Source organism: Sphaeramia orbicularis, chromosome 12 (assembly GCF_902148855.1).
Source record: "Sphaeramia orbicularis chromosome 12, fSphaOr1.1, whole genome shotgun sequence".
Lineage (NCBI taxonomy): Eukaryota > Metazoa > Chordata > Actinopteri > Kurtiformes > Apogonidae > Sphaeramia > Sphaeramia orbicularis.
Window position 1 is genome coordinate 54723647 of NC_043968.1, and position 268211 is coordinate 54991857.

Consider the following 268211-nt stretch of genomic DNA (forward strand, 5'->3'; position numbering starts at 1 on the left):
ATTCTAGAGTGTAAAGATCTGGTACAGTGGTCCCTCGTTCATCGCGGGGGTTATATTCTAAAAATAACCCGCAATAGGCGAAATCCGCGAAGTAGTCAGCTTTATTTTTTACAATTATTATATATGTTTTAAGGCCGTAAAACCCCTCACCACACACTTTATACACTTTTCTCAGACAGGCATTAACATTTTCTCACATTTCTCTCTTGTTTAAACACTCTCAAAGTTCAAATCTTCATAGATTTTAAACAATAAGTACAGTATTATAGAATGAAACCAAAGATCAAAACCTGTTTTCAGGCCTAAGCATTTGTTTGAGAAATAAAAATATAAATGTTTTCCTATAAATAAATATGACAGCTTTTAGAAATGACAAATTTAATTTTAATGATCAACCTACGAGGTTGGACACATAAGAAATTATTAATTGTGACTCATCTGTATTTCACAGTTCCTCTGACTGTGCCTCTTCGACCTGGCGCCGCTCCACTGTAGCATCTTTTTCCACTGAAGGCCTTGGTGCAGGTGTCTTTTTCCGAGTGAAGAACACAGTCATGGGTAGCGATTGAACATTTATGTAAATTCAGCAAGCTGAACGCATTCTGTATTGTACGGGAGACACGGCACGAAGGAGACTGATTGACAATGGTCTACAGTTCCTTAGCCAATCAGGACGCAGAACACAATGCGCGGGCTCTCCCTTAACCAATCAGGATGCAGAACACAATGTGCGTTCATACGCTGTAAAAAAAAAGCATGCAAAATAGCACAAAAAAAATCCGCAAAACAGTGAGGCCGTGAAAGGTGGACCGTGTTATAGCGAGGGACAACTGTATCAGAGATATCAGTATTTTAGTATCAATCTGCACATCTCTATCACTAACCCATATGTGTTAATATAACTACTATAACTCCATTTTAGGTTTACTTTAAAGACAGAGACAAAAGAACTGTATACTTTACACCATCATACCATGGATATCATATGTTTCACTGCCACATTCACAAGATTAACGCTAGTTCTTTCTATAGATTAGTATCATTAATATTTGTCTGTTTGCATCTGAAAAGTACTTAAATGGATCCCATGTTCACTTGAGTTGCATTCAAACTATGCACAAGCACACTTATTATTACTAATGTGTTGTTGTGCATAACACAACCTTGCAAAAAAACAGGTGAATGTCTGTTTTTAAGTGCATATTCATGTCCCTCACAATTAAACACCTCTTGTGGCCTTTATTGCTGGAATGGACATGTGGTGTTTTGTAATATTTCTCAGGTTAACAAGGGGAAACATTTTAGTCATTTTGTCTCGATCCCACTCCTGCAGAGGTTTGGCTGTATGGTAATTATAGCAGCTGAGCCAGCAGGGTCACTTGCTTTCAAATGAAAACAAAATAAACAAAAAAAAAAAAAAATGCACTGCAATGCTGCATCAGTTCTGAGCCAGTAAACAGTCTTGGTCATCAACACGATTTTGTTTCAACTACATAGTGTAACAGTTTGTTGGTTTTTTTGGCCTTGGCTGAGCAGTTGGCTGCGATACATACCTAGCTGTCAAGTTTAGTTTCAGTGAGACTAATACTCCTCGAGCTGAAAAGCAGCTTTAATGAAGAAAAATAAATAAAGATCGAAGAAAGGGGCCAGAGACAAATCCAGTGGGGAGTTTCACTGTTTGGACGCTGCTCAAGAAAGAAGAAAATTAAACACAAGTGAGTCTTATGAGGCTGTGTGAACATCATGTAATCTTAATCTAATCTTTTCTTTTACCTGGTTATTTTAAAGAGAGACAGAAAAAAAACTTCACACACGTTCATATTTTTCACTGCTATATTCATAAGATTGACATTTAAACCTTTTCATCAGTTGGTTTTTAGTGTTAATGACTAGGGTGGCCATGTTTTGATTTCCAAAAGGCAAGGCAAGTTTATTTATGTGGCACATTTCAGCAATAAGGCAATTCAAGGTGCTTCACACAGGACATTGACATACAACAAGGGAAAAAGAAACACATTCAAAACATTATAAAAGAAACATGTTAAAGGTGATTAAAAACAGCAAGTAAGAAAAAAACACATAAAACCCCAAAAATATAAAAACATAAACATATTAGAGTAAGAGTAGCAGTGCAGAGTTTCGAAATAGAATATAAAATTTAAAAAGTCAAAAGCCTTTTAGTCAAAGGCAGCAGTGAACAGGTGAGTCTTGAACCTTGACTTAAAAGAATTCAGACTCTCAGCAGACTTGATATTTTCTGGTAGTTTGTTCCAGATATACGGAGCATAGAAACTGAATGCTGATTCTCCATGTTTAGTTCTGACTTTTGGAACACAGAGCAGACCTGCATCAGACCACCTGAGTGGTCTGGATGGTTCATACTGGACTAGAAGGTCTCCGATGTAAAAAAAAAAAAAAAAGAAAAAGAGGACTCTTGGCTCCACCTGGAGATACTTGATCACACACTATGTTGTGTGATTTAATGTTATTTTTTTGTATTATTTATACATTTTTTTTTCTTTTCCACATTAAACCAAGAAGGACATTTTGAGTTATTTATAGGTTATGATGCTATTATTTTACTTGAGATCACAATTGGTCTGTATACGGCCCCTGAACTAAAACAAGTTTGACACCTTTGACTCCTGATAACTTCAGTATAATTTTTTGCACTTTGCAAATTCATACCATGGGGCAGACTGGAACCTTTGGAACCATCTGTGTTTGACACCCCTGCTGTAGTGTGTCTAGTGACAGGTCCATCCATCCCCACATCCACAGGCTGGTGTGGACCAGTGACTTTCACTGCCCTAATGTCCCATATATCCCTGGAAAGACCAAAGTCTTTTCTTCCAATGGGATTTGGAACTTTTCCAATTGCACGAACAGCGACAGTGATGGACATCGAAATTCCGCTTGCACTTATACATACACATTTAAAGAGTTTTTCCTGTGAAAAACCAAGGAAAACCGGACATTTTTGCTTATATATAAAAGCCGACCGGACGCTCAGAAAGGATGTGAAAACAGGACATGTCTAGACAAAAGGGGACGTTTGGACACCCTGTTAATGACACGTGTTTGAATCTGAAAACCCAATAAATCAGTGGTTTCCAATCTTTTTTGGCTCGTGACCCCATTTAACATCACACATTTTTGGCGACCCCAGACATTCAAAACGGAGACTTCTTTTTCTTTTTGCTAAAATTAATTTGTTTTTGATCATAAAATAGTTTGCTATACTATGTTGCAAATAAACATTAATTTTAGACTACATTTAGTCTATATAATGTATACTGACAGTCAATAGAAACTTTGAAGTAGAAATGTCTGCATATTTCTACTTGTAGGGGGGTTGTAATTATTCATTGTGGATTTATTGATGACTTAGTGTTCAGGTAGTTTAGATAATGATGAGTTGTCATGTTGTCACGGTTCATTGCACATGGGTTGGTCTCTTTGCAAAAGTGGACCAAATACACATTGAGCAATACTCAGTGGGTATCTGCACAGTTTGAGGATTGGTTTTGAAGGCCTATATAAAGGCCTAAAAAAGGCCACCATTGTTAGTCCAGTGAACGGCATCATGCCACGTCTATCACGTGAACAATGTCTCCAGGCACTGGGTATGGTGGATGCCGGTTTGAGCTACAGTGATATAGCCAGGCGTATGTATGGGCTGTTCCCAACCCACAATCAGAAACCTGGTTGAACGCCACAACACCACAGGCTCTGCTGACGATAGACCGCATCCAGGCCATACCCGGTATTGACTGTTGTGACTTTGTGTTTGGCAGGTGCCATTTTCTTTTGTTAAGTTTTTTGTTTTGAAATTATTCTTGAAACTTTAGATTTTTGTTTCTGTATGCCAATATCCTAAACAAACGGTTCATATGAAAAAATTCCAGTTTAAGGTTTCAAAATAAAAATTAAGTCGAAAAATATGGTCTCAAAGTTTTCATTGTGAGTGTATATTATCAGGGACGAATGCAGAAAAGCCAGGTGTAGATTACCGCACAAAGTGAGAATTTTGTTTTCCTTGGTCAGGATATGTACAGTCAATCCAGCTTGGATTTACAAGGCTGACAATTAATACTGAACAAACAAGAACTCAAACTATGAATTATGAAAGAGCTGCAGCATCTGAAACTGACCACAATGAACATTTGACAGATAAACAGTACCACAGTGCTTCAGTTTCAGCTTCACAGTTTGTCATGTCTTTTATGGAGTGGGATTTTCTCTGTCAACTCAACATGTATTTTTAAAAAGTAAGTTTTTATTATTATTTATTTATTTATTATCAATTACTAGAAATTTTAGGTGACCCCATTTGAATTCCAGGTGACCCCATGTGGGGTCCTGACCCCAAGGTTGAAAAACACTGCCATAAATGGATCTTCATGATCCACAAGTCACATTCAAATCATGCACAACTAAGCTTCTTGCTACTACTGTGCTGCTGTCCACAATACTAATTACATAGTAGGTTCATAGCTGTACCAAGGTGTTTACATGTACACATTCTTTAGAAAGACTTCTCTGCATCTCTGAATGCCTGCACCGTTCTAAGAATCAAAAGGCCCCTCCTGGTTTTTATTACTGGAATTTAGACGGACGATCCTCTGCCAAGTAGGTCATAGGCTCAGTTGTTCATAGTTCCAAAGTGCACTATTATGAAAGCCGCAGATAACCCAACTCATATACACAGGAACAGACACGTTGGATGACTGACTGTGGCACAGACATCCTAAGTATGACTGCAGAAATTTGGGACGTTATCATTGTTGGCGCTGGACTATCTGGACTGAGTGCAGCTCATTTGCTCAAAAAAAGGGATGCTGCGCTGAAAATGCTAATACTGGAGGGAAAAGGTTTGTGCTTGTGTATGACGATCTAAATGAATTTTCACTACCAGGTCTGTTTACTTGAGCAGTAGATGAAAATATTTAGAGTTCCTGTTGTGCCACGCAGATCGAGTGGGAGGTCGCACAGTGTCTATTGACATACCAGCAGCCAATGGCACTGATCGGTGGGACTTTGGAGGCCAGTGGGTTGGCAGGTAATGTCGATGATGCACTTGTAATAACAGGTATCACACAATCTGAAATCAGAAAGACTGGATGCAATTGAGAGCAAAGAAAGCGTACAAGAGTTAAACTGTACAAACACATCTATGGGCTGCAGTTTTCTAACAAATGTGGCAAAGATCATCAAAGAAATTAAAATGGCTTTTGATGTAGACGGTAGATGAGTTAGACGTCATTGAGCTCCATTCACTTGGAACACATTAATTTGTTAGTCATTTGTTGGCACAGTGTCTGAAAAAGGAACTGAGGAGTTTGAGAACATCAATCTCCTCATAAACATTAAAAGAGATCATCATTGCTGAATACATCAGTGACTCAACAGTATCTTTTTAGACTTCACAACATTAAAGTCTACTCTTTTGCCAAACAATGTCAAAGTGATTATGTGATGTGAGTTAAGAAAATACACTGAAGATGCTTTAACATTCACAGATGCTTGTGCATTTATGTCAAGCTTGTTCTAAATAGTGACCTCTGTTTCTAAGACAGAAGTAGCCACTGATTCCATTAAATGCACAATAATATTCCACTATTATCTTGAATTTCAATGGTGTTATGTAAGGAGCATATTTGATTTAGATATTTGGAATAATTCCTTTTTCTGAACAGAGCCAATTTCTTGTCCATGCAAACAGATATTTCAATCAAAAAAAACAAAAAAAACAAAAACAAAACTTTCATTTTTCAGTATCTATGTCCACACAACAGCACAAACAAGTCCAGAATCTCAGACAAACCAGTTGTTGTTGTCCAGCCTGTGGACACTGTGGATACTACTGGACGTAGCAGACACTGAGAAATGTGAGATGTGTGAAATGCTGCTGCAAAATGGACAGCCTATCCTTGATATGTACAGCAATTTTAGGCCAGATCTACCAAGACCCCAATTTGTGTGTACTAATTTGCTTGTGCAATCTAGAATTTTGCATGTGGGGTTAAACCGCTGTTTGCGGGTGATTTACAAAGATTGCTTGTGCAAATTACAACAGGTGCAAAGTACTCATACGTCTTAATTATTTTTTTTCCCGTCGCTCCAAAAATGTTAACACAAGGGTGAAAAATGTGTTCTCTGCATCTCGTTTCATCATTTCGATGTCTCCTAACCACTTCCGTGTGTGCAATTATGCATCCAACACGTTTGCACCTCCTTTTGAGATGTGTTAAATATAGACGCAGTTTCTATGAGCAAAATTACTTTAGGGTTTGATAAATCACTTTGCGTGTGCTAAATTAATATATTTACATTTTCTCCTCCCAGCACACGCACAATTCCATGTTAACGCCCCATATTGTATATTCATTGTGGTAAATGTACTAACTGGATGCAGATGCGCTATTTTGCACCTTTGAAAGACGCAACCCTTAGTGCACACTGTTAGTAAATCAGTTTGTACATTTTTTTGCGTGTGCAATGACTTTGCACACGCAATATACGCAAACCTTTAGTAGATCTGGCCCTTTGTGTTTTGTGCAGACTTTAGTCTGATATGTGTAGGATTTTAGAATTCCTTATGGGATCTGACATACGAATTTAGAGTAGGTTGAAGGATGGGGTAAGGGGGTGGGAGATTATAAATTAAGCTTCATCCTCTTGTTCGAATGTTGGACTTTCTTTTATATAATCCTTTTGTTGTTTGGTTTCAATGCTAATTCGAAATAAATAAACAAACAAACAAACAAACACTGAGGCTTTAATCTGTCGTGAAGGTGAAGAAGCAACAAGTTCAGTTATAAACTTGCGCTATCTTGTTGGTTGTGGAAGTGTATTATTTACATGATGTGGACTCCTCCATATTGCCGGTCTGGTCTGTCTCCCAAAGGTATCTGTGCTGACCTTGATTTTACTGCAGGTCATACACTGATTTATTTACCTGGATTTGGTGTTTCAGGTCTAACGTCATCACACAAAGACATAATAGACATGAGTAAAATGGGCTGGGATGGTATCGTTTTCCAATCTCTCTGTTTTACCTGAACATGGACACACAAAAATTGACTTTTAAAAACCTACAGTTGCAGGAATAACACAAATGCATTATTTGTTTAAATTTGATTTATTTGGCATTAAATTTCTTTTAAACTAATGTAATGCTTCTAATTGTTTTTCAGTGCATCTCACAAACACATGGATTTTTTTTTTCAAGTCATTCCCAAAACATTTGGCCATGAGTGTACACTTTGGAAAGTAGTTTTGAAAATGGCCTTTTTTCATGATGTAAAATGCTGCTTAGATATTAATGAGAAGCCCATATGTAGAGAAAAAAGTCCTGTATTGGCAAAATATCAAAATGTGTGGAGATTGCATGATCCCTCTATGTCTGCATATCTGCCCTAGCTTTTATTTTTGTGCAATGTTAACTGCAATGATAACTTAAAATAGTGAATCAATCAAAATGCAATTGCAGGGCATGAAACTATAACTTATTACCTACATCTTGCAGAAAACCCAATTTGATTTGCTTCAGTGGTCACGAAGAAATGGGGATCTTTGTAAAGCATGTCAGAAATCCCTTCCTTCCAAGTTTTGTAAGGAGATGCGTTGTCCAATGTGTTCACTCCTGACACCTTTCTCTAACTCCTCCTTTACCCTGTCAAGATTGTGGGTTGTTTCAGTCTACCTTAACACAATGAATGCTCTATTAGCAGGAGTTAGTGGCTGACCAACCGTACCAAATTTGCAGTTTGAGAACTGGATAGGTAAGAACCAAAGTGAAATGTTTGTCAACACATGTTAGCTTCTTAGGGAAGAAATGCAAAATGGTAATTAACAGATCAATACATCTTTCAACAACAGAACCTCACATGAGTACACACCTTTGATATAATGTTATGCACAGAATTTGAATTCATTTGTTAGTTGTCTTGTAAGTTATGAGCAAAATATTTCAATTCATATGGATGCCAAGAGCATCCAAGTGCCAAACTTGGAAGAAACGATCCCATCACATGCTTTACAAAGATCCACATTTCTCTGTGACCATTAAACCAAATTAAATGGGGTTTCCTGCAAGATGTAGGTAACAAGTTATAGTTTCATAGGCTGAAATAGCATTTAGATTGTTTAATTATTTTGAAAGTTATCAATGCGGAAATTCTGATTGTAATTTTTTTGGGGGGACATATGGTATATACACTACAAACAAAAATTTAAGGGTATTTTAAATTTTTGGGCAATTTTTTTCAGTTGGGATTCTTGCACAGCGTTTTTTCCTTTTTTTGTGAGAACTGAATTGAAACACATTTTTTTAATGACCAGACATAGTTTTATTTACAAATGGCAAAAATGACAAAAAAAAGCCAAAAAAAAAAAAAAAAAGAAATATCCTTAACTTTTTGTTTGTAGTATCTATCTATCTATCTATCTATCTATCTATCTATCTATCTATCTATCTATCTATCTATCTATCTATCTATCTATCTATCTATCTATCTATCTATAAACTAAAATGCTATTTATATGCAAAAAAAAAAAAAAAAAAGACCCAAAATAATCGTATTAGTGTGGACATGACATAAGAGGTTTGGATATGTTGATATTCCCATTTTATGAGGATTCTTTTAATTTGGTAAGCCGCACAAAATACATCACATTTGCTTATTTTCCTGCAAGTTGCAACACACAACCGCTGTTTCCAGTCAGCTGCAGCACAGACAAACATCCTCTCCGGCAGAGATAGATGAAGCCAAAGAGAAGAGCACATTTGTGGTCACAAGGAGAAACCCACCTGCTGTTGAACATTCTGACAGAGGAAATCAACAGGTGGTTGGATCTGACCAAATATGACGGAAAAGCAGACTTTTTCCAGACGGTGTTTGGAGGAACAAAAGTGGGAGACTGAGATCACACTGAGGAACATCTGTCACCAGTGAAAAACTTATTTTTAAGTGGGTTTTGACTGACTGCATGTTAACAGGAATATTAGTAGAATAGTCATTTTCATTAGTCATGGAAACAGCTTAGAATGCATTTATTTTTATTTTTATTAGATTAAAAGCAAAACACAGAATATTTTGTGGATAGAAATGCAGTCACTGAAGCATCAACATCCATCCATCCATCCATCCATCCATCCTCTGAACCACTTATTCCTCAGACTAGAGGAAGAGAAGAACATGAAGGTTTTTACACAGAAATCATGCTCATTAACATTCGTGAAGTCTTATTTTCTCTCAGTTATCCTGTTACTGCATAGTGTTAAAACAAACTCAACACTTCCTGAGAATATTTCAAAAATAAAAGCCTGTGTAGGGCTCCAGTGAATAAAAATGATTCATATTAGACCAAAAATCACAGATGGTCTAATACACTTTTGTCCATAAAGTTGGAATAATTTTATTTTCAGACACGTTCTTCTATTTATTCCTATTTATAATCATCAGTAATCACCTTTGACTAGGTGAAAGGATTACATACCAAGTCACAGCTTCACTTTATTTATCAAGAATAAATCAGTGTCACAATTATTTCATGAGTAGAGGTAAAAAAAAAAAAAATGGGCAACTGCATTGTAATTTGTAAAACTGTACATCCACATCTTTAAGTCAGTAATCCTAAATATGTGAAAATGACACAAGCATATTTGTTTATGTTGACTAAATATAATGTAAAACACAGCTAGTGATTCCTGAGGTAAAAAAAAAAAAAAAAAAAAAAAGCATGTATATTTTGTCACGTTTGATGTTGACAGGATGAAAATTACAAGCAAAAAGGAAATCATTTTAAAAGTAACACTAGAGAGTGATAGAATTAAAAGAAAACTATTTCCAGGATTAAAGTGCAATAAAAGAAGATGTTTTATTGTTCAAGTAAGTTAATAAATTATTATCATTCAATGATGAGACGAAACATTTTCAAAAGACCTAAATCAGTCCAGTTGAAATGAAAAGAACTACCAAGAAGAACGATGACCTGAGCAACATATGTTAAAAATGAAAAAAAAAAACAAAAAACTAAAGCTACATACCAGTTTCTCTGAATAACCTTGAACCAGAACTGTATAAAGAAACTGAAAAATAAATGTTCTTTAGTTGAAGTTGGAGAGGTCCAGATTCATTTATTGGTTGATTTCTTTGAAGGTGTCACCTTAAAGCACCATAAACCTGAGCTCTAAAACCCATTTTTCTTTCAGCACCCAAACACACATCCTTGAGCTGATAGAAGAGCTGGGATTAGAGACCTACCCACAATTCAACACTGGCAAGAAAGTGCACCACATGGGAGGACCGTGTGCCAAAGTTCGCACCTACAAAACCAGTATCCCTGCTCTGTCACCACTGGTGCTACTGGACTTGACCCAGCTCATATGGAAGGTGAGGCAGCAGATAAAACACAGCGACGCTCTGGACTTAGGACTGGACTGACTTATCGGTCGACAAAAATCTGATTTAATCTGTTAAAAATCCATAAATCTGGGAAAGAATTTAGTTACTTCCTTGTTTAGTTTTGGATATGTAGAAAAAAAAGACATGACTGAGATGATACTGTGTGAATCATAAAATGGAAACTAATGCTGCCTTCACGTGCTATGGGAATTATGGTAAATACTAGTTACAAACTTAAAGATGCTGTATGTAAGAATTCTGTTCCCAGTAATCATAAAATGGTCCTGACTGTCACCAGACATTAAAGGTGGGGTCTGAGATCTTAGAAAAACAGTTCGAGCAAGTTACATTTTGAAAATACTCAATTCAGAAGTCCGAACCCCTTTCTTCAGACATCCCTCCGAAGCCACGCCTCCAGAGTACTGGCACGTGCAATGCTTGTTCCCAAGGGTTCACGAGCGCTGCACACCAACAATTCCCTAGCTCCGGCTCTGACCCCACCATCCCCGGCTCCAGCCCCATACAGCCCTGCCTCGGGCTCTGACCCTGGCTGAGGCTCCGGCTCTGGCTCCGTCCCCGGCTCGGACTCCGACGCCGGCTACAGTCCCGGCCCCAGCTCTGGCTCCAATCCCATCTGAGGCTTCAGCCCCGTATGGCCCTGGCTCCACCTCCGACCCCAGCTGAGGCTCCAGCTTGCGAATCCATACATACCTCATTCAGTCTCCTCCAATGCCACGTTTGCTATACTATGTTGCAAATAAACGTTAATTTTAGTCGACATTTAGTCTATATAATGTATATTATTATGTACGGAGGCAGTAAAGCCAGGTGTAGATTACTGCACAAAGTGAGGATTTTATTTTCCTTGGTCAGGATATGTACAGTCAGTCCAGCTTGGATTTACAAGGCTGACAATTAATACTGAACAAACAAGAACTCAAACTATGAATTATGAAAGAGCTGCAGCATCTGAAACTGACCACAATGAACATTTGACAGATAAACAGAACCACAGTGCTTCAGTTTCAGCTTCACAGTTTGTCATGTCTGTTATGGATTGGGATTGTCTCTGTCAACTCACCATATATGTTTGAATAGTGCAGGTTTTTTTTTTTTTTTTATCAATTACTAGAAATTTCAGGCGACCCCATTTGAAATCCAGGCAACCCCAAGTCAGGTCCCGACCCCAAGGTTGAAAAACACTGCTCTAAGCCAATTTACAGAAACCCAACAGAATCCTCCTGGAGCAAACACTTGTGACTGGTGACAGTGGTGAGGAAAAACTTCCTTTTAACTGGCAGAAACCTGGAGCAGACCCTGACTGACCCCTGGAGGATGGACGTTTGACTTGACCAGTTGGGGTGAAAGAGAGAGGGTAAAGGAGGAGAAAAAGAGAGAGAGATCGAGATATAGAGAGACTGGGGGAGAGGGGGGAAGTCGGGGGAGACACATGGATGCAATTGATGCACAGATGACTGAACTAGAGTATTAGCAGTGGATATACTACTACTGCAACAGTTAGTACAAATCATAGAAACCTCTACCATCTACGGAACTATATGATAAACACTATCACAACTATATGGAAAAGTGAGAATCATCTGATCATAAATGTCTGACGTTACTAAACCTAAAAGGCCTCATATTATGCCCAAATATGTTGTGAAAAAGTGAGAAACAAAACAAGGATATGTAGATGAGATGCTTTTGAAACATGGAGATGGCTGCCTGGGTGAAGAGACTACGGTCTGGCCCCAGGAGAAAACACTGCAGCCCGGTACCAGGAGATGAGACCATGGCCTAGGTGAAGAGACTGGGCCCGGTACAAGTACTGATGTAGGACTCATTGCTTGCCATGGTAGCTCCTTGCAGTAGATGCTCATGCTGGACAACACCTTGTTTGGGCGGAGGGGGAGGGGATACCACGCTCTATAGCAGGGGTGTCAAACTCATTTTCTTCCTGGGGCCACATTCAACCCAATTTAATCTGAAGTGGGCCGGACCAGTAAAATAAAAGCATGATAGCCAATAAATAATGACAACTCCAAATTGGTTTAGTGCAAAAAATAACATTCAATTATGCCAATTTTTACATTTACAAACTATTCAAACAAAAAGGATGTGAATAACCTGAAAAAAATGCAATTTGTTAAGAAATATAAGTACAATTTTATCAATATTCTGCCTCGACTTATAATTTATACATATGCTTTATAGGTCAGATCTACAAAGGCACAAAACACTTACTAACAGGCACAATATTGTTAAAATTGCACTTCATTTTCTTTAGACATTTCAGGTTGTTCATATTTGTTCAGGTTATTCACATTTTATTGTTAAAGGATAGTTTGTTAATGTAAACATTTTCATAATTTAATGTTATTTTTTGCACTAAATCAAAGAGAAAAAAATTGGTGTTGTCATTATTTATGGGTTATTATGATATTATTTTTGAGTTTGATGCCCTAACTTGCACTTTGCAAATTCATCCCGCAGGCCGGATTGGAACATTTGGCGGGCTGGTTTTGACCCCCGGGCCACATGTTTGACACCTTTACTCTATAGTATTTTGAATGTGATTATAGTACCAGTTTTTACATATGACTCCTTTAACCTCATAAAACCCAGGAAATGTCAGCAAAGTACAAGCTTTTTTTTTTTTCTTTTTTTTTTTAATTAAATAAGTGCCTATATTGGAAACATCATGATGGAACAGTTTTTTCAGATGCAGTTTTTAAAATTTTTATCAAATGTTCTTAGTCGTGGACAGTTTTCTTTTCTTTTCTTTTTTTGTATAAAGTTGTGAAACTCTTGTCCACAAATGTGGACAGAAAACCCATAGCTGGGTCTTAGGAGGTTAAAGACTGAAAAAAAACACGCCCCCCACGTTGTATTTTCCACTGGAGAACTGGGAAAACACAAGCTGCTGAGATGAAAATAACCGTGGAGAGCAATGAGGGACTCATCTTGAATGATAAACAATGCTTTTATTAACATTCTGATGCTGTTAGGTGATGATTTTGCACATTTTTAGTATACACAATTTGCACAAAAAAAAAAAAAAAAAAATGCTGTAGCAGATGAATTAACATGTCCAAAACTGTTTTACCCAAATAACAGATAAATGTTGTGTCAGCACTTGAACACAACACACTTGTATTTCAAATTCACAAGTGCAAAGGCTCATCTTCCCTATAGCACATGAAGGCAGCATCTGTCCGGGGAACAAAATGGATTGGACAAAAAAATTAAAAAGGGAATTTTAGATGTGTCTGCGGGGCATCTCTAACATATGGTATTCTGTTTGTCAGTTGGTTGATCAACAAATCACAATATTTCAGAAATGGCTGGAAGGATGAAAACAGTATAGTGGCCAAAGGTTAAAGGTCAAGGTCATGCATCTCCATTCTTATGATCATGATATATTAGAGATAACATGAGAGAACTATGGGACGATGGATAAAATTAACTTATTTATTTATTTATTTATTTACTTCGAACATGCAAAGAAACAAAATAAAACAAAACAAAGCAAATTAAGACAAAAACAAAAGAACACTTAAATTAATAGAATTTATCTACAAGTACGTGCACATCTGAGTTTTGCATGGTCAAAAAGCAGTAAGAAGAAATATAAACTTATTTAATTCTATCCCTCAAGTGCTTTTACACCTTTATCACTAACTTAATACAGCAATCAAACAATACATTTTTACTAATTTTAGCATTCAACCACAACTAATACATAATGCAGTAATTGAATTATACTCAACAATATTATCATGGCAGTGCAGTCATACAAACAGACTCAACAGTTCAACAATTTTCTTCAGTAATTACAGCATATTTATCAGTACAACATTATCCATAAACAAACAGCCCTCATTGTCATTATTAAATGTCAAGAATCAATTCTTTATATCTATTTTTAAAAACTGAATTATGTTTGATATTTGTTTTATCTCCACACACAAATGAATTACAAAACACCTCCAGGGATGGTTTTCTACATATTTATACATATTCTACATATTTTGCCAACGTTATCTTTACGCTCTTCTTCATTGCCTTTCCTTTTTTTTACCACTTCGTCTCCCAAAAATAGATCTTGGTGTACCATCTTGAAGGGTGTCTCAATTCTCTAAAATACACATCGATGTCCTACAAGTTGTCCTCACCTCGACCCCTTGCCTGATATCTTAGTCCCGTTCACCCCAAGCTTTAATCAGAGGGTTTGACAAACACCTTGCCTCTAAGCTGTAAATAAATGATCATGTCAAACATGATAGGTGAAATATTGGCATAATCTTATTTTATTACAATGTAGTTTTATACAGGATCTGCAATAAGAATGAACACATCTGCCTCCACCAAAGGGGAGGCAGGGGTATTGTTTTTGGTTCAGTTTGTTTGTTTGTTGACAGTCTGGCAGCAAAAATTATTGGTTGAATTCATACCAAATTGAGTTTATAGATTGCCAGTGACTCAGAATAGGTCTGATTACATTTTGGGAACAGTAGGTCAAAATTCAAATTTGTTATGAATTTTTAATTTTTTTTTTTTCCCATTTACTTGTAATGGGTGAAATGTCAAATGTTTGTAGCAGCAAAACTATTAGTTGAATTCATACCGAACTGTGTTTATAGATTGCCAGTGACCCAGAGTAGATGTGGTTACATTTTGGGAAAATTAGGTCAAAGTTCAAAATCTTATGATTTTTTAAAAATCTTTTTTTCCTCCTATTTACTTCAGTTCAGTTCACATTTTATTTACAAATCATTTAAAATACGTACAATATGTACCAAGGTTATTATCGTTAACGAAAACTAACAAAATGACGAAAGCTAGAACTGTAAAAACATTTTCCATTTTCGTTAACTGAAATAAATAAAAACTATAATTAAAAGAAAAAAACAATAACTAAATTAAACTGTATTGTGTGCTTATGAAACTAACTAAAATGTATAAAAATTATGGATAAAATTCCCTTCATTTTTTTCTTTGTCAGTGTCGGATTGATACGAAATCGATTTATTTCCCTCAAGCAATTTTATCTGCTGGCACCATATGATATTTAACAGTCCATCACTTCTTGTCGCTTGTCGTTTAGTCGTCTTCTGGTCCCCACTCTACCTGGAAACATGGAGACTAAAGTTAGGAGAAAGCAGCAGAGTCCTGTCTGGGATTTATTTGAATACAACAGTGAATAAGATACAACATATAAAAAAAACTAAAACTAAACTAAAACTAAGCATTTAGAAAATAATGAAAACTAATAAAAACTAGGAAACCTGCTCGAAAAACTAATTAAAACTATCTAAATTAGAAAAAAAAAAAGTCCAAACTAAATAAAACTAAACTATAATGAAAAATCCAAAACTATTAGAACCTTGGTATGCACACAAATTGTATTCATAATTTCCAGCAAAATATGATTTTGTAAAAAGGGTAACCCCAGAAGCTTTCCATAGCTTATAAACAGGGGCCCAGGACATTAAGCAAAACGGTACAATTGATTATGAAAACAATCCTTATTTCTACCTAAGCTAAAACCTAACCCTTGCTCTAAAAACAACCTAAGGTAATTCCAATAAATACAGACAGTATAGAATGTAGACAGCATCCACACATCAGCACATGAAGCCAAAAAAATACAATAACAGACTTAAATCAAACGTATTTGAGAAGCAGTTTTCGTTTTAATTGCTTTTTAAATATGGACAGGGATGCAGACTCTATTATGGTGCTCTCAATCTCATTCCAAGTCTGCGGAGCTTTAACTGTCACACTAAGACTTCAGCATTTCAGTTTCCATTTCTTTCCCCTTATGTGATGTTTTTCTCGGGTACATGAGTAGGTAAATAGATTGGAACCAAGGTTATTATTGTTAACGAAAACTAACGAAATGAGAAAAACTAGAATTGAAAAAACATTTTCGTTAACTGAAATAAATAAAAACTATAATTAAAAGAAAAAAACGACGACTAACTGAAACTGTATTGTGTGCTCCCAAAACTAACTATAACATAAAAATTATGCATAAAAAATCCCTTCATTTTTGTCTTTGTCAACGTTAGATTGATACAAAAGCGATTTATTTTGCTCTAGCAATTTTTAGCTAGAGGCACCATACGGTCCGTCACTTCTTGTCACTTGTCATTTGGTCATCTTCAAGTCCCCACTCTACCTGGAAACATGGAGACTAACGTTGGGAGAAACCAGCAGAGTCCTGTCTGGGATTTATTTGAATAGGACGGCAAAGAGGATAAAAGACACGACAAAACTAAAATTAATACTAAAACTAAACTTAAACTAAGCATTTAGAAAAAAATGAAAACTAATAAAAACTAGCAAACCTGCTCTAAAAATGAATTAAAACTAACTGAATTACAGAAAAAAAAGTCAAAACTAAATAAATCTAAACTACAATGAAAAATCCAAAACTATTATAACCTTGATTGGAATGAGATGACAGAGCCTGTCATTTAGTCTAAATATTACCTTATACATTACACATTACATTACTTATAATGGGGGGAATTTCCAATGTCTATAAAAACATAAAATTTGGTTCAGTTCAAACTTGGCACATATATAGAGGGAACTGATATGATGACATCAGCTGGATCGATGCCAAAATAAGCTACAATATGTGTGAGGGGTGGGGTTTGTTGTGCCTGCCACCATTTGTTTTTTACTGTTTGGGGTGGTTTATAATGTTTTTTTTCTTCCCTACATGTTGAAGGTAAACAAACAGGAAATGTATTATTATCTGCATGTTGTGTTACATGTGCCGTATCAACAATAGTGAACAATTAAACACCACTTGTAGGCAATGACTGGAGAAACATATTCATGATGAACAGACATGTGCAAATTAAATATTGAATTCTTCTGGGTAAGAAAGGTCTGCAATGGAAGAAATCACCTGGATTTTACCATTTAGACATTTCTTCAGTGATTACAAAAACCCAATTAATCAAATTAATTCAATACTTGGCCCATTTGACACACTAAATACTGTTAAACTTTGTTGGAAATTGGTTTTATTGTCAGATATTCTCTTATTGGAGTCAACTGTGATGTGGCAGTGAAGCTCTACATTAATATCGCTGTGTGTCTTTGGATTGAAAGGACCTTTATTTATCACACAGCAAAGTAATTTACTGGACAAGATAAATGGCTGGAGCAGCACAAAGTGAGAAGCAGAGTGGGAGAAAATGCATTGGGAGAATCGCATTTGGCTGCCGACAACTATTTTTTTTTTTCTCTTGTTGTGATCTGTATCAGCAGGGTGCTTTGGTTCACTGGTGGTACATCATAATGTGTGGGTGTGTTGTGGTAATTGTATTTTGCGCTCAGATTGACAGATTGTGCGCCACAGTGTGTGTCCGGGACCCTTTGATGACTCCCAATAGTGTGGAACTGGACAGCATGACCCTGCACTCCTATTTCGACCAAAACGCCTGGACAAAGGGTGAGGGCTCCAGTGACTTCATAGTGTTGACTTTTGCTTTCAGGTCAGGTTTACTATTACATTCATTTAACAAAGCCAAATAATGAGCAAAAATAAATGAAAGGAAAAAGAAGTAACTTAAAACCTGTTAAACCCTGACCATATTTTCAGGGGAAAAACGCCTAAAAAGACATACCCAAAGTAAATGAAGAATTATTTCACAATAATAAGGTTCATATGGATGTTCTTGGTGTCTATGGACATTTAGAGACCTCACAGAATCTATTCCCATTGTCTAAAATATTGTACAGGGTGGGGAAGCAAAATTTACAATATTTTGAGGCAGGGATTGAAAGACAGTGTATGACCAATTAGTTTACTGAAAGTCATGAGAATTTATTTGCCACAAGAAAATTGACATAATAGAAAATGTTTTTATTCTATGTGTCCTTCTTTCTCAATAACTGCCTTCACACGCTTCCTGAAACTTGCGCAAGTGTTCCTCAAATATTCGGGTGACAACTTCTCCCATTCTTCTTTAATAGTATCTTCCAGACTTTCTCGTAATAGTTTTGCTCATAGTCATTCTCTTCTTTCCATTATAAACAGTCTTTATGGACACTCCAACTATTTTTGAAATCTCCTTTGGTGTGACGAGTGCATTCAGCAAATCACACACTCTTTGACGTTTGCTTTCCTGATTACTCATATGGGCGAAAGTTTCTGAAAAGGTATGGATAATAGTGTTAGGTATGATTATGACATCAATATATGTTTGGTTTCAAAACAATTGACGTAGCGCCTGCTGAGAAAAAACAACTAAATGTTCATTGTAAATTTTGCTTCCCCACCCTGTATCTATTACTATGCCTGAGTAAACTGTAACAAACTAAAAGAGAAATTGGAATTTTTTATCCTCGCTTGTTTTTTTTCCGGCTGGATTGACGATGATATGCATAAATTAATTGTTTGTGTTGGAGATTTTTAATAGCGTATATTTCACCCAAAAAGATTAAAAATCATGTTTGAACCTTAAAGTTTGCACTAAAATACACTTTTGATGTACTTTTATTAACATTAGGGTCTAAAATTTGAGCAAAAGTTGAAAAAAACATCCATTGTCCTGATTTATTATATTTTTATAGTAGATGAATATTAATATAATTTTTTCGGCCCGCGGGCAGGCTGATAGGGCTAAAGGGGTTTAAACTCCACTGTTAGATGAAAAAGAAATATAAGCCACTTTTACACAGAGATCCTGGAAAAAAGGTGAGATGATGATTCCACCTTTTTGCCACCTTTGACCAATTTCCACAGCCAAGCCAAAGGAGTAACAGAGGTGAGACAGGCTTGACTTTTACACATCGGACCTGTGTTCTGGAATCAAAGGGGCGGTGACGCAGCACAGCGTATAGTGTGACTTATAACTTGCACATCGGAAATACCCCAAGCATAGTGGTGTTGCTAACCTCTGCAGAGTTTTCCACTAATGTTTGCATGGATAGAGTCCTTCACCTGAAGTAACAAATGCTCACAGATCTCGGCGTCTCCCCAGTTTGACATCTTTTGGGTCATGTTGATATGTTTGTTTACTGTACACAGCCCGCGCTCATTTTTAAATCCCCCTGGCACGGGAGTTGCACACATTATTTTGCTGCTTCCAACACATCACCTTTGATGACTAAGGCTACGTTCAGACTGCAGCCAAATGTGGCCCAAATCCGAATTTTTGCCGCTATTTGACCTGTATCTGACCTGTTAAACACAGTTTGAACAGCACAAATCTGAGTTTTTCACATCCAACCCAGGCCACTTTCATATGTGGTACTAAATCCAATACATATCGGATATTTTGTAATGTGATGTCAGTCGTAACAGCCAGGTCGCATTTATCCAACCTTTACATCATTGAAATGCCAGTACAGCCCGACTGCAACACGCTTGTGAACCAGTGGTGGCTGCTCGTCTTTCAGACAGGGGAAGCTCATTGTCGGCTTACATTAAAACAAAACAAACAAACAAAAAAGTCAAGTTATTTAAACATACATTCGGCCCTCTGTTCCTTTTTAAGAAAATGCTCAGTGACCTTATCGTACCAAGTAGACGTCTTTTCCAGGGACTGGACCAGTGTCCTCTGAATGTCCAGCAGAGCTAGGCTGCTCAGATTGCCTTGGCCCATTGTGTTGTGGGTGTAAGACTTCAGCCTTTTTAAACAGATGCTCCTTTCACTCCAACCTAGCTGACAGTATGATTGATTTAACTATCTACAAAACGATATTAAAGTCGAACAAGAAATGATTAAATTATGGAACTGAAACAAGAAAATGCTGAAATTATGTTAAATTGAAACAAGGAAGTCCAATGAGTGTGTTTTATTTACAGTGGAAGAAATGAACGAGTAATTTCGTAGTGGTTTCTCTCTCCATTTCACAGCAGAATGCGCGACGGTATTAAACTGAACTGTGTCAGTGAAGGAGTAGATCTGAAAACAGCTGTCAATCAAACGGGATTCAGCCTTTCGACTGATCCTCCAATCAGCATGTGGGATTCTGGCGTCCAGCCCGGCCGAGCTCCGCCCACAGCTCCATTCACCCCCAGAGACGCCCTGCGTCCGGGGGCGGGACAACATCGTGGCATTTATCCAATTACAGTCCAGTTTTGAGGCAATGAAAAAAACTGTTCCACTCAGTCCCATTGAAGCCCAGAGACGCCCGGCATGTACAGACAAATGCACTGAGCAGAGATAGTATGAGAAAACAGCACAACGGGAATGTATGAGAAGTGAACAACATCGCGTCCGTTGATTTGTGATAAAGCTGATTTGAATGAACTCATCTTTGAGATGAACGTGTTCTAACACATTTGTAGTCAATAAAATGTCAACACAACCGAACATATTTAACCATTTGATTTTCGTAATTTTAGGGGAAGCCGGGCTTCCCTTGCAGTCTATGAGAAATCGCCACTGTTGTGAACAGATATAGGTCGCTAGAGATGAGTGTCTTGTCGTGAGTGTTAAGGAGAGGCGGTCACAGATATATTTAAACATTCTTCTTGTCATTCAAAAATTATGAATGAAGTCAGTGTAGCCGCTAACATCACTATCCCATCACTCCTGACTCCGACTCTGCATCCACATACTCCGTTGTACAGACGTAGCAGCCATTGCACCACAAAAGGCCACAGCAAAAAACCTGGCTCTCCTCTTTTTTAATCCTCTACTTAAAATTATTTGACTGTAATGGTGCTAACTTCAGTTGTAGAGAAACTTCATCAGTGCCACACACACTGATATCAGATGCCTCCATATTTACTTCTGTAAACACAGTGTGTGCTGCGTGTTCACGTATTACATCAGGACCTCTTTTGCGCATGTGGGTTGCTTCAGGGTCGCATTCAGTTCATACTGAGAACTGATAGAAGCCACATTTAATTTGTAATATGAACGAGCACACAAAAAAACTGATCTCACCCAAAAATCTGAATTGTGCAGTAAGACCTGCTGTCTGAACGTAGCCTAAATGTTCACTTACTGCCTAATATATCCATCCCACTGAAATACTAATACCATGTGTCAGTTTTCATATTGTTATGGCTGATTAGTGTAGATGTAAACATGTACTATACACCCATATCCATATCTGAACACATACTGATAAACATATATGTGCACAGAAACTTTAGCACGGTCAGTAACAACATACAACATTCACAAAACACACCATTCAGCTTTTATTTATCATTGTTCCACTAAACAGATTATTAATTAAAAGAAAATGGCTGGAGAGTAGCTGTTGTTGCCTGCTATAAGTCTTTAAGAGGTGTGAAAAAGTTTATTTCAGTAATTTCAGTAATAATTAGAGCCCGATTCATTGAGCATAGAAAAAGTCAAATGAAAAAAAGAACATTTTCTGTTTTGTAATAGATGTTGTAACTGCCATTTCAGAAAAGGAAAATGAAAGATGTTTGTGGAAAATCAAACTGTTTCGTTCATTATCACTGTTTCTTTCTGTTTTGTTTAATGGGATTTGGAATGAAGAAAGTTCTATTAGATGTGTCAGAGCATCTCTAGTAGAAGGTTTTCCCATCAGTTGGTTACTAAATCCATTTCCATTTGCTTTTAAAAACAATTCCTTCAGCTAGTAGAAGTCAGAATTTGGTAGGTAGGTTGTTTTAAATCAGATGCTACTGATTTGAAGAAAGCGGGCACATTGTTGAACTTTTGGTTATAGTCTTCCAATGCTGGAGTTAAATTGAACCTCAAAATGCGGCATAGTCATGCTTCAGTTGTGACGGTATGAATGTCACGCCTGCTGGTGTTTTATAATTAGCTTAACGTGTGATAGTGGAGAGCATATGCAAATAGACCTAATACAACACCATCAGTTTGCTGCAAATCAGCCAAATACAGAAACATGCTGTGAGTAGCACTGACGATAAAAGAAATGATTCAACTGAACCTACCTCAAGGATGTCTCAAGTCCTGAAATGGCCATTACGGAGCGATTTGGAGGAGGGTCTATGACTGAGGATGCATGAGTCTTTTCAGTGATCGGGACACATGTCTTTGATCCACGGCAGGAGCAGGACTCTAAAAGTAAAAGTTTTCCTTATTCAGATTTAGTTCAATTACTGTGTGAACTTGTGTGAGTTAAATAAAACAAGTATTGCATCTCTACATAGACTACTAGACAATCATTCCATGTTGTGAAATGCAGTCATGGAAAAAAATATTAGACCGTCAAAGTCATCAAAAACAATGTTTATGCAATCAAGTACTAACTCCTGTGTGTATCATGTGACTAAACCAGACAGAAAAGAAAACATGGAATGCCTAAAAGCACTGTTTTTGGCAGTACGATGCCATAGCTCAGTGGTTCCCAACCTTTTTTGGCTCGTGACCCCATTTTAACATCACAAATTTTTGGTGACCCCAGAAAGGAGACATTTTTTTGCTAAAATTAATTTGTTTTTGATCATATAATAGCTTGCTCTACTATGTTGCAAATAAATGCTAATTTCAGATGACATTTAGTCTATATAATGTATATTATTATGGACGGAGGCAGTAAAGCCAAGTGTAGATTACTGCACAAAGTGAGAATTTTATTTTCCTTGGTCAGAATATGTACAGTCAGTCCAGCTTGGATTTACAAGGCTGACAATTAATACTGAACAAACAAGAACTCAAACTATGAATTATGAAAGAGCTGCAGCATCTGAAACCGACCACAATGAACATTTGAAAGATAAACAGTACCACAGTGCTTCAGTTTCTGCTTCACAGATTGTCATGTCTTTTATGGATTAGGATTGTCTCTCTCAACTCATCATATATTTTTTCATTAGCAAGTTTTTCTTAATTTTTTATTAATTACTAGAAAAATTTCAGGTAACCCCATTTGAATTCCAGGCAACCCCACATGGGGTCCCGACTCCAAGGTTGAAAAACACTGCCATAGCTATTGATGTAAGAACTTAAATGATAATGATTATTATCAAGAAAACATGGAAAATGGTTAGATATCAGCTCTGAAATTAAACTCTTATGAGCTATTTTTGTTATCATTATATTTGTCCAAACAAATGTACCTTTAGTTGTACCAGGCATTAAAATGAACAAGAAGTTGAAGAAAACAAGGGTGGTCTAATAATTTTTTCTGCCACTGTAAGTTGAAATGATTAAGATTTACAAGGACTGTTCTGCTTCTGAAAATATCAGATGATGCAGTGGTTACATGGTTCATATTTTACTAGCATTTAATTTAAAAGATGACTCCAAGACAAGGATGTAATATGCTGTTACATGTTGTTTCCTTTCCTTGTCTTTAGTAGGAGGGATTGAGATTTAAAGCTAGAAGTCGAGGCGAGGAGAGGATTGGAGGATGTCTGTGTTAGAGCCACATTTTGACAGTGATTGGTCATTTCAACTGTCAATCACTTGTTTCTATAATCTCCTCACTGTGATTGGTCCAAATGTTAAAGCCTGGAACCAGATTAAACAAAAAGTGCAATAGGGTAGTTTCACCTAAATTATAATAAAATTACTCCCATCTGCCCAGTGGTACACAAAATACTGTGTTCTGGAGCTTTAACTGTGTATCTACTGTTTTTTGATCCAAAATGAAGATGTTCGTATATTTTCCTTCATCCATTAAAGCAACAAAAGTTATGTGTAGAGATCTGCTATAAATCTGAATCGCAAACACTGATGCAAGTTAATGTAAAAATAGTGCGAGTTTCCTGCAATAAATAAAAGCCTGACTCGACTTTCTCTTGACAAAGTATATTATAAACCTCATCGAGTGCCCCATTTATTAAGCATTTTCCCAGTAAGCAAGTGTGTACAAATTAATTTTTGCTGTAAAATTGACATCAAATGTAGTTGTGTAAATGTGTGAAAAATACTTCCCCCCGAGGATACATTTGTCTAACAAATCCTCCCATTTAATATCCACTGCTTTATTTTCCTCTACAAGCATTTTATGTTGAATCAATAATACAACGTTGTATCAGGTTTACTTCCTCCGGGCGAAACACAAAGAAGCGTTATTGTACAAGTTTTGTACATCCTTTCATCTGTCCTTTAACTATGCTGTTTCTGGATACTAGATATGTATTTATATATATCTTCTTTGGCAGAACTTAAAGAGGAGATGGGAGTGGCCAGCAGGTCTGTGTTTGGCATAGAGCCATCCCAGATGTCCTTGCTGTTCTTCCTCATGTATTCTGCTGCAGCTGGAGGGGTGTTGCAACTGCTGGAGAGCTCACCGGGTTGTGCTCAGGAGTCCAAGATAAAGGTACACAACAACTGTCATGAAAAAAAGAAACTACACCCTTCTTGTGTTCTATGGTTTTATACATGTATGACTTAGAGAGGGAGATATCTGGGTGCAGATGTTTTACCTGACGCACTTTTGTCTACATTTCATGAGCACTTTTTGCAGAGTTAACTTTGGAAGGTTTGACTTGTCTATGTGCTTTTTGTGTATTTGTTTTATGTATGGAAGTCTGTCTGTAACTATTTAATGTACTGCTGCCTGTCTTGGCCAGGACACTCTTGAAAAAGAGATTCTTAATCTCAGTGAGGTTTTCCTGGTTAAATAAAGGTAAAAAACAAACAAACAAAAAAAACATCAGGACAAAATAATAATAATAACAATAATAATAATAATAATAATAATAATAATAATAATAATAATAATAATAATAATAATAATAAACATATGGCCCTCCCCAGGTTCTAAAATTATTTAAATCTAACCTCAAGTGTAAACTCACAACAGATTCGACTGGGTCGTTACTTATTTAACCCTGTCATGCACAGTGGTCACTCCAGTGGACAGTTATTCTACAGTTGTCCTTTTGTATATTCATAGGTTTTACTGTTTTAGTTCCATATCAGCCAACACAGTGGACACTTATGCACCATCCCATACACTGACATTCAGACCATTACTGTAACTTTGCTGTTGTTGATAAACCGGATCTGCACTAACATGTTTGAGTGTTGAAGAGGTGGGGATTAAATAAATTAGACTTCCTCTCACTCCTTTTCGAATGTGCAAATGAAGTCATGTATATGTATAAGTTTTGTTTTTTTGTTTTTTTTCCATGACCTCTTACTACCTGTTTTATTTCTAAAGACTAAGTAAGATTATTTTGTCTTGTTGCATATTCAAAATAAACTAAACTAAAAAAACAAACAAACAAACAAAAAACAAAACAAAACAAAAAAATTGCTTGTTATTGTTGCTAAACTGTAATTAACTGGGGGTTTTTTTTAACAAAAAAGTTGGTGGGTTTTTTTTGCATATTATTTCCATGAAGTGAGTAATGACTAGTATTTGAGTTTGTAAAAATGTGAGAAAACAGCAGATTAGCAGCATTAAAAATATTTTTAATTCATAGTTTTCACATGATATATCAGTAAATCCATGTTTTTTTGCTTCAAAAATTAAACGCATGGTGTCAAGCGGACATTTTTGGAACTCCATGAAAAATAGGTTCATAAGAAAATTTTCAGTCACATTGTTTTTTTCATGCCTGAAGAGGAATAAAAACACTCAGGAAAAAAACCTTAGGGCTTTCATAATTAGTGCATGAAAGGGTTAACAAAAATGAAGCCAAAATGGCAGTGGTGTAGTGGTCCCTGGAGAAGTGGGTATATTCTTGATTTTTGCCTTTTTTTTTTTTTTTTTTTTTAATTTTTTTAAGTAATCCAGAAAAATGTCCTGTTTTAGAAACCGTGACGTCAGACTACTCTATTTAGTTTACCTAAAAATCCATCAGTAGTATTTGCTCACTATTATAAAACTATCATGCCTTGAACAGGAGCAGTTTGTAGGTTTTACTGGTCACACAACCAGCTGCATGAATGTAAATGTATTCAACATGAGGCAAACACAGGATAACGTTAGCCTTTCATAACATTAGCCTACTCACACAGTTTAACTAAAATCTCTTCTCTAAATGTACAGTCATATGGTAGTTTAAAAAAGTTTATACAAATTATAAGATTCTAGCAGTTTAAAGCAGTGACTCATTTGGAAACCACCTTAAAACTTACCTCAGCATTATGTATTCCATGAAAGTAGGTTCTCTCGATATGTGCCACTCCTTTGAAAGACATTTATTCTGTCTCTTATTCGCATTTAGAAGTGGGTATACCCAATGCTGACTGAAAAATAAGTAGGTATACACCATATACTGCCATATACCCTGGATTACACCACTGCAAAATGGAGAAGCACTGAGTGAAACAAACACACCCTTACTGTTTTCAACCTAGAATTAACAGGGTAAGTAGTGTTGCAGAACAAATACCCCTGATTTCTCATATGTAAGTAAGTGCTACCACATCCATAAAAGAAAAAGTTTTGGCCGTTTCCAACTATTCAAACTCCATTATTACTAACATCAGCAATGAGTTTAGAGAAGTAGTTGTTGCTGCCCTTCAATCTCTGAACTGTTCTAAGGCCATTTCCAAACAATCTGAAGTCTATTATTCTATAGTGAGAAAAACATTTACAAATAAAACACATTCAAGAAAGATGGAAAGTCCTTGTAAATTCACTTTAAAATCAGACCATGCTATTCTCAAAGAAATAATAATAATAAAAAAAAACCACTAAGCGCTACATGTCAGACTCTAGTTTCGCTTTACAATACACTCACCTCTAAACTCAGGTCATAAACCTATTTTCACTACGCACTTTAATGTTATTTTATTACATTTTACTTTGCACATTATAGTTTATTGTTGCATCTTACTGTTTGAACATCTAGAGTTCTTACCCAGTTCTGTTTCTATACTTAATTTATTATGTTGTCAAGCTCTGCTGAAGCTGCCCTTGGTTATGTGGAGGGTCAGGGTAGAGTTGTTCCTGTCAATGCAAAGGTGGCTGCTCTGGGGTTGTTACAATGTATAGTGTGTTTGCTTTTGTGTTATATTTTTATTGTTGTGTTCTATTTTTACCATGTGTCATGCTGCACTACAATTCCCTAGTCTGGGATCAGTAAAACCAAGCAAGCAACCAACCCACCAACCAACCAACCAACCTATCTACCTACCTACCTACCCACCCACCCAACCAACTAACCAACTAACTAAGCATATTAAGTGTTAATGACATTACCATTACAAATACTTTGAACAAGTATGGCTTGGTCTTGATGAAAGGGTTGCCAGGACAAATCTTCTTCTCTCTAAAAAAACATTACATCATGGCTTAGGTTTATAAAGCTGCATCTGAACAAACCACAAGACTTCATTGGACAGACGAGACCAAAGTGATGGTGTTTGACTGTAACAACTCCACAAAAACATAGGTATTGACCCGTTGCATGTTACGTCACGCTCTGTACGCGCTGCAAACGAGCGCCATGACGGACGGTGGAAGTGCCGGACTGCACACTTGATGGCAAACTGGCTAATATGGAATTTGAACTGAACGTTCTCATTTTTGTTCATTTTTAGCCCTGCTTTACACGTACAGTGGTCGCACACAACGGTTCCATCCTTCTTCACAGACACCCATGGTTTCAGCTGGTTCCAGACAGAGCCTGGATATGATGGACCTGACATTACAGATAGAGCAGGCTCTGTTTACGTCGATAGCACGTTAGCTCCACCAAATGCTAGGTAGGTGGCTAGACTGGGTTAACTACTATGAGCCACTATGTTCCAGTGGCTGTCGTAAGTAGCCTTCAATATTAGCTCTGTTGTAGTGGCTGCTTTTCTTTTTTTTTTTTAACCAGCTACACTGTTCTATGAAATACTGTTATTGTCATTATGTTGTGCCATATGTTCTAGTGGTGGAACTGTACATATTACTGTGTGTAGACTGTAGAAAGGCAGACACTTCAACAACAGAGCTAATACTGTAGGATATTTATGACAACCATTAACATTATTACACAGTGTTAGTTAATTACAGCTGCTTTTGGTTACAGTCTATTTGAGTTTTGATGGCATGCTGGTGAAAACATGTTAAAAACTTACACAGCTAGCTAGCTAACATTAGCTGTATCTTTCCTTTACCATTATGAGATACATTCCTCTGCCGTGAGCGCAGTACAGTGACTCAGTAATCTAACCTGAGATTAAGAACTGGAAAGCGTCCAGACTTTAGTATGCTTTTAGATCAGCACCTGTGTATGGGAACACTCCATTTAGAACAGAATGGTACAGACTCCAGTAGACTGGAGAATTTTGCTAGCTCCGTAAACACATCAGGAGGGAGAAGGGTCAGTAGCTAGCCCTGCTATCGCTAGCTTCTCCAAATAGCGTTCTTTCTGCCGTCCAGTAAGGTGAGTCACTTCGCAGGACAACTCCAAAACTTTACTTTCAGTGCTGGTAGCCATAATCCATTGCTCATTTGTTTTTTTTCTTTGTTGTGTTGCTTTTGCTGTCCACCATGGCGCTGAACCCCTAGTCACGTGATAACTGTGACGTCGGTGCAAAGGGTCAAAATCAACACAAACACCTTGTTCCAGCTGTCCAGCAAAATGGTAGTCAGGTGATATTTGTTTTAAGTTTTTTTTTTTGGTAGCCACAAGACCTGAACCCCTCACAGTCATTGAGTCGACCATAAACTCCTCTGTGGACTGCAGTGTTTAAGAGGCAGAATGTGAACAGAGCTGTTCATAAACAAATGCCCACAAATCTCAATGCACTGAAGCAATATAGGCCAATCATATGGAGAATGATTACCTCAAGTTATTGCCGCTAAAGGTGAATCTACATGTTTTTAAAACATGGGGTGTAATTAATTCTTGGCTGAATTTTTGTTAATTTTAGAACCTTGTGAGTACCGGATAATTTTATGATGTCCTGATACGTAGAACTATTATACTCACAGAGGGTGTTATTTCTTTTTCTCGTGACTCTGTATACTTTACCTCAGATTTAACAATGTCCAGCTGCTTTTATATAAATGAAACGTGCATAGAATGTCTTTCCTACATAGATAAAACTGATCAGATCCCCCAACACAGTCAGAACATCCTGTCTCGGTTTACATATCCCACCTTTGTTTTCAAATGTACTGATTTAGACTTGCATTGAATTATCCTGTCTAACCCATCCATCCTTAGTGAATGGTACAGTTCCATATTGTGAAACTTGGGGGCTGCTTTTTGTTCCCTCACAATCCTTGTATCTCTGACTGACAAACAAATACAGCCTTGGAGAAAACAGTATTAAGACTTGTGTAGCCCCACGTGCTTTAATACATTTCCCTCACTTGATTTCAGTTGCTCCATTGATTTTCTCAGTAACTGTTTCTTGAAGAAACTCTTGTCAGTGACATGAATGTACCGCTTCAATTGTGAACCAGAATAGGCTTTTTCATCGAGAAAACAAAGAGGTTTTCAATAGAGTTTTCATTCATTTTGTTTGAGTCTTTCTCAAATCTTTATTTCAGTACAAGGTCATGATGACATTCTGAAAAATACAACTTTAGCAGTACTTTAGAAATAACAGTAGTGGCTTTTCCATTGGACATCTGTGCAAAACTTTACCGATATTTACTAAATCTCGAAAAAACAGAAGTGCGTAATGTCGGTTTTTCCATTAAATCACAAATGTGATGATTAGTTTATTTATTATCGCGAGATGACACGAGAAGTCATTCCATAAACATGGTGACGAACGTAAATATGGTGTTTATTTACAGATATATTCATTATTATTATTATTATTATTATTATTATTATTATTATATATTACCCCTCTATCTCGTACTAAATTTAAAAAATGATTGGGTTTCCTGGTGTGTCCACACATACAGCGACATGTTTCTTCTTCTTTGCTTGTTGTAACGTCTGTCAACATCCGTTTTTTTAATTCACCTGACTCTAGATGCGAAAAATGGTCTTTCCATTGCAGTTTTGCGTGATATACCATTTGCGCTATGGCCGAAAAACCACCTCTTGCCAGCGCAAAAACTTTTAATCGAAAAATTACTTTTGGCAAAATTGTTTTTTTTCCATTAGGTAAATTTTTTTATGCGCAGGTTATATTTGCGCAGTTTGAGGGTCAATGGAAAAGTGACTTGTATGATACCCACAGTGTCTCGGGGCGACGCGATATTTATTTTCTGTCAACTCTCGCCTTATTTAAATAAAAGGTATCTCCTATGAATCAATAAAGACAAGGCACAAGTCAATACATACAGATTCACCAGCCCTGTAATAAAGTTAAGAGCAGAGGTACGTCTGCTTTAATTATGTATTTCTATTTTGGTGCAACGTTATACTCATACCTTGCTACATCTCAAAAGCAAATATCAGTTAACTTTTTTTACATATGTATCTGGAAGCTTTAGTTCCTTTTTCAGATTGCACTTTCTCATTCTTTTCGTGTCCAGCGTAAAACACATGACTCAAATGTGCTAATAAACTGAAGCATGAAGTGTCTCCTTTGTGTTTTGACTTTAAAATGCTCCCACGTCTTAAATTAAATGAACACTTCTTTGATTTGCTATTTGAAAAAAAAAAAAAAAGAAGATTTGCTGAAAATACACCATCACAAAGCTGAAAACTGTCCTGTTTTTCTCAGTTCATAAAAACAGACTTCATACAAATGTTTGGATTTGTCACAGGACAGTGAAATTGAACAACAAAAAAATATGTCAAGTTAAAATAATCTCGATCTCAAACATGCACAGTAGTAAAATGCAACATGAAAGAATAGAATGAATCCCAAAAAAAGGACAGGGACAGTTATACTGCCCAATGAACACTTCCTCTTCATACTTTCATAATTCCCTTTACTTACTACCTTTAATACCCTTATGTAATTGAGTTTGAAGATAACGTTTTTACATGTGATGACAGTATGTTATAGATTTTGGGTTAATTTTCTGAACAGTCTTCTTCATGATAATTGACACTCTTCTACTTGTACAACATCACTTTGCAAAAAACAAAGTTTTGGTTTCTTGACAGTGTAAAACAGGTAATACGTCAGAAAACAGAATTACTCTATATGTCTTTCCCTGCGGCCTTTACGACTATAGGTAACCTCTGTATGAATGCCTGCTCCAATAAATTTGTATGAAATTTGACTGAGAGCAAAATCAATATTTATATATTTAAAAAAAAAACAAAAAAAAAACACAGTTGTAGAAAACATTTTCTATGTAAAGCAGGGGTGTCGAACATGTGGCCCCTGGTCCAAAACCAGTCCACCAAATGGTCCAGTCCAGCCTGTGGGATGACTTTGTGAGAAGCAAAAATGACATTGAAGACTTTAAAGCAGCGTATGACTTTCCACAAACCCCAGCCATAGCCTAATGATCACTAATCCATTAGTCTTTTCATGCCTCCGCACCTTAATCACTTCCCTCTCTGTGAACAACTTCGAAGATGACTCCATCATAAACACAGTCTGCTTATTTACATAACAAACTGAAACGTCACTCGGGCTTTTCTGAAAATTTTGTCGTGAAGTGCATTGTGGGAATGGCGACCAAGCGAAAGCAGTTTCTCATAGATTTAACAAGAAAATGAGCCCGATCGCTTCAACATAAAATCATACAGTCCACCAGGGTTTTAACGAATGAGTCTAGTGGATGGAGGTAAAGAAGACATTTGGGTTCACCACTCACCAAGAGACAGCAAAATTGCTGCTGCATGGAATTCCCATTCCCACAATGCACTTTGCAACAAAATTTCTGATATAATTATATCGGAATAATTTCGGAATAATATCGGAATATAATAATAATAATAATAATAATAATAATAATAATAATAATAATAATAGTACTTTTTTGTATCGTGCTTTTCGTGGTACTCAAAGACACTTTACATACAGCAGATAAAAACAGACGTTTCTGTTTGTTATGTAAACAAGTGGACTGTGTTTATGATGGAGTCATCTTCAAAGTTGTTCACCGTAAGGGAAGTGATTGAGGTGAGTAAGCAAAGAAAGACTAATAGATTAGTGATAATTAGGCTATGACTCGGGTTTTACAAATTGAAAGAAAAAATTGTGATGAAAGTCACACTCTATAAACAAGGGTGTAAAAGTCCTTTTAGTTCAGGGGACACATACAGGCCTATGTGATCCCAGGTGGGTCTCATCAGTAAAATAATATAATAATAACCTACAAATAATGACAACTCCAAATTTTCTGCTTGGTTTAATGTGAAAAATTGACCAAAAATTTACATGTGCAAATACAAATTTTTAAAGAAAAATATGTGCAATTTGAACAGTATTCTGCCTGTTGTGTCATTATGTTTTGTGCCTTTATAGATCCACTCTGATCAGTAAATTCTAATGCACACATGTAATAAGATGAGACATAATATTGCTAAAATTGCATTTATTTTTCTTCAGACATTTCAGTCTGTTTCAAGTTACTAATATTTTATTATGAAAGGATAGTTTGTCATTTTACTTTTTTCCACTCCTGACTGATGTTTCAGCCTCCCACCCACTGTGGCACATCACCAACCATCAAATGAAATTAGGTGTAAATGGGAAGATGTAGCTGTTCCCTATAGTGACTGTATTTCTATATTCCTTCATGCTAAGTATGCTTTATTAACCCTTTCATGCACGAATTATGAGAACCTGAGTTGAGATTTGTTTCCTGAGTGTTTTTATTCATCTTTAGGCATTAAAAAAAAGCAATTTAATTTTTTTTTTTTTTTTTTTTTTTTTTATGAACCTGTTTTTCATTGAGTTACAAAAACGTCTGCTCAGCTGGACACCATGCGTTTAATTTTTGAAGCAAAGAAACATGGTTTTAAAACCCATCATCAGAAAGTGATATACTGTGTGAAAACTATTCATTCATTCATTATTTTTTTGTTTATTTAGAGCATTTACAGAATAAATGCAAATTCAAAATTCCAAAATCATTCATCTACACTTAAAAAGGAGTAGGAAGAAGAAAAACTATGAAACAAAAACATTCTTTATGCAGCTAATCTGATGTTTTCTCACATTTTAACATACTCTAATACTAGTTATTCCTAACGTCATGGAGATAATATGCAAAAAAAAAAAAAAAATTGATTAAGAAAAGTGTTAATTACAGTCTAATAACAATTAGCAATTGATTTAAAATGTATTTCTTCAGATCAGGTTTATCAAGAACAGCAAGGTTACAGAAATGGTGTGAATTGCAGTGGATGGGATGATGCTAAAGCGTCCACTGTGTTGGCTGATATAATGATAATAATAATAATTGCATTTAAGAAGCTCTTTTCATTCAGCAGAATCTCAAAGTGTGACGGAGAGAATATATGGAACTAAAACAACAAAACCTATGAATATGCAAGAGAACAGCTGTAGAATAGCTGTCCACTGTAGTGACCACTATGCATGAAAGGGTTAAAATGCGTGTGCTACCATATTAGGTTGTTATCCTTTCACGTCGATGCGCCACCATATGTCATCTTCTGACTCACCAAAATAGAGGGAAATTTTTTCACTGTTTCTAGATGATTATTCAATTATTTTACTGATCAATAAAACATTTAACAACAGTCTTTTTTTTAAAGCGATATCATGCATCACAAACTAAATGCTTCATCATATTTTCCACACCGTGCTATAGCCATGCAGCGGCCATCTTTAATTTTCTGTGATTTGACTGAAATAGCCCTTTAAGTTTAGCTGTCACTGTCCAGGAATGGAGCCCACCCATGGGTTTTAATGCTGTCTTAACATGTAATATCCGTCTCTCCACAGGGGGGCACCCAACAGCTTTCAGAGCGTCTGGCAGATCGAATTGGGTGGAAGAATGTCCGGCTGGGTTCTGCTGTGACGGCCATATGGCAGGTACGATACAGTAACGTCTCACTCAGGGACTGATGAGGCGCGACACAGAGATAACAGCTTCCTCGGTGGGGAAACAGGCCGTCTCCTGTGAAGCCACTGTCTGTTCCGCCTCGCTGTCTTTCTTCTCCACGTCTGAGAGGCCAAGAAGGCTGCATGCACCTTTACCCAGTGCACCTCCTCTTCGTGTAGCACATTTACTTCATTTGTTTACAGGTTTATGTAATTTTGATTAATGGGAGGGATAACCATAAGAGACGCCGAGCTTCTTGTTTTTACCTGCAAAGCCTGGAACACTTGCAAATGTAATATTTAACAACTAAACCAAATTTAATTTCTTGTCAACAATCACTGGAGACAGGAGAAAAAGTTGAAAATCACAGTATTTCTTAGACTAGTCAAACTTACTGAAGCTGAAGCAAGCGTTCACGAGTTGTCTCCATTCCATGTGTTTGTGTTTTGGGATGTTACTTAGTCTTTTTTAAGCTGATCTGGCCTTTTAACTGCTGGCCAACATCAGCAAGACTATATATAAGAATCAGTTGGTTTTGTTCAAACCACTGTAACTCAGTGTAGTCATGTGGAGATTTGTTGGATTTGAACAGATGACACAGGTCAATGAAAGCACCCAACCACACCAGCAAACTCACCCATGAATACCCTCCAGTAGACACTGGCGCACGCCTCAACAATAACACCTCAGCATTTCTGTGATCACATTTCTGTGTCATCCAGTTATCATCCTTGAGCTGTCTTTCATAACTGTGTATTAAAGTAACAACATATGAGATGTAGGAGGATCTATGACCACAAATGCACTGCAAAAATCAAAATCTTATCAAGTGTATTTTTCTCATTTCTTGTCAAAATACCTCATCACACTTAAAATAAGACATAATCACCTAAAGAGTAACTTGGAAGAGATATAAGAACTTATTTTTGGACAATAGATCTTGAAAATCTTATTTCAAGAAGTCTGACAGATATAATTTTCACTTTTTTTGCTTGAATTAAGCAAAAAAACAAAACAAAAAACAATCTGCCAATGGAACGAGTGAAAATTTTCTTGGTAAGATTTCTTGAAATAAGATTTGCAAGATCTATTGTCTAAAAATTTGTTTTTATATCTCACTGAAAAGCTACTCCTTAGGTCACAGGTGTCAAACATGCAGCCCGGGGACCAAATCTGGCCCGCCAAAGGGTCCAGTCTGGCCCTTGGGATGAATTTGTGAAATGCAAAAATTACACTAAGATACTGACAGACCTTTAGTTCAGGTTCCACATTCAAACCAATTCAATCTAAAGTGGGCAGGACCAGTAAAATACTATCATACACAGCAAAAATTGGAGAGTTGAATCAACTCCCACAGAGTTGATTTTAACTCTTTTTCAGAGTTTATATAGGCCCACACTTTACAGAGTTAAATTAACATTTTCATTGGAGTTAATTATTTAACACTATGCCAGAGTTGCTTTAACTCAGAAACCTGAGTTAACTTAACACTGACTGATTTAACTACCAACACTCACAAGAGTTCAAAAATGGTAAATGGACTGAACTTATATAGTGCATTTTCTACACCTTCATGGTGCCTAAAGTGCTTTACAGTTCCTCACATTCACTCATACACACTCATACACCAGTGGGTGACTTCAACACATGGATAGTCGGAGCCAGGATTCAAACCACCGACCCTTTGGTCATTGGACGACCCGCTCTACCAACTGAACCACAGCCACTCTTCATAAGCTCACCGACCTGGGTTAAATTAACCCATATGGATTTATTATTTACACTGTCAGAGTTTCTCCTTTAACTCAAACAGAGTTAAATTGACACCATGAAAGTGACAAAAATAACACTCATTTTACTTAATTTTCACTCTGAAATTAGTGTTAATTTTAATCATAAAAAAAGTGAATCCGTTAAAAATGACTTAAAATTCAATGTGAACAGGATGATTCAAAGAAAGCTGATGCATTTTTTTAGAAAATTAATTTTTCCTCTTTTTTCTCTCTGACAGTGACAGTCTGATAGAAATTGCACAGGTTCACCTGGTTTGAAATGCAGGGGCCAGGCAAATTAACACTGGAGAGACACAAAACAACACTTCTCCTGAGTTAATTTCCACAGGCTTGACTAAGTCTTTTCATTAACCCCAACTCTGAGTGACATTTAACTCACAGTGAGTTAAAACTACACTTTGAGAGTGAAAATTGATTCAAATGTTTAACCTTGAAATTTCAACTCTCCAATTTTTGCTGTGTAGCATATAAGTAATGACAACTCCAAATTTTTCTGTTTGTAAATGTAAATATTTTTATGTATTTACACTAAAACAATGTATAATTTTGCAAAAAAAAAAAAAAAAGTGACCCACTTGAACAAACATGAATAACCTGAAATGTCTTAAGAGAAGTCAGTACAATTTTAATAATATTCTGCCTGTTATTAAATGTTTTGTGTGTTTGTAGATCCACTGTGATCTGTAAGTTATAATGTACATGTGTAAATGATAAACTGAGGCATAATATTGTTAAAATTACACTTATTTTTTCAGTTTGTTCATGTTATTCACATCTTTTGAAAGGATAGTTTGTATATGCAAACCTTTTCATACTGTAATTTTTTTTTTTTTTTTTTCCGCTCTAAACCATAGAGAAAAGTTGGAGTGGACATTATTTATATATTATTGTGTTATTATTTTACTGGTTTGGCCCACTTCAGATCAAATTTAGCTGAATGTGGCCCCTGAACTAAAATGAGTTTGACACCCCTGCTTTAGGTGATTATGTTTTATTTTAAGTGTGATGACATATTTTGACTAGAAATGAGAAAAATACACTTGGTAAGATTTTGAGTTTTGCAGTGTGGAACATAATATTCCTGAAGCCATACCTTATATACTTTTATATAACTTTTCTTCAGATGTCTTTATATAGGCAGGTTTTTTCTCATGGCCAAATGCACCACAACCTTTCCCAAAAACCCCAAAAATCCCAAATGTTCCACCAAAGGAGAATGTTGGCCATCAGCTCATCTAGACTTCTGGACTCTCCAGTTTGATCCAAACCAAACTTTCAGTTGTGAATCTGTCCATTGGATCATGGTGCCTTCCAAAGGAGGTAGTTCAGTTTATCTAATGAGTGTTTTAGACTTAGTGACCAGTTACAGGAATATTTGCCAGGCTAATACTGCCAAAAACAAACAGAAGGGAAAACAGAATAAGTAAAAAAAAAAAAAAAATAAAAAAAAATGAGGCAAAATCAACAACATACAAACATCAGATGCAGTATCATCTATAAATGAGAGACATAGCATATAAATATGAGGATGTAAGATTATATATGTTGTTAAGTTGCAGTGTGAAAGCAAAACTAAGTGGTCCAACTGCATCCAGTACCATAGACCTTGGTTTGGACCACTAGGTATGAAAAGGTCCTCATCAGTGATCTACAAAAGTTTAGAAACATATATAGAAACCTGTCCAGGAAAACGTATTTCATTACTGATTTGGTGATATGGCCAAAGAATATTTCAGTGTTTTTTTTTTTTGTTTTTTTTTTTACATTTTAGTAGAATAGAATAGAATAGAATAGAATAGAATAGAATAGAATAGAATAGAATAGAATAGGCTTTATTGCCAATACACCAGTTGTGCAATAAAATTGCAGGTGGTCTTTGCCAGCGACAGTGCACTTACATCTAAATAACAACAGAATAAGATACAGACATGTACTAAAAAATATAAGATTGTATGCAATCGAAAATATGTGAAATTAGATATACTGTATGAAAGGGTAACATTTTTAAAATGTAAAAGTAGTGTAAAAATGTACAAATGTAATAGTGTAAACAATGTAAACATATGTGACAGTTTAAATGTTGCAAGTATAACAGTATAGACAATGTTAACGTGTAAACATACATGTATCAGTGTAAACAGTGTAAAGGTAACAGGGTAAACGATGTAAACATACATGTATTAATGTAATCAGTGCAAGCGTAAAACGTACACGTACCAATGTAAACAGAGCACATATAGAATTAGTGAGACCTAGGGAGCGATTTCTCAAAAAAATGGGGTGGGGTGGGGGGTTAAAACATGAAAAAACAAACAAAACAGGCTTAATTCTATTTTAAGTTAATGGTAGGCCCTACTACATGTCAAACAGTTGGACATTCATCTTTAATCCAAATTAAAAATATATGAAACATTTAATTTTCTACGGCAGCCACACCTGCGATGTGGGAGATGGTTTAGTTAAGTTTCAGGATCATGGATAAGGGCCGATCACACCAACATGGGAGAGGATTATGGCAAATGGGCAACTCAGACTGTAAAACAGAACCTAAAACCTAAAGATCCAGTAGAGAGAGAGGTACGTACAGTACTTATGAACTCCCTCCACCTGCTCTTACATATTATTCCCCTGTTTCATTCATCTCCCCCCAGCCGCTGGTATTACAATTTATTGATTACCCCGTCTTATAAGCGGCTGCATGATCTGCATGTACTCGTACAGCACGGACCCCCTAAGCCCCCCAGGTCTGTGGACGCGTGTGTAACTCTGAATTCAGGTCTGCAGGCATGCCTGTCGATATATGCAGAGAGCAATAGGAAAGGTATATAATGTATTTATGTGCATGGGGACGATCACAAATTCTGAGACTGGGTTCAGTTCAGGTGAGTTCAGTGCCAGTAATGTAGGATATAGGTGTAAGAAAACTCAGTCACAACCTGCCTGTTATTTCAATTGGTTGGTTGCCCCCCCCCCCCCCCCCCCCACGAGGAGGAAATTTATTCAGCAGAAGTATGAATGTAAAAACCAGAGGTGAGGTTCATCCCCCCTTATCCCCCCCAACAAATCGTACCCTGCTGATATCCACTAGTCTTCCTCTTCATACCAGTACACATAATGGAATGCGTCAATATATATTAAGTAGTTTTTTTTTTTTCCAAAGAAGAGTACAAACATAGAGATTTGAAGAAAAAGATGAAATGTGAGTGTGGAAAGATTCAGAGGTTGGCATCAAAGTCATTGTCTACTGATAATTACAACTAGGGATACACCGATTCTGATATGAGTATTGGGCATCGGCTCCGATACTAAGTGTGTGTACTCGTATTCGTAAAAGATATCTGATACACTGCACCGATACCACTTACGGCATGTGACATTCCCAGTTCAGTGCAGCAGGTATGAGGAGGAGGAATAATGTGTGTGGAGTGTGAAGAGTGTGGAGATTTAACCAAATAAATGACGGTGATAAAAGTAACGCTGACTGCAAGTAACGTTAAAGACACAAACAGATACGGACGCAGCGTTCTGTCCGTCCTCCGTGTACATTCCATCCATTTTCCAGGTGCTGGCGGATACATACCCAGACGGAGAATACCAGAAAATTAATTTTCCTCTTTTTTCTCTCTGACAGTGACAGTCTGATAGAAATTGCACAGGTTCACCTGGTTTGAAATGCAGGGGCCAGGCAAATTAACTATGGAGAGACGCAAAACAACACTTCTCCTGAGTTAATTTCCACAGGCTTGACTAACTCTTTTCATTAACCCCAACTCTGAGTGACATTTAACTCACAGTGAGTTAAAACTACACTTTGAGAGTGAAAATTGACTCTCAAATGTTTAACCCTGAAATTTCAACTCTCCAATTTTTGCTTTGGACTAGTATCAGTACTTGGTATCAGCAAGTACTCAAATGTAAGTACTCGTACTTGTACTCAGTCTGGAAAAAAGTGGTATCGGTGCATCCCTAATTACAACCAGTGTTGGGCAAGCTACTTGTAAAATGTAGTGAGCCAAGTTACCAGTTACTCTGCCATGAAAGAAGCTTCACTACACAGAAGCTCCCACCCAGTCAAATGTAGGAAGCTAAGTTACACAAACACCACAGAAGTAGCTCACTACATGTGAAGCTACTTTAAGCTGCATCAACTTAACATGGCGATAAACATAAGAAACTACATGTTTAAATTACCATGTTCATGCAAAGTTAATTCCATTGGGTTATCAATAGCAGTCAGTCTACGTATATATGTCTATAGTGCAGACAGGGGACTCACTAAAAGCCAGGTGTTTCACCCTGGGGGCGGGGCTCTATGTCCTGCATGACGCACATTGTGTACATAACAGAAAGTGCACTTTTGAGTTTATCTGATTGGTTTTGATGTGTGGAAGAGAATGATTTATTTAAGGTGAAATATGAACAAGGATGCATTGTCAACTTCAGATTTAAGTATTTTAGTTAAATAAATGTTCAAAAATAACTGAAACACCATGTTTTCCTCATGTTGAATACATTTACATTCATGCAGTCTGCTTGTGTGGCCAGTAGGGGAGAATGGGGTGAATTGTACCAGTTTTTACTCAGAGTGACTTTAAAGTGAAGCCATGACAGTAATACCGCCAACTTAAGTTTGTACATATATTTCAGGTTGTGGTGCATCCCTGGGAACAATAACTTTGGACCTGAAATAAACTGTTTAAGAAATATAGTGTCGTGGAGGTGTAAACGACAAAGAAATTTGTGAAGAATGGATTGGTTGTCAATCAGGCCTTCCTTTATTGTGCACAAGTGAGAAACTGACAAACAAAGCTTCACCCTCTGTCAGAAGTCAGTTCTGACCTGTCCAGGAAGTCAGTCTAACTTATAGCAGCCTGTGCTAAGCTTAAATGTGATTGGGTAGTATGATGTATGACGCTGTTGCTAAGCAGAAGAAAGAAAATAAGATACAAACAGAAAGAATGCAAGACCTTGGAGTTGTCCTGGGAAGTTTTAAGGAGTTGGGTTATGCTGTATCTTGTGGTATCATTAGAGACAAAGTAGCTTAGAAAACATGCAGAATTGAGAAACTGACTGAGAGCAAACATTCCTATCTAGGCCTGTGGTTAAAAAGAGAATGAAAACTGAAGAGCTATCATAGGTGTCTTATAAACGAATAGAAGACTTATGGTCAGTATTAAAATCAGTATTAACAATAGCTTTTGGAAAAAAAAAAAAAAAAAAAAGGTGGCCTCGTGGCCAGCTGAACTAACTTGCAACATATGTTGGAGAGAAAATCAATGCTCGAGTCAAATGTGTTGTCCTGCAGTGATAATAATGATCTATGAACATAAATGCTCTAATAGCCTTGAAAAGGCATGTTCTACCTAACTTTTGCGAAGCAGGAAGCAGTTTTCTTTCTAACACTTGTGCCTCACAAATGTTAAAGCCATGTCTTAGCTATGCTTAAAAAATCAGTCCCTCCAGAAAAACACAATAATGATAATAATAATAATAATAATAATACATCGGCTTTATATAGCGCTTTTCTAAGTACTCAAAGACGCTTTACAATAAATGTGATTGCACAATTCAGTGCATTATCAAGCAAATACCACATGTCATGCGGGCTCACATTTTTTCAAAAAGGGTAATAATAATGGTCTATGAACATAAAGGCTCTAATAGCATACTTCACTTTAGAAACTTGAAGCAGTTCTTCTTTGGCAGCTCTGAAACGAGCCTTTGTGGTGATCAACGTCCACACACCTCAGCCAACAGCCATCCAATGTTCAGCAGAACACCGTTTCCCTCTGCACTGAAGTGAACGGCGTCATCTGACAGGTGCTCCAGGGTGATACCGGGTGTGCGGTGCAGGTCTCATTTCCAACTCCTCCATGGAAAGTCAGCCCCACATGACGCACCTGGTCCACTCCATCCTGTATCCACTGTCCGCTCACTGGTACTTACAGCAACGACGCTGCAGGAGGTACGGAACATCAGTAAGGAAGTGGAGAAAAGCTCCATCACTGCCCAGATTCTGCTACACAATCCATAAGCGCGGGCACGGCACTTCCAACAATGTGCGTGACGACATTCCAATGAACCACACCTACTCCAGGCGAAATGCCTGGTTTATAATGAGTCTTGTGGAGATAGAGTGTGTGACCCCATTCTGAATGATCTGAAGTGCTGTGTTGTGCATTATATAATAGAATTCTTCTAGACTACAAACTGCTTCTCCACTGTGTTAATCCATATAAAAATAACTTCTGTGGTCGTTACCACGCTACTTGATCAATAAAAGAGTTAAGCTACTGAAATGTTACTTGATTCAGGAAATAGTGACGTTACCACCAAGCTACGGAGAACCGTAGTAAGTTACTAGCTTCGCTACAAGTAGCGACGCTACTGCCCAACACTGATTACAACTATATTTTCAGTACATTTCATGACAACCTTGGATATTTTTTGTTGACGGAAACAACAGTTCTACTAAAGAATACTCCTTTCTCTTGTGATATAACAGCCAATTACATGCAAGGTCAAAGCAACCTGTAAAACATCTAAGATGCACAGGGAAAGATGCAGGTTGCAGAGCTGACATTGTGCCAGTCTATTACAGGGCTAACACTTATTGACAGTCAAACACATTTATGCTCCTATTCACAGGTACAGCCTATTTTCAGCCCCTAGTCCACCTCCGCTGGACCTGAGCACTTTAAGGACCACAGGGCATGTTACACCAAGGCCCCATTGCCACCAACACACAACCCCACAGATAGAACAGCGTCGGTTCAGGAGAGAAAAGCAGAGTGCATATTGAGCTGAAACCTTAAAGCCTCTATTTAAGGTGGAAGAGCTGTGAATAGAAAAAGACGACCGCCTTTGACTTTCAGTAACAACCTTAATCCAGAGATGAACTGAGGGTTGTAACAGTGGTGTAGTAGTTTTATGTCAAGTAAATCCAAATTAATTTATACAAGTACAAAGCCTTATACATGATCTGTTTTACCCTCTCAGAAGACCACAGCTTTCTTTGTTGCACAGTAATGTTGTGCAGTGGAAGAACTTGTCACAAATGAGACCGTCTGGGAAACTGACCCAAAATCGTTACCTATAAAAAGCTTGGCATCAAATTAAGTTTGCATAAAGGGCTGTTTCTCTTTCTTATACCTGGTGGTGGAGGACATTTTCTAAAGCACGATTTGGTCTGGGTTAGATTTACATGGGCACATGGGGCTTTATGTGCCACTTTACCACAGGACGTCGGTAATATTAACCTATTCATGCATGATGTCCACATTTGTGGACACATAGTTGAAGCTCACTTTCCAAAGGGTTTTAAAGGCAATATTCCCCGAACCACATGGGGGCAGTGTCTATAGACCCTAGGCAATACAATGGAAAACATATCATCTTAGTTTTAGAATTTTTACTGCTCTGTGATTTCATAGTTAACCTCCTAAGACCCAGCTATGGGTTTTAGAGTTTCACAGCTTTATATATATTTAAAAAAAAAAACTGTTCACAACAAAGCATACTCCATAAAAATATTTTAAAAAATGCATCTGAAAAAATGGTTACATCATGATGTTTCCAATACAGGCAATTATCTAATAATTAAAAAAAAAAAAAAAAAAAAAAAAAAATTGTACTTTCCTTGGTCTCAGGAGAATAAATATCTTCTTAATGAAACCATTGTTTTTAAAAATTCTAACTGCATTTCAATTTTAGCCTAATGCTGAGTAATAAAATCAGGAATTAAAAAAAAAAAAAATCAACATACCTTTTTTCATAATTCATGCATGAAAGGGTTAATGACCAATTCACATGTGATAAGAAATATCAGTAAAACTACCACAAGTAGGAGGGATAAATCCTTTCACACACCGCCGCCCCCTCCTGTTGTCCTGTACGTATGTCATTGCTTCCTGTTATCAGGTAATAACATCATGATTACAATATTATTATTGTCCATCAACCAGATTAAGCTACTAACATTTTTGTTAGTAGCCACATGACCCTGCTACATTGCTTAGCTAACCTAAAGCAATCAGAAGTCCCGTGCCTCTAATAAGTGCTTTCGACCTTCTTTTGCTTCTGAATCGTGTTTATCGTATGCCAATTCTGACAGAACACAAGGCTTCTGACTGCATACTGAAAAATGGAGTGCTTCTTCAAGAGCCTCCGTGCTTGAAAATCTGCAAAAAAAAAAAAAAAAACACTTGTAAACAGGATATGACGGAATATCTACACACATATTTACTACTGGTCTATTCGCATGGGATTAGCATTACCTGGGGTCATTTTCCCAGACCCTTTTACAGAAGGTAAAAGTCACAATGATGATTACTAACATAACGCATTCCGGACGAAAATCTCTGGCACCTTACCCCATGTACCTATGTAAAACTAGTCCAGTCCAAATAGGACTTATGCCTTTATGTCAATAAAAAAATCACAATATGAAAACAGTGCACTCTGAGTAAAAGTTCTGCATCTAAGTCTTTGTTCTTGCATGTTTTAGTACAGTGGTTCCTAACCTTTTTTCCTTGGAGCCCCCCTCCCCCATCCCCCCGCTTGTATCCAAGTCAAGGCAGCCCCCTGCCCATCAAAACTGCCCTGTCTTTCAAAAAAAACAGTCAACTCTTGGCTTTCTTTTTTGATACTGATGAGTCATCTGCATTGTTACGTTTTTCAGACATGGCGTTTTATACATACTAGCGGCATTGTACCTGTGGTGCCATACCGCTCTCCTGTGGTGCAACAGCGGCATTGCACCCAAACGCCCTCCTGTGTCCCGTGCTGCAACATCGATGGGATGGACATGGGGCACGGCCGAAATGTGCAATATATAGTAGGATGATGATACACTGACACAAAAAACAAAACAAAACTCAAAGCTATTGCTCTGGCTGATGGAGTCAAGAGGTCAAGAGGGTGTGGCTACTAAATAGGTTGATATTTTTAAATGCAGAAAAAATATGTTTTGATTAGGTTCATATGGACCCTATGATTATCTTATTGGGTGTATAAGATTTTTTTTCTTTAACATGCACAAATGCACATGTTACAATATAAATCCATTGTAAATCTCATCTCGTTGTCCTTGTCTCTAGTCAAATGTTTGTCTATATTAGGTCTATGTTCAAGTATGATTGGGTTCATGTTGAAATGTGAGCAAAGAAAAACCGAAGTCAAATTCATTGTTTGTGTTGACGTACTTAGCCAGTAAAACTGATTCTGATTCTGACAAATATCATTTTCACAACTTGTAACCTCAATGCAGACAAAGCCCCCCAAGCCCTCCAGGTTAAGAACCACTGCTTCAGTAAACAAGTCTTACAATAGACTTAAAATATGGAAAGTCAAAGACATTCTGTTCAAATCGTACAGCATTCATGCACGTGTTGCTTTTACTGCGTATTCACTTTACAGTTATGTATCATGTTCTATAAGATCATCATGTTTGTGGGAAACAGTCAACATTTCATCAGCTCAGAAAACCAGGTTTTCAATTATGTGACGTTGCTCTTAGAAGGTTTCAGAATTAAGGAGAATTTGAGAGTAAAGCCTGGTACATGCTCCATGAGAACAGAGAAATGTGTTTGTCTTCTCGATGTGGCAAAAAGAACAAGGTTTCTTCTGGCTGTGACATTTCATACTTCATGAGAAACTCACGTGCATGGGGGGGGGTCCTCCGCTTTTCCACTCTAACCTAATCTGTAGTCCATAAAATAAAGATTTCACTCTTCAGGGCAAAGACCTCAGCTCCAAAATGAAGACAATGCTCAAGGCTTTTAAAGTTGTTTTACTGCAAAGAGCCATTTGATGGTACTCCAAAAAGAGCCTTTTTTTAATCTCTATTTTTTATTTTTCTCAAGGAGTCGTTCTAATTTCATCTTTTTTATTCAACACTTCTTATATGTGACCTGGTCCATCTTTAAATTATTGCTTCCTTAATTAGATTTCAGGTTAAATGGAAGTGTTGACGTCTACCATGTCGGACTTTGTCGGATGGGTCGGTATGAAAACTTGCACTATTGAGTTAAACCTTCAGGTTTCAGCTTATTCAGTAAAGCAAACAGCTTTACTATAGTCATGGTCAACAGCCTCCACTAACAAAACTGTAATATGACTTTGTTATGTTTCATTGAGTCAGCAAGTTAGCACTTAGAACTATGACAAATGTCAAGGTCAAGTTTATTTATAACACACTGAAAACAACAGAAGCTGCCCAAAGATAGAAGTAAAATACTGTACAGTACAATACATAAGTATAATAAAATAATTAGAACGCAGATATACTTAAACAGATAAAAACAGATACAAAATAAAAAAAATAAAATAAAAAAAATTAAAAAAAAACAAACAAACAAAAAAACCCCCATAAATATCAACCAGCAAGTAAAATACAGGATTCTCGCTAGTGTGGTTGAATGTTGGGGCCCCCGACGCTGTCCCTGGGGGGCCCCGATGCTGAGATTTGACCCACGACGCTGTCTTTCAACCAGCGTAGCAGTGTTTTTGTGTGTGTGTGTGTGTGTGTGTGTGATCGTCCAGCATAATGATAACGACATTTGAATTTGAAAAAATATATTCCTTTGTCTAGGGCTGCACGATTAATCAATTTTAAATTGAAATCGGATTTTTAAATTAGGACGATTTTTAAAAAAGGGAAATCGTGAAATCGATTTCATCTTTCTCGTGCCTCCGGGCCATGCGCTTCCAGGCCATATGCCTGCGGGCTACGGTAGGCTCTTCCTCCCATCTGTGACAGCGGTCTTTCACAGAAGTCCATGTAATGACCGGACTTTAAATCTGTTAATGAGCCCGCAGTAGTGACACCAGTGTAAACCGATGTTTCACGGACAGATCCCGCAATTGAAATATAACTGTATGGGGATCACTCATCTTCTGTTGTCCTGGATCTGTACAGTACCGTCTTCTTCTGATCCGGGTCACGGGGTCATCAGCCTCAGCAGAGGAGCCCAGACAGCCCTCTGCCCACACACATGCACCAGCCCCAGGGATAGAATCCCTCTAGCGTGTCCTGGGTTCGTCTCTTCCACGCATGGATCCCCCAATTTAAATAGAACCGCATGGGGATCACTCATATTATGTGGTCCACGCACACACGCACGCACGCACGCACGACTGATGCCTGTCTCTGACTTACATTGGTATCACTTCTGTGGGCCCAGATACCCAGAAAAGAAAAAATATATCTACTTATTTATTTCTCTAACTTCCTAATTTTTTCATTCACAAATGTAAGTTCTTTAACACACAAAACCAAATATTATTTATGTTTTGAAAGCTGCTGAACTTTATTTAAAGCTGTTAGATAAATCTGGAAACAAAAAGGCTCTAAAAACCATCAGTATTTGCTCTGATTTGGACATTGTATTGTAGTGTATTCCATTCCCCTTGGCAAACTTATGTTATTTTCTTGCTGTATACATTGTTTGTATACTCTACTTAATTCAATAAAGATTTAATGAAAAAAAAAAAAAAAAAAACTTCTGTGGGCCCATCACGTGATACCATCACAGATTTGAGGTAGGGAGCAGTGGCTTGCATTGTGGGCTGCTCATGAAAATGACATGCTGACTTTTGTTGTCTTTTGTAGTTTAACCCAAAAATCAAACTCAAAATTGAAAATCGAGTTTTCAGAGGAAAAAAAATCGGGATTTTATTTTTTTTCCCAAAATTGTGCAGCCCTACCTTTGTCTTGGCGCAAAGCGCTGCAGACAGGAAATGAGAACAATAAAATCAACACCCCTTTGTGTGCCTTGGTATTGTCTGACGCCTGCCCGGCAACATCACAGGCCTTACGCTCACTGGCTGACAATGAGACTTCAGTCAATTTATCTTATTTAAACAGACCGATCACCCGTGGAAAATTATATCTAAAATTTAGCCTGTGCGTGTGTGTAGTGTGAGTGCTGCTCCAACTATCCTATATGGAGTAATTCCCATCAATAATTACCATTCACAAATTGAAAAAAAAAACAGTTTTTGCTTTTAATCATTGGTGTAGCAAAGACAAAAACTTGGCTTCATTCCTCAAAATATGCCCCTCAAAATGCAGGAAATAGTGTTTCAAAGGGTTATAAATTTCAAAATTTTACAGGGGAGGATGCCCCCAGACCCCCCTACAAAACTTGCGCCATGAACACATACATGGTGCCCCTACGCTGTGAAAAAATCCTAGTGAGAACCCTGAAATAAATAAAAAAATACACACTTGTAGACTTGAAGTTCTCATAGTTCTGCCCTTTTGTCCAAATATGGTCAAACAGTCTGGTTTTGACCAACTCTATATATAAAGTGTCATGAGATAACTTTTTTGTTTTGATCTGGCGCTATATAAATAAATTTGATTGTTTGAGTGATTTAATTGGTTTTCCCCTGTAAGTCACTTTGGAAAAAAGCATCTGCCAAATGCATAAACATAACTAGAAGCACTCGGAGAGCGCAGACCTCCGCCAAGGCTGATCAGTGGCCCCCCCTGTGGGCCCCCCCACCCCTGACCACCACCAAAATTTAATCATTTCTTCCTTATCCCATTTCCAACAAACCCTGAAAATTTCATCCAAATCTGTCCATAACTTTTTGAGTTATGTTGCACACTAACGATCAGTGCCCCCCCCCCCCGTGGGCCCCCCCACCCCCGATCACCACCAAAATGTAATCATTTCTTCCTTATCCCATTTCCAACAAACCCTGAAAATTTCATCCAAATCTGTCCATAACTTTTTGAGTTATGTGGCACACTAACGGACAGACAAACAAACAAACAGACAGACAAACAAACAAACAAACCCTGGCAAAAACATAACCTCCTTGGCGGAGGTAAACATAAACACACAAAATCGCCACATTTGGAAATTTGAGTTTTTCACTGATGAGAAAAAGGAAGAGCAAATGGAATCTGAAAAGAAACCAATATTACACAAGAAGTGTAATATTGGAAGCCTCCAGTTGCATAGAATAGAAATACTCACACATGGTATTAAATACATCCCATCCCTTATAAGAAGTTAGTGCCTAAAAATAAAGATCAGAATCTAACAAAGTAAGTTTGATCTGTAAACTAAGTTGTCAGTTATCAATTCAATACATGTTTAATAAACAGCCTCTTTTGGTATACAAGTCATGCAATGCTGACTACAGCTTATGCATGAATGAATTATTTAAAATATGTATGAATAACATGAGTGTTATGCAGAAATGTGCATTTTAGCTCTGAAAGTCATCATTTTAAAATGTAATGTAACCTCAGATATGCACAGTCAGACCTCTATGTACAGGGTCAGCTACCGCAAAGAAGCAAATAGTCCCGTTAATTTAATTTACAGTACTTGTGCACACTGTATTTCAAATGAATTATTCCTAAAACCAGTTAGCAAATGACACTTGTGAAAAGTTCCACCATAGTAGACAGGATGTACGATGCCAACAGTTTTATTCAATAAATTTGTGTTTGTGTTTGCACATTTCAACAGGATGGCGAGTGGGCCAGGGTGAAGACCGCCACCAGCTCCTACTTGTGCAGAGCCGTGATTGTCACCTGCCCCCCTCATTTGGCAGGTCAGTGTGCATCTCCCACCTCTGTCAACACACTAAATGAAATCCTCAGTGATGCAGAAGGCAAATATCGTCTGCTCTCACCATGTCGGTCAAATGTGGCAAACTGTGCGCCCATGCAGATAAATGTGATTTCCTTAACTCTGTGGCTGTGGGGTGTGGCTGTCACTTCAGCTGAAGTAAATGTAGACCCTGGGCTGTGGAACTGCCTGGATTGGATCTTGAAGCAGAACTAGAGTTAAGTCTCAAACTTTTAACCGGGGGCTGATGTGACATTCGTTCTGGTCAGCAGTGGGAAGCTGAAAGTGGCAAACACGTCATTACCGGCCTCACTGCAACCGAGCTAACGGAAGGAAAAATGAGAACCCCAGCAGGAAAGTGTTTCTGGCTGTTCACAAAAAGTAGAAAGTTTTAATTGAACCAAGTTCTAGAGAAATTAAAAAAATACAATAAAAATAGCACATTTTAAAACAAGCCTCAAAGTGGGGATTATACTGTGAAAACTAGATTTAACTGTGTTTTGTGTCCTGTTACTGTGCATTTATCTGTCATTATACGGGAAAAACAGGGAAGAAGGGGCTATTTATATTTCCTTCTCACAAAAACAGAATCCTGAAACTCAAATCTGCAAAAACATCTTCCCATCTGTTTATCACTTCTGCTCTAGTTTTGATCTAAACCATTTTCAGTTAAATCCCCAAATCCACCATTACAGATTAAGGTCAGCTAATAATTATCTTCATCCCACCTTTATCAGAACATCCTTCCCTCAGTTTTCCATCATACAAAGAAGAGAGTTCACAAAATTGGATTAGAAAATCCAGCAACTTAAATTAATTCCTGAAGCCAACCATTAAAGTAATGTAACATCATATTGGCTTGCTTTGATTTTTTTTTTTTAAATTCATTATTCATACTTTTACATCCTGTAATTACTTTGTCTTAAGCTCTGTAACCAATTTGTCCATTAAATTGAAAGTCTCCCATTAGGAGCCACGGGACAATCCCTGATGAGGATTTTGCTTATTCCCGTACATTTTTTCAGAAGTTACTTGTTTTATTTCTCATACTTAAGTCATGATGTGCATTTTTCCCTCCCTCTGCCTGTCTTTCTGTTATTTATTAGTAATAAAAATATATAATGTGATCTAATCGAATCTTACAATGAACCCAAAACACTGTCGGCTCAAACTGAGTTCGATGTTCACAATTATTAGAGCTTTGACATTAAAAAAAACATTTCTTCTTTTAGTTTATTTTTAGTTTGATGGCTGTGTAAGACATTCTATTTGGAGAACTAGTTTTGGGTATTATTTTTAGCTTCAGATGCATCTCTATGAGAAAGTCTGTGCATAGTCATCTCCATTACAGCGGCACAGTGCTGTAGTGGTTAGCACAGTGGTTCTTAACCTTGTTGGAGGTACTGAACCCCACCAGTTTCATATGCGCATTCACCGAACCCTTCTTTATTAAAAAATACGATATGTTTTTTTCAAATTCAAGACACAGGTATATGTTTTACTGGTGCACAAAATGAACCGTGCATTAACATCACTGTGCTCAAAGAACAAAACCAATACAGTGCATGAACTCACAACAAATTCCATACCTTTTCACAAAGACATGACCTTTTTTAATACTACCACACTGAAATGGTTTTAATTTTTAACCTTATGTATTCCAATAATGAACTTATTGTATTTATGCTATTTATCATTTTTAACATTTTAACACACACCCATCACCTAATTTCCATCAGGCTACAATAATAATGAATATTTACTGCAAATCAGTGTGACTTCTGCTGTTGTGTATATGTATGTGTAGGCTGTCAGGTCAACCCGGTTTTCGTTTCATCTCGCTCCGAACTTTCCGAACCACGCAATTTTGACATAAAAAAAGATAATTGCATGTAGTGTATAAAAAAAAAAAGTTCTCGTTACTCCTTCAGTATTTTTGTGATCGTTGTTTTATTACGGCACTAGCTCGGCTTTAGCGTAATACGATTTCTCCATCCGTGACGGTGCGTCGGTTGTCACATGATTGTAACTGACCAGTGCGGTGACCGAAAAATGTAAACAAACGCTACACATGGCTGCCTCCGTGGTTAGCAGGAAGTAGCAGTCATAACAACGATGTGGAAAATACTCAAATAATTCATCGTCAGACGAGTGGAAGAGATTATAAACACTTCCGGATGTGTTGTAGTGCTATAAGCAAAAACAATACACCGCGTATATTGGATGTCAATCAGAGAAAGAGTCTCCAAAGCCGTTTGTTTACATACACGGACCTAGCCCGACACACACACCCGACTAATGAGTCGAGTGTGTGTCTTGACCTCCGCCGAACCCCTGAGACTGACTCACCGAACCCCTCGGGTTTGATCGAACCCAGGTTAAGAACCACTGGGTTAGCACTTCCACCTCATACCTTTCTGTGGTGAGTTCACCTGTTTTCTCCATGCTGCTAGGGTTTCATCCCTGCCATTAAAAACAGGCGCAGGTTAATTCTCCTGTTGGTGCCTCTGACCATGATGCTCATGAAGTTCTGGAGTTGGTCCTTCAGTGCCTTCAGTGGCAGGTCACTGATCAAAATGTTTGCTATGTACTAATTCTAATGCTAATGCTAGGGACTGTGCATATAGGACGGGTGAAATGTAGGGCTGGGCGATAAAACAAACACGATATATATTGCAAAATAACTTTTCCTCGATAGAAATATGACACATGTTCAATACAATTTTGACAGAATTCCTTTGTCCATGTTTTTTTTTTTTTTAAATTTAACCTTTATTTAACCAGGAAAAGGATCCCATTGAGATTAAGAACCTCTTTTTCAAGGGTGTCCTGGCCAAGAGACAGCATGAAACACAACACATAGTTACAACATACAATTACCCCATACAGTTACAACAAACAATAATTTACAGGACAATTCAACCTATGAAAAACACGTGCAAGCCATTGAGTTCTTCTCCAGCACTTTGAGTTTGGATTTAAAAGCATTCAGGGAGATCAATTCAGAGAGTTTCCAGTCTTTTAGCAACATATTCCATGTGGACAGAGCAGAGTACGTAAATGCCCTTTTTCCCAGCTCTGTACGGGCAAATGGCACAGAGAGGAATAAATGCTCATTTGATCGCAGAGCATTTATTCGTTTTGACCGACATAAGAACAGCCAATCATAGTTAAGAAGCGTTGCACCAAACCAACCACACTAGAGCCATGTTAAGTTAAGTTGACGCAGACAGCACAGGTGTAAGAGCAGCTGCAGCACATACGCTAATGTTTGGGCTACAGCGGGAGGTAATGAGCGTTCCCTCGGGAGAAAATATGACAAGAACTCAGGCAACCAGGTTACTAACAAGTAGTGCGCAAACTGTTTCGGTTCAGGGCCTTCAATACAATACAGAGGTGTACCGAACGAATACATGTAGCCCATGTGAAGAACGCAAACACTCACCTTTTCTTAAATTTCACTTTCAGTTTTATGCCAGTTATGGCTGTTAAGGAAAGCACCCCCACATATACAGGGTGGGGAAGCAAAATTTACAAAATTTTGAGGCAGGGATTGAAAGACAGTGTATGACCAATTAGTTTATTGAAAGTCATGACAATTTATTTGCCACAAGAAAATTTACATCATAGAAAATGTTTTTATTCTATGTGTCCTCCTTCTTTCTCAATAACTGCCTTCACACACTTCCTGAAACTTGCGCAAGTGTTCCTCAAATATTCACGTAACAACTTCTCCCATTCTTCTTTAATAGTATCTTCCAGACTTTCTCCTAATAGTTTTGCTCATAGTCATTCTCTTCTTTACATTATAAACAGTCTTTATGGACACTCCAACTATTTTTGAAATCTCCTTTGGTGTGACGAGTCCATTCAGCAAATCACACACTCTTTGACGTTTGCTTTCCTGATTACTCATATGGGCAAAAGTTTCTGAAAAGGTATGGATAATAGTGTTAGGTATGATTATGACATCAATATATGTTTGGTTTCAAAACAATTGACGTAGTGCCTGCTGAGAAAAAACAACTAAATGTTCATTGTAAATTTTGCTTCCCCACCCTGTATACCCCTGGTATTGTTTTGTACAGAGGTGGGGCCAAGTCAGTGGTTTGCAAGTCACACGTAAGTCTCAAGTCTTTGTCCTCAAGTCCCGAGTCAAGGCTGATAAGTTTCAAGTCAAGTCCCAAGTCTTAAACTTTGAATTTCAAGTCCTTCCAGTCTTTTTAACAGTAATAATATATTACATTTAGTTGACAGATCATACACACTTTTTAAATCGGCATTTATTTATCAAAACATGTTTGATAAAATAAGTGAACTGACAACATGTACAAAATGTACAAAAACAAAGTGGTGATTAGGGGTGGGAACTGATAGGATTTTATCAATATCAATGCCACTGTCAATTCTGCTTACCAATCCAATTCCTTATCAATTCTCCTATCAATTCCTGAGTGTTTTTTTTTTTTTTTTGAGTGGGAAAGTAGTTGGACAGGTCAGAGTGGAGTTTGTTTCACCATTTTCCGTATCAAATCATTCACAATGTCACACATATACACTGTTGTACACACACAAACAGAGAATGAAACACAATCATATTTTCCTGAACTGTTTAATGAACAAATGTAAATATTCTGAAAGAATGAGGATTTTATAACATGTTAGGATGGTCTGATTCAGACTGGTCAGTGGTGGCACTCCTGGTTCCATTATCGATACAGATTCTCTTCTCAAGTCTCGATAGGACGAATAATTTTGTTGCATTAATTCTTTAACGTCAAATATGCACTAATATTTTGCATTAAATTCAAACAAACCTATTAAAGGGTTCTAAAGGTGTAGTTAAAGGAGTGTTAGATCCACCTGCTGCAGCCTCTGAGCCTTGTCGTCATCTAAATGTAATTCTAGGACATGGAGATTATTCATAAACAATAGTAAAGCAGGTTGACACAGTGAAATGGAACAGTAACAGTACCGACAGAACCCGGAGGAGTTTAAAGTTAGCAGCTGCGACAGAGGATGACTTGCTGTAGGCTCCACCTCCAGAGTCACCTCCCCCTCTGTTAAACAGCCAATCAGAGATGTTCCATTGGTGCAGTTTAATTGGACGCTGTGGTTAAATGTTTCTACATGTTGGAGGTATTTAACCCTTTGTCATAATGGAAGTTTTCCAACTGTGAAATGGCCCTAGTGTCATCTTTACTGGCGAAATACAACTATGTTTTAGAGGCTTCTGAACCAAAATACAGAAATGAAGTGCTGGCATCACAGAACAAATGAGTGGAATCGTTAAGCAAACAGACAAATGTTTCCAGGGAACTGAGCTTCTGGGAACCGGTTCTCTACAACAACCTATACTCAATTCCCATCCCTAGTTGCCACAGAAAATCACCTGCTTCCATCTGACTCTGTCTCCTGCAGCATTTTCTTCCACACCAACTACCTGCATGTCCTCCTTCACCACATCCATACATCTCCTCTTTGTCTTCTGCCTGGTAGCTCCATCTTCATCATCATTCTACCAATGTATTCACTATCCCTCCTCTGTACATATCTGAAACATCTCAATCTGGACTCTCACTTTGTCTCCAAAATGTCCACGTCATTCCAAATCCATCCATCCTCCCAAAGAACATCTCAAAAATCAGATAAGGAATCTCAAAGAAAAAGCACATGAACCTTTCATCTTTGTTTAACTCAGAACCAATATGACACAAGGCCTTCAGATTTGCCATAATTGTTCACTTGGACTCATGAATAGGTTAGATTTTGGCTTAATGGCCACATTTCCTCCACAATTCTCCAAATCTGGCCAGAAGTTCACTCACATATACAGATGAACCAAAAAAGGTATGGTGACCTTACAAAATACATTAATGCCATCATAACTAACAGGAAAAGACAGAAGTGTATGAATCAATTCTAAATAAAAACATTCCTTAAAAACTAGAGTCATTTCCTATTTCAGTTTCACTCATTTTCTTTACTTTCCCACCCCTTTTTAGAGACAAGATGCAGAGCTTGCCCTAGTCATTCTGATTTTACATATTTCTACTGATTATTTCAGCCCAGAGACACCCAAGCAATTACCAGACCTGTTTTTCACAGGCTGCACATCTTCCAAATGATCTGGCACTAAAATTATGTTTTTCAGATCAAAAGGGAATTTATGCTGTTTCTGCAACAAACTTGAGGTAAAAACCAACAGGAAATCATGTATTATTATTTTATTTCCATTTTATTAATCCACTGCCATCCATCCACTCAAATACTATGCCCACTCAGGAGACAGGAACATGAAATGTTCAAGACCTTTGTTAATATACAAGAATAGTGGGTGCATCTCGTTTTCATTCAATCCTTATTAAAGGATGAATGAATGAAACTTCAAAGTCATCTGTTCAGAATGCCCTTTGACACTTAGTACTGTGGTACTTTGTTTTAATAGGACAATGCACTGTGTTGTTATTGTTATTTATTTGTGATGCTTTTATCTTTATTCTTTTATTGTACATCACTTTGGTCAGCTTGTTTATTGTAAAGTGCTTTAGAAATAAAAACTGATTGACTGATTGATTGATTGATTGATTGAAAACAGCCTAGGAAAACAGCACTCAAAAGCTTAAATGTACAAGGTGGGGAAGCAAAATTTAAAATATTTTGAGGCAGGGATGGAAAGACAGTGTATGACCAATTAGTTTATTGAAAGTCATGAGAATTTAAATCTTCAAATCATATTTTACTGCATTTCTAACGGTCTTATTGTCTACCTCAAGTTCAATTGCCATTTTTCTCATGGATTTGGTTGGATCCTGTAGGATTTTGGATTTGAGAGCTTTAATAAAAGCTTTGGTACGTTTTTTTGTTGCTTCCTCCACTTCTAGACTTTCTCGTAATAGTTTTGCTCATAGTCATTCTCTTCTTTACATTATAAACAGTCTTTATGGACACTCCAACTATTTTTGAAATCTCCTTTGGTGTGACGAGTGCATTCAGCAAATCACACACTCTTTGACGTTTGCTTTCCTGATTACTCATATGGGCAAAAGTTTCTGAAAAGGTATGGATAATAGTGTTAGGTATGATTATGACATCAATATATGTTTGGTTTCAAAACAATTGCCGTAGTGCCTGCTGAGAAAAAAACAACTAAATGTTCATTGTAAATTTTGCTTCCCCACCCTGTACACTGGTAATGTATTCCAGCTAAATGCCAAATATAAAATGATATATTGTCCAGTTATGATGTTTGCTTGTGTCATTATACAGTTCTATATGGACATTTTAACAAAGGCTTTATAAATGAATAGAACATGTTTCGCAACCTACACCTTCAGGGGCACACTTTGTACTGCATATAAAGAGTAGGGAGGTTATATTGGTTTCTGTGCACATCCTCAACATACTTAACCCTTTAGAAAAGGGGGGGGGGTTCCTTTGTTTGATTGTTAACACTGTAGCAGCAAAACTATTGGTTGAATTCATACCAAATTGGGTTTATAGATTGCCAGTGACCCCGAGTAGATATCACAACATTTTGGGAAAAGTAGGTCAAAGTTCAAATTTTCAATGAATTTTTAAAATCTTTTTCCCCCCTCCCATTTTTTATAACAGGCAACATTTCACGTCTATAAAAACATCAATTTTGTTTCAATTTTACTTCAAATGTGGCACATATTTAGAGACAACTGATATGCTGACATGATGACATCGGCTGGGTCGATGCCAAAATAAGCTACAATACATACAATGTTGTGTCTGGCACCACTTGTTGATCTTAGTTTGATAAAAGTGAGTCAGTATGAAATTTAAATGTAAGTTTTTGATCCAGACCAATCCCCAGGTATTTGTATTCAGAGACCCCTTCAATATCATGTCCTGTCAGAGTGGTAATATCCATCATCTGCAACAGCTTTGGCTCTGGAGAATAGTACTGAATTTACAGTTGTTCAAGTGTCATTAGGAGAGCTGTGATTTGTCAAAGCAGAAAAAGGAAGGATGGAGTATGACTTACAAAATCATGGTCTGTTAAAAGTTCCATAACGTAACATCTAGTTTATTCTTATAAATGAACGTTCATATGCAACTGAAAAGTTAATCCAGTGGTTCTCAACCTTTTTTGGTTCGTGACCCCATTTTAGCATCACACATTTCTGGTGACCCCAGACTTTCAAAACAGAGACATTTTTTTTGCTGAAATTAATTTAATTTTCCTTGGTCAGGATATGTACAGTCAGTCCGTCTTGTATTTACAAGGCTAACAATTAAAACTAAACAAACAATAACCCAAAATCTGAATTATGAAAGAGTTGCAGCATCTTAACCGTTAAGGGTCTGAGCCTATTTCGGCTGTGTTTGAGTTCTTTTGATTTTGTCTTTATATAGTATATAAAGAAATGTTTATTATACCCATGTTTGGTATCTTTTTTCAGCACAACTTCATCTATCTCATCTGCCTATAATTTTTTCCACTTTAACCTACTATATCAACACAAAAGGCCAAAAAACACACAAAAAATATAAAATCCAATTTGAAAAATGTATATAATTTATTGCATAAATGACACAAAGATGCTTAATGAACCTTTTCAAAGACTTTAAAAGTGAACATTGGTTCCAAATATTAAGTATGTAAAATCAAATTGTAATAAATAAAATATACTCAGATATTTGACCTAAAGCATATCTTTACATAGGCGTTTTCTCCAGTTTTCTCAATCAATTACTAGAAATTTCAGGTGACCCCATTTGAATTCCTGGCAACCCCATGTGGGGTCCCGACCCCAAGGTAGAAAAACACTGAGTTAATCCAGTTGCTTTTTGTGTTAAACATAGTACAGGAGGTGTGGATATGTGAGAGAGGAAAGAATACAAAAATATGAGGCACTGAAAGGTTTAGTTTGATGTTTTTGTGCTAGTTTTCCACCTAAAACCTACAAATTGAAAATCAATTTAGAGTTATAGGAGGCAAAATCAGGAATGTGATAATTATCTGGTCTATCGGCACAAACTAAAAGACTAAATCTAGATGATCCGATGTCATTTCATTCCGTTACGCAAAAGTGAATTTAATCAGTGACTGGTCAGTGATTTGTAACTACATCTGTCAATCTTGTATTTATCCCACCCCCGTCTGAAAACACGTGATTAGTTACAATCTGCATCATGGATTACATTTTCTAAAGCTAGAAAACAGGAGAAGAAAACTCAGGTTCTCTCAGACCACTTCAATTACAATAAGTTAATTATGGAGTTTTTGCCTAGTGTAGCCAAAAACTGTCAAGCACTGCAGCCTTAAGTCTACTCTATATTTAGAACATTCTCACTATTTTATGTTACTGACAATCCTCTCCAGTGGGAAACTGAAGTCCTGAAGTTCTCTTCAAGTCCACTTCCACTGGAGTGACCACAACACCAATTTAACTTCACAGATCTGTATGTGGTCAGGTTAGTAATACTGCCTCAGAGTGAGAAGATCCAACAGGTACAGGCACAGATGAGGATCACTTTCAGTCCTTAAAGTCTTTGCACAACAGGTCTGTTTCTTTTTTGTGTGTGGGTGTGTGCGTGCGTGTGTGTGTGTGTGTGTGTGTGTGTGTGTGTGTGTGTGTGCAGTAAATTTTCATGTCAAAACTTGAACAGCAGTTTATATCATGAGTACTTTCACACAAGATGAGCAAATCTCATGGCATTTATCAGCCCTTTCACAACACGAGTAAAAGCATTAACCATCATTTGCAAATGTCATGTGACAACAACAATGATGGTCCCAGACCTGTTGGGTCCACTAGAATGTATTCATTCATTCATTCATTCATTCATTCATTCCTGAAGTCAAAACTATTAAAACTCTATGATTTGGTAAATTTTTACACAGGTCAACTTCTATATAAAGCCAATAAAAATCAACTACCAGCCAACAAATAAAAATTAGTTGCCCATAGTGAGGGGGGCTATAACCTGAGGGGATGTGGGAATTTCAAAGTCCCAGCAGTCAGGACAACCAGGAAAAGTTTGTGTGTATCGGTGTGTGGGGTCAAGCTTTGGAATGGGTTGGGGGTAGACCTCAGGCAGTGTTCAAACAGTAAAAAAAAACTAAAAAAAAAATGGACAGAAATGGTTTTGTCACAATATTTGGCTCAAGGGAGGGTGTGAACATTATTTGGATTGTCACGTTGTTATATTGTATGGTGTGTGTATGTGTATACATGAGGGTGCGGATGTGGGTTGGTGTACAGGTGTAGATATAAAATAATGTGTATGTGTATGTGTATGTGACTGTATGTGTGTACAGGTTTGTAGGGGTGTGTTTATGGATAATCATAATCTTATGTTGTATAACGTGATCAGGCACTAACAGTCTGAGGACTGGAATCGGGGGGTAGGACTGGATAAGCAGTGGCTTCTTCCTGCTGCTGCCTTTCAAGCACAACAGTTCTTCTTTTTCTATTATTCTATTTTTTAATATTGTTTTGTTTTATTTTTTCCCCTTATGTTTTGTATTATGTTTGTGTCTGAAATAAACTAAAACTCAACTAAAACTAAAATACACCAATGATTAAAGTGATGAAGTGAAGGAAAATGTGTGGAGCAGCACTGACAAACAACTAGACCATTAGAGCAGTTTTTCTGGAACTTAAAAGTCATGTAAATCAAACACAGTTTTCACCCTGTGTCTTTATACCTGGACATGGGACATAGACCTAGAGGACCAGAAGACGCTGGATCAGGCAGATGGAGACTCATTGCTGAAGAGGCTCCAAGTGATGTTGAATTCATTAATATTTGTATTGCACAGGACGATCGGAATACATTGAAATCTGTCATTGAACAAGTGCTGCAGATGTCGCACACTTGCATTTTGATGCAAAAAATTTATGGGTGAATGTTTCGCTCTTTTGTGCTATTTTTTTTTTTGCTGCACTCCTGGATGTGCAAAGGCCTTTACAGTTACAGAAAATGGATGAATGAATGAGAATTAGCTGCATAACTTTAGTGATTTCAATACACAAACTGAGACAAATTTACTGATGAAGGCAGCAGTTCTGAGACAGAGTCACTGTTTTCTCAATGGACTCTGGTGTTTCTGAATAAAGCAACATCATACTTTCCTATTTCACAAACAACCTCTGAAGTCCAAGCATTAAGTTCCTTAAGTCTACATCAGTATTGACCTGGAAGGGTTGAAGATGACTTCAAACAGGAAGTGCTGTGTTGAGATGTTTTCACTAATTAAAAAAAAGGAGAATTTATAAACTAGACAGTTTTTTTTCATAGTTATTAATACCAGCCTTAATGTGTTTCCTCATCATTACATTTACATGTTTTAGTGAGTAGGACCTCTTTAATAATACTGGCTTCAAAACCCTCTGGTTTTGTAAAATTTTTAGCAGACAAAATACATTGCATTAGAACAATTTATATGTTTGCTCAAGGGCATCATGTTCATAGGAAACATGTTTGTACTTACACATGAGGTGCATAGAAACAATTTCTGAGACCATTTTAAGTAAATATTTTCACGTGTAGTTTGATTGTAGTCATGTTTTGTGCTAACTATTCCTCTAACTATTCCTCGAGCTTGGGGTAAGGCCCGGTTTGGCCTGGACTGGAAGGTTCTGAATCTAAAGTTCAGGCTTATTCTGGGTCTGTGCCTGTTTGTACTAAGCTGGCAACAGATCTGTCACTCATAGCCTCATACACTGAGCCACGGACCATGGCCAAGATCCTTAATGAGACAGGTTTGAGAGCTGTGTTGAATTATGCAGCATGGATTGCTCTGGCTTCGATGCCACGGTGCCACGCTTTGGCCTTAAATCAGTGCAGGGAGGTTGACAAGGACTCTCAAAAGCCAAAGGCAAGCCAGTGATTGAGATGTCACCTCACCCAAAAGAAGGAAGGAATAAATTAAAGACAGGACTGCTGTTTGATGCCATCTGCGTGACATGTTTCAGCTAACCTTGAGCAGCATTGCAGCGAGTGGGGGGTAAAGAGCTTAACACTGATAATGACGTAAGATAAGTTCCAAGGCTCAAGCGTTCAGTGTTCCAGCCTCCGGCACAAGTTCCTTTTTGCAAAAATTACTCCTTGCAGAGAGGTCTTTATTTACAGATATTTGTTTCTGATGTTCCCAGTTAATTCTCACACTCACTTGGTTTTCAATTAATTAATCAGTGCATTCATGAAAACATCTGAAACATGAAGATTTGGCGTGAAGAGAGATACATGCAACTGCATTCATGTGTAAAGATGCAAATGCTGGATATGAGCTGTGTTGCTCAATATGTCACATTAGTCCTGTTCTTGGCTCCTGGATTTATCTCCCCATTCATCCATCCATCTTTTATAACGAGTTCCGTCAAGTTTTTTTTCCCCTCTTTTTGTGTTGCCACTTCTCTCACTCGCCTCAGTGATTTATGAAGTGTTTGGTTTCACCGTATATGAGATCTTGATGCATGAAAAGAAAAAGAGCTTGGGAATGAGATTTTTGGCCATGTGTTGACTTTTACAAATCTTAAGTAGATGCATGTTTTGGTTGGTAAACAGGTTACAATGTAGATTTGCTTTGTGGTTGTGTAACAAAAATTCTAATTAAGCTTTCCCAGCATGCACCCAGAGTATAATGCAATTAGACACAGAGTCTAACATTCAGCAGTGACTACAGAGGCAACTCTGCTGTTGGTAAATTAACATTTACTTTCAGTGTGTTATTCTGTCTCGCCTTAGGAAGTAGGAAGTTCCAGACGGAGCAGCTGCCTGACCCTGTGTCCATAGTGCGTCTGTGGGCATAAATATATGTTTACTGTTTACTCATAATGCTTCTATTATACAGTCGTGGAAAAAAAATATTACATCATCAAAAGTAATCAAAAACAAATTTTATTCAATCAAGTACTAACTCCTGTGTGTATCATGTGACTAAAACAGACAGAAAAGAAAACATGGAATGTCTAAAACAGGGATGGGCAATTTATTTTCTTATGGGGCCACATGAGAAAGTTTGACAGTTGTTAAGGACCAATACACTTGCAATGCACTTGCTCAATATATATCTCTATAAAAACAGTAAATGAAACAATACATTGAAAATGTGGAGCACAGAATACAACTATTTAATGAATATTCACAAAAACTTTTCGAAAATGTGCAAAACCAGCTCTACATTAATTTTACATGAAAGACAAGAAATCCATCCACCTTTGTTTGCATATCTCAGTCCCTTTTCTTTTTATTTACCTCTGACTTCAGCAAAGAAATACTTACACTCCATGTCTTGTTAAAAACTCTGCATTCCAAATCAGTCTTTCTTTTTTTACCGTTAGCTGACCAGCAAACCAATCAGTGCATAAGCCTTATGCTAAGTACAGAAAGTACAACACATAAATATGCTAATTTAGCAAATTCTTCAAAATAAAAGCATTGCCGTTGTATTAGTTGCATCTGTTACAGTGTTATATATTTGCATTGACTTTGATTTGCCAATGACCTCATGCGGGCCAGTCAGGGTCAGCTATCAGGCTGCATGTGGCCCCCGGGCCGTACAATGCCCAGGTCTGGTCTAAAAGTACTGTTTTTGTCAGTACAATGCCACAGATATTGATGTAAGAACTGAAGTGATTTTGGTTATTATCAAGAAAACATAGAAAATGACTAAATATCAGCTCTTAAATTAAACTCTTACGAGCTATTTTGGTTGTTATCATTATATTTCTCCAAACAAATGTACCTTTAATAGTACCAGGCATTAAAATGAACAAGAAATTGATGAAAACAAGGGGTGGTCTAATAATTTTTTCTGCGACTGTTTATCTGCTAACTATGGACACATTTTTGTGTGTTACACCATCCAGAGTCACGGCCTTTACCACTGTGATTCGGTGTCTGTTGCTTCATGCCAACGGTGATGGTTGTGTTGTTAGTGTGACTGGTGGGTGTGGCAGTGGCCTCAGTCATATGAATAATGATGCCACTGGTATTGAAATACTATGTACACCAGTGGCGATTTCTCATAGACTGCAAGGGAAGCCCGGCTTCCCCTAAAATTACGAAAATTAAATGATTAAATATGTTCGGTTGTGTTGACATTTTATTGACTACAAATGCGTTAGAACACGTTCATCTCAAAGATGAGTTCGTTCAAATCAGCTTTATCACAAATCAACAGACTCGATGTTGTTCACTTCTCCTCCATTCCCGTGTCTCTGTTTTCTCATTCGATCTCTGCTCAGTGCATTTGTCCGTAGACTGCGGGCGTCTCTGGGCTTCAATGGGACTGAGTGGAACAGTTTTTTTCATTGCCTCAAAACTGGACGGTAATTGGATAAATGCCACGATGTTGTCCCGCCCCCGGACGCCGGGCATCTCTGGGGGTGAATGGAGCTGTGGGCGGAGCTCGGCCGGGCTGGACACCCGAATCCCACGTGCTGATTGGATGATCAGTCGAAAGGCTGAATCCCGTTTGACTGACAGCTAGTTTGAGATCTACTCCTTCACTGACACAGTTCAGTTTAATACCGCCACACATTCTGCTGTGAAAGAGAGAGAGAAACCACTGCGAAATTACTCGTTCATTTTTTGCACTGTAAATAAAACACACTCATTGGACTTCCTTGCTTCAATTTAACATAATTTCAGCGTTTTCTTGTTTCAGTTCCATAATTTAATCATTTGTTGTTCGAGTTTAATATCGTTTTGAGGATAGTTAAATCAATCAAACTGTCGGCTAGGTCGGAGTGAAAGGAGCATCTGTTTAAAAAGGCTGAAGTCCTACACCCACAACACAATGGGCCAAGGCAATCTAAGCAGAGAGGAGACTGGTCCAGTCCCTGGAAAAGACGCCTACTGGTACGATAAGGTCACTGACCATTTTCTTAAAAAGGAACGAAGGGCCGAATGTATGCTTAAATGACTTGACTTTTTTTTTTTTTTTTGGATGTAAGCTGACAATGAGCTTCCACTGTCTGAAAGCCGAGCAGCCGCCACAGATGTACACTCACAGTCTATGAAAACTTTGAGACCATATTTTTCGACATAATTTTTATTTTGGAACCCTAAACTGGAATTTTTTCAAAACAAAAAAATTAACGAAAGAAAATGGCACCTGCCAAACACAAAGTCACAACAGTAGCGGTCCTGGTTGGGAGTTGTCACTCTCTCTCACCCTGGATGCGGTCTATCGTCAACAGATCCTGTGGTGTTGTGGCGTTCAACCAGGTTTCTGATTGTGGGTTGGGAACAGCCCATACACAGGCCTGGCTCTATCACTGTAGCTCAAACCGGCCTCCACCATACCCAGTGCCCGGAGACGTTGTTCACGTGATAGAACGTGGCATGATGCCGTTCACTGGACTAACAACGGTGGCCTTTTTGGGCCTTTATATAGGCCTTCAAAACCAATCCTCAAATTGTGCAGATACCCACTGAGTATTATTCAATGTGTATTTGGTCCACTTTTGCAAAGAGACCAACCCATGTGCAATGAACCATGACAACATGACAACTCATCATTATCTCAACTACCCGAGCACTGAGTCATCAATAAATCCACAATGAATAATTACAACCCCCCTACAAGTAGAAATATGCAGACATTTCTACCTCAAAGTTTCTATTGACTGTCAGTATAGATTAGATTAGACTGGATTAGATTAGATTAGATTAGATAGAATTTTACTAATCCCTTGGGCAGAGCCCTCAGGAAATTAAGGAAGACTTGAACTCTGGTCCTTAAATCAGTGGACCAGAGTCTTTCTACTATGATCTATTGAGGCGGATACATAATTCATTTTCAGACATAGATGATCACTGTGTCTTTTTCACAGCGTCATGATAAACACTTCAGTATTGCATCTGCTGTGTATAAACAGCAGTTGTGTAGGTCTAGACACTTTGTGATGATCTTTAGGTCTGTTCATTTTTTCTGAACATTGATTTTCTTTTGTCAAACAGGAGAATAGAATTATCAGTGTCACTTCGGCCACAGTTTTAAAATCAAGGGACTTTCCTCCAGTGAAGTGATCAGAAGTTGGTAAAACTTTCCAAATGTGAGATTTTCCCAAGCACTCGCTTCACCTGGAGGAAATCCAACAGTGCGTACACCCCAGTGCTTTGAAAACCAACGCTTCAGTGTCCTGACCCCGACGTGTGATGAGATGGGGGTGAGAAACCTTGTTACTCCGTGACCTGCATCCTCTGAGGCATCTTTACACCTGTATAGGATTTGGATCTAGTTTTTCGTAAACTGCTGAGTCCTGGACAGGGTTGTGGAGGTGCTGGAGCTTATCCCAGCTACCAGCAGGTGATGGCGGGGGACACCCTGGACATGTCAGCAGTTCATCACAGGGCTCGATGGAAGTTGTATTTCATACAATAACGTCTTTTTTGGCTGTTGATTGAGCTGTTGATTGAAGACCAGTGGACACTGAGGCAGCTGACAGTGAAAGTCTGAACCATATTCAGGGATTCAGACCAGGATCTCAGTTTGCTGTTTTCCAAAGGCTTTGACTATCATTTCTTTTCAGTTCTTCATATATGATGAAAGTAAATTAGTATTTTACATCTACCATGGCAGGTTTTTCTGTTTCTTGTATTAATTCCAGTGACTGGTGGAGTTTCCTTATTGCTCCACACATACAAACACACACAACTAAGCTTTAATTCTGTTTCCATTGCACTATTATTGATACGCTGACTTTTTAACCTCTACCAAGTGTAAAAACTTGCAATAGCCTGTTTCAAGTTTTGTTGTAGTTTTTGGTGTTTCCATGTGGGGTTTTTATGCATAAGTGAACAGGCAAATACAACATCTGGATTCCAAAACAATTATGGTTGTTTTATAGCCTCATTATACTCCCTCATAAAGAAAAATGAACCATGACTATATCACTGGTACACATGGTGTGGAATGTATTTTTGGTTTAGAAACATTGATCTGCAATTCGCAGAAATATAGTTTTTAGTTTGTCGTCGAGTGTTTGAAGATCATGTTTTTGACATGACTTGCTGTACTTGGTTGCTGTACTTGACTAAAGGGAGATTGCATCTGAGATTTCATTCCCATCTAAAAGGAGATTGGAACTGAACCTGACAGGCAGCCAAGCAGTGCGATATCTGATGCTGCCATCTATCTTCTCGTGGAGGAAGACGAGCGCTGTAATGACAGCAGGGTTGGCCAGTAGTGAGGAAACTATTACATCTGCCAGTCAGTTTAGTCCACAGCCTTGTTTACACTGCTCGAAAACAGGTAAGCAGTGCATTAGCATTGATTTGCCAGCTGACACTGTGCGAGCCAGGATTCTAGGCCAGTATCCGCTGTGCTGTGAATGAAACTAATGGAGCCTAATTTAGAGATTAAACATGAAGTAGGAGCTGATGTGATGGTGAAGATAAGTAACGCAATGTGATTTGTATCTCGTAGTTTAAACTCTGTGGAAATGAATTTAGTTATCTGTGAGCATTTTGGATCTCTCCTGATGAGTGCTCCTGATGAGCGCTTTAGCAAATGCTGATTCGGAGGCAATGCAGTAAAAGTGAGTTTTGGAAGCTTTGTTCACCGACAGAAAATGTCTTTTAAAACCTAAAAAGGACAGACCACGTTCACTGTAGAAGTTTTAAAGGTTTTTTGGCAGCAGTTCTGCAGTGGTGTATGACATGACTTAAAAAGTTTAATCTAAAAATGTCTGTTATCGTGTTTTCTCCAAGTGTGTGTCGCCTGTGGTTTGATGTTGTTGTGGCTGGATCTGAACCCACCGTGACTCTGTATCGCTTTGCACTGTGTCTGACCTCTCTGCTGTACAAACATCAGATGCACCATCACCTCATGACAATCCATATCACTTACTGGAACCAAGCACCTGGTCCCAGTCAACTGGAGTGAATGGAGTCCATGAGGCAGAGGGGGAACAAACCGCTGGGGACCCCCGGTCTGTTGCAGCTGAACAGAGGTAGCGGTTGGATTTAGGGGGAGGGGGAGGAATAATATATACAGGGTGGGGAAGCAAAATTTACAATATTTTGAGGCAGGGATTGAAAGACAGTGTATGACCAATTAGTTTATTGAAAGTCATGAGAATTTATTTGCCACAAGAAAATTGACATAATAGAAAATGTTTTTATTCTGTGTCCTCCTTCTTTCTCAATAACTGCCTTCACACGCTTCCTGAAACTTGCGCAAGTGTTCCTCAAATATTCGGGTGACAACTTCTCCCATTCTTCTTTAATAGTATCTTCCAGACTTTCTCCTAATAGTTTTGCTCATAGTCATTCTCTTCTTTCCATTATAAACAGTCTTTATGGACACTCCAACTATTTTTGAAATCTCCTTTGGTGTGACGAGTGCATTCAGCAAATCACACACTCTTTGACGTTTGCTTTCCTGATTACTCATATGGGCAAAAGTTTCTGAAAAGGTATGGATAATAGTGTTAGGTATGATTATGACATCAATATATGTTTGGTTTCAAAACAATTGATGTAGTGCCTGCTGAGAAAAAACAACTAAATGTTCATTGTAAATTTTGCTTCCCCACCCTGTATATACAGTATATAAAAGACTGGTCACATCATCATCTTCACACATGTATAGAGGGTAAAGAGGAAAAGGGGTCTGGGTGGTTGTAAAATTGAACTTGGTGCATAGTAGGGATGGGAACTGGTTCCCAGTAGCTCAATTCCTAGGAATCATTTACCTGCCTGCTTAATGATTCTGCTTATCGATTCCGCCTTTGTTGCACATACGTGATGACGTCACACGCCTGCTGCATTGTTTTGGTCAGAACGTTGCTGACATGGCCTTGAGGCAGAAACGGTCCAAAAAGATGACACCAGGTCCACTTGTAACACTTGCAAAGCTTCCATTTCTTCAAAAGGGTGAAATCCCTCCAATGTGATCAAACATTTGTCCACACAGCATGTGATTAATTTAAAGGAATGATACATATTTGATGCGCTTCTTAGTGACGCTTGTGAATCTAGCGGCAGAGCAAACACCAGGCCTGTTCCAGTGCGGGCAACAAACGTCCTGCACCCTCAAATAAAAGTTTCTGAAGCTAGGGGAAAGGAAATTAGGTGCACAACAGCAGGAGACATATGCCGCGTTTCCACTATGTGGAACCAGCTCGACTCGGCTCGGCTCGACTCGGTATTCCTGGAGAGCGTTTCCATTACTTTACAGTACCTGGATGTGGCGCGTTATTTCCGTGTCGTCTGCTCAGAGTTGCTGATAAACTCGCTCATTGCCTGTTGTCTCGTCTGAATTTTTACATCGGCCATCAAAGACTGAATCTCCTCGACCAACCACGGTGTAGTTTTGGGCTGTTATCATGTGGATTAACTTATCGCTATATTTACTGTCCACTTCCGCATCTGTTTTTTGTAACACGGCAGGTCACAGAGAAAATTGTCTGACCAGTCAGTGGTCTGCAGGTTTATACGTCACGTTTTAGTATCTGGTCCCCAGTCCTGGAACCTCATTGGAGGTGATACCAAAAAAGTAGTACCAGGTACCAGATTCCAGGTCCTTTTTCGTAATGGAAATGCAAAAAAGGCCGAGCCGAGTCGAGTCGAGTTGAGCCGATACCACATAGTGGAAGCAGGGCAATAGAGGAATTATTAAAGCGTATTAAGTTTCACTTTCACTGTATGGTGCCCTCCCCCAAACCGGGCCTGGCGTCATCTGTTATTATTATTTGTGCATACTGTATATGTTATATTTTCTGTGCAGAGATGGAAATATAAAAGATAGTTGATGCAAACACACCTTTTTGTATTCTTTTATTCCCTAACACAATGAGAATTGATAAGTGAATCAATAAGGAATCGGATCGATAAGCAAAATTGATAATGGAATTGGAATCGTTAAATTCTTATTGATTCCCATCCCTAGTGCAGACCCAGATAGGGAGGGGAATCGAGAACCGGATCCCAGTAGCTTAGTTGCTTGGAATCGTTACTTTGCTTTGCTAGTCGGATTCTGCTTATGGGTTCAGTGAGATCAAATTAGTCACATGCCATGTCCATATTGTGGTTCAGAAGCCTCTATATCAGGACTGTCAAACTCATTTTAGTTTAGGGGCCACTTTAAGCCAAATTTAAACTGAAGTGGGCTGGACCAATGAAATAACAACATAATAATATCTAAATAATGTCAACTCCAAAGTTTCCTCCATGTTTTAGAGCGAAAAAAGTCAAATTAATGCAATGAAAATGTTTACATTTTGGAGTTGTGAATATTTATCTGTTATTATGATTGTATTTTACTGATCTGACCCACTTGAGATTAAATTGGTCTGTATGTGGAACCTGAACTAAAACGATTAATATCATCCCGAACCTTTGGTGGGCTGGATTTGGCCCCCAGGCAGCATGTTTGACACCTCTGCTCTATAGTCTGGTTGTATTTCGCCAGTAAAGACTACACCAGGGCCATTTAGAACAGTTGCAGAGCTTCCATTACCACAAAATTTTAATTACCTCCAACATGTAGAAACATTTAACCACAGCATCCAATTAAACTGGACCAGTGGAACGTCTTTGATTGGTTGCTTAGTGAAGGGGGCCGTGACTCTGGAGGTGGAGCCTACAGCAAATCGTCCTTGCACTGTTCTTTTTTTCACTGTTTTTGAATAATCTCCATTATTTAGAATTACATTTAGATGATGACGAGGTTCAAAGGCTGCAGCAGGTGGATCTAACACTCCTTTAACTACACCTTTATGACCCTTCATGAGGTTTGTTTGAATCAAATGCAAAATGTTAGTGCATATTTGACATTAAAGGGTTAATACAAACAAAGACATTTCTACTAATCAGAATCGATAACTGTTGTAACTGTAGCCTGTTGATTTTCAGAGGCTGACATTTAGACAATGTTCAATGTTTAACCCTTAGAGACCAAGAATCATTTTTATGGCACCTGACCTATGCTAGTTTATTTGGTTTTTCCAGAGTCTTTCTATAGTATCAGGTGTCAAACATCATCTGTTCAGGAGTCACAGTTTTCATAAAAAAGAATATTTTCACAATGTGATATTCTTTTGATTTTGTAACTCAGACAAAACCCATTGACTTCTTCTTGGTTTTTTTTCCTATTTTAAAAATTGAACTTGAACATTTTAGATTTGCAAATTATAGCCTCAACGTAGGAAATTATGATGGATCCAGTGATGAACAACAAGAGATTTGAAACAGACATTCATTATGGAGCCTCTACATCCAATTATATAACATTTGAGGAAAAACAGACATTTAAGCCACAGATGACAGTTTTCGTGTTAAATGAGTTTTAAAGTAGTTTAGGTATTTAATCAGTAAAAGCTTCTGCCATTCGTTATTTAATCAAAAGTGATTTTATCACTGTTTCATTTCTTAACTGACTGGTGGATTTCATGTATTGTATCACCTGTTTCTGATTCAGACATCCCACGCATTTTATTGTACATCTTACAAAAACACACATGATTTTGTTTAGTGACCATTTGTCTTACATTCTTTAAATTTGCACAGTTTTAGGTCGCAATTCCATCATTTCTGTGTTTGCTGCTGATCACTATTTACTCCATGTCGACCAATTTTTATTTCTTTTAGACACCATACCAAATATCTTATATTCTCCAGTGAACCAAGGTATTTATTTTCTTCTCATTATGTGTCAACAGAGTAGAATGTCTAAAATAGTATGAAATTATTATTTACTTAATGTTTGATTTGCTTTTACTGAAAAATAATTGCAATCATGAAGGTTTTTTTGCCAGTACAAGCCCCTTCAAAACAATGGAAAGACCAATGCACACAATTTCATCTGCATTAAAAGACAGATATTGAATCAGATTTAAATGAAACCAGTCTAGTCTCAAGGATGAGTCTTTTATCTTTGTCCGGCAGAGATGATTGAGATGTCACTTCTGCTGTGTGTGAGATGGGGGAAGGGTCTCTTCGACCAGCAAGCTTTCAATCTCGATGAGTGTCAAGGGGCTACCTACGTAATTCAATAAAATATCTTTTGATGAATTGGACCCTTGGCTAAAGGATTTTCTCTTCAACATTTGGGTTAAGTGGTCGGTGAATAGTGCTGCCTCTTTCTGATGGCCTCACGGATTTATTGCACAGTGGGCTGCTACAATTTTATGGCATCCATCGGTTGTTATTGCATTCTCTTATGAATTAGGTTTTGGTACAGTATGGGGGATCTTTACTGGAGTATAATGACTGGAGAAAAGGCTTGGGGAATCAGTAACATCTTTTAAATCACTTCTTAAAACACATTTTTATAGACGTGCTTTTATGTGATGTCTGTCCCCTTTTTAACCTTAATTTTTAATTTTAATTTTTAAATTTGATCCTGTTTGATTATTAACTTGTTCATACATCTCTCTAATTGTGTTGCTTCTGTTTTAGTGTTTTTGCTTGCTTCGTGTATCCTGCTGTTGTTCCCTCTGTCAAAGCACTTTGTAAACTTTGTTTTTAAAGGTGCTATACAAATAAAGTTGTTATAATGACAGAGGTAGCTGTGTCTGTGAAATTTAAGCATTCATTTAATGGAAAACCTTGGAACTGTAAAGGATTTAAAAAGCTTTTCACTTTCAATACTCCAGCATGTTTTACAAACTGAGTACATCAGTTAACTTTTGGTTTAAAAAAAAAAAAAGTACTCTATACTAGAACTGCACGATATATCATTTGAGCATTATCCTCGCGATGTACCGTACATGTGTGCAATAGTCACATCGAAGGTCCTGCAATGTAGGAGGCAAATGAACTCAATGTGTTCTCATCTAATTTCAAGGGTACCTGACACACACTGTGCACAGTGATCAGCCCATCACATTTATTCCTAATCAGTTTGTCGAAGCAGACCATGCCCCTGCACATGGAGTGAGTCGCTGGTAACAACGCAGCATTTCCGCTGGTAAGGTTTTGCCATGGCACAGTGCCACGTCCTACCCCCTCAAATGAACATTTGCGAAGCTTCAGGAGGTAGGGAAATATAAATGAGTGTTAAGTTTCACTTTCACTTGTGCAGGCGGCACGGTCCGCACCGCCCCGTACCCCCATAGTATTATAAGTCAGACGGAAACTGGTCGAGGCCCTCGCCCCCTGGATTACACAGTTACACACCACCACACCAACAGATCAATTCCACAGGAAACACTGCAACATTGAAAAATGAGCAACGAACAAGAGAAAACCACCGAAAACGCAGACTTGGTGCCAAAAGAAAAGCAACGTCAGTTATCTAGAATTATTTCAGCTATAAGAAGGATGGTATTGAAACACGTGTTCTGTGTCGACGGTGCCGTGCACCTGTTGCCACGTGAGGTAATACAACTAATATGTTTGACCATTACGTTGGCACTGCACAGCTATTATATCCTCCTGAGTATTTTTTTCATATCGCAATATATATTTATGGGGTTAAAAATACTGCAATGTCAGTTTTTTCCAAGATGAGTTGGGCTGCACGATCTGAGTAATGACACCAGAAAGCTCATTTTGAGCGCTGGCCCTCTAAAGCTATACCATATGATGTGACATTTTTACACTTTTCTTTTGTCATCTTAAAATGCTCCTAATAAGCGTGTGTCAAACCAAAATGTAAAAGAAATACACCAGATGTTGAAAATCAAAAATGTTTAATTCTCATATATTGCTCATATTTATGATAAAATTCTGACCAATCATTTTATTCGGCCCGAATGAAATAACTGGCCGAACCTGGCTGGGCCTCGTGTCAATCATCCAGGTTTGATGGGTCAAGTTGCAGCAAGAAAGCCATTACTGAGACTTCAGAATAAGAAAAAGAGGCTTGCCTGGGCCGTGAAACAGCGCCAGTGGACTACTGAAGACTGGAAGAAGGTGTTATGGACTGATCAAACCTGCAACTGGAAGTCTTCTCTTCACAGTTAAACTCAGACTTACTTACGATGACCACTAACTTCACTGTGCTTGAAGCTGTTGTCCTGTGAGTCTCCTCTCATTCCAGCTGTTGACTGTCATAAACTTGTCTTCTGATTCTGTTGTGTCTTTGGCTCTGCCAGACCTCTTCCTGTCAGCATTTCCCCCAGTTTCTGAGTGCCTTTGGATGGTGAAGGAAACTGGACTTACTGACACCTGGACTTTCTTGGACATTTCTCTGTAGGACAGACCTACATTTTTAAGTGTTATGATGGTCTATCTCTCTTCTATAATTAATTGCCTTTTCCTCTTTTCCATTTTTATGGTAACACACTACTTTCTGCAGTACAATACTGTTAAAATAACACTCACAATGGTATGGTACCAAAGTGTGTTCCAACACTACTTTTATGCAGACAGAGGGGGTTGGAAGTAATGAAGAAACGTTGGAACACCTGTAGGAATTGGTAGGACCAACTTTCGAGGCTTGATCAACCTCCATTGCTGCAGAACTGCTTTAAGTTCTTAACTCATTTGTTGTTCACCTTTTTGTATAATTCTGAAATGTACATTATTTTTCAGTTTTGTTTAACCTTACCTTTTTTTTTTTTTTTTTTTTTTTACCTCTGGCAGTTCGCCGCTTACCTTTGTGCCATTTCAAGCTGTTCATTGGACTTGAACTGTTTGAATTTCAATACAAAACTGGAAAAACTGGGGTGTTCTAAAAGTTTTGACCGGTAGTGTATATATAAAGAGGTCAAGTGTTTCAAAAAAGTAGTAATGGTATTCAGTAAATGTGAAAGTGGTTGCTCATAACTGTAAATTAGTGCAACGCTGGCCTTTGTATGCAGACTTTATTCCACACAGGATCATTACTTAATAGGGACACCTACTGAGAGGTTGTACATGCCATATTCTGTCTCCCGTTATTAGGTCACATGGCATCTTTTGCTCCTTTGGTTTTTCAGGATGAAAGAGATGATCCAATTTCACAGCATTCACAGACACAGCTATGAACTCATGTTTAGCCCCTGCCAGTTTCAGCTATTTTTGTACTTTTCAAAGTTTCTTTATACCACTTTGCAAATTGGCCATTCAGAAACGGCATCTCTGAATCATCATTTCTTTGATGGTAGTACTTGATTTGAGTAGCTTTTCGTGTTTGCCTTTCCTCACCCTGTCAGTCAAAGTCACTTTAAGTGCCTGTGTGCTATGCAATAAGTTCAAAGTGACAAAGTGATGGAAAAATTCAAGCGTTCTCTCCTGAACGTAAGCACAGATGTGACTCAGGTCAGTCAGCGGCAGGGACCTGAGAAGGCAAGGTCAACGGTCCCTAGGCATGCACAGGAAACTCACAATGTGGAGAGAACTTCAAATGCTATAATGCCGTAAAAATGAAAAAGGGAGATTAAAACTGACAGAAAAAGGAGTGAACAGACTGAAGGGACACCACAATGGGAAAAGAAGAGTCCCTGTTAGTCTGGGTGTCAGGGGTCAAGAACCGGCAGTTTCTCAAATTGTGTCTGAGGAGCTGTAAAATGCTCTCGAATGTGAGGCTTTTTTTAACAGATGACAAGAGGTGGTGCAAAAAGCAGTGTGATGAGCTGTCAGATAAGAGCATCGCAGAGATTCGAGGAAATCAGGATGCATCAGCAGACTTTAAAGGGAACTTGCTGCACTTCTTCAAACATGGACCCAATGTTTTTATTATTCATCAAATTCTCCCTGATCTGTGGAATCTGTTGATTCATTCAGACTCATATCAACAAAATAAGTTATATAAATGAAACAAGTTGTAACAGTCAAAGTGCATGAAGGTCTACATAATAATAGACCCATTAGAACTACGTAAGCCACTTTTCCACCTCAAATACTTGGAGTTATGCTGCCTTTACGCGCTATCGGGACGATGATGCTTTTCACATCTGAATTAAAAATTACAAGTGCACTTGAAAAATGAAAATGACCTCCAATTTGGGTAAAACAGTTTTGGACACGTTAATTCATCTGTTACAGCATTTTTCTTTTATTTTTTGCAAATTGTGAATTCTATGAATGTGCAAAATCTTCAACTCGCAGCAGCAGAATGCTAATAAAAACATTATTTATCATTCACAGTGAATCACTTGTTCCTCTCTGCCACGTTCAAAGGTTATTTTCATCTCGGTAACTCATGTCAATTTTTTTTCCCACTTCTTCAGTGGAAAATACAAAGTGAAGGAGGACTCAGTGAGGGGGGGTTCATGTCCAATTTCTGAGTTTGTATCTAGTATTTACCACAATTCCCATAGCATTTGAAGGCAGGATCAGTCTAGATCTGAAAGGTTTATTCTGACTGATGGTTGTCTGTGGTGCTTAATTTGTAAAGTGGGAGGTGCCGGAACGCAGATGGGGGGTGGATCCGGCAACTTAGCGGAAGTAACAGGGACAGTCTAAAATGCTTAAAATGTAAACAAGGTTAATGTAACTTAATGTCTGAAAACTGTGCACTGCAAAAATCACAATCTTACCAAGTGTATTTTTCTCATTTCTAGTCCAAATGTCTCATCACACTTAAAATAAGACATAATCACCTAAAGAGTAACTTTTCAGTGAGATATAAGAACTTATTTTTAGATTATATATCTTGAAAATCTTATTTTAAGAAATCTTACTAAGATCATTTTTACTTGTTCCATAGGCAGATTTTTTTTTTTTTTTTTTTTTTGCTCAATTCAAGATTTTTTTTTTTTTTTTTTTGCTTAATTCAAGATTTTTTTTTTTTTTTTTTTTTTTTGGGCTTAATTCAAGAAAAAAAAAAAAATCTACCATTGAAATGTGAAGAAAATGTCAAAATAACTAAGACCTGGACTCTGGTCTATCGCATGATTCCTTGTGCTACTTTAAGGCACTGTGTTGAAGCACAATGAAACTGGCTGAAAATAAATTCTGTGAGTCCTAAGCAATCACAAACATTCAACCCTGCAAATCCAAAACCTACTAACCCCCACTCACAGGGAGTTTGAGGGTAAAAAGGATGTCCACTGAAATATATTCTATTACAGTGGATTCAACATGAGTTTCTCAAAGACTCCTCATTCCTGAAGAAAGTCCCTGTTGTGGAACCATGCCTTTGGTCATGGGTATATGAATAATTACATATGCTATCAGTTAAAGTTAAAATGTGTTTTTCTGATGATTTATGCAAAATAGTCCATATGTTTGTGGTAATGACTTATGGATATGTTGACTAATGGTGTTAACTAAAAGAATCTGAAAGGACTGATTATACGATGCAAATATCATCAGTTATTTTTGATCACTTCAGGAGTTGAGATGGGAAATGATAAGATTTTATTGATGTCTATGCTGGTATTTACTCGGATTTATTGAGCCAGTTCTTAATTGATTCCATAATTGACTCTTGATCAATTTCCTGCTTGGGGCTCTGATACAGAATCAGGTTCTGTAGTAACTGTGTGTCATGGTTCACCCCTGCACTGCCACGGACCCTCCTGCTCCTCCACAGACCTCCATAGACTCTCTTGGATTTTCAACCCATTGCCATAACTCTGACTCTCACCATCCCAATTCCGTCTTCCTGTGGACCCAGGTTTTGTGTTTCGTTCTTAAGTATTGTTTTACAAGTCCATTCTTTTACTCCGTCCTGACAGAGTAATCCAGTCATACATGGACTCAGCCGGTGCTGAAGGGAACAGTTTTTATTTTTGTCATGTACACCGAGTTTTCACTCTCCACAAGTTTTTCTCCTTTGTTTGCTGCTTGGTGTTTCTCGTGCTGGCTTTCTGGCAGTTTTTGTTTTGTGCTGGCGGCTTGGTGTCCTCTGAGCCGGGTGTCTGCACGTTCCCGATGGCTCATGGAAAACGTGTTTTTCTATAGTTTCTGGTTCGCCACAGTTTCATGTCTTTCCTCCCGTCAAGTCTCTGTTCTCCTTGTTTGTCCATTAGTCTGCCTGTCTGCCTTCATGTCTGTCTGTCTGTCTTATCAATCTTTGATGTCTTTTTCTTTCCTCCTTGGCTATCATTTGTTCATGGCTTTTTTCATCAGATTCATGTCTTTTTCAGTTGTTCATGTCCTTTTCATTACCTCTGCCAGGAGGTATTGTGATCACTTTACTTTGTGTGTTTGTTTGTTAGCAAGATAACTCAAAAAGTTATGAACAGATTTGGATGAACATTTCAGGAAATGTTGATACTGGCACAAGGAAAAAGTGATAAAATTTTGGTGGTGATTGTGGGGGGGGGTTGACTGATCTGCCTTGGCGGAGGTCTGCGCTCTCTGAATGCTTTTCTTGTTCATTCATATTTTTCTTGGGTTCATGTCCTCCATTCCATGTCTTTCGCAGTCCTCAAGTGTTGGGTTCCGTCATACAGGGACATCAGGAACTGTCCCTTTGGGTGGGGGGGTTCTGTCATGGTGCACTCTAAAGCCCGACTGATATGGGATATTTGGGGCTGATGCCGATACCGATATTGAAGGCTAAAAAAAGCTGATATCCAATATCCAATATATTGGCTGATATATGAAATAAGAACACTGATCTACACAGGATATAACAATCTTATATTAGATAATTGTGGACAGGTGGATAAACAGTTGCATAAATCTTTGTTTATGTCACAAATATAATTTACACAACTTTCAAATGCAAACTATGCAATCACTAAAATAATTAGAGCAAAAAATATTACTTACCACACAATTATGTTTTCACTCACAAATTTTGATGTGTCTGCCTCATGGCACTACAACTTCTTATGTGGACTAAGTACTAAACTGAGCATGTGCAGAGTGAATTAGGTGAGTCCTAAGTTGTTACTGATTGGAGCAATAGCAAGAGTTACAACTAACCCGTGTTACAACTGTCCCCAGTCTCCCCTACACTATTAATACCCAGGCGTGCCTGCGGAATGAAAATGTGAGGTAGATAGGAAGTGCACGGACATGGGTCTGTGATTTTTGCCTGGGGGAGGGGGTCGGGGTGGGGGTGGGGGGACACCTTGTCAGAGTGCGCGGGGGGGGGGGTATGTGATTGTGTGTGGGGGGGTGATAGTGTCATTGTCAGAGCAGGAGTGAAAGTGAAACTAACTTGCTTTAAAGTTCCTCTTATTCTCCGGGCAGCACACGCACACACACACACACACACACACACACACGCACACACACACACACACAGAATCTCCACGCAGCAAAAAAAGTTAATATATCGGCCACATCAGCTACATATTGGCCGATGTTGATTAATTGGTGATATTCTATAATCGGCCAGCCGATTAATCTGTCGGGCTCTAGTGCACTCCTGTATTGCCACAGACCCCTCCCTCAGACTCATTATCACTGCACCTGCTGGCACCGCACCTGGAGCAGATCCCCATTCGGAGCCTACATAAATGTACAGTGCTGGGTCATTGCTGCTGCTGCTACTCCTTCACACCCCTCCATAGACCATCTTGGGCTTTCAACCCATTGCCATAACCCAAACTCTCACCATCCCTATTCTGTCGTCCTGTGGACTTCCGTGGAAGTTTTGCGTTTCATTCTTATCTATTGTTTTATGTTAAAGGTGGGGTACGAGATCTAAGAAAAACAGTTCGAGCAAGCTACATTTTGAAACTACTCAATTCAAAAGTCCAAACCCCTTTCTTCAGACATCCCCCCGAAACCACGCCTCTAGAGTACTGGCACGCACAATGCTTGTTCCCGAGGGTTCACGAGCGCTGCACAGCAACATTTTGCCACCTCCGGTCCCGGCTCCAGCCCATTTTCTCCCTTCAGCACCATGCATATGAGTCTATCCTTTTACTCCATCCTGACAGAATAACTGTAACTGTGACCGTCTACATTCCATTAAATGTGTGAATATTTGTCGATCATTTGACATCATTAGCTGTGATATCACATATTTCCTCTGTAACAGACATGCTCGGTTGTGAAGCGGTCGATCGACACATGACATGGTCAGTTTACAGATACACTATTAGAACTTTCTTTGTAAAATGAAGACCCTTTGGATCGTTTCTATGACACACAAGTTTGACCCCCCTGCCTTGCAATGAGCAAGCGTCCGGTAAAAAACAGGCATGAAAAGAAGGAAATGTCAGAGACACTCAAATCTGATCAATCAAAATACTTTCAGTGCCATCTTTTGTGAGTGGCCTTGCCTAGACAGTTTAAATGTGTGCCAGGTGAACAACAACAGCAACCCACTAGTCTACTGTGTAGTGAGATATTTGTCATTTTTCAGGTGCCTTTTTGGCTTCTATTGAAAAACTGGAAATCCTCTGTATTTATCCTGTAAAGATGCCTAGTCCTAGAGCAGATAAGATTTGTAATTTGGGACACCTTTTCAAAATGTGCCACAGTGCACTTTCCAAAACACAGGTTAAGAAACTGTCTGAATGAGAGGATGAAAATGGATTTATTGTGTCACCACTGCAAATAGCTGATGCCATTTTACAAGTAATAATCTACCCATCCACATTTTCAAATCCCAGCACCGGGTCTTTAATTTTAATCTCACGCCGCTAAGTTTTATAAACTGCTATCTGACTGAAGCTGCTTATTCACGTCATGTTGATTTAACACAGTTGCTGAGTTGCGAATAGGCGCCACAGCAGATTTGTGCAAATAACAGCAGGTGACAGCGCTGTCAGTGAAGAGCATTTGAATGAGATGCCAGAATACGTCTCATTTTGCCTTCAACAATTTAGCATCTGCTTGACAAATAATGAGGTAGAATGTATTTCCTGTTATCAACTTTGCTGGCTCTGGTGTCAAAACAAGTGCCATTATGGATATGACACCACTTGACAGGTCTTATGTCATGTGTACAGTGCTGTCATTTGAACGTCTAAGTGACCATGTCAAATTAGGTTGGAGCCACTTATCATGTCACTGTTTTTCAATTTTACTGCTTCGGGCTCATCAATTTTGTTTAGCATTAAGGGCATTATTTTTAGTTTGCTGACAGCCCCTTGACAGTTTCTAAATGATGTTTCACATCTTCCACTACTTCATTCGTTAAAAGCCTGGCTTTTGGCCAGATGTTGCTTTACTTGCCGGAGCAAGCACAAAAACAGTCTGGCTTCTCAGCATGCATGACATACACTACCTCATGCACTATCCTGAACCGTACTGATAAAGTTATTTGATTGCTCTCACATCAGAGAGATGGGGCTTTTACAGATGTAAGTGCTGCGATTAGTGAGCTGCAGCACAGACTAGTATTAGGTCATGGGAGCTGCTGTGCAGGGCCATCAATGACAGTCATTGACTCAAGATGAAACTAAGCTGTTTGACAAATTCAATCAAGTAAGCCATCAATTTTCACACAACTCATATTCCTTTTTTACTTGATCTCTTCAATATAGCAGGCAGCACTTGCACATATAACTCTGTAAATGTTAAAATACAATAGATGAGACCAGTAATGCTCTCAATCGTTGATTATATCACTTCTATCCCTCATGCTGTTATGTTTTGTTTTCCAACAGCAAAGATCGACTACCAGCCCGCCCTGCCCAGCCAGAGACAGTACCTCACCCAGAACATGCCAGTGGGACACATGATAAAATTTGTTATTACCTACCAAACGGTGAGTGACAAAGGTGCAATACATATAAGCAACAAGTTTCTAGATATGACAATTAGAAGGAACAGCTGCAAAAACCATCCTCTTGAAAATAATCACCAGTGGTGCTACAATATACGGAATAGGCTTCATACAGTGGTTTAAAAAAGTTTTCGGACACCATTAAAATTTTACACACTCAAATATTATCATGTAGTATTTGCAGAAAAGTCTTTTTTGTGTTTCAAAGCATGTGGCTGCAACAGATACAAACAAATGCTAATTTTTATTTTATTATTATTATTTTTTTATTGTTGATAAGAAAAAAAACAACAAATATTAAATTCTTGACAGTTTCAACATGCATGGCATACACTACACAGATGCGTTTTATTATCTTGCTAAAACATCCAATTTTGACCTCAATGGAACAGAAACGTGCAGAAAAGAGCGTGTAGCTTTGCAGAATGGAACAATACTTGTCAGAGTTCAGTGGAGGGGGGATTCTTAATGCAATTATCACAAATGCTTTGGGGGTCCAAAAACTTTTTCCATCACTGTACAATGATGCACCTGCTCAAACCTGCTCAAGGTTGTTATGTGACCTTGACTTCATTGCAAACTCACACAGCTTTTACACTGCAAAAATCAAAATCTTACCAAGTGTATTTTTCTCATTTCTAGTCAAAATATCTCATCACACTTAAAATAAGACATAATCACCTAAAGAGTAACTTTTCAGTGAGATATAAGAACTTATTTTTAGACAATAGACCTTGAAGTTATTATTATTATTATTATTATTATTATTATTAGTAGTAGTAGTAGTAGTAGTAGTAGTAGTAGTATATTGATATTCATATAAAATAATAATTGCTATATAGAGATCATAAGGAACAGAGACTGAGGGTAGGAGTATGTAAGTTTTTACTTCTTCCTACTCCTTTTCGAGCATGTATAATTAAATTTCATTTATTTTATTTATTTACTTATCAACCTTTTATGTACCAGTACTGATATTTTGTTGGTTGATTTTTGTTTTGATTTCACTGTCTACATGTTCGAAATAAAGATTTCAATCAGTCAATCAAAAATCTTATTTCAAGAAATCTTACCAAGACCATTTTCACTTGTTCCATTGGCAGATTTTTGCTTGAATTAAGCAAAAAATAAATAAATTCTTGAACTGAGCAAAAAAAAAAAAAAAAAAAAAATTGCCAATGGAACAAATGAAAATTATCTTGGTAAGATTTCTTGAGATAAGATTTTCAAGATCTATTGTCTAAAAATAAGTTCTTATATCTCATTGAAAAGTAACTCTTTAGGTGATTATGTCTTATTTGAAGTGTGATGTGATATTTTGACTAGAACTGAGAAAAATACACTTGGTAAGATTTAGATTTTTGCAGTGTGGTTATGTCCTAAACTTGTATCATTTTGGGATAATGTATATTCAACAATTGTTAAAATATTGGATCGTGCAATCCCTAAAACATATTTGGTGATGTATTTCAGATATATCATCAATAATAATATAATTAAAATGATAGATATTAGTTTAAAATACTATTAGCAGTGTGTAAAAAGGCCCTTACCAAAAAATGGTGCAGATTAGAACTACCTACAACTAGCAAATGGCGACAAATTGTGAATAGAATATTTGAGATGGAGATTCTGACCCACAGATTGAAGAGTAAAGAGGCGCAGTGTCATGATAAATGGGAGAAATGGACAAGTTTCATTTCAGCGTCACGTTACTAAAGCCAATTGTTAGTCACAAAGGTTTTTTATGGTCAATGAATCCCAAATGTCCTTTATGTTTGTATTGTACAGAATTCAAAGAATAAAAATAGAGTTAAAAAAAAAAAAAAAAAAAAACTCACAAAGTACAATTTATCACCAACAGAACATCCATCTAAAACTGAAAGTGATCTCAAAGTTCAACATCTTTCATATTTAATACTATATACTGTAAATCCATCATAATATATGAAAAAGAGAAATGTAAGACCATATGAAAGGTACACAAGCAAATCTGCATTCAGCTTTCCAAGGCCAAGGACGCAATTACATTGATATATGTATATATGTATGTATTCTGTGTGAAATGTTGTCTTTCAAGTGAAATGCAAGAATATTTCCCAGTAATGGAGGGGGCAGTAAAAGTACTTTCATAAACTGTATATGCAGACAAATCTACAAAGAAGAAGGCAGTTCATTCAGACAGTGTTTTTGTGCCTCATGGAAAAGAGCATCTTATGCAGTTCATCTTGTTTAATCTTTTCCATTTACCTCATTACAGCTGCACAATTAATTAGCAAAATGTTTCTCCACCTTGTTACTTAGATTGGTTTTATCTGTTGTAATGAACAAAAAAAATCATCTGTGTAAATAGAAAGCTTTATGAGGTTGCCAAGATGCATTTAGGTTCAGATAAATATGAAGATGAATAAAGAGGAGGCAGGTACAGAATATGGTTCTTTGACAAAGACGCTCAGAATGTGATCACAACAGGTGAGGATGAACTACATCACATGAGGGCTGACTCCCACCGGAGCCGTGGGTGGGTTTTTGGGTTCGATGGTGTTATTTGCAGGCACATGGTTGAAAACATGACTCAACACTGCTGTGTGTGTTTTTACATTTAAAATATATTCACAACAAGCTGTCATGACAAATGACGGACCGCTCATATGTCGATGTGATGAAGCTCTTCTCTCCGCTGATAAACTTATCAACTATGTTCATTTTCATCCGTTTATCTCATTTCATCTGAGAGTTTGAGTTTGATCCCAGTTTAGTTTTAGTTACTTGCAAATAAATTGTTTAGAAGGATTAACTCTGTTTAGACCAGGGGTGTCAAACTGAGAACTGCACATTTTTGTCTGTATTTAAGCGCAAAAAAGTCAAATTAAACTATGAGAGTTTTTACATTTACAAACTATCCTTTCGCAAAAATGTGCATTACCTGAAAAATCTGAAATTTTGTGCAAAATGTGCAATTTCAACAATATTATACCTCATCATGCATACATGTGCATTATATGAAGAGCACAGTTGATCTACAAAGCATAAGTAAGGGACACAATATTGTTGGAATTTGAAACTAAAATGAGTTTGACATATTTGACTGTCAATATCTTCAGTAGGGATGGGAATCGATAAGAATTTAATGATTCCAATTCCATTATGGATTTTGCTTATCGATCCTCATTGGGTGAGGGAATAAAAGAGTACAAACGGGTGTGTGTGCATTAACTGTCATATTTCCATCTGTGCACAGAAAATACAGTATATGCAGTCTGTACAAATAATAATAACAGATGACACTGGGCCCGGTTTTGGGGGTGGGGCGGGGGCACGTGTACAGTGAAAGTGAAACTAAAGACACTTTACTAATTCCTCTACTGCCGCATTTCCTCTCTGTGGAACCAGTTCGACTCGGCCCGTCTCTGTTGTTATGCACCTCATTTCCTTTCCCTTACCTTTGGAAACTTGTATTGGAGGGGGTACGACGTTTGTTGCCCGCACCGGAGCCAGAACTGGGCCCGGATGACGGCCTGGTGTTCACTCCGCCGCTAGATTCACAAGCACTGCTGAGTAGCAAATCAAATGAATCACATGCTGTGGACAAATGTTTGAGCATATTGGAGGGATTCCACCCTTTTGAAGAAATGGAAGCTTTGCAAGTGTTCCAAGTGGCCCTGGTGTCGTCTTTTTAGACCGTTTCTGCCTCAATGCCATGTTGGCTACGTTCTGACCAAAACAATGCAGCGTATGCGTGACGTCATTGCGCATGCGCAATGAACGCGGAATCGATGAGCAGAATCGTTAAGCAGGCAGGCAAATAATTCCAAGGAATCGAGCTACTGGGATCCGGTTCTCAAAAGGAACCGGTTCTCGATTCCCATCCCTAATCTTCAGTGTCATTTTTTGCACAAATTCATCCTGCTGGCCAGATCACAACCTTTGGCAGGCCAATTTTGACCCACATGCCGTATTTACACCCATGATTTAGATGTTTTATTGCATGTAAGAGAGGAAAATCATGGGGGGGGGGGGCATACATTATTCATTTTGTTCATTTTGTTATAATAATAAGGTAAATGGCCAGTACTTATATTGCACTTTTCCACACTTTTATGGTGCCTAAAGCACTTTACAAAGCCTCACAATCACCCATCCACACTCATACACTAGTAGGCCGCTGCCACCATGCAAGGCACGTACTGAGCGTACTCCACTTTGGGTCCACATCGAATCTGCCTAGGGGACTTCTGATGAGTTAAATATGCCCGACTCTGCAAGCTGAACTGAAGACGCAAAAGTGCTGTTGCATTCTCACTTTTAGACGAACGTTTAGACGTGTGTTTTGGGGAAAAAATCTGCATGCAGGCAGACATGCAAAAAGTGCGTGAAAATTCCTATTTATCAATGTAGTATGCACACCAGGTCAGTAGCGCCTGCAGCTGCATACTGAGTGACATTAGAGAGAGAGAGAGAGAGAGAGAGAGAGAGAGAGAGAGAGAGAGAGAGAGAGGAGAGAGAGAGAGAGAGAGAGAGAGAGAGAGAGAGAGAGAGAGAGAGAAAGACAGACAGACAGTGATACATATAGACACGTAACTGGGAGATGATGGAGAGCCTTACTTGGAACTATGTCCAAAGGCTTTGAGCCGCTGGGGGGAGAGGGGGGCTGTGCCGGTCTGTAGTCTTGTGGGGGGTGGGAGGTGCAGTTGGGGGGATGGGGCACCAAGCTAATACAATTGTAGGGGAAACACTGACAAGAAAGAGAATAAATGCAGTAAATAATCAAAATCTACCATTCTAAGTCTTAGGAGCGACACCCAAACAAGCTGTTCCCTACTGGACTTTAAAGTTTTATCTGAAGTTTTTAACCTTTTTCTATATTATCTGCTCTTTTTTTCAAACCTGTGTATACACATAGTTAAACAGTGAAATGTTAGGTATTTTATTGAAACTTTTCCACACCTATACACTCAAGTTTTACACAACCTTGGAGAAAATGCTGGAACCCAGATAAGCTCTCTAAAAACCTGGGGAGAAGCCTGCAAAATGACTGAAGTAAAAGAAATAACTTCAGACAGAAATGTGCCAAAGGAGCCGAAATATAAAGCAATTAACAAGCTGCAAAGGTATGAATGCTAAATAAAATGAGCAATCACGATTTAAGATTACATAACTGGGTTGCTTCATGAATAAAATTAAATTGGTGCAGTTTGTAGTATGACATGGTACAACTGATTAACCCTCAAAGATCTAAAACATCTACTTATCTAATATGTTTAACCTTCTGGTATCCAGGTGAGCATGTTATACACACTTTGCACTTCATGTTATAGAAAGTCATATTATTATTTTTACCCCGCCCCCTGAAGGGGAGACAAGGGGTATTGTTTTTGGTATGGTTTGTTTATTTCTTTGTTTGTTAACACTTTAGCAGCAAAACTATTGGTTAAATTCATACCAAACTGGGTTTATAGATTGTCAGTGACCCAGAATAGATGTCATGACATTTTGAGAAAAGTAGGTCAAAGTTCAAATTTTTTTTATGATTTTAAAAAATCTTTCCATTTACCAGTTTTTATGCTTTATTGATTGATTGATTGATTGATTGGTTGGTTGATTGAAAAAACAAACAAAAAAACCAAACAAAATAACGTTTTTGTGTTTTTTGCATCAAAAATGGTTTGGTTACATTACAAACATGACATTTAAAAAGTTAAAAAAAAATATGACTATTATTGAGTATTTGGTATTTTTGTTTACAAGTTGAGTTCAAGTAGATGAATTACAAAAAAAAAGTAAAATAAAAAAGGCAAAAACAAATTTTATATATATATATATATATATATATATATATATACACACACATATATATATATATATATATATATATATATATATATATATATATATATATATATATATATATATATATACATACATATGTATCAGTGGCGATTTCTCATAGACTGCAAGGGAAGCCCGGCTTCCCCTAAAATTACGAAAATTAAATGGTTAAATATGTTCGGTTGTGTTGACATTTTATTGACTACAAATGCGTTAGAACACGTTCATCTCAAAGATGAGTTCGTTCAGAATCAGCTTTATCACAAACCAACGGACGCGATGTTGTTCACTTCTCATACATTCCCGTTGCGCTGTTTTCTCATCCATCTCTGCTCAGTGCATTTGCCCGTAGACTGCGGTTGTCTATGGGCTTCAATGGGACTGAATGGAACAGTTTTTTTCATTGCGTCAAAACTGGACGGTAATTGGAAAAATGTCACGATGTTGTCCCGCCCCCGGACGCCGGGCGTCTCTGGGGGTGAATGGAGCTGTGGGCGGAGCTCGGCCGGGCTGGGCGCCAGAATCCCACGTGCTGATTGGAGGATCGGTCGAAAGGCTGAATCCCGTTTGATTGACAGCTAGTTTCAGATCTCCTCCTTCACTGACACAGTTGAATTTACTACTGTCGCGCATTCTGCTGTGAAATCAAGAGAGAAAGTACAACGAAATTACTCGTTCATTTCTCGCACTGTAAATAAAACACACTCATTGTACTTTCTTGTTTCAATTTAACATAATTTCAGCATTTTCTTGTTTCAGTTCCATAATTTAATCATTTCTTGTTCGAGTTTAATATCGTTTTGTAGATAGTTAAATTAATCATACTGTTGGCTAGGTCAGAGTGAAAGGAGCATCTCTAGTTTAAAAAGGCTGAAGTCTTACACCCACAACACAATGGGCCAACGCAATCTAAGCAGCCCAGCTCTGCTGGATATTGAGAGGACACTGGTTAAGTCCCTGGAAAAGATGCCTACTTGGTACAATAAGGTCACTGAGCATTTTCTTAATTCTTTTTTTTTTTTTTTTTAATGTAAGCCGACAATGAGGTTCCCCTGTCTGAAAGACGAGCAGCCGTCACTTATATATATATATATATATATATATATATATATATATATATATATATATATATATATATATATATATATATTACATTACTGTTGGTGATTAGGAAGAGTGGGAACTAGAGGGTTAAATCCTGTTGATCCACTAATCCACTACATGTAAATAATTCATTTAAAATGCAGTTTGTCATCTTTTCGTGGTCATCAGATATGACCCATTTGGACGTTCAGAGGCTCCATAGTTACCGTGGAAACACTGTCATCTTCTACAATATTGACTCACCAGTAAAACCCACGGAGTTGGATCAATGGCAGCGGATGTAGATGTTTTCAGTGTTCAGTTAATGATATATTTTTACCAAAAAGACACTTTTTCTTCTGCTTCCTCTGTTTTGACGTCATTACCTTTGAATTTACTCTGAGCATCTACATGATCAGTCAGCTAAATATAGGAAAATACCTGGTTTTCACTGAAAAATGCAGAGAATAAAATAATAAATCACTTAAGAAAGGTTAGACATACGGATATATTTATTTGGCAAAATCGTTTTAGGTCTCTAAGGGTTAAATACAGAGGAAAACTCATTGTCCTGGAGGAGATGGGATAAATATTATTGGCTGACCTTGTATTATAAAATTGGATTTGTCAATTTAACTTATAAACACTAAAATCAGACTGGGAGAGGGTTGTGAGTATAAAAAAAAAAATAAACAAAAAACTAATTTGGAAATGGTTTAGATAAAAACTAGGGAGGATTCTTTGAGATTGGAACAAAAGAGTAGAACAGATAAATCCGATGGAAGATGCTGCTGTTTTGATTAAATATCTTTGCAGACAGAAAATACAGTTTATGTAGCATGAATCTAAAACAAGCTGAACGACTGCCCAAATGACTGATGGCAGGTATCCCAGAAATGTACAACAAAAAACAGCAGCAACAGAAAGCCAAAGGCACTCCAGTTATAATAATAGTAATCCTTTATTACCTCAATGAAAACTCAGCAATGTGTCCACATCAGAACATGAAATCATAAGAGAAACATATGCTCACTTTGATACTCAATATAACCCAGGTCATGTAAAAAATAAATAAATAAATAAAGATGACGGAACAAACGAAAATGCATAGGTAAGTAAATCCAAATTGAGATGCTTTTATCTGGCCAATTTGGTACCTACAGTTGAGGAATAGTACCATCTCCACTTTAAATATCTATTTTCTTTAAAATCCCCTGTTTTAACCCTTTCATGCATGAATTATGAGAACCTTGATCAAGATTTTTTTCTTGAGTGATTTTATTCCTCTTTAGGCTTAAAAAAAACAATGCAAATACATGTTTTTATGAAGCTATTTTTCATGGAGTTGAGAAAATGTCCACTAAGCTGGACACCATGTGTTTAATTTTTGAGGACGCAAAGAAACATGCATTTACAGATATACTGTGAGAAAACTATGAAATAAAAAACATTTTAATGGTGCTAATTTGATGTTTTCTTACATTTTAACATACTCTACTAGTCATTACTCATTTCATGGAGATAATACGCAAAACCTAACCCTAACCCTAACCCTAACAATAACAAGGAATTGATTTACACTCAAACATGTTAGATTACGTTTATCAAGCACAGTAAAGTTACAGTAATGTTATCAGTTGCAGTGTATGGGATAATGCAAAAGCATCCAATGTGTTGGCTGATATGGAACTAAAACAACAAAATCCATGAATAAACAAGAGAACAGTTGTAGAAAAGCTGTCCATTGTAGTGACCACTATGCATGAAAGGGTTAAAGTCAGGAGGGACTTATTTAACTCACGTTGCTAAGCAGTTGCCAGGGGGAGGGACAGAAAGCAGCCTTGCATGTCAGGAGAAAGTACCAGTGCGCAGTACCACGCTGCATGATGGGAAATGAAATTAAAAACAGGAACGACTCATTTACTAACTTTAGTCCCTAGATATCTGTATTAATATATTAATTGTCGTTTAAATTTTAAAGAATGACTTAGCAAACAATTTTTGTCAGTACTTATAAAATATAGACGAGCATGTTTTCCCAAAAGTCAGCTCTCCCCAGTATAAAAACTACCACATCTAGAACCTGTGGTTCCCCATGAGTCAACGCACTAGTTAAAGTATAATAATGTTGTTGTTGTTTTTTTTGTACTAATCAGACAGCCTTAGTATGGAAGCGTATTGCATTCACAAAAAAAAATAATTTCGGCTCTGTTTTTCTGAATTAATGAAATAATTATCTCATAATTACGAGAAAAAATAAGTTAAAAAATTTTTTTTTACTGTTTTCCGAAAAAAAAAAAAAAAAAAAAGCTCTGTTTTTATGAGTTTACGAGATACTGTTTTCCGAAAAAAAAAAAAAAAAAAGCTCTGTTTTTATGAGTTTATGAGATACTGTTTCCTGAAAAAAAAAAAAAAAGCTCTGTTTTTATGAGTTTACGAGATACTGTTTTCCGAAAAAAAAAAAAAAAAAGCTCTGTTTTTATGAGTTTACGAGATACTGTTTTCCGAAAAAAAAAAAAAAAAGCTCTGTTTTTATGAGTTTACGAGATACTGTTTTCCGGAAGAAAAAAAAAAGCTCTGTTTTTATGAGTTTACGAGATACTGTTTTCCGGAAAAAAAAAAAAAGCTCTGTTTTTATGAGTTTACGAGATACTGTTTTCTGAAAAAAAATAAAATGTGGCTGTGTTTCTCTGTCAGTGGGACAGTGGTCCCTGGTCCAGGCAGGAGCTCCTTCTATCTGTGCTGCTGAAAGCCTCTCGGGGGAGCGTGAAGTTGTTTCCGTTCTCGTAACCGGTTCCGATTACGGATCATGGAACTAGTTTCGTTCACAGAAATCAGAACCAAGCCCCGCTTCGTGCACGGATCAAGCCCTTCAAGCACACCGGCGCTCGGAGCCTGTAACCCGGCTTCCTGACAGGGCACGACCGCGGTGATGGGAGCTGGCATTAATGAAGTCAAATAAAATGACATTCACCAGCATTAAAGAAAATATACACAGCAGAAGAGTGCAAATGTGGATTCATTTATTTGTCAGACCTGATGGAAAGCATTAGTCAGAACTAGATCCATGGAGGAGCGGCTTGGTGTACCGGTTCGTCCCCCCTCCAATAACTTTCCATCAGGTCCAGGCGGACAGCTATCCGCTCCCCGGTGTGTAAGCCGGATTGGAGCGGGTGGACGGAGCAGCTCAACTCGACAGAACAGCGGCGCTCGGAGCCTGTAGCCCGGCTTCCTGACAGGACAGGACGCGGTGATGTGACTTGGCATTAATGACTACCACTACTACTAGGACTCCTGCCATGGGGCGGGTGTCCTGTCCCGGTGCATTGGGCCGACCAGGTGAACCAGTGTTTTCCATGGCTGGTGGTCTTGCTCCAGCTGCTCTGCGTCCTCCATGGTAACTCCATGTTGTTGGAGGTCGCCTGCAATGACGATGAGCCATCGGGTGCGGGACTTGCCTTGTGGTCGTTTCCAGTCTGCGGCCTTCGGGTCAAATTGAAGGATGGCTCTTGTTGGATGGTCAGGAGGGAGGCGGAGGACATGACCGAACCAGCGGGTGCGACGTTGCGCGGCCAGGCTGGATGCTTTGGGCTGGCGTGTGCAGGCTCCAAGCACCTGACTGGAAACCCGCCGGGTCCACCTGATGTTTTCGATGGTTCTGAGAGCCCTGCTATCAAAGCCATCTATTCTGGCAGCCAGAGTCTGGTTTAAGGGCCGTGTTTCCGAGCCATAGAGCGGGATGGAGAGGACGGCAGAGTTGTAGATCCGGAGCTTCGTCCTGCGTGAGATGGTCTGGTGCCGCCACAGTGGTTTCCAGAGAGACTGCAGAGCTGATGCTGCCAGGGCTCTTCTGCGGGTAATCTCTGGTTTTAGGTCCCCGTTGTCTGTCACCACCCCAGATACACAAAGCTCTTGACAGGTTCTACAATGTCATTACCAAGCTGCAAGGGAGGTGGATCTGGCCCATCACTGACATGCGTGAGGTTGGTTTTTGTCCAGTTCACTTGGAGGCCAAGCTTCTGTGCCTCTTCACTGTAACTGCCCAGAGCATCTGTCAGCTGACTGTAGGATGTGCTGAGCAGGATGGTGTCAGCAGCGTACTCCAGGTCCTGGCATTAATGAAGTCAAATAAAATGACATTCACCAGCATTAAAGAAAATAGAAACAACAGAAGAGTGCAAATGTGGATTCATTTATTTGTCGGACCTAATGGAACGCATTAGTCAGAACTAGATCCGTGGAGGAGCTCTTGGTGCCCCGGTTCACCCCCCACCCCCATAGCTTTCCACCTGGACCTGATGGAAAGCTGTCCGGGGGTGGGGGGTGAACCGGGACACCAAGACGCATATTTTCTTTAATCATGGTGAATGTCATTTTATTTGACATCATTAATGCCAACTCCCATCACCGCGTCCTGTCCTGTCAGGAAGCCGGCTACAGGCTCCAAGCGCCGCTGTTCTGTCGAGTTGAGCTGCTCCGTCCACCCGTTCCAGTCCGGCTTACACACCGGGGAGCGGATAGCTGTCCACCTGGACCTGATGGAAAATTATTGGAGGGGGGACGAACCGGTACACCAAGCCGCTCCTCCATGGATCTAGTTCTGACTAATGCTTTCCATCAGGTCTGACAAATAAATGAATCCACATTTGCACTCTTCTGCTGTGTATATTTTCTTTAATGCTGGTGAATGTCATTTTATTTGACTTCATTAATGCCAGCTCCCATCACCGCGGTTGTGCCCTGTCAGGAAGCCGGGTTACAGGCTCCGAGCGCCGGTGTGCTTGAAGGGCTTGATCCGTGCACAAAGCGGGGCTTGGTTCTGATTTCTGTGAACGAAACTAGTTCCATGATCCGTAATCGGAACCGGTTACGAGAACGGAAACAACTTCACGCTCCCCCGAGAGGCTTTCAGCAGCACAGATAGAAGGAGCTCCTGCCTGGACCAGGGACCACTGTCCCACTGACACAGAAACACAGCCACATTTTATTTTTTTTCAGAAAACAGTATCTCGTAAACTCATAAAAACAGAGCTTTTTTTTTTTTTTTTTTCCGGAAAACAGTATCTCGTAAACTCATAAAAACAGAGCTTTTTTTTTTTTTTTTTTGGAAAACAGTATCTTGTAAACTCATAAAAACAGAGCTTTATTTTTTTTTTCCGGAAAACAGTATCTCGTAAACTCATAAAAACAGAGCTTTTTTTTTTTTTTTTCAGGAAACAGTATCTCATAAACTCAGAAAAACAGCGCCGATTTTTTTTTTTAACTTATTTTTTCTCGTAATTATGAGATAATTATCTCATTAATTCAGAAAAACAGAGCCGAAATTATTTTTTTTTGTGAATGCAATACGCTTCCGTACCTTAGACATTCTCTGCCTGATGTTTTTTTTTTTTTTTTTTCCATTGGACATTTTTAGAATACCTGCAATTAGTCAGACAGCTTTTTTTTTTTTTTTTTTTTAAGTTTTGATCTACTTTTCTACCTTCACTCTTAACATTACTTTAGGGACTTTTTTGTGCTCTTGACCCAGTACACTCAAACATTTTTCTTCAGTACTGATGTTTGGGTTGCTTTTGAAGGCACTGGCTTATGCAATGTGGCAATCTTTCAGACATCTTTAGAAAGGCTTTGATTGACAAAGGCACTAAAATGATTGCTTCCTAAACTCCCATGACCTGAGCTTTCATTTTGTATGCATTTTTAATTTCTTCAGCTTTTTGGGATATGAAATAGTGTATAAATACAAGTGTAAAATCCTCTTGTGTGGGGACAGTGGTTTTACTACACAATGCAACACTTTCATTTTCTGCAAGAAGAAAAACGGCAAATAAAGCAACACATGTAAAAGCCTGTTCAACATTTCCTGCCTCGGCATATCTTCCTCGGTTCACTAGGATTGTTCTTTGTTCCGTTTATCGACCCCTGTGAAACACTGCATAAACAGCCGCGTTCCGTTTGCAGCACATTACATGTCACACACTGCAAATAACATTTCCCCGAACAGCCGTGTTCTCTGCAACACAATGAAAATTTTAATAGAAATTCTACACCTTCACAATGATTTAGGCTCCAGTGTCTGCAAACAAATACTTCCTAATCAGCAGTAATAGTCCCAGGGTTCTCAGAGGAGTGCTTCCTAATTAGCAGCATCCTGGTTTGTTATTATTTGCATCCCACATCAAGGTACAAATGTCATTAAGCATCAATACACAAGATTCAAGCATAAAGTCTGAAGAGCTTTAGGACCTTGGATTTAGCTGCAAAGATGTTTGACAGTAGTTTGTCTTTACACTGATCAGCTAATAAAACTTTTGCTGCCACTTGACGGAACAAAAACATGTTGATTCCTGAGAACAGGTTTATAGAAAATGAGTTAAGTATAACCTGCAGAAATCTCCAGGGTCTCTGGTGCCTTGTTGATCGAAGCCATAAATCACAGACATTTTTACTTACAGCTGACCTTTCACTAAGCCCCACCACACTTAGTTGCTGTTGCTATGTCTGTCAAGCTTTAGCATGTCAACTTGTTGTGTACGAGCAGTTCTGTCAGGTAACTTTTGTCATAGCCCGTTGTCAAGTACGTGCAAGGCAAGTTTATTTATGTAGCACATTTCAGCAACAAGGCAATTCAAGGTGCTTCACACAAGACACTGAAATACAACGACAAGAGAAAAAGAAACACATTTAACACATTATAAAAGAAACATGTAAAAGGTGATTATAAACAGCAAGTAAGAAAACAACATATAAAACCCAAAAATATAAAAACACGCACATATTATAGTAAGAGTTGCAGCGCAGAGTTTCAAAAGAGAATGTAAAATTTAAAAAGTTAAAAGCCTTTTAGTCAAAGGCAGCAGTGAACAGGTGAGTCTTTAACCTTGACTTAAAAGAACTCAGACTCTCAGCAGACCTGATATTTTCTGGTAGTTTGTTCCAGATATACGGAGCATAGAAACTGAACAGTGATTCTCCATGTTTAGTTCTGACTTTTGGAACACAGAGCAGACCTGCACCAGACCACCGGAGTGGTCTGGATGGTTCATACTGGACTAGAAGGTCTCTGATGTATTTTGGACCTAAACCATTCAGTGCTTTATATGCTAGTAAGAGAATTTTAAAGTCTATTCTGTGAGAGACAGGGAGTCAGTGTAGAGACCTCAGAACTGGACTGATGTGGTCCACTCTCTTGGTCTTAGTGAGGATTCGAGCAGCAGCATTCTGGATCAGCTGCAGTCGTCTGATAGACTTTTTAGGCAGACTAGAGAAGATACTGTTACAGTAGTCAGCTCGACTAAAGATAAATGCATGGACAAGTTTTTCGAGGTCCTGCTGCGATAACAGTGTAAGTACTAAGGCTACATTCAGACTGCAGGCAAATGTGGCCCAAACTTGATTTTTTTTTTTTTTTTGCCCATATGTGACCTGTATCCGATCTGTTAAAGACAGTTAGACCAGCACAAATTTGATTTTTTTTACAATCCAACCCAGGCCACTTTCATGTGGTCCTAAATTTGATACGTGTCTGATCTGGTTGCATTTATCCAACCTTTACGTCACTGAAATGCGACAAACATCCCAGGGAGAGGAGTGGCAGTAAAAACATCCCATCTCCCTCTTATGATAAACAGCACAGAAGTTGAGATGGTGAGTAGTTTTAAATTTCTTGATGTCACTATCATCGACGAGCTCAGCTGGCACTTCAACATTAGCATCATTGTTAAAAAATCACTGCAATGGCTTTTCTTTCTGCGCAAATTAAAGGAATTTACTTTAAACTTCCAGATTTTATCAAATTTCTATTGTTGCATGATTGAAAGCATCCTTACCTTCTCGCTTACAGTGGGGTTTGGTAATCTAACTGTGTAGGATCAAAAATCCCTAAACAGAGTCGTCCGTTTTGCCCGTAGGACCACTGGTATTAACCTGCCAGATCTTGATGTCATTTACAGTTCTAGGTTTCTGTCCCGGGTCTTAGGTATTGTAAAGGACCCTACTAGTCACCCTGGCGCTAGTCTTTTTGTTCTTCTTCCATCTGGAAGACGCTATCGTTCTATCACATGTTCTACCTCTCGGTCTGCCAACAGTTTCTTTCCCAGTGCTGTGCGTAGCCTGAACAATTCAATATCACATAATTAACAATGTATGGTGTATGTTTTATTTTTGTATTTGTGTATAAATAATGCACTTTATATCCATGCACTTTGTCCAAGTGAGTGTCGGTTGATCTACAGGGGCATCTGTCTTTTTATTACTCTTATTCAAGTGATTTTTCATAGTTTTTTACTTTGTACTGTCTTTTATGTATTCTTACGCTGAGCTCTTGCAACTCATTTTCAAGTGTTTTTTCTGCAAATGGCAAATAAATTGATTCTGATTCTGAACATTTTTACTTCTGTAAACACAGTGAGTGCCTGCATGGTCACGTATTACGTCAGGAACTGTTTCGCAAATGAGGGTCACTTCAGGGTCGCATTCAGTTAATACTCAAAACTGACATACAAAAAAACACATGTCACCAAAAACTCTGAATTGTGGGTTAAGACCTGCTGTATGAACGTAGCCTAAGTCACTGCTCCGTCAGTCAGGCAAGGTCACCGACAATGTTGCCTCCTTCATGGGCGATTCCAGCATCGGTAGTGACGCAGTAACGTTGTATTGTCCGATTACCTGGGCTGAGATGGACTGGTCAGTGCCCCCGTGCAGCAGACACCAATCTAAGATGACACATTACAGGTCAGTGCTGGTTCCTATCTTTAGGTCAGTGGCAGAGTGTAAAGTTTATGGCTGCACAAACAACAAATGCGAACATGTGTTTTCCATTCAATGTTGCTGACCGACTGCTGCTTCTTTACTTGTACCTGTGGAAACAGCGAGCGTACGTAACTTCCGGTTGGCAGTGGCTGCCCCCGCCTGTAATTCACATAATAAAAAGGACCAGTGTGGTTTATGGTGATTATGGTGCTTATAAGTAATACACAAGGGATAAATAATGTAGTAAGCATGACCAGTACGGGTACACTTTAACCCTTTTTCAGGCAAGTGACTGTTTTTGGTAATTTCTGCATACATTACAAGAGTGGCAGCAACAGTTCCAGTGAGGACAGTGAGTCAACAATCTCAGGTCCAATGTGGTCTACAGGGTCTGTAAGGTCCACCTCTGTATGAACAGTGAGTGTACCTGCTTTGTTAGGTACCATGAAATAATGGTACTAATGTCAGGGTGTCCAATCCTGGTCCTCGAGGGCATGCTTGCATGTTTTCGATGTATCCTTCTTCCAAGACACCTGATTCAAATGATAAGCCTATCATCAAGTTCTGCAGAAGTCTGATAATGACCGTCATCTGTGCTGGGAGAGGGAAACATCTAAAACATGCAGGATACTGGCCCTCGAGGACCAGAATTGGACACCCATGTACTAATTTAATGAATGATGTTCAAAAGGATAATGTCGATGTGGACAGGTGTCTGGATCAACACTTCTGTTGTTCTAATGTTCTAGAAAGACATGTTCTTTTCACATTACATGTGTTTGTCTTGTGTTTTTTATATTGTCTTGGATTTTTTATTAAATTTTTTTGCCACTTATGGGTAAGGAACCAAATATGGTAACTTCATTAACCTTGATTTACTACATAACTACAGTATGTATATATATAATTCACAAAACTTATAAAATTCTTGCTATGTCCTCCAATAACCCACTAAGGTTGAAATTTTGAATTTCAGAATATTTCTATGAGTGCCCTATAAAGGGTTAAGTAGTTACTGTAGTGTCATAAAACAATAGGAAATCCCTTCAGATATTCTCAAGCTAATTATATTTTTCGTCTGCTTATATGTGTTCATGGTCACTTCTGAACCTCCTAAATTCTCATTCTGTTTGTAATACGTAACCTCACTAATGTTCAGTTATTAGTGGCTTTTAGCTTCAGAAGAGAAACATTACAACATCAACATCACCCTCCAAAGCAAAAAAGACAATATGAACACTCATATACAGATAGAAGTAAATGAATGACTGTGTATAACATCAGTGTGTCATCATGAGCACTTTGAGCTACACTCTATTCAATTATAACTTTAATAGCAGTGGTGTAATGTTTATAGTTTATAAATGGCATATATTCATCATCGCCACCCTTTTAGTGACTAAATATATAAAACATTTGCATCTCAGGGCTTCATCGACACATTGTTTCAGCCTTCTCTTGCTTTGAAAGGTTATGGTTATGGTTGTTAACAGGATTGAAAAGAAGTCATTTGGGGAGGGGTTTAGTAAGTGGTCAATTCTATTTCTTTTTAGCCTGTGTTTCAGTGTTTAGTGTTCATTTTTTGAAAGATTAATTAATAAAATTGTGCTTTCAGTGCTAGTTTTAGTTTCCATAATTACCCTTTCATTTAGCGCTATATTTTAGTGGTTAATTTTAACATTTTTGTTAAATTATATGGTTTATATATTATTGTGATTGTTTATAAAAGACACACTGTGGGAAAATACTTTTCTTGTTTAAAAAAAAAAGAAATATCAATCTTGAGTTGTGAAAAAGACTGCTAATGAGTTCTTTACTTATCTTCCTAGTTAAAGACAATTAGGGCTATTTATTTGTATGTATTGATTAACTATCAGGTCTAATTGCAGCCAATCCTTCTCAGCGTTCACCTTGGCCTTGGTCATCAATTCGCACCGTCTCTATGTTTTCGAAAAAGAACACACTGGCCAACAACTGAATGAGCAGAACAAAGTCATTGATCTGCCACATTCTTACTAAACAAACAACTGCTGAGCTGCTGTCAGTCACATAAAAACAGTTCATGATTGAATGTCTTGAAACAGACAAAAACGATATTGATATCCCCGCCGACGGGCGAGACACTATTCAGTTCCTACATGAAATACTTGATTATTGTTTATTTAGATGGAATATATTCTGCCGCCTTTGGCACAGTCTAATATGTTTGATCATTATGTGTATGTGTTACCAGTCAGGAACAAATATGAATAGAATTAACTCTTAATGAATTTATATTAATGTTCATGTCAGCTATAAACATCTCTATAACACTGTGTTTAACTGGAAATTTGGTTAAAATACATGATGCATTTGGATGGAGATATGGCTACTGGCCGTCGAAAACCTGAACAATCATATTTTTACCCTCAGTAAAATTTTCTTACAGTATCAAACTATATAGTCCAAGTTGTAATAGTAATAATGGATTAGATTTATATACTGCTTTTCTATGAATGCATACTCAAAGCACACAGTGGATCCATTATTCATTCTCTCACACATTCTCACTGTGGTGGTGGTAAACCACATCTGTATCCTAAGGTTATTATCGTTAGAGAAAACTAATGAAATGACAAAACCTAGAATTGAAAAAACATTTTCGTTAACTGAAATAATAAAAAAAATAATGTAATTAAAAGAAAAAAATGATAACTGAAACTGTATTGTGCGCTTACAAAACTAAAATGTATAAAAATTTAGGATAAAATTCCCTTCATTTTTATTTTTGTCAATGTCGGATTGATACGAAATTGATTTATTTCCCTCAAGCTATTTTAGCAGCTGGCACCACACGACACTTCACAGTCTATCACTTGTGGTTTACAGTCGTCTTCTGGTCCCCACTCTACCTGGAAACATGAAGACTAAAGTTGGGAGAAAGCAGCAGAGTCTTGTTTGGGATTTATTTGAATATGACGGAGAAGAAGAGAAAAGACATGAAAAGACTAAAACCAAACTAAAACTAAACTAAGCATTTAGAAAAAAAAAAAGAAAACTAATATAAACTAGCAATCCTGCTCTAAAAACGAATTCAAACTAACTGAATTAGAGAAAAAAAAAAGTCAAAACTAAATAAAACTATAATGAAAAATCCAAAACTATTATAACCTTGCTGTATCCACAGCTGCCCTGGGGCAGACTGACGGAAGCATGGCTGCCAATCCATGCTTACGGCCCCTCCGACCACCACCGAACATTCATACGCATTCATACACCAGTGTGAGTAGCAGCACTGGAGGCAAGGAGGGTGAAGTGTCTTGTCCAAGGACACAACAGCATGACTGGGACAGAGCGGGATTCAAACCGCCAACCCTTCGATTATTGGACGACCCACTCTACCATCTGAGCCATGGCCGCCCAAGTTGTCCTTCAGACTGTACAATGTTCTTCACAAAGTAGAGATGGAGGTTTTATCTGATTTTTATTATTGTCCTCAAGAACCAAGAACATTGAGTCTTCACAGCACTTTACAACAAAATAAATGTTTATCACAGTATTTCCATCAGAAGCAGGAAAAAGGAACTAAAATGTATGTGCTATGTATTATGTATGATACAAGTATAACACAAAAGAAAGAAAAAGAAATACCCCTTATTGTTCAGACTCAAGTGCATGGAAACAAAGTAGTGTGATGTTTTGTTTCCTTGTAAAAAGAATGAATGCACATATTTTCTACAGCATCAAGTTGGAGTGAAAAAAAATGGACAAAGATGACAAATCAATGAATGTACACTTTGACAAGAGATTTTTTCTAAGTTTCTGAACTGCAGTTGGCATAAAAATTCATTTATTAAAATAAAAAAATGACAGAATTTCAGTTCGTATCAATGTCTAGATGGCATGAAATGGATTGAAAAGAACAAAACCACAATAAATATATTACTAAATCAAATGTCCAACTTGATTACTCATTCTAAAAACAAAAAAAACAGTGAAGGATGTTTAGTTACTGATGGGAAACAATCAGGCAGTAAATTCAGATATCTGCATCATTATTTACAAAATTCTCCAGCATAAGTACTGTGGATGCATTAATAAAAACATATTATTGTGAACAATTCTAAATACACGTGTTCCACAGCACTGGATCTGTAATGTAATGGACAATGGTAACCCACAGACAAATCAGTAATTTTTTTAATAATGGAATACAGTGAAGCTCTGACTGATGCACTAGTTAGACTCCACAATGACAGCAGATGATTTGACTCTTAACAGCCGGCAGACCACAGGTGTTCCTGAAATCATTAATGATGGCTTCGTTCCTTTTAGTTTTCCCAGAAGGCCGTTCCACTGAACCAACGTGTACAAGTTCAGAGTCTGAAACTGATGCATCTGAATGGAATGCAGCCATTATAAAAATACAAACTCCACCTGTGTGAAATTTAATCCAAGAAATGATTAATACTGAAGCTTCAAGAAGTTAAAATGTCTGCAGTGAAAAGGTCAATAGCAAAGACTTATGACACATTACGAATTTCATTCAGTATTGCTACTTGATCTGGGAATTTTTATGGATTGTGCAATTTTTTTTCTTCTTTTAAACCTGTTAAATCCTGAGTCATTTGTTTCCAGGCAAAATCATTTTGATGTAACACACAGCAAAGTAGTAACTGATAACAGAAGCTTCATATATACAAAATCAAGTTATGATGAGAAAATGGCAAGGTTTAGACAACATTCATAATCATCTCTTCATAATGTGACACTTATTTTTGCTCTTCTGTGTCTCATTCAGCAACTTTTATTGGTAGACAGAATTCTTGTAGGCTACTGTTGGATCTGCTTACTGTTAGCTTTGCGAAGTTTGTCTCATTGGTTTGTTGTTTTATTAAATTATCCACGACATACACTGGTCACAGACTGTTAGCTTGTTTTTGTTACTTGCGCATTTAAGGGCTTTTTTGGAGTGTGTTCTGTTGTCCAGTAACTGGTTTTAGCTGACATTCTTGTGGTTTCGTGGATGTATAGCATGTGTATATTGCTACAAGCGTTACCATGGCAACGAAGGCATACCTGTGGCTGCCCTTGGTACCAGGGGCTTAAGGCTTAAAGGGCTCAAATTGGTGTTTGTTTGGTTTTTTTTTTCAACCATTTCACCGACATTCTCTTGGTTCTCTAATAGAAACTGCCTGTCAGCCAAGAAGTGAAAGCATACACTAGTGGACACTGTCAAAGGTCTCACTGTTGGAAATGTTTCAGAACCAAAGGGTTAAAACTCAGCCTCTCTCCAAAGCCCATGACAACAGGAGAACAGTGACCCAGTTTGAGAACAGATGGCAGGAGACACCTGTCTGGGAAGATGTAAAGGAAAGAACACCAAACTGACTGAGCGGTTTACTGGATCATCACTCTTGTCTCAGCAGTTGTGGAAAGCAAAGGATTTTGCTTTTTCAGCAGGAATAATGTATTGTGAATTCATGCCTCAGATTGTGTACCCTGCAGCAGGGAACGGTACGAGTAGCACCAGCTTGTCCCTCTCAAGATTGAAGCCCTTTGGGTCGGCCGCGAGCCCGGCTTCACATCTGTCGCTTCAGTCACCTGTGACAACGCTCGGGTAATTTACAGGAGCTACACTCGCAGCAGCTGAGTCATCGCCACATAATATGGAGTTTATGTTCAGTCTGGACTTAAAACAATGACCAACAGCAGCTACTGCCTTGCTCTGACTGGAAGTTCAGCTCCTGTGGGAGATGAAAAAAGGCCTCCCCTGACGTAGTCTTTTGTGCTCAGTTTGTGCATCGGATCTCTAGAATGAAATGTTGTGACACAGATACAGGATGCAGACGGCAGCAGGTGTCTGCCTCGAGGTAAACAGATCCATGTGTTTTACCTAACAATGTGCATTTGACAGTGTCACCATTATGGCCGTCCTCTGTTGTTGTTGGATCAGGATCAACGGGCCAATCTACAGTGTAGTGCTTCAAAACATGGAGTGCAAAACATACTTTTGCAATCACATACCATACGGTTTCTCTTGGAAGCACTGACATGTCCTGTGCAAAAAATGCTCCATGACTTTAATATATATAAAAAATGAACAAAAACACTGTTAGAAGCCAAACTGCATTGGTGGATCAAAACATTTTCATTAGGGATGCACCGATACCACTTTTTTCCAGACCAAGTACAAGTACAAGTACTTACATTTGATTGCCAATACTGAGTACCAATATCAGTACTTAACTAGAAAAGCACTCGGAGAGCACAGACACCCCCCCATCTCCCCACCCGATGACCACCAAAATGTAATCATCTGTTCCTTGTCCCAGTATCAACATTTCCTGAAAATTTCCTCTAAATCTGTCCCTAACTTTTTGAGTTACCTTGCTAACAGACAAACAAACAGATAAACCCTAATGAAAACATAACAGTGGAGGTAATACCATTACAGTTCTTAGTTAGGTTTGTAAATGTGCTTTATTCTCATTGTCATTAGTCAGACTATAACAAAGTGCTGGTACTGACATTTGATGCATTGGAATGAGCATTTCTCAATCAATCCACCACCATACTTGCCAAATATCACAAAGAAGAGTAACGTTATTTGAGACAAAGAAGAAATTAAATAATAACAAACATGGCGACAACAGAGGAGGTAACACTAATGTGGATACTAATGTTGATATTGATGAGGGTAGTTGTCATAAATATGCCAGTAGTTTTTCACTAACTCACACATTCGCTCTTTGAAAAGATCCTCTACCTCCACGGTTCCTGGTGGTACTGCTCCGAACTCTCCATCTGGGTACGCATCCGTGAGCACCCAGAAAACGGACAGAATTGTGTACAGAATGTAGGCGGAGGACGGACAGAATGCTCCATCCGTATCCGTCTGTGTCTTTAACCTAATTTTCAGTCACCATTACTTTTGTCACCGTTTACTTTGAAAAATCTCCACACTGCTGACATTACACCTCCACCACGTACCTGCTGCACAACTGTGAACGTCACGCTGCCATAAAGTGGTATTGGTGTGTTTGTATTGGAGCACTTTTACGAGTAGAAGTACACGCACTCAGTATCGGACAGATACCCGATACTGGTATTGGCATCGGTGCATCCCTAATTTTCATCAAATACATATCATGGCTTGGAGTTAGTGTGCAGATCTACATCATCAAATCAATATGCACCTTTGTATTTCAGTGATTTTTTTCCCAAACCAAACCAATTTTCTACACGAGAGACAGTGAAACATCTTTAGGTGGTTGATTGACCATTTACCTCGTCCATTTGTCCCCAGCACAGTGTAACTGTCATATCCTAGCAAAATCTTTCCATCACAACATTTGGTGCAAAAAGTCACTTAGAATCAAAGATGACCTGAGAAGATTTTGTTGACAAAAGGTCAAACTTACTGTGAACTGACACTTTTCCCTCCAAGAAAAATTGTGAAGGGAATTTCTTCATATTTGATGTAAACATTTACTTGGACTCACGGATAAACGAAAAGGAGGAAAGAAGGAAGACCCAGGTCACTAATACAGTAAATGCTGCTAAACTGCTATGGTTGTTACTGACTGAAGGTCAGGTAACGGCAAGAACAGCTTATGGCAGAACATATAAGTCAATCAGGGCCAGCTCTAACCATTTTAGTGCCTTAGGTGAGATAAGGATTTGCGATGGCAACTTCTCCCATCTTCTCTTTTTGGGAAAAGTGATGGGGTGTCCTGAGGCTGTTGAATAGTGCCAGTGCATGCTCTGCTGGTTCCTTCACCTGCTGCAAGCAAATCAAAGATGCATATCGAAATATAGATATCAATCCATAAGGAAGGATACATATTAACAACAGCAACATCAATAATTAAAATGACAACATAGCAGTGTATCGGAGACCACTAATAATTGTATAAACTTACGTTCTTCAGAGTGGTGTACATGTGGGAGCAGAAGTCCCCTCTGCTGCTGCAAACATTTTCTTAAAGTATGTGGACAAAGGTAGAGTAGATTTACCTGTTACTGTGTAGCCCAAGCAAAACATGTAGCCTCAGCAGACAAACTATTAGCTGTTCCAGTGATTGTTCAACATAACGTCAAATATCTAGTTGTGGTTATGCATTATCGAAAAAAAAAAAAAAAAGAGGTTGCACTACAATTACAGTTACACGTGCTCAACAATATTTTAACAATAATTATTATTTCAGTATTATTTGTCCCTACTGGTAATCAAATTTCAGCAGCACAATAACTGATGTGTTATGTGAGAGGAGATGCACAAAGCAGGCAGTTAACCAATTAGAAACATATATAAACCAGCAGTTAACCAGTTAGAAACATATATAAACCAGCAGTTAACCAGATAGAAACATATATAAACCAGCAGTTAACCAGTTAGAAACATATATAAACCAGCAGTTAACCAGTTAGAAACATATATAAACCAGCAGTTAACCAGATAGAAACATATATAAACCAGCAGTTAACCAGTTAGAAACATATATAAACCAGCAGTTAACCAGTTAGAAACACATAAACCATCTAATCAGCAGTAAACCAATTAGAAACATATATAAACCAGCAATAAACCAATTAGAAACATATATAAACTAGCAGTAAACCAATTAGAAACATATATAAACCAGCAGTTAACCAGTTAGAAACATATATAAACCAGCAGTTAACCAGTTAGAAACAAATATAAACCATCTAACCAGCAGTAAACGAATTAGAAACATACATAAACCAGCAATAAACCAATTAGAAACATATATAAACCAGCAATAAACCAATTAGAAACATATATAAACCAGCAGTTAATAAGTTAGAAACATATATAAGCCAGCAGTTAACCAGATAGAAACATATATAAACCAGCAGTAAACCAATTAGAAACATATATAAACCAGCAGTTAACCAGTTAGAAACAAATATAAACCATCTAACCAGCAGTAAACCAATTAGAAACATACATAAACCAGCAATAAACCAATTAGAAACATATATAAACCAGCAGTAAACCAGTTAGAAACATATATAAACCAGCAGTTAATAAGTTAGAAACATATATAAGCCAGCAGTTAACCAGATAGAAACATATATAAACCAGCAGGTAACTAGTTAGAAAAATATATAAACCAGCACTTAACCAGTTAGAAACATATATAAACCAGCAGTTAACCAGTTAGAAACATATATAAACCAGCTAACCACCAGTAAATCAGATGCCTTAGCACAGTGGTTCTCAACTGGGGGGGGGGGGGGGGGCACTTGTGTGTGTGGGGGGTCACAAGTCACATTGCTGTGATGTGTGTGTGTGTGTGTGTGTGAACGACTACAGTTGTACATCACACCATTATAAATCAACTGGCACATACTCTCCCCCACTCACAGATTGAGGTCCGTGTGTGTGTGTGTGTGTGTGTGTGTGTGTGTGTGCGTGTGCGTGGAGGGAAGTGTTGCAAATTCGTTTTCAGGGGGCAGCAGGTAGTCAATGATAAGGTGAGTGGAGCTCACTTTGACTTTCCTTTTCTCACAGCTCTATCTACTTAGCTATAACCCACCATGTCCTCCTCATATAGGTTAGTCGTATTACTTTTAGAATTACGTACACCCCCCACTGTCCGTCTCACAATTTTTTTCGGGCATGGGGGGGTGCCGGTAGGCTCATGATGGCGTTAGTGGGGCATGGTTCAAAAAAGTCTGAGAAACCATGCCTTAGCAGATATCTCACAGCATAATCATCTAGCATCATTAGCCAACTGTGCTGTGTTTTACTTTAGCTAGCTGTAGCTAGTAACATCAAACATTTTTAACATTATAAAAGGTTACATACCTCTATAATTGGATTTCTTTTCTGCCTCCTCTTTTCTCCACTTGGAAAATGCGCAGCTGAGGGTTTGGATGGCCTTTTCATGGTGATAAATTCTGCAACCTGTACCTGGATGCTTTGTATGACACCTGACGATACTGTCATTCAGCTCCTCTGTCTGTCACTTACTCACACACACACACACACACACACACACACACACACACACACACGTCATGTGACTGACCAGTGAGCACCAGGTCAGGGAGAGCTCACCTGACAAATTACAGGGGGTGTTGTTTTTTTGTTTTTTTACTCATTTATTTATTTTTTTTTAAGATAGTTAATCATGTTATCAGTACTAGCATTTCTTTAGGTACTATTATTATCATTAGCATTATTATTTAATTATTCTACTTTTTTTTTGGCCTACCAGTAGCACCCCCTCCTACATGACCTATGTCAAGAGCCGACCTGGAACTCAATTTACAGATTTCGGTTAAACTTTTTACAATTAATCAAAAAAATTACCAATGGACTAACTAATAATGACAACAGTCTCAAGTAGCAGTTAAAGTTCGTCCAATGTTTCACGTTAATTATGTCTTGAATTGGATTATATTATACATTTAATCCAGGTAGATTTTGAAGTTCAACTGGACTGGTTTTGCTCTTTTGAAAACGTTTCGTCTCTAATCCAAGAGACTTCATCAGTTTAAGGAAGGATTTTCCATTTTCACAAAATTGACTTTTCTTGACTCCTCTCTCAAATCACTTGTCTTCTCTGGCCAATATTTTGACATTGTTGTCTATGCAGCTCCATTAAGTTTATATGAGGTCATTTTGTCCAGATGTGCTGCTTGAAACAGACTTGCCACTGGTGTGTGTGTGTGTGTGTGTTGTTGGTTTTTTTTTCTTTTTTTCCAGTTATATGGTAGGAATAATATTATGTAGCCATGACCTAGAAGATTAGAGAAGCAGCTTGTGACCAAAGGGTCACCAATTCACAGACTGCCAGCAATATTGTTGAAATGAAACAGAAGATGTGTTGTTGATCAAATGTTAGAAACTACTTCAGCTTTTAGTCAGCATCTTACAACTGCTTTAGGTATCCAGTGGTCAGAAAAAAAACAAAAGTATGACATTATAAGCTTCTTCAAACCATAAACTAGGAAATATGAAAACCCTGGCTATCAGCACCAACATAGGAGTCCTCACATCTAAAATATTACACATGCATCAAAAACTTCTTTTTCTATTCCCATCTCAAAGTGTAATGCAAGGCAGCAAACTGTTATGTTCAAAATGATGAGGCAATGGCTGCTGCCACAGTACTGTGGCATGAAATATGGCTTTGTCTTTTGCCACAGAGCCAATCAAATGTCAGCATTTTACTACAGGCAATCATGGATACTGTTACATGAACTCATAATCCTCAATCCAGTCCTGTGGTGATATATGGAGTATACTTCAGAGCATTCTTTTGTGCATGTTTCTACCACAGTACTGTGGCAAGAAATGACAAATTTAGTATACATAGAATATATAGAAATAGGAATCATTGTTCTAAATGCGCTATATGTTCTTTTATGGGATTCTTTACTGTGTGCAGTCAGTGAGATCGAGGCTGGAGAAGGTGGGCGGAGCTACATGTTAGATGTGGCAGTGTGCTGTGTGACTTGTCAGTTCTGTGTCAGTTCAGTGTATTGAGTGCTGTGGTCCTGTGGAATTCTTCACTCTAAACGTTGTCCCAGTGGCTGATTTATATCAATGTCGGATTTACCTACCGGCACCCTTGGCGCCATGCCGCCCCCTCTCCCACTTTGAATATCTGCAGAAAAAAAAATGCTACTTTAACTAGGACTGAACTCAAACTCAAGTCTTCTGTGATACAGTCCAAAACTTTATTAACTGAGCTAAATCTTCACTGTCTTTAACTTTGACCGATTTACTATCTGATTGAATGGTACTTCTCGGGATGTAACAAGTTACCAGTCTAGACATGATATAACAAGGGCACTGATTGGCTCTGTGGTAATAGGCAAACTGATATTTTGTGCCACAGTACTATGTCAGTAGCCACTTTGAAATGATAATGAGATTCAATGGTTTGTCCCCCTAAATTGCAAATTCAACAAGTAGAACAACTTTCAGTGAAACCTGATGGAAAAGAATGTTACCCCCTGTTATATTCTTTCTTCAGTTTCTATGTCCAGTGGTTGCAGGACTCTGGGTGTTTTCGACATTTTACTTGTGGCTTCTTCTTGTAGGTGGCAGCAAAAGGGGATCAGAAAAAAAGAAGAATGAATAACATTCTCGCTATGTAAATTTTAACCAATACAGCTGCTAAAACTTTCTTTCCCTGAAGAAGTACGAGGTCATTGAGCTGAATGATGTACAAAGTCCAAGAGACCGTTTTCTTTTCTGTAAGTGTACACATTAAAGGCAAGTGGGGAATGATGGGGTTTCATTTAAGTGTTATTCCATAGGCAAGGACCTCAGCTCAAGAGGGAAGCTTTTAAAGTTTTAATACCACTGAAAGCTGCTGGCAGCGGCTCCGAAAACCTCTGGCATCCATAGACTTACATTGAACTCCTCACTAAAAAACTGAGTGATTTTTTTTCCCCAAAAGTCATTACAGTCTCCATTTTATTTGGAACCTGTAATAATTGATCCGGTTGAATGAAAAGCTTCGATTTCTGCCACATCAAGCTTTGATGAGTAGAACTACAGGGTGGGGAAGCAAAATTTACAATATTTTGAGGCAGGGATTGAAAGACAGTGTATGACCAATTAGTTTATTGAAAGTCATGAGAATTTATTTGCCACAAGAAAATTTACATAATAGAAAATGTTTTTACTCGATGTGTCCTCCTTCTTTCTCAATAACTGCCTTCACACGCTTCCTGAAACTTGCGCAAGTGTTCCTCAAATATTGGGGTGACAACTTCTCCCATTCTTCTTTAATAGTATCTTCCAGACTTTCTCGTAATAGTTTTGCTCATAGTCATTCTCTTCTTTCCATTATAAACAGTCTTTATGGACACTCCAGCTATTTTTGAAATCTCCTTTGGTGTGACGAGTGCATTCAGCAAATCACACACTCTTTGACGTTTGCTTTCCTGATTACTCATATGGGCAAAAGTTTCTGAAAAGGTATGGATAATAGTGTTAGGTATGATTATGACATCAATATATGTTTGGTTTCAAAACAATTGACGTAGTGCCTGCTGAGAAAAAACAACTAAATGTTCATTGTAAATTTTGCTTCCCCACCCTGTATGTGACAGCCCGCTGACCCTCTGAGCCAAACTTCAAAAGATTTGGTTTATTTAATATTTTCAAGAGAGTTCTATTAATACGTCTGTAAAACAACTCTGTTATGCTTTATTTGATGAAGGTTACCAGTGTACTGAGTCAATAAGTTAGCGCTCAGCATTAGCTCACTTCTGACCCCTTGGACTGCCAATTCCACCCCTTTTGCACAAATATGGTCACATCTGGCTTCAAAAATCCACCATAGTCATAACTAACAGGTGACAGTCACCGTTCCTACATTCACTTAGTCTTGTTTTAATCATGTTTTCACACCATTTCTGTATTAAACAAGACCATGGGGCTGTCTCCTAACTCTAGACAAAAACATTTAGAAGTGCGGCCGAAACATTACTACAACAAGGACTATAAGTTCAAATCAGATGCAGCAGCAACTACGTCATCATAATCTGAAATCTTGAGATAGTACTCAAAATGCATTTTGTATCATCGCAGTGACAGTGACCAAAATCTAACCAGATCATCTTCAAATCCAAGTGAACATTCTTCCCAAGTTTGGTGAAATGTTGTCCAGCCACTCCAAAGATATCACTTTTTTAACTGTAATGACTAGAGCCACCAATTAATTAATACCTAAGTATCAAGAGTTTTGACAAATGGCAGTGTCACAGATGGACAAAGCCAAAAACGTCACAGATGGACAACAAAAGTAAATATCAAATTAAACATGTTTTATTTCAATTATCAAGATCATATACATTTTTTTTTTTTTTTACAATATTTACAACATACAAATAATATTAACATTATATTCAAATGTATTTTGCATAGATATATGTTTTTATTAATGTTAAACACTGTGTTTAGAATATGACATAAATAATATAATAGTCAATTATCAATAGGGATGTAAGAAAATATTGGTTCTGCAATATATTGTGACATTTAATTTCACAATATTGTATCGATATTAAAAAGTACTGCATCGATATTTTTAGGTATTTATTCAAACGCAGATATTGTGGAGGTTCATTTTTATTTTTCTTTGTTCATATTTTATTTATTATTATTTAACACTCTTGTATTAAATAATGTTAGTTCCTTTGTTGGGATTGCACAAAAATGTTGTGATGTTAGTTCTGAACTAATAGAATATGAATGTTTGAAAAGGATCTTAAACTGTAATGTCTGTAAATTATAATTTCAGTTTGAACACAAGAATATTTTGTGATATAGCATTAGATCCTGTGCTGATCAAATAAAAATGTGTTTAGTATTTGTGCATATTTCGGGTGTAATTAGATTCTTCAAGGAAATAATCATTAAAAAAAAAAAGAAACAAACAAAAAATTGCCTTTTTTAACAGTATCATGATATATCACGATATATTGAATCGTGATCCTAGTATTGTGATTTGTATCGTATCACCAGATTCTTGCCAAAACACACCCCTAAATATCAATGTATTTGGTATAAATTTAGTTTATTTATGAGTTTATAAAATGAACCCAGAATGACAGCAGAAAACTTTGTCACTTTCCAAACATTCACACTCATAAAACACCTCAAATTTTTTTTCACAATTTTTTTCTCATTTTAAAATACATTTTCCTGAAAGTATAAGTAGTTACCTACCCAGAAATATAAAATATATAGATTATTGTAATTTAATTTTTTTTGACCAGATGTTAACCTTCCCTTGACTTCGCCCATATTATGGTTCGTAAATATTGACATGATATGCATCTGTGGCTTGCAGAAATACACAATGTTATAATATAATAGTCTGCTGAATTGGTTGGGTTAATGTGAAAAATGATGAGGGCTTAAATCAATGTTTTTCAACCTTGGGGTCAGGACCCCACGTGGGTCGGCTGAAATTTCTAGTAATGGATAAAAATAAAATAAAAACTTACTAATAAAAAATATATGGTAAGTTGACAGAGACAATCACAATACATAAAAGACATGACAAACTGTGAAGCTGCAACTGAAACACTGTGGTTCTGTTCCTTTCAAATGTTAATTGTGGTCGGTTTAAGATGCTGCAGCTCTTTCATAATTCATAGCTTGAGTTACTGTTTTTTCAGTATTAATTAGCAGTCTTTGGACTGACTGTACAAAATTCACCCTTTGTGCAGTAATCTCCACCTTGCTTTTCTGCCTCCGTCCATAATAACACACATTATAAAGACTTAATGTCATGTAAAATTAATGTTTATTTGCAACGTAGTATAGCAAACTATTACATGATAAAAAACAAATAAATTTGAGCAAAAAAAAAAAAAAAAAAAAGTCTCCGTTTGGAATGTCTGGGGTCACCAGAAATTTGTGAAGTTAAAATGGGGTCACGAACCAAAAAAGGTTGGGAACCACTGGATTAAATTAATGGTTCTGTCTTCACAGGCATTTTGGAAGGAGAAAGGCTTTTCGGGGGAAATAGTTGCAGGTTCTTCCACTGACTGTCCTTTCTGTGTCACCTTTGATGCGACGAACCCCAGCGGTAGTGCAGCTTTGGTGGGCTTCATCGCCGGCCAGGGTGCCTCTCAGTGGACGTCCAAGGAGGTAATAAGTTATGAACAGATACACATGTGCCAATCAGTAATTATCTAGATTATCTGTAGCCTTTTTTCCTCTCTTTGACTGTTCTTCAGGATTCATTATGACCTCATGTGATATATGAATTTATAAATGATGAATTAGCAAAGTACTTTTCATCCATCATTATTTGAAGTGTTGTAATTGCTTTTAAGCCAATATAATATACCAGCTGATATACACGATAGGCTGAAAATGTGGACAGGCATAAAATTTTACATTAGCAGTAACTGTTCTGTTCTAAAAATGAGGCTTTTCCTGGCATCACAGCTCATTAAATCAATTATAGAGGCTCATCATTATCTAAAGGGTTTGAAATTCTATGTGGATTATTTATACCATGCCTCTGAAAACTGCTTTGAAGATAGCCAAAGGAAAAACTAAGAGGTGGAGGGTAAAGGTGAACACAGTTTGATGCATTTAATCTTCTTTTATGACTTCATTTCAGATTGATGTTTTTTCATGTTACTGACAGTGGTCAGCGGTCGAGACACTCTGCACTACCATCATCCTTCTGGATTTCTTTCAATTACTCTCCTCTTATTTGGCATTTTTATTTTGTCACATTGCTTTGCTTCCACCTGACACAAATGACAGCCCCATTCCTTGTTGTGTCTTGGCATTTTAGACAAGCTACATCAGCTGTCTACATGATTTACTGCGACAAACACTGAATAAGTAACACATAATATAGTTAATGTCACATAATACAGTTACAGAGTACTAGTAAAAGTTGAAAACTGGTGTTGAACAAGGCTGGGTATCATGGCCAATTTCCATAATCAATTTGATTTTGATTCATAAGGTTCTGAATCGATTAATCACGATTCAATTCGATTCGATCCAATATCGATTCAACTCAGTATTAATTGATTTTGATTGATTTAGATTAATTTAGTGATACCAAAGTACAATTTTGAGTTGTAACCTGATTATATGACCACTGCAGTCATGCAACACATCAATACTGGTATCAATATTGATATTAGAAAGGAAATAAATATGATATTTCAGCAGGAAGTAGCTGAATCTGCTCTGAAATAATGAACAGGACAAGCATTGCCATGTTTCTACAGTGGCTCAGAACTGACTTCTTCAACATCTTTATTCTGTTTTATGGCTGGTGGCTTCTATACTCATTGGGGGGGGGGTTGCGGTCTAGGATTGTTGGCCGGGGAGCTGGGGGGTTGGGGGTAAGTGTAGCGGTCGGACATTGTCACATTACTATTCCTTTAACTCCACACACAGCCATAGGTCCACGTATGGATCCACGTTACCATTCCAAGAACAACCGGCTTCCGCGACTCGCCTCAGAGAACCTCCGGGCGACCAGTTCCTTCACACTGCGGGTTCCAGTTTGAGGCCAGGAGGACCTCCAGTGGAGGGGTTTTCCCCACCCCTCTGCCGTGTCTTTTCCACACCAGAGCCATCGTGAGGGGTTCGCAAGATCGAGCCAGTCGCGCTTCCGCGTACTCCCGGTCCTGTTCTGAAAAATCGATCTCATCCACTATTAATCGATTACGCAAAATTAGAACGAAATCGATCTAAGATTGATTAAATTGATTTTTTTTTACCCAGCCCTAGTGTTGAAGTATGTGAGGAAACGCAATTTTAAGATTACAGTTACACAGTTTTGGTGTTTAATAAACATAATTTGGATTTGGGTGATGGTTGGATTTGAATGATATTTTCATTCATTTCCTTTGTTTATTTTGCATGACAAATCTGGACATACAAAGCAACATATGGGCTGGATTATATATCCACTATCAGAAAAAAAAAGACATTCTACAAGTAATGGCCAGTGTTTCTATGTTGTTTTACAGTCATTGTTGCTTCATAAATTTTGGGAATATGTGATCCATCCATCCATTCATCCATCCATCCATCCCCAATTTTTTTGCTGGAATTAAGCAAAAACATCTTAAATTAAGCAAAAAAAAAAAAAAAAAAAAATCTGGAATTCAGCCCAAAAATCTGGAATTAAGCACACAAAAAAAAATCTGCCAATGGAACAAGTGAAAATTATCTTGGTAAAATTTCTTGAAATAAGATTTTCAAGATCTATTATCTAAAAATAAGTTCTTAGATCTCACTGAAAAGTTACTCTTGAGGTGATTATGTCTTATTTTAAGTGTGATGAGATATTTTGACTAGAAATGAGAAAAATACACTTGGTAAGATTTAGATTTTTGCAGTGTAACTCTACTATCAAAAATATGTCACTACTTCACAAGCATCATTCATCAAGCAGAAGATACATCGATTCCACAGATTGCACATGAGTTCAGGTTCCCTTTCCATGTCAAATTTGGGCAGGATCTCTGTGGAAGATGGCTGACAAAATCAGAGAACGAAATCAAGTCAAATCAAACCATTTGTACATAGTTCTGACCATGGAGAAGGAACCTGAATGCATGTGCTATCTGTGGAATCAATGTATCGTTTACTCAATAAATAATGCCTGTGAAGTGGTGATGTATTTTTGACAGCAGAGTCACGTTGGTGAATTCATATTCGTGATGGAGAAAGCGCAATCATAAAGTTCCATTTTGTGGTTGTAATTCTTGTTGTCAAAGCGTATTCATTCATATTCTGACGGATAAAATACACACAATACATTTTATGTACGACTGAACTCATTCAACATTTTACAAATATGTATTTTTTGCACAACTATAGACTAATATGCACACATTTCTATCTGATGCACACAGATATTTTGACAGTAACTTTATGCCATACAGTTTTCCACAAGAACGGGTTCCTGATTCCCTTCCCTAAAAATACTGTCCCTTTAATATGTCCTAGTTCTGCTACTGGCTGGTTTGTGACTAGTTGGACATCCCTGAAACAAGTCACTAGGAAGGCACAAAAGGGGGATAAAGGACGGCAAACAAATAATTACAAAGCTCTGTTGATCTCATAGTTACTTTAAAAATCAGTATTAGTTCAGAGCTTCATAGTCGCTGCTTCCCTTGTTAAAATGCCTTTTTTCTCCACACCATTTCACAGCATATTTAGCTTATCACTCTTGCAGAAAATTAACATGGATTTTTCAATAAATTCCTCATCAGAATGTGTTTGGTATCATCATTCCGTTCCCTCTTTGTCTAACTTCCCGTGAGCTTTGGTTCTCCAAAATGTCTGTAAGAGGGGACGCCGGGAGTAAAAGTGAAGTGACATGTAGATGAGGAGTCCTGGACAGTTCTGTAGCATCTGTCAGCCTGCTTTATGGTGATGTGTCCTTTCGGTCCTGAGGCCACACTTCTCAGTTCATAACTCACTGTGTGCTCCCATACGACCAGCAGCATGTGCTGACCACGCTTGAATTATTCATTAATTGACTGTGACTCCCTGCGCATGACGAGAGCTGGTCGAGTTGAAATACAATATGCATTCATATTGCAGCTGTTGTACATCTGACAGTGATGAGTGAGTGTAATGTAAGTGGTACATTGTGACAGGCATTTTATTCTGTTTGCAGGTTGGAGAGAGGAGAAAAGCTGTGCTCTCCAGTTTGGTCAAATACTTAGGCCCTGAAGCTGCATCTTTCATCCACTATGAAGAAAAAGTAAGTAGTTCACTGGCAGATGTTTGATGGACTAAAACAGTAACACTTGAGTTTGAGGCAAAATGTTGATTTTAATTTTGTGAGATTTTCAAAGAGGAAAAGACTTCAGTAACAGGGAAGTGACATTTTTATGGAGAGATCAAGTTGCTAAGTTCATCCATCCTGTCTGTCCAGTGCAACAGAATGTTCTGGCAAATTATAAAATAGTCCCTGAAGGCGTTCCTGAGATATTGCATTCATAAGAATGGGTGGATATTAAAGGAGTGATATTTTGCTATTTAAAAAAAAAAAAATGTAATTCTGCATTTTAAAACATTTCCCTGTGGTCTACATAAACTGTAAATGCTATCCTTGGGTCTGAATTGTTCATAAATTAAACTCCACAGGTCCATCTTCAACAATATTTCTGAGTAATGACACCAGAAAGGTCATTTTGAGCGCTGGCCCTTTAAATCCAAATGACTCCACCCCCTCCAGGTTGTTGACTGTGCTGCTCTGTCCCGTTCAACCAACAACTGAACATTTTAGGTAACTGTCTCAAAGTTTGGACATATTTTCAGTATGGATTACAACCACTGCTGCTGACAAACAATTATGTCGTACTCAGAGAAATGTTTGTCGGAAGTCTTCACCTTATACAGGGTGGGGAAGCAAAATGTACAATATTTTGAGGCAGGGATTGAAAGACAGTGTATGACCAATTAGTTTATTGAAAGTCATGAGAATTTATTTGCCCACAAGAAAATTGACATAATAGAAAATGTTTTTATTCTATGTGTCCTCCTTCTTTCTCAATAACTGCCTTCACACGCTTCCTGAAACTTGCGCAAGTGTTCCTCAAATATTGGGGTGACAGCTTCTCCCATTCTTCTTTAATAGTATCTCCCAGACTTTCTCGTAATAGTTTTGCTCATAGTCATTCTCTTCTTTCCATTATAAACAGTCTTTATGGACACTCCAACTATTTTTGAAATCTCCTTTGGTGTGACGAGTGCATTCAGCAAATCACACACTCTTTGACGTTTGCTTTCCTGATTACTCATATGGGCAAAAGTTTCTGAAAAGGTATGGATAATAGTGTTAGGTATGATTATGACATCAATATATGTTTGGTTTCAAAACAACTGACGTAGTGCCTGCTGAGAAAAAACAACTAAATGTTCATTGTAAATTTTGCTTCCCCACCCTGAATGTGCAAATGTTATGACTTAACTAGTTATAGACGTAACAAATTAAGCAGGAATTGAAACGGGTTGTAGAAATCTACTTGATTTTTGCCAGAATGAATATAAAGATAGCTTTGCAGCACCCGGAGGGTTCAAATTCCAACTTTATGAACTATTAGGGTCCAAATACACAAAATGTACCAAAAACTAAGAAAAGTGGGTTTAGCAAAATATGACCCCTTTAAGACAGAGGGACCTTAAACCTTTTCCCTTTGAGTACTAAAATATTTTCAGTTCATCATGGAGCCGAAGTGAACATTTGCGCCAAATGTGAACCAAGGCAATTCTGAGACATTGGATTCATTCATTCATTTTCTGAAGCCACTTTATCCTCACTATGGTCACAGGGACTGAATTCATTAGAATGGATTGAAATTAAGTCACAGGAGCCTTGACCTTTGACCTCCTTGCATCCGAGTGAGTATTTGTAGCAAATTTTAGAACATTTGGCCAAACCATTCCTGAGATACTGGATGGAGATTCCCTGTGGACATGTCTAAAAACATTTTCCTGATCCAAAACAAAGCACTTTTACAGCTTCAACCATAAAATTACAGGATTTGGAATGCAATCTCTGCTCTGTTGTGTCAAAGTCCTAAATTTTGTTTTTCCACCATCCAACACATCTACTTCCAGTCTAAATACATTGGGCAAAAGAAGTTGTTGATCCTTTAATGAAAAACTGCTTTGACATTATGTCCATTGCTCATCTATGACAACATTTATTCTAATGCAGTGTTTTTCAACCTTGGGTTTGGGACCCCAAGTGAGGTCGCCTGGAATTTAAATGGGGTTGCCTGAAATTTCTACTAATTGATAAAAAATTAAAACTTACTAATAAAAATTTACATTATATAGCCTGAATGTTTAAAAATTAATGTTTATTTGCAACATATTATAGTAAACTATTCCACAATCAAAAACAAATTAATTTTAGCAAATAAAATGTCTCCGTTTTGAATGTCTGGGGTCACCTGAAATTTCTAATAATTTATAAAAAAAAAAAGATTAAAAAATTAAAACTTACTAATAAAAATTTACATTATATAACCTAAATGTTGTCTAAAATTAACGTTTATTTGCAACATAGTATAGCAGACTATTACACAATCAAAAACAAATTAATTTTAGCCCAAAAAAATTTCTCTATTTTGAATGTCTGGGGTTGCCAGAAATTTGTGATGTTAAAATGAGGTCATGCCGAAAAAAGGCTGGGAACCACTGTTCTAATGTTTGGGTTGAATAAAACTAGATTAATGACGTAAAGGCATGACTTTTAGAAACACACCAGACAGCTCAAGGCCAGGACGGGGAACACTGTCTATGTACAGAGCAGAGGAAGGTGACATTGTGTCCTGCAGTGTGGCTCTAGTGGACATATGTGGTGTTGAAAACCCATGCCCCATAGTTTTAATTTCAAAAATAGAAGCTCATTTCTTAAAATGTCTACATCTCAAAGCAGACAAACAAATCGGACACATTAAAATAATTCCCTAAGAGTCAGGCCTCGAGCAAGGTGGAGCACAACGCTTCCATAAGAAGGTACAGCAATCCATTATAGACCCACACATGTAAAACAGGCTGCACACCCACACGTAACACTTGTGATAAAAAATATATTACAAGCAGGAGAACATCATGCTTTATAAGATCTTTTCCATTGCATGATGTACAGCATGCATTAGTCAACTGTAAAGCAGTACATTAGTCATTTAGATATACGATTTTAGTCCCAGGACAGCGTTTTTCATTCTTCACTGTTGAAAGGTAAAATGGCAAAGAAACTTGCCTGGAGGAATCTTGAAGCAAGGATGCAAAGGGAAACGGCATGATTTTACTTTGTTGACTAAGAGCCTTAAGGGAAACAGAATATGTAAGTAAAATAACAAGGCAGAGCTTAAGAAAAAAACAACAACAAAAATACAGGCTTACAATCTGGATCTAAAGCATCATGAGACATAACTGACCTGATTTTACTGTATCCTAATGGGTATCAGTTTCTTAATTAAAGTTTATACTAATTTATTTATATACGTATCAGACCACCTGAGATGTTCAATGTATTTTCATGTTCTTTTTATATCTTTCTCCATGTTCTCTGTAGTTGATGTTGGTAGGTTAGTATCAGCTTAAATTTAGAGAAAGTGACGACTTTAAATGACGCTTATGTTATAGGTTTGCAGATTTGTGTGATTATATTGTATCAAAGAAATCTGCAACTTTATAAACTATAACAGCCTGATTCATTTGGTTGCTTATTATTGGAATCACATCCATCATTAAATGAGTGATATTTTGCTTTTTTTTTTTGTTTTTTAAAGGTGAAATTTTGCATTTTAAAACATTTCCCTTTGGTCTACATAAACTGTAAATGCTCTGCTTGGATCTGAATTCTTCATTCATTCAACTCCACAGGTTCAAATTTCAGCAAGCATTTGTACAAAAAAGTAATTTGGTGGTATTGTATGTGAAACCTATTAACTGTAACTGTAGTCTACAGTCTGGTGATTGGACCTTGTTTTCAGAATCAGAATTGTGTTTATTGCTGTGTAAGTAAACAGGGTTCACATTATTAGGAATTTGCTTCAGTGGTTTGGTGCATACATAGAAACTGGAGTGAGTACGAAGCATGCAGTAAAAAATAAAATAAAACAAGAAAAGCACTCGGAGAGTGCAGACCTTCACCAAGGCAGATCAGTCCCCCCTGATCACCACCAAAATGTAATCATTTGTTCCTTGTGCCAGTATCAAATTTTTCCTTAAATTGTCACCAAAATCCTTCGATAACTTTTTGAGTTATCTTGCTAACAGACAAACAAGCAAACAGACAAACCCCAATGAAAACATTACCCCTGCTGTTCCTCGGCAGAGGTAATAAATAAAGAAGTAAGAGAATAAACAAGTAAGATAAAGCTCAAAATATACAATATACAAATTACAGTGTGAGAGCTCTGTAAGAGCTCAGGTGCAAAAGGAGGAGACATTTCAAAATGGATCACCTGAATACTTATTAGAAGGTCCAGGTAAAACAAGGGTGACTCCTGTATGGAGAAAAAAAAAAAAATACACTTCTAGATTTCACCCTTCTTAAGTGATTTGTATTTTACTTTGATTTTTTTTGCTTTTGTTTGTTTTTTTAGAGAAAAGCATGTATTTCCTTCTATTTAATGTACTGATCATGTAGATGTTCAGATAAAATTGAGGGTTATTATATCACAAACAGAGAAAACTGAAGTGTGTCCATCCACTGTCACTGATCCAACTCTATGGGTTTTACTGGTGAATTAATGTTGTAGAAGATGACGGAGTTTCCACGTTCACTACGGAGCCTCTGTACATCCAAATGGGTCATATCTGATGACCATGAAATGATGACAAACTGTATTTTACACCAATCATTTACATGTATTATATATACAGCTTTAGTGGCTCAGAGGTTGTTAAACAGTTTAGATCAGTAGATGGTTTTTGTCACTGGTGGCTGTTTGGGTCTTTATAGGTTAAGATCTTCCTGTGTTGCATTGTGTCTGTTGGTGTTGGAATTAAGGGGCAGAATGGCTTTGAGGACAAGGGTGGCCCTCTTCCTCCAGGTTTTGCTGACGGGGTCTTTGATGATCACACGTCATTATTTCTCTGAGAATCTCTTTGTATCCAAGCAAACTAAACTCAGACGTGTGGTGTTACTTTGTGCTGTTCTACAGGACTGGGCTAAGGAGGACTATAGCGGTGGCTGCCCTGTGAATGTCATGGCGCCGGGTCTGCTAACATACTACCACCCCAGCCTGAGGAAGCCCTGTGGCAGGTAATCACCACACTGACAAATTCAGCTCAGCATCACAGCTCTGCTCCTCACCTCTCCCCTGTGTTCTCATCAAAAACACATAGTTAGGTACAGTGCTTTAATGGAATAAACAAGCTGGACAGTTTCTACATCTTTTGTTATAAATCTTTCCAATGGGTAAATTTTGGTTTCATGGTTTGATACATATTAGTTGAGTAACATGGCAGCACAGTCTTTCATGAAAACAGTGATATTAACTGGTCGCTGGAGGATGTGACTATTTTTATCCCACTGAAACGTGTCTGCACTTCGTCCTGCCAAACAGGTATTACTCACCAGCACCCAGTGCCTACAGATTATTGACCTCAGTAGTGGAGTGATTATGCCTTCACTGATATGCATTAGTCCACTTCTAAAGAAATGGCAGTAGGTCGTCAGGAGTGGTGTTCTCATAGGAAAACGTCCTATAATCCATTTCTAATGGCCTGTTCAGAGATGCACAAAGCTCAACGAATGAGAGCGAGAGGTGGGGAGGGGGGTCCAGGTAATGCATTTCCATAATGACATTAAGTCCATAGGGAGCAGTGGAAGCTCATTACATAACGTGACTTAACCAGCAGCATGGGGCAGCAGCCCACATCCACATTCCAGCCCCATATAGGAAATGGATCCTCAAGGACACACCTTAACCTTGACACAAATCCAGCACATGTAATGAAGGCAGGCTCATGCTTGGTTGACGAAAACACAGCCTGTCCATTAAACATAGTGCAAGTGACAGAACATATCACTGATTCCAGTATTGGTGGATTATGGGATTTAGTATGAGACAGTAAGAATTCAGATACTGAGCCCACTGTGGTTTTTATAATCAGAGCGCTTATCTTAGATAGAGGCAGCTCCTCAGTGGTCGGAATTAGGCGTGACCATCTGATCACGGATGCATGATCAGACTTTCTGAAGAATCATACACATCTTCAATAAATGACTACATAAAGGAGGTGTCCAGTCTCCACTAATAAACCCATGTGCTATTTTAAAAGAGCATTGCACTGATTGTCTCAAGCACTAATGTTGTACTGCTAATGAGTTACTTAACATTAGCCCACTTCAATCTGCAGGAGTTTGTTTAAAGGATTGTTTGGCTCAGACATTTAGTAAGTCTGGTAACAAATACTACATAAGGCACAATAAAACAAATATTAAATAATTATGATGAGTGTTTGGTTTACCTCAAAACAGGTGCAAGCAAATTAGACTATACTTGACCTCCATAGTCCACTTAACTAATGGGAAACAATCACAAAGGAAGAGAAAAAAGGAAAATGTGTCCATCAACTAACAAAAACAAAAAGCATCACATAGCCAAAGCCCTCTAGAAACCAGCAGATGCTGCTACATATAGGGTGCACATAGTGTCTATTTTACTAAAAGGTGAGAAACATTTTGGTTCAGTTTCTAGATTCAACCTCAAAAGACTCTCATATGATCTTCTGGCCAGATCGTCCACCTCAGAGGAAAGCTGTGAAGCTCTTTCCTCCAGTTCAAAGTCTGCTGACACAGAGAGAGACTTAGAAAAATATTGCAGTTAGAGGACAGAAAAACTGAAGCTATATTGACAAAATTCCTCAGTATCATGCTGAGATTCTGAAAATATGCCATGCTGCACATGGCATTGATTGGATTATTAAAATCAATAAAGGATTAGTTCGTCCAACTGAACAGAAAACATTCAACCTTTTTAGCTTCAGTTACCATGAACTAACACTTTTTATGAAAGCATTTTGATTTATCAAACAGCCAAAACACATCTGACCTTGGACTAAGCCTTTGATTTGGTGTTAGCATTCTCCTCATCTTCCACTAATAACACTGCTCTCAAAACCCACTCGCTAGGTGAAAAAATACACAACTGCAACCTGATTAGACTTGGCTTGTGCTAAATTGTTTGTTCTACATGGTGTTTTCTTTTGCTGCAATTTGGTGATTTTAATGAGAAGATGCACATCCCAAAACACAAACACTCCCCAACAATCTTTGCAAAGACACCAATCGTTGTAGCTTCGCTCAGCGTTACTTGAGTGGAGCGTGATTTATTTAAAAAAATACAAACAAGTCAAAAAGGCAGATGATATCATACTGTATCTGTTCATTTTTCAGACTGTCACAGAATAATAATCATTTGCAGTCATGATGGATGACTAATGTTTACAACAGGAGTCGTCTGTCAGCAGTTCATGTCTGCATATTCCCACAGTTATTTGAGGATGGGTGCCCCTTATGAAAGGCAGCAGCTTCAGGTCTGTAGGTCTGAGGCACCATCGCTCCTCAGGGGCAGGAACGGACTGACCAGTAGGACATTCTGATTCACCACATCAGACGGCCAACCCTCCGACAGTCGTCTGATGTGGTGAATCAGAAAAAAAAAACTGACCAGCAATATTAACGGCCGTCCGTGTCTGATGTGGGGAATTAGAAAAAAAATCTGATGAGCGATTTTAACGGCCGTCCCACTGACGGCGACAACCATCTGATGTGGTGAATCAGGGGGAAAAAGAACGTTGAGTTTTCATGATGGTGACGACTACATTCAAAGGTAATGCAGTCCAGCCTGACATGTTTGGGGCTTTCAAAATAAATGCGTGAAATACCACGAACATTAAACAAACATGGAAATAAAAGCGCCACAATGTTGGGTAGTCCGCGAATATTTAACTCATTTCAAGTGTCACTTTTGATATGCTAGATAAGAGGGGCTATGTCAAAATCCTCCAGAAATTACTTGTGGGTCTCTCTTCTCTCTTTCTGTCTCTCACACATACACACACACACACACACACACACACACACTCACACACTCTGCCTTCTCTCTTTTCCCCCACAATGGCATAGCCTAATTAAAAGTAGCCTAAACACAGCCATTGTTTTAATAAATGATTTACTTTATTAAAGGGTATATTGCAGACATACTGAATAGGTTATATTTGAAGGTAACTCTAAAGACACTGATACATCTTATACCACAGGTGTCAAACTCCGGTCCTCGAGGGCTGGTATCCTGCATGTTTTAGATGTTTCCCTCTTCCAGCACACCTGACGGTCGTTATCAGGCTTCTGCAGAGTTGGATGATAGGCTTATCATTTGAATCAGGTGTGTTGGAAGAGGGAAACATCTAAAACATGCAGAATACCGGCCCTTGAGGATCTGAGTTTGACACCCCTGCCTTATACCATCAACTGGCTATACACAACTAGCTATGTGTGTGTGTGTGTGTGTGTGTGTGTGTATACATATACATATATATATATATATATATATATATATATATATGTTTTTGCCGGCATTGGTTTGTCTGTCTGTCCGTGTGCAAGATAACTCAAAAAGTTATGGACGGATTTGGATGAAAATTTCAGGAAATGTCGATACTTGCACAAGGAACAAATTATTAAATTTTGGTGGTGATCGGGGGTGGGGGGGCCACTGATCTGCCTTGGCGGAGGTCTGCGTTCTCCGAGTGCTTTTCTTGTTTAAGACTGTACTAGTACTAAATTAACACAAATAATTGTTGATCGTGAAATGTTATTCTCTGTGAATATATTATCTAGGCTTGTGGTAGAGTATCTTGACATGCTGGCAGGTGGTTATTTAAATGTGTAATTGTGTATGGGTTGTGGGCCTAAATTTTGGAAAAAATTCAGTGCCTTTTTTTAGTCCCAGTCCTGCTCAGGGGACTCCACTTTGGATAAACCAAAAGAGGAGGTAGAATGTGCTAATATCCTTCTGTTTTATGTCAAACACAACCCAAAAGGCCTGCAATTCAATGCCCAATGGTCTCTACCTTTAATGTGTTCATCAAAAGCCTGACTGCAGCAGCACAACACCGCTCACCATCCAATCATGTGTCACAAGCACTGATCTAAACCTGAGCATTACATCCCACGCAGCTGGAAACCGGTCATCTAGTGCATCGGTATTAGAGGTTTGCACAAGATGAAAGCTGTTTTTTTTTACATAAACTCTGGGCAGGATGCCCTTTGACACATTCAGCACACAATGGGGGACTGTCACATGCAGTATCACCAGCTATTACAGTTTTCAGTTTAGTTGTATTTCCAGTTGTACTTTTAGCTTTTTCATATACCATCAAGACACTTTTGATTTACGGAAGCTGAATAAAGTTAGATTAAAGAATTCATGACAGCAAATACTAAACCTTAGAAAATTGTTGTAAAATGGATGGATGTGGTTCTTGGTTATAATTGGCTAAACCACATTTGAAGTTATAGTAAAATCCAGTGACTGCATTACATTTATGTCACTATAGGTACAATTTCTGCTTTAAAATTTTACTAAAATGACCTATTCAAACATCCTATGCAATACATTCTTACATTTTTTTATATTCTCAATTCTATCCTTTTGTCTTCATATTAATAATGGATTGGATTTTAGACACCCATTCTAGACACCCAAAGCACTTTACATTATTGATCCATTATTCATTCGCTCTCACATTCCCCCTCTGGTGGTGGTAAACTACATATGTATCCACAGCTGCCCTGGGGCAGACTGACAGAAGCGTGGCTGCCAATTCGCGGCTACGGCCCCTCTGACCACCACCAAACATTCATATGCATTCATACACCAGTGTGAGTGACACTGGAGGCAAGGAGGGTGAAGTGTCTTGCCCAAGGGTACAACAGCACATGGACAGAGCGGGATTCAAACCGCCAACCCTTCGGTTATTGGACAACCCGCTCTACCACCTGAGCCATGGCCGCCCCCCAGTATTGTACTGTATATAAAACTAACTGCACAGTCTTGTAGGACTTCATCTTGTAAATATTTTGTACCTTATATTTTATATATAGTCACCTGTTTGCACTGAAAAAGGAAATGCTCTCCAAACTCGTTGTGCATTCTGTGTAATGACAATAAAGGGCATTCTATTCTATTCTATTCTATTCTATTCTATTCTATTCTATTCTATTCTATTCTAAAGTTAAAATTAGTGTTTGAAATACAGAGTGGTGAAGTTCTGCAAAAGATGCCAATGTAATGGATTGTAGAGTTATGAACTGAATTTATTGCCACCAACAGACTGGGGGATAAATGTGACCACTAGAGGGAGTACTGAGTCAATCTGCTGGTCTCCCATGGTGACGAAAACTAACGCCATGTCATGTAGCAAAGCATCAGAAAGTGACCAGATAGGATGAAACACATAATCATGTACATAAACAAGCATACACACACCTGCACATACATTAACCCCCCTGCAGTTATGACTATTATGTTTCTGAGGGTGTCACATATTTGTTTACATTTACAAAGTGTTGGTTATTGAAAAAACAGTGAAAAAGAACCTTTGCACTTTTAATTGAAATTAAGGTTCAACAAAATAATTTTTTATTGTATTTCAGAGGATAACACGGCTTCTCTGGAAAAAGACTTATTGGTTTGGAAATATTCGGATTATACATAACTGTATTTTGTAGGAATGTACAATGGCATCATTTTATTCTGGTGAAAGGGTTTTACACAAACAGCCCTAAAACCAACACAGCTTTCATTAATGTTCATTAATGTTAATTCATTTTATTCTCAAAGTAATGCAAATAATTTACTGCTAGTCAAACTGATCAAATGCTTGAGAAAGGTCACACAAAAGCTTTATTCAGTCTACACTCTGGTTTTGTGCTTGATGTGACAACACTGATCACTTTAATTCTAAATCCATTTGTTCATCAGCTATTACGTTATTTGACTCAGTCCACCAGGAAATGTGATTATATTGAACGTAACAGAATATTTTGTGCAGAAAAGGTCAAAATGATTTCCTAAAACCTCAGAAGGCTTCTGTTATCTTTACACCCAGTAGTTTAGAGAAGGATTAATCTCATGCTTGCGCTTTTCTCGGATGTTGAAGACCATCACATGTTTTAGTTTTTAATTGGAAATTTTGAAAACAAATTACATGCTTTTGTTGCGGTGGTATTGGTGGGTTCATACGGCATAATGACATATTCACACAAACTCAGTGAAACTCAAAGGGCATCTTTTCAATCACACTCACACAAATTTCCTGTTTTTCACCCATGTTGCTGTAATAAATGCATTAAGAAATGTCTCTTACTATTTTTAATCATGTATGTTATATCATACATGACAGCTGTGGCTCAATTGGTGGAACGGGTCATCCAATGACCAAAGGGTTGACGGTACAAATCCTGGCTCTGACTGTCCACACGATGAAGTGGCCTTGGGCAAGACACTAAACCCTCAATTGCTCCTAGTAGGGTCTGACAGTCGTGACTTTATGATCATAAAAGTACTACTAAGATCCCAATTAGCGTGTGGGGTTGAACCATGTTTTACAAGTGATTTACTAAGATTGCTTGCTCAAATGGCAACAGGTGCAAACTCTCAGAGACCACCCTATTTAAATGAGGATTTTGCATGAGCTACCAGAGACAAAACGCTGTAAAAAGTGCTCTGGGATCCACCAGCACTAATGGTAACAGTGCGCTGAATGATCCAGACGCATGGAAATGTAACGTTGGAGGAGTTTCGTCATAGAAGGTATTGTATGACTCCTCCTTGTGACTGGCCCCAAATCATCCTCTAGTTCAGGGGTGTCAAACTCATTTTCTTCCGGGGGCCACATTCAGCCCAATTTAATCTGAAGTGGGCCGGGCCAGTAAAATAATAACATGATAGCCAATAAATAATGACAGCTCCAAATTGTTTAGTGCAAAAAATGACATTCAGTTATGCCAATATTGACATTTACAAACTATCCAAACAAAAAGGATGTGAATAACTTGAAAAAAATGAAATTTGTTAAGAAATATAAGTACAATTTTATCAATATTATGCCCTGACTTTTCATTTATACATATGCAATATAGATCAGATTTACAAAGGCACAAAACATTTAGTAACAGGCAGAATATTGTTAAAATTGCACTTAATTTTCTTTAGACACTGCAGGTTGTTCATATTTGTTCAGGTTATTCACATTTTATTGTTAAAGGATAGTTCGTTAATGTAAACATTGTCATAATTTAATGTTTTTGCACTGAATCAAAGAGAAAAAAATTGGTGTTGTCATTATTTATAGATTATTATGATACTATTTTTGAGTTTGATGCCCTGACTTGCACTTTGCAAATTCACCCCACGGGCCGAATTGGAACCTTTGGCTTTGGTTTTGGTCCCCGGGCTGCATGTTTGACACCTGTGCTCTAGTTCATCTAGAAGTTCAGATTCATTTCATAGGTGGGTGTGGTGGATGTGGGGAAGTTGGACTGAATGACTGTCAGGCGCACATAATTGTCACACTGTGGTTTAATGTCGGTGCATATTTTTAATCACAATCATCAGATCCAGAGGAAAAATAGCATTTACAAGAGTCCAGGAGAGAGAGAGAGAGAGAGTGTGTGTGTGTGTGTGTGTGTGTGTGTGTGTGGGGGGGGGGGGGGCATACGTATATATCTCAATTATTTTTCCAAAATTGTTCACACGAGGGTGAAACATACGTTCTCTGCATCTTGTTTCATTGTTTTGATGTCTCCTTCTTGTGACAATAACCACTTCCGTGTGTGCAGTTACACATCTAAACTGTTTGCACCTCCCTCTGAGATGCGTTAAATATAGACGCAGTTTCTATGAGCAAAATGGCTTTCAGGTTTGATAAATCACTTTGCGTGTGCTAAATTAATATATTTACATTTTCTCCTCCCGGCACATGTGCAATTCCTTGTAAATGCCCCATATTGTATATTCATTGTGGTAAACGTACTAACTGGATGCAGACGCACTATTTTGCACCTTTGAAAGACGCAACCCTTAGTGCGCACTGTTAGTAAATTAGTTTGAGCTATTTTTTGCATTTGCAATGCGTTTGCACATATTTTTATACACGCAAACCTTTAGTAGATCCCACTATATGGAACCACATCCAGTTCAGTTTGGTAAAATGTAGTTTCTCAGCTTTTCATCAGCATGAAATGTGTCTTTTTTGGACATTCAGAGACTCTGTAGTAAACATGGAAACACTATCATCTTCTGAAACATCAATTCACCAGTAAAATCTAATAACAGTAGTCGTAGCTACCTGTTTTTATCTGTAATGATATATTTTGCTGAAAAAGTCACCTTTGCTCCAAATCTATGTAACAACCTTTGACTTTACTCCAAACTTTTATGAGCATTACCATGATCAGTGAATTAAATGTAAATGATATGGAAAAAATACCTGCTTTTTTAAACATGTACAAAATAATTTTATAATAAATGGTGATGAATCACTTAGGAAAGGTTAAATACAGAGGAAAAAATCATTTGGAAGTCCCCGCAAACCAGCTGTGGATTCTTAAGGGTTAATAAGTGAATGAATACTGAGGTTTTTCATTCTTAGTGCCGTTCAAGCACCACAGCTGAATAGAAACATCTTTATGTGAAATGTTTTATCAGGACATATAACTGTAGCTGTTTACATAAAGATATTACCAAGGCCACAGTCATCTCCCCTCGATGATTATGCACAGTCAAACATGTTCAACCTTTTCTTCCAATTAAATGAAGTAATAGTCAGTATTTTGTGCAAAAATGGAAATTATAATTACACAATGTATAGCCTTGGAGTGAGACACGTCTGGCTGAATATATGATTTGATGTGATAACTCAGTCTGACCTTTGTTCCATTAAAGCACATTTCTACCGGGCTCCATCATAACCATTTATCCAAGATGACACCACTTCAATATGTTCAAGTGACAGGATATGCCACATATGAGTTGAGCACTTATGTGTGTTCATGTAAGAAAACCAACAACTAGAAAGAAGAAAACATTTGGACTGTATGGACCATATTGGAAGGTACTTGGACTTTTATTTTATGGGAGACAACACAATATATTTCATGTTATGTCTGGTCAACTTCACAAATACCACCAGTTGGTGCGTTCAGTGTTGTGGAAAGTGTGAAATGTTCTACAGTCCGATATTTTTCTTCTTGGAATGGATGTACAGTTGAGGAAAAAATTATTAGACCACCCCTTGTTTTCTTGTTCATTTTAATGCCTGGTACAACTAAAGGTACATTTGTTTGGACAAATATAATTATAACAACAAAAATAGCTCATAAGAGTTTAATTGCAGAGCTGATATCTAGACATTTTCTATGTTTTCTTGATAATAACCAAAATCACTTCAATTCTTATATCAAAATCTATGGCATTGTACTGATAAAAACAGTGCTTTTAGACATTCCATGTTTTCTTTTCTGTCTGTTTTAGTCACAAGATACACACAGGAGTTAGTACTTGATTGCATAACCAGTTATTACTTTCGATGGTCTTTCTTTTAAGCTTAAAGTTTTTGTCTGTTTATCTGTTTTATCAGTTTATCTGTTATTGTTTTTTTTTTCTTTTCTTTTTTTTCTCATGCCTATACTTGCTTGGTCTCCCGGTACCATGTGGTTTAGAGCACATCCAAGCCCCACAGGAGCCAGGGCTTTGAAGGCGCTAAGCGGACTTGGAAGTCAGAGCACGGCTTGGTTCTAAGTTCTGTAAATGAAATTAGTTCCATGATCCTTAAACGAAACTGGTTCTGAGATCCTTAAACAGAACCAAATCCGAGAACCAAAAATGGAACAGTTACAAGAACAGAACCAACTTCACGCTCCCTCTGTTGAAATGTACAAAATACACAATATTCAGAATTGCTGAGAGTCTATGTTTTGCAGGAATGTTCACTGGCCAAATCTTATTCTGAGGACTGGATCGCATTTACTGCAAAACTGTAAAGCACTGGAGGACTTGAGGCAATACCGCTGGTCTACAATTTTTTTTAGAAATTATCTGCTTCCAAGATTAAATGTGCTAAATGTTACGTATTTTAATAAGACTAATTGGAAAACAAATGACAAAAGTGCTGGTTTGCTGATGTTTTCAAGGTATATGATAAAGCGTTATTACACATGTATATTGGTTTATGTACATTTATATTATGATTTATAAATCTTCCACTAGATAGAACCTGTAAAGTGAATGTATTGTCATGTGCATACAGTGTTTTGAAGTAGATCTGGTCGCTCTAAGACACATATTCCTTTTGAATAGAACCCATTCTCTCGTTAATTCTCTAATTTCACATTTTGACCCAAGACTGCATCTTGGAAACTTCAGCCAACCAACATTTTTGACTTGATTTTTCTTTATCAGTGACTCATACGTGGTAAAAATTTCACTACTTTTATTCTGGAAGCATTTTTACTTGTAGTACCAGTGTTATTTATACCTTCAGCAAACACCATAGGAAAGTGCAGAGCATAAGCCAATCAACAAAGTGTCCATCCACTCCATTAGAAACATGCAGTCGCATTAGATCATCATGATGCAACTATGTTGTTGTGCCCGCCTACATAGAACCCTCCTCTATGGCTCCATCTACCATGTCTCTTGGCTGTGTGCCATCTGGACTTCACTCAAAAATCTGCTTTCTCATGTTCCATGGATGTGAATGGTTGGATATTATCATGTGTTTCTCTAGAGGACTCATATTAGCTTAAATGGGCGACAAACAGCCTTTTGTAATTAGGGACTTTGATAAAACATCTAACCCTCTGAATCTTGTTTAAATGTTTGATAATAGTCTGTTTTCACAGTGCCACCAATTAAAAAAAAATAGAAAAATATGGAATTGGCTTTGGTTCTGCAGAGAAATTATCTTTGCCCTCTTGGAGGACAGGCTGTTAGCGTTACAGTCTAATCCACTGCAGTAGTTTACCTCCCAGGCATTTTACTCCAGTATTTGTTTTCACAGTTTTTCATTAGGCTTGTATGCAGGTTGAACTACAATGCTTTAAGTGTTTTGTTTTGTTTTTTACAAGAATATGCTCTACACTCCTACATCTCCTTTTGTCAACTCCAGCTGTAGTGTTAATAATTACATATAACAAGGACCCATGTTGTCACAAAACCTTGGTTCCCTGGGTATTATTTTCACACAATTCTCTTTGTATATTCATTGTTGTAACACAGAAGAAGAACTGCATCATTAACAGTCTTTCCTCCATCCTCTTATCCTTTCTTACTGCAAAATTTTCCCTATTTATTTATTTATGGAACTTGTGAGAGTCAGACTGACACTGAAAATAGGAAACTGATCTGAATATTGTACTGGGTAAAATAAAAGTTTAAATGCAAGTATATGGGTATATGCTATATTTAATAGATAATCACTTATTGATAGGAAGGAGATTAATTAATTTATGCTTGAGGAATGTGTGACTATGAACATGTGATGGATGTAAATAAGTTCCACTTTTTCCCATTCATTTTTTGGGTGACTAATATACAAAATAAAATTATATGTAGGCTATATATGTACAATTATTTATGCATATGTTACTGTTTATACAATAGATTACATATATCTATACACACATATACCCATACATGTGAACATCTACATGTATAGACTGACTTATATATAGGGAAATATTATAAATATATATTTTTGATAATAAAATAGTAGCATAAAGAATGAAAGGTTACATCTTAAATTGTGCCTGTTTGGCTGGAAATCCAATCAATAAAATGCATCACATGCTTATAATAAACTCCTGATGCTAAAAAGTATTCACTGTCTTCAATAAAATGCAAACACTGTCAATAAACATATTAACAGTAATTTACTTGCACCTGCAGGCTAGAGCATGGGTTGGCAACCTTTGGTATCTACACTGCAAAAATCTAAATCTTACCAAGTGTATTTTCTCATTTCTAGTCAAAATATCTCATCACACTTAAAATAAGACATAATCACTTAAAGAGTAACTTTTCAGTGGGCTATAAGAACTTATTTTTAGACAATAGATCTTGAAAATCTTATTTCAAGAAATCTTACCAAGATCATTTTCACTTGTTCCATTGGCAAATTTTTTTTAACCTTGAATTAAGCAAAAAAAAATCTGCCAATGGAATAGGTGAAAATTATCTTGTCTTATCTTAATGGAACAGAGCTGGACAGCCAACAAGCTGGAGGGGATGGGGTCATGTGCATTTAAAGGGCCAGCGCTCAAAACCACCTTTCTGGTGTCATTACACAGAAATAGGGTTGAAGATGGACCTGTGGAGTTGAATTAATGAAGAATTCAGACCCAAGCATCGCATTTACAGTTCATGTAGACCACAGGGAAATGTTGTCAAATGCATAATTCCATTTAAAAGAGCAAAATATCACTCCTTTAAGACCAGTTGCCCCCAGTATGTGAGGCAGACACAGTTCTGTCTGTGTTTCCATGGTAACAGTTACTCCACACTTGTAGCAATGTAGACATTCTACACATCCACCTAACCAGAAGAACATCAGATAAAGGCTCAACAAAAGCAACTGTCAGACAACAGAACACAACTCAAACAACAACAACATAAGTGGCTACACTTATTTATTTATTTAGCAGGGACAGTACACATTAATGAACATTTCTGTAAATGTGCCAGTATTAGCAAAAAAGCTGTTTTTCAACTGTTGTCCCTGAGTAAGTGCCAGCATTCTTAAAATTAGAAATATTTTAAAAATTAAGGCTACACCCACACATTACATAACATTAGTTCACATATACAGTATACACAGTCAGGATGCAATTTGTCAAAAAACAGAGGGCGGATGTTTTTTTTTGTTTTTTTGTTTTCCAGTAAAATTCTAATATAATAATATACACTACAAACAAAAAGTTAAGGATATTTTTAATTGTTGGACTATTTTTTTCAGTTGGGATTCTTGCAGAGTGCTTTTTACTTTTTTGTGTGTGAATTGAATTGAAACACATTTTTTTAATGACCAGACATAGTTTTATTTACAAATGGCAAAAATGACAAAAAAAAAATGTTTAAAAAAGAAAAAAAGAAAAGAAAGAAATACCCGTAACTTTTTGTTTGTAGTGTATAAATAATGTCAACTCCAAACTTTTGTTTATGTTTTAGAGTGAAAAAAGTCAAATTACATTATGAAAATGTTTGCATCTACAATCTATCCTGTCAAACAATGTGAGTAATATGAACAAACTGAAAAAAATGTGTAATTTTTTAACAATATTATGCCTCTGATTATCATTTACACATGTACATTATAACATACAGATCACAGTGGATCTACAAACACACAAATCATTTAATAACAGGTGGAATATTATTAAATTTGCACTTACTTCTGTTAAGACATTTCAGATTGTTCATATTTGTTCAGGTTATTCAGATATTTTTTCAATATTATACTTTGTTTTAGTGTAAATATGTGAAAATATTTACATTTACAAAGAGAAACATTTGGAGTTGTGAGTATTTATAGGTTATTATGACCCACTTGAGATTGAATTGGTCTGACTGTGGAACCTAAACTAAAATGATTGTTAATATCTTAGTGTAATTTTTGCATTCCACAAATTCATCCCAGGGGCCGGAGTGGACCCTTTGGCGGGCCGGATCTGGCCCCCGGGCCACATGTTTGACACCTGTGCTGTACACAGTTAACTTTAAAGTATTAGTACAAACACCTGGAGAGACATTGGCGCATGGGCAGGTGGTCATGCAGCCCAAAACTGAGAAAATTTGATTCCAGTGAAGATGAATATGAACAGTTTACCAGGTTGTAAGCAGCTGTTAGTGAGGTGCAGTAGTGCAGATTATCTGGACACATGAGAGAAAACATGGAACGTGCATCAGGAGACCTGCAGGGTCTAGTGTGTACAATGTTGATTTGATTTCAGCCAGTTTTTAAGTTCAGTCTTGAAGGTATTATATGTGGGGCATTCTGTTATGGAGAGTGGTGCTGTTCCAAGTATTACCGCCCCTAACTGACATGCTGGTGAAGGTTTATTGTGTGAGTGACAACGTTTCTTTTCACAATTTCAAAGTATTAAAAATGCAGATACAGGTGTGTATTATTTGTTTTTAGTAATTCTATAAAAATATGCAGGATTGTTCCATTTCATAATTTTTGACATAGTATTAAAATATTTAGGAATACAGCATGCAAATGCTTGTATTTGTTTTTTTCTACTTTTGATTTTCTTAATTAAAGTAAAATAATAGTTTCATATTAACACTTTTTAAGTATTGTAAATGTTAAAACAAAGATATATAAATAAATAAAATAAATGAAGAGCACAATGTTACAAACGTATGATACAAAATATGTGTATGTATGAAAAATAGCTATGTAAATAAATGTTGCTAAATTACAGTAGCCCTCCGGCAACTTCATTAGGTAAAAGTAGCCCACAGAAGAGAAAAGGTTGGTGACCCCTGATCTAAACCAAGCTAACAGTCTGAGACCAGCGTATGTCATAAAGTTAACCAATGTGCCAAACTTTGCAGAACTAAGCTAACACTAAATAGTACAAGTATCATTTGTCTACTGCTAAAACTCACTGAACAAACCAAAGAGCAAAAATAAAGGTCTCATTATGAAATGATGATGGTATATTTGCTCTTCCCTATTTGCTGATCCATTGTTTTGAGTTATATTGAAATGATTCCTACTGGAAACAAGTGGCCCAGGGTTTAACAGGTTTTAAGGTTGAGAGAAAAAAGGCCAAATATTTAAAATGTGTCATTCAGTTCCATATGTTTTTTGACAAAGCCACAGGGAGTCACTGGAAACCGACTAAAGAGTCAAAAGTGGCCCCGCCCACTCCTGATCCAGAGGTTGAAATAAACACCCTTTATGCGTTTTAGGATCCGCTGGGCCGGTACGGAGACAGCGACTCAGTGGTGTGGATACATGAGCGGAGCGGTGCAGGCCGGTCAGCGAGCAGCTCTGGAAGTCCTGGCTGAACTTTGCCCTTTGACCCTTACTGAGGAGGAGCAGGAGGCAGTGCTGCAGAGCCAATGCAACGAGGACCCTCCACTGCAGACCCAGCCATCCAGACCCGCACACCTGTACGCGAGGAAGTCCGTCATCATCGCAGCACTGATGGTCACGGGTGCTCTCGCCTTGGCTCAGCGTCACGACGCTTTGCAAAAAGTCAAATTGTACGTGACAAATATGTTCGTGGCAGCAAAGTCTACTATATTTTGAATGTAACAGCTGCACAGTGTACTTTGTGATAATGAAGGGAGACAGAGACAATCCCAATGCATCAGGGGTGTCAAACTCATGTTAGTTCAGGGGCCACATTCAGCTAAATTTGATCTGAAGTAGGCCGAACCAGTAACATAATAACATAATAATCTATAAATATTCTCAACTCCAAACTTTTCTCTATGTTTTAGAGCGAAAAAAGTAAATTTACATTATGAAAAGGTTTACATCTCCAAACTATCCTTTCAAAAGATGTGAATAACATGAACAAACTGAAAATATAAGCGTAATTTTATCAATATTCTGCCTCAGTTTATCATTTACACATGTACATTATAACTTACAGATCACAGTGGATCTACAAAGACATGAAACATTTAGTAACAGGCAGAATCTTGTTAAAATTGTACTTACTTCTCTGAAGACATTTCAGGTTGTTCGTATTTGTTCAGGTTATTCACATTTTTTGCAAAATTATACTTTGTTTTAGTGTAAATACATAAAAAATATTTACATTTACAAAGAGAAAAAAATGGAGTTGTCATTATTTCTTTGTTATTATGATAATATCTTACTGAATCCTGCCCACTTGAAATTGAATTGGTCTGAATGTGGAACCTGAACTCAAAGGACTGTTAATATCTTAGTGTAATTTTTGCATTTCACAAATTCATCCCAGGGGCCGGACTGGACCCTTTGGTGGGCTGGATTTGGCCCCCAGGCCACATGTTTGACACCTACGCAATACATAAAAGCCATGACAAGCTCCGAAGCTGAAACTGAAGCACTGTGGTACTGTTTATCTTTCAAATGTTCATTGTGGTCGGTTTCAGATGCTGCAGCTCTTTCATAATTCATAGTTTGAGTTATTGTTTGTTCAGTATTAATTGTCAGCCTTGTAAATCCAAGCTGAACTGACTGTACATATCCTGACCAAGGAAAATAAAAACCTGACCTTCTGCAGTAATCTACACCTGGCTTTTCTGCCTCCGTCTATAATAATATACATTATATAGACTAAATGTTGTTTAAAATGAATGCTGTAGCAAACTATTACATGATCAAAAATAAATTAATTTTAGCAAAAAAAAAAAAAAAAAAAGAAGTCTCTGTTTTGAATTTCTGGGGTCACCAGAAATTTGTTTTGTTAAAAAGGGATCACGAGCCAAAAAAGGCTGGGAACCACTGGTCTAACAGTTCCAGTTCTGATGTGACATCCCTAAAAGCAGTTTTCCACAGTATTTTTGTTCATGCTTTTCTTGCTGTTAGCTGTACTTTTAATGCTACAGTTGAAACAAAAGGTTCCAAAGTGGTTTATTCAACTTCTTGCATTATTCCTTCTTATGAATAATAAATTGATATCATTTGATAAAATCTAAATGTAGTTCCTTGATTTAAATGCTTTGTTTCAATGGTAACTATCTCCATTTTAACAGTGTTTTCTCTGCACAAAACCAGACTCTGCTGTACATCTGCAGTTCGCGCCATCTGCAAAAAGCCTCCTGGATGTTTCAAACACATCGTGCTCTAAGTCACTGAACAAAGGGCAACTAAAATTAATCCTCCATAACACCAAGGTCATAAAAGTGCACACGTACTGCAAACCAGGGTTACCTTCACACTGTACATACAGTATGTGCACATCAGGGATCTTTGCATTCTCTGGAAATGTAATTTTATAGAAAATGGTTTTGCAGACAGGAACCACAGAGCTTATACAGAACCCTGTGGAATTTAATTTCTAAATTTTGGTTTCTTACAAACCTTCCCTTTCCATTGTTCCTTATTGTTCTTTAATACGTTTTCTTTGTATTTTTTATTATACTGCAAGTTACTTCTAAAACGGCAAATAAATCATGAAGATCTTTTTGTTCAGAGAGTCGTCTAGCAACTGAACATCAGGATAAAAAGAAAATGAATTCCTTCACATTGCATGGGGTCATGCTGAATCAGATTTGCTATGCATCATGAGATTAATCAAAAAATTATATTGATTTAGATGACAGGTGTGTGAGGAGTCAGGTGAGGTTCACTCCAAGCAACATCCTTCATTTATTCATAATGTATTAATTAAGGTTCCTGGTATAGATTTACAGTATTATGAAATAACATGGGGATGAAATCTTGGATTAATTTCCTGTCTTATACGTCTCCACATTTAAGTCCACATCTATCTCAATAGATATAGATGATCTTTTTGAAAATTATAGTGAAACTTTAGGAACCAACTTGATTGTATCAGTTGACAATGACTACATTTACATGTGCATTGATATTCTAGTTTTTCCCTAATTCCACAAGAGACACTATTACTAATAAGCTGTTTGCATGATCATTGAAAATTAATATTCCTCTAATATTCCTGTTCACATGCAACTGTATAATCCACAATAAAAAAAAGAGTTTGTTAAAGTTTCAGCCTCCTTCCTTTGTTTCATCAAACACTATCTTGAAAAGGAGTTAAGAAAAATCTGCCTTAACATGCAAGATTTCAAAAAATATTCCAATGCACACTGTAGGATTTGTATAAAAATAAAATGCCTTCATTTCTTCACATGTGGCACTAATAGTAAGACTTAACTTTAGAAGTGTGAGATTTTTTTTACTTCTCCCTCTCTCTCTCTCTCTCTTTCTCCCCCATCACACCTTCCTCCTTCAATTCATTTAAGTGATTGTGTGAAGGTGTGTAACTCACTGGTGAAAAAAGCCCTGATGAAAACCAGAAGTTGTAACGCATTGGCTGTATTTGAAATGATTGCCATGAAGAAATCAAGGCATTTTGTTTTTAGACAAATCCTACAGACTGCCTTGGAATATTTTTTTTTAAATCTTGCATGTTAATGCAGATTTTTCTTGACTCCAAATAGTAAGACACACCACAAGTTTCCAAAGAGCACCTGTGGATAATCACTAAGACCCAGGGGCACTTCCACTTTGTTGGTTTAGACCAGGGGTCACCTACCCTGGTCCTCTAGGGCTACTATCCTGCATGTTTTAGAGTATCCCTCTTCCAACACACCTGATTCAAATGATAGGTCTATCATCAGGCTCCGCAGAAGCCTGATAATGACCGTCAGGTGTGCTGGGAGAGGGATATATCTAAAACATGTAGGATAGAAGCCCTCGAGGACCAGGGTTGGTGACCCCTGGTTTAGACTATCTTGAAAATGTTTGGATTTTAATATAGAACTTACCAACATCCAGGAACCTTTCAATTTCAAATATCATAATGTTTAACGGTTAGGTTTGTTTTAACGTCTGACCAGAAATGTGGACATTTCTTTGGACTCAACATCTCCACCATAAAGGGTCTGTATTTCCGCTCCACCTAAGTGTAAACAGAGGTTGTGTGTTCCAACCTGCAGTAAAACAAAAACCTAATGTGCTGTGCACTAATACCCCTCGACTAAATATAGTGTAAGATTCTGTTGAAAGTTACTGCCCTATAATTTAGAATAGACTGTCTTTGTGTAAAACTTATTACATACATATTTAGATTTGAAAGTGCTCAGATATTATAGCTGCACAAGGCCATTTGACCTTGAAAAAATAGGTCATGGTCACCTATTTTCAACAGACTTCTGCTTCAGGACACGATGCATCCACAGTATAAATTTGGTGCAGATATGTCAATGCATTTTTCAGATAATATGATTATGATAATGGACAGATGACAAAACAATTCCAATACCCCTCGGCCAATGGGTAAAAATTAGATTATGTTCCAAATGCAACAAATGCAATGTCTACATGCCCAAAGAATCCTTATAAAAATGGGATAATATCAACACATACCATATGTCTGGACTGAGGAATGCCCCACACAGAAAATCTAACTGGAATATGTAGTTTATTTTCAAATTTATCTATGTCAAATTAAATCAAATCAAATTTTATTTCTATAGCGCCAAATCATAACAAAAGTTATCTCATGACACTTTACATATCGAGTTGGTCGAAACCAGACTCTAATCCAATTTACACAAACCCAACAGAATCCTCCAGGAGCAAACACTTGTGGCTGGTAACAGGGCACATGTGTAATTTATGTCAAATTCAGAATAATTTTGGAATGTTAGTGTAACTGTGGACATAATCAATGAGAAATGATTTAAATAAAGAAGAAACTAATTAGAAGCACTCGGAGAGCGCAGACCTCCGCCAAGGCCGATCAGTGGGCCCCCCCACCCCCGATCACCACCAAAATTTAATCATCTGTTCCTTGTGCCAGTATCAACATTTTCTGAAATTTTCATCCAAATCCGTCCATAACCTTTTGAGTTATCTTGCACACAAACAGACAAACCAATGCCGACAAAAACATAACCTCCTTGGTGGAGGTAATAAACTAATGTAACATTACAGATGGAAACCAGTTTTATGTTTTCTTGTATAGGGTTTAATACACACAGGACGGTAATGCACCTTAACACTGGATTCCATAAAACCAAGTTCTGATTTGTTAAGTGACACAACATGGTGTAATTGATTCATTTTAAGGCAATGAAAACAATTATTCCTCATTTCAGCTTGTTAAATACTAGTAGTGTTATATTCAGTTTCTACAATTAGACCATCTGCATTTTACACAATGAAACCTTTAACTTGTGTTCACCCGTTGACATTTAGATCAGTTTACAGTGGCAGGATAGAGCTCTTTTACTGTATGCCTTGCATTTTTTCCCCAGTGAACCATAAAACCTGCTTGAGAGGCTTGGCTTGGAGCCACATGCGAGCTCACACAGCCACAAAACCACCACAAGATATTTGAATGGGCGTAAGATGGATGAACCTCTCTCACAATGATAACGTCCCAGAGAAAGTGATTTAATCGCTATCACTTGATTGCACAGTTGATTGAAAGGATTTTTGTCAGTCCCCATGTCTCACTTAGAGAGTATCTCAAATGGCCACTGATCACTGGACGGTCGTCTGTGACTCCATTGGCGCCACGGCTTACTATTTGTCTTTGTTATCACTAGCTTGCACTGAATCAACTGCCTGTTCTCCCTGGTTTCATTTAAGCCGAGCCAACGAGCTGATATCGGTGTGTGGTGTTTTGTTTTTTTTGGGTTTTTTTTGCACCCTTTGGTTACAGATTTGGTAACTGTGGACATTACATGATGAGGGATCTGAATATACAGTTGCGGTAAAAAATTAGACCATCAAAAGTCATCAAAAACAAAGGTCATGCAATCAAGTACTAACTCCTGTGTGTATCGTGTGTTGGGATTCTACTTACAAATCTGACTCCAATTCTCCATCCCCCGTGTTCATTACATTGGTTATTACCTTGATCATAAAACAGACCTGAAATAGGATTTAAGAATAACATTGAATCAATCATTTAATGAACATCAATCAAACTTACACAGATCTGTGGTCAAGGTTACAGAGCATCAGTTTTCCAGGCCCACAGACATAAAGTCTCCAAACATAGAACCCATCTCTCTAACTCCCTGTCCTCCAGAGCCCACAGAAACCTGTTTCCTCATCCTTTACAGCACAGGTGTCAAACATGCGGCCCGGGGGCCAAATCCGGCCCGCCAAAGGGTCCAGTCCGGCCCCCGGGATGAATTTGTGAAATGCAACAATTACACAAAAGATATTAATCATTTTAGTTCAGGTTCCCACTTTAATCTCAAGTGGTCCAGATCCGTAAAATACTATCAGAATAACCTATAAATACTCACAACTCCAAATTTTTCTCTTTGTAAATGTAAAAAATATCATGTCATTTTACTGTATTTACACTAAAGCAAACTTTCATTTCACAAAAACATGAATAACCTCAACAAATATAAATATTTTGAAATGTCTGAAGTGCAAGTTTTCCAATATTCTGCCTTTTATTGAATGTTTTGTGTATTTGTTGATCCACTGTGATCTGTAAGTTGTAATTTACATGTGTAAATGATAAACTGAGGAATAATATCATTAAAATTGCACTTTATTTTCTTAAGAAATTTCAGTTTGTTCATGATATTCACATTATTTTAAAGGATAGGTGATAGATGTAAACATTTTGATCGCATAATTTTACTTTTTTTGCTCTAAAACATAGAGAAAATTTTGGAGTTGACATCATTTATATATTATTATGTTATTATTATATTGGTCCGGCCCACTTCAGATCAAATTTGGCTTAATGTGGCCCCTGAACTAAAATGAGTTTGAAACCCCTGCTTTATAGTCATACATGGGTTGTCGTCTCTTTCTGGCCTCAACCAATAACATTGCACCTCCCCCACCTTACAGCTGTCACCCCCTGTCCTTACCCCGCAGACCTCTTAAACTCTTCTCCTTATGTATAATAAAACAATAAACATTCCACACTCCTAAAAACTAAACTAACCCGTCTGTGTTCCTTCGTCTGTGTTTTCCATTGAACCTTTTAAAGCTTGTGATCGTCTAACACAACTTAGAGCAAATCAGCAAAATACAGAAATCACAACTATTACAGAACTGCTGTATTACATTCAAATTACAAAACAAAGTTATCATGATTATAACATATTGTATTCTAATTATATAATGCTTAGGTTTTTATATGTTCTTCAATTGTATAATTCTAACACAAGTGACTACAACAGACAAAAGAAAACATGGAATGTCTAAAAGCACTGTTTTTGGCAGTACAATGCCACAGATATTGATGTAAGAACTGAAGTGATTTTGGTTATTATCAAGAAAACCATGGAAAATTGCTAGATTTCAGCTCTGAAATTAAACTATTATCAGCTATTTTTGTTGTTATCATTATATTTGTCCAAACAAATGTACCTTTAGTTGTACCAGGCATTAGCATGAACAAGAAACAGAAGAAAACACGGGATGGCCTAATCATTTTTTCTGCAACTGTATGAGTCTGAAAGCATTTTATATAACTTAGAAAACATATACACTCTGTTTTTGTTCTGATCCCATTAGCAGGAGGTTAAAGCTGATGGATGCAGTTTTTTTAAGGAGTCAACTGTGCCGTTTTCTCACAGAATATCTCATACTCAGCCATGGGCATGCATGCAGTAATGTGCCATCTGGAAGATCGGTCGTTTGCAGTGTCAGTATCTTTCTGTGATTGTTTTCTAGTCTTGGATTGAAGGACATCTGAGTGTATATGACAACAGCATTTGAAGGTAAAGTCTTTTATATTATGTGAGTGAGAGAACAACATCATTAGCTATACAGCTATATGCACAAATGGCTGTGCTCTGCAAGGCTGCAGTCAGAATCTAACTCTCAGGAGCTAAAAGGTGCAATAGCACTGGAATAAAAGGGCTGATATGTAATACAGTTATCGACCAAAATCTCCAACTCTCTGCAATATGAGCTCAGATCAGCGACAGCCATAAGGAATAGATGGGCAGCTGTGAGGATCCATTATGCCAGTGGTTCCCAACCTTTTTTGGCCCTTGACCCCATTTTAACATCACAAATTTCTGGTGACCCCAGACATTCAAAACAGAGACTTTTTTTTTTTGCTGAAATGAATTTGTTTTTAATCCAGTAACAGTTTGCTGAAATAAATTAATAAATGTTAATTTTAGATGACATTTAGTGCTATATAATGTATATTATTATGGACGGAGGCAGAAAAGCCAGGTGTAGATTACTGCACAAAGGGAGAATTTTGTTTTCCTTGGTCAGGATATGTACAGTCAGTCCAGCTTGGATTTACAAGGCTGACAATTAATACTGAACAAACAATAACTCAAACTATGAATTATGAAAGAGCTGCAGCATCTGAAACTGACCACAATGAACATTTGAAAGATAAACAGTACCACAGTGCTTCAGTTTCAGTTTCACAGTTTGTCATATGATTTATGTATTGGGATTGTCTCTCTCAACTCTCCATATATTTTTATTAGTAATTTTTTTTTTTTTTTTATCAATTACTAGAAATTTCAGGCAACCCCATTTGAATTCCAGGCGACCCCATGTGGGGTCCCAACCCCGAGGTTGAAAAACACTGATATAATCCTACTATATAATGCACGTTCTCTGTACGTCCACCTGGCGTCCCTCCCATCAATGTCCATCCTATCGATGTTGCAGCACAGGAGGGTGTTTGTACAGGTTTTCCTCAGCCTTCACACGCCCGATCACTGCCAAACTCACTAAATGAATAGAAACATTACCTGACTATCTACTAGGCACAATTTTATGCCCATATTCAAATGTTGTGAGGTATGCTGGGTGATTTTAACAGGGTCCCAGCTCACCACAGACCAGGTCCCTGCTCACCCCGGACCAAGTCCGACCTCACCACAGACCTTCACAGGCCCGATCGTCGCCAAACTCGCCAAATGAATACGAACATTACCTGACTATCTACAAGGCACAATTTTATGTCCGTATTCAAATGTTGTGAGGTATGCTCGGCGCTTTTAGCCTCTCATGCTATCATACAATGGCACCGCAGGTACAATGCTGCTAGTGCACATATGCACCTTTTTGGTGTCTGCTTCTCAGTTTCTCTTGGAGATGTCTTAGCGGGGCCAGTTGGGTGAAGAAATCTTTCCATTCTCTGTTTGGTCCAGTTTTCAGACTGCGACTGTGTCCGGGCAGGTTGAAGTGCAGTAACACATGCGGTCACATGATCAGCTCAATCAAGATATACCCTCTCAGATATTATATCCTGCATTTTATTTGAATTTGATTTTTATTAGGAAAAGTGTGTGGTGTTTTAATTATAATGAAATATATATTGAATCATTAAAAAATTGTATTAGTAACTTTTTTGTTTTTTTTAATGAATTACTAGAAATTTCAAGTGACCCCATTTGAATTCCAGGCGACCCCACATGGGTTAAAAACACTTTGTGATACACTGAATATGCTGGTCCTCAAATACATGCTGCATGCAGAGCCTCAAGTATGAAAGTATCAGCAAATTGCACTCCAAGTATGAAAAAGTAAAAAGCATTCATTGTGCCATAAAAAGGTCTTGGTCTGAGTTTTACTATTATATATGTGCTGCATTTATGTGTATGCCACATTTTACTACTGTACATGTTTAAGATTAGGTCATTTTCAATATGTTATAAACTTGGTAGTTTAATCTACAGCTATGCAATCATCTTGTATCAGATCAGCATTACAGTTTTGGGACTTTTCATGAGCTCATAAAAACAGGCCCATTTCCAATTTTGCAGCAGTGAATTTTTGCAGTGAATCCAAATCTCACCTTAACCTTTAAAAATGCAATTTCAATATTATACTCTATTCTTTAACACTAGGAAGACACTTACCATCACCTTTTTTTGTCATCTGGGGTCTTGTGTTCTTCTACCTGGCATAGATACAAGCAGGATAAGTGACGATGGCATGGTGGTGTAGAGGTTAGCGTAAATAAAAAAAACAAAAACAAAAACAATGCTCCTGATGTGCTAATGCTAGGTGCAGTGTCTATTAGGATGGGTAAAACACTGAGGACTGCTGAATGACTGAATTGTCCTATTAGGTTTAGATAAGATAAGATAAGATAAGATAAGACTTTATTGATCCCACCATGGGAAAACTTCACACTTGACAGCAGCAACATACAACACAGAAGCAGAGCCGCCGGGATGACGTAGGCAAGCTAGGCAGCTACCTAGGGCCCCCTCGCTGAAGAGGGCCTCCGATGGCCTCCGATGGCCTCCGATGGCCTCCGATGGCCGCATGGTCATTTATCTGTACAACTTATTAAAAACCAGGGCCTTCCTAAACTAAATGACGAATGACACAGAATAACGAATGACCACGTAAGATTTGGCAATGACCATGTAAGATTTAGTGTAACAACTGCTCCTTTGTCATTCAGAATAGTTTAAATGGAATGACAGCTATAATGGGAACGACAGAAGAAGGTCCAAGGAGCCGCGCGAGCCCATCTAACTTGATTTTCAAAATAAAAGCGTTTCCGTATCAACTTTACGGGACTAAAGCGTCCACTGTCGTCTTCCTGACATATTAGAGCCAAGGCATCACGTATGTGACATGACATTTCCTTACGCACTGTTGTCGATCAAGTTGACAAATATCATGACACTTATACTCAGTGGAATGACACTGTAATTCATAAGAATGACAGTGTTTTCTCCTTGTTATAATCAAATAGCTCCCTCTCTAAAGCAAATGACACCAATATCCCATGGAATGACACTGTCATTCTGGAGAATGACAATGTATTATCCATTACTATGACCACCTTCTCCCTTAACAAATGGAATTGGCTCTAATATGTCAGGAAGATGACAGTGGATGCTTTAGTCCTGTAAAGTTGATACGGAAACGCTTTTATTTTGAAAATCAAGTTAGATGGGCTCGCGCGGCTCCTTGGACCTTCACTTACAGCTGAGGCCAGGGCTACACCGACAGCTAACTTCAGGGGATAAATGCTCTTACTTCCATATTCCGTTCACTATATTTACTAGAGGCCAGCCAGCCAGCCAGTAAACCGACACGTCGTTTTCTGTTATTCGAAGTCATCTGTCGTTCCCATTATAGCTGTCATTCCATTTAAACCAGGGGTGTCAAACTCATTTTCTTCCAGGGGCCACATTCAGCCCAATTTAATCTGCAGTGGGCCAGACCAGTACAATAATAACATGATAGCCAATAAATAATGGCAACTCCAAATTGTTTTAGTGCAAAAAATGACATTCACTTACGCCAATATTGACGTTTACAAACTATCCAAACAAAAAGGATGTGAATAACTTGAAAAAAATGAAATTTGTCAAGAAATATAAGTACAATTTTATCAATATTATGCCTTGACTTATCATTTATACATGTGCAATACAGATCAGATTTACAAAAGCATAAAACATTTAGTAACAGGCAGAATATTGTTAAAATTGCACTTAATTTTCTTTAGACAGGTCAGGTTGTCCATATTTGTTCAGGTTATTCACATTTTATTGTTAAAGGATAGTTTGTTAATGTAAACATTTTCATAATTTGTTTTTGCACTGAATTAAAGAGAAAAAAATTGGTGTTGTCATTATTTATAGATTATTATGATACTATTTTTGAGTTTGATGCCCTAACTTGCACTTTGCAAATTCACCCCACGGGGTGGATTGGAACCTTTGGCGGGCCAGTTTTGGCCCCTGGGCCGCATGTTTGACACCTGTGATTTAAACTACAGGGTGGGGAAGCAAAATTTACAATATTTTGAGGCAGGGATTGAAAGACAGTGTATGACCAGTTAGTTTACTGAAAGTCATGAGAATTTATTTGCCACAAGAAAATTGACATAATAGAAAATGTTTTTATTCTATGTGTCCTCCTTCTTTCTCAATAACTGCCTTCACACGCTTCCTGAAACTTGCGCAAGTGTTCCTCAAACATTTGGGTGACAACTTCTCCCATTCTTCTTTAATAGTATCTTTAAGAAAGTCGACATTGCTGTGTGATGTTCTATTGGTAGCATGTTCTAAAACGCCCCAAATAGCAGAATCCAGAGGGTTTAGATCTGGGCAAGAAGGCGGTCATAAACATGATTCCCAAAAATTGCTAAAGTTGGATTTGTTGCTGTTGTCAACAAGTGTTTTGGTGTTCTTGTGTAAGATTTTAACTTCAAATCATATTTTACTGCATTTCTAAAGGTCTTGTTGTCTACCTCAAGTTCAATTGCCATTTTTCTCATGGATTTGCTTGGATCCTTTAGGATTTTGGATTTGAGAGCTTTAATAAAAGCTTTGATACATTTTTTGTTGCTTCCTCCACTTCCACACTTTCTCATAATAGTTTTGCTCATAGTCATTCTCTTCTTTACATTATAAACAGTCTTTATGGACACTCCAACTATTTTTGAAATCTCCTTTGGTGTGACGAGTGCATTCAGCAAATCACACACTCTTTGACATTTGCTTTCCTGATTACTCATATGGGCAAAAGTTTCTGAAAAGGTATGGATAATAGTGTTAGGTATGATTATGACATCAATATATGTTTGGTTTCAAAACAACTGACGTAGTGCTTGCTGAGAAAAAACAACTAAATGTTCATTGTAAATTTTGCTTCCCCACCCTGTATTAAATTTAAACTATTTATTTATAACATTTAAACTATATGAATGAACAAGGAGCAGTTGTTACGCTAAATCTTACGTGGTCATTGCCAAATCTTACGTGGTCATTCGTTATTCCATGTCAGTCGTCATTTAGTTTAGGAAGGCCCTAAAAACCATCCATTGTAAACAAACCACCACAGTGAGGCAGCGCTAACCCTCTCCTGTACTGTTTTGTGACTGGGGCCCCCCAAACTAGAGGGATTCCCCCTATGCAAGGACAAAGGCTATGAGGGTCATGTAGAAGTGACCTCTGCCCTCGCGCACCCCCCATCACACCCCCCACTCTCTGTCAGTGGAGGAACAAACGGTCTGTCCACACTGAGCACGGCGGCGGCCATTTTAAAAGAACATCAATGATGAAGCTCCTACCCTTCAGGGTTTGCAAAAAGACAAAAATAGAAAGAAGAGGAAAAACGCCAACGACACAGCGGTAAGTATTAAGTAAAGCATTGTTTTCTCCAATTAGACTACAACTGTGTGATATGTTTGAAAGTGTGCGAACTAAAGCCCTCACATCAGTGACCAAACACACAGATAGATGTTAGCATGAGAGGGGGAGGATTCAGTTCAAGAACTAATCATATACACACAACACAACTGTGTTCTGTTGGAAGAATTTAAATATAGAATAAACACAACTTCTCCATCGCCCTTTTTTACTGTTGTACAGTGTTCCAAAACTTCTTTTGAGTTAAATAATTTGGATGTGGAGGACCGAAGTACAACAGCATTAAAAGAATTTAGTCCTGAAAAGCCAAAGCCAAGCCTACTGAAGTGTTTTCACTTACTCTGGACGGTTGTCTGCTCCTGCTGCCGTCACCCACACAACTTTATTCCAAACAAAATCGTCTGGTCCTATGAATCCCATCCAGTTTGGACAAATAATCCATCCAGTTCAATGCACATTTTCGGTTAGCTAGCAATTTCCGTTTGTGATCTGTCCATCCCATTAGGAGAAAAATGTCCCTTTTCCATTGCGTTTGTCCGTCTCATCCATACGTCTGTTCCTTGTGTGTCAGCTGGTTTAGGCACAGAAGAGGACTAGAGTAGGACTGCAGCAAAAGTTTGTATTTTCAAGCCAACATTAGTTCAGTCCCTCACATCAGCTCTGTGCCCTCACTGCGGAACTGAGTTCTGTTCACGTTTAAGGAGGCACACGTAAACAATACGTGAGGCGTTCAGGAACAATTAGAATAGTTAGGAAATTACAACACTTTTCAAAATCGTCAAATATTCAGAATATTCCAGTACAATATTTAAAAAAAATGAATGGTGGTGTTTGTGAACCATGTCTGTGAACCGTGTAATCCCAATTCTACATTTTAAACTGTGTAATCATCTATAAATTCCCACACTTGCCCATCAACACATCACAACACTTTGCACCATGTGCTCAGGTAGTTTTGCCGATGAGGTATGACGTTACATTTTGGTGCATTTTGGAAAGTGAAGTTCTTCTCCTGCAAAGTTACTATCAAATCCTCTGCATTTTAATCATATACTTCTAGAATAAGGACAAAAGTAAGCCAATTCACAAAATGCCTTTTTTTTTTTTGTGCTTTTTTAGGTCCTTTGCTTGAATTTCTGTCAGTGCCAATTGATAGTGACAATGCCACCTCCTCACAAGCTGAAAGTATTTATCAGGCTACATAGAATTAGTTACATCACAGTCTAGGAAAAAAAATCTTATTATTATTAAATCTATCATAATCAGTACTAATTGCATATTATTATATAATAAATAGGCCTAATAGTAATAATAATTATTTTTCTTCTTCGGTGATTTGACCACCACATCTTCGTATATTAGGGGCCTCACTTTACTTTCTTTCCTAGGGCCCCCAGATATCTTGAAATGGCCCTGCACACAAGTGCACAGAAAAAGACAGGTAGAAAAAAAACACAAGTGAGACTTGAAATATAAAAGATAATGAGCAATTTTAATAAAGCAAGTTAACCATTAATGTTTTAAACCAAAACAAATATGAATGAAAGTTCCAGAAGTCCAAATGAAGCCAGTGTGAAGTAAAGTGTGCACCAAAGGACACAAGTTATTGGGTTTTATTTGTTTTATTGTATGCTTTTATTTTTCAACGTTTTGCAGTTTTATTTCCCTGTACTCTGACACTAATACTCCAATCATTATCTGATTTCTGGAGTTATAAGATTATTCAAGTGATCAAGCAACCAGCAAAATCTGGTTTATAATATAATATAATATAATAATATATAATATAATATAATAAATCTGGTTTATCTGGATAATAGCAGTAACTGATTATAAGAAATCAAATTAACACATCTGGATTTCACCCCTTTGTGCATGTATACAGGTTAAGCTGATTTATTTTGTTCTGGTACATTCAGTGGTGTAGTGGTCCCTGGAGAAGTGGGTATGCTCTCAATTTTTGCCAACCCCCCCCCCTTTTTTTTTTTTTTTTTTTAACGTAGTCCAGAATAACAATGTTTTATAAGCAGTGAAATATAAGACTACTGTATTTAGTTTACCCAAACAGCCATCAGTAGTATTTGCTCACTATTATAAAATTATTATGACTTGATCAGGAGCAGTTTGTAGGTTTTACTGGTCACACAAGCAGCTGCATGAATGTAAATGTATTCAACATGAGGCAAACACAGGATAACATTAGCTTTTTATAACGTTAGCCTTTCATAACGATTGGCAACAAATTCTCTTCTCCTCTAAATGTGCAGTCATACCAGTAGTTTAAAACAGTGACTCATTCTGAAACCACCTTAAAACTTACCTCAGAATTATGTATTCCATGAAAGTAGGTTCTCTTGATATGTGTCACTCACTTAAACAACGTTTTTTCTGCCTTTCTTGTTCACATTTTCAATAATTGCGCATCTTTCAACAAGACGTACAGTGACCTGTCAATCAACTGGGGTGGCACGGGCACCTGAGGTGTCCAGTCAGGTTCCAGAGGTAGCCAGCACTAAGCAGAGCCCTGGCTCTGGCGCTAAGTTAGCAATATTTTCCTCTGCATGACCCGCCCTACTCTGCCTCTGATTGGCTCATCAGTCCTCATGCCTAAAGTTAACAAATCTAATCAGTGAAGGTACCAAGTACTAGCCAATTAGAGGCAGAGTAGGGTGGGTCATGGCTTCACCATCCTAGGGAAAAATATGGACAATTTAGCTCAGATAGTACTGAATGGTGCTCATCAGGGGGATTTAGAAGTGGGTATATGCAATGCTGACTGAAAAATAAGGAGGTATATGGCGTATACCGCCGTATACCCTGGACTACACCACTGGGTACATCTATAATTTCATGACACTCTGGACACAATTTGGATGAAAACATAGAAAGCACTGAATTGGGATTAGAACAAGTATATTTTTACGCTATGCAAAAATACTGAAAGTACAGACTGTAATTACAGAGTCTGCTTCCTGCTGTGTGTGATGCTTTTTATACATTTGACAAAAACACTAACATGAAAGCTCAATTGTTATGCAAGTGGCTGGCTTAATTTATTTGTACTTTTCATATAAGCATGAAATCATGTCTTTCACAGTTAGGATATATTTATTTTCACAGGTGGTGGTTTAAAATGAGAACCTTAAGATTTCTACAATTTCCGTGTCAATACATAAGCAAAAACAGTTACAAATCATAGAAAAAAGAAGTGATCTAGCCAAACATGGATGGAACACAATAATAGGTTTGATTCTACCATCATTATGTACTCTGAAAGAAATCCAATCCTGCACTGAAACCTCTAAAACAGTTTTTTTTTTTTTTTTTTTTCGATAATTGCATTTCCAATCTACATGTAAATGCATCAGATCCAATTATTACAATGGTCTGATTACATCCAGTTATCGGATTTTTATGGTCATGTAAACAGGTTCAGTAACGATTTGCACCTGATTGAGTGATTTTGTTTGGCAGAACACGAGTCCAATCAGCCGATTTGGAGAAAGAAGCGGTGAAGCAGACGAGCAGAACAGATGAACATAAGACACCCACCAATGTGAAATGCACTTGTACTGGCTGAAGGTGAGCTGTCCAGAGTATGAAGGCTGAGGGCTGAGCAGAGGATAGGATGGGAAAATGGGTGTTGCAGTCATTCTGATGCTGCCGGCAAGGAAAGTGAGCAGCCGAAGAGTTGACAGGTCAGCAGCGTTGTCTATGTATAGAATGACAAAGACAGGATAAACATGAAGTGGTTGGAGGCAACATTAAAGACAAGAACTTCAATACAATGACACTTATAAGTGTCAGCACAGTATATATGCTGCGTTTCAGCTACATGGAACCGACTTGACTCGACTCGGGTACCAGGTACTATTCCTGGAGACCATTTCTGTTACAGGATACTACTGACTTTACAGTACCTGGACGTCATAGCGATGTGGCACGTTACTTCCGTGTTGTCTGCTCAGAGTTGCTGATAAACTAGCTCGTTGTGTGTTGTCTCATCAAGCTCATGCTGAATTTTTACATCTGAATCTCCTCGACCGACTATGGTGTAGTTTTGCGGGCTGTCATCATGTGGATTAACCTACCACTATATTTACTGTCAAGTTCCGCATCTGTTTTTTTGTAAAATGAACTACAAAAAGACCTGAAACTTAAGGATCTGGTTTCATTGGACACTTTTAAGACGAGGCTGTACGACTTAGAGAGGGAGACATCTGGTTCCAGATGTTTTGCCTGACGCACTTTGTCTTCATCTCATGGGCACTTTTTGCAAAGTTGATTTGGAAGGTTTGACTTGACTATGTGTTTTTATGTATTGAAAACTTGTTTTCGTTTTACGTATGAAAGTTTGTGTCTCTAACTATTTAATGTACTGCTGCTCATCTTGGCCAGGACGCTCTTGGAAAAGACATTTTTAATCTCAATGAGGTTTTCCTGGTTAAATTAAAAAAAAAAAAAAACGGTAGGTCACAGAGACAACTCTCTGACCAATCAGTGGTCTGCAGTGTTTACACATCAAGTTTTAGTATCTGTTCTCCAGTCTTGGAACCTCGGTGGAGGTGATACCAAAAAACTAGTTGCAGGTACCAGATTCCAGGTCCTTTTTCGTAATGGAAACACAAAAAGGACGAATCGAGTCGAGTCGAGCTGGGACCACGTAGTGGAAACGTGGCATTATACTGACTGTAATTAACCATCTAAGGCACCGTTTCCATTAGTTTTAATGTTTTATGTTGACTCAATCCATATTAGACAGTTTACAATAAATATTTTAAATAGGAATGCGTATGAATAATAATTATGTAGATATTTATATAAATACCAAATTTCTCTTTCTCTCTTTCTTTTATATTTCATTTCTCACTTGTTTGTTTATTTCTACCTGTCTTTTTCTTTGCACTTGTATGTTGCTGCTGTTAACTATGAAATTTCCTATCTATCTATCTATCTATCTATCTATCTATCTATCTATCTATCTATCTATCTATCTATCTATCTATTGATTGATTAGTCAAAATGATAAGTATAGCTGACTTCCTGTTTTACTGCAGAAAACTCATTCTGCTCCCTCTCTTTGGTCTGTGTGTTGCTGTTTACAAGGTGAAACACATTCATAAAACCTTTTGTAATCCCTGCACAATCATCAGGTGTATCTATGTGCAATCTGGCTCTGTGCTAACTTTTGCTGGTCTCTGTACATCACTGCAGGTCATTATTGAAATCACCTGGCTGCATCTGTTCATGATTTTGCAAATTGTTGGTAAATCACCCACAAAAAGTGTCTACTCGCTTGGTAACAAGCAACAGTGAAAATAACCCATGAGTTGGGGGGGAAACGTGGTAAAATGAAATACAAAAAGCAAAAACAACAAACAAAAAACCCCACATGGACCTAGACAACAACCCAAACAGGATGAAAACAGAGATATGAGAAGTCAACCTCTTCCCACATAACAGGAAAAAACATTAAAATAAATAGAAAAGAACACCTACAGGAGCTTCAAGGCATGTACTGAGTAAGGAAGGGGTGTGTCAGATGGAGCCCTGTTTTGATGTATGTATCATTTTGCCGAAAACCATGTGACCAATTACAAACACGGGCTCATACAGGTGTCATATGGGAAACATGACAGATTCATTTTCTATCTCAGTTTTCATACTAAAAGCATAAAGAACCATCTCTCTTCATGGGTTGTTCTAGGTAGTTTGGTTCATGCATCGTCAGTAGGAGAGGTATTAGCTGTTGAGATCAGGGTTTGTTAGTAGCAGTAGAAGTGGTAGAAGTGGTGTTATTACTTAAAATAGGGCAAATTAGATGAAAACATCTCCTGCGTGGGAACATATTGCATATTTATGTTTGTTAGGTGAACTGTTTGTTCCGTGACAGAGAGCTTGTGTACAGTATTAATAATACTTCATCAATTCTCAAGCATTACTGTGCAGTACCTAAGAATACACAGCCTACAAACAGACCAGACGCCAAGACATGATCTGTTTTTCATTATTCAAACCATAGTATACATGTATTATTGTATCATTATCTCCACTAAGGAATGTTTGTCTGACTGTTAGCAAGATAACTCAAAAAGTTATGGATGGATTGGGATGAAATTTTCAGGAAATGTTGATACTGGTGGTGATCGGGGGGGGACTGATCTGCCTTGGCGGAGGTCTGCGCTCTCCAAGTGCTTTTCTAGTTTTAATTGTTTCCACTTTATATTCATTACTATTATCGCAGGTTCCAGAAAGCAAGTGGTAGATGAGGCTATGGTCAACCTGGTTGTAAAACACTTACATTTACAGTAGTGGAAGATATGTCGGGCCCCACCTATGTCTTCCCAACTAGAAATGCATGTATGTGTTTTTTAAAAAAAAAGTAAATGTTTTCATAGTCAGTAACTGCATCAATAGAAATGAATCACTGGCATTAAAGAAGCTTGCAGGTCAAAGAAGGGGTTCAGAAGGTGAAGCTGTTGGCTTGTTGTTGAACACAGAGGTGGACCTGGCATCACCTGACGCTTCAGTGATGATAAAGACAGACTGGGCACTGTGTTGCTTGGAGTGGAGCGCTTCCCTTCAAGTCACACATCTGAGAATTTGGCATAAGTGGTGTGTACCAACATGAATTACTAATAAGGTCACATGCCGTGTCACTGATGTTACATCCAATATGACCGTATGTACGAAGATTTTGCAGATCAGACTGTATCTGCAATGCTCATGCACTTATTTTTCAAGTCTGCAATTCATTTGATCAGATCTCTGCCCTCCGGGATATACATACAAAAGCCAAAAAAAGCACTACAGGTAAGGAGAAACTGGATGGAGTTCAGGTACAGATGGGAAGATGAGTATTTGAAGTGGACATAACTCATGCTGGAATGTCTGTTTCAACAGAGAACTGCTATGAGCCCACTGACCTCTTATGGATATCAGACAACAGGAGTGTTAACCTATATTATCTTCATTTCACATACATTGGAGCTCTGAGGAGAAAGAACAGTATCAATGTCAAAAGTTATACCCTTGATGATGTTGCATCATGCAGGTCTTGGTAAGTCTGGGCATTTTACTAATAATGTGGCAAGGTTGCTCCCTGATCCGTCAGAGAAAATGTGGCAAGCAAAGAGTCCTTAAGTGTAATAACAATAGATACTACTTTGCAGTGGCGGCTGCTGGTCTTTAAAACAGGGGAAGCTCATCTTACGGCTCTGTCATAAAACTTGTCGTATTGTAGCAAAGCAATTCAAAACTAGAAAAGCACTTGGAGAGCACAGACCTCCGCCAAGGCAGATCAGGGTCTTCCCTACCCCCGATCACCACCAAAATGTAATCATTTGTTCCTTGTCCCAGTATCAACATTTCCTGAAAATTTCATCCAAATCCATCCATAACTTTTTCACTTATCTTGCTAACAGATAAACAAACAAACCCCAATGAAAACACAAGGAGGTATTAAAATGAATGCTTAATTGAGGCTGTTCGGCTTCATCTTCACCATAAAACCACAGGAACACGCACTTGCAGGTGTATGATTTGACCCTTTTTTCTCTTCAGCTGATGTAGTCACAGTACTTTGTCAAATGCCCTCTCTTCCACTGATATCCACATGGGTCTGAGCTCCAACATGCTCCAATGCCAGTGTGTTTCAACATCGCTGTCAGTCAAAACAGGTTCAGCCTCTCGGACCAATACCTACTCTTTCAAACATTTCGTCCAATCTAATCCGAGGTCCAAAGTCCAGTGTCCTGGCCCACCTACTGACCCATTTACCCCCAGAGACACTGAACGTCCGTGGGAGGGTTTTAGGTGGGATGATGTTATGCATTTATCCAATGACCAACATGCTTCCCTGCAGTGAAAAAAACAGCTGGGTGCTGCCTCATAGACAACCCACTGACACTGGACATCAGTGGGGAATTCAACAGTGTAGGTACTGATACGAGAATGTATCGGGGAATTCCTATCGGAAAGCAAACGACAAACAGCAAAATTAAGTGCATGCTTGCGCAATTTTATTGTAAATGTAATTCGTATCTGTATTGTAAATTCAACAGTGGAATTCTTCCCATTCATTCCCTAAAATGTCAGGGGAAGTTCAGCTTCCCTTGCTGTCTCAAAGCAATCACCTTGCTACATTGGATCCAAGGTTCAAAACCCTTAGATTCCATAGCCAAAACAAGGCACAAGAGGCTGCACAGTGGCCAAAGGCAGAATGTTGTGTGTAGATGGGAAACAAGCCAAGTCTATCAGATGCAGCTGAAGCTTTTTATTCATTCTGTAAATAGCTACTACTGATTTATTTCTGCCTTAAGTATTATATGTGATTCATACTAATCAGTGCTTTCATTATTTTAATGTGAACTATAGGTACATCTAAAAAAAAACAAAACATATATTATATAGACTCATTAGACGTAGAGTGAAATATTTCTGGCTTTATTTATTGAAATTTTAAGAAATAAAGGCTTGGAATATTTCACTCTATGTCTAATGAGTCTATATAATATATGGGTTTCACTTTCTGAAATGAGTGACAAAAAATATTGAACTTTTTCATGATTTTCTAATTTTTTGAGATGTAGCTGTTTGGACTCCGCTGAATGTGACAGATGAAGCTCCAGTACCACAGCAGATTCCACTGTGGAACTGTGGAGTAATAAACAAAACTGTGTGCATCCTCACTAGTACCACATACAGCTGTGGCTCCAGTGTGGGGTTTCTGTTCTGTTGATGTTTGTTTTGGCTCCCTCCTCTTATTTCTGGCAGGTGTGTGAGGAGGCGTGGCTGAACCGTACCTGCTGTTGATGGACATGCCTGTCTCCAGTCATGTCTGTCCAAAAGCCTGGTTTCACCACCGCATCACTGGATGGTTCTGTCATGTGTGGACCCCTTGTTTCTCTCAGTGCTGAACTCCAGTCTGGTGGTTTTGGATCATCTCTGTGTCTCAGACTCTGCAGCTGTCTCTTTACCATCACAGCCAAACATTGTATTTGTTTTTGGACAATAAATCTTTCATTGAACTCTGCCTCAAGCTTCTATTTTCAGGGTCTGTTTCTAACGCTATGTTCACAGTGCAGGTAAAAATGACTCATATGTGACTCATGTTTTTTTTTTTTTTTGACAGTGAACAGGACACATATTGCAAATTGGACACATGACACTTTCATATCTGGTCCTAAGTTGAATACATATCTAATGCTTTGCAATACAGCTTCAATCCATATGGTCATATCACATTCCATCTGACTTGTATGTCAGTGAAATGTGAGATACATCCTGATTCTGCACTGACGGAGGTAGGATCTGGCATGATCCACATTTGCTTCTGTAAATACAGTGTGCTGCATGTGACATCACATCTTCTGCACACGTGGGTCACGTAAGGACTGTAGACTGCTCACACATGACTCTCATTGCAGTCACATTTAAGTTATAATGTGAACCATTAAAAAATAATAAATTAGATTTCAGAAGGAGGAACAGCCTCAATCAAGAAACTGGGGGGGGGTGTCCTATTTTAAAATAGAAATGATTAAGTCCCTAGAAAACCCCATTCATTTAGCATTTACTTAAATTATATACTAATATTACATAATTTATACACATACACTAACGGCCTGATCACAATCAAGGGTACCAGAAAGGGTGCACATATAGATAAAAAAAAATAATAATGCTCTTTCAGAAAATCAGACAGGCCATTTTATTTGTCTATTTCTCTTTTAAAGTCCAAAATATTTTTGTATTATGGTGTCTACTAAAAATTTTGCAGGCTTGCCCCTGTCAAATCAGAAATTCTTGGGTGTACGGACACTACAGCCTAATAGCCTCCATATTTAATGCCTACAAAGATATACAAATGTTTCAGCACTCAGGATAATCATGCATTGTTTATTGCATAGATGTTGTGTCCAAAGCATGCGTGCTGAAAAATTCCATATATTGACAGAAACAATAAAATTAGACCCACATATTTTTGATATGGTGTACGGACACTACTTGGTGTACGGACTCTACAAGATTGGAATGGAAATCTGTCTGACCACATGGTCCCATCTCTGTTAGATCTGTAACTAAGTCTTCCTGGTACAGGAGCAAATAAACATTTGTGAACAAGTTATAACAATATATCTACAAGGCATATACGCCATATTATTGATGGAAGTATATTGGTGTACGGACAATACATGAATTTTGGTGAACAACGCGCCATTGAAAACATGCGGTTCGACGTAAACATCCATTTGCCACATTGTTACCAAATTTTCTGCAGCCAGGGAGCATACCAAAATCTGTCTAGTTGTGCATATTTAGTCATAATAAAACTTAAATAACAGGTTCCCATTCTATTATTACAATTAAAGGGCTGTAAAAGAAGGGTTTTCAGAACAAAATGGTTGATTGTCTTAATACTGAAAATAAGAATTGATAATCAAACAGCTGGTCAACAAAAATGATCAATAAATGAAAAGCAATGTGATGTGTGTATTTTGTAATAAAAAAGACACAGGAGTTGAGTAGTAATTATTTATTGTGTAACAAAACATTATGTTCAAAAATTTTGCTCTCTTACAACAATAAAATTGTGCACATGTTTTCACGCTCATTGGGTCACCATTTTATCAGTTTTTATCCTATTTTCTTCAAATTTGGAGGATTGCAAGAGCTAGTAATAAGATGGCCAAAGAAACATTTTGGGAATGGTTTTGGGGGTATCTTTTTGCAATACTGATTAATAACTGATGCAAATATACTTGTACACCTTGATTGTGATCAGGCCGTAACTCCACAATTTCCCAGTTTTGGAACAATAAAGTCTATCTATCTATCTATCTATCTATCTATCTATCTATCTATCTATCTATCTATCTATCTATCTATCTATCTATCTATCTGTCTATCTGTCTGTCTGTCTGTCTGTCTGTCTGTCTGTCTGTCAAAATTATAAGTATAGCTGACTTTCTGTTTTACTGCAGAAAACCCATTCTGCTCCCTCTTTTTGGTCTGTGCTGTTGATTACAACGTGAAACACATTCATAAAACCTTTTGTAATCCCTGCACAATCACCAGGTGTATCTATGTGCAATCTGGCTCTGTGCTAACTTTTGCTGGTCTCTGTACATCACTGCAGGTCATTATTGAAATCAACTAGCTGCATCTGTTCATGATTTTGCAAATTGTTGGTAAATCACCCACAAAAATTGTCTAGTCCCATGGTAACAACAAGTAACAGTGAAAATAACCCATGAGTTGGGGGGGGGAACATGGTAAAATGAGGTAGAAAAGGCAAAAACAACAAACAAAAAACCCCACATGGACCTAGAAAAGAACCCAAACAGGCTGAAAACAGAGATATGAGAAGTCGTTGTCTTTCCACATAACAGGACAAAAGATTAAAATAAATAGAAAAGAACACCTACAGGAGCTTCGAGGCATGCACTGAGATGCATCATTTTGCTGAAAACCATGTAACCAATTACAAACAAAGCTTCAGGTCATATGGGAAACATGACAGGTTAATTTGCAATGTCAGTTTTCATACTAAAAGCATAAAGAACCATCATCTATCTAGACAAAGGATTCAGATCACAATGCCACTGACAGTGACCTAATGCCTCACCATAGTTATTCTAAACACAAAACAAACCTGAACCATCCGACAAACACACAGCATCATGTAGAATGGCAGCTCAGTGGCCAACAGGGAGGATGAGCGCGCTGTGAGAGGTCTATACAGACTCCACTGATGACCAGACAAGGCTCAGGTGCAGAGGGGTGTGGTGAGGCCATCAGAGGGTGGGGCTTAACACACCTGAAATACAGAGACAAAGAGGTCATAAATGCTGCGTTTCCACTACGTGGTATAGGCTCGACTCTGCCTTTTTATGTTTCCATTACGAAAAAGGACCTGGAATCTGGTACCCGGTACTAGTTTTTTGGTATCACCTCCACTGAGGTTTCAAGCGAGACTAAACCGTGACGTATAACACTGCAGACCACTGATTGGTCAGACAATTTTCTCTGTTTTACAAAAAACAGATGTGGAAGTGGACAGTAAATATAGCGGTACATTAATCCACATGATAACAGCCCAAAACCACACCATGGTTGGTCGAGGAGATTCAGTCTTTGGTGGCCGACATAAAAATTCAGATGAGACAACACGCAACGAGCGAGTTTTCAGCAACTGTCTGAGCAGACAACACGGAAATAACACCCCGCATCACTATGACGACCAGGTACTGTAAAGTCAGTAGTATCCTGTAATGGAAACGGTCTCCAGGAATACCGACTCAAGCCAAGCTGAGCTGAGCTGAGTCGAGTTGAGCTGGTTCTACGAAGTGGAAATGCAGCAAAAGGTAACAGCACTTTCTCTTTATTGCACCCTCCTTACTTTGCACACGTGACATCCCAGATAGCAAAATCATTGTGGCTTAAATCTGGCCCAAAACTGGCATGCCATTTTGGCAAAGTTCTGGGAAGATGTATGGGCTCTAAATGGCCCAAAATAGGCAAGCTAAAATCAAACCAGAAGGAAGCCAAAATTCATCCAAAACTAATTGCAGACTTCCAAAATATAGCCATAATTGTCCCAGAAAAGCCCCAAATCCCTATAATCCAGCCAAAACTGAGCCAAAGAGAGGCCAAAAGGAGACCAAAATTCACCCAAAATTTGTGTTGATCATGCTTTTAAAATGAAGTGGGGTTTTCTTCTGGGCAGAAATTCCTTTGCGCAGTGTTTTGACTTTACAGAAATATGCCAAAACACAACCAAAACACATCCATATATGGAATAAGATGTTCCTGCTCTTGAGTTAATCTTCTGGCTTGCCATAAACATGCCATACCATCCCTATACTTGATCCTGCTCTTTGCCCAGTCTTTTGGTTAACCACACATATACCATAACTCAGCCATATATTGCTGGTGCCTCCATATCTATTAAGGATAACCTTAATCATACCACAGTTAAGCCTAAAGGTTTTCATAATGCCAAAAGAAAGACAAAAATTCCAAATGTATGCCATAATACTGCCAAAATATTTGCTATCTGGGACACATAAATGTATGGTCACATTTATGTTTTATTTTATTTTTGGGATGTTATTTCTTCAGAAGTAATATTTTACATAAATTATAATGGTCGAATAATATCTTGTTGGTTATAAGCTGGGGCGCCAATAAGGGGCGGGGTAAACACGACAAATTCATGGGGCTCAGTGTTTGTCGGGGGCCCATAGAGCAGTGCAGGGGGTCCAGTGGATATAGAAGTTGTTAAAATTTTTTGTAAGATCCGCTGTAAAAGAGAGGTGTAGAAGTCGGGAGCTGAAGGGTGAAAGGATGTTAAGTTTTGTTTTCATGCTAGCGTAAGCGACATTATTCATGGACTGCCCCCCGCCCCCTGGTCTGACAGATTGATAAGATAGTCAATTTCTGTAGGGTCCACAACAAATATGCTTTGATGGGGCCCATAATTGGTAGCAGTGCCTCCGGTTACAAGAACTATAAAAACAATGTTAAATTGTTGGTCGTTATTCTCAGCCCTGTCACTAGGGGGCAGCGATGCCAAGCTCTTCTCCAAAGGACCCTCTTGTCTCACGAACTTTCTTGATTTCCTCATTCCACTGAGTGAGGTTGAACTGGGAACAAGCTAAGCATCAACATCTCATTATTTCTCCTGTGTTAACAGATTGGTGAACTCCTAAAAGTCATGAAAAGTATATGTACGTACATGTTGCTTATGTTGTTATGTTGCCCTAAGACCAATTTTGGCATGTATAGCAAAGTTTTCAGTCATTTTGTGACCGGGAAAAAAAACAGAATTGTGCTCCTGTTGTCTGTGCTCTCCCTAAGATGGCGGAACAGTCACATGGTCAGTAACTGCTAATATAATTCATTTTGGGCTCCAGTACATTTCATTTTCATTTCAGAAGGGTTGATTTGGAATCCTTTTGTTATTTTGTATCTGGAATATCTCATTTGGTGTTAAAGTCTATTTACATTTCACAGATAAGGTTATTATTAGATATGCAATTCTTTGTTCAAGCACTTTTGAAATATCAACTCTAGCCGTCCACTGAAGCACTGTTCTGTGACCTGGTCAACTGTAGCATTATGCTAGTTTATTTGTATGATACATTCATCAGGAATGAGGCTTTATTATAATTTTGGCTTATGATGAAAACAAATGTGAATGTGGAAAAAAATATACTGTGATTTTAACCCTTTCATGCATGAATTATAAGCATCTTAATCAAGATTTTTTTCCTGAGTGTTTTTATTCTCCTTTAGGCATGAAAAACAGCAATGCAATTTAATTTTTTTAGTTAACCTATTTTTCTTGGCGTTTCAAAGCTCAGCTGAACATCATGCGTTTAATTTTAGAAGCAAAGAAACATATATTTACTGATATACTGTGTGAAAACTATGATATAAAAACATTTTTAATGCCGCTAAGCTGAGGTTTTCTCACATTTTAACATACTCTATTGCTAGTTATTACTCACTTCATGGAAATAACATGCAAAAAAATAACAACTTTTTCTTTAAAAAAAAAACAAAAAACAAAACTGTTAATTACAGTCTAATAACAATTAGCAATTTTTTACACTCAAACATCTTACTGCAGATCAGGTGTATCAAGAACAGTAAAGTTATAGTAATAGTATGAATTGCAGTGTATGGGATGATACATAAGTGTCCACTGTGTTGGCTGATATGCAACTAAGACAACAAAATCCATGAATATATAAGATAATACTTTTGAACAGCTGTCCAGTGTAGTAACCATTATGCATGAAAAGGTTAGATGACATGTTGATTGACATGAAGAAAAAGATAACAGATAAGATACAGAGTCAAAGAACCTAACAGTTTATAATAAAGATTCTGCTGAGTGAGGCTGAACTGAGAACAAGCTAAGCGACACCATCTCATTATTTCTCCTGTGTTAACAGGAAACATTATCTGATACCGGTCATCATTGTGAGACCAGTAACACACAGCCTCAATAAATCTGGCCCTAACATTACTGAACCTAGACCAGGCTTGTTTGATTTATTTATTTATAGTTTACCTTTATTTAACCCTTTCATGTACAGTGGTCACTACAGTGGACAGTTATTCTGCAGCTGTTCTCCAACTGTTCTCTTGTATATTCATGGGTTTGGTTGTAGTTCCATACGAGCCGACACAGTGGACGCTCATGCACCATCCCATAATACACTGACATTCAGGCCATTACTGTAACTGTGCTGTTCTTGATAAACCTGATCTGCAGTAATACGTTTGAGTGGAAATCAATTGCTTGTTATTGTTATTAGACTGTAATTAACAGTTTTTTTTTTTGTTTTTTTGTTTTTTTTATACAGAAAGTTGTTGGTTTTTTTGCATATTATCTCCATGAAGTGAGTAATGACTAGTATTAGATTAAGTTGAAATGTGAGAAATCATCAGATTAGCAGCATGAAAAATGTTTTTATTTCATAGTTTTCTCAGTAAATACGTTTCTTTGCTTCAAAAATTAAATGCAAGGTGTCCAGCTGAGTGGACATTTTTGCAACTCCATGAAAAATAGGTTCACTAAAAAAAAAAAAAAAAATTCAATCACATTGTTTTTTAATGACTAGAGGAATAAAACTCAGGAAAAAAAAAAAAAATCTTGATTAAGGCTTTAATAATTCATGCATGAAAGGATTAACCAAGAAAAAAACCAAGTGAGATCAAAAATGTCTTTTGTAAGCCTGTCCTGGCCAAGACAACAGCAGCAGAAGTTACAGACAATAGAGACTTCATCCATACATTCACACTAAAAATGTACATAAAACACATAATAAAACTCAGTTCTAAAGCCAGACATAAATCACTAAAGTACATATATATAAATCATCATCAATTATTTAAAAGGTACAACAATGTACATTAAAAGCATCTCAAAGCAGAACCTGATTCAGTTAAAAAAAAAAAAAAAAAAGATCTACATCCGGATTTACCCTTTTCCCATTGATTTAAACTTACTTAGAATGTATTAAAAGAGCCCAGTTTCTTCAGTTTATTGCCCTTCTGTAGGTTGTTCCAGGCAGTAGGAGCAGAACATTTAAACGTTCTCTTTCCCAGTTCTGTTCTGACTTTTGGAACCTGTAAAGATAACAGATCCTGGGACCGGAGACTGTAATTATTCAAGTCATTCCAACAGAGTAGACCAGTAAGTATGATGGAAGCAGACCTAAAATACATTTATAAATAAAAGAATACCAGTGTTTTAGTCTGCATGTAAAAAGATCTGTCCATCTATCTTGAGCATATAAAAGACAATGATGAGTGTGAGCGCCGAGGCCTGTACCAAATCTCAGAGCACTGTAATAAAAAGTAGCAAGGGCTTTTACTGTAGGCACATGGTATAATAGGTAATCACTTCATCTGCCTCCCCATCACTCTGGAAAAGGGTCACTCTGGACTCATTAGACCACATGACCTTTTTTTCTTTTTTTCCCCCCATTGAAATACAGTGCAGTCTTTATGTTCTTTACAAAGTGATGGCTGTTTAACCCATAAAGACCCCAACATCCACATTTTAACAAAATCGTCTACTGATCAAAAATGTTTAATACTTGTTGATCCATTAATTCTATTAATACATGTAAATAATTGGTGTAAAAGACAGTTTGTCGTCTTTTCATGGTCATCAGATATGACCCATTTGGACGTTCAGAAGCTCCGTAGTGAACAAGGAAACACTGTCATCTTCTACAACATTGATTCACCAGTAACACCCATGGAGTTGGCTCAATGACAGCAAATGGACACACTTGATTTATATTCCGTTATTGGTATCTTTGTTGAAAAAGTCATTTTTTCTTCAGTTTTCTCTGTTTCTGATAGAATAACCCTCAACTTTAATCTGAGTTTTTAGGAACATTTGCATGATCAGTAAATCAAATATAGGAAAATACATGATTTTTCTGAAAAAATTCAAAATACAGAGGATACTTTAATAATAAATGATGATAAATCATTTAAGAAAAGTTAAATAGAAAGAAAAAAAAAAATTGGAAATGTTATAAAAGTAGCACTGGGTCTTTATAGGTTAAGGAATGAGAACCTACTGACTGCATCAGTTAGAGTGAAAGAACCAGTTCATATCCAGATCTAATGGAGGGATCTGAACTTTGCTCAGTTAAATCCAGGTGCTCATATGCAGACATGTAGTCATGGTGACTAAACCGCAGACACCACCAATGTTAAGTAGGAGAGACGTTCTCTACTTACAGTCGTGTAAAAAATTATTACACCACCCTTGTTTTCTACAATTTCTTGTTCATTTTAATGCCTGGTACAACTAAAGGTACATTTGTTTGGACAAATATAATGATAACAACAAAAATAGCTCAAAAGAGTTTAATTTCAGAGCTGATACCTATCCATTTTCCATGTTTTCTTGATAATAACCAAAATCACTTCAGTTCTTACATCAGTAGCTATGGCACTGTACTGACAAAAACAGTGCTTTTAGACATTCCATGTTTTCTTTTCTGTCTGTTTTAGTCACATGATACACACAGGAGTTAGTACTTGATTGCATAATCATTGTTTTTGATGAGTTTTGATGGTCTAATAATTTTTTTACGCAACTATATGCACTACCAGTCAAAAGTTTGGACACACCTTCTAGATAGATAGATAGATAGATAGATAGATAGATAGATAGATAGATAGATAGATAGATAGATAGATAGATAGATAGATAGATAGATAGATAGATAGATAGATAGATAGATAGATAGATACTTTATTAATCCTGAGGGAAATTCAAAACATTTCAGGTGACTACCTCATGAAGCTCATCGAGAGAGTGCCAAGAATGTGCAAAGTCGTAATCAAAGCAAAGGATGGCTATTTTGAAGAATCTAAAACACAGGGGTCAAACATGTGGCCTGGGGGCCAAATCCAGCCCGCCAAAGGGTCCAGTCCGGCCCCTGGGATGAATTTGTGAAATGCAAAATTTACACTAAAGATATTAACAATCAATGGTGTTAAAATCATTTTAGGTTATTTCAGTCTAAAGTGGGTCAGACCAGTAAAATATTATCATAATAACATATAAAAAATGAAAACTGCTAATTTTTCTCTTTGTTTTAGTGTAAAAAAAAAAAAGTTAAATTTCACAAAAATGTTTACATTTACAGACTAGCCTTTTACAAAAATGTGAATATGTGACACATCTGAAGAGAAGTAGGTGGAATTTTAATAATAATCTCCCTGTTATTTAATGTTTAGTGTATTTGTAGATCCACTGTGATCTCTAAGTAGAGATTCACATGTATAAATGATAAACAAAGGCAAAATATTGTTGACATTGCGCTTTTTTTACTTAAGAATTTTCAGGTTGTTCATATTTGTTCATGTTATGTTCAAGTGCAATTCGTAGATATAAACATTTTCATTATGGAATTGTACTTTTTTTTCACTCAAAAGTTCTTATCCTATTATTTATATTATTTTACTGGTCCGGCCCACTTTAGATCATATTAGGCTGAATGTGGCCCTTGAACTAAAATGAGTTTGACACCCTTGATCTAAAATATAAAACATGTTTTGAGTTATGTCACAATTTTTTTTACTTCATAATTCCCTATGTGTTCATTCATAGTTCTGATGTCTTCCGTGAGAATCTACAATGTAAATAGTCATGAAAATAAAGAAAAACCAGGTGAGTCCAAACTGCTGACTGTAAGTAACTGTGATTGTAAGATTCATGAAGGTACCAGATTAGAACAACTGGAGACTCTGTGAGTGCAGAATCATCTCAACGCAACCTTTTTCCATTCATCTCACAGTTTTCAACAGAGATTATACTCAAGCGCTGATTCTCAGAACATCGAAGGTCTGCCTCGGGTTAAAATATGCTGAGAACCAGTCCTCGCACATGGCACCGAAGGCACCAAATGTGACATTAAGTTTAAGAGCTGACATCACACAAAGAAAAGCGGTGAGTGCTTTGTGCTGTTCTGTCAGGAACCGTCTAAGTCCACTTTCCATGACTGTTGTCTTTGAATTTGGAGATGAACTTTCACGAATCCCCTCTGTTTTTTTCCGTTTTTATTTGGCATTTGCAGTTTGCATAACACATCCATTACCGAAGAGTACGAATTTAGCTTCAGAAAACAACAGCCTCTCACAAAACATGCAGTGTCATAGTGTTTGATATTGTTTCATAATGTCTTGCAAACCAAAAAAAGGAGATATTCAGATGCTCTTCAGATGAGGGCAAAAGTGCAATTTTAAACTTTTCAGCCCTTGAATCTGTGAAAGCACAAAAATATGCTTAATAAATTAAAATGAGAAAAGAAAGGTCAGCATTTTTACCCACACTGTCCCACTGCACTCTGCGCCGCACTGTTTCCTTTATTTTTTATTTTTGGTCTTTTTTTTTTTTTTTACATATCCATTGAAGTATTTCCAGTAAAGCCTGTGTGTCGTGTACTGTAATTACTGTAGTTTCAGTAAACGCCTGTAGAAGGACTCAGCCACCTCAGTGTTTGCCTGAGGGCAATAGCACCAACTTTAAAAATTCATATGTTGCAGTGCAGTGTAATCAATATGTGTTAACCATAAACAACTCTTTCCACAAAACTACAACCTAAACCCTAGCTTTACGCTCATGTTCGTGCTATTATACTGTAGGTCAGGATGACTTCTGCACAAACAAGAGCCTGTGATGGCAAGTCAAACACAGTAATACAATGGCAGCTGTATAATAAAACCACATAATAAACATTTAATTTATGTTATGTCAGGAAGTGCTTGATGCTTGATCCATTTGTGGGATTGTTATGCAAATATCCCATCAAGCGCCTTTTATTTTCTCTGGAAAGGGTCTACTTATGGCTATTGTCCTTGTTTCCAAAGCAATTTTTCTGTCTTTCAAACACAACAATTCTTTTTCACATTTGAAACTTAATGACTGTTTTTGCAGCTGCCTACACAGCTGTGATGTAGCCACTTCAAAGTTTAAAGGTTATTTATGCTTGAGATTATATCCATACTGCTGCTTTATTAATGCCATTTACATTCAAATCCACTTTTTATTGCAGATGCAGGAATAAGGACTGTACATTCAATCTCCTGAGAAAGGATATTTGATATTCAGAAATCATACAAGCAGCATTACCATGTCTGTAAAGTCGTTGAATAAATAGATTCAAATATGAAAATACTCACTTATTTCTCATTACATTGAAAAGAGATGAAAAGACTGCAGAATTATGGTCTGACAGCAATATTTAAAATGATAATTTGGCTCATAGTCAGTGCTGATACCAATATTATGTTTCCTTATTTTGTTTTTGCTGTTATTTATCCCTTGTTTGGTGCCAGAGATATAAATATAATACTTTTAATTAAGTTAAATGAACCATTTTACAACTTCCTCAGCTCTTCATTACGTTATCTGTAAACCTTCAATCATGCAGATTTATGAAAAAAAAACAAAACAAACTTGAATATAACACAACGCTGCTAGAGGTAAAATGACATCCTTAATGCAGTTACTAATATTGGTCGGGCACTCAGGTAGCACTGCAATAAAGGAGGGATATTTTTCTTTTTAAAATGAAATTATACACTTTAAAAAATTTCCCTGTGGTCTGCATAAACTGTAAATGCTATAGGGTCTGAATTCTTCATTAATTCAACTCCACAGGTTCATCTTCAACCCTATTTCTGAGTAATGACACCAGAAAGGTGGTTTTGAGCGCTGGCCCTATAAATGCATATGACCCCACACCCTCCAGGTTGTTGACTGTGCTTTTCTGTCCCATCCAGCCACTTGCATTCATTAATACAACCAATAATTGAATATTTTAGGTAATCGGCTCGAAGTTTGGACATATTTTCAGTTCTTACTACAACCGCTCCTGCTGATAAACAATTATGTCGTACTCTGAGAAATGTTCATCGGAAGTCTTGACCTTATATGTGTAAATGTTGTGATGCAACTGGTTAAAAAAAGGAACAAGTTAAGAGGGAATTGAAACAGGTTGTAGAAATCTACTTGATTTTTGCTGGAATGAATATTAAGATAGCTTTGCAGCATCTGGAGGGTTCAAATTCAATACAACACAACAATAGGCACAACACAATACAGACAGATGGTGAGATCTGCACAAGGAGCATCATAAGTAATTAAGTTGTAATAAATAAATGTAAATATTGGTAGTACATGAAAAAACTGAATCATTTAAGATGTAGGAAGAGGTAGTGGGAATAGGGGTGGGGGGGTCACTAAATGGACAAGGCTATCTTCTGATGTGTACATTCAGGGCTTGGATAGAAAGAAGGATAAAGGACATTTTTGTACCTCTGTTTTAAAACAATGGGATTGTTAAAATGTAAGACAGATGGCAACAGCATGTATTCTGTAAACAAAAGGATGACTTGTATCTTGATAGATATTTACAGCTTTGTTGAACACCTGCTTGTTGAAATACTCAATAAAACTATTGAACTTCACTCCCACTATCTTACTGGTCACATTCACAATTTTGAGAGGTGCATTCTTATCTTTGATGGTGATAGTTTCCACACCAGCAGATAATTGAGAACGTCAAGACAGACTCAACAAGTGGTGCCAGGCACAACAAACCCTGCCCTTCGCACGTATTGTAGCTTATTTTGGCATCGATCCAGCTGACATCATCATGTCTATGTGTGTGCTGATGTCAGCAGAGACATAAACAGCATAGACAAATTTCGCCCATTATACGAGGGGCAATTGAAAAGTTTTGAGCCTAACATGGAAAGGATTAAGATATGAAGACCAAATCTGGTCCATGAAATCTTTCACATATCTTAATCCTATCCACTAAATTTCTTGGTCATAGTAATCTTTTTCCTTGTTTTACAGGTCCCTGAACTTTCTGTATCAAGTGTTTCCTGAAAAATGGACGAACTTGAGTATTGGGCTGATTTGTGACTATGGATGAGACTTGGGTCCATCACTATCAGCCTGAGACCAAGGAGCAGTCAAAACAGTGGAAACATCCCCTGTCACCAACCCCAAAGAAGGCAAAGGTCGTACACGTACTTGATGACAGCCCAATACTCAAGTTTGTCCACTTTTCAGGAAACACTTGATACAGAAAGTTCAGGGACCTGTAAAACAGGGAAAAAGATTGCTATGACCAAGAAATTTAGTGGATAGGATTAAGATATGTGAAAGATTTCATAGACCAAATTTGGTCTTCATATCTTAATCCTTTCCATGTTAGGTTCAAAACTTTTCAATCGCCCCTCGTATGTCAATGGAAAGGAAAAAATAGATTTTAAACAGTTGTTCTTAACCTTGTTGGAGGTACTGAACCCCACCAGTTTCATATGCGCATTCACTGAACCCTTCTTTATTAAAAAATAAAATATGATTTTTTTTCAAATTCAAGACACAGGTATATGTTTTACTGGTGCACAAAATGAACCGTGCATTAACATCACTGTGTTCAAAGAACAAAACCAATACAATGCATGAACTCACAACAAATTACATACCTTTTCACAAAGACATGACCTTTTTTAATACTACCACACTGAAATGGTTTTAATTTTTAACCTTATGTATTCCAATAATGAACTTATTGTATTTATGCTATTTATCATTTTTAACATTTTAACACACACCCATCACCTAATTTCCATCAGGCTACAATAATAAAGAATATTTACTGCAAATCAGTGGGACTTCTGCTGTTGCCTTTGAGAGACCAGTTCAGAAATGCGTGGCTTCACCTTGGCAAGTGCCACTCTCTTTCTCCATCCGTGACGGTGCGTCAGTTGTCACATGATTGTAACTGACCAGTGCGGTGACCAGAAATGTAAACAAATGCTACACATGGCTGCCTCCGTGGTTAACAGGAAGTAGCAAAAGTCATAACAACGATGTGGAAAATACTCAAATAATTCATCATCAGACGAGTGGAAGAGATTATAAACACTTCCGGATGTGTTGTAGTGCTATAAGCAACAACAATACACCGCGTATATTGGATGTCAATCAGAGAAAGAGTCTCCGAAGCTGTTTGTTTACATACACAGACCTAGCCCGACACACACACCCGACTAATGAGTCGAGTGTGTGTCTTGACCTTCGCCAAACTCCAAAGACTGACTCACCGAACCCCTAGGGTTCGATTGAACCCAGGTTAAGAACCACTGATTTTAAAAATTAACCCTTTCATGCATAGTGGTCACTCCAGTGGACAGTTATTCTACAGCTGTTCTCTTGTATATTCATGGGTTTTGTTGTTTTAGTTCCATATCAACCAACACAGTGGACGCTTATGCATCATCCCATATACAGACATTCATACCATTACTGTAACTTTCCTGTTCTTTTATCTAAATCGATTGCTAATTTTTATTAGACTGTAATTTACCGATTTTTTTTTTTTTTTTGCATATTATCTGAGTGAGTAATAACTAGTATTATAGTATGTTCAAATGTGAGAAAACATCAGTTTAGCAGCATTAATCTCCTGAGACCCAGGAAAATAAAAATTTTTGCTTTTTTCCATTAAACAATTGTCTTTATTGGAAACCACATAATGCAACAGTTTTTTTTCCAGATACATTTTTTTTAAAATTATTTTTATTTATTTATTTTAATGGAATGTCCTTTGCAATGGACAGCATTTTTTAAGTGAAACTGTCAAACTTTTGTTCCCTACAGAGGATAAAAATGCATTGCTCAGTCTCAGTAGGATAAAAATGTTTTTATTTCATAGTTTTCACACAGTATGTCAGTAAATGCATGTTTCTTTGCTTTAGAAATTAAACGCATGGTGTTCAGCTGAGTGGACATTTTTGTAGCGCCATGAACAATAGGTTCATAAAAAAAAAAAAAAAAAAAAAAAAAAAAAAAAATCAACCCCATTGTTTTTTTCATGCCTAAAGAAGATAAAAACACTCAGGAAAAAAATCTTGATTAAGGTTCTGCTAATTCATGCATGAAAGGGTAAATAAAAAAAATTGAATTTTGACTTACTTTTCCCAAAATGTAATTGGATGTTTTTTGGGTCACTGGCAATCTATAAACCCAATCTGGTATGACTGCAACCAATAGTTTTGCTGATAGAGTGTAAACAAACAAACAAACAAACAAACAAATGAACAAACCAAACCAAAAAACAACACCCCTTGCTTCCCCTTTGGGGGGCGGGGTAATAAAAGCTCTGTAGAACAATGTCATCAATGTTTTATCCACCTGAAACTCTGTCCATGTGGTGTTAGTTTTCCTCACCATGGGAGACCGACAGTGACTCAGTACTCCCTCTAGTGGTCACATAAATCCACTGGCCCATCGCTGTAAATAAATTCCGTTCATATCTCTACAATCCAATACATTGACATCTTTGGCAGAACTTCAATCTAAACATTCTAATGATAACCTTAGGTAATTTTTAAAAATAAGTATTTGACAGTAGAAACAGCCCTGATAAAACCAGACACAATTTGCTGCATATTGCTGAAAAAGTATAATTTGTAAAACAGTGAAAGGAATGTTTAATTTTATGTAGCACAGCACTAACAGGAAGTACTGTTTTCCTTATGTGGTATGGTTCCAAGTAGCTGTGTGGAGAAGGGAATTATTTTCATGTCTATTATCATTTCAATAATGTTCTTAGTTCATAAATATCAAAACAACAAAAACATTTTTAAAATGTGCGATCTTCGGGGTGTTTTCTTTAACAAATCACCAGCCTAGAACACAAAGATACTTTAATATCTAATATTACAAAAAAGGAATGAAGCTCTGCTTGAGAAGCTGCAACCAGCAAAACAATGACTGACACAATTATCGATCGACAGCTCCCAAAGGACACACAAGGCTGGTCTGGATTGTAGATAGTGTTCACTCTGTGCATTCACCCCATCATACCACAAAGCCCCCCACAGAACCTGATTAAATCACTATCACTTGATTGCACAGATGATTGAAAGGATTTTTTGGCCGTCCCTTTTTTCTCCTGGGGAATATCTCCGACACCCACCGGCTGCTGGACAGTAGTCTGATGCCATGGCCTGGTATTTGTCTTTGTTATCAGCAGGATGAACTGAAGCAACTGCCTGTTGTCCCTGGTTTCCTTTAAATGAGTCTGGGCTGAATCGAAGCCAGCAACACAACAAATGTACGTACAGTGCAATGCCCGAGCAGGAAACGAATCTGAGAGCAATAAATCCACACATAGACATGCTTCACATGAATATGAGCAACAAGGTGTATGGATTTTCTAAGGGGCTGTTGAAGAAGAAGAAATAAGTAGACCACAGAGGGCATTAGGGCAAAACCAAAACTAACCTTTGTAAATTCACTAAAAAACTTGCTTTACAACATTATGTGCTCGAGGTGAGAACAGACTGCAGAGGACATGTCTCCCACAGCAAATCCACACTTATACACTTATCAACACAGCAAACATTACAGATACAGCACAGACCCGGATCTTATTACATCCACGCATCAGGACCAAGGACAGCGACAGCTTTGACAGAGCAAAGGGAATCAGACATGTGCAGCGTGGAGGCTGCGAATTAATCTGCAGCATAACAACAGAGCGAGAAGTTAAAAAAAAAAAAAAAAAAAAACCTAACACTCGCCATTAAAAAGACCCGAGGCGGCAAGTGTCCGTACGGAGCTGTGTGGGGATAACATCTTTCCACTCATTAGTTTCTGCACTTGTGAAAGTCCTCCCTCATAAGCCGGGTACACTATGGCTGCTGGGCCTTGCGTGACTTATTCAGTGAAAATTAACAACTTTTCACACGGAGAAGTCGAGGCACTGACTGCAATGAGGAGCCTCGATGGAAGGCAGTGCTAAGTAGGAAACAATGTGCAGCGTTATAGTCGTTTTGCCCATTTTCCAGTCTGTTCTCCTGTTTTATGAGCTGCATTCTCAAGCAGTTTATATTTTTGACGGACTTCTCAGGAGATTATTGAAGGTGGAAGCAACGGGTGGAACCGAGGAGGAGGAGGTGGAAGAAGATTGTTAACAAGCTGTACCTGTTGTGGAAAGTAACTAAGTCGCTTCTGGTTTCATTCCACCTGCTTGGACAAATTCTCTGTATGACTGTTCCAGTGTCCCATCCCGTCCTCTTTCTACTATAGCCTTTTTAACCCATAAAGACCCAAACAGCCACTGGAAACCAAAATGATCTACTGGTGTAAAATGTTTAATAACTTCTGATCCATTAATCCTATCAATACATGTAAATAATTGGTGTAAAATACAGTTTGTCATCTTTTCATGGTCATAAGATACGACCCATTTGGACTTTCAGAGGCTCCGTAGTGAACATGGAAACACCATCATCCTCTACAACACAGGTGTCAAACATGCGGCCTGGGGGCCAAATCTAGCCCGCCAAAGGTTCCATTCTGGCCCGCAGGATAAAAGAACAAAAATTAACCTGAACAGTCAAGGTTGTCAAAATCATTTTGGTTCAGGTTCCACATACAGACCAATGTGATCTACAGTAAAAATAACAACACAATAACCCATAAATAATGACAACTACAAATTTTCTTTGTGAAAAATTATGTGGAAAAAAAAGGGAAACAATAACATTACACTGTGAAAATATTTACATTTACATAACTATTCTTTCACAATAAAATGCAAATAAATACACAAATAAAAACAAAGATGAACAACCCAAAATATGCTATTTTAACAATACTCTGCCTGTTACTAAATGTTTTGTACATTTATGGATCCACTGTGATCTGGAGTTGTGTTAATAATAAGAGAAGTAATATTGTAGAAATTGTTCAAATTTAATTCCAAACTCCAAAATTTTAACAATATTCTGCCTGTTACCAAATGTTTATGCAACACTGTGTGTAATGTACATGTATAAATAATAAGTCCACGCATAATTTTGTTGAAATTGCACTAATTTTTCAAATGAAATGTCTGTTTTTTCAGGTTCACATCTTTTTTGTAAAATGTAAATATTTTAATAATTTAATTGGGGGTTTTTTTGTACTAAAACAAAAAGAAAAATGTGTATTTGGCATTATTTATAGGTTATTAAGTCATTATTTCACTGGTCTGGCCCGCTTGAGATCAAATTGGGCTAAATATGGCCCCTGAACCAAAATGACTTTGACACCCCTGATCTACAACATTGATTCACCAGTAAAACCCATGGAGTTGGATCAATAGCAGTGGATGAAGACACTTGGTTTATGTTCAGTTAATGATAACTTTGCTGGAAAAGTCCCTTTTTTCAGTTTTGTTTATACTGATATAATAACCTTTGAATCCACTCAGAGTTTTAATGAACATCTACAAGAGCAGTGAATTAAATATAGAAAATATGATTTACTCTGAAAAAATGCTAAATTAGAAAATATACAGGGTGGGGAAGCAAAATTTACAATATTTTGAGGCAGGGATTGAAAGACAGTGTATGACCAATTAGTTTATTGAAAGTCATGAGAATTTATTTGCCACAAGAAAATTGACATAATAGAAAATGTTTTTATTCTATGTGTCCTCCTTCTTTCTCAATAACTGCCTTCACACGCTTCCTGAAACTTGCGCAAGTGTTCTGCAAATATTCGGGTGACAACTTCTCCCATTCTTCTTTAATAGTATCTTCCAGACTTTCTCGTAATAGTTTTGCTCATAGTCATTCTCTTCTTTCCATTATAAACAGTCTTTATGGACACTCCAACTATTTTTGAAATCTCCTTTGGTGTGACGAGTGCATTCAGCAAATCACACACTCTTTGACGTTTGCTTTCCTGATTACTCATATGGGCAGAAGTTTCTGAAAAGGTATGGATAATAGTGTTAGGTATGATTATGACATCAATATATGTTTGGTTTCAAAACAACTGACGTAGCGCCTGCTGAGAAAAAACAACTAAATGTTCATTGTAAATTTTGCTTCCCCACCCTGTAATATTATAGTAAATGGTGGTTTAATAGAGAAAGAGGTTTATTTATGAGCTGCCACAGAAGTATCACTGGATCTGCAGGGTTAAGAGATGACAGTGACTTCTGGCACCAGAAGGAACTATAGGCTGTATACAGGGTGTCCCAAAAAATGTATACACACTTTAAATAATTGTAAAGTAGGTGTTTATTAAAATTCTTTTAATTTTCAAAATGTAATAGAATTTACCAACATCATTTTATTGTTTTGTCACCACCTGTTCTCAAACTGACATACATTCTGGTCCAGACACTGCTGACAAGTGTGAGGTCTGGTGAACTTGCCAAACAGGTGGATTGGACGGGGTGTTTCATTGAATATCCTCCTTGTTCACCAGATCTCACACCACTAGACTTTTTTTTATGGGGATTGTGATGATTGGCCAAGTGGAGGAGGAAACACACCAGGAGGCTGGAATGATCTTCACCGTAGTATGATTTATTTACAGTGTTTACCCAGGTAATATTGCCGTTAGAGCTGTGTTAGTAAAAAAAAAAAAAAAACTAACAAAAAATAAATAAATAAACTAACTGATGAAAATCAGCTCGACAGAACATAAGGAAAATCAGTCTTCAACAACAGAAAATAAAGCTCAGCCCCTGGCTAAGGGCAACCAGCTGCAGTGGCCTGCTTCACTCAAGCAGAGCCACACTTTTGCCTCAAGGAGCACCTACTTCAGGCTTTTTATACCCTTTGCTCCTCCCACATGAACAAACCATCCATAAATGTTCGATTTACCTTTCAATTACCATTTACTGGAATAATACTGATATCTTTACCTAAACCTTATTTTAGTACTTTTATTTACTACTCCCCCAAAAAGTCTCTAACAGTTTAAACATAATTTAGGGCATTTTAAAGGTTAACTTCTCGCCAACTCACAAAACTCCCCCTCTGATTGCTGCCACCCTTGGTAAGTTCCTGATGCCTTCTGCTATAAAAGGTTTGGGAACCTCCCTCTTCCTGTTTGTCTGTCAGGCCTGGAATCTGGTGTTGAGATGGAGTGAGCATGGAGTGAGCGTCCAACAGTTAGATAACAAAAAGAACAAAAGAAAAAGACTAGGCTACGCAAAATGTGTTTTGATATGTGGGCCCATTATGTAAATATTTCTAAGGATGCAAAAATGATGAAAATATGATTACTAAAAACAAACAAAACTAGACCAGCTAAGCTAGCAGGCCCAAACCCATGCTCCACCCTGTCACTCCAACCCAGAACCAGGCCCAGAGCCTGAGAACAAAGGATATGGGTTCAACCCAGTCACAGGGCATGGGTTGCCACCATGACAGGGACACCTAAAAGACAAAGTCTATACTGTGAGACCTGCAACAGTTGCTGAATTGAGAGCAGCCACTGAACGTGAATGCACGCAAATACCAAGAGAATTGTTTGGTGATGTGTGTGATTCCATTGTTTGGTGTTGTCAGCCGTGTCTGGACCAGAATGGACGTCAGTTTGACAACAGGAGATGACAAAACAATAAAATGTTTGTAAATCCTATTACATTTTGAAAATTAAATGAATTTTAATAAACACCTACTTTGCAATTATTTAAAGTGTGTATACATTTTTTGGGACACCATGTATATGAACTTGAACTGTCACTATACATTCTGAAAGACCTAAATAGATTAAAAACATCTACTGATATAACATGTTTAATAACCTCTAAGTAACTAATCCTACAAATACATGTTATTGATTCAGATAAAATAAAGTTTGTCATCTTTTCATGGTCATCAGATATGACCCATGTGGATATTCAGAGGCTCCGTAGTGAACGTGGAAACACCACCATCTTCTACAACATTGATTCACCAGTAAAACCCACAGGGTTTGACAAAGGACTGGAAGAAAAAGTGCCGCCGCTCATGTCGGCTGCCACTGCACGGACTCATGACACAAGATCCATAAACATGCCTTTTCTTAGCAGAGTTGTAAAGAAAGAAGGACCTACAATCAACAAAGCCGGCTAATACTGTATGAGAGCAATCACTGGTCTTGGTGGCCTGTCCAGCACCCCCACACCTCCCACCAAGGCTGCCCACTGCCAGAGGAAAAGCAGATACAGTGTATGCTGAAGCACAAGTGGGGAGCCTAGTGAGGGGCAAGCACTAGGGCTAAAGATAACACCTGCAGAAAAAAAAAAGAAAAACTTCAGTATGCTGAGTATATCTCAGTTCCACTGTGCTGTATTGACTCTCACACCACATGTGTAACTCACTGAGTGGATCTCAGTTGGACTGTACATTATTTGTACGATACCTAGTGCAATACTCAGCAACATAAATGCAATGTTTATACTTCTTCCTACTCCTTTTTGGCCGTGCAAAATGCAGACTTGCACGTACTTGAAGATAGATTCTGTTCATTTAAATGTTATTTTGTTTTTGTCTTAATTTACTTTTTGTTTTATTTTGTTTCTTTGCAAGTTCGAAATAAATAAGTAAATAAAAATGTTGAACATGGCACAGTTTTCTCAGATTTTTATCATGAGCATACATTTATTTATGTTATATTTTTCTACTAACTTATATATTTCTATATTTTTTTTCTGTACAACTTTAACTTTTCTTTTTTTACTGTCCTCCCAGTGTATTTTCTACCTGTTTTTGCAATCTAATTTCATTCTGCAGTGCATCTATGATGTAACGTCTGACTGACAATAAAGACATCTGATCTGAAATGACAGTCTTTGTTTTTATGTGTAGTTTGTGATACACTTTGCCTGAAAAAGTCATTTTTTTCCACTTTTCTTTGTTTACTTATAATAACCATTTTACTCAGAGCTTTTTAAGATCATCTACATCTGTGGTCCCCAACCCCCGATCCCTGGACCAGTACCGGTCCGTGGATCATTTGGTACCGGGCCACAAAGAAAAAAAAATTGTGGTTAATATTAAAGCAATTTTTTCCATTAGTCTTGCGGAGATTTTATTTTGAAAAGCGACCATTTCCGCCCTCACCTCACAGCCGTTCATGAATCAATAGTAACACAAGCTAAAGAAATGAGCCACAAACAAAATTCACTGGAGAACTTTTTCGTGAAGAAACAAGGAAATGGTGCTGCAGGAGGGTCACAGACTGCCTGCAAACAGAAAGCTGCATTTAGAAGGAAATATCAGGATTCCTGCTGAAGTTACAGGTTCATCACAACAGGTGACACACAAGCACCTCCAAACTGCTCCGGCACATCTATCCGTGTTTGAGACAACTTCAAACTTCTGTGCATTCTGGATTAAAGTCAAAGCAGAATATTCAGACATCACCACAAAAGCCCTGAAAGTCCTTCTTCTGTTTCCAACAGAATCCTGAATAGACTGGATCTGCGGAACACAACTGGAGTGTGTGTCTCCCATCAGCCCCAGATGGGAACATCTAAGTGCAGGGAAACAAGTCCAGGGTTCCGACTGGTTCTGCATTAGGCCGAGTTGATTTTCTACAGTAGAATCAGTGGAATTGCCTGATATACAGTGTAAGTGTTTCAGATCACATGCTCTGAACTGACAAAGGTTTTTGTTATTGGAACTCCCGCACCTCTTACTATTTTCATGAATGAAACCGGTCCGTAGTACAAAAAAGTTTGGGGACCACTGATCTACATTATCAGTAAATTCATTATAAAGAAATATTTACTTTTTATTTCAAAATGCAGAGGATAATATAATAAATGGCAATAAATCACTAAGAAAAGGTTACATGTAGAGAAAAAAATTTTGAATACAAAAATAGTTCTAGGTATTTAAAGGTTAAGCCACGATTTTGCAACGTGAACTTTTGTTGGAGATCATAGTTACCACATTCAAACCAAACATATCACAGCTACCAGAGCATGTGAGCCAAACTATAGGCTGATATGGAAGAATCGTAAAGTTGTAATAGAGAGCTGAAGTCCCACCCTTTCAGTTCTGACTAGAGGTGACTGCCTTGAAATAGAAGCTCAACTTCCCCTCACATTTCAGAAAATGAATGAGCAGAATTCCACTGTTGAATTTACAATAACAATACAAATTACATTTACAATAAAATTGCACAAGCATGCACTTAATTTTATGGCTATGTCATTCTGGTCAGCTGTTTATTGTTTGCGTTCCAACATTAATTCCCCGATTCATTCTCGTATCAGTCGCCTACACTGTTGAATTCCCCACTGACGTCCAGTGTCAGTGGGTCGTCTATGAGGCAGCGCCCAGCTGTTTTTTTCACTGCAGGGAAGCGTGGTGCTCATTGGATAAATGCATAAAATCATCCCACCCAAAACCCTCCCAAAGATGTTCAGCGTCTCTGAGGGTGAAAGGGTCAGTAGGCGGGGCCAGGACGCTGGAGTTTGAATGGTGGATTGGACGAACTGTTGAAAAGAGTAGGTATTGGTCCAAAAGGCTGAAGCTGTTTTGACTGACAGCGATGTTGAAACACACCGGCATCATGGAAACGTTGGAGCTCAGACCGATGTGGATATCAGTGGAAGAGAGGGTGTTTGACAAACTACTGTGACTACATCAGCTGAAGAGAAAAAAGAGTCAAGTCATACTCCATGCAAGTGTGTGTTGCTGTGGTTTTATGGTATAGATGAAGCAGAACAGTCTCAATTAAACATTCCTTTTATTTAGAATTGCTTTGCTATAATACGACAAGTTTTATGATGGAGCCGTAAGATGAGCTTCCCCTGTTTTAAAGACCAGCAGCCACCACTGGTTCTGACCTCATTTAAGAAAAGAAAATGCATTACACTCAGATGTGTTTGACGAATGTTTGTCAGTTTAAAAGATAAGACAATTTGAGAAAATTACAGTTTGTTGCAATAGTGAAATATCAGACTGAATACTAAATTGAAGTATCTACGACTGTGAAAATACATTAAGACTAAACACCTGAGATGGAGCAGAAGTGATATTATCATTTTTGCCTTATGAGAATGTCTCTGCAGCTTCGACGTGATCATATGTGACCAGATTTTTGTCGCTTTTATTACCTGTTCAACTCCCCTTTGAAGAATGAGATGAATGATGCATATGGAAATGGCTGTTTTTATTAGACCACCCCTTGTTTTCTTCAATTTCTTGTTCATTTTAATGCCTGGTACAACTAAAGGTACATTTGGTTGGACAAATATAATGATAACAACAAAAAATAGCTCCTAAAACTTTAATTTCAGAGCTGATACCTATCCATTTTCCATGTTTTCTTGATATAACCAAAATCCCTTCAGTTTTTACATCAATATCTATGGCATTGTACTGACAAAAACAGTGCTTTTAGGCATTTAGGCAGGTTTTCTTTACTGTCTGTTTTAGTCACATGATACACACAGGAGTTAGTATTTGATTGCATAACCATTGTTTTTGATGACTTTTGATGGTCTAATAATTTTTTGCCATGACAGTATGTACATCAAGAAATGCAATCACAGAAAACTATACATCTCTTCATTATATTTACCACAAACTATGACTTAGTTGACTAGTAAAATTGCGTAAACGGTGGCACAATTCCACCACTGACCGCCATTAATATGTATTAGATTCATCGAGGAACACTGATGGCCTCTAGAGTTGGCTCCAAACAGCCCTGCTTCCCCTAGACTTACACTGAACCAGAACTAAACTTATTAAATTGATAGTTTAGATTCCAGGGGTCATTCTGGTCAAATTCATGATATTTAGACTCGGATGACCCATATTTTTAAGAATTCATGTCAAACAGAAGCACTGATATGTGCCGGGCTTTGATTGACAAGTCTGTATGACAGCTCACTTCCCCGCTGAATCAGTTGGAGTTTCTATTGATTTAACAAAACCCTTTTTTCCCTCACAAGCACCTCTACTGTAGAAGAGGCTACACCATAGGAAGTAGTACAGTAAGTATAGTATAGTATCCTGATCCTTTTTGAATATGTTTTTTTTTTTTCCCTTTCATTTTATTTGTTGTTTTTGGCTTTAAATATTGGTATTTGAATTAAAAATAAACACAAATTAACAAAAAAAAAATATTGTAAAATTACTTTTTTGTACAGTGCTTCATGAAATGTACCATTTTATAGTCAGTTAACTAGCATTTAGCATTAGCTTAACTATGAGCCCTTAAAGATGGCTGACACCTCATCTTCCCATATCTCCATATCTCCACCCTTTTTGTCCAAATATGATCACTTCCGGCACCACAAAACCAACATGGAGAGGGCCAAAACAAAACATAAGAATGGACCAATGGATGATGTCACAATTCGACCTCCAAATCTATAGATACAGTAGGTAACAACAGGAACGCCCATAAACGTCACATCCGGTTAGAGCTGCAGGGGTAAACAAACCGGTCTCTTCCATTAATCATAATGCCAAAGAGTTGCTGTGTGTCCTTTCACACCACAAATAACCAAAAAAATCACTAATTAACATTTTACATTTTACAAAATAATAAAACGGAACCACAAAGGAGGACAAAATGGCTTCAAGCTATCAGAAGATAGGATGAGTTTGGTAGATTATGGGACCCAACAACAAAACATAAGTATGTCTGCAGTCAGCACTTCATTTCAGGTCAGTTTAATGTAATGTTAACCATTTCCAAATAATTGTAGACTATGTCAGGGGTATCAGGAATATTAGATTAATTGTTTAAACACTAGTGAGCTTTGTAATACATTTGTAATTTGTGTAGATTTTCTTGCGACATGTTCAAAAGTACACATTCAGTACCTAAGTAGAAGAATAGATACTTGTGTACAAAAGTCCGGTAAAAGTAGAAGTACTGTTAAAGTTCTTTACTGCGTACGGTATAGATTAAAAAAAAAAAAAGTGCTGTCTTTGAAATGTACTCCAAGTCCTCTGAAGGACATTTCTATTGCTTGTTTCTGTGCAAAGCTAAAAGAACCTCATGTCATATTGGACCAACAACAACATTAATTAACATGAATTCATCTATTTAATATCAGGTACTGAAATTATGTTAAGTTTAATTCATCATATTTATACCAAAAGGGATATAGTTCCTTACCAGGTGACTCCATTAAGTAGCAGAAGATGTCTGGAAATGACATTTCAGACCACTGAGTAGGATCATTTGTCCAGCCTTTTAAAACGTATGGACAACAATCTAGCCCCAATGGATTTAAATTTTTAATATATTGATCCTAGTCAGAAGGTAATAAGTGACTCAAACTACGTCATGCCATGACAACTTGCAAGTGTTGGCAAAACAGCTTTAAATTTCGTGTTTTTCAAGAGAAAGACTAAGATTTTATATTAACGATCAGAAGGACGTCTTTACAGCAAAGTTTGGAAAAGTGCTGGAATATCTGGGAACTCAGACTGCAACTACCTGAAATAGACTTCATAGGAACTTTTGAGATCATCGCTGTGGACGTATTTTGGATCTGCCTTATATTTCATACTACCTGTATGTACTGCACTGGACTGGATAATTTTGAAAATGTTCAATAAAAAGAATGTTCAAAAAAAAAAAAAAAACAATCTGCGTTTTTACCATACAGTGGATGGGGGGGGGGGGGGGGGGGGGGGGTGTTCCCCCCTTGGGTTTCCCTGCCCCCAGCTGGGACATCTTTGCTGACTGTATCTATGGAGCATCAGATCAATTTTGGAAGGGTGAGGGTCATGGGTGAGCTAATAATGAAAGCTAGATTACTGACATGATAAAATGTAAAGTACCATGAAATACATTTTGTTGTGATTTGGTACTATTTAAATCAAATTTAGATAGATAGATAGATAGATAGATAGATAGATAGATAGATAGATAGATAGATAGATAGATAGATAGATAGATACCACCCTTGTTTTCTTCAGTTTCTTGTTCATTTTAATGCCTGGTACAACTAAAGGTACTTTTGTTTGGACAAATATAATGATAACAACAAAAATTGCTCATAAGAGTTTAATTTCAGAGCTGATTTCTATCCGTTTTCCATGTTTTCTTGATAATAACCAAAATCACTTCAGTTCTTACATCAATATCTATGGCATTGTACTGACAAAAACAGTGCTTTTAGACATTCCATGTTTTCTTTTCTGTCTGTTTTAGTCACATGATACACACAGGAGTTCGTACTTGATTGCATAACCATAACATGGATGGATGGATGGATGGATGGATGGATGGATGGATGGATGGATAGATAGATAGATAGATAGATAGATAGATAGATAGATAGATAGATAGATAGATAGATAGATAGATAGATAGATAGATAGATAGAACAGTAAACTTCATCAAACTTTTGCGTAACAGAATAAAGTTACTGTCTTGTCACTGATTAAGCCATCAGGGAAGAAATAAAAAATAAATGAACAGAAGATCCAAAAGTCACGTCTGTCAGAGCTCAGAGCTGTCAAACACACCTGTCAATCATACGGGATGTTTTTGACACCACAGCCTTCAATTCATCGTAAAATCTTCTGAAGGACACAGTCATTTACAGATGGACTCCAAAAACACTGGAGGGTATAAGTGAAATGAATGACACCACAATGACTCCTGGGGAAAAAAAAAAATACTGAGTTAGTATATTTAAAGAGTTCAGTGTAAGTCAGCGACAGATAGATACTTCCACAGTGGCTTAATTTTAGAGCTGATGTCCTTTCCACATGACAAATTCATGTTTTGACGTCCTGTCACCTCCTTCTTGTGACCTTTATCTCAGCAGACAGTTTGGCTTGTGGCAGCAGGAGGAACACAGGTGATCCTAATAACATTAATGATGGATGTGTTCCGTTTCAGCAGCCCAGAAAGCCGTGCCAGTGACCCAGCAGGCACTCACTATAACCCTGGAAATGATGTGTGCATGTGAAATTCAGCCATTGTTAATTAAAGCCTTTGTGCATTCTCTACTGTAATGGGTCTGAACGGCTGCTGTTTCAGTCTGCTGGTAGTCTAACCCCGAATCACCCCCCCTCACTTTAATAGGATCCACTGTCTTCGTGTGGACTAGTCACTGATTTTGGAAAATTAATGAATATGCATTAAGCAATTTACTATTCTTTTGTGTGGGCTGTCTAATCCGGTCATTGCAAGCGCAAGGATGGATTAGGAAAACAGCCACGTTCATTTTGTGTCAGGTTTGCTTATGTCTCTATATTTCACTTACAGAATTCTCCATAGGTGAACAAAGTGTTCACATCCAATACCGAGTAGAAGTACTAATACACCACTTTGTAATACCACACTACTGCACAGTGACTAATTAATGTGGTCATTGGGCAGTAAAATGGTCAGTGCTTCTATCAGTGTTCTACTATTATAGGATGTTTTTATACTATTCATTATATTGTAGAAACATACTTCTATCTATTCTGCATGCACAGGGGAAAATCAATATATACAAAAAGAACTGTGCAGTTAGTTACAACACTAATAGTGTATTGTGCTGTATTTTTTTTTTTCATCTCTGTGTGCAGCTATGATAACTGCACATCTGACTTACAGAATTCTCCACAGAAAGAAGAACTATTCACATCCTGTACCGAGTAGGAGTACTCATACTCCACTTTGAATTACCGCACTATGAGTAAATGGTATGTATTATCAGCAAAATACATGTAGTCATTGTGCAGTAAAAATGACCCCACTTAGTATTCTACAGTTATATTATGTGATAGTAAGTATTATATTGACTGTTATATATCAAAGTGGCTGTTGCCATAGTACTGTGGGACTAACACTGTCATTTGACTTGTCGTTTGTATTACCACAGTGCCATCGTTATATCATGTGCAGACTAGTAACCTGTAACCTGTCACAAAAAATATAGAATTATATATATGTGTGTGTGTGTGTGTGTGTGTGTGTGTGTGCGTGCGTGCATGTGTGTATATATATATATATATATATATATATATATATATATATATACATATGTATGTGTGTGTGTGTGTGTGTGCGTGCATGTGTGTATATATATATATATATATATATATATATATATATATATATATATGTATGTATGTATGTGTGTGTGTGTGTGTGTGTGCGTGTGTGTGTGTGTGTATACACTACCTATATACACAACCAGGTTTGATGGGTCAAGTTGCAGCAAGAAAGCCATTGCTGAGGCTTCAGAATAAGAAAAAGAGGCTTGCCTGGGCCATGAAACAGCGCCAGTGGACTACTGAAGACTGGAAGAAGGTGTTATGGACTGATCAAACCTGCAACTGGAAGTCTTCTCTTCACAGTTAAACTCAGACTTGCTTACGATGACCACTAACTTCACTGTGCTTGAAGCTGTTGTCCTGTGAGTCTCCTCTCACTCCAGCTGTTGACTGTCATAAACTTGTCTTCTGATTCTGTTGTGTCTTTGGCTCTGCCAGACCTCTTCCTGTCAGCATGTCCCCCAGTTTCTGAGTGCCTTTGGATGGTGAAGGAAACTGGACTTACTGACACCTGGACTTTCTTGGACATTTCTCTGTAGGACAGACCTACATTTTTAAGTGTTATGATGGTCTGTCTCTCTTCTATAATTAATTGCCTTTTCCTCTTTTCCATTTTTACACTAACACACTACTTTCTGCAGTACAGTACTGTTCAAAAAATGCTCACAATGGTATGGTACCAAAGTGTGTTCCAACACTATTTTTATGCAGACAGAGGGGGTTGGAAGGAATTCAGAAACATTGGGACAGCTGTAGGAAATGGTAGCACCAACTTTCGAGGCTTGATCAACCTCCATTGCTGCAGAACTGCTTTAAGTTGTTAACCCATTTCTTGTTCACCTTTTGTATAATTCTGAAATGTACATTATTTTTCAGTTTTGTTTAACCTTACCTTTTTTTTTTTACCTCTGGCAGTTCACCGCTTACCTTTGTACCATTTCAAGCTGTTCATTGGACTTGAACTGCTTGAATTTCAATACAAAACTGGAAAAACTGGGGTGTTCTAAAACTGGTAGTGTGTATATATGTATATATATATATATATATATATATATATATATATATATATATATATATATATATATATATATATAAATATACACACACACACACACAGTCATGTCATTTATAGCAATACTACTGTCTATATACTGCACATTTCACTTATAAGTACTAATATTTGCCTTTGAAATACTTCACTATGAGTATCAGCTAAATAAATGCAGTCACTGTGCAGTTAAATGGTTTCTGTCAGTGTTCTATTATTATATGATGTATAATGCTGCTTTCTTGTACATATTACATCTTGCTCTGGTATATTTTTAAGGTCAGTAGGGTATTTGAATCTTTATTTGACAAAAATATTATGTTTGTGGCATCATTGTCATGTGACAACCACATCCTGTTTCTTTGAAATGTCAGTTCTGTGAGCTCAAAAAACTGTTTCTCCAAGGATTTGTTTTAGTTTAACAAGGAGAATTTTAAACTCAGCCAATAAAAGAACAGTAGTTGTGTTGCATTTAAGTGTAACATCAATCAAACCATGTGCTCACTTCATCCAAATCCAAATGTTCAGTTATTTCATCAAGTATTTTTTAGTTGGAGGTCATACTGAGACAGAATTTTCTCTATAGTTTTATTGAGAAAAACACAAGTGAAAAATGCTGTAATGCTGTGGGTTGTTATACAAGGAAACTAAACAGGCTCAGTTTAACCTTTAGCTATAGCACGAATAATAATAATAATGAAAAGTACGCTTCAATGAAGTACTGAGTACTAAGGTGGATTGGACTTGGAATCCCCCTTAGCTATAAAGAAAAGTATTATATTGTTATACTATTAGATTAACTGCACAAGTATTTTGATGGGGTTCTTTTTACAGTAATGTATTCCTACAGTGTCCTACCCCTGTGTTTAAATTAATGTTAGTGGATGAGAGTTAAATAAATGAATACTGAAATGAATACTTTCATCCTCATAATGTTGGTGCATCCATTCTCACTTTATAAGACCAGACCATTATTTGATAGGTACAGGTATTCATTAGTCTCTGAAATTAATTATCATGACTAAAGTAGCTTACATTTTGTGTGTGTGGGCTGTCTAATCCAGGGTTTGTAAATGAAAGGCTGGTTGAGCAGAAGGAGCTGCAGTCATTTTGCAACAGGTTTGTTTGTGTCTCTGTGTTAATATGATTAGGCCTGTTGTAAATTCACACAGAAACCTTTAATGAGGCTGAAGCACTTTATCACATAATGACAGTCCATTCTAGTGTATGAATTCATGTTTGGGTTGTTTGTATGGTTGGATTGGATCAAAGTGTTCATTTATTACCACCCCCCACCCCCCAGAAGCGGAGACAAGGGGTATTGTTTTTGATATGGTTTGTTTCTTTGTTTGTTTGTTAACACTTTAGCAGCAAAATTATGGGTTGAATTGACCCAGAGTGACCCAGAACAGATCTGATTACATTTTGGGAAAAGTAGGTCAAAGTTACATTTTTTAAATGAATTTTTAAAATCTTTTTTTCCCATTTACTTATAATGGCCGAAATTTTTCAGCAGACACATATACATGATGACATCAGTTGGATCAATGCCAAAATAAGCTACAATACATGTGAGGACCGGGATTTGTTGTGCCTGGCACCACTTGTTTATGTATGTACGGATGTATTTATTTATTCCCAGTAGTCACAACTGCAGTATCACCTATTCCTCAAAAACAAGAAAACATTCACACGTTATTTACAGCAATAGAGGGTATGCACGTGACGTCACCGCTAGTGGAAGTCACCGCGGTTACGCCCCCTGAGTGGCAGAAAGAGGGAGATGAGTAGCGGCTTTGGCTTGAATACTGCAAAAACTTTAGAACAATCTAAAAAATGGGGAAGAGCTGTTGTGCCACTGATTGCACAAATAGGTTTAAAAATCACTCGGAGCTATCGTTTTAGCAGCTACCTAAAGCCAAAGACAGAAGAAGCAGATGGATCGCTGCAATTTGTAGAAATAACTGGAATCCAGGCAACGAAACCTGGATTTGTGTCAGGTAACACTAATTTAAGCTGTGTTCTTGTGTAAAATCATACCTTACATTACATATCGTTTTGGCTAACGTTACTTCTTAGTAAAGCTCTTAATGTTAGCATCTGTCATTTAGTTCTATATTTCATAACTGAAACGTTTTTGTCTTCAGTTGTGTGATTCTGAACCTTGTGCTCTACATGATTTGTAAACTAGCTTAAACTGAGGCTAACCTAGTTTTCTGAATAAGGGGGTACTCTAGCACAAAGCTGTTGTAGCTGTGTTGTGTCAAGTATTTGATGTTAACTCTACTTAAATCTCCACAGTACCAGTAGATCATCCACTCACTTGGGTCAATACTAAGGGTTCAACTCCAGTAAATCAGTAGTGAACTGTGAGCACTACTGCTGGGCCTTTACCTTGGAAATCACCGCTAAGAAAATACGTCTGCACTGACGTTCACTGATGAATAGTGGTGGCAGACAAGTTCTACTCAACATGCTATCGTACAATGGCACCACAGGTACAATGCCACTAGTATAAATAACTGATACATAACAGAATGATGTTTGTTTCCAGAGTTTAGTCAATAAAATAGTGTAATGAGCCTGTAAGAACTCCAGTCCACTTGGTGGCACTAATGCACATCTGAGATGGTTTTACAACCGTTGATAAACACTAAACAATGACAGGGAGAAGCAGTAAACGAGAGGCATGACCTTCTTCTCAATTCCCAACTACTTGTTCCTCTAATCAGTCATGAAGGCAGAGGAGTTGAGTTAAAGACCTGAACAGACGTCCTTGTATTTGAGTCACGATTTGAAATAAATATCAGTTAAATATTACATGTTGAGCACTTTTGTTCTGTGGTACTGCATCTTATAATCTGTCAGATGAGCGTTCATTAAACTTTATGATTAACTTTTAATTCAATCCACAGTGTAGTGTAACATGTCGGTCAATGATGTAGGGATGTCAGACGTCTTTTTTAATTAAAACATCTAACTTTGATCATGTATTTGATCATTTTAAATGACAAATACATGCTGAGCTTGAGGAAAACTTCCATAATTAAAGCCCTGCTGCTGCTGTCGGTTGTATAATCCAGTCGTCTGTCACATCTCTAACCCGACACTGATCTGATTGAGATATCCTTCAAGATGAGGAGCCAAGATTGATGAATGGGTCACAGTGAAGTATGGAGGAGCTGAAGAGGTAAAAACAGGGAACTGAGAAGAGCCTTCTATCCCCTCCACTGACAAACCTGTTCTAGACTATGTGAGGGTCCATCCAGATGCAAACGCTCGTGGCATTTTTCTTTTGCGGATTCTAAAGTTTCGTGTCCATACGCGTATCCTTTCAAGAAATATCTGCATCCTGGTGGAAATAGGAAAACTGGGTTAAAGCTACACCTACTGATGTGGCATTTCTCACAGCACTTAGTAAAAGTTTGAACATGAACAACCCACTTCCCCCCAAAGCCCCGCCCCCTTCCCCCTGCCTGAGCTCTTACACTCCCCTCCTCTCACCTGATGTGCGCGGTAGAAGCAGAGGTGGAGGTGGAGGTCTGGTCTGCTTTGGCGTGTCCATGGACCCCTCCCTCAGTAATCAGATACATCATCCACCTGCCGCGGCCCCTGTTTCATCAGTAGACCCTGAATTTAAGGGTCTGGTCTGTGCAGCGCTGGGTCAGTGTCTTCACTCATCACCTGGGAGATGAGGTGCCCAGGCGACAGGCGCACTGTGAACGTGTGGCCTCCACAAATTTTCCATGGACATTTGAGGTTTCATAGTCCATACATTTATCATCCTACATCATCCTACGTTGTGTGACACCATGTATGTACATATATGTGTTTGAGTCCCATGGTCATAAAAGCTGAGCTTTATGCAGACCTGTCTGTTTAGTCCAGTACACCAGACTTCCAGACTTTTATCTCCATCCTTCATTCATCAGACTCCTGTTTGTTCCCCTTAGTTGTTGTTTCTGTTAATAAATCCGTTTTTTCCTTCCACATGTGCATTTCAGTCCTGTCCATACACATCCTAGACAGTAGACTGTGGTCAGTGACAGGAGAAGCAGCGAGAGTGAAGTGTCAGATTCAGAGGGACACATATCGGATGTGAGGACGGCGGTAATGGATGATTGACAGGAGGCTCAACCAGGTTCGGCCAGTTATTTCATTCGGACCGAATAAAATGATTGGTCAGAATTTTATCAGAAATTTGAGCAATATATGAGAATTAAACATTTTTGAGTTTCAATACCTGGTGGATTTCTTTTACATTTTAGTTTGACACACGCTTATTAGGAGCATTTTAAGATGACAAAATAAACGTGTAAAAATGCCACATCATACAGTACAGCTTTAATAACCACCAGAGTGTGAATGTGAGAGCGAATGAATAATGGATCAAAAATGTAAAGCAGTTTGGGTGCCTTGAAAACTGCTTTACATCTAATCCATTGTTATTATTATTATTATTATTATTATTATTATTATTATTATTATTATTATTATTATTATTATTATTTTATTTATTTATTTTAATGTAACAGTATGTTGTAAGTATGTGTTGTATTTCATGGTGCCTCTTTGCCAGGACTCCCTTGGAAAAGATGTTCTTAATCTCAATGGGATCTTTTTCCTGGTTAAATAAAGGTTAAATAAAAATAAAATATAATAATAATAATAATAATAATAATAATAATAATAATAATAATAATTATTATTATTATTATTATTATTATTATTATTATTATTATTCTCAGCCGCTTGTGTATAACATTTTCTCCCATTTCTCCAGTGGAAAATATGACATGACGCATTCATAACTTGTCTTTACCATAATTCCCATCGTACGTGAAGGCAGGGTCAATACCCTGATGTCGTTAGTACAGTTGGCTAATGTTGGACACTTTTTAGTTTGATATGACCTGTCATAATAGTAAATGTTATTTCATCCTGTTTGCATGAATCAGACTGGTTTAAGCTCCTGCACCGGACCAGACCGGCAAAACTGGAACTAGATACAGCTCTTGCAACTTCATGTGCATGTGGATTCTGGGGACAGTTACCACAAAGGCTTATACCCGAGAGACTTTGGGAAGTCAGCTGAGGTAACATGAGGATGAAAAGGTTCACATGTGGAGGAGATTGCTGTGGATAATTGAGTTCTAGTTGATCTTTATCTACGACCCAGACATCCATGTTCCATTTTAAAGCCTCAAGATTCAACATTCACTTTATTGTCCTACACTTTTATTGTCCCGTGCTGTGCCACACAAACCCAATTATAAAGATTTTCAGTTACATAAAGGAGGACATAGCAGGACAAAGAACAAACTACATGGGAAGATCTGTTAGTTTATTGACAAGTCAGTTGCCACTGGTTACCACTGTGTGAACCTGTGAGGAGAGACATGGGGGAAAAAAAAATCTTGGAGGACAAAATAGCCGGAAAATCTTTACTTTCCTCTGCATTTGTAAAGAAAAAGGATACCTTCAGTTTTATCAGTGTTGAGGACACAATATGTAACAACTTTTACGATGAGCTTTCTTGTTTTTCATGAATATTTGAATGAATTGAACTTATTTCACGTAACGATCTTCCCATAAAAAGTTCAAATTGAATTAAGTATGTAAATCACTATGAAATTTGCCTTAGATTTCTGCCCATGTTGTGCTAATGAAAATGCTATTCAGTATACACTATATGGACAAAAATATTGGGACATGTTGAATTCTCTAACAGGGGTCTGGGATACAAAAAACAATAATGACAAATATCATAATATAGTTTTATATTGTGATAAATACCATTGTGTTGCACTGGTTAGCTTGGTTTAAATTGTTAGGCTATCTTTGCTTCCAAAATGCCTCAGAAATGGTTTTGACTTAATCTCTCTCAACACTGAACATTGATTGACTATGATTTTAAATGTTCCACCTCTAAAACTCTAAAATATTTTTCATGGTCTGAATGTAAATAATAGTAAATAATAATAATAATAATACATTTTTTTGTACCACAACTAACCATCTACTTTCTTCACATCTCACTTAGGAAGAAAAATCTCCTACTAAACTTTAAGGAAATATTGATGTCTCTAAACTATACAGACAAAAATATTGGGACACATCATGGCTACAGCTATAAAATGTCCTGTTTATGCTGATTTGAGATAAAAACATCAGTATTTCCAATGCCACCCAGACTCCTGTTAGAACAGAAACACGTGAATTCAATACTTTTGTCTGTATAGTGTACATAAAGGAGGACATAGCAAGACGAATGCAAACTACACTGAGCAAAAATATAAATGTACCATGTATCACTTTAACTTTTTAATAGCAGTAGGTGTTGCACAATATATTAAATTACACACTGTTTATTTTGTTGATCAATGCACTGTAAATAAAATCTGTAATTTAACAGAATTTTCAATGTTTATTTTACATGATTTTTCCTGTATTTTTAAGATACAGGAAAATATCAATGAAACAACAAAAATAGACTGTGATTTTACATGTCAAATGTAAAATAACACAAAAAAAAACCTGTAACTGTGAATAACCATGAAATTTCAATTTTTTAAAAGAATTTTTTTTCTTTTGTCACAGAAAACTACAGTTTAAATACATTTGCAAATGTATCATAATTTCACAAAAATTTCTTTTCTATTTATGAGATTAAACTGTTAATTCAAAGCTTAATACTGTAAAAAAAAAAAAAAAAAAAAAAAATTAAAACCAGATAAAATTACTGACAATTAACTGTTAAAGAAGTATTTGTTCTGTAAGTTTAACAAGACTTGTTTGTTAATTGACAAATATCTTGTGTAATTACGGGAGGTTTCACAACAAAAATGTTGAATAAATGTATTTTTGTGAATGTATAACATGTATAAGCACTGATAAACTGTCAAAATACAGTTTTTATCAGTGGATTGTACAACTTAGTCTCATTGAAAATTACTTGTATATATATTTATAGGTATTTGATTGTTTTAATACATGAAAATATTCTTTATTAAACATTAAAAAGTAAAATAAATAAATAAATAAATAAATAAATAAATAAAATCTCGTGTAAAGTTGGGGCAAAAAACTGTATTTTAATTATGGAAAATTACCATATTTTTATGAGATGGTTATTTTCCGTTATTTTATAGTATTTTTTTGGCACCCCTGCTGCCGGAATATTACTGTTTTTTTACAGGTTTTTGTTTTACAGTGTGGTACAGATTACTGTCCGTTAGAACATGATAGTGATATCTGGTCTTCAGGGACATTCATGTGGACATGGTGAAAGAAATCACAACTCCATATCTCATGTGGTCACCATTGGCTTCCTGTGGAGCAACACATCGTCTTTCATCGAGTTGACAATATTGTCAGTTGTGGCCCATGCAATGTTATTCCACTCCTGTTTGAGAGCCACACAGAGCTATGGGATGTTATCCAGAACCATTCCCACATGATTTGCGACAGCTGTGGCATGGTGACATCTGAGGAAATGTGACATTTTGAGGTGTCTTTTTATTGTCTCCAGTATAAGGCGTGTCTGAATACTTTTACCACTGTTTGAGCAGTGTCTGGACCTGCTACAGCTGTGTTGTGGGTGGAATCACTAGAGCAATAAGCAAACACTCACTCACAGAGATGGACACAAAGTTTGTTCATAAGTCAAGAGAATTAACCCTGTTTTACAATTATAAGACATCATGAGCTAATTTTCAGCTGTGCGTCTCAAGCAGGGCCGTAGAATTGCGTAGGGACGCCGGGGACATGTCCCTACCAATATCCAGCCACTACTGTGTAGTCACTATCAATCCAACTGCTGTCCATAGTGTTTAGTCAAAGATTATGGCACACAAAGGGTTAACAGTCGGTCTCTGCTAGAAGTCCCGCCTCTGACGTAAATATTGCTGTATGATTGGCTCTTTGGTTTTGCTAATGTACATGTGATTGGCCATCCCCGCTGTCACTCCATCTACTTGTAAAAGGAACCTGCTAGTTGGACCGCTAACGTAAGTTTTCAATATGTTTGGCATTTGTTCTGTCTGGGTCACGTCAACTAGACAGATTTGAATATCAGTGGTGTCATTTACATGTACATTTGTACATGTGTTTGTTTGAAGAATGTCGAAGAAAAGAAAACTGGTCATAAGACACTTCTTTTGGAGTCAAAGTGTAAGTTAGTTCAAAGGTATAGGACTGTAGAGGCTCAACAACAAAGATAATGAATAAAAGACACTATTTAATGCCAAACAGATACACTTTTGAAAAGCTGTTTTACTTATTATTTTCATATATTTCTATTGAAGAGAGCAACTGTTTAAAAACACAAATAAAGAACATTTGTGGAGAAAATACAATAAAATCTCAGATTGTAAATGTGATTCCTGATGTAATTTTATCCATATTTTTGGGGAATAAATTGCATATAATAATTGAAAGTAAAATCCTTTTTTGCTCAGGCAGTAAATGTACCATCAAACTCTGTGATCACTGTATCCCTAATCTGTTCATATGTCATGCATCGACATATTTATTTCAGGTGACAGAAAGTAGAGAGGCAGGAGGAGGTAGAGGAGGAGAAGAAAGAGGAGGTAGAGAAGGAGAAGAAGGAGGAGGTAGAGGAGGAGAGGCTGTAAATTCCCAGGTGAGGTTAAATAATAATATATATGTCAGTCATGAGGCAAGGCAAGGCAAGTTTATTTGTATAGCACATTTCAGCAACAAGGCAATTCAAGGTGCTTCACACAGGACATTGAAATAAAAGAAACAAAAAGAAACACATTTAAAACATTATAAAAGAAACATATAAAAGGTGATTAAAAACAGCAAGTAAGAAAACAACACATAAAATCAAAAATAAATAAATAAATAAATAAAATAAAATAAAACAGAATAAAATAAAAATAAAAACACACACATAATAAAGTAAAAGTTGCAGTGCAGAGTTTCAAAGAGAATATAAAATTTAAAAAGTCAAAAGCCTTTTAGTCAAAGGCAGCAGTGAACAGGTGAGTCTTTAACCTGGACTTAAAAGAACTCAGACTCTCAGCAGACCTGATATTTTCTGGTAGTTTCTTCCAGATATATGGAGCATAGAAACTGAACGCTGATTCTCCATGTTTAGTTCTGACTTTGGGAACACAGAGCAGACCTGCACCAGATGACCTGAGTGGTCTGGATGGTTCATACTGGACTAGAAGGTCTCTAATGTATTTTGGGCCTAAACCATTCTGTGCTTTATATGCTAGTAAGAGAATTTTGAAGTCTATTCTCTGAGAGACAGGGAGCCAGTGTAGAGACCTCAGAACCGGGCTGATGTGGTCCACTCTCTTGGTCTTAGTGAGGACTCGAGCAGCAGCATTCTGGATCAGTTGCAGTCGTCGAATAGACTTTTTAGGCAGACCAGAGAAGATACTATTACAGTAGTCAACTCCACTAAAGATAAATGCATGGACAAGTTTTTCAAGGTCCTGCTGCGACATCAGTCCTTTAATCCTAGAAATGTTCTTGAGGTGATAGTAAGCTGACTTTGTAATTGTTTGTATGTGGTTTTTAAAATTCAGGTCTGAATCCATGACAACACCCAAATTCCTGGCCTGGTCTGAGGTTTTTAACTGAAGTGACTGGAGCTGCATGCTGATTTTAAGACGCTCCTCCTTGGGTCCAAAAACGACTACCTTAGTTTTTTCTCTGTTTAACTGAAGAAAGTTATGGCCCATCCATTCAGATATTTACTCCATGCATTTACCCAGTGCTTGTATGGGGCTATGGTCACCTGGGGACATTGAAATGTAGAACTGTGTGTCATCTGCATAGTTATGGTAATCTATTTTGTTTTTTTTCTGTGATCTGAGCCAGTGGAAGCATGTAGATGTTGAACAGAAGGGGCCCCAGGATGGAGCCTTGGGGGACTCCACATGTTATTTTGGTCTGCTCAGATTTAAAGTTACCGATTGACACAAACTAATCCCTGCCCTTTAAGTAGGATGCAAACCAATCAAGAACTGTGCCAGATAGTCCCACCCAATTTTCCAGTCGATCAAGTAATATATCATGGTCGACTGTGTCGAATGCAGCACTGAGGTCCAGTAACACTAAAACTGAAGATCTGCCATGATCTGTGTTTAAGCGAATGTCATTAAATACTTTGAGCAGAGCTGTCTCAGTTCTGTGATGTGGTCTAAAACCTGACTGAAAGACGTTAAAGCAGCTGTTGACTGTTAAGAAGTAATTCAGCTGTTGGGACACAGCCTTTTCAATGATTTTACCTAAAGAAGGAAGATTTGATATCGGCCAGTAGGTGTTCATTGAGGTCTTTTCTAGAGTGTTCTTTTTTAGGAGCGGCTTAATAACAGCTGTTTTTAGGGTCTGTGGGAAGACTCCTGAGCTGAGAGACACATTTACAATCTGTAACAGGTCAGATGCCATGACATGTGAAACTTTTTTGAAAAAATCTGTGGGTAAAACATCTAGACAGCAGTAGGAAGAGCTCAGCTGGTGTAGAATGTCCTCCAGACATGAGAGTAACTTTGCAGAATGCATTAAATTCTTGTATTGTCCTTAGATATTCAGATATACTTTATAAACATGTCAATTACTGAATTTTTTTTCTATGATTGTTTGCTCGTTTGATCAGCTCGACATGAAATTATGATCGCAAATGCAAAAAAACCCATCAACTTTCAGGAGTGCTGCCTTGGGGTACTTTTGTGTCCCCATCAATGTCCAAATCAAACCTACTCCCTTGGTCTCAAGTTACACAAATACTAAGTAAAGTATTATGTGTCTCTCAGTCTGGTTTTAGGAAATCACACAGCACAACCACTGCAGCTTTAAAGGTCATAAATGATTTCATCGATTCTATAGATAATAAACAATATCGTGCAGCCCTTTTCATTGACCTCTCCAAAGCCTTCGACACAGTTGACCACCTACTACTAAAACAGAGACTAATTGCCTTTGGACGTCCTAACCATGCAGTCAGCTGGTTTGAATGTTACCTTACCAATAGAACGCAGTGTGTGCAAGTCAGGGGCCAGACATCGGACTTACTTACAGTTACGAAGGGCGTACCGCAGCGGTCAGTCCTTGAACCTCTCCTGTTTATTTTGTATATCAATAATGTTGCTCAAAATGTTTCCTCTGTAAACTTTCATTTTTATGCAGATGACACAGTCAGTTATACCTCAGCATCCACTCCCAGTCTGGCTCTTACACAGCTCCACGGCACTTTTAATGTTTTTCAATCAAGATTTATGATTTATGACTGGTTTTAAACTCATCAAAAACAAAACTCATGTTATTTTCAAAAGCTAAGTCAAAGCTTCAGGACCTTCCTTTTATCTCCACTATTTACGGCCATCACATTGAGCGAGCAGCTGAGTATAGATATCTGGGTATTTTAATTGGTGGTTCTGTCTTTTTTCCCCCTCACATACAGCAACTTTTAAGAAGACTGAAACTAAAATTGGGTTTTTATTTCAGGATAAAACGTTGCCTCTTGTATGAGGCTAAGAAGAGACTCATTGCTACCACTTTTATATCTGTGCTTGATTATGGGGACATTATTTATATAAATGCGTCGTCTCAGAGCTTAAATGGCCTTGATACTGTTTATCATGGTGCTCTGAGCTTTATCACAAGCCTCAGAGCTCGAACTCATTTTCTTTTATACACCTGAGTTAGAAGGACAGATCTTTTTACAACGCAGAATGAAACACTGGGATTCTATTATTTATAAATGTATCCTAGGTCTGCTTCCATCCTATTTGGTGGTCTACATCTGTTGGAATGACTTAAATAATTATAGTCTCCGGTCCCAGGATCTGTTATCTTTACGGGTTCCAAAAGTTAGAACAGAACTGGGAAAGAAAGCTTTTAAATGTTCTGCTCCAACTGCCTGGAAGAACCTACAGAAGGACATTAAACTGAAGGAACTGCTCTCTTTTAATGCATTCAAAATCATTTTAAATGAATGGGAAAAGGACAAATGTGGGTGTAGATGTTTTTCGATTTGATTAAATTGGGTTCGGCTTTGAGATGCTTTTAAGGAACATTGCTGTTATACTTTTAATACCTTTTAAAATAATAGTGATGTTTTATATGTACAGTATGTTCTTATCCATTTTAAGTTTGTTTTTAGCACTGACTTCTATTGTGTTTATGTATATTAGCGTGGATGTAGGGCTATGATTTCTATTTTGTGTAACTTCTGCTGCTGTCTTGGCCAGGACACTCTTGAAAAGGAGATTTTTAACCCTTTCATGCAAGAATTATGAGAACCTTTGTCGAGATTTTTTTCTTGAGTGTTTTTAGACATGAAAAAAAAATTGCGATTGAGTTTTTTTTTTTTTCACGTAGTTACAAAAACGTCCATGCATTTAATTTTTCAATTAAAGAAACGTGTTTAAAACCCAATATCAGAAGGTGAGATAAAAACAATGAAATTAAAACATTTTAATCCTGCTAATCCAGTGTTTTTCAACCTTGGGATCAGGACCCCACAGGGGGGTCGCCTGGAATTCAAATGGGGTTGCCTGAAGTTTCTAATAATTGATTAAAAAAAAAATTACTAATAAAAAATATGTTGTAATGATTCAATATATGTGCCTTTATAATTAAAACACCACACACTTTTCTTATAAAAAATTTTAAAAGGCGCACTATATACATTATATAGCCTAACTATTGTCTAAAATTAATGTTTATTTGTGACATAGTATAACAAACTATTACATGATTGAAAACAAATTAATTTTAGCAAAAAAATAGTCTCAGTTTTGAATGTCTGGTGTCGCCATTAATATGTGATGTTAAAATAGGGTCACAAGCCAAAAAAGGTTGGGAATCACTGTGCTAATCTGATGTTTTCTCACATTTTAACATATTCTAATGCTAGTTATTACTCACTTCATGTAGATAATATGCAAAAAAAAAAAACTTTTTGTCTTACAAATAACAGTTGATTTCCACTCAAACATGTTAGTGCAGATCAGGTTTATCAAGAACAGCAAAGTTACAGAAATGATATGAATGTCAGTGTATGGGATGATGCATAAGTGTCCACTGTGTTGGCTGATATGGAACTAAAACAAAAAAAATCCATGAATATACAAGAGAACAGCTGTAGAATAACTGTCCACTGTAGTGACCACTATGCATGAAAGGGTTAATCTCAATGAGCTTTTTTCCTGGTTAAATAAAGGTTATAATAGTAATAATAACAATGCTGTACATGGTGCATTTATATTTTTGCTCAGTATACATGGAAAGGTTAGTAGAGGAGATTGCTGTGAATAGTTGAGTTCTACTTGAACTTTATATACGACCCTGACTTCCATGTTCCATTTAATAGCTTCAAGATTCAACATTCACTTTATTGTCCCACAGTTTTATTGTCCTGCGCTGTGCCACACAAACCCAATTATAAAGATTTTCAGTTATATAAAGGAGGACATAACCGGACAAAGAACAAACTACATGGAAAGTTCTGTTAGTTTATCCACAAGTCAGTTACCATTGGTTACTACTGTATGAACATGTGAGGAGAGACATGGGGAAAAAAAATTATTTTATAAAATAGACCAAAAAAAAACTCTTTCTGTTAAAGAGTAAGCAAACTTTCACCTTCATTCCAATCAGCAAGTCCTTGTTTGGCAGGTACAGGAGAAAGATTTTCAGAATGCAAAGCCCTGAGGACTCACTACTGCGATATACTAGATATTCTCCGCTGGACAAAAATCCAGTTTCATGCCTGCACACACTAACACCACTGACGCAAGCAATTTACATCCCATTAGGTTCCATTATATTTGATTAAAGTGAATCTAAGTTGAGCGATCATGTGCGGTTGTCTCCTCTGTTTTCTTCTGAGCTGTTACCTGTCTGGTTTTTCTGCGTATATATATATATATATATATATATATATATATATATATATATATATATATATATATATATATAAAATACCGACCTGTCAAAATGCTCCTGTCTTGTCAAATTTAGCCGACGCATACAGCAAAACAGAGCTGCAAACCATTTGGGTTGTTTTTTCACCTCCAGTGATCACAGATGATGTTCTAGTATCTCTGCTTCCATCGATGACAGATTAGATACAAAGAAACTGTTGAAATACTTGCATCATAAAAAAGAAAAAAAGGGCTTTTTGACCTCAACGACCATGTATCATAACCTATTACAGTTTTAGAGCTTTGCTAGTTTCTCACTCGCTGCATTCCATCTTCGGTTGAAAGTATTCTTAATATGTCTCCCTTAGGACACATAAGTCATTGATTTCAATGCACTCAGTAACTTATCTCCGCTTTGTGGACAATACCCAGCTCTCTGTCTGCTCATCGTCTTCTGATTTTAGCAGATAATCAATTGTATAAAATCCCCTTCATTTTACAAAGTGGATAGGGAAAAAGAAAACATGATTCACTGAAGGTCAAGTAAAAGAGGTTCTCACTTGCCAGATATCAGAATATTCTCCTGAACAAATGAAATCTGAAAAAAATGTAAATGCAAATGAGCTCCTCTGTAACTTTTGATTTGTCACCAAGGACAAACCAGAAACATTCACTGACATCAAAATATACAATATATGGACAAAAGTATTGGGACACATCATGGCTACAGCTGTAAGATGTCCTGTTCATGCTGATTTGAGATATAAAAATTAAAATTTCTTTAAAGTTTAATTGGAGATTTTTCTTCCTAAGCAAAATGTGAAGAAAGTAGATGGTCATTTGTGGTAGAAAATTATTATTTACAGTAGAGCTGCACAATATATCGTTTGAGCATCAACATTCCGATGTACGTGTGTGCAATAGTCATATTGCAGGTCCTGCAATGTAGGAGGCAAATGAACTCACTGTGGTCTCATCGAATTTTAAGGGTATGTGACACACACTGCGAACTGCAATCCACCAATCACAATCATTCGTAATCAGTTTGGAGTGAGTCCCTGGTAACAATATTGAAAATTGAGCAACGAACGAGAGAAAATCACCGTAAATGCAGAACTGGTGCCGAAAAGAAAAGCAACGTTAATTACTGGAATTATTTAGAATACAAGAAGGATGATACTGAAACATGTGTTCTGCGTCGACAGTGCCTTGCACCTGTTGCCACAACGAGAGGAAACACAACTAATTTGTTTGACCATTTACGTCGGCACCACTCTGCTATTATATCCTATTTATTTATTTTTAGTATTTTTTCATATCGCATATATACCACAGGGTTAAAAAAAATAATGTCATAATGTCAGTTTTTTCCAATATCATGCAGCCCTAATTTACAGTTAGAGCATGAAATGTTTTGTTTGTTTGTTTACAAATTTTGATGTAGAACATTTAAAATTATAGTTATGGATTTAAAAAAAAAAAAAAAAATCAATGTTGAGGAAAAATTAAGTAAAAACCATCTCTGAAGCATTTTGGAAGTAAAGATAACAATTAAAACAAAACTAACCAATGTAATGCAATGATATTTATCCTAATATAAAACTATATCATGACATCTGTCTTTATTGTTTCTTTCCCAGACCCCTGTTAGAAAAGAAACACCTGAGTTCAACATGTCCCAATACTTTTGTCCATATAGTGCACAGCATTATCTCCTTCCATCTGGTGTGCTGCCTCTCCACTTCCAGAATCACTTGTTTTTGCTCCTATTTCTACACATAAATGCTACATAATGCTGCTTCTCTGCTTGTGATGCTCTGGGAAAAGGCCTGACCTTACTGTGGTTGAACACCCCTTTTACTTGCTCCCAGTATGACTCAGAGATTGCTGTGAGGATTGTTTTTTAGAGGTTGGAAATGGCATGAATGGCCTTGACCATTTAGGTTACCTCTGAGAAAGCTCTCAGTGAATCCACTGAGAGCGGGTACTTTGGAGATCGCAAGGCCTGTCACTGTGGCAGAATCCACATGATTAAAAACCCAGAAACGTCATACTAAGCTTTCATATACACTTCTGCTTGTGTATGCGTGGACTGTGAATGGACTGGTTTTGTAATGGTTTTGTTGTGTAATGGCTTTCTTTCAGTTTCATTTGACCCTATATTTATCTAATGTTTTCAGATTTTTACATTTTTAATGGAAATGAAAGCTGTACGTTCATTTCAACAAAGCTGAGGACACTATATTAACTTTGATGATGAGCTTTCTTGTTTTTCATTATATGAATTCAATATTTGAATGAATGTACATTATTTCACATTATGTTCTTCATTAGAAGGTTTTAAATGGCATAAATGGCCTTGACCATTTAGGTCACTTCTAAGAGAGCTCTCAATGAATCCACCAAGAATGGAAACTTTAGAGATCGCTAGGCCTGTCATTGTGGAAGAATCCACTTTGAATAAACACCCAGAAACTTATTTTATACTAAGCTTTTTTATCCACTTTGTTAAGGTGGTGGAAAACAGAGGAGTCAAATGCTCAGTGCTGAAGGGAGAAAAGTGAATTTATTAAAATAAATCACAACTTAAACGAGGAAAACACACAAAAACCTGAGTCACAGATTGTGACACACTTCTGCCTGTGTATATACAGGTTGTAAAATTAACACCTGAGACGGACCCATCCACGTTTCAGTGTGCCGGTACCTGGGTCAGGTACTCGCAGTCCCACCCTGAAAAATCAGCCGTATCTACTATTACTCAATAATGCAAAATTAAAATAAAATCAATCCAAAAGCGATCAAACCAATTTTTTTTTTTTTTAACCTATGCTGCCCTAGTATTCATACAGCATTCAAACAAATGTCTCTGGTCTGTGGAGTTCATTTCATTTAGACTCAATCCTGTTTGATGTTTTTTTTTTATTCTTTTCCCTTTTCCTGTTGGTTAAACAGAATGTTCCTGTTAAAGCTGTCAGACAGACATTTGACTCAGTCAATGTCAAAGGTTGCACTTTTGAATATTTCTGTTACGTGATGATGCAGCAGTCACCTTGAAATGAAATCTAACGTAATAAAATGGCAATTATCTAATGTTATCTGTACATAACTGTATTATTTAAGTTATGCTTAAATTGCATTTTCATAATAAAAACCTATGGTAATTATTTCAAGTCAAATAAGGCATGTAATTTTTATTTGGCTGGTGAAAAATTATTTTGGCCGGTAAAGCCAATGACAGATGAGGTAAAAAGTTCATTTTATGCCATGTGTATAGGTATATATTGTGAATGTACTGGTTTTGTAATTATTTTCTATGTTTTACATCTATATTATAAAAGCCCAGTGGCCTCTGTGTGTGTGTGTGTGTGTGCATGTATGTGTGTCTGGGGATTCACACAAAATCTGGACAGAGCTGACTGCTGTAGTTTGACAGACTTATGTATTTTTGGTCGAGGAGGAGACTAACGAAAATGGCAAGTTGATAGGACCAATATTTTCGTAGATATTAGTAATTTTGGATTACAATAGCCTTACGATCATGTTGCTATAGCCAGAATGCTTTGGCGGTGACTGGTGGACAAATGCGGTACAGCATGCATGGATACACAACAGCATAAAAACTACCACATCTAGAACCTGTGGATCCTTATGGGTCAATGCACTAGTTTGACCTTATTTCACAAATGATCTGTTGTTTTCAGATTTTGATATTTTTAACATAAATTAAAATGATGCCTTCAAGTTTATATGCTGGGGGTACTACATTTACAATGTTTATGATGAACTTTCTTATTTTTCATGATATTTATTCAATATCTGAATGAATTTTTATTATTTCACATTATGTTCTTCCCATAAAGACTCCAGATTTAATGAACTAAGTATGGAAATCACCCTGCAAAAGAAATAAAATGTCACAAGTTATTAGAAATGACCAGATTTTACATAAAGATCAAGAGTAATGCTACAAAATCTCATAGATAACCATACATCTACTATTCAGCTTCAGATCACATGTTTTGTGTGAGCAGAGAAATCTATGATGAGCATAAATACAAGAGCTGATATTCCAGCAGACACCTGGAAGAAAAGCTTTATTCATGGTTGCCTTCGATATTCCTTTGTGTTCTGTTCAATGCTGCGGTCCTACTAGAGCCTAAATACAAAATATTTCTCATTTACCGAGAAGGGTTACTGTCACACAACGCTGTACTTCATTCATCTTTACCTTATGTAGAATTATTGACTCTACACAGTACATTAGCTCACTTTGTCTTCCTGAAGGTCAACTTTAAAGATATTTACAACTGAGAATTTGCAGCAAAAAAAAGTCTTTGCCTTTAGTGATGTACACACACAAGATGAGATGTGTAGACACAGAAAGTACAGATAAATGTACAGGGTATGTGATTAGTGATAGTCAAAGGAAGATTGGACACAAGTGCAAAGCTGAGAAGAAAAAACAATGCATTTTATGATTACATTAGCAGCTTTTTGCACTTAAAGTAAACCAGGTTGAAAAGAAGTGGATAATACAAGATGGTAAAAAACAAACAGTAAACAGTAGTAATAGACTTGTAGTCAGTGTGGGTGCATGCATTTCAGACCTAGTTCTTCAGTGGTGTTCTGCCTGAGGTAATCCATCTTTTAATTTCAATACTGTACAAAGAAAGTAATATACCTGAACTTTAAACCACAATTATCATACTTAGCAAGAATGAACATAAGTATTAAAACAAGAAACCAATTAACACAACTCAGCACATCTCCTTTCACTACAACAACATCATCTCATCCACAATCATAAACATTCTCTGAATAAAATGACAAATACATACAGTGTTAGAGGATTCTGTTGGGTTTCTCTAAATTGGCTCTAGAGCAGTTGTTCTTAACCTTGTTGGCGGTACTGAACCCCACCAGTTTCATATGCGCATTCACTGAACCCTTCTTTATTAAAAAATACAATATGATTTTTTTCAAATTCAAGACAGGCATATGTTTTACTGGTGCACAAAATGAACCGTGCATTAACATCACTGTGCTCAAAGAACAAAACCAACACAATGCATGAATTTACAACAAATTACATACCTTTTCACAAAGACCTGACCTTTTTAATACAACCACACTGAAATGGTTTTAATTTTTAACCTTATGTACTCCAATAATGAACTTATTGTATTTATGCTATTTATCATTTTTAACATTTTAACACACACCCATCACCTAATTTCCATCAGGCTACAATAATAATGAATATTTACTGCAAATCAGTGGGACTTCTGCTGTTGTGTATATGTATGTGTAGGCCATCACGTCAACCCGGTTTTCGTTTCATCTTGCTCCGAACTTTCCGAACCACGCAATTTTGACATAAAAAAAAGATAATTGCATGTAGTGTATCAAAAAAAAAGTTCTCGTTACACTCCTTCAGTATTTTTGTGATCATTGTTTTATTACGGCACTAGCTCGGCTTTAGTGTAATACGATTTTTCCATCCGCGACAGTGCGTTGGTTGTCACATGATTGTAACTGACCAGTGCGGTGACCGAAAAATGTAAACAAACGCTACACATGTCTGCCTCCGTGGTTAACAGGAAGTAGCAAAAGTCATAACAACGATGTGGAAAATACCCAAATAATTCATCATCAGACGAGTGGAAGAGATTATAAACACTTCCGGATGTGTTGTAGTGCTATAAGCAACAATACACTGCATATATTGGATGTCAATCAGAGAAAGAGTTTCCGAAGCCGTTTGTTTACATACACGGACCTAGCCCGACACACACACACAGCCGACTAATGAGTCGAGTGTGTGTCTTGACCTCCGCCGAACCCCTGAGACTGACTCACCGAACCCCTAGGGTTCGATCGAACCCAGGTTAAGAACCACTGCTCTAGAGTCTGGTTGCGTAGAGTCCAGCTTTATATATGAAGTGTCATGAGATAACTTTTATTATAATTTGGCGCTATATAAATAAAATTTGATTGACTGATGCATTGATTGATTGATTGATTGATTGATACACATGTTCATAAAATACATGTATTTTTTAGTCCTCTCTGTTGGTTACTGTGTGTTGAAAACCGCTATTAAAGGAATTATATTTAGCTTTTTTAAAAATAGAATTATGCATTTTAAAACATTTCCCTGTGGTCTACATAAACTGTAAATGCTCTGCTTGGGTCTGAATTCTTCATTAATTCAACTCCACAGGTCCATCTTCAACCCTATTTCTGAGTAATGACATCAGAAAGGTCATTTTGGGCACTGGCCCTTTAAATGCACATGAGCCACTTCATGCCCCGCCCCCTCCAGGTTGTTGGCTGTGCTGCTCTGTTCCGTTCAACCAACAACTGAACATTTTAGGTATTCAGCTCGAAGTTTGGACATATTTTCAGTATGGACTACAACCGCTGCTGCTGACAAACAATTGTCGTACTCAAAGAAATGTTCATCAGAAGTCTTGACCTTATATGTGGAAATGTCATGATGTAACTAGTTATAGATGTAACAAATTCAGAAGGAATTAAAACAGGTTGTAGAAATCCACTCGATTTTTGCCAGAATGAATACAAAGATAGCTTTGCAGCACCTGGAGGGTTCAAATTCAAACTTTATGAACTGTTAGGGTCCAAATACACAAATAAATGAACCAAAGACTAATAAAAGTGGATTTAGCAAAATATGACCCTTTTAAAGTGTACCTGTACTGGTCCACTTACGGCATTAATTGTTCTTTGTGTATTACTTACAAGCAAGAGGGGCGCAAATTCAGAAGAAAAAAAAAAAAAACATAAATGTACCACACTGGACCTTATTATTTTATGAGTTACATGTGGGAGCAGAACCTATGGGGAGCAGCCGTTGCTGGTCAGAAGTGATGCTCCATTGGTGATACTCGGTGACCAAGTGTGAGTAAACAAGCAGCAGTCAGTGAGCAAGACTGAGTGGAAAGCACATGTTCAAGAAGCAAACTATGGGTAGCAAATTTTGAGGAAATGGGAGTAAATGGTTACCTATTGGAACCAGAGGTAGGGGACTTCTGCAGGGGTTGTGTGTGACTGTAGATCTAAGATGGCAAATCACTGACTCTGCATCACAACCAGTGCTGGAACACCTGTGAAGAAGGCACCATGTTGCTGACCGTGCCTGACTGATTCACTACTCACTCGAAAACTCACTACAGGTACCCTTAAAATCTAAACCAATATGTTTTATCTTATTCAAGTCACTACAGATGGGGTTTGCAGCTGAATTTGCTCTGAATAGTGACCAGTGGTGGTTCTAGACCAGTTTTACCGAGGGGGCCTGGCTGGGCTCAGGGGTTTTGTCAGAGGGGCACATTCTACCCGGGGCAAAAAAGACAAAGATCCGATGTCTTATTTGATTTATTTTTATTTTCATAAAACTAGTGACCATTGTAACCAAAGTGAATGGTTCAAAATATCACATTTGAGACACAAATATAAAAAAGTGATAACATTTTACAGACTGTATTGACAGAAGAAAATAATCAGCAGATGAATTGATAAATAAAATAACTCTTAGGTGCAGCCTTGGTTCAGTTTCCCAGTACAGAATTCTATAAATACATTGGCTGCTCTACTATTACACCAACTGTATTTTGCAGTTTTGGTGATTTCTGGAAACCCAATCCAGGGGTGGATGTGGTACCCGGCTGCCTTGAAGCTTCTCCTCCTGTCCCCCAACAAGGTCCTTGGGAAAAACTTTAGGTCCGGCTGCATTGGTGGGTCTTCTTTACATTTACTGATGTCTGTGGAGAAAGACAAACCAAATATGTGTAAATAAATATATTCTGCATGGACACAGCATATAAACTGCAATTACACTGACACTGCTTAAACACACACACACACACACACTCACACACACTTGTCTAAATTGCTTCACTGTATTTATTTACTAATGCTATTTATTAATTGTATTAATTAATTGTATTTTATTGTATTCAGTACATTCTTTCACTGTATTCGAATGCCTGACCAGTGACTTATGCTGCATTCCAGGCAACCCGTAACTCATGTTTTTTCAACCTTCTACTGGTGAAAATGCACTAGAATGGCAGTCAAACCCGTGACTTTTCACCCATGAACTCATAGTAGATCCATGTACTCCCAGTTACGAGTTCTGACGTCACGTAGCATTGGCGGTCCCCATGGATACGGTGTTTATGCAGGTTGTTTGTTAAAACAAGATAATGCTCTGACATTATTTATCTGCAAATGTTCTGCATAATCAGCAGCTACTCTAGCATAAGCTACAGTAGTTTTCAGTCCATTGAGTGCAAGAATAAATTAACACCAAATACGTATCCAAACATACAAATAACAAAACATAAAAGGTAGAACAGCTTCTCTTGCCTTATGTGCCATTTTTCCTCCTCTGTTTCCCTCAAATAAGCAAAGAACAAGCACCTTCGGCGACAGAAATGATTGTAAATGAGCATAACGTATGGTCCGATATGCTGGTTTGTTCACATCTAGCTCCCACAATTCCTTGCGCTCAGGCAGTTTGGCGTGACTTACCTGGAACATTACAAAGTCATGAATTGTGGTCTGAAGTTGTGACTTACGGGCTCAAAAACCGGCCTGGTAAGACTGCAAATTAGCTGAAGCTAGACGTCTTATATGCATCACATTTTCCCATTTTTTTAAAGGCAGTGTTGTCTGTATCATCCCTGTTAAATAAACATTAAAATAAAAAGTAACACACACATTATGCAGGCAAATGTCCTTTTCAACCTCACAAACCTGATGGTCCAGTGCTTGTGGAAGCTCATACATGTATATTTTCTGTCTGTCTCTCACTCTCAGCTTCATCACTCTCAGGATCTTCATCTGTCTCTCTTTCCTGCTCTGTGTCCTCTGTCTGAAAACCAGTGTCTCCTAAGTCCTCTCTCTCTCTCTCTCTCTGCTTGCTTCTCTTCAGCTCTCTCAACACCATCATCTGGCTCTGTCTCAGCGTCTGTCTTATTGTTATTCATCTTTTTGGTACAGGAATAGGATGTAATGTCTTTTTTCTTTTCATTTTGAACTATAGACAAAAAGCAGCGAAGAGGAATACACAACACTACAGCAACCCAGTATATAAATAACACTTATTCTAATAGGCTACTGTTGCAGGCCTGCTTGGTTTTGTGTTGTGGTACAGTTAACTGACGTTAGCTAGAAACATGCAATCAACTCAAGCTGACATTAACGCCTGGTCTGGCAGGCTGCTATTATAATTCATAAAGTTAGCCAACAGCATTTTTTAACCAGAAGTCTTACCTTGTGGCTATACAATATTGTTCATCATGGTAATCGTTTCTTGCTTCTGCCTGCCTCTTGTCAGGTGGATGGTAACTTCACGCTCCTCTTTTTCACAGTATATCTACAAAACTGACCGCTGTTTTCAGCGGTGCAACACACTACAGGGTGTATCAAAAACAAACTATAGATTTTGAAAAATTACCCCCAGTTCCGCATTTGATAATTTTTGGAATTTTCTTTTATGGACGTTGGTAGGTAGGGGATTGGTGGATATTTGTCCAAATTTACAGACCCAGGTTTTCATACATGAATGAGCAGGGGCAAATTGCACTATCCAAGTTAAAACTGGTTTGTGTGACGTAGCGGTGGGATTTAAATCCAATCAAAGGTCATGGGAGGGGACAATGGGCATCCATCTTGTTTTCCACAAAATTGCCAGGTTACAACATTAACACTTTGGCCACCATGTCAATTTCATTTCTTTACCCATGGCAGCTGTTCCTGCCTTTCAATGTAAATCCAACCCCTTTAGGCCTGAAAATGTCACTGAGGACGGGCCAAGTTAGGGTTAAACCTAACCCAAACATTCTAAAATGTTTTAGAACCCTAATGTTCTAAAATACATGTTCCTTTTACATTACATGTATTTTTTTGTATTTACTTCTGGTATTTTTTATTTATTTATTTATTTTTTGGCCACTTACGGGTAACGAACCAAATATGGTAACTTCACTGACCTTGATATTTACATTACAATACAATAAAAAAATAAAAATCACAAAAGTCATAAAGTCTCGTTATGTCCTCCAATAACACACTAAGGTTGAAATTTTGAATTTCAGAGAATTTCTCTGAGTGCCCTATAAAGGGTTTATAAAACCAGAAATAACAAGTTACAAATACAATGCTCCTCCACTACTTTGCGGTGAATTCACTCCATTGTTGGAACCAAACTAATTATACTTCACGGAGAATCAGCTTCTTTGTGGGTTTCGCAGCCAACTCAGACATATTTTTGGCTTAGACCAGTGGTTCCCAACCTTTTTTGACTCGTGAACCCATTTTAACATCACAAATTTCTGGCGAACCCAGACATTCAAAACAAAGACTTTTTTTTTTTTTTCGCTAAAATTAATTTGTTTTTGATCATGCAATAGTTTGCTATACTATGTTGCAAATAAATGTTAATTTTAGACAACATTTAGTCCATATAATGTATATTATTATGGACGGAGGCAGAAAAGCCAGGTGTAGATTACTGCACAAAGTGAGAATTTTATTTTCCTTGGTCAGGATATGTACAGTCAGTCAAGCTTGGATTTACAAGGCTGACAATTAATACTGAACAAACAAGAACTCAAACTATGAATTATGAAAGAGCTGCAGCATCTGAAACCGACCACAATGAACATTTGAAAGATAAACAGTACCACAGTGCTTCAGTTTCAGCTTCACAGTTTGTCATGTCTTCTATGGATTGGGATTGTCTCTCTCAACTCACCATATATTTTTATTCGTAAGTTTTTGGAGTTTTTTTTTTTGTTGTTGTTAATTACAAGAAATTTCAGGTGACCCCATTTGAATTCCAGGCGACCCTACATGGGGTCCTGACCCCAAGGTTGAAAAACACTGTCCTAGACAAAGGCCTCACATGATCAAACATGTTTAGGATGCTGAAATACCCAGATGTGTTCTTTTGCACCACACCATTGGCTGACGAAGACTCAGCGAATCAGAGTGTCATACCTGTTCTTGCTGCCAGTTATTGGCTCCTCAGATGCACGTATATCATGCGCTTCCCTGATCTCAACTCGGTGACGTCAGACTCCCTCTGTAGCGTGATCACGTTGGTGCAGTGTAGACTGCAAAGTTTACTGCTGTTCATCTGCATCGTGAGTGCATTCTTTGTGATTTTACATGTTCAAAGCTAACATGGTCTGCCAGATGGTCCATCCAGATGCTGGTCGCTCTTCAGAGGCAACGTGAGCGGTGAATGTGCTCCAGAACGGGGACCTTTATCCTAATGATCTGACAGACTCTAGAGACGATCAACTGAAGAGCTCTACTCTCAGCTGCTGTGGGTTTAGATTCTCCATTGACATGAAGTAACCTGCATCTCTTGGGGTGGAGAAGTACTGAAGAGGTACTTTACTTGAGTATTTCACTTTAATTCAGCTTTATGCTTCTACTCCACTGTATGTTATGGATATTGTAGTGTATGAACTCCATTGTTTATTATGATTTTCCATTCCCTTCCTGTCTCCTTAATACCATATGTTAAAGTTTTTGCTATGGATGTTTATTAAACTGAAAGTTGAAGTTTTCCCTCTTAAAGCTTCAGAAACCAAAATCAGAGGGAAAATGTCTGAATATCAACAGGTAATGTGAAACTAATTTGGGATTTAAAAAAAAACAAAAAACCTATGAATCTGTTTTGGGTGATTTTTGGCTGATGCTTATGATTTACCTGCCATCTGATTAGATTAGATGCAGATTATTATTTAATCTGTGAAGGTGATTTTCTATTATTTATTGTAGGTGATCTGATTATCTTGGTTTTTAGTTTGCAGTGCTCTTCTTTCATTTCCTGTATGTTCACTCTCCAACTATCATAATGAGAAATAAAGCCATCTTTAAAAACCAAAATTGGCTTTTTTGGTATTGGCCTCATTTTTCGTTAGAAACAAAAAATGATGTGGCTTCGATTTTTCCATTTCCAAATTAAAAAAAAAAACAAGGGTAGGATTCTCCAAAAGCCAAAAAAAACAAAAAAAAAAACAAAACACTTTTAAATGGATTTTGGCTCATTTTTGACTATGTTTGGAGCAAAAAATGGATTTATACTATTTTAGTTTTGTGTGAATTACATATTATCCAATAATAATAATAAAATAAAAGTCAATCAAGAAATTAAATAAAAACAGAAATAAAACTCAACGTGGTCTCATTTTCTTTCTTGCAAATTCCACACAGTCCCACAGTCGCACTTCTGTTTTTTCCACATTTTGTAAATATCGGTAAAGTTTTGTGCAGATGTCCAATGGGACACCAGTGTCACACAGTCATGTTCATTCACAGAAGAAGCCAAATTCCTTCTCAGTCAGGTGTGATTATGATTTTTTTTTACTAATGAGCAGGAGAAGCCTCGTACATACTAAAATTAAAAGTGAATAAAACATTCATGAACATTATGAAATGAAAGTATGTTTTGGAGGCAAAAAAAGCCTATTCTAAAACTAAAAGTCTAAAATTAATACTAAAAGGTCTATTCAGATCTGCCAGGTGTTCTAAGAATGTTGGCCTTCACTGTATGGGAAAATACATAATTTTCTCAAAGCAAAAGCAAAATGCGGAGGATAATGTTACAAATAACAATGTTAGGGACCAAGCAGTAAGACTACCAGGAGATAGGATTAAAGTTTCAAGTGTGGGTTTTTATTCACCCAAAAAATGATTACAAATGATAGTTTTAACAATTAAGTATATAAAAGAGGTCAACATAACAGAACTGTACTCAAAAATAATAGCAACTAAGGCTGAGAACAAGAACTGATGCATCAAACAAACTGACAAAAACTGACCTGACAAAATGAGACAAAGGGGGAACATATAGAGTGGCTTGGCCTAACCATTAAACAAAAAAGGGGAAAACAAAATGGACACTAATCATAACTAAATACAACTGAAGCTTTGGTAACATTAAATCCCCCCATGTGAACACAGCCCATAGTTTATCCTGATGAGGTGGCTGCAGTATATAATGCTGCTCCACCCTTGGCCACGCCTTTTTTCCACATCAGGATGGCGACAGGACACACCACACGGTAACTCAAACAAAAGAACCAATAGGCCGTAAGGTGAACGCCGTATTGTTTCATCCCGTTCCGACATATGGGGCACTACAATCGTTTTACTCAGTTACAAAGATATATTGTTCCTGAGCTAAAAGTCAAAAGTTCTCCATTTCCAATCCTGCAGATTTTTTAAAATCAGTGTTTGAAGTCGGTACTACTTTACTTTGTTCGCGTAATGCTATTGTTATCATGCATGCTGCGGTTTGAGTCACGTGTAACCGGCTGGTCCAATAAGGAAGCGCAAAACATCCAAAATGGCTGCAACCAGGAAGCGAGCTTCCAGTAGTTCAGAGGAGGAAAATACAACGAAAAGTTTTAAAAAGCAAGCAAAAATGTGCTATATGCACCTCATATGTGTAAAAAAAGAAAAAATACACAATTTTTCGGCCAAACGAGGGGAAACATTAAGAAACTGTGTCGAACGATGGCTTTGTTTGAGTGTCTCATTATTGCTCCTTGGTAGTTTGCCCTATCCATGCCTCCAACATGTGATGCTCTACACCAACAACTGCAAAAGGGCAAACAACCAAACAGCAATAATGAGACACTGTCTGAAAGGTATTATGTGTGCACCCTCACTCATTGGTAGTGGATGGCACACTGAGGATGGGGAGTTAACAGTGACCTGGATGACTAAAAATCCTGCTCCTCAACGTATTTTGCAGTTCATCCACTGCACTTGCAAGCAAGGCAAATGTGATACAGACAGGTGTTCGTGTATGTCAGCAAGACTGTCTTGCACTGATTTGTGTAGGTGCCAGCACTGTGTGAATGTTCATAAGGAAACAGAAGATACAGCTACATGGGATGATGTTTCTGACAGTGATGGTGATGATTAGACATGTTATAGAACCAGGAAATATCCTCTAAAAAAAGCATCCATTGGACAAAAATAAAAGTTTATAGTGTACTGTGTAAAAAAAACCAGACCGAGATCTATTAAAAAAGATGTATTGTTACATGACAAATGCATCACTGTTAAAAGAAGAAAGGAAACCCTGCAACTGTAAACACTGTAAATGTCAAGCAATGCTGTTACATTGACGTGTGTGTGTGTGTGTGTCAAAATTCAACATGTGTAATATATGAAATTAGAAGAAGAAGCTTTTTTCCACAAATTTCCAAGATTTCATGGTCTAAGTACTTGTCTAAAATTATACATATGTATATATATATATATATATATATATATATATATATATATATACATATATATATTCATTCATTCATTTTCTGAACCCGCTTTATCCTCACTAGGGTCACGGGGGTCGCTTGGAGCCTATCCCAGCTTACATAGGGGCGAAGGCGGGGTACATATATATATATATATATATATATATATATATATATATATATATATATATATATGTACAGGGTGGGAAAGCAAAATTTACAATATTTTGAGGCAGGGATTGAAAGACAGTGTATGACCAATTAGTTTATTGAAAGTCATGAGAATTTATTTGCTACAAGAAAATTTACATCATAGAAAATGTTTTTATTCTATGTGTCCTCCTTCTTTCTCAATAACTGCCTTCACACACTTCCTGAAACTTGCGCAAGTGTTCCTCAAATATTCGGGTGACAACTTCTCCCCTTCTTCTTTAACAGTATCTTCCAGACTTTCTGGTAATAGTTTTGCTCATAGTCATTCTCTTCTTTCCATTATAAACAGTCTTTATGGACACTCCAACTATTTTTGAAATCTCCTTTGGTGTGACGAGTGCATTCAGCAAATCACACACTCTTTGACGTTTGCTTTCCTGATTACTCATATGGGCAAAAGTTTCTGAAAAGGTATGGATAATAGTGTTAGGTATGATTATGACATCAATATATGTTTGGTTTCAAAACAACTGATGTAGTGCCTGCTGAGAAAAAACAACTAAATGTTCATTGTAAATTTTGCTTCCCCACCCTGTATGTGTATATATATATATATATATATATATATATATATATATATATATATATATATATATATATATATATATATATACACACATTAGGGGTGGGCAAGTTAACGCGTTATTACCGCGTTAACGCATTCATTAAATAACACCGACAATTTTTTTTTATCTCACGTTAACGCCGTTTTATTATTGTTCTGCCTTCCAAGCAAGTCTTAGTTGATTTATACATACGGACTCTTATTTTGAAACTCATGCTTTTATTTTGCCGGTCCACACACCGGTGCTGTGTGTATGTGCAGCTGAGAGGAGAAAACCGGCGAACTTTACAAGTAATGCTGTTGTTTAAGCTAATTTGTTTACGCAAGCAGTCGGAGATGGGTTGCTAATTCTTTATGCAGGCTCATGCTAAGTTTATATAAATTCATTGGTTGTGTTTAGGTCTAATATGTCAGCCTTTGAAGTAACCTTTACTCATTTACGATGTGAATGTTGTATTAGCAGTCATTTTATCTCGATGCTAACTTGAATGGGAAAATCCATAGACACGCTAACGATTAGCATTTACAGGTTAATTAAAGATTTACAACGTCTTTTTATTCAGCAACAAAGGCTCACATCAGAGATATTTGATACTATTCATTCTTACAACAACTGAACATAAAATACTCACAGGCAAACGTTTTTGGGGCCATACAAACAAGAGTGAAAGAAACATGTCTGTTAGTTCTATGTCCGAACTAACTACGGTAACACGGAAAGGACAAAACATACGTTAGTGCAACTTATTCTGACCACTTCAGGGCCCCTTTTGCTTGCTTTGAACAACTGAACATCACATATTAATGGGCTTATTAGTATTAGTACTGATTAGTGGGCTTAAGACTCCTGTCAATCACTCACAACTGTAAATACACTGGTGGGGACATAAACATGTGTAAAAGTAGTGGTTTTTTACATGGACATTTTCATTTTAAATGTCCTCAGATGGTGGGGTTGAGAAGGACACAGGTGTTTGGAAGCACTGACGTGCAATTTTTTTTATCACCGGAGTACTTCCAGTCTGGAACATCACTGAAAGGCAATACATGCTGTTGATGCATTCCCCCCCCACACACAACAACTATGCGATTAATCGCGATTAAAAATTTTATAGCTACCCACCACAAACACACACACACACATATATATATATATATATATATATATATATATATATATATATATATATATACATACATACATAAATAAGTCAATTTGTGAGAGATTTTGTGTTGCTAAAATGAATGTTGATAAATAAAACAAGTGAATCTAGCATCACAGAACTTTCGTTTTTTAATTTTATATTCATATAGATTTATGGCTCGTGACAAAAAACTGCAGGATATATTGCAGAGAACTTTTAACCCAAAGTCCATGAGGTACAGTCTAAACAAAAGTGCATTTAAAAAGTAGTGCCCAGACATGGGAATGAAAATCCTTTTCTAGCCACTTTTCATGGTTCACCTTATGGCCTTCAAGGATTAATATAACCAAACATAAATGTTTTAATCGTCACCCTACACAGTTAATATATGTGTGCCTATACAACAATACTATTAAAAATAAAGAAATCCAAAATAAACTTAACTGTGTATGTTAAATGACTGACTGCAACTAAAGACCATGTGGTGCTAACCAAACTTATAGAAATAATGAGATATGAAAACTAATAAGGTGATGGTGTGTTTGTGGAGATGTGACCATGTGTGGCTGCATCCATCTCAAACAACAACTAACAAATGATGATAAACCACTTGGGAAAGGTTAAATATAGAGAAAAATCCATGTGGAAATCACCATAAACATAGTTCAAGGCCTTTATTTGGACCAGCTGCCATATATGTACATACATGTGCTCTGTCTTGGAACATTTTATTAGTCACCTCTCAGTTGTTGGTGCTACACATACATGATTCACTACAAAGCAGTCGAAATAAAAATCCAATATCAAAGTGTTTTTTTTTTTTTTTTTTTCGTGACTGAGCCTGCAATGTAATTTTCTGTCATTACTCATCGGCTGAAAAAGATGGGTGTAGTCCTATTAGTTTAAAGGATTTTAGGATTGTGCTCAACTCTTATCTGTGAGTCATTCACATGATAATTTGCCTTTAAAACTACCCTCACTATGGCATTTGTGACGTACATAATAGGTGGTCGGCTCCTTTTTTTTCCCTCTCACTACACTTCCTGTTCGGCTACACATTAGAGAAATGTCACTCGCAGCCATGTTTTAATGTGTCCGCTCTCTGCTTTACTATTCTTTCGTATCATAATTCCATCTAAACTGCTGAGCTGCTGTTCTGGGATTTGTGCTGCTGCTACACTCAGCCACAACCTTCTGCCTGTATTTGTGTACTGATGGTCATCTGCTGCTTATCAATACTGCATAACATTTCATAAAAGGAGACAGTCTGCTGCAGGGCATGGATTTTTTTATTTCAATATCCGCTCTTAGATGATAATCTGTTGCATAGCTGACATGTTTGCCCACTGCTTCATATTTCATGGCCTGAGTTACCTGTCTACCTTCACAAGGACTACATTTACATGACGATCCAAGAGGTTTTTTCAAGGGCAATACTGATTATTAATAATCGACAAGAAACCCCATACATTTAACTAGACCAGTGTCGAGACCATTTTCTGCCATCTCGGACTTGATCCTTTAAAGACTCAGTCTTGACTCAGTCTCAGACCACAGTGGGAGGAGAAAGACTCATAATATAAGAGCGAATCCTTAAGACCAACAGATCTCCATTCCATTCCGGCCACTGGTATAGTCCAGGATGTACCTGCTTATTTTGCAGTCAGTATTGTGTATACCCACCTCCAAATCCCCCCTGATGCGCACCATTCAGTGAGTGTTTGTATCCAGACTGACGGAGAGGAGCAGTGTGACAGGGCCGAACTGGTTCTGCTACACCTGCCAGATCCCGCCATCCCAGGCTAGGTGCTGAGCTAACTTTCCTTCAGAGCCGAGCCATGCTGTGCTAACCGTGACGCTTTGTGTGTGTGTGTGTGTGTGTGTGTGTGCGCGTGTGCGTGTGTAGAAGCCAATAATGTAATAACAGTCGATAACATAATAAATTTGCTGTTTTTAAAATGTAATAAGCCAATAACGTAATATCTGGTCAATAACGTAATAAAAGTCCTGAACTGATAACGTAATAACTTTTGGCCAATAACGTTATAACTTATTGGCTGGTTATTGCGTTATTGGCCTGGCAAAAAAAAAAAAATATTTGCAAATGTAATAACTGAGCCAATAATGTATTAAGTTATAATGTTATTGGCCAAAAACTATTACATAATCGGTTCAGGACTTTTATTACATTATTGGCCAGATATTACGTTACTGGCCTGTTACATTTTAAAAATAGCAAATTTATTACGTTATCGGTTGTTATTACATTATTGGCTTCTACAGCGTGCCAGCTGAGGATGTGAGCCATGTGTCAAGGGACGATTTGAGTTTCCAAACGATGTCTACGCATGCGCGACTCACATCATCTGGAAACTCAAATCGTCTCTTGACACTGACCACCTCTGGAGCCTGATTGGACAACTCAGGTGCCAGTGCCACCCCGGTTGATTGACAGGTCACTGCACGTCTCGTTGAAAGATGCGCAAACATTGGAAATGCGAATGAGAAAGGCAAAATAAAACATCTTTCAACTTGATGATGATTAATATCAACGGCCCACCTACTTCCAAGTTTAATCCTAGAAAGTATACAAGGACCTGGTAGCCTGTTGATTATAAACTGTGGTGATATTAAATCATGGTTATGAAAACTGACTTGTTTTTATGGTCTTTTATGGACTCGGTCTTGACTTGGTCTCGACATAGGTGATCTCATCCCCATCACTACATTAAACCACATATTTGCAATAGAAATGCAAATCTTTTTGGTAATTATTCAACATTTATTATCAGCTTTCACACTGAACTGAGCAGATTATAAATAATAAGTATATAAATAAATATTCTTTTCTCATTTTATTGTCAATCGGTTGTTTCTCTTGATCTGTCACTAGTCAGATATGACATTGTCAAAGCTAAATATTGTAAAATTAATCTATTATTTATGATTAAAATGCACATAATTGGCCTGTCTATAGTTGACATTCACTAAATATTCTTATCTATTTCCTATTTCCTGTTCTTACTCTGAAAAATACATAATTCCAAATAAGCGGCTTACAAAGCTAATGAAAATGAATATTCCATTAATAACGGGGGAGTTGTTGAACTGTGTGATGCTTCTTATTCCTTGACACTCTCCAAGCAGTTGGCATTGTTATATTCATGGCCGTATCAATAAACCTGTTGCTTTCCAAGCGTCTCGTAATGTTTGAATGTAGGTGTGTTGCTTCGTCTAATCATGAGTGTGGGCTTCACTTTCACTCACGCTTCTCTGCTCCAGCATGAAAAAAACTGTTGGTGATTGGACATTTTTCCAACTACTGGTATTGAATGAAGTTGGAGATGATGGTTAATATCAGGTTTTTCAATAGGGAATAATGACTTTGAGACAAAATTATGTGTAACTCAAAAGATAATGTTCATTTACAGTTCTTCTGATGTTCATTTCTATGGTTAATGATGACATTCTTTGCATGTGATGCTCAGTGATTCTGACACACAGTACTCCGCTAAAATCCAGTTTTGTTGTGTTTTCAGGGGTGAAATGAACATGCATATTTATTTGTCATTCACTTCCCTAAAGATACAAGAAAATACAGGCTTAAATGAAATGCACAGCCTGTAATGGTGCTAGTACAAACCCAGAATCCAAATGCAGAACTCAAACGACAAAAATATAATTCAAAAGGTTTATTTATCACACACACAGGTGAAAAATAATGAACAGTGACAGAATCTTGAGGATAATGGTGGTTGATATCCTTCTCTGATTCGTTCTCTGGATCGGGGGCGACAGCCCGTCTCCCCGTACGGTGTTTGGGGTTTTTCTCCCGACTAGGGAGAAGCAAAGGGAGGTCAGGGACGGAAACAGGTCATACACAGGCAGGCAAATTCTCGGGCGACAGGACATAAGGACAAGACAAAACTCACGTACCGATAGTCAGGGCGAGAAGGTCAAAACCAGGAATCAGGAGAGGCAGACAAAAACCAGACAGGGAGCAGGCAGAAGACGAAAAACCGAGGGATCCAAAAACAGGTCAAAAACAGGCAGGCAAACGAACAAACGAGGTCAAAACGCTGGTCTGAACTGCTAGAGTTACAAACTGGCAATTGACCTATGGGAGAGACAGGGTTTAAATACACAAAAGGGAGGGAAGACAACTAGACACAGGTGAAGCAAATCAGGGCAGAGACAGGTAATCAGGACAGAGGTCAGGATGAACGGGGAACAGGAAGTAAAGACGACAGACAAGACACATGAGGGAAAACTTAACAAAATAAAACAGGAAGTGACAAACAAAACATAAAAGACAGACAAGACCAGACTAGCGTCTGGCAGCAGGTATGACACAGCCTCAAAAGACACACAAAAAACCTGAAGGAAATGTGTTGTAAAAGTGAAGTATTTAACCCATAAAGACCCAGTTCTACTTTTGTGGCAGCTCCCAAATGAATTTTCCTCTTTAAGTGATTTATCACAATTTATTATATTATTATCCTCTGTATTTTGTGTTTTTGCAGTGTAAATCAAGTATTTTCCTATATTTATTTTACTAATCGTGTAGATCAGGGGTATCAAACTCATTTTAGTTCAGGGGTCATATTCAGCTAAATTTGATCTGCAGTGGGCCGGACCAGTAAAATAATAACATAATAACCTATATATAATGACAACTCCAAATGTTTGTCTTTGTGTTAGTGGAAAAAAAAAACAAAAACAAAAACATTAAATTATGAAAATTCTTACTTTTATTAACTATCCAAAAAAAAAAAAAACACCCTGAAAAAACTGAAATTTAAATAAAAAAACGTAAGAAAATTTAGTGCAATTTTAACAATATTATTCCTCAACTTATCATTTCTACATGTGTATTATGGATCGGATCTACAAAGACACTAAACACTGAGGAACAGGCAGAAAATACTTCAAATTGGGCTGAATTTTCTATAGACATTTCAGGTTGTTCATATTTGTTCAGGTTATTCACATTTTACTGTTACAGAATAGTTTGTAAATGTAAATATTTTCATAATTGATTTTTTGCACTAAAACAAAGAAAAAAAAATTAAGTTGTTAATTCTAGATTTTTTTTGGCTAAATTCAAGATTTTTTTCCGTAATTGAATTTTTTTTTGCTTAATACAAGATTTTTTTTTTTAACTTAATTGAAGATTTTTTTTGGCTTAATTCGGTATTTTTTTTTTAAACTTCATTGAAACTTTTTTTTTGTCTTAATTCAAGATGTTTTGCTAAATTTGCGATTTTTTTTTTTTTTTGGCTTAATTGAAGATTTTTTTTTGCTTAATTGAAGATTTTTTTTTTACTTAAATGATTTTTTTTGCTTAATTGAAGATTTTTTTTTTTTTTACCTAATTGTAGATTTTTTTTAAATTTTTTTTATTTTTTTTGCTTAATTCAAGATTTTTTTTACTTAATTGAAGTTGTTTTTTTTTTTTTTGGCTTAATTCAAGATTTTTTCCTTAATTCAAGCTAATTTTTTTTTGGTTTTTTTTGCTTAATTCAGTTCAAAAATGTGGAATTTTTGCACTTTTTAAATTCATCCCGGGGGCCGGATTGGAACTTTTGGCGGGCCGCATTTGGCCCCTGGGCCACATGTTTGACACCCCTGGTGTAGATGTTCATACAAACTCAGATTAAAAGGTAAGGGTTATATCAGAAACAGATAAAACTCCAGAAACAGTGACTTTTTCAGTCAAATATTTCATAACTGAACATAAGCCAAGTGTTTCCATCCACTGTCATTGATCCAACTCCATGGGTTTTACTAGTGAATCAATCTTGTAGAAGATGACGGTGTTTCCATGTTCGCTACGGAGCCTCTGAACGTCCAAATGAGTCATATCTGATGACAATGAAAAGATGACAAACTGAATTTTACACCAATTATTTCAACACATACATAGGTTTAGCGGTTCAGAAGTGATTGAACATTTTATATTAGGACATGGTTTGCGTTGGTGGTGAATGTTTGGGTCTTTATGTGACCTCTGACCCCATGACAAGAAGCATCACAAACAATTACAAGAATCTTTCATGTGTTGAATGAAACCTGGTATAAAACATTAGAAAATTAATATAATAAATCTCATATTGTCTGAACAAAAGGGTTATAAACATGTAAAGTGCAAAGGGAGGTCACACCAAACACAACCACTTTGGTTTGTAGAAGCTGTTTATTCCCTGATACTTTGGATATATGTGATGTATGTACAGCAGGAAAAACTAGACTGGATCTTAATAGAGAGGCTGAGAAATGCAAATGTGTGGACATTTAAAACTTTACTAAACCAATTAAACCTAATATTGGACTATGACTTAGCATAGTACTGTATTTGTGTTATCACTTTGACTTTAATTCAAGAATAAAATGTCCCATTTTTGATACGTATTATGTGTTTTCAACATTAACATTAAAAAAAAATCATAGTTATTGTATCTGTCTTCAATAAAAAAACAAAACAAAACAAAAAAACCCTTTATTGGTTAATGGAGCTGACTGTAAACAACAGACTGCGTGTTGTTATATGATCATGACTGACCTCTAAAATATACAGTTATTGAGATTTTGCGCAGAGCTTCTCTGTTACCATGGTGATTGTCTTTCACTTCTGTGTGCATTGTCACTGTGCTTCATCTCATGTGTATTAAGATAGTGTAGGATATTGAGACTAAAAAGGCAAGACTCCAATCCTGAGGTGTAACCACATCCTGGCCTCGGAGTCTTCAAGAACAGACCAGAAGCAGATCTGTGTGAATGGAATCAAATGAGTTTCTGTGAAACTGGTCCCTAAAAACAGGACATGGGGGCTAAAAATTCAAACCAGATGTAGACTAATGTTATGACGCAAGTTTGGAACACTTACTGAGATAAAAGAGAAACTATTTTTCAGATGAAACACATTTTTATATTATTTTACTTTATATTTAATAGAAAAATCTGCATGTAACACAGTCAAAAGGACACAAAAATTACGTGCTACTATTTTTTCTAATATCATTTTATTCTGTCACAGGTGCATTTGGGGAATTGAACTAATTATGCAAGGCAGAGTCTTTCGCAAAAATGACCGCTGTTGCAAAGTCATTTGATTTATATGTGTTTAAATGGGCAGGTTCTGTGTGTAACGCAAGTGGACACGATGGGTTAGATACAAAACCTGGAATGAGACTGAGATTCATGAAAAACCCACATCTGGATTAGAAAAACCACAAGGATCGACAAATTTAACACAGTGTCTTTATTTATAGCAGCATATAAGACCATTTACAGCCAGATCAAATGCACTGACACCTAGGTAGTTTTTCCTGTCCCATTTTTGGCCCCAGTATTTTATTAAAAATTCATTAATGTTGGGATGGCTCAGAGCAAGAGTATAATTTTTTTGCATTTATCTGAAGTCATCATTAGGTACATCCTGGAGGGAAATACGTGTAAATTTGTCTTTTATTATTGGGTCTAAAAAAGCTGGCCAAGTGCCAGTTACCAAAACGAACCCAGTTTCATAGAAGTATCCAGGTATGAGTGCCTCAGTTATTTGAGAGGTGAAGGTTCCATAATGACCGGACAACCTCTGTGATGACCTGTAACATCTCAGCCATATATAGGAGTACACAGATGCCACTGATCTGATTTAACATTAACAACATGATCATTTTCTGACAGACAATTTCAGGGGTTGGAACATCTCTACAGTCTTGACCAAGGACTAAGCACATGAATTTTTTACTAGTGATGTTACGGGATATGCCAAGGCTTCGAAGCACGTGTCGAGTAATGGAGGGGGCGTTTCCGCAAAGCGTGTAACAAGGCTTGATTCATTTAGGGGCGGAGCCGAAAATGATGATGTCCGAAGCCTCGCTGCCCGGCTGTACCACGTGACTGCTTCAGGAAGTGGTTCAGAGGTGGGTCTATGTGATTCAGGTTTGACAGCAGAATAAACCCCTCAGGCTCTGTTCAAAATGTGGGTTTTTGACTGAGAGTTCCGGTCAGTGCAGAGTTTGGATAGCATTTATATAGTTTGGAGATAGTTTGAAGAGTTTAGAGAGAGAGATCATTTGAAGATTTAGGAGAGTGAGAAGAGAAGGACAGGTAAGAGGATGGAGCCAGGTAAGAAGAGGAGGATTTCCCCTGTGTGGGAACATTTTAGTTTGATAACTCCTAATAAGGTAAACTAAATCAAACATTATTTCAGACACATAAGGTTTGTTTATCTGGAGTACGGGGAGAGGCAAAAAAAATACTGTACCCCAATTTATATAATGTTGCTCTTGCGTTTTTGTGCATGCCAGCATCTTCTGTACCATGTGAAAGGGTGTTTTCAAAGGCCGGAGAGGTTGTGTCAAAAAAAAAAGAAAAAAAAAAGGATCACTTCAAACTGTTGAGAAACTGTTATTTCTGAATAAAAATAAATAAAATCCCCCCTGTTCTGTACATCATTGTCCAAGTTACACAAGCATGTTTAGTGTCCTCTTTCTAGTTCCACAAGCACTTTCACTGTCCTCTGCCTGTTTAAGTCATGACATTATCCTAAAGTGACAAAAAAAAAAAAAAAAAAACACATATGATACCACCACCATTCGGGGGAAATTTACACACAGAGAACACATTAAAAAATTTTTGATTGTACACATACAGGGTGGGGAAGCAAAATTTACAATATTTTGAGGCAGGGATTGAAAGACAGTGTATGACCAATTAGTTTATTGAAAGTCATGAGAATTTATTTGCCACAAGAAAATTGACATAATAGAAAATGTTTTATTCTATGTGTCCTCCTTCTTTCTCAATAACTGCCTTCACACACTTCCTGAAACTTGCGCAAGTGTTCCTCAAATATTCGGGTGACAGCTTCTCCCATTCTTCTTTAATAGTATCTTCCAGACTTTCTCGTAATAGTTTTGCTCATAGTCATTCTCTTCTTTCCATTATAAACAGTCTTTATGGACACTCCAACTATTTTTGAAATCTCCTTTGGTGTGACGAGTGCATTCAGCAAATCACACACTCTTTGACGTTTGCTTTCCTGATTACTCATATGGGCAAAAGTTTCTGAAAAGGTATGGATAATAGTGTTAGGTATGATTATGACATCAATATATGTTTGGTTTCAAAACAATTGACATAGTGCCTGCTGAGAAAAAACAACTAAATGTTCATTGTACATTTTGCTTCCCCACCCTGTATGTGATAATTTATGTAGAGAAATTATTTGGTCATACATTTTTTGTTATTCATAGTCATTCCCAAGAGCCATAACAGACCCAAAAATTCAATGCATCACACATTCTGTAGTTCAGACACAGCTGCCTGTGATTATACACATGGCCAGTAGGTGGGTTTGTGTGCACATGAAGCTTCGAGAAATGAACCCTTTCTCGAACCAATTGGCTCAAGTGGTTCAATACCTCACGAGGCTTCATCTCACCATCACTATTTTTTACCCTTTTCATCAAAACCAATGGTAAAAAAAACCAAACACAAAATGTCACTTTCATCTGGCTTTATAATACCTCAAATGGAGATAATACTTGAATAATTATACTAAGAGATCCACTATCCACATATAACATACCAGCAGATGTCAGTAATATTGAATGAACTGTTAAAAGGGGCTTTGTCTGATCAGGCTCTTGGTGAAGCATTTGGGCAGAAAGAGAGGACACATTCACAGGGCCTCATCCCACCATCACTACTTACAAAGCCAAAGTTCACAATTCAGAGGAAACAGAGTTCACAAGGGAGTGAAATGCAACACAACCACAAACAAACAGCATCTGAGGCAAACTGCAGCCCCCGAGCAGTCACCTGGAGCTGGTTAAATATGATCAGCTGGTGGGCGGGGCTCAGGTAATAGTCAGCATCATCCAATCAGTGAGCTCCACATCGGCATGAGGAAGAAGGAAGTCTGGAAAGGCACTCCTGGCCTTTCACAGTAAAAGCACACATTATTAACACAGACAAAGAGGGGAAAAGTGGCAGTACAGCCCACAGGGGAGGACATCCTGGAATAGTGCTAAAGGTTTCTGGGTTGTTTGTTTACGTCTTGGTCAGATTGCAGGATGCTACAGCTGAAACTGTTCATAGGAATGGGAATTAATAAGAATTTACTGATTCCAGTACCATTATCAATATCGCTTATCAATTTGATTCTCTATTGATTCTTTGATCAGTTCTCATTGGACTTCATTGAACTATAATACAAATTGTGGGTGAGGGTTACTGAAGGACTGTATTAGGCTAGTTCGTTGTGAGTATGCTTCATTCGCCCTCGGGGCGTCGGTCAGGACACAATAAGCAGGAGGTTTGAGTTCTGTTTACACCATTTACTGATGAGGCTGGGCACAGTACAGGCATGGGTTAACTTCAGCTTTGGCACTGACAGTATAAACATATGTACAGGGTGGGGAAGCAAAATTTACAATATTTTCAGACAGGGATTGAAAGACAGTGTATGACCAATTAGTTTATTGAAAGTCATGAGAATTTATTTGCCACAAGAAAATGTACATAATAGAAAATGTTTTATTCTATGTGTCCTCCTTCTTTCTCAATAACTGCCTTCACACACTTCCTGAAACTTGCGCAAGTGTTCCTCAAATATTCGGGTGACAGCTTCTCCCATTCTTCTTTAATAGTATCTTCCAGACTTTCTCGTAATAGTTTTGCCCATAGTCATTCTCTTCTTTACATTATAAACAGTCTTTATGGACACTCCAACTATTTTTGAAATCTCCTTTGGTGTGACGAGTGCATTCAGCAAATCACACACTCTTTGACGTTTGCTTTCCTGATTACTCATATGGGCAAAAGTTTCTGAAAAGGTATGGATAATAGTATTAGGTATGATTATGACGTCAATATATGTTTGGTTTCAAAACAATTGACGTAGCGCCTGCTGAGAAAAAACAACTAAATGTTCATTGTAAATTTTGCTTCCCCACCCTGTATATGTGGTTTTATGTGTGTGTGGTTTCTGTAACACAGCAGAAATAGAGTAAGTATTAGTACGACCCAAATACAAGCACATTGTCTCACATTACTGTGATAACAGAATCAGTACACAATACAGTACTCATATGATAACAGTATTAATAAACAATATTACATGAATGCATGTCTTAAACATCATAAAGTGAATAAGGTCCACTTATACTAACTGTACAGACCCTAGCCAGACTGAACAATGATCCAAACAGTATTTCTGACGTTGTAAATGGCACTTAATGAGTGAACCGAACATCAAAGAAAGGACCGCTATTGCCGAACATACGGTAATGTCGGCACCCATAGACTACACGTGTTGGACTGGTTACAGAACCGACAGACCAAATAACATGTCGTCACTTGCAGTAAACATGTAGTACACATTCAGAAACTGATTTACATTGATTGTATACCACAGAAAACAGTGAAAATATGCTTAAGACACGGGACAAACAAAACCGAAACTAACTTAGCTAGCGGTAGCATATTCAGTCGGTGCCAATCAAATGGCGGTGCAGCAATAAAACACGGGTAAATAGTAACATTCGAACATCATAAACACCATAAAACAAGCACACAGAAACAACAGTACAGATGTAAATAATGTACTCACGGTAATCAAAGACGCACACTAACTTGTCAGCGTGACATGACACAGAGTTAGCAGACACGACATATAGTAGAGGACAGCAAACAGCACAAGTGATTGGAACCTTTCTAACACAAATGGTTTTGTTTGCATTAACGCTTTGATGTTAAATATTCACTGACATTTTGCATTTGCCTCATAAATCTCCTACAGGGTTTTAAAGGTGTAGTTAAAGGAGTGTTAGATCCACCTGCTGCAGCCTCTGAGCCTCATCGTCATCTCAATGTAATTATAGGACATGCAGATTATTCATAAACAATAGTAAAGCAGGTTTCTATCGATACTGTTAACGTTCCACTACCATTAACAGTATCAATAGAACCAAGAGGAGTTTAACCCTTTGATGCACGAATTATGAAAACCTTAATCAAGAATTTTTTTCCTGACTGTTTTTATTCCTCTTTAGGCATGAAAAAAACAATGAGATTGATTGATTTATTTACCTGTTTTTCAAAGTTACAAAAATGTCCACTCAACTGGACACCATGTGTTTAATTTTTGAAGCTCAGAAACATGTATTTAAAACGCAATATCAGAAAGTGATATACATAAAACTATGAAACAAAAGCATTTTTAATGCAGCTAATCGGATGTTTTCTCATCTTTCATCATAGTCTAATACTAGTTCTTACTCACTTCATAGAGATAATATTAAAAAAAAAAAATGTTTTGTTCAAGAAAACTGTTAATTTCAGTCTAGTAACAACTAGCAATTGATTTATAGTCAATCATGTTACTGCAGATCAGGTTTATCAAGAACATAAAGTTACAGTTATAGTATGAATTGCAGTGTATGGGATGGTGCACAAGTGTCCACAGTGTTGACTGATATGGAACTAAAACAACAAAACCCATGAATATACAAGAGAACAGCTATAGAATAACTGTCCACTGTAGTGACCAGTATGCATGAAAGGGTTAATGTTGATTTATATGCATTCATGCAATAAATATATAAATGTTCCAGTCTAAAGAACTGGTAAAATGAATATTGTAATGTGCAAAAGTTTTTTTTTGTTTATTTTTTAATTTGTTTTTTAATTTAGAGTGTTTTAAAGTAGATCTGGTAGCTGTGAGATAAATATACACTGTAACAAGTTTCTGTAGTTTTCACAGCATAATTACTGTATAATGAGCAAATGCTTACTGTAGAACCTGTATACAGTATGTTGCTGTAGACCTGCAAAGCATCATGGGCAAAATTAATTGGCGGGTGAATTCTAGAGTAAAATATATTTTACTGTAAATCAAAATACAGTAATTTTGAGCAGGATTTTTTTTTTTTTTAGCTGCCCTCTTTAGGTCATACTATGTGTTCAACACTGAATATCCAGAGGAGGCAGCCACATCACTGGAATTTAACCAGGGGTAAGCATGTATTTTTTCTGAATATTCTTCACTAGGGATGGGAGCAAGTATTTGTTATGTGACCACCTACTCCACAAGTCAAATACTACTCAAAATATATCTTGATTTTCACAGATTTTCACCGTTCAAACTTTAAAATGTTCAGCTTCTTCAGGACATTAGTGCTTGTATTTATATTTTTCAATTTTTTTTTGAAATATTCAGCTTTTTATGCCAAAAATTTTTAATGGTTTATGAATAAATCAGCACTTCTTCTAGTACTTGATGGCAGCGCCTGCGGCCAATCAAACTTGAAGCACTTTTTGCACTTACTAAAGGTTTTTCCCTCAAGTCTAAATTATTGCTTATGTTCTACGTCGCTTTGGACACAAGCGTCTGCTAAATGAAATTGTAAAATTGTAGAAATCTTCAACAAGCCACACTTTCAACTTTTTCAGCTGTATTTTCAACCTTTCTTTTCAGCTCAAAGCGAATTTTAACCACCTAAAACAAAGCCCACTTAAGTAAATCAACATTGGTTCAAGAGTACGCTAAATAAAGGATATTCCCATTTTTTACATCGCCATCAGACAGCCCATTCCTTTGCCATAACATTTTCTCAACTGTATTACTTCAAAAAATCCAAACTATCACCTCAAACAGCAGTTCTTTATTTTTACTCACCATGCAAAAGATAGAAAAGCAAGAACAGCTTTTATTGGTTCCATGAGAAATGTAAGTCTAAAATTTATGTGCATATCACACATCTACATGTCTTTTTCCACTTCATCATTCTAAAACAAAAAGTTGAGTGCTTGTTTTTGTTTTGGAGTATTCAATAAAATACCCCAAATTCCCATTAGACAGTAGTCCACTATTTGCTGTGATACAAAATACATCACCATATTACAGTACTGTAATAGCAATTACAGTATTTTACAGGTACTGTAATTTTATATACAATAAGTAGGCTGAGGAATGTAATACAGCAACTTACTTACTAATTGCTGCCAGCAAGTTACTGTACATTTTACAGTATCCTTGTTACAGTGTACCTTTGGAGTCAAACCCATTCTCTCATTAATTTTTGCAATTTTACATTTAAACCCAAGACTGTATCTTGGAAACTGCAGCCAGTTTTACTTAATTTGTCTTTAATGACACAGACTTGGTAAAGCTTTACTCCTTTTATTCTGGTGGTATTTTACTTGTAGATCAGTGTAATTAGTGCTGCAGTCTGTCGCAGAAGAACTGAAGGAATCAAGAGCAAAAATGAAGGATTTTGTGGAAAATCTCAACTAAATCTTTGAAATTAGTCCACTGTGGATCTTTTCCTGGATGTAGGTAACCGAGACCATCGTCAGCATCCTCAACTCAAGTTCAGCTGGATGTTGGCAATTCACTTTCCACTAAACAGAATGGTTTATCTATATAGGTGTTTTCCTCTATTTATCTATTGAAGGAAGTGACCTACTGGGAACTCGATTCACATCCCTAACAGTGCATTTGCAAAATAGTGTTAGGGGAGACGTTATGTGGATGGAACATGTACACGTGAGGAAGCATGTTGTGTTATTAAAGTGACTAAATCCTCTTCTTTTTTCTTGTTACTAAATCCTTCCAAAAGAAAACCGCATATAAAACTAAGTGTCTGTAGAGTTAATTTCACAACCATTCAACCCAGTAATAAAATAATTCAGTCATGTGCAGGTGAAGGTCATCCTGGTAACATTTAGCTGCTGTAGGCTGTATTCACTGATTAACCACAGATGTACGGTGTCAAATAGGACACATCACTCAAGCAAACCTTGAGGTTGCCTGCATCAGTTGTTGAGTGGGAGTCACTGACTTCCTTGACAACATGTCTGATCTGATTTACGGCCAGAGTGATATTTGTTGCATGTGTCTTTTGCTGCCCATGACTTTTCTCTTCTTCACTTGCTATGTATTTTCCTTTCTGAATATGTGTTGTTAAATAATCTATAACTTGCCTTCCCTTGACACACGCTAACAAATTATACCAGAGATAGGGCCTGATTTAGTAAAGGTTTGCACATGTAAAAATGTACACAAACTTGACTGTGCACACAAAAACATGTTAAAGCTTAACAGGACGCACAGAGCTGCATCTCTCAAAATAAGTCACACAACCCATTTAACATACAGGGTGGGGAAGCAAAATTTACAATATTTTGAGGCAGGGATTGAAAGACAGTGTATGACCAATTAGTTTATTGAAAGTCATGAGAATTTATTTGCCACAAGAAAATTGACATAATAGAAAATGTTTTTATTCTATGTGTCCTCCTTCTTTCTCAATAACTGCCTTCACACGCTTCCTGAAACTTGTGCAAGTGTTCCTCAAATATTCAGGTGACAGCTTCTCCCATTCTTCTTTAATAGTATCTTCCAGACTTTCTCGTAATAGTTTTGCTCATAGTCATTCTCTTCTTTACATTATAAACAGTCTTTATGGACACTCCAACTATTTTTGAAATCTCCTTTGGTGTGACGAGTGTATTCGGCAAATCACACACTCTTTGACGTCTGCTTTCCTGATTACTCATATGGGCAAAAGTTTCTGGAAAGGTATGGATAATAGTGTTAGGTATGATTATGACATCAATATATGTTTGGTTTCAAAACAATTGACGTAGTGCCTGCTGAGAAAAAACAACTAAATGTTAATTGTAAATTTTGCTTCCCCACCCTGTACTTGCGTTGATGAATATGCAACATGGACGTTTCAGCCAGAATGTGCAAAATTACTGGGAGGAGTAAATGTGAATATTCATTTAACGTGCAAAATTTTATTTACCAAACCCGAAACTGATGTGGTGGCTGATTTTGCATCTATATTTAGCTGAAAGGCAGGTTTTAATTGGCACAGCTTCATGCCAAACTAGCTGCAGTTGTTGTGGCGAGGAGGAGGCATAGGCCCGACCAAAGCGTGTGATCACTAGGGGTGGGTGATATGAATGTAAATGTTGATTTGACAATGTGTAATTTTACATTATCGAGTATTCATACTGCCTCGTAAAGAAAACAAACGGACGGTGCATAGGCGGTAAAGGAGAGGCGCATGAAAGTCCTCATTAGCTGAATACGTGCCTCAGAAGCAATCAGTGGACAGGATTCAGTTTCGTAGTGACTCGGCGGCGCCAAAACGCAACATCGTCTCATATGGAGGAAATATGCAGGAGTCTCCCTTCTCAGCGGATGATTTCATAGCGAGGCGTGGGTCCACATCACTAACCTGGAAATGGTTCAGTTTTGACCAGACTGAAGCCGGGAGTCAGACGTTGAAAGCATGTTAGGTTTCACTTTCGTTTCACCCCAACGTTAGTTACGTTAGTTATGGACCCCACACCCACATATACAGGGTGGGGAAGCAAAATTTACAATGAACATTTAGTTGTTTTTTCTCAGCAGGCACTACGTCAATTGTTTTGAAACCAAACATATATTGATGTCATAATCATACCTAACACTATTATCCATACCTTTTCAGAAACTTTTGCCCATATGAGTAATCAGGAAAGCAAACGTCAAAGAGTGTGTGATTTGCTGAATGCACTCGTCACACCAAAGGAGATTTCAAAAATAGTTGGAGTGTCCATAAAGACTGTTTATAATGGAAAGAAGAGAATGACTATGAGCAAAACTATTACGAGAAAGTCTGGAAGATACTATTAAAGAAGAATGGGAGAAGTTGTCACCCCAATATTTGAGGAACACTTGCGCAAGTTTCAGGAAGCGTGTGAAGGCAGTTATTGAGAAAGAAGGAGGACACATAGAATAAAAACATTTTCTATTATGTACATTTTCTTGTAGCAAATAAATTCTCATGACTTTCAATAAACTAATTGGTCATACACTGTCTTTCAATCCCTGCCTCAAAATATTGGAAATTTTGCTTCCCCACCCTGTATAACTACAACCCCTACAACACATACATGCCCCCCCCACATGTTTTGCAGAAGATGTATGAAGCACTTTAAAAACAAACAAGAGCTGTTGTTCTGAAACGCTGTGTCTATCCATAGATGTCCTGGTACGCAAGTAGAGTTTTACAGCATTTTTTGTAGAAAAAAAAAGAAAGAAAAAGAAACCAATTCACGTTTTAAAGGATATCGTCAGATGATCGTTATCGGGAAATAAAAAAAATAATAATCAAGATATTTTTTTTGCCCTTATTGCCCAGCCCTAGTGATCACATTTGTTAAATTTGAATTTTGTTTTCATTTGATGCAGCAAAACAAATATTTCTTTGTCATTGTGAATTTAACAGAAGAATAATAAATTTTATAACTACTATAGACACAATTATAGACAAACTATTTGATTTACCTTTAACCCAAAAAAGTCCATCCATCCATCCATTGTCTTCCACTTATCTGGGGCCAGGTCGTGGGGGCAACAGTCTAAGCAGGGATGCCCAGACTTCCCTCTCCCCAGACACCTCCTCCACTTCCAAAAACATCTATTGTCTAAAATATATTATTTAATATCTGATCTCAAACATGAATGTCTGGGAAAAATAAAACGAGAAGAATTGAATTTAACCTTAACTGAGGATGACTGGAAGGACATACTTTCTCAGGTAAATGGCAGCTCTTCATGCTGTAAACTTATCTTAATACAATTTAAGATTATCCATTGCACTTATTTTATCCAATTCCAGACTCTCAAAGATATACTCAAATGTCACAGATAAATGCAATAGATGCCAGATGTCACCTGCTAACTTGACACACATGCTCTGGTCTTGTGCACACTTGAAAAACTACTGAACAGATATATTTTATCACCTGTCTCAAGCTTTGGAAACTGCACTGAAACCATCTGCAGGATTAGCCATTTTTGGAATCTCTTCTAACCATAAATTATGCAAAAAAGATGAAATGGATATTATTGCATTCTCAACATTATTAGCTAGGAGACAAACACTCTTTGGATGGAAATCAACATCCGCCCCAAAACCATCCTCATGGCTTAGCGACCTCATGCTTTTTTTTTTTTTTAATTTAGAGAAGATTAAATACAATTTGACAGGTCAGTCATCAACATTTCAAGTAGTATGGAGCTCCATGGTTAAATACTTAAAAAAACAACAACCTTAAGACAGTCTAAACTATAAAAAATGCTGTTAGTGCAGTTTTTCCATACACACACTCCCCCCCACCCCCCACCCCCCGTTTGGTGTGCTATATATAGTTGTGTACCCTCTACTAATATTAATACTACATGTCCATATCTTGTGTGTAGGATGTAACTGTGCAGAAGCAGATTTGTCTATTATTAGGCTGTTGTTTTTCTTTTCTTTGCATCTGCTATTCTCTACTCTGTTTTTATTTTGCCTGTTTTATTCTATGAGTACTTTGCTATTTTTATTACTATTACTATTTATTTATTTATTTTTAAATTTGAATCTTATCCTGTTTGATTGTTGGTTTATATTCTCATACATGATGTTGTTTTATCTCACGCCTCTACTTTTGCATTGATTTAACAGCATCATGTTACATTACCCCTGCACTCCTTATTCCGATTCATTTAATCTATTCGAAGTGTCTTGTTTCTGCATTGCTGTACACATCTCTCCTATTATATTGCTTCTGTTTTTGTGTTTTTACTTACATCTTGTATCCTGCTGTTGTGCCCTTTACTTGTTTGTCAAAGCACTTTGTAAACTTTATTTTAAAAGGTGCTATATAAATAAAGCTTTTACTATTATTAAGTATATTGTGTAGGACCAGGAGTGGGAGGGTGAGGGGGTGGGAAGAATGGAACATGCTTAATGTCTCTGAAATTGAATATTCAAATGTTCAATGTAACTTAAATCTGCACCAAAAAATGATAAATAAATATGTTTAAAAAAAAGAATAATACAGTCTATTTTCATGTCAGTTAAAGGAAAAGGGGTTCATTAGGAGAGTTAAGAGTGGAACCAATGTGCTCAGGTGGTGTTTCACCCAGGTTCCTTCACATGTGGGTTTCCTCCTCTGTTCCAAGGTTATAATAGTTTTGAATTTTTAATTGTAGTTTAGTTTTATTTAGTTTTGACTTTTTTTTTCTCTAATTCAGTTAGTTTTGATTAGTTTTTAGAGCAGATTTGCTACTTTTTATTATGTTATGACCCTGGGTCATAATTTGCCTATTTTTGTGTGTATGTACATATGTTTTCTGTTTTGTGTGTGTGTGTGTGTGTGTTTTCTCCCCGTCCTGCACTGTAAGCCTGGAATTTGTATTTACTAAAATGCTTTAATTACAATGCACTTAAATGATTTAAGTTTTATGATGTTACTATGAAATGTTAAGTATATTCTACTAATTTGTAGACATAGTTGAAAGTATGAAAAAGTTTAAGTTGAATGGAATTACATCACCAAGTTTTAGTCATGACCACACCTTTTTATCTTTGCATTGCATTGTGGGTATTGTGCATGTTGTTGAAAATGTGTTATTTTTATGTGCAGGGGTTCAGCGGGGTTGTGGCGTTAGTGTTAATTTGGATTTAATGTGTGTATGGCTGTGTTTATTGGCCTTTTTGTGTTTGTTTTTGTATTTTTGTAGAGCTGCACCATGAATCAGAGCCATAGGAAGAACAATGGCTTTCCTGTTCATCTAAGACTTATTGTACAGCGGAAATCTTAATGTCTTGTCAAATTAAAAGCACTTCCTGTATTAGCAAATGTCATTGAACAAATTTCCATTTATGCTACAATATATTAAGTTGAATAATTTCATAACTATTTTGGTCAGAAATAGGACTTTGAGTTTAATTATCTCAAAAGAAGTTGTTAAATCAATGATAATTTAATCTCGTTGCATTTGAGAAAATTAGTCAGTGTAACCTACAATGCTGAGTTGAATGGTTGGATAGTGGGGTTGATTTTACAACAGATTTAAAGTACAAATAAATTGTCTTTTAGTGTTTTCTACTTAATAGTTTAAGTTCAATACTTTTAACATTAAAGTTGAACCTACTTAAACCAATTGATTAGTCGATCATTACTCAAATCATTTAAGTGCAATCACTTGCCTCAAACTTTTTGAGTAAACTGTACTCATCCGGGCTTACAGTGTGTAGGTGTGCTGTGCCCTTCTTGTGTCTTGTTTGTTTTTGCAGGAAGCTGATTGGTTGAGTGTGATTGCCCTGCCCCTTTAAAAATGGCCCTGGCTCTCCAGTTCGCTCTCTCTTGCCTCCTGCCAGCTCCCAACCGTGTGTTCCTGTGTGTGATCGTCAGTCGTGTGTTCGAGTGTGACTTTTGTATTTGTATGTAGTTGTAAATACAATCTTTTTGCAAATTCGGTCCTGTTTTGGTAGGGGAGGTCGGCTCTTTTATTTTCACCTTTTCTCCTGTTTTTTGGTTAGGGAGTTTAGGTTAGTTTTCTGTATTTTATTTCTAGCATTTATTTTGAGTAGGTAATTTAGTTTGAACTCAGAAGAAGATATTTTGTTTGTTGTTTTAGCCACACCCTCCCCTAACCCTCCTTTAGCTGATTAAAAAATAAATCCTGTGAACTTTAGTTTTTTTTGACTGACGTGTGTGCTTGGGAGCTGGGAGGGGACAAAGTAGAGCAATATTATGTTCGCCCTGGTAAACCCCTAGGCCGGAGCATAACAATTAGTTTTAGCTTTTTTCTAAATGCTTAGTTTTAGTTTAGTTTTTTCATATCTTTAATCTTCCTCATCGTCATATTCAAATAAATCCCATACAGGACTCTGCTGCTTTCTCCCAACTTTAGTCTCCATGTTGCAGGAGTGTGGATGAGAGGCCAACTCTAAATGACAAGTGACGAGAAGTGACGGACTGTGAAGTACCGTATGGTGCTGCCAGCTAAAATTGCTAGAGTGAAATAAGTCGATTTCATATCAATCCGACATTGACAAAAACGAAAACAAAGGGAATTTTATCCATAATTTTTTTATGTTTTAGTTACTTTTGTAAGCACACAATACAGTTTCAGTTTATCGTTTTTTCTTTTAATTATATTTTTTATGTATTTCAGTTAACGAAAATATTTTTTCAATTCTAGTTTTTGTCATGTCATTAGTTTCCCTTACCGATAATAATCTTGCTCTGCTCAGAGGCAATTTGGGAAGAGAAACATATGGTTCGTGTTTTCACTCCCAAGAGCATTTCACCCATGCTTTTCAGGTTTGTACACTTTGAAAACCACATAAAAGTAACAATTAAAAGCTAGACGTTTTGTAGCCGAAATGTGATAGACTGTGTTTATGTCTTTGAAGTTGTTAACAAGGTTTATTTAATGAGACGTGGGAAAGTCGTGCACTACATTGTTTTCTTTAATGTGGTGGATGCCACTGTAGTAGGTACAGACTATATTCACTTCTCTCTGGCTCCTGGAATGCATAAATGATTAATATTTTACTGTAATGTTGCAATGTTGCACTTGGTAAAACTTTAAGTGAGTAATGTATATTTCACACAGTGTTTGGAAGGGTTGTGCAAAGGTTTAACTCAAAGAAAAACATTATTACATGTATAGGATGTGTTTAGTTGTTTTTGTAATTCTACATTTATTATTATTTTGGTATTAAATTAACATTTCTAGTGGAAAGTGTTTACTGTTTCAAAGAGACTACAGCCCTAAAGAAAATTACTAAGAGCATGTTGAGATGAAAATACGGTGGTTTTATACTACTCAGTAGATTTAATTATGTTTATGTGCATGTATTTGTTTCTAACATTAGCAATCATTAAGACACTGAGAATGTTTTTCAGTAAGTAATGACTTTTGCTTTGTTTAAAGAATATGATGACACTAATGATTTGAAATGAGTGAAACCATATAAATGTACTTAATACAGGAAAAGGACTGAACATAACATTGGACTTGAAACAGAGACATTTACACAAAGAAGGAAGTTATACATATGTTTAATGAGTTTGTGTAAAGTTTGTGTAAAAAAGAGAGACAGTTTGGGAAGAGAAACGTATGGTTCGTGTCTTCACTCCTAAGAGCATTTCACCTGTGCTTTTCAGAATTGAAGTGCACTGACCACAAATCTGGTTCTTACTGTGGTCCTGGAGCCTGGGGACCCGTAACAAAAGGCAACTCAGAGAACCAATCTGTTCTGCATGCATTGACATTTTTGAAAAGATGAAAGAACAAATAATTGAGACGTATTGCCTACCCAGTAATGCCATTTAGAACTTCTAAATAAACTAGGGGATGATTTGGGGCCAGTCACAAGGAAGAGTTACACAATATGTCTTGGTCAGAGCCCTAGAAAGAGTTACGACATGCTTTGATGTTGCCGCTACGTTGATCATGTGGTTCATGTAAGCCTGAAGAGGTCCGAACAAACTAAGCACTCCTATGTTATTTAAAGGGAGAAACAGCAGTGAGCATTGAAAATCTGAAAACAAACCACACACAACTGTTGTGTCACTACTGTATGCACTGTTGTGTGTGTTACACTTCTGAGTAGTGGGGTTGACCACTGAAAGGACTGACTTTATTACTTTGAAAACTTAAATCGTCAGGGGAGAGGCTGGTGTTAGCTTGGATAGGCTGCGTATGTGAGTGGTGGTAACTTTACAAGTTCATTCAGTCTGCAATTGTACTGTATATGTACGGAGATAGACAATTTACCATTTTTAAGTTTTACTATTATAGGACTGAGGTCCAAGCAGAAAACAGTGTTTATCTGTGAACACTGTGTCTGCCAAGCTCTGCTCTGATAACACACACACACACAATACGACATTAACCAGCAGATAGCATAGCGACTAACATAACATGTTAGTGTTAGCACTGACGCTAAACTCATTAAAAACCCAACATTAGCAAACTCAAAACTCACAGAATTTTTTTAGGATGAGTCAGATCTTACAAACACCAAGTGACAGACGTTTCTTTTCTTTTAACTCATGAATAATAACGTTAATGAACTTTTATTGGCAGAGCTCAGCTCTACAGCAACTCTCCTCCTAATTAGCACATGACCTCAGCTGACAAACTTAACCCAACACCACCAGGTTCAGCAAAACAACTGAAATAAAACGCACCGATAACAACATTTGTACTAACGTGACCTTATCTTAAAAACTCCATAATTTGTGGTTACAGTGGTTAGATCTCAACAGCTGGACAAGTCAAGCTAGCAAACTATAGGGCTACAGCTGACAATCGAACATAACAGGTGTTTAAGATATACATTTGTACAAACCCTAACCCTAACCAAAGAAAACTGAATTTATAACATAAATGTCCGCTAATACAGGAAATACACTCGATGATTTGAAAGATGACGATACCTCATTAACTTACCGCTGGAGCTGATAGATCTGCTGCAATAGAAATGAATGTGTTTCAATGGCGTTACACTCAATGTTTGGAACTACTGGCCCCTCCATGATCCAGAAGTAGGTCCATATTTCTTTGACAACGGGAGTCTTGTCGTGACTCTGATACATATCGAGGTCTCTGGTCATGGTGCAATCCTGTGCTGCCACAGACCCCGCCCTCAAACTGATTGTTTTCACCTGCTAGCACCACACCTGAGTCAGATCTCGTTAGGAGCCTATTTAAGCGACTCCACTGCTCAGGTGCGGTGCTGGAACATTCTGCCTTTTCCTTTGCATCATCTACTGCCTCCTCTGCTCACTATGGACTCTGACTATCATTCACAGGTTTTATGTTTCTCTGAACATGTTTGTCCTTTTGTTTAAAAAGTCTCTTTACTCTTCTGGAACCGTGTGTTTGAGTTTGTTTATTCTCTCCGCCATGACACAATACCATCTATGACAAAACTCCTCCAATGTCACATTTCCTTCCATCTGGATCATTCCAGCACACTATTGCCATTAATGCTGACGTATCCCAGAGCAATTTTTCCAGCATACTGTCTCCATGATGACAACCAGCTGCGCACACAAAATCCACATTTAAAAATGGCGGTCTCCAAGACTTTGCACCCTTTTACCATTTAAGCAGGCAAATCAATAGCACACAATTTTTTTAGCACAAGCAAGCAAATTTGAACCTGTTATTTGCGATTTTAGTAAATCAGGCCCATTGTGTTGAAGAACTGTTTAAAACAAATTAGCAAATGTGCCAGAGGATGTGTAAACTACCAAACAGTTTAGGCCAGGGGTGACAAACTCAGTTAAGTTCAGGCTCCACATTCAGCCCAACATCATTCACCAATAAAATACTATCATAATAACCTATAAATATTGACAACGGCAATATATTTCTCATTATTTTAGGATGAAAAAAGTTAAGTTATACCATGAAAATGTTTACATCTACAAACTAGCCTTTAAAATAATATGAATGATGTGAACAACCTGACATTTCTTAAAAACAAAAAAAAAAAAAAATCCAATTTTCACAGTATTATGCTCATCTTATATTTTATGCATATACATTACAACTTACAGATCGCAGTGGATCTAGACATAAAACATTTAGTAACAGGTAGAATAGTCTTAAAATTGCACTTATTTTTCTTATTGTTATTTCTGTTTACTGTGAAAGAATAGTTTGAAAATATAAACATTTTCTGGTAATTTAACTTTTTTTTTTTTTTTTTTACACTAAAATGAAGAGAAATTTGGACTTTTCATTATTATAGATTATTGTGATAGTTAACTTATTTTACTGTTTCAACCCATTTGAGATCAAATAGGTTTGAATGTGGCCCCTGAACTAAAATGATATTAACATTGTTGACTTTTAATATCTTTGGTGTAATTTTTGCACAAAACATATTCATCCCACAGGTCGGATTGGACCCTTTGGCGGGCTAGTTTTGGCCCACGGGCCATATATGTGACACCCCTGGTTTAGGCTTTTACATTGATAGCCTTAGTGAAATCAAATACCAATAATGTGAGTCAGGGCTTTTGAGCTCAGAATCCACCATCCATCACATGTATTGTCACATTTCATAATTTAACCTTTTACAAACCACGTATTTTAGGTATTCTATTTAATTATATGACAGTTAAAGCGTTAAATGGTATGGTTGTTTGACAGTTAAAAATCCTTCCTCAGAATCAGAGAATGCAGGTCTTTGTTTCTGCGGTCATATATTAGTACATTCTAAAGTTTAGGCAGAAAATCATGTTAGCTGAAAATCTTGAAGAAAATAAGGATTACTGTGGAAACTTCTACAAGAAACCTTAAAAGCCCTCTCTCTACACAGGCGAAATAACATTTGTGTTTTGCTAAAGTTACAGCATTACCACTTCGGTGTAATGATGCAACAGCATCTATAAATGATAACTTCACTAAGTGCCACATTTGTTTTCTTTGAAGGCTGCTTCCTAATTCTCTATGCAGGAAAAAGCCTGTTAGTGTCACAAACAACAGCTATGCACATGCTTTGTGTTCTGCCAGGTAACTTCACTGTAAATTGGATGACCCAAACATAGTTCCTCTGCTAAAAAAATAAATAAATAGATGGAACAGTATGGAAAGTACAAATGTATAAATAATGCATCGGTAGAAAAATGTCCTTTGACTTGTATTTCATTATCTAAACACAATATATTTCTTTTTTTTTTCTTGTTGGTCTTCATTTCCTACATCTATTCCTCACATTCAGGCTGAAAAATAATTAGGAAAAGGTCAGAACAGGAGCAATTTAGGACAAACAATGGGTTCAAGTAATAAATATGATAAATAAATAAACAGGATATTATATTATATTATGTTATATTATATTATATTATTGTTCAAAAGCAACATTTACAAAATGTCTAGTCCTGTATGACTAAAGATGGGCTGAGGAGGGACGGTTTTACAACAAATGAGTAAGAAAATGATTAAAAAGGTTAAAAACAGTGTTACTCAAAGAATGATATCCATGATATGGATATTTCAGCAGAAAAGATTGAAAAATCTGACTGCAATTCAATGTGTACAGGGTAAGAGTTTAAACCTAAGATGGACTCATTGATCTCTGATCCTTCAGACGACAACACATCAAAAACCATCATCCATCTAAATCTGATGGAACCACACGGATCATAGTGACTGTGGAGAACATTTGTCAAGCTCTAAAATGTGGAGTTACAGTCACAAATACCAGTGCAAACTTTACTGAGACAGAAGGAAGCCTTATGTTAACCATGTGCAGAACTGTTGGAGATACACATGAACTTTTCTGGACTCTGATGGATATGGGATGGACCAGGACTCAGCGGAAATGTGGATCATACACAGAACAGCCAGTCTTCAGGTCCAGAAGAAATGGATGGTTTGTGCTTTGAATTGGACTTTGTGTTTGTGGAGAAACTTTGTCAAGCTTTAAAATACAGGATTACCGTGATCCTCATCCATGTGTTTCAACCATCTCCAGTTATTTCATTACTTTACATTATTCTCACTTGTGCTTGTATACAATGAAAGGCACAGGAGACTATTGTTTGTCATATTTCTTAATTTTTTTATGATGACTTATTTTACAAAAAACTTTGAAAAAAAAATGCAGCCCAGAGTGTTGGAAATAGACAAAAACATATCATTGCAAAAATGTTCAGCCTGGTCTCGAAAGATGTGCTATTATTTTGATTGACATTCTGATGCACGGATTTCATTAAAATTTCGAAAAAACGGTCAAATTTGTCCATCCGAAATGAACTGGGCCATTTTCAAGTGGCTACCATTCCCAAACGATTCATCCTAAAACTAGAATAGCACTCGGGGAGCACAGACCTTGACCAAGGTAGATTCCCCCCTCCCCCGATCACCATCAAAATTTAATCATTTGTTCCTTGTGCCAGTATCAACATTTCCTGAAATTTTCATCCAAATCCATCCATAACTTTTTGAGTTATCTTGCACATGGACAGACAGACAGACAAACCAATGCCGGCAAAAACATAACCTCCTCGGTGAAGGTAATTATTCAGTCAACACAAAAAATGTTTGGCTTGGCCCAAAGATTATCTGTGTGGTCACAACGTAATGATATAACTTATGGTTTTTGCACAAGAAGGCAAACAAAAACCCCATTCATTTTCAATGGGAACAACAAAGAAGTTGACTTTTTTCCGACTGCTACTGCTTCACCATATTTTTACCTAGAGTCTTCATTTAAACTTTAAAACACAGGCATTTTTGTCATCTCTTCAAGGACGTCTTTGGTATGAGGATGCGGTTCACCGTTTTTGATAGACGAGTATTAAAAACCCCCTGGGCTGAATGTCATCAGTTCAAGTGCGTGATATAGCTCCTTTTAATGTTCTTATGCAATACAAGATTTTTTGTATTATCAATTTAATTACACTGAATGACATTATAGGGGTCATCATTTAGACAACAGAGCAACAATCTATGTTGCATAAAATTTTTTGCCCTGAAAATATCAAAGTTAAGCAATAGACATTCCAATTTACCCCCCAAAGAAGAAGAAGAAAATTAAGTTGTTGAATACGTTTATTTTTTGAAGGTTTGAAAACCCTGTTTTGTCTTTGACCCTTCAATATTTTGAGTTTTATTAAATAATCTTAGATGGTTTATATCAGTTTTCTTTTGTCTTTGTATCACTTTTAATACTTTAAGTGTTATTTGGATGAATTGACTAATTTACCACAGTTTTTCTTTGATGTAAGTCTTAGTTTTATCGAAAACTTGTGCGATTATTTAATAGATCTCTATTTTTTTTTTTTTTTTTTCTTTTGAATATTATTTAGATGAACTGAGTGATGTACGGAGAAAGTGAAACTTAAGACGTTTTACTAATTCCTCTATTGCCACATTTCTACTACATGGAACTGGCTCGACTCAGCTCGCCTCGTCTCTCAGTACTGTGCACTTCATTTCCTTCCCACTACCCCCCCAAGAACCAGGCCCGGGTAACACCCTGGTGTTCACTCTGCCGCTAGATTCACAAACATCGCTAAGTAGCATATCAAATACGCAACATTCCTGTAAATTAATCACATGCTGTGGACAAATGTTTGAGCATACTGGGGGAATTTCAGCCTTTTGAAGAAATGGAAGCTTTGCAAGTGTTACAAGTGGACCTGGTGTCGTAATTTTGGACCGTTTCTGCCTCAATGGCATGTTGGCTACGTTCTGACGAAAACAATGCAGCGTGTGCCCACGTCATCACGCATGCACAATGAAGGCGGAATAGATAAGCAGGCAGGTAAACGATTACAAGGAATCAAGTTACTGGGAACCGGTTCTCAAAAAGAACCGGTTCTCGATTCCCATCCCTACTCATGACACTTTACAGATAGACCCAGTCGAAACCAGACTCTCATAGGCATACAGGCAACCTGTTTCTGTAAACGGTGTTGTTTCTCAGGCTTTACCTGATATGCATGCTGTTTAATAGGCAGAGTTGAAGCCTGGGTACAGAATCGATTTCACCATCTTCTGTCTGTGAGCAGGACACAGCTGTCTTGGCGCTGTCCAGTGCTGAACCTATTCATGATGCACAGGCAACCAGCACTGATCCCGTTGAAGTGCAGGCCATCCCATCTAGGCTTGATGTCGATGATGAAATTGGAAACTGCTGTGATCAAGTGAGGGTTGAAAAATTTTGAAATGTTCAAACTTAGTGAGTCGTTTTCACACCTGACTCTGCTCCAGCAGGAGGACGTGGTGATTTGTAGGAAGTCAGTCCATATTGCTGCCAGCACTGTATTCTGGTACTTATGACAAAGCTTTCTGTCTGGTTCAACAAATCCAGTACCGTACTTCTCTCTGTACACATGTATTGTATACATTGTGTTGGTTAACTCTAAGAACTATTGAGCTGAAAATATCTGTACTCTTGCGCTTCTTTCCACATGTGGTTTGCTATTGTATGATTATTTATTTATTTACCCTTTAAAAATGTTTTTCTCTCTTCTTTCTTTTATATGTCATTTTCCTATTCTAAGAAAATGCTATCGGACTTTTAGAATGTAAGCCCCTTTTTATGTAACCATTCAGCCTGAGCACATTTTCCTCTATCTGTCATTGTTCAACAGTTTTCTACTTGTATATTAGTACTTTGTAACCTTGTGATATTTCAGTATGTTGGTTGTTTGTCCTGGACAACAGATGGAAATTAGCCCCTCTGCTAACTCTGGTGCATGCATCTTGTTCTTTGTAACTAATGCCAATGCACACTGTCCTGTAACTAAATAAATAAATACTAAATAATGTCAGTCCATACGATCTGCACTGAGTACGCAGAGAGAGAGAGAGAGAGCCACAACATAGTAGAGTATGCAAGGTATTTGGTTTTGTATTTTAAAACGTATTTTTGTATCTCTCTTTTCCATAAGCCAAATAAATAATAAACATTCAATATAATGTATGTTTTGTACATTAGTAACCTACGTTACACATAATTTAACACTATTTTTGGTAACAAATTAATTTGAGCAAAAAAAAAAAACAAAACAACTGACGAACAACTTGGGATCCAAAAGAGCTGTTTTTGGTGAGTCGAGCCATAAGAACCGGCTCTTTTTAAGACAGCTGGTTCCTCCCATTACTAAAACAAATAAAGGCCAGATCTCAATGCAGACTGGATAAAAAAAAATGATATGGATACATTTCTGGCACCATCATAAAACGGGTTACTTCCACAAGTTTAATTTAAGACATTCAACAATACAATCCAGCCTTTTCTTGCACAATGTCGTTCCAGATCACCCACCTTAAATGCTATTGTTCTTTTTGGTCACTGCAGGTATGTGTCTAACTTTCAGCAAAACCATGTTTTGTATAAACTAACAACCCCTGCAGGAAGATAATGAGTGTATAATAAAAGCAATGAATGGTTTCTAGCCTCTGAAGCATCAGGGGCTTTTATTATTAACAGGTACATTTGTAGGAATTGCAGTGTATTAATTTCAACATCACAATCAGAAGTTGCTCAAAACATGGTTTAGGACTAAACATGACTTTTGTAAAGGCCTGATTCTAACACAAATCATCTTCAAAATAAAGGATTCATACAGGATGTTTGCTCTTTATCCAAATAAAAGTTCCAGACTTTTTCAAAACTGCTGTTTTTTCCCCAAGACCTTGGCTTTATGTACTTTTATACTTGTGTGCCTACTTTTTTGGTTCAGATTGTACCTGTTGTGTGTAGTAGAAAAGTTCATTCTAATAAATGAATGAATGAATGGATACATAATTCAAATTATGTTTTACTGACAAACATTTTCAGAACATATGAAAATCACAAAAGTCCATGGATATCACACAAATAAGTTTCACTAGAATAATTCCAGTACCAACTGGTTAGTGAAATCATATCAAGTTTTTTATATGTTTTCCTCATGTATTTCTAATCTTTACAAGATTATGTGCCTTTGAGCATACTCGGAAATTCAACCATGAGAGAAACTTCTTTCCATTTTTTTAAAACTTTCATACAAAATTCAAGACTTTTCAAGGTTTGGAAAACAGCATTTCAAAATTCCATACTTTTTAAGACATTTAAGACCTGCACATGCACCCTGTTTATATTTTCTGCAATTGAGGTAAATAAAGGCCTCAGCCACGATTTGAGGAAATAGATAAAATAAAACATACACTCAAAAAAATAATCTGTTGGATAAAATTATGGAAAGGATTTTCACTTAATTAAAATGCTTTCATTTAGCGAGACACAATTTTGTTGAACCAACTACTTGTAAGTATGCTAAGTGAACATAAAGTATTGGCGTTACTATTACTTATTTGCAATGTGTGGGTCCAACCTAATTTGTAAAAGTTGTTTTAACATATTTAGTAGGGAAGGATTTGACTTAATTGTCTTGGATCACATTTACCTGTTTAATGATTACAGATAACTTATTTTGACAAGATAGATACTGCAATATTTTTAAGTGGTACAATGACACTATTTAAATACGTTGACTGAACAAGACTAAAGTAAGTTCAGTCATTAGATTATAACCAGTAGCCCTGTTCTTAGATCCTTAGAGATTCTCAAACCTTCCCTTCAGTCACAGTACCTTACTTTTTTTTTTTTTTTTTTTTTTTTTAATAGTTCTTTACTTCAAATTTTCCAAATCCATCAGGGTCCACAGGTGTGTTTAAGCTCTTCCACCAATGTGGTTGAAGGTGTAAATCAGCCAGAACACCTGTTCTTGAAGCAGCCATTTTGAAATACTGTGAATCAACATGGCCTCACTCATTCTGGTGTGGGAATCCTAAATCAGTCCCTCCAGGATTTCACAGACTTTTTTTGTGATTGTTGCAGCCTAAAATGCCTGATTTTGCGGCAGCTTTTCCAAAAAATTGCGATTAAAGTTGCGATGATTTGAGGCTTTTGTTATTAAAGTCATTGGAACATGGGCATTTACAAATTACCTAGAACAGTCTTTTTTGTGTTTTTAGCCTTAAAAAGCACCAGAAAGGCATGATTTTAAGCAAAACAGGCTTTTTTTTCTCCATTCATTATTTATTTGTTTTGAGCAGAAGAAAAAAATTAAACATTTTTTGTGTACAAGGAACTAATATCAGAGCAAATACATTAATTATAATCAAGACAAAATAACAATTGTCATGTACACTAGTAATAACAAAATAAATTCAATATGTACTGCTCAAAAAGGAGTGGGAAGAAGAAAACTGATTAAATCCCACCCCCATCTCACATTTATACAACACAACACATGACTTTTGCTTCCTCAGTGATATATTAGTATATTTAGGATTAGGGTTAGATGCATTACATGGTTAAATGGGTTACATGCACACACAGAGACGCACACACACACACACACACACACACACACACACAGGCACACAGGTCAGCCAAACTTGGGTTGCTTTCTATCTATAACACATTAGAGTAAACATTAATATTAACACCAAGTTTAATGACTATTTTCGTTTGTGAGCTCGTTTTTTAACTCCACACACAGACTTGCGCTCGCACTCCCTCACACACACACACACACACACACACACACACACAATCCACAGAAAGGAAAGCATGCCTCCACAGGTTCTTTCTTCTTCTCTTCTATTGCCTTATAGAGTAGATCTGCGCTAACCTTGACCCTTTCAGCTCCTGCTATTGTTCTGGATCCAACAGCCTCTGTCATTGGGACTTGTCTGGTCTTTCCTCTTCCAGTTTCAGCCGTTCTCCTGCATGTTTTGCGGTTGAAAAGCGTCTGTGGAGTGGCCACTTTGGTTTGTGTCCCACCACAGAACAGTTTACTTCCACTTTTATGTAACACATCTGGAAACTGACTTGCACGAACTTTGGCAGTGATATTTGTCGGTAAATGTGAGCATTATGCATCACACATGTCTTCAGCTTCTCAAACATTAACAAGGAAGTGAACATGATGACGTACATGTCACATAGAGGAGGATGGGAAATACGGACCCAAGGTGATTGGTCAAATTTGTGGAAAATTCGCAGTGATTGGACAAAATTGCAGCGCCATGCAGAATTCGCGGTAATTGGTTGAATTTGCGTTAATAGTCACGATCGCAACATCGCAAATTCCTGGAGGGACTGCTAAGCATTTGGTTTGATTATTCTCTAACAGATCTGGATAACATTGGCGCTTTAATCCTAGGTTTAGGATTAAAGTTAAGGTTAGATCTGAGCTAGACTAAATGATTGCCACCCTCTGCTCTGTAGGGGTACTGCAGATGGGATTCCTACCTAAACCCCTTAGGTTGTGTTGACATAAAGCAATCTTGTAGTTTTAAGGATTTTATATGTCATGTTAAAACTACATAATTTAAAAATATTTAACCACTAAACATGAATTAATATAATAGAAGTTACGTGTTATACTTATGTTGTTACAACAGACACCCATGTTGCTATTTTTGAGTGCATAAAATAAAACAGACAATGATGGTCTATAATGAAAAGACAAGTACATTTAATGTCATTGCTTTAAGACGCTTTTTCATATTTTTTGCCCTATTTCTTATTGAAGGACGTACTTAATTTCCACATGTTTATGTATATTTATATATGACATTCTCTGAGACAATATTATTCTTCTCACAGTAGTAGCGTGATAACAACTGGAGATGATTTGTGAATGTTGGAGGAGGGAAGGCAGGTTTACATTCTGTGTCGACTCAGAATTAATGACAGTTTGGGAGAGAAAGTCAAAGAAATGTTTGCCTTTCCCCTCCCAGTGTTTGCTCTTTGCGATTGGGAGAAAAAAAGACAGTGGAAGAAATAGGAGAAGGCATGAGACCAGCAGTTGGTGATGATGGTTTCATAGATGATCTTAACACGAACCCTGCCATCCCCGAGTCACGAGCAGATGGACGAAGCAGATGATCTGTTGAACACCGCTCCTGGTGTGGGTTGCACAAACAGCGAAGCGACTGTTTGGAAGAAACTGGCACTTGCATAAACAGTTGCCATTTGTTCAATGATATAGATTTCATATTTCTGTCAGTATTTCAGTCCTCTCAGGGATGAGTTGTGTGTAAATTCTCCAGCAGTCATTGTCAAAGTGATGGCCACCCAGCGAGCCAGTCCAACTCAGAGATCAGAGGAGGTTATCTGTGATGTAGTCATTCCTAGAGAGACGTAAGCGGAGGAATCAGCCCCACTATGAGATCTCACATTTGAGTGTCATATCAAATGAACACACCACACATAAAAAGAATGATTCATTTGCGACTCAGCCATCACGAGATTAAGCAAAATCATTAATGACGTGTTTGTTTGAAGCGGAGACCAAAAGGAGGAGGAAGAGGAACATGGGAATCAAAGAGATTGTTTTACTGTTTTCATAAAACCCCTCAGAGTGATGAAACACCGCAGATCAAAGCTCAGAAAAACTGATGAGTGTGTGTTTGCAACCTGTCTAGATGTCGTCTCTGTGAGCTGGATCCTTGTCCCTCTTTAATCATGTTACAGAGTGCAAATTGTTGGGTTTTTTTTTAGTTCTTCGCAGGGATGTGTCACTGTCAAGATTAAATTGCAAATTTAAGGGGTTGTTCCATTCTACATTCATTCCATATAGTCTGTTATATCCTGCTGTGGTTTATAATGCAAGGAGGGATAGTTGTCCGTCCATCCATCCATCCATCCATCCATATTAAGTATTGACATGGTGTCTTACTATGATGTCTACTATTCTGTTGTATTATTAAATCTACTGCTATTATATTGTGTATGTATCTTTTGTAAGGATGGATAATAAACCCCAGTACTAAATGGGCCCTGGGGCCTAATTATTAAACACTGGAATATCAATAATTGTGGACTTTGTCTGTTTTCCCAACAGCATTTCAGAATGAAAAATAGACACTAGAAAACCCCTTCAATGACAGTCTAAATAACTAAACTCTCAGACGCTCGCAAAAAAAGCCTGTTTTGAAGAAACCATAGAAGGGACAGTGTGAAATGTCTGAAAATGTTTAGAAAAACAAACAGGCATAAAAAGACAATGTCAACAGGACAATACAGCATTTACAATGACTATGAAGATTTGAGGAAATGATAATTAAAGCAAAATAACATATTACAAGATTGATGTGTTTTCAGTATGACAAAATGGCAAAAAGGAGGAATATGTCAAATTACGACAAACTGCATTAACTTGGGATCACATGATTAGACTCTCCTAATGAAACTCACAATTAACACAACATCACTACAATAGTGTAACCCTGTCCTGTATGTGGCTCATCTGTACTATCTGACATTTTGGAATTCCACTCTGTTGTAAATATGTATATAGTCTGTGTAGTTTTTTATAACTATTATGATTTTTTATTTTATATTGTTTGTTTTTTGCACTCTCTTTATGCATGTGTACTTTTCTTCTTGCACTTTATTGTGTTGCTGCCTTGACCATTGAATTTCCCTATTGTGGGATCAAAAAAATCTAATCTAATCTAAAGTAGAAAAGCACTCAGAGAGAACAGACCTCTACCTAGGCAGATCAGCCCATTCATCCATTTCACTCTCTTTACCGCAGACGTTCACTCTTTCTTCACTCATCTGCAGCCAAAAGCAGCAGGCTCACATGTTGTAAAGACGCTTTACCATTGGCTGAGGGAGGAGGTGGCGGCAGTTCTGAGTTTGTGGGCATTTGTTTGTAATGCAGCCCATGAAATAAAATGCTTAAGAATTGTCTGTTTAGAAATGAGATTGCGTACGTGTGTGAATCGAGATCTCGATCTTTTAATAATTTATCATGCAGCCCTAGTTCAAAACAATCCTTTTTCATTTTCCTAATGAAGAGTATTAGTTGTACAGGGTGGGGAAGCAAAATTTACAATTAACATTTAGTTGTTTTTTCTCAGCAGGCACTACGTCAGTTATTTTGAAACCAAACATATATTGATGTCATAATCATACCTAACACTATTATCCATACCTTTTCAGAAACTTTTGCCCATATGAGTAATCAGGAAAGCAAACGTCAAAGAGTGTGTGATTTGCTGAATGCACTCATCACACCAAAGGAGATTTCAGAAATAGTTGGAGTGTCCATAAAGACTGTTTATAATGTAAAGAAGAGAATGACTATGAGCAAAACTATTACGAGAAAGTCTGGAAGATACTATTAAAGAAGAATGGGAGAAGTTGTCACCTGAATATTTGAGGAACACTTGCGCAAGTTTCAGGAAGCGTGTGAAGGCAGTTATTGAGAAAGAAGGAGGACACATAGAATAAAAACATTTTCTATGATGTAAATTTTCTTGTGGCAAATAAATTCTCATGACTTTCAATAAACTAATTGATCATACACTGTCTTTCAATCCCTGCCCCAAAATATTGTAAATTTTGCTTCCCCACCCTGTATATCAATTATAAAGGCCTAAGACACAAATGAGAGGATCAAACAAATGATTCTGCTCACAAGCTACCTTTTAACTATAACCCAAACCTTAAAAAGAATAATGTACTGGACTGAAAAACTGTGTCAATAGGAGTAGTAGTATCAGTAAAATCTTAATGATACCCATGCATAATCGTGTGTGTATGTGTGTTGTTGACTCATTCAAAGTAACATTTTCTGAAACTACTGAACTGAGAAAACACGCACTCTAGTATTCCACTCTTACTCTGAATATAACTATATTCTTACAGTATATTCTCTTCCTTTTGTCCATTTTTTCATCAGCTCACACACTAGATATATTAACATTATTCAGGTTTTATAACTGTTAATTAGACACTTATACAGCACATTAAAATCAATCTAATTGGTTTCTTTTACTGCAGGTTGAAACACATGATCCTTGTTTACAAAGATGGACAAATCCAAAGAAAAGCCCACATTTCAGGTCAGAACAAGGAACGCGTCTACTGTTAGACATTGTGAAAGAGAATATCAATATGTTTTATAAATACGCCGACATTTTCCGGTAGGTGTTCGTGAAATCAACCTCCCTTTCATTCCTTCACAGCAGGACGTCTGCTGTCAGTGAAAACCTGGCGAAGCAGGGTTTACGTAGATGCATTTTAACAGGAGGAGAAGTGGAATCTTCATTTTCAACATTCATGGAAACTGCTCATTCATTCTTAGAGTAAACGCAAAAATTTAACATTTTTTGCATATAAACATAGTCATTGAAACTAGATCCCACTTTTCAGTTTTGGTGGGCTTCACTGAATTCCAGACTGAACCTTTAGTGCATGGCTGTATTGAGGTTCTAGTTGAATGGTGAGGAGGATGCTGGTGGTAGGTGATGTTTTGGTGTTTGGTGAGTAGACTGTAAATTTTATACTGAGATATTTTAACACTGATTTACTTGTTAAATTATACTGTGAAAAATGCAAAAACAGTGAAAACTACTGATGTCTTCAAGTCGGAGTTAAAACTTGGACGTCAACGTGAAGGACTAAATGTTTTCTTGCAGCCTAATATATCTGACCTGAAAAAAAAAAAACAAACGTAATGAAATAATTAATCTTATAATCACGTCTCCTGTCAGTGGTCAGAATGGTTTAGGTGATCTGTGAATGCAGGGCCTTGTGGATTTATAGGCAGTATTCCCAGAACTGAAAGACATTTATTCTTCATCCATGGGCCGAGTGCGCCAACGTGACGCCCTCCTGATGATTGACACTCTCAGTGTTAATCGCAATCGTACGATTGAATGCATATTTACTCATTAGTGCTAAATTGACAGTGCGTGTCCCTTCTTGGTGGTGGCTTTGAGGCAATTCTAATGAATTATGGGCATCATGGCAGACTGCTTTGCTCTAAAAGTCACAGAAAATTATTACCTCCACCAAGGAAGTTATGTTCTCATAGGGGTTTGTTTGTCTGTTGGCAAAATAACTCAAAAAGTTATGGAAGGATTTTGGTGGAAATTTCAGGAAATGTTGATACTGGCGCAAGGAATAAATGATACAATATTGGGGGGGCGGGGCTGATCTGCCTTGGTGGAGGTCTGCGCTCTCCGAGTGCTTTTCTAGTTTCAGGGTTGAAATGAACATATGAACATTCTCATTCTCTTTTGATCAGATACAACAAGATAATTCAGGAAATATGTGCACTACCTCAAAACACACACAAGCAACTAGGGCTGTAACAGTACACATACTGAACCAAACTGTTTCGGTACGCACCTGTTTGGTTCGGTACACAGCTGTACCGAAACGGCACAGTATGTTGAGGAAAAGAAAAAGGAAGGAAAGGTGTCGGTCGATGCGGAACTTTAAATCTGCTCAAGTTCCACACGGACATATTGAAGGAGCGCACATTGAATAGCAGCTGATATAAGGTTAAAAAAAAAACCCAGCAAATATGATGTCAACCTGGAAGGAAGAGACAGAAGACCCTCCACCATCATTATAGTCCCGTCTGGTAGTTCTCAAACACTTTTTTTCTCTGTCTCATATAGGACCTGGAGTTCCACGTTGAAACTATGTAAAGTTTCACTTTTGTTTCACGCCAGCGTTAGTTATGGACTGCACCCCCACGTATATTAATGCCCCCCTGCGCTAAGACCAAAAAAAAAAAAACATCACCCCCCTGTGTTTTTGACAAATTGCACCCTGCACACACACACACACACACACACACACACACACGGTGGTCTAAACAGTTTATCTGTCCTAAAATAAATAATTTGGTTAATTCTGTTGTCAATGTTACTCTTAAGTTTGTTAAAAGATAATACCAATTTGCCCTCTTGTTAATGTTGCACTTCTGTTAGATTTTTTTTTATTTTATTTTAATGCAGAATGTGAACTGACAGAACTGTGATTAGATTTTTGTTGTTTGTTCAAAACTACCTTTCTGGGAAAAGTGCAATACTAATGTTTAAAATACATTTAGTAATATTTTATTTATTTTATTTTCTACTTGACTTATAGCAGCAGAATTATATTATTCCTGTTTTTCCATATTCTATTGTCTCCAAAAATTGGGGGAAAATTGTTCAAAAATTCATAATAAATTCATTAAAGGCATTTTGAGGGGGTTTCTTTCTTCCTGTACCGAACCAAAACAAACAAAAAAAAAAACGTGGCTTTCAAAACCAAAAACGTACCAAACTGAAAATTTTGTGTAGTGTTACAGGCCTGCAAGAAACCAAACTAAATGTGTTATAAAAGTTAAAGTTACTATTTAGTGTGAGCCCTGATCCCATGAGAAGAAGCAGCACAAACAATTAGAAACATCTAACAATGTGTTGAATAAAAACCTGGTATAAAACAAGTAAAAGTAACACCATAAATATAATATAGTCGGAACCAAAGGTTTAAAGACATGCTGATGCTAATGTTTAAATCAGTGTTTTTCTAGTTGGATTCTAGTTTTTTTATTTAGATTAGATTAGATTTTATTGATCCTACAATGGGGAAATTCAATGGTCAAGACAGCAACACAATAAAGTGCAAGAAGAAAAGTGTACATGCATAAAGATTGCAAAAAAAACCATAACATAAAAAATCATAATAGTTATAAAAACTATACAGACTATATACATATTTACAATAGAGTGGAATTGCAAAACGTCAGATAGTACAGATGAGCCACATACAGGAAAGGGTTACACTATTGTGTTGATGTTGTGTTGTGTTAATTGTGAGTTTCATTAAAAGAGTCTAATCATGTGATCCCAAGTTAATGCAGCTTGTCATAATTTGACATATTCCTCCTTTTTGCCATTTTGTCATACTGAAAACACATCAGCCTTGTAATGTGTTATTTTACTTTAATTATCATTTCCTCCGATCTTCATAGTCATTCTAAATGCTGTATTGTCCTTTTGACATTGTCTTTTTATGCCTGTTTGTGAATGTCCTTGTTTTTCTAAACATTTTCAGACATTTCACACTGTTCCTTTTATGGTTTCTTCAAAACAGGCAGATTTTGCGAGTGTCGGAAAGTTAAGTTGTTTAGACTGTGATTGAAGGGGTTTGATAAATCATACATCTGTGTGTTTTTACTTATAGTCTAACATCTTCTTCTTCCTGAGGCCTTTCTGTGGAAGTGATTTAGACTGCCAACTGTTTGGACTTGGGTCAACAGGGAGCCCAAACCACATGAATAATGCATAGCGTCTGCTTTCAGGCATACAGGCCTGTCTGTGCTGCCACTGCACATGCAGCGCCGGAGACGGAGACGGAGCTCCGAAGATCATAGAGAACAGCAGTGGATTAGACAGATACACAGGAAAGAAAGAGGAGGACAAGGAAACTCGTGATACCAAGCAATGACATGCACGATATGCATGACACGGAGCTCAAATAGACTTCCACTTCAGCAGTCAGTCACCGTCCTTACTACAGGTTCTGGGTATAACACTGCTGAATCTTTAATCACAACTACATGGGTTCTACCCTCACCCTCCCCTATGGTGACTACAAAAAACACAGTCATCGACACCATGCTGAGCTGTTTATTTAATGACCTTCACGCTCCAAATTTACTACATAATGGATTTTTGATGACTCATATAATAAATGTAAATCTGTTGATATAATCTCCATCACCAAATAACTTTAACACTGGAAACCTACATTTCGCTAAAAGAAGTCTAAGCAAATAGTTCAGATCCTTCCTTTGGAATATTATTGCAGTTATTAATATGTTTCAGCGGCAAAAAGATCTTTAACATTTCACTGATGCAGAGAGTAGCTTCTCATCTCTTAAACAAGCATGAATGAATATATATGCCATGGTCATGGAAACAATGTCTCTTCAGAACAGTTGCATTATTGTCTTACATCAAAGAGAACAACTGAGGAGACTAGTGGTGGGCGGATTGATCCCAAATATTGATAGTATCAATACCAAGTACCGTATTTTCCAGACTATAGAGCACACCTGAATATAAGCCGTACCTGAATGTAAGCTGCACTCACCAAATTTTAAAAGAAAAAAATATTTATAGGCCGCAGGTGTCCACGTTGTAACATGAAACATTTACGCAGAAAGATTATTTAAATACAGGGTGGGGAAGCAAAATTTACAATGAACATTTAGTTGTTTTTTCTCAGCAGGCACTACGTCAATTGTTTTGAAACCAAACATATATTGATGTCATAATCATACCTAACACTATTATCCATACCTTTCCAGAAATTTTTGCCCACATGAGTAATCAGGAAAGCAAACGTCAAAGAGTGTGTGATTTGCTGAATGCACTCGTCACACCAAAGGAGATTTCAAAAATAGTTGGAGTGTCCATAAAGACTGTTTATAATGTAAAGAAGAGAATGACTATGAGCAAAACTATTACGAGAAAGTCTGGAAGATACTATTAAAGAAGAATGGGAGAAGTTGTCACCCCAATATTTGAGGAACACTTGCGCAAGTTTCAGGAAGTGTGTGAAGGCAGTTATTGAGAAAGAAGGAGGACGCATAGAATAAAAACATTTTCTATTATGTCAATTTTCTCGTGGCAAATAAATTCTCATGACTTTCAATAAACTAATTGGTCATACACTGTCTTTCAATCCCTGCCTCAAAATATTGTAAATTTTGCTTCCCCACCCTGTATCTATTTCCATACCTTAACTGCTTTTTACCAAACAGTGCCTGTAAAATGGCAGTAACACGGCTGGTTAAACCCAGAAAAGTCACTGATCTGTATCTCCATCTTCCTTCTGCTCACTGAAACCACTGCAGTCGTCTTCTTCAGTGTTGGAGTTGAACAACCTCAGAAAGGCTCTGTCACACACCTTCTACATCTCTCTTCCGTTGTCGCTCTCAGTGGCACTTATATGCTGCAGCTCTATTTCCTTCTTGAACAGACACATTGATTGCTTTTAACTTAAAAGCTGCATCATATGCATTTCTTCGTGTTTTCCATGATGATGGTTTGTACATGACACACAAAATGATTGTTAAAAGTTGAGCTTAAAACTTCTCCTCTTCGCATCACCTCTTCCACCTGTCTCGCTTTTGCGCTTCCTGCTAGAGTGCCCTCTGGAGGCCGTTAGCCCCTAATAATCTATACTTGAGCTGCCTCGTTGTATAAGCCGCGGGGTTCAAAGTTTGAGAAAACAGTAGTGACTTATAGTCCCGAAAATACGGTAGATACGGTGTCAGATTGATATAGATACTAGTGCGGTGAGATCGATACTTTAGTTTCAGTTTTTCTCTTGTACACATTGCTGCGGTTTCGTCAAAGAGGCGACAACCAGGTCACCAGACTCACCGCTTCTCGCACACTTTGCTTCTCCTCCCCCCTCTTATGTTTCGAAGTTGTGCTGTCACGTGACTCAGCAGCACAAAGCAAACAAGAAAGCCACCGGCTCAGGTGTGCCCACCCATCAGCACATGCACAACGCATGCACAGACTGAGACATGGACCAGGACAATGGCATAGAAGAGCAGTGTCATGTGGTTATATTTTTAGGCCGAAAATGAGACAACAGAAAGCTGAATAATTTGTAAACAGGCTGTAAGGTATAGATAATTTTGATTAAATTTCTGTATTGCAGTTTCTGAATATGTAGGACTGAACCTGTCATATTAAGAAAATATACACAGAAATATAAAAATGACTTGATAAGTTCATTTCCATACCATTTATTACCTCCGCCAGGAGGTACTGTGATTCCTTTGCTTTGTGTGTGCATGTTTGTTTGTTTGTTAGCAAGATAACTCAAAAAGTTATGGACGGATTTTCATGAAATTTTCAGGAAATGTTGATACTGGCACAAGGAAGAAATTATTAAATTTTGGTGGTGATAACTTTTTGAGTTATCTTGCTAACAAACAAACAGACAAACAAACAAACAAACAAACAAACACGCATGTACGAGAGGCAGATCTGTCTTGGCGGAGGTCTGCGCTCTCCGAATGCTTTTCTTGTTTATTTGTTTTGTCCTTATTTATATTTTTCCCTATTTAATTTTTATCGCTGCATTTATTTCTGCATTGCTTTCTATTTACATTTTCTTTATCTCTTTTCTTGTTCATTTCTATATTTTATTTTCATCTGACATCTTAATTTATCGTCATTTTTTTCATAGTCATATTTACCTCTTCAGTATTCCACTTTTGCATTTTCTTCCTCTATTTATTTCTGCATCACCTATTTATTTCTGCATTGCTTTCTATTTACATTTTCGTTAGTATTCCCTTTTTGCATTTTCTTCTTCTATTTATTTCTGAAAAATTGTTTTGTTACTGTTCTATTGTTTCTGAAAAAAAAAAAAATTATTTTGATAAAGTATTTTCTATTTACTTATAAACTTTACCTTAATTCTGTCCTGGGTTTTAACTATTTAATAATACAAAAAAGAAACATCACGAAACACTTAAAAGGTCATGAAAATTAATTGAGATTAAGCAATTTGATTATGCATCTCCCGTAATTATTGAAATGTATCGGTATTGATATCGGCGATACTGGCCCTGTATTTACTTGGTATAGGATCGATACCAAAATATGGAGTATCACACACCACTAGAGGAGACGCTGAAACTACTGGGTTGTAAAGTGTCCATTGCATTGTTACGATGTGGAATGATAGTGGTAAAGCAATATTTGCTGAAATCAAATCAGAAAAAGTCTACATTATAACTCATGGCCATGTTTAATAGTGAAAGTGAGAGCATTTACAGACAGAATGTGGAGAAACCATAGGGGACTGGGACTAAACTGTGCAGCCTTATGAAAACCACCTTTCAGTGATGACATTTCAGAAGAAAGGGCTATGATTAACTAGGGAGTATAAAGACTAGACTGTGTTTCAGTGGAAAAAAGGTAATGTGGTCTGATTACGATTACCCATCATGCCTCCTAGTGCCTGCAGTCCAAGCCAGTGGGGGCAGTGTGATGATCTGTGGTTGCTTCAGTTGGTTAGGTCTAGGTTCACAATGTTCTGTGTCCATAAAATGAGATCGTCTACCTGAACATGACCAGGTCTGAATATCAGTGGATGTCTTTCTATGCTGATGACACATTCATTTTCCAAGATAACAAGACCAGGATTCATCAGGATCAGATTGTGAAAGAGTAGTTAAGGGAGCATGCGTGATAATTTTCACACATGGATTGGGTACCACAGAGTCCAGATCTGAACCCTGGTGAGAATCTTTGGGATGTGATGCAGAGTCTGACCATGTTGTAAACCGTTCATCATCTGTACAAGACCTTGGCCAAAAAAATGAATGCAAAGCTGGATGGAAATACATTTTGTGACTTTGCATTTGCTTATTTACAGTGATTGCATGCATTAATGAATGGGAAAGGTTGTCCAACTAAATATTTTCAGTGTAGTAATGTTTTTTTGTTTTTTTTTTATTATTTGTTTTTGACCAGGCTTTGTATTTTGAAATTAACCCTTTTCATGCATGAATTATGAGAACCTTAATCAAGATTGTTTTTTTCCTGAGTGTTTTTATTCCTCTTTAGCCATGAAAAAAAAAAAAAAAAATGGACATCATGTGTTTAACTTTAGAAGCAAAGAAAAATGTATTTACTGATATACTGTGAGAAAACTATGAAATAAAATCCCTTTTAATGCTGTTTTAATGCTGCTAATCTGATGTTTTCTCACATTTTAACATACCTGCATGGAGATAATATGCCCCAAAAAAACCAAAACAGAAAAAACCAAAACAAAACAAACAAACAAACAAACGAACAAACAAACAAACAAACAAAACATCTTAACTCAATTACAGTGTAATAACAATTAGCAATTTTTTACACCCAAACATGATCAAAATTGGCTCGTCCAGTGTGTTTTACTGTTTCTTAATCTACCGTCCCCCTGGCCTTGCTGGTGCCTTCTTAAGCGATTTCAGTGATTTCCTTACATCAATAATAAAACTGGAGAAGGTTTTAATTCTTGGGGATTTCAATCTGCACATCAATAACAATTCATCCAGCCCAGCAATGGAACTTTTAGCCATGACTGACACTTTTAACCTCAAACAACATGTATCTGGCCCCACCCACAAGAAAGGACATACCCTGGACCTGGTTTTCTCATTGGGCTTACACGTCACAAATGTGTGTGTTGAGGATGTCCACTTGAGTGATCATTGTGGTGTGTTTTTTGACTTATGTGTGCCTCTTGAGCCCAAGCCTGCACCTAGAAGGGCCAAGAGGAGGATCATTACAGAGTCCACAGCCCAGGATTTCCGTGCCCTGTTTAACCCTAGTCTTCTTAATGAGTGTCCTGATGTTGATGAGTTTATCCAGTGCTTTGCCACACACTGCAGCTCTATTCTTGACCAGGTGGCTCCCGTGAAAACTAATGTCACTCGTAAGTGGTCTTGTCCCTGGATAAATGAAAACATCTTAAACCTAAGGAGAACTTGTCGCAAAACTGAGCGTCTTTGGAAATCAACCCAGTTGGAAGTACACAGGTTACATCTTAAAGATCTCATAACCTCATTAAATAAAATGATTAAGGAGGCAAGATCCAGCTACTTCCACAAACTTATAGCCACAAACAAGAAAAACCCCAAAGTAATCTTTGACACAATCCAGTCCATTGTGTCCCCTGCTGTCCCTGCTGCCCCTGTGCTCTGTAAAGCTGACAGCAATGACTTCCTAAACTTCTTCACAGACAAGATCAGGGATATTAAACACAATATCCCACCACCCTCTGGCCGTCTGACCCTATCTGATCCCCCTCTGCAAACCTGGTCCTCTTTCGACCCTGTGACACTGGAGGACATCTCAGCACTTTTATCCAAAACGAAACCCTCCTCCAACTCTGCAGACATCCTCCCCCATAAGCTCCTTGTCGGTGTCTTTGACACTATTGGACCATGGGTCACAAAGTTTTTTAACCTGTCGCTCACAACTGGTTTGTTTCCCAGCTCCTTCAAACAGGCCATCATAGAACCTAAACTAAAGAAAACCACACTGGACCCCACAGACTTCAAAAGCTACAGGCCCATTTCAAAGCTCCCCCTATTGGCCAAAATCCTTGAGAAAGCAGTGTCTAAACAACTTACAGCTTTTCTGGAGACACACCAGATCTATGACACTTTTCAGTCTGGGTTTAGACAACGCCACTCAACAGAAACCGCACTATTAAAAGTGTCTAGTGACATCCTGATGGCGGCTGACTCCGGGAAATCCACGGTCTTGGTCCTGCTAGATCTCTCCTCGGCCTTTGACACAGTGGACCATACCATAATGATTGAGAGACTGAGGGACCTGGTAGGGATGTCAGGTCCTGTGCTAGACTGGTTCTCCTCTTACCTGACCGGCAGAAGCTTCACTGTGTCAATAAACAACTTCCAATCTGACTCAGCGGATCTACTGTGTGGTGTGCCCCAAGGCTCTGTCCTGGGACCAGTCCTATTCTTACTCTATGTCCTCCCACTTGGCCACATTATCCGACAGTACAGTGATGTCTCCTATCATCTATTCGCGGATGACATCCAGATATACTGCTCCTTTAACTCCTCTGAGCCCCACAAACTGAGTTCCTTAATCAACTGCTTGTCAGAGCTGAAGCAGTGGCTAAATGATAACAGCCTCCAGCTGAACTCCAGCAAAACTGAGACCCTCATCATTGCCCCGGATAGTGCAATCCCAGGGATCAAACATCACCTTGGAGACCTGAGTTCCTCGGTAAAGACAAAACTGAGGAATCTGGGTGTCACCTTTGACCAGGACATGTCTTTAGAATTCTACTCCAAACACCTAGTCAAAAACTGTTTCTTCCACCTACGCAACATCTCCAAACTCAGATCTATGGTGTCCACAAATGAGCTCGAGATGATCGTTCACGCTTTCGTATCTTCTCGCTTAGACTACTGCAACAGCCTGTTTACATGCTTAAACAAGAAGGAGCTGGCCCGTCTACAGTTTGTCCAGAACTCTGCTGCCAGGCTCCTGACCCGCACAAACAGGAGAACCCACATCACTCCCATCCTTAAATCTCTCCACTGGCTCCCTGTTCTATATCGTCTTCATTTCAAAATTCTTGTGCTAACTTTCCGGGCCCTACATGGCCAGGCCCCTGCATACATTGCTTCCCTGATCCAGCCCTACAGCTCGACTCGTAGCTTGAGGTCTTCAGGACAGCACCTGCTGATGGTTCCACGGACCTGTTTTAGCACACGCGGTGACAGGTCTTTTAAAGCTGTGGCACCACGTCTATGGAATGACCTGCCTCTACACCTACGGTCCATGGACTCTGTAGAGAGCTTTAAGAAACACCTCAAAACCCTCCTGTTCAAAAAGGCTTTTTAGTCTCCCACCTGACCCAGGACCACCACAGACTGATTACACTCTATGTATTCATCATAACATACTCCATGTGTCACCCCCCCCCAGTCTCTCTATATCTCTATCGCTCTCTCTTTTCTCCTCCTTTACTCTCTCTCTCTCTCTTTAACCCCAACTGGTCAAGGCAGACAGCCATCCTTCAGGAGTCTGGGTCTGCTCGAGGTTTCTGCCCGTTAAAGGGAAGTTTTTCCTCGCCACTGTCACCAATCACAAGTGTTTGCTCCTGAAGGATTCTGTTGGGTCTCTGTAAACTTAATTTGATTCTGATTTGAATTGATAAAGCACTTTGTGACTCTGTCTGTGAAAAGTGCTCTATAAATAAAATTTACTTTACTTTAAAAATTTACTGTTATAATAGATCAGGTTTATCTAGAGCAGCAAAGTTACAGTAATGGTATGAATGTCAGTGTATGGGACGATGTATAAGTGTCCACTCTTTTGGCTGATATGGAACTAAACCAACAAAATCCATGAATATACAAGAGAACAGCCTTGAACAGCTGTCCACTGTAGCGACCACTATGCATGAAAGGGTTAACTTCTTTTTTTATATTAGAAATTGAACCACTGCTGAAACCATCAGTAGATTTCCAACTGAGAGAGCAGCCTGAACATTGAAACCTACTTGTGGAAATACTATAAGGACAACCTTGTCTGTTTATTCTTTATTATGCTGTTGTGATCTGTTGAAGTGCTTTTGCCTGTCCTTGGATGTAACATATTCCATTCATCTTGGTTGGTGTTCTTTTTATGGAAGATCCGATGTACACAGGTGGTTGTTCATTTATAAAGCCTTTGCTGGTAAACTGCATTCATATATGGTCCTCTGGAAAATGCCAAATGCAATCCAATGACCAGCTTCACTACAAGTCTGTCATGTTTTTATTCACCTTGGAAGGACTTTGTGGTGGGAAAATCTGTCAATTGAGAACTCAAGATGCAAAACTGGTCTTTCGTGTGAGTTTATTCCTTCTTGCAGGAAGGACTCCCACCCCCGAACAAGTCGTAGGAGAGAGTAAGTGAGAATGGAGCAGTAAGCAGAAGAAGAAGAAGATAGGACAATGAAAAAAGCAAGATTACAGTCTTAGCTGACAAGTGGTTGGTCAAATGTCATGAGGTAATGAAGGGTTCTGTGGGAGGGATCAGGAGGCCCTTTATATGGAGGAAAACACTGATGGGGTGATCTGGTGCTGCTCATGCATGTCAGCGTGAGATGCTTTGTGTTCTTGATACAAATAGCAGCTACTGTCCTTGACAACAATGTGCTGTGCAATTAGATACAGACGGTGTGGAATGTTCCGTATGTTGTGACTGTGTGAGTGTAACAGGGTCAATTATTTCACTGCAATGTGGGTATGTAGAGGAAATTCTGTATTGTTATAATTACGTAAAATCTGTTATTTTTGTTTACATTTCTTTTGGTTAATACCAGTGCTGGGCAGCGATTAAAATTTTTAATTGCAATTAATCGCGTGGATTTCTGCGATTAATCGCGATTAATCGCATAGTTATATGGGGGGGGGGGGGGAAGGGTTGGCATCAACAGCGTGTATTGCCTTTTAGTGATATTTCAGACCTGAAGTATTCCGGTGATAAAAATAATTCCACATTGCAATGCTTCCAAACAACTTTGGCCTTCTCAACCCCACCATCTGAAGACATTAAAAATGAAAATGTCCATGTAACAGACCGCTATTTTTCTCCATGTTTATGTCCCCATCAGTGTATTTCCGGTTGTGAGTGATTGACAGGAGTCTTAATCCCACTAATAAGTACTAATACTAATAAGACCAATAATATGTGATGTTCAGTTGTTAAAAGCAAGCAAAGGGGGCCCTCTAGTGGTCGGAATAAGTGTCACTAACGTATATTGTGCCCTTTTGGTGTTACCGTAGTCAGTTCGGACATAAAAAGACATGTTTCTTTCACTCTGTATGGCCCCAAAAACGTTTGCCTGTGAGTATTTTATGTTCAGTTGTTGTAAGAATGAATAGTATAAAATATCTCTGATGTGAACCTTTGTTGCTGGATAAAAAGACGATGGAAATTTTAAATTAATCTGTAAATGCTAATCTTTAGCGTGTCTATGGATTTTCCCATTCAAGTTGGCATTGAGCGAATCACATCGTAAATAAGTAAAGGTTAGTTCAAAGGCTGGCATATTATACCTAAACACAACCAATGATTTTACATAAACTTAACATGAGCCTGCATAAAGAATTAGCAACCCATCTCCGACTGCTAGCATAAACGAATGAGCTTAAACATGTTAATAATACATTGTAATAAACACATCCAAAATAACATCATAAACATGTTTCTAACGGCACGTTTGCATATGAAACTATTTAGCAAACAACAGAATGATTGATACATACAGGCGTTGCTTCTGCAGGAGTTAAACAAAGTTTGATTCAGCATTACTCGGAAAGTTTGCTGGCTTTTCTCCTCTCAGCTACACCGGCAGGCGTTTGGTTCTAGTGCGTGTGGAGCGCCAAAATAAGAGCATCAGTTTCAAAATAAGAGTCCGTATGTATAAATGAACTAAGACTTGCTTGAAAGGCAGAACAGCATTAACAAGAGATTTAAAAAAATTGTTGGCGTTATTTAATGAATGCGTGAACGCGGTAATAACACGTTAACTTGCCCAGCCCTAGTTAATACCTGACATTCTGGGCCTCCGAGTCAGTATGTGGAACTTTTAATTTGAGTCTGTTCCCCAACGAGCAATTTACAGTGTGACACTGCGTGCTATAACCAGAGTTTTCGCTCCTTTGCCTCTTCCCTTTTGTTCCAGATTTCTGTGGGAGAGGTAAGCAGCCGTGCAGTTCATGAAAATTTTTGGTTTAGCCTCTGCTAATTTAATTTTTTATATGAACTGGCTAGTTCAAACTGTATGAGGTGCGAATAATGTGCTGAAACACATTTTTGTATTATTTTGGTTTGTGTAGGAGCTTGTTTTACGGGGGTCACTGACCGGAGATTTGTGTTTTATATCGCTTCTGTCTGGTATGTTGTATTTTGTTTTAATAATTTAATGTATTCCCTTTTGTTCCGGATTTCTGTGGGAGAGGAGCTTGTTTTACGGGGGTCGCTGACTGGAGGTTTTTGTGTTTTGTCACTTTTGTCAGGAATGGGAAAAAAAATAAATGGAGACTGCCTCCAAAGACATACATGTGGGTCTCGTCCTTAAAAAAGAACACAACACAGGGTCCGACACCACCGGTTACATGAGTACAGTAAAACCAGAGGAATTATACAAGTGATGCAAGTTAGCCCAGTTAGAAAGGAATTATACTAATGGGTCAGAGAGGAATTGCGTGAGTGATATGTTACCCAGGTGAGATAATTTTGCCATTCCAATGTCTTTGTAGTTCTATGCTCCAGCTAAATGGAACCTTTTTTTTTTTTATTTTTACAAAGTCCTAAGACTGAACACTCTGGACATGCTTGGTGAAGCTAAATCCAAATGACGGTTCTGTTTCAAATGACTGGAGGGTTTTTATCTTTGATCTTTTTTCTTTATCTGTACTTTACTTCTTTTATTAGCATTTTATGACATTGTCACTTCATGTAATTACCCCCAATGATCTAAAAGGTTAAATAAAGAAATGAAAAACAACCCTCATACTAAAAACTAAATATCAGCTACTATCAGTACCAGCTTCTGCAAAAATCAATACAGATTTAAGATTGAGCTGGGGTTTTTTTTTGTTTTTTTTTTTTGCATTGGACGTATCCACAGCTTCACTGTCTAAGTGCTTCTGAGGGTCACTTATTGTTACTAAGGCACTTCCACATCATCCCATCAACCTCTTCACTAGCTCCGTCTGATGATTGCTTTCTTTTTACTGATCTGATGAAAAAAGTGAATTTCCTCTTGAGGATCGATAATGTTCATATGTATCTGTAATAGTACATT

General features: G+C 37.4%; 1 protein-coding gene across 1 annotated transcript; it reads left to right on the top strand.

The window, feature by feature from the left end:
- The first annotated feature begins 4738 nt into the window (after positions 1-4738).
- LOC115429107 (probable flavin-containing monoamine oxidase A) lies at positions 4739-136073 on the top strand. Its single transcript, XM_030148358.1, has 12 exons — positions 4739-4874; positions 4975-5062; positions 10220-10400; positions 17775-17889; positions 24511-24668; positions 34082-34171; positions 49465-49549; positions 80949-81049; positions 112209-112367; positions 115888-115974; positions 120902-121002; positions 135731-136073. The coding sequence occupies exons 1-12, from the start codon at positions 4757-4759 to the stop codon at positions 136071-136073; spliced, it is 1626 nt and encodes a 541-aa protein (XP_030004218.1). The 5' UTR covers positions 4739-4756.
- The last annotated feature ends 132138 nt before the right edge of the window (positions 136074-268211 follow it).

Excerpts from the sequence above, each read along its gene's own strand:
- LOC115429107 (XM_030148358.1), top strand. The coding sequence starts at position 4,757 with ATGACTGCAGAAATTTGGGACGTTATCATTGTTGGCGCTGGACTATCT. Across the intron at positions 5,063-10,219 it reads GGAGGCCAGTGGGTTGGCAG|CACCCAAACACACATCCTTG; the intron begins GTAATGTCGATG and ends TTTTTCTTTCAG. Across the intron at positions 34,172-49,464 it reads CTGTGACGGCCATATGGCAG|GATGGCGAGTGGGCCAGGGT; the intron begins GTACGATACAGT and ends ACATTTCAACAG.